The sequence below is a fragment of the Thamnophis sirtalis genome, unplaced genomic scaffold (genome assembly GCF_051295495.1).
Source record: "Thamnophis sirtalis isolate CommonGarterSnake01/CBP01778 unplaced genomic scaffold, rThaSir2_p1.2 scaffold_6, whole genome shotgun sequence".
In the NCBI taxonomy this organism is placed as follows: Eukaryota; Metazoa; Chordata; class Lepidosauria; order Squamata; family Natricidae; genus Thamnophis; species Thamnophis sirtalis.
The window spans coordinates 113,583,198-113,871,555 of record NW_028261386.1 but is presented as its reverse complement, the minus strand read 5'-3'; the positions used below and the strand labels follow the sequence as shown (position 1 = coordinate 113,871,555).

Here is a 288,358-nt window from a genome sequence, read left to right as displayed (position 1 = left end):
ATGTTCTTCACAGTAGTTAAGTACAATTATAAATTTATCTTACACTTTTACAAGAGTTTACAAGTTACAAGTTACAGCTCAGTAATCTTCAAAACCATAAATCGGTTCTTTTTTCCATTTGATGCAAAAAGTTCAGAAGTGATTTTCAGTCAGCAATAAATGTAAATATTGTCTCTTCCTGACCTTATTAACATGCATTTCTCCAGGCTTTGAGTTGACAGAAAGGAGTAGCTCAATCTGTGCTGTTCCAACAGCTAAGCACTATTCTGCCTCACTCACCCAATTGTTTAATGTTTAATTACTTTAATATTTAATTAATTAATGTTTAATATTTAATATTGTTTAATATGCTGAAGGTATTAAAAAAGGTAAAAGGTAAAGGTTTCCCCTGTCCAATCAAATCAGACTCTAGGAGGTAGTGCTCATCTGCGTTTCTTATCCAAGGGAACCAGTGTTACCTGAAGACACTTCCGTGGTCATGTGGCCAGCATGACGATATGCTGAGTTGCATAGAACTCTGTTAACTTCCCTTTGAAGTGGTACCTATTTATCTATTTGCATGTTTTCAACCTACCACATCGGCCAAAACTGGGGTAAGAACTCATCAGCAGTGATATTCAGCAGGTTGTGACCAGTTCTGGAGAACCAATAGCAGAAATTTTGAGTAGTTCAAAGAAGCACCTCTGAATGGCCCCGCCCCATCTATTCTTTGCCTCCTGAGTCCCAGTTGATTGGGAGGAAATGGGGATTTTTCAGTAACCTTCCCCTGGAGTGGGGAGGGAATGGAGATTTTACAGTATCCTTCCCCTGCCATGCCCACCAAGCCATGTCCACAGAACCGGTAGTAAAAAACTTTGAATCCCACCACTGGAGCTCATCCCATCACACTGCGCTTGCGTCTTGGACCTGGACTATCAGCTTTCCAGCTGACAAGCTCAGCATCTTTAACTAATGAGCCATCATGGCCCCATATTAAAGAAACCAATTGGTAAATTCCTCTATCTTCCTCTTCCCAAAATATTCCCAACAGAGGGAAAAATAAGTCACTGTCCGTAACATGTCCTTGGGGAGTCTTGGGTGACTGTGGGTAGATTTCAAGAAGAAAACTGTGCCTAGATTCCATGTTGTCTGAGAGATAAAGCAAAGGCGCAGACTGTTCCTCACCAGTGACTTTTCAATGAATTTATTTCTGAACATTTCACCTGTCTTCTGAAAGACCAATATTCTCATGTCCAAATATCTGGACAAGGAAGCACAAGAGGGTTCCAGATGTATCAAAAGGGAACTCCTTGCCTATGTTCCACCTATGCTCAACCAATCTATCTACTGAACTGTAGTTGAACTCTGCATTCTTGAAACATGTGAGTGAAAGTCATGTATTTTTTAATATTGAATTTAAAAGTACCTCTCCTGTTCCATGCAATTAAACCTTTTGCTGTTAGCAACTGGAAACACCACACATTCACAGTCTCCACAGGAATGTACAACTCTGAACGATCAGCTTCTTCATTCACATCAGATACTATACATTTTCCATCATTTAAAGATTCAAAAATTGTAAGAACAAGTATAATGTGTCCACTGTATTTCAGAATAGTCTTTTTACTGAGGTTCTTTTAGAGCATAAGCTATTTTAATGTCTTAAATATGCTTATTACACAGGGCACAATTTATTAGGCATATATCAGCCAAAATCACAGGGTATATTTTATATTCCTGGTACTGAATTTCACCATTTCTGGGCAAAATGATCTTTCAGAGGAAAGTGGCTGCATTGTTTTCAGAGCAGGCAAACAACAAAATAAATCAAACTAATTAAACAACACTACATTAAAGAAATCCTGATCTGAATCCAAAAATTCCGGTGAATAGGTTGCACTTGAAGATAAATGAGCATGCAAACATTTAACTCCTGAAAGTTCCAGCTTTGGTTTTTTCCCTGATTTATATTGGAGACAAAACTTTTCAAAAGGAAGGGTATTTTTTTTCCACATTTGCTATCAGGTCAGAGGTATGGAAAGCAGCAGGAAATCAGGACTGATGCAAGAAGTTTATTTGCACTGATTGCAGCCACTCTGGAAATTCAAATGACCCTTTTTTGATTGCTCCAGTTCAAACATTTGCAACTTCTCTTGTGTGCCAAACAAGAAATCAATGTCTCCTTGTTTCCCTTGAACCTCTGTCTACAGGCTCTCGAACAGTGGTCTCCAACCTGTATGGCTTGGCGGACCAATGGAGGCAGTGGTGATGGTGGTGTGAGGGGAGGGGATGGTTTTGCATGTGCTCATCCACCACTTCCATGGCCTGGTTCCAAATTGGCCATGGCCTAGCACCAGGCTGCCAATCTGGGAATCCCTCATCTAGGGAACATAGATGGGTTTTTCTATAATTTTATCTCTACAACAACCCAGTGAAGTGAATTGGGTGAAGAGGTGATAACTTACCAAATTAACTTTGTACTTCAATAGAGACTCACACTTGGCTTTCCACAGTGCCATCCTAACATTTTATTTTAGTTTTTGCCAAGCTTGGCACCATCCACATTTTCAGGCTTTGGCATCCTATAGTCCACTTATTTGGAGATGGGGGGAAGACTATTTTGACTAACATAGTATATCTTCCTGTTCTTTCACATGCATTTTAGTAAAAATCATAGATATTTGCTCAAACACACACATGCAATAGCAGTTAGCAGTTAGACTTATATACCGCTTCATAGAGCTTTCAGCCCTCTCTAAGCGGTTTACAGAGTCAGCATATTGCCCCCAACAACAATCCGGGTCCTCATTTTACCCACCTCGGAAGGATGGAAAGCTGAGTCAACCCTGAGCCGGTGAGATTTGAACAGCCGAACTGCAGAACTACAGTCAGCTGAAGTAGCCTGCAGTGCTGCATTTAACCACTGCGCCACCTCGGCACATACACACAGAGGCAAAAAAACGTTGAAATATGATGGTGCCGCTGCACGTATGTTGCCTAGATAGCAAAAGAAGCAGATATAATGTTGCATTTAGTGGCAGCTGCTGGAACAGTAATTCAGGCCTCAGTAATTCAGCATTCCGTGGTTTTATTTTACAAATAGCAAAAGGTATAAGTATGCACAGTCAATGGAGAATCATAGCCAGTTAAAATGTGAAATAATTTAGTGTCCACATTTCCTTTTTCAGAGATTTCAGAGAACTTTATTGTAGCTATAAAAATAAAACACACCTTCTACTTGGCTGCAGTTAAGAGCTACCAGGGTTAGGAGCTTACTCTGTTTCTGTCTCAATTTAATGTCACAACATCACAACATGTTCCTTTGTCATCAAATTCTCAATTCATGGTGCAGGACAGGAAGAGGAGGAGGAGAAGGAGGAGGAGGAGGAGGAGGAGACTATTACCTTATAGAGAACTAAAATATGACATAAATACTACTATCAAAGACAAAGAGCCAAGTTAGAGATCAAGTGATGTTTTGTCATCACTGAACAATCTCTGAATGACTACTTACACTGTTGGTCAATAAAACCAGCACGCATATTGCCTTGGATATTTTCCAGCAGATTGATATAAGACACAGGAGCCAGGAGAGAAGAATGCTGTAATATGACAGATTAAAAAACATTTTTCTTCTTGGATTGCTACAATGGTTGCAGTGATGTGTGGTGAAGCTTATGGCTGGTGAGGCAAAAAGAAAGAAAGTGGCTTTTGCCCACCCCGCAGCTATGTCCGAAATAGAGGCATCCCATGCCTCGCAGCTATGTCCGACCCAGCTGTAGGGCGCGGGATGCCTCTATGTCAGACAGAAGCGGTGGGGTGCTTTCTTTCGGCTTTTGCCCGCCGGAGCCGCAGGCCACCAGGAGTATGTCCTGCCTGCAGCAGAAGAGTGCCGGTTCCTGCTTCAGAGGGATAACTTGCTGCGACCCAAAGGGGTGCAAGTTGTAGACCAGCACCATGGCTCCAGCTCGCCCAGGCTCTGCACCCAAAATCAACTGTCTCCTGCGCGATCCTCACCTCGTAGCCGCTGCAAAGGCTACTGCTTCCACAAAGGGCCCCACCTCAGGCCAGTCAGCTGGAAGGAGGAGTCAGTCCCGCCCCCAATCCAGCCACTGCTTCCCGCAAAAGCAGCTTCTCTATCGGAGGCTGCTTGAAGCCATTTATACCAGGCGACAGGGCTTAAGGCTGTAGCCTGCAATCGTTTACCTTCTCTCCGAAGGTGATCTAGTTCTATGCGTGGAATAGGATTGCATGCTTCCATCTCAGGCTTCAGCCTTAAGACCTGTCGCCTGGTATAAATGGCTTCAAGCAGCCTCCGATAGAGGAGCTGCCTTCGCAGGAAGCAGTGGCTAGATTGGGGGCGTGACTGATGCCTCCTTCCAGCTGACCAGTATCATTTGCAGCGGCTACGAGGTGAGGATCGCGCAGGAGACAGTTGATTTTGGGTGCGGAGCCTGGACGAGCTGGAGCCATGGTGCAGGTCTACAACTTGCACCCCTTCGGGTCACAGCAAGTCATCCCTTGGGGGCCATCTGAGTGGCCATGATCCCCCCTCCCCAGCCAGCCAGCCCACCCAGCCCATTCCTCCCCCGGCGCGGCGAGCTCCAGCGGGCTGGGCCTAGCAAAAGAAAGAAAGCACCAGCCCACCAGCAGAGGTGGGTAAAAGACCGGCCTCTGCTGGCGGGCTGTCCCTCTCTTCTCAAACAAGCTGCCCTCCCTGCCTCTACCCCTTTCTTCTCTTCGCAAACAAGCTCTCTCTCAAATTGAGAGAGAGTTTGTTTGAGTGAAGTAAAGAAACAAACACACAAACATACACATACAAATTACTTACAATAAAAAATTACTTACAAATTACAATAATTTTGAATTCCTCCCCCCTCCCTCCAACCCACATACCTTTTCCAGCTGTGTCACAGAGGATTTCAACTCTGCTCTTGCCTGCCATGATGAAAATGTAAAAATGTAAAAAGAAAAAGGCAAGAGCTGCTGCTGCCAGAGCCTCCAATGGATAACTCTGCTTAACTGTTTAAAAAAAGCCTCTTAAAAAAGTGCCCTCTGCAGGAGGAGGTGAGAGAACCACATGCCTCCTTTGCATAAGGAATTTTTCACCTTTTAACCCTTGCTTAACTCTGCTCAAGTCATCATAAAGATAGTCTAAAGGAGGCACGTGGTTCTCTCGCCTCCTCCTGCAGTTAAGCACTAAGCAGAGTCATCCACTGTGACTCTGGCAGCAACTACCTCAGCCTTTTTCCTTTTAAATTTTTTTCTTCTTTTCATGATGACAGTGGTGAGGCCCTGCCTCCCCTGCCTCCCCTGACTGCACATCCCTGAATGGTTGTATAGGAATTTTCCATCACTCATTTCATTTCCTTTATCAATGCATTCCTCATCACAACATGCTGTATATTTTCTAAATTCATATTAATGTTAGGAGATAAATAAAATGCATCTATCCTTTGTCATATTTGACTATTATCTACTACCTCAATGTGTTTAGAAAATATTATGGGTGACCCTCCTCTGTCATGGCAAAGAATTATAAGACCAGATGAGAAAATCTTGAGTGAAATTTCCCTTAAAATAAAATTATGGTGCAATTTCACCACAGCATGTTCACTTCCAAAGCAGATGTTGCTTTACAATCCTATATTCCCTTACCAGAGAGTAAACATTAGTGAGAACAATTAAATGTATGCCAAAGTATTATCTTCAAGGATTGCAGTGTAATTGTAAATAATAAACCAATATTTAATTCTAAAAAGAAAGGTTTGGGTTTTTTTTGCTAGAGAACTCTGGCTCTCCTGGCAACCATTACCTTAATTTGTTACCTTAATCACAAAATGAAGGTCTTCAGCGGTGAGTTTTACATTCTGTTGCTACCAGTTCACTCCGCCTGCGTGCGCTTTGCCATCTCCATGCATGCGCTCAGCCTTTTGTATATGCACTTTGCTCACACATGTGCCTTCCTCAAAAACATTCCTAAACAGGATGGCATAGAGCCAGGGTGGGTAGGCAGGCCCATCTGCAGTTTCCGCTACCAGTTCGGGAAAACCAGTCCAGATCGGCTGAATACCATCTCTGAAGGTCTGTAATAATCATGAAAAACCCATTATCATTCATTCATTATTTAGGTGAACACATCATACAAAGTTCCAGTACACCAGGTGAGTTTGGCTACGCTTTTGATTTGGAGTTCAAGCTTAACACTGAAGAAGTTAACTTGGGATGTGATCAACAGATGATTTAAAGGTGAAGTTTAGATCAGGTGTACATGACCACATTAACTTCATTCATCTGATGCTGAAATCTCTCCTGAACTTCCTGAGCAGTTGTCCTCTCTGGAGAAAAAGATGTCTAGCTTTTTACATTGCTCCAAAAGCCTTCTGAATTCCTGTCAAACATTTCTGAGAATGAATTTATGTTATTATTAGAAAGGTCAAACAGTGGAGGTGGGTGGTTGTTTTCTGACCTATTACTGATCTTGGGCAAGGGGTGTGTTTGGAAAAGGATAAAAGCTAGCATTCTTAATTGTTTGACTGAAGCCACACCACTTTTATACAAAGTGTAGGTGATCACTTTTGAAACCCTTCCTAGCATGAATCCAGGTTACTTGAGGGACTGTCTGACACCACTGGGGTTGGCCCGTCCCCATTCATACTGGCCGAGGAGGCATGCTGTGTATCCTGTCAGCCTGATTATTTTGGTTGTCCAGAAGAGCCGTCTCTGCTGCTTCTCCTGTCCTTTGGAATATCTCCCCCTCTCCATATGAATTTGGCCTCAAGCTTCCTATTCTTTCATAAGGCATGCCGGTTGGCTTGGGGCCTTAATGGGGAAACAGTATAGTGGTGATGGCTGATAGAGTAACAAAATATCCCATCTTCCCCCACTCCACCCCTGCCTCCAAGTGTCCTTAGATTTTAATGTTTTGTTTTAAATTATTTATTGTATAGACTTATTTTAATGATTATAAGCTGCCCAGAGTTACCCTATGGTAACATGAGGGGCCAATACATACATACATACATACATACATACATACATACATACATACATACATACATACATACTAAAATCAACAGATGCCTCCATTTTCCAATCTAAAACATCCCAGGGTTTTGAGTTCCCCTCATGATGTCTTCCTAAGAGGAATGAAATGAAGGTTGGGATCCCAGGAGGCTTCACATAGCTAGATAACTGGTTATATTTCGAAAGGTGAACATTCACTCATGTTCCTTGGCCACTTTCAAACAACATATTTACTGTTCCATGATTATTTATCTTTGACTTTGAGAAAGGGGAACCAAAGCAAATTCTCTTTCTTCAAACTGTGTAGAGAATGCTAGAGATAACATCAGACTAGGGCTAATATGAATATTGTTGTTGTTTTTTTAATCTCATTGACCGGTGCAATACTGTATCTATTTTTTCTTGCACATTGCATAGGTCAATGCTTAAGATGTGAAATGAGAACATAAATAGGATGACTAATAACATCACCTGCTTATTAGCATTTTTGCATATAACATATAAATCAGTGTTTCTCAACCTTGGCAACTTGAAGATGTCCGGACTTCAACTCCCAATTCTGGGAGTTGAAGTCCGGACATCTTCAAGTTGCCAAGGTTGAGAAACACTGATATAAATGCTGCAGGAAAGGACTTGCAGGTTTCCATTTATCTACCTGCTTTTTTAACTGTCTTTGATGGTTGAACTTCCAAAGAAGTAGAAACAGAAGTCCATAACTGTATCACATTGTCTAGTTAAATAAATAGTGGCTAGCCAATTAAGACCTCTGCCTAGATCAATTTGGCATCCTACATCCATACTATGCCATTTAGCAGGTGGCATTAGTAAATTCCATTAAAATCTAAATGCCTTAAATTAATTTCCTTACTGCACAATATCTTAAAGATGCTGTCTAGGCAAGCGATGGTCAGTGACTGCTCTTTGCAAAATGACTGTTGAATATGCTCCTGTAACTTGTGTGATGTTGATTGTGTTAACATTTTTGTGTTAATTTTACATACCAAATTCCATAAAGTAACTAAAATAAGGAACACAATCTTCTAAACTTAAAAGTTCACTTTTTCTTGTTTATCTTTAAATGTGAGTACACTTAAAGTGGCAATTGATTTTGTTTAATCACCCACCTTTTTTTTTCTTCAACAACATTCAGCTTCCAAAAATCTGTGCAGAGATCTGCATATGAAGCAAGTGGTTCAATTGATTTTGATGAATCCCCTTTTGTTTCTGGGTTACATTGAAAAAGACTCAACAACTCCATCACACCAAACATTTGGAAAGCCATTTGAAAGTGATTAGGGCAGGGAGAAGGGTATCTGTGCAGTGCCAGAATAACCAGAAGTTGTTGTTTTTTCCTATACAAAAAGAGGCCTGGGGATGTCTTATCACTTAGTTTGTTTTTCTGTTTATCCGTGTTTTCTGTTCTTGCTTTTTTAATGTATTATATTCACCAGATGATAAAATCCTAATTGAAGTTGTAAATCACCTTGGCTGAAAAGCAGAATGTACACATAGTTAACAAGCAAGCTCTTAGGATTGTGAAACTAAGGCAACAAATGTTCCCCTATCCAGAGCTTAGAAGATCACAAATAAACTGGACTGAAATCACACCACAAGGTTATACTTTTTTGGCTGATGTACAGCTGAAATCCAAATAGAATCATAAGAGGATTGTACATTGGACTTCACCAAATAATATAGGATAGCGCAGTCTCACTATTTTGTAACAGGAGGAAGGGTGTGTGTGCGTAAACACACACTAACTATAGGTTAGTCTTCTTAGCTGCCTACTAGCTGCCTAACTAAACTTAGTTAGAAAGCTAAGAAGACAATGAAAGAGTCACTATAGCTAGTTAGTTATTTTGTTTGTTGGTTAGTTAGTTAGTTAGCAAGTTAAAAAGCAAAGAAGACAATGAAAAAGGAAATGCCTGCCTTCCTTTTGGGTAAAATGAATGGTACTTTTGATAAAGACTTCTCCCTCTGGATCCACGACAGTGCTAATCACAGACAGCATTCAGGGAAAGTCAATCAAATATGCATTATAGGTTCTGGGGCTAAAAGGAAAACATCTGTGCCTAGAGCTTTGTGGCATTAGTTGTGCCGCAATTATCTTTCCCTTTAGATGCTTTAGTTCTGGGGTAGCCCAGTAAGTAAAGCCCTGGATTATCCAGGAAGAAAAGAAAATGAGAGGTGGTCCAGGATAGGCTGAGCTGTAATCTAAACAAGGGAAGAGTGACTGTGTATTATCTTAATATGAATGGGGATTCCTGAGATAATGCATACAGCTCTTAAAAGGGAAGAAAAGGGGTCCTCCCAACAGCCACACCATTGTTCAGCTTTTGTCAAACCTGAAATAAGAGGAGACAAGCTTTTCAGGTCCAGTCTGTGAGGACAGAAGAGTGGAATGTGGTTGGAATCCAGCTGAGTGTTTGATGTCTCCATTTCATTTTTCTTTCTTTCTTTCTCTCTCTCTTTTTTTTACCCAGGTCCTTTCTAAAGGAAACCTGGTAGGAGCATGCAGCCTGCCTCATGAAAAGGGCAAAACCTCAGACAAGTCTCTTCCTCAGTAATGAGTTGACATACAATTTGATGACACCAGCACATCTTTATTGCCAGGGGTGAACTAATAGAGCTGTGATGACTTTACACCTGCTGCTTCAGCCTGACTATGGGAGGGAGTAGTACAACACACACACATACACTCATACACACACACACACACACACACACACACACACACACACACACAAACCTTGCTTCATGATCTTTCAGAGGCCCATTGTTCCCTATGGCAAGAATGCAACTTGATGGATTGAAGGTCTGATAATAATATCTCTCTTTGGGACAAGAATGAAAGGACTAGAATTTTAAGTCTCACTTTCCCATTGCTTTTTTTTGTGTGTGTGTTTCCTCCTCTTATTCCATCGGATGAAAAGACGGGAGCTTGAATGTGCAAGCAATTACATGAAACCCTTCATGGCCATTCATTTTAAGAAGGTCCTTTCCCCTGAAATTCATGTGAGATGCAACTGCTCTCTCTGCTCGGTGACATTTGATCTCTTTAAGGTCTACATTCTTTTGGAGGAGGAGAGAAGAAAGAGCAGCAGGCAATGGCATTTTGAGTCTTCCAAAGGGAACATGTGATCCTTGCCTTTGTGTTTTCTTTTTTTAAACAACAAAAAAACCAAACATCTTGTAGGATGGAAAGCAATAAGAAAGAAAGATGGTTCCAGCAGAGGATTGGTCACTCAACTCTTAGGCTTCAGCTTCCACTGACTGGATCTGCTGACTTTTCATAAACTACAAGAGGTTGTCTCCTTTTTCTTTACGTTCTTTCTGCCAAATACAATGTGCAGCATTGTTGCAGGATAATGGTAAACCTTACAGAGGAAGACCCAGCAGGGTGATCGAGTTTCTACATTCACAGCAGAATATCTGGGAAATGAATGTTTACATGACCCTGAGCACAAGGTTTAAATATATGCAGCAGTTTTGCTGTTAACTCCTTGAACTCGCTGCTTGAGCAGACTTGTTGCTGGGATAAATTCTGCTCCCCTTGTCCTTCCATTGTTATTGCTTAAAAATATTCAAGTCCTGTCAGCTGTTTGGGACATCTGCTCCACTCTCTACATTGTCTGCATAGGGCTAAGCAGCCTTCCTCCCCTCAGGATGAAGGGGTGAGGGACTGAAGAATATAAACATTAGGTCCTCCTTTTATTTGTGTTGCTTGAAGACAGATGAGAGAACAGAGGGAAAACTTGTGGAAAGCAAGCCAACAATAACGAACAGCAATAATCCTTCTGACAGAGAATGTTCTTGATCTTTCAGAGCTGTAATCTTTCTGTAAACAAAAGTTGAATATATGGATGACTTAATGTTTAGTTAATGGGCTGTTTAACAAAATAAAATCAGAAGTTTATCTGATAGTACACGTCTTTCTAAAATAACAGTCGTCCTATTTTAGTTTCAACAAAATTATCTTATTCGGGACCAATTCTGCTGTGGGGATGGGGATGAATAAGATTCAAAAACTGTCAAACTGAATGGGAAAAACAGGTAGTGTCAAATTATGACCAGTCACTTAGAGATTGTTTGAAGTTACAATAGACCTATTGTAGATGGTTGGAAGTTAAAACATATGAAGAACAGTTGCAGGAATTGGATTTGTCTAGTCTAGTGAAAAGAAGGACCAGGGGTGACATAATGGCAGTGTTCCAATATTTGAGGAGCTGCTGAAAAGAAGAGGGGCTTGACCTATTTTTCAAAGCACCAGAAAGCAGGACAAGAAGCAATGGATAGAACCATCCTAGAACTAGGAGAAATTTCCTGACAGTAATAACAATTAACAAGTGAAAGGTCTTTGCCTTTAGAAGTTATGGGAGGTAGAACAAAGGAGTAAAATGGCCACCATTGTTTTTCCCCACAGCAATTGAAGCAGATAGACTTAAGGTGGAACAGAACTCTGAAATAAGAACTGCATAACTGTATAATTAACTGTAACTTTGGAACTGGATATCATGGAAAACTGGCAATTTGGTTTTTTTATACTTTTTTATTTTCCATTTTCATAACATATAATCACATGTATACTATTACATAGCCAATATCCTATTGTATTAAGTAGTAATTACATCAGTTCCTCTTGTCATCAATGCCCAGAAAGATAAAACCCATTATTAGCTCTTCTGCTCTCCATACACCTCTTTCTTCTACCTCTCTCCTACCTCCTTTCTTCCCTCCATCATCCTTTTCTACTCTACTTCCCCTTCCTTTCTCCTTCTCCTCTCTCTTCATTCCACTCCTCCTTATCCTCCTCATCTTCCCACTTTACCCTCTCTCCTATCCCTCTCTTCCCATCTTTCTTCTCTCCTCTGTTTCCCACTCTTCCTCTCATTCACTTGGTGTATTTCAGCTTCTGAGCAAACTCCATTCTATGTTGATGGTATTTATGCTTCCATATCAATATACTTAACATATCTTAGTTTTAAAGAAAAAAATAAGAGAAGACAGTATACATGTGCAATCATATTACTTTAAAATCTAACACCCCTTGTCAAGCCTAATATACTTCCCTGGGAATTTGAAGAACTGTGTGAAATTTTAAAAAATATACATAAATCAGTAAAATCAGTAAAATCAAGCCTAATTAGAATTTTGAATCAAGAAAAGCAGATATAGAAGAACTCAAAGAAGAAGTGGGGTGAAACATTGATGGGGTAGAAGCGGGGGAAAATAAAAAGTAGACAAAAAAATCGTTTGGTCCTGGCAATGGTGTAGGGAAAATTGTGAAAAGGGGAGGTGTCCCAACAAAAGGGAAAATAAAGCTGATAAAAGTGGTCTCAGAGGCTATCAGTGGGATAAGGAAAATTGAAGCAGGAGGTTATGCCCCAACAAAGAGGACTATAAATTATTCTTTTGGTCACCTAGGGAAATTTGAAGGGAGTGGATCTGTCAAAATAAAGAAAAGGGAGAAGACAGGAACAGAGAAGTGGGACAAAAAAAGGAAAAAACCAGTTAATTATAAACTACTATATGGGAAAATATAAAGTTAAGATAAGGGCTTTATTCCTATATATGATAATAACATGGAGTTGCTAACTGGTTGAACAAGATAATGGAAAGATAACTAAATAAAAGTTAAAATATATGGAATATGGATTAATATGAAACTGATAAGGGGAGCTTGTAAAGCAGAGGTTTATGATTTACCTATTTGACATGATAATGAAATTGAGTTGCGAATTGAGTGAATATGGCAATAGAAGGACAACTAAGTATGGGTCAAAATCTATGAAACATGGACATATATAGAACCTTTAGGATAATGAACAAAGTGAGATGTTTACTGCATGTTACTTTATATAATACATTAAGGGAAGTGTAATGAACACTGAACAGGGAAGATTATCATCCGGATAATTAAGGGTAATCTAATCCAAGGTATAGAAAAATGGAGAGGGAACATGAAATATACCTACAATGGGAAACTATTGTGATAAAAAGACAGAATCACAAATTGGGGGCATGTAAGGATGTATAACTATATAAAGATAATGATGAGAGTAGCTGGAAATTGTAACCAGGTCTACACCTCGACCAAAATTAGTTTGGGGTGGGTAGGTTAAAAGCACAACATATGTGTACTTTTTCGTTATACCACTTTTTTCTACTAAAAAGGATGAGAAAAATTAAATATGTATATTGAAAAAGAATTATAAATACCATCAACATAAAAGGGAGCTTGCTCAGAAGCTGAAATACAACAAGTAAATGAGATGAAAGTGGGAAGTAGAAGAGAGATGTAAAGAAAGAAGAGAGGGATAGGAGAGAAGGCAAGAGGGGGGAAGAGGAGAGAAATGAGGAGTGGTAAGGGAAGGGAGAAGAAGGAGAGAGGAAGGGTAAGTTGAGAAGAGAAGGATGACAGAGAGAAGAAAGGAGGTAGGGAGAGGGAGGAGAGAGGGAGAAGAAAGTGATGGACAAAGTACAAATATGGTATATGTGTTAGATATCCTCCCCCCACTAATGGAGGTTTCCACCAAAGCCCTCTGTTCCGGCGGGAACAGAGGTGGAATCCCATTGGTCAAGAGGTCTGACAGATCCTTTTAAAAGGGGATGCTGTCCGACCCGTCTTCAGCCAGATGTTTACTTAACTTGCAATAAAGAGCTGTTGTTACTGGAGCTTTTGTGTGCCTTCCTTTACTTGATCTAAAGTAAAGATCTTGATGGAGAGCAGAAGAGCCTATAATTGGTTTTTGGGAGTTGTTGGTAAGATGAATTGATGTAAACATTTAATAATACAATATGATGTTGGTTATGTAATAATATACATGTGATAATATGTTATGAAAATGGAAAAATAAAAAACTTAAATAAAAAAGGAGAAGTTATGGGTGCTCCATCACTGGAGGTTTTCAAGAAGAGATTGGATAGCCATTTGTCCAGAATAGTATAGAGACTAGAAGACCTCCAAGGTCCCTTCCAACTCTATTATTCTGTTTCTTTTTAAGAGAATGTGTGATCATATTAATATATTGTAATATCTTATGAATAGATCTAATGACATAATTATTTTCTTTCATATTTGAGTTTCTTAGAAAAATCTTTTTTCCCAATGCATCCAATGTACATATGCAACATTTTTACAGTTTGTAATTTGTTTTACATTAAGTAGTGGGAATTTTTGTCCCTTTGTGACAGATTTATATAATGTATAGCCACAAAACAGCTAATATTGAATCTTCCTGTATTTGATATTGTTATATACACAATGTGAAGTCACAACCACCAGTTCTTTAGTTGGTCGTGGTCATTATATGCATTAATTTTTCCCAAGGACTTCGAATATTCTAATGCATTGGTGTAGTATATATTTGGATTTAAGCAGTGTGGCTTTTTATATTTTACAGAGAGAAATTTTTTTGAAAGTACAGATTTATAGGTCATCATTGTCCCAAAGTCGCTTTTTCAGGAGACAACTGCACTTTCTGGTTTTTCTTTAAAGACGTTTTGCTTCTCATCCAAGAAGCTTCTTCAGTTCTCACTGGTTGGTGGGGAATAGAAGGATTTATACTTCTTGCAGACAGCTGGTCATTTTCATTTTTAGTGAGTCACCTGGAGTTTGATCTGTGTCATCAGGGTCACCTGAGTGGAGCAAATAGGTGCTGAAGAAGCTTCTTGGATGAGAAGAAAAATATCTTCAAAGAAAAAACAGAAAATCCAGTAGCCTCTTGAAAAAGCACCTTTGGGACAAGAGTTTTTAGTATGGGAATGAATGTGCCAAAAACCATTGCAACCACCACAGCTGGTCTATGCCATATTTTTTCAACCTAGATTTTTAGATCTCAATACTTTGTAAACTTCCCCAGTTCTGTGTCTTCTATTCTACTATTCACTGGTTTTACCATATCAATTATCCACATTTTCTTCTTTTCAACCACTGTTAAATTGGTGTGTTATGACCAGTGATAGGGTCCAGCCAGTACGGCCCAATATGGCCATACTGGTAGTCGTCGGGAGCAGTGGCCACCATACCGGTATGGTGGCTTATTTGGTCTACCCACCCACCCACATTCCTTACCTGTTTTTGAAGCAATCGGGCCAATTGCACACATGTGCACAGTGTGCAGCGCCTGCACAACCTCCGATGAGCAGCTAGGTATCATGGGGCGGTGAAGTACACATACATGCACAGTGCTCATCAGGCGCGTGCACAAAAAGACCATGAGCAGTGAACCGGTAGCAACGGTAAGAGCAACCCACCACTGATTATGACCCAAGAAGTAATCAGCTTGCACTATGAAATCCCACAATATTTTAATGTCATTTTCAACTACTTTTTCAACTCTATGTTCCCATTAGTTATAATATCAACAAAGGAACCTGGAAATAGACTCAAGGTAGACTACAGCAGTAATCAAAATGGCTGAAAAAGAAAAGAGGCCTTTACAGTACACCATGCGAGATTTGGCTGAGGTAGAGATTAGGAAGTTTGGTCTGAGGAGAAAATGTGCTGCAAGTTTATTTTTCAGGGAAGACTGGCTTCAGTTTTAGGAATAGCAGCAACCTGATTAAATCTAAGACCATCCAGCTATTTGTACCTCCACTTGAAATGTAGTGCTTAGCACTCTGTTTTCAAAAATTCCTTTTTTCATCAGGTCATTCTGCCAGTTTGGAAGAGTCTCAAGGGACCATTCCAGTCTCATTTTTCTGGAGGTGGTAGGAGAAAGGTTTTAGCAAATGTTTATCTGCTATATATTTCAAATGATAGTTACATTTCAAAAAGGAAGCACAGTTGGCAGTTTGCTCCTAGTAGGGTATGGGCAGGCTGCCATCTTCTGCAAAACATTTCCTGGGGCCTGCTGAGACTAAAACCAGTCTTCCCACCTGTTTGGGAGCACAATGGGATCTTATTATATGCAATGAAAACACCCAGGTAGCTTTTCTACAATGACTTTACTTGCTACTGTAAAAGATGCTATATAGTGGAAGTCCCAAAGCTAAGTACCCCCACGAGAACAATATATTTGCATAAATAGACTGTAAAGTGAAGTTTTATATTTCAACATGCAATCAGGAAGTGTAATATACTGTAATAGAGCTGAACAAGCTAGGAGTTTCCCATTACTTTAATTGTGGGGAAGATGCCATTACAAACTCAGATTATATCAGTGGAATGGTTGCTGATATTGAAGTAAAAGGAATTTGCTCTGCTCTTAGGCAGCATAATGTGTTTCTTTCAACAATTGGCATTTCTTCTATAGCTGTTATAGGTTTTGCATATATTTTAGGCTTTGGTACTGTAGTACAAAATCTTTGGTGCATGTTAATCTTCATTATTTATGGCTACCTGAAATGGAGGAGGTTCAGTAAATATGGATTCATTGAATTCAGGTTCTGAATCAGTGCTAAGATAACCACTCAAGGTAATGGTAAAACCTAAAAGACAGAATATTCACTCAGTAAAAGAACCAGCCACCTCAGAAAGCCAAGGGAAATTATCAAAACCATAAAAAAGTGAAAGTTGGAATATTTGGGATGCGACATCCAGAAAAATACAGCATACTTCACGTAATCCTTCAAGGAAAGGATGAAGGCAAATGAAGTCTAGGCAGAAGAAGAACATCATGGCTTCAAAACCTAAGGGACTGCTTTGGACAAAACTCAGCAGCACTTTTTTGTGTGGCTGATGATAAAAATAGGATCGCCAACATGATCACCAATGTCTGATCATGGATATGGGAGGAGGAAGAGGAGAGGAGGCGGAGGAGGAGGAGAGGAGGAGGAAGAAGAAGAAACCAGGAAGAGGACTATCAAATATTCTATCTGTTCACTGAAATGGTGGTACAGGTGAGAATTTCTCCAATATGTATAGAACGAGTAGTCCTTGATTTACAATTGATACCAGAATTTCAAGTGTTAAACAAGGTGGTTATTAAGTGAAGCTCATTTGATTTTTATGATCTGTTTTTCCATGGTTGTTAAGAGAATTATTCCAATTGTTAAGTGAATCACATGGTTGTTAAGCAGCCTTCCCCCCCCCCCTCCGCATTGACTTTGCTTGTTGGAAGCTGGCTGGGAAGGTCACAAACGACGATCACATGATTCTGGGAAATGGTAACGATACATACTGAGGGTTATTGTAGCAGATATTATTGCATTGTTTTGGAAACATTACAGCTGATTTAAAAAAATAGTGGCAAGTCATAGAAGCCAGGCCACATAATTAATAGTGACATCCAAATGCCTGACTTTATGACATGCATCTGTTTAGACTGAAATCTCATTATTTATCTGAGTGCAAAATATTTTCCACACAGCAGGCAGTTTGCATCTTTAACTGTACGGTTTCCATGTTTTGGGGGAACACAAGAGTTTCACTGAGGAAATGTTAGGCTTGATTTTTTTTTAAAAAAAAATGCCTGTATCCTTTCAAAATGTCCCACAGATGGATCTAACAGCTGTTTGCACCTGACAGATTAAATCTGGTAATCGACCTTGGTGTTTATGTGCTCAGGCAGTCACTGAACTAGAACCCATGGGGAGTATGGGGGGGGGGAGAAAACCTTTAGCAACTGAGTCAAAGAGAGAACCTCCCACCAGTCAGTTTAAGCACCTCTCAGCTGGAAACCAACTATGTGAAAACCTTAGAGATCTGTGGCAAGTATCTTTTTTCATTCCTTTCCTTTTAGTTTTCAAAGGCATACCCACAGACAGAAATATGATATGAATTGCCGGGATATTTCTCATAACTTGAAAGATAAAATACTGGAAGTATCAGTGTTGTTATGTATTGCTTATCAAGATGATTTATATCATTCAAGGACAAAAAGAAATTATCTCAGGCAATAAATATTTTCTCATTATGAGCTGTTTATGTCCAAAGAATCCAAGTCTAGAAATATTCTTGGCCTCAAAGAAAAAAAGAACAACCACAGACAGGAAGCAAGTGCGCAGTGAAATGGCCCATCAAATCAGGAAGAAGTAAGGGGATCTTCAGAGAAATTTATATGGCTGAATCTGAGAAAGTATGGCTATTCCTAATCAGGTTTTCCATTTCTCGTTCAGGTCTTAGTTACCACAGCTGCTCTATGTTCTTTTGTGTTTCATTAAATCAGACATTTTTCATATTGTCATATATTATGCGGATATAGGATAGAACTTTCTTTTCAAAAGTAGCTCAGCTAGACTTCTGGAAATATTGTAATGTCAAAACATCAATCAATTCAACCAAATTGCCAATCAGTTGTCCAAAAAAAGGGAGGAAGAAGAATAAACCCAGTTTCCTGGTTCTACTCCTGAGCAGATGACATTTCTATTGATTATCTGTCTAATGTCTACATTGTTGGGCATTTTTTTCAGGGCAGTTTAAGATGTCAGTTTTGACTTTTACAGTTTACATGTCCTGGGTTTTTATTACAGGTGGCACTGCCTACCCCAATATAAACTGATTTAGATTTACAGTCAGCAGAAGATGCCTTCTCCTTACCTACTCCACCTTTTCAAATAATTTTATTGTATAAAACTGTTTAAGAGAAAAATAACAATAGCATGCAGGATAGAAAGATGATTAACTAAAATATAACTTCCATATTTTCCAAAAATGAAAAAAAAAAGAATGAGAATCAAAAAAATAAAAATAAAAGGTAGTCTGGGCCAAGAAATGTATTTCATGGATAAAATAATACTAAATGTTAATTGGTTTCATCTTTCTTGCTCTATTATTGAAAGGAAAACTATTGTTTTTGGTTTTGTTGAGACTCATACAAACCAGCAATTTATTGTTCCTAAATGTTGGCTAGCTATGTCCTTCTGATATTATACAATAATTAGCAAACACCATTAGAATCTTCAGTAGTCTCACTTGAAAGAAAAGGAAAAACAAAACAGCAGGATCTTTTTTAAAAAGTCCAATCAGAAATTAATTTCTTTGGAATTTCTTCAAATCAGAACAATTACAAATTCAATACAAACTGGTTGAAGAAACAATCAGAATCTGACTATGCAGGATTCTGATGTCATGATCCAATTGGGGATTAGTTATTTTGCAACTATAATTGTTACTCTGTGAGCTGCCAAGAAGTGTGCTACAGAAAAGACACTTTCACCCTTGAAAATGCCAGTCATAGTTGCTAGCGAAACATCTGGATACTCAGTAATTAGAACATGGACTATTAGCCTGGAAGCTCATCACCACTGGATTGACCCAGGTTATGAAAGCTTTCATCAATCAAATTATATTCTTTGTCAGGCCTTTCTAGGTATTTGTTGCCAAAAATAGCTTTTCATTTTGGCTACAGACGTGATGCATATTGATTTCTCACTTGTAATAGTTTCCTCGTTCAACTAGCAGGTGATATCTCCATTTGTACAGATACGGGTTTCATTTTTCCACTTCCTTTCCTCTAAAGTCAGCTGGAGTTCTACTCATTCATCCTAGGAATCACTAGCAATATTTATGGAATTCCCAGTAGGCTTTAAGCAACTATTGCTCACTTGGATTTCCAAGATGCTGCTATTACTGTATTTCCAAATGTATCACCTTCAGCTCTTGTTACTGGTTACCGACATTCCTTCCTTTCTTCCTTCATGTATTTTGAATGACACTGGGGTGAATTAAATAGTAAAGCTAAATGAGTCCCTGCAGATTTTACTCTGCTAGTCTTTGCTGTCTAAAAGGGGTGGTGCTCATCTTTGTTTCAAGGTCACTGAGTCAGCACTGTCTGAAGACATTTATCATCAAAGTAGTACCAGTGTATCTAGTGCCAGTGGTGGGATTCATGTTTTTTTTTTTACTTCTGGTTCTGTGGGCGTGGCTTGGTGGGCATGGTTTGGTGGGCATGGCTTGATGGGCGTGGCAGGGGAAGGATGCTGTAAAATCTCCATTCCCTCTCCACTCCAGGGGAAGGTTACTGCAAAAACCCCATTCTCTCCTGATCAGCTGGGACTAGGGAGGCAGAGAATAGATGAGGGCGGGGCCATTCAGAGGTGGAATTTACTGAATTATTCAAAATTTCTGCTATCGGTTCTCCAGAACTGGTCAGAACCTGCTGAATATTACCTCTGATCTAGTGACATTTGCATGCTTGGCAGGAGCTGGGGTGAGGACAAGATCTCTCACTCCATTGCATGGTGCTCGGGTCTCAAACCTGAGCTATCAGCTTTCCAGCCGATAAACTCAGTTTATCTTAAACACTGAATTACCTCGCTGCCCTGGATTAGATAGTAAAGGAATAAAATACTTATTTACTAACAACCTCCAGATCATGTTTTGCTTTCCTTGGAACTATTTTTCAAAGATTAATAGCAATATACAAACTTGATTGGTGTGCTTTATAGATGATCTTTCCTGTTTTTCCCCTCTAAAATTATGCAAATGTTGTAAGATATGAAGGAATATCTCAATTATTTTTTGTTACATCCCTGTTCAAGTCTACATCCCACAGTATTGGGTGTTCTGTTTGCTTATATAATTTCAATAACAAGCATCACAGTTAATAGCTGCTATATCATTATTGAGGTTTGTATGTAAATATGTAGTTAATTAAGCAAAATGAGAGTATTTAGCTAAAAACACCTTATCTTATTTTTTGCATTAGTAGATCCCTTGAATCCAAGTAATACCAATACTTTCATTAAAAATAGAGGAAAAATAGTGTCAGTACCATGAAGGAATGAGTACAAGTAGTCATTAACTTACAACACTTTGCTTAATGACCGTTCAAGGTTACAACAGCATTGAAAAAAGGATACATGATTGTTTTTCAGACAACTGTTGCAACAACTACTTGACAACTACCATACTTTTCGGAGTAAAAGACGCACCTTTTTCCCACAAAGGCTGAAAATCTGGGTGCATCTTATACACTGAATACAGCATTTTTTGCCTCCTGATACTCCGCCCCCTTCACCAAAATGGCTGTGCTTAGCTTTTAGAAGGCTTTCAGAGAGCTCCTGGGGGCTGGGGAGGGCAGAAATGAGCAAAAAAACAGCCTGTTTTTGTCTCCCCAGCCCCCAGCAGCACTCTATAAGCTTCCTAACAGCTATCCATGTCCCCCCTTTTTTTTTTTACAAAAAACAGGCCTATTTTTACGAAAAACAGGCCATTTTTTGCTCATTTTTCACTCCCCCCCCCCAGGAGCACTCTACAATCCTCCTAAGGGCTATTCATGCCCTTTTTTTAAAAAAAGTCCATTTTTGGGAGGTTTGCAGAGTGCAAAAACTTTTTAAAAAAAATTTCCTCTTCAAAACCTTGCTGCGTCTTAGACTCCGTTGCTTCTTATACTCCAAAAAATATTGTTACTCACATTCATGACAGTTGTGGTCTCCCAGGGTCATTAATTGTTATTAATGTAAACAACTACAGTGATTTAGTTAACAAAGAAGGCAAGAAAAATCATAAAATGGGGCAAAACTCACTTGACAAATTTCTTAGCAACATAAATTTTGGGGTCAATTGTGGTAGTAACTTGAGGACTATCTGTAATATAAACTAGATTGTCAAAATCCTGAATGGCCATTGTAATAAGGATGCTTAGAACATACATTCCATTTGATTTAATTTTTTTAAATAATGTTTTTCCAAACCAGCATTTAATAAAATTATTGGCAAAGAAGTTGTTTTTAAAGATTCTGTATATAGGGCAGAATCCACTTCTAGAAAAACCTACCAATATGATATAAAGGTAGTCCTCAACTTACAATAGTTCATTTAATGACCATTCAAAGTTACAACGGCCTTGATAAGTGGCATGACCATTTTTCACGCTTATAACCATTGCAGCATCCCCATGGTCACATGATCAAAATTCAGGTACTTGGTAGCTGACTCATATTTATGACGGTTGCAGTGTCCTGGGGCCATGTGATCTCCTTTTGTGACCTTCTGACAAGCAAAATCAATGGGGAAGCTAGATTCACTTAGCAATCATGTGACTAACTTACCAACTGCGGGGATTCACTTAACAACTGTGGCAAGGAAAATCATAAAATGAAGCAAAATTCATTTAACAACTGTCTCGCTTAGAAATTTTGGGCTCAGTTGTGATGAGAATTCTAGGACTATCTGTAATATGGGTTTTATTTTTCATTTGGAAAAGTCCCCCCAGTACAGTTGGATGATGGTGGGTGAAATGGTAGTGAGGGTCATAGTCCATGTTTGGTTATACATGTTTCATTTGCCTTAAGCTATTACCACCCTATCTCTGAGACTTCTTTGCTTAAAAACAATAAAACAATGATAAAACAATAGGAAGATACTAAAAGCTGTTGTGCTAAATGTTCGAGCTCTTGCTCCTCACTAGAGATTCAGCAGAATTGGTAGATGGAATGACAAGAGTTCACTTAAACTCTCTTTAGCTGAGAATCATGATCCATGATCCTTGTGACAACCATGATTCTGAAACCCTACTGTGGAGTGATGATGAGTATCAGTCTAAAGTAATAGTAAAGGTTATGACATCTTGCTCACTACAAAATCGTCAGAAGCAAGTTTATAGTTGACCATGAAAACCTGACTCACACCTAGTATATCAATACATGTACTTGGCATGCATAATAAAATCATTATCAAGCTGGAATTTTAGAGGTTAGCTTTGTTAACTGACTCAAGTAGAGAATGAGAAATGTACAGCTACCACCCTATCAAAGTATACAGTGTGTTCAAACTCAGCCTTTTGGCTATTGGCACTACAAAATAGCTTCTTGGTAAGGTAGGCAATATAATCCTTACTGATCATAAGATCTCAACCTTTCAACCTTTTGACCTATCCTTGTAAAGCAGTGCAGATGATAGGAAGAATTCTTTGTCAGAGATCCAAGCCGAGCACCAATTTCAAGTGACTGAACGAAGTAGCGCCCCTCTTCTAATCAGCAGAATGGCTACATCGCTTCACTTTGTAATCGGCAGAGTGATGCACTCCATGAAGAATGGACGCACACATACCGCCTTGCTTATGTTCAAAACTTCTGGGAGGCTACAGCTCCCAAAATCCATATCCCTCTGGAAGGAAAGCAGTTGGGAGGCAGACAGAAACTGAAGCTACCCTGTGAAACACACACATATTTTTCCCCATAGTTTCTTTGTAGTGTAATTTTTAAATAAAACTCAGAAGTTTCAGGTGGGGGTATATATCTCATGGTATAACATCTATAAAGGGATGCCGTGGCTCAGTGGTTAAGAGGTTGAGCTTCTCGATCAGAAAGGTCAGCAGTTCGACGGTTCGAATCCCTAGCACCACATAATGGAGTGAGCTCCCGTTACTTGTCCCAGCATCTGCCAATGTAGCAGTTTGAAAGCATGTAAAAATGCAAGTAGAAAAATAGGAGCCACTTTTGGTGGGAAGATAACAGTGTTCTGTGCGCCTTCGGCGTTTAGTCATGCCAGCCACATGACCATGGAGATGTCTATGGACAGCGCTGGCTCTTTGGCTTTGAAATGTAGATGAGCACTGCCCCCTAGAATTGGGAATGGCTAGCACATATGTGCAAGAGGAACCTTTATCTTTACCTATAACATCTATTTCTATGCAATTACCTGGTTATGACAGTACCATGGTAAGGAATGGATTACCGGTACACAGAATATATTTGCATTTCCTTTTCCTCTGCAGTATTTATTTTCTAAAAAAAGTCACTCCTAGATAAGAGCCTTAAAAAATGAAAAAGTGCAAGTATGCATGGGTACATAAAATACTCATGTACAGCTTTCACAGTGTGTTCTTTCTTTGACAAATTAGATGCTATAAGTGAGAGAACAGTATGCTGCAATGAGCTGCTATTTCATGGAACAAATTTCCATTTGCTGCTTTGACATATTGTATTGTATCTCCCTTGGGATGGAGTGAGATGGATGGATACCAACTGTACTTGTAGTTTGGATATTATCTAACATATTACGGAGATAGTTATAAAATATTCATGTTTCTACACTGAGATCTATTGTCTTTTTCTTTCCTTCATATTCCCAGTAACCACACTACTTATGAGGATGAAGCCCGATATAATTGGGGAAAGGTTTGGTACAACATAATGGAGAAATGGAGAACTTTTGGGGGAAAAAACCACTTTGAAAGGCTATTAACATAATTATTTCAGTCAGTTCTATCAGATATTTCAGAAGGTCAAAATCTCGCTTTAAAAAAAGAACACATTTTTAAATGTAGTGTGTCTCCCGCAAAGTTTCATTAAACAGAAATATGTGGAGGAAAATCCATTAAATATAACAGTGTTTTTCTGATATGGAATTTTGCATTTTCTCATTGAATTAATCAAGCCAGGGGGGGAATCTCTAGGAATGGGTCCAAAAAGAAAAGACAGAAATTATGACTACACAATTGAAGTTTCCAGACTGACATTTTTGACTTTTACCTCTCCAGCTCCCAAAGATGTCCTAGAATGAAACCAGTGCCATTTTATCTTTGTCAGTTTCAAACCACTGTACAGGAGCAGTAGATGATGATAATGTCCTAGCAAATGCTAAGCCATTAGATGAATCCTGTGGATTGGTGATTGTCTCCAACTTATACTGATATTCCCTTGAATTCTTTCAGTCTCATCATGGTGACAACAACTTTTCATAGAATACCTGCTGGGAATTGGAATGCCTCTACAGTCCTCTGTGTTTTTATTCCTTTCAGTTCTTTCTGAGCTTCTTTAAAAGATTAATGAGATTATCTTCTTGGCTTTGGGGAAACTACAATAGGATGGATGTTGAGTGTATCTTTTTCCTTTATATATTAAAAGGCAAGTCGTGGCAGTATTCTTCACCAATGGGAATCATATATTACTCTCAAATAATATATATCTTTTAGCATTGCAGCTCCATGCTTTTTAAAAAGAAAGTTATAACTGTTATGTGCTCTTCCAAGGATTGTAAAAATTGTACTATTATAATGTAGTTGTTGCAGAGGTGATATTTAGCAGATTCTGGAGAACCGGTAGTGGAAATTTGAGTAGTTCGGAGAAGCGGTAAATACCACCTCTGACTGGCCCCACCCCCATCTATTCTCTGCCTCCCAAGTCCCAGCTGATTGAGAGGGAATGGCGATTTTGCAGTAACCTTTTCCTGCCATGCCCACCAAATCACACCCACCAAGCCATGCCCACAGAACTGGTATTAAAAAAAAATGTCACCACTGAGTTGTGGTATGGTGTAGTGTAAATGTGTGTTATTGCATTAGTCAGTGTCAAATTGATAAAGGAAAGCTATGAGTTATCCTCAGATTTTGGATGTAGAATTATTTCCAAGTTACAACATAAACAGGCCCTTTTCCTGTTACATTTTCATGGGTAAACTGCCTCACACACTGTATGAGCTTAATGTCAGTCTGCAGAACTTCTGTATGTGGACAAATATACAGTATCTGTATCAACTTTTTCCAATCAGACCACATTATCTTTTGTGATGTTTTTCCCATTCACGGAGCTGGGGTAGATGTGTCCTGTGTGTGATGAATCTGGCTCACAGGCTACCAGTTTGACACCCCTGGATCAGACCATAAACTATAATCAATCAGGGTCCCCATCACTGTGGTCGAATAGCTACATGCATCTATCCATTTGCATTCAGCTTCAGTTCAGATGGGCATCTCTTGTGTAACAAGGAAAATGAATTGCCAGCAGAAAAAGAAGCTATTTAAGTATGGGATTAGCCCTTCCTTTCTGGAGAAGTCCCTCAAACATTTAATCCAGAGGTGGTATTCAGCAGGTTCCGACAAGTTCTGGAGAACCAATAGCGGAAATTTTGAGTAGTTTGGAGAACTGGTAAATACCACTTCTGACTGGCTCCATCCCCACCTATTCTCTCCCTTCCGAGTCCCAGCTGAAATGGGGATTTTGCAATAACTTTCCCCTGCCACGCCCACCAAGCCATGCCCACAGAATCAGTAGTAAACAATTTTGAATCCCACCACTAATACAGTCCCAGAAAACTAAGATAATTTTTTTTCTTGAAGATTCATTGGGAATATTTTTCTACTACATGAAGCTAGATTTCAGATTAGCATACAATTTACTGATTTCTATTTTTGTCATTTTTAAAGGAATTTTCTCATAAGACGTTGACAATGGCTTCAGAGACAATGCATTACTGAATTTCCAGCATCGGAACGCATCAGAGATATTTTTCGAGACGACTCCTGTAGACAGGGCATCCCAAAGGCACGTCTGTCTGAGAAGGCAAATGCCTGCAAGAGTTGCCAGTGGTCAAGTGCCTTTACCAGCACACAAAAGCCAGTCAGGCTCCTAAAGTTACCGTAATGTCCATAATCTTTTATTTATAAGTCTCAATTCACTTGTCACTTGCATCTTTCCCAAATGCAACAGTACAGCGAGAAACAGCAAAGACATTGTAAATGTTTTATGCAGACCTGTGAGGAAGGCTGTATCTTCCCTAAAATAAAAGATAATTTGATGAAGAATGCATCCTCGCTGACACTTAATATTTGCAATATACCATTTATGACATTATTTCCTGCAGCAAGGACCAGGCCTGCTGTATTTTGTGCATTCTTTCTCAGCAGTTTGTTGTTTTATTTAAAAGGAGAAAATGGAACATGACAACAGATCATTTTCAGTGATCTTTAAAGGTAAAGATAAAATAATAAGGTAAAAGTAAAATAAATCATACATACATATATGCATGCATATACACTTCCTGCTTCCTATTATTCAGACACAAGAGAAAATTACTTGATAATTGTTTTCTTTTCCTCACAGTGCTCACTATGTCAAATCAAACCAAACCTATATAATTTTGTAACTATATAAGCAAATACATATTGTCAACTTAAAAATAAAATTATAACATGTCTTCATACCTTCTCTGGAGGGGGGGGGGAGTCAAAAATGTCCATTCAACTACACAATTGAAATCCTATTCTTTTGTATATGTGTGAGGGATGTCATCATAGGTACAGAAGGAGCAGGCCTTTTAGTACTCAGTCATGACTACTATTTTGACTTTTTTAATCTTTTCTGTGCATGAGCTGTTGTGGTGTAGTGGTTAGAGTAAAGTGAGCAGACGTCCCGCTTTTGGCGGGACAGTCCCGATTTTTCACAATTTGTCCCGCGTCCTGCGGTGTTTTAAAAAAGTCCTGATTTTTTGAAAGAATGCATGATGCAGTCCTCTCCCCCGGCATCCCACTGATTAAAGCACTTTCTTTCACCCGCAGCAGAGTTCAGGCAGGTGAAAGAAAGCGCTTTAGTCAGTAGGGTGCGTGCCGGGAGGAGAGGAGAGATTAAAGCACTTTCAGTGGGGTGCGTGCTGGGAGGAGAGGAGAGAATCCATATAGACCAAATTTTTAATGAAGAACCCACCCCCCCTCCGTCAATGGTGTCCCGCTTTACCAATGTTAAAATCTGGTCATCTTAGGTTAGAGTGCAGTACTGCAGGCTACTTCTGCTGATCACCAGCTGCCAGCAGAATCTCACGAGGCTCAAGGTTGACTCAGCTTTCCGAGGTGGTAAAATGAGGACCCAGATTGTTGGGGAAAATATGCTGATTCTGTAAAACCACTTAGAGAGGGATGTAAAGCACTGTGAAGTGCTATATAAGTCTAAGTGCTATTGCTATATACACCCTGGTGAGTGTATAATATACTGATGAGTCTAATTCATCCATTCTAATGTATAGTACTGAACAGTACTGTAGTATCTTATTGCTTTCTTGTCCTCTATACAATTTTATTCAATATCTGTTCATAAATGATTTTATTTTACATTACTGAAATTTCTGGAAGGATGATTAAATTAAGCCTGGCTGATTTCATTGATAAATGTTATATCTAGATCCATTCCTGTGTTATCATTTTATAATCTGCTTGTTTTATTGCTATAAAAATGCAATCAAATATATCAGTGTCAGATCTTGCCTACTGCATAAATATTACCTGAAGAGACTCTTGGGAAGAAAAAAAATAAGTAATCCCTCAACAAAACTCAGAAAGGATCAAATAAAATAATTTAGACAAGAAGTTCCTATAAGAAAGGCTATATCTCACATATATGTACTTTGTATTTTGTAGAAAATAGGCAGCTATGGAAAGGAGAGGAGGGGAGAGGCGAGGAGATAAAAGCAAAAGAGAGATAGAGGGAGTTAAAAACTGGGCAGAATAAAAAGGTTAAAAAATTGTTTGTGTTTTACCTTTTGCATCTAGTTAATACTCTTTCTTAATATATTAAAAACAATTTCACTTGACATTCTGAGATAACGAAATTTATGCCTTTCCTTTATCCTTCCACCCATTCCAAAAACACAAAAGTCACTTGGCTTCAGTTTGATTCTTAGCAATGATTCACATAGTCTCCCCACTTGATGCAATTCTATGATACGACATAACTAAACTCCATACTACTCATGATTGTTTACAATACAATAGCAGAGTTGGAAGGGACTTGGAGGTCTTATAATCCAACCCCCTGCCTAGGCAGGAAATCCTGTACCATTTCAGACAAATGGCTATCCAACATCTCGTTAAAGACTTCCAGTGTTGGGGCGTTCACAACTTCTGGAGGCAAGCTGTTCCACTGATTAATTGTTCTAACTGTCAGGAAATTTCTCCTTAGTTCTAAGTTGCTTCTCTCCTTGATTAGTTTTCACCCATTGCTTTTTGTTCTACCCTCTGGTGCCTTGGAGAATAGTTTGACTCCCTCTTCTTTGTGGCAACCCCTGAGATATTGGGACACTGCTATCATGTCTCCCCTAGTCCTTGTTTTCATTAAACTAGACATACCCAGTTCCTGCAACTGTTCTTCATATGTTTTAGTCTCTAGTCCCCTAATCATCTTTGTTGCTCTTCTCTGCACTCTTTCTAGAGTGTCCACATCTTTTCTACATTGTGGTGACCAAAACTGAATGCAGTATTCCAAGTGTGGCCTTACCAAGGCATTATAAAGTGGTATTAACACTTCACATGAACTTGATTCTGGACTTTATGAAGTTGGTTTCTTAAACCAACTTCATAAAGTCCAGTCCAGATAGTTGGTTATAGGGTTAGATCAGGGCTGTCAAACTCGCAGCTCGCAAGCCAGATGTGTCATGCACTGGCCACGCCCATGCCCAGTTAAGCAAAGGGAGGGAGAAGTCATGATACATCACATGACAACACTGTGACAACGCCGTGACAACACGTTGGGGATGCAGTGGTTAGAGTGCAGTACTGCAGGCTACTTCTACTGACTGCCAGCTGCCTGCAATTTAGCAGTTCGAATCTTACCAGGTTCAAAGTTGATTCATCCTTCCATCCTTCTGGTAAAATGAGGACCCAGATTGTTGGGGCAATATGCTGACTTAGTAAACTGCTTATAGAGAGCTGTAAAGCACTGTGAAGTGGTATATAAGTCTAAGTGCAATTGCTATTGCTGATTCATCATTCTCTTATTTCTTTCCTTTCTGTTTCTTCAGAAAAGGCTGGCTTGACTAGGTAGCTGCGATTTGGACTGGTTTATTCGGATCAGCTTTTCTTTTCTTATAGGGATTGTTCTTCTAAACTCTTATGCTTTAATTTGTTTTCCCCAATATTTGTACACATGGATGCCTTCACATTCCCTTCCCATGTGCCCCAGCCTCTCCTTAACTGCCACTTACTCCTCTTTCCACAGTTTAATGTCTCATGAATTAATAGACTATCCATTTGATCTATACACTAAATTGCCTTTTCAGTAGGAAATATGAATCACTTTGGGTGAAAAAAAAGTATATATTTCACTGAACAATTAAGGAACACGACCTAGATGCTTTTGAAGGCTCTTTTAAGTTACAAAATCTTCTGCAGATTTTAAAGATGTAAGCCATCATTTGAAAAGGAATCCGGATAAGAAGCTACACAAAGAGCCATTCAATTATTCTGTATTGTCTTAATGAAATCAAAATAATGTGAATGGTTTCATGATGATCTCTGGGTGTTTCAAAGGGAATTAGAGTTGTAGCTTTCTTACACCTATCTTTTTAAGATAAGAAAAGGAAGGCAAATTACAGCTTCCTTCATCTTGTCCTTGGAAGATAAAATGAAATATTCCTGTTTTAAAGTTTCTTGAATTCAAACTTGTTTTCTCCCCCTGAGAAATAGAGAAATTCACCATCTTTGCAGAGTACGAATTCTATTTCTGTGCGTTTGCACTCATGAATTTTGTTTGTGGCTTTCTGAAGGAAGGATGCATCATTAGGGACACTTTAGCTTTTTTTTAAAAAAGAAAAGTCAACAAGTGGGGACAATATCAATAAATTAGGCCTGATTTGGTAAAAGTAGGTTGGGAGATGTATTATTTTTCAAAGCCTTTTGATGTTAGAATTGGAGTCAGCTAATGAAATTGAAGCTGAGCATTTCTGAATAAAATAAAGCAAAATGTTATGTATTGTATATAATTGTCAGTTGAAGTTCTCAGTCTGGTCGTCTGTTGGAGCCAGAAAATACTCTCTCATGATTGGTGGTGGGCTTCCCTATAAAAGGAGCTGTGTCAGTCAGGGAGAAACAGTTGCCTCACAGTCAATATTGAACAAAGAGCTGTTAGAAGTCACTCAGGCCTCACCTCCATTCTTCACCCAGAACATAACACAAAACATCACATGACTCAGACTTTTGAATATGGGATCCAGTCAAGTAATGAGGTGGAAGTGCAAAGGCTGCCATCTCAGTGCCTTTAAGAAGCTTTGGACTGTGACTCTGTGGATTTCCTGCTAGCAGAGCTGGTGGCAGTTCTAGGAACTTTAATCCCATCTAGATTTAAAGGGCACCAGAACTGTAGTCTGAACTATGGCTTGAACTATATCAACGCTGAACTATAGTCTGATTAAATCAAGAACTAATGAGTTGAGACTCACCCATGAGAGGAAGAAGGGGCACTCGAAGCCTGAACACACGACCTGCTTAAAATGGCATTGGTAAATATCACTGCTAGCAATATCTGCTTTCTGCTGTCTTGAAGGCAAAATTCCCAGTTTTGAAAAGTAATTAGGTTCATCACTGAAGGAAAAGGCTGTCTGTCTGTGTTTACTAATGAGATCTGTCTCTGTAGTCCCCAAATACCAGTACACGTCTTCCTTGGTGCTTGCTAATCTTGCTAAAATTCATTTGTTTTATATTGCCTTTTAACTTTAAGAAAAAGAAAAAGAAAAGAAACTGGCAGGGATGAAGAGTGAAACCCCATATTCCTGCAAGTATCTTCCAACAGATTTTGGATCTATGTTTGTTCTGTGTGTTTCCCACTCGTAATGTGTAAACGAATAAGTATCAATGCTGCTCTGTTTCATTATCTGGAAGGTAGTCAATGCAATCAATAAGATTTACTTTCATCATTACAGCACTGGAGTCTTAAAGTAAGTTACAGCTCCACCCATTGTTATTTCTGGCTCTTTGACTATCAATAGTCTCCGGCTGAGTTTTCCAATAGGTCTGCTTTTTTTCCTATAATTCTGCACAGGAAAAATAAATTCCCCAGTCTTCAATAAAGCATGAAAAGGCTGATAAATAACCTATTCATCATTTCAGGTGTGTGTGCATTTTTCTTCCCCCTTTTCTCTTTTACGTCTCTATTGAACAAGTCAAAGATTCTCCTTTTCCTTCTTCATGTCCAAGTTAATAACATCTTTAAGATTTTTGATTTTTAAGGAAACAGCTACCATATTTTTTTTTAAAAAAAATCAACATCAGTGAAAGTGCTAGTTCTTTATTATTCAGCATTGTAGACATTTGTGGTTTAATGCATTTTCACCTTGAATTGGCCTTTAGATTTAAAACATGAAAGTAAAGCATGTCACACTTCCTCTATCTATATTTTCTCTAAATTGTTCTTACATGAGAGCAGTGGTGGATTAAGGCTCATTGGTGCCCTAAGCATTGACCAATCTTGGTGCCCCCCTCCTTTGTACATACTGTACAAATCTTCATTGGTTTTTTTTCTTTCTCAACTTTATGGGGCCCCCTTGGGCCTAGTGCCCTAAGCATGTGCTTAGTCTGCTTTATGGTTAATGCACCACTGCATGGGAGAAAGAATGGGGGGGGGAGAGAAAGAGAGAGAGCGACAAAGAATATTACTATTTTCCTATTGTTAATATAGGCTGAGCCATTGTTTATAATTTACCATACTTTTGTTAAAAAAATATATTTGTAAAAAAAATCAACATCGATTGTTGAATATTTTCTCTAAATTTTTCTTACATGAGAGAAAGAGAGAGGGAGAAAGGGGGAGAGAGAATATTAGTATCTCCCTATTGTTAATATAGGCTGAGCCATTGTTTGCCCACAAGAATCAGGATGCATGGAACAAAAATCCTTCAAGTTCACTAGCTCAGCTGGCAAGAGAAGAAAATCAAAAGGCTACCTGATGCCAGCATTTGAAGATATGCTTCCTTCAAACACCATCCGTAGCAGTCAGCCTTAATCCAACTCCCTGCTGTTACCTTTCATATCCCGTGGTTGAATGTTGGATGCATGTTTTGAGATAAAGTCTTCTGTTGACTTATGAACCATCTGCCTTTCAGTTTAATCTGGGTTTGAGATTCGCCGCCCACACAAGCAGTCAAGAGCTTGACAAACTCAAAGAAAAGCAGGAGTGATCCTACCCAGCATGGAACCCATCCACTTTGTTTGCGAATCGGGGTCGCTTTCCAACTGCTTTTTTATTTCTTGAAATGGTCAGAAGGAGAGCCAAATGAAGCCCCTTTGAACATTCTTGATGCTTCTCCGACTTTTGTTACTGAAGCATAGCTAATCTGTCAAACAGATGCTTTTTCATTTCAATGTCAGAAGCCCAGTGACAGATATGCCAGGTTACTGAACATTTGAAAGAGACAGCATTTCTTGAAAATGAATAAGGGGTGGAATCAGTGAAATAAAAATGTTAATTTCATTCATATTTTGAAGCCTGAGTTGAACATCTATCATGAATTTCAAACTTCAGCACAGCACTATCTGGCTATATTCATCTCTTTTTTTGCCTTAGCTTTTTCTCTGTTGGATGGTGCACCATTTTTCACAAAGGCATAAAGATCTCACTCTTTTGGTTAGCAGTTGTTGAAGTTAGACAGAAGCTCCAGAAATTAGCAGCTCATTAATATTTTAATATTAATATAGAAAAGCATATTAATATTAGTAGGATATTTTGCCATACTCCCAGGGGCCCAGATTAGGTAAACGCACTAATAATAGTGATAGGTTAAGAGAGTTTTGCAAAGCTCATTCTTTGTCCACTGACGTCAAGGGGCGCCTCACCAGCCTCTACTCGCCCCCCTCCCAGCCACTCCTGGCCTCCCCACCTTAGGGCTCTACTTTGGGCAACATGATCACAGATTCCAACAGACAAAAATATTTGTAGGTTGAACATGAACACAGATCTCATACTTGGTGATCAGACAAAACAAAGGATAGAAAATACATTCTCCAAAGTGCCTGAAGGCAGGACAAGAAGCAATGGATAGAATTAAGGAGAGAAGCAACTTAGAACTAAGGAGAAATTTCCTGACAGTAAGAACAATAAACCAGGACAACAACTTGTCTTCAGAAGTTGTGGGTACTCCATCACTGGATTTTTTTCAAGAAGAGATTGGACAGCCATTTGGGCAGGGGTGTCAAACTGGTGGCCCAAGGACAGGATGCGTGATGTGCAGGCCACACCCACCCCAGCTCTGCAAAGGGGAAAAATGTCATGAAACATCATGTGACAGCAATGTGACATCATGAGTTTGATACCCATGGTATAGGGTCTCTTGCCTGAGCAGGGGTTGGACTAGAAGACCTCCAAGGTCCATTCCAACTCTGTTATTCTGTTAGTTTGCCAAAACAGTTTCAAGTGCAGAATGTGAAGCTGGCTATGAAGTACTGATTCAAAATATATTTGTTAAATCTAGAATAAGGAGAATGAGTACATCATCATGAGTACATTTGACCCAGAGAACATGTATGTGGAATATGATACAAGAATAACATTCAGCATGTTTAATTTCTGTGAAAGAGTACCAAAGGAATTGATAAACACAGTAAAAAGAAGCAGAAAATACATATTTCAAAATAATTTCATATAATTTCAAAATATTTTTTAAAACACAAAAAAATAAATTACAGCCTTTTCTTATAAACTGGGAAACAGTGAGGGTGAAAGTTCGGATAACAAGATTTATGAAATGTATTAATACCAATACACAAAGCAGTACTTGTAAATTTTACTCCACTAGTTGTTGCCAACAATATGGGGGCAGTGCTCATCTCCATTTCAAGGCCATTGAGCTACCCAAATACATTTCTGCTGTAAAGTGGCCAACATGATTTCATGGAACACTTTTACCTTCCCACTGGAGTGATATCTGTTTATCTACTCGCATTTGCATGCTTTTGAACTGCTAGATTGGCAGGAACTGAGGTGAGGATAGGCACTCACCCCATCACAGGATGCTCAGATCTTGAACCTGGGCTGCCAGCTTTCCGGGTGACAAGTCCAGCATCTAAACCGATGGGTATGCTAAAATATCGTTGACAGTCTCAGGAGGAGGCAAGGAGAAAGAAGTGATGAAACATGTGGCACATGGTCCATATTCTGTCCCTCTTGCCCTTCTGCCTATGACGTTGTGCCACAAATAAAGAACAATGTTTGCCTCATGTTGTCACAACTAACATTTGATTAGGCTGATGACATCAAAGGTTGGAACAGACCCTCTATGTAAAACGTTAAGTTATTTTTCTGAAGCACCTTTATAATGAACAAAAGGCCACCATGAGAATTGAACGTAGAAAAAGAAAATATTTCAGAAAGGGAAGGGAGTGTGACAAGGATGCATATTTTTGCCATATCTATTTAATTTATCCAGCAAATATATTACAAGAATTGCAGGAGGGGAAAAGTTGATAACTGGAATCAAAATTGCTGGATGAAACAGCAACAGCTGTGATATATAGTTGATACCAGTTTGCTAATAAAAAAGATTTATCTGGCCTCATTATGAAAACAAAAATGGAATGTGAAAAAAGTATCTTGGTTATTGTTAAATATAAAGAGAAAAGCCATATCAACCAGCATGCTTAGAGAATTCACGGTTGATGGCAATGAAATAAATATGGTAAATACTTTTTTTCTGCTTTTACTTGAGTACAAGGATAGATAAATACAGAAAAAATAAAGATTAGATTAACCATTAGGAGGAAGGTAATCACAAACATAGGCATGCTCATGAAGGACAGGGAGACTTTTATGACAAAAAAAGCTGAAACATTTTTTCCCTTAGTGGAAATATACTACTGTGAAAGTTGGAGATTGAAAAAAGAACAAGAGAAACAAAATAGCTACCTTTAAATTATGGATTTTGGGACAATTAATAAAAGTATGATGGGCTTCAGGGAGAGCTAATCAATCAGTCTGGACCAAATAAGATTGACTGTTCCCTTCAAGTCTCTTGATCAGCCAGCAGAAACTCACATATTTGGGCCATGTGATACATGTGGATGATGGACAAGGGGAAAAAATGACTATGCTTGGCAAGTTGAGAGAACTGGGGAAAAGAGAAAACAGTGAATTTTGCATCTTAACTCTAACAGACAGAAAACATTAGGCAGCTTTGTAAATCATCAATCCCTATCATACCAACTGTGCATAAATCAAGTCTCAACTGAGTTGCAAGGGAATAGGCAATAATAGTACTGGAATCTTGGATTTTGTCAGTTTTTGTAGGTGGCCTTCTTGATGGCTTTTTACATGCTACTGAGGATATTTCCCAGGGCTTGTGGGCCTTGACTTTCCATGTCTAAAATCTGTACATCGGAATTGGGGGACAATATAATGTGTTGCACAGGTCCTATGTGGTATTATTTTTCTTCTGTGATGAGGTTCATTTCATTTGTTTTTGAGCTGAGAGAATCCTCCGCTCATTTTTCAGGCAAGGTGAATCCAGTTGGCTCCTGACAATGCATTAGATGAATGGAGTTAGGAAAGTCACTGTATTGTCTTTGGAAGAACTGGCATTATTATTGGGTGGAGGACTATATATTCACCAGAGATCAGGCATAACTCATAGCTCAGCTAAACAATTAATTATGATGGTTCCCATACATTCATCTGCAGAAAGACATGGGAAATATTATCATTACTTCCCCCGTCTCTCCTCACATGCATAGACACATGTTTCAATGTTTAAGACAGTATAAATATTTGTGTATATAATTTTATGACATTTAGACAATACAATGTGTACACCAGCTTCCCAATGCAATAGACTCTCTTGCTTGCCATCCTTATAACTGCCTGATATGTAGTGGATAATCTCCTCATGTGTTTTTTTTTCTGTGATCATCATTCTTCTGCAACTACCAAGGAGCTAATAGGAAGAGGGTTATCTCTGTGCTACCCTGTGTATATAGTACCTTCCTCCATGGCACACTTTTGACAATAGCAAGGAGCAGCAGTGCAAAATGGAAAGTCAGGATCTGAGATCAGCATGGACTAATGTAGTAGAACATCTTTGGCCAAAGAACAAAAGAAGATAAATGTATTACTGATATATAGTAGAAGAAAACAATATAGTCACTAATCATATTCTGGCAAATATACCTCAATAGTTTCATCATTAACGGCTTTTGTTCTAAATGTTACCTACTATGCAAGATTTTCTGAAATCTTCTATTCCATGTTCTGAATTATCTACTACACAAGATTTTTTGAACTCAATTCAACTCTACTCTACTCTACTCTACTCTACTCTACTCTACTCTACTCTACTCTACTCTACTCTACTCTACTCTACTCTACTCTACTCTACTCTACTCTACTCTACTCTATTCATCCATGCTTTGGTTTTAAAGCTACCCCTTTGTTATTTCTATTTCCATATACTATTTGGAAGTGTCTTGAAGAAGTTTTGTTACTTTTTATCATTCTGGAATAGATTGCTTTGGCATTTTGATTAAAAAAAAGTGGTTGAAGAGATGCGGAAAACTAAATAAAAAACTTATACAATTAAATAGTAATACTTGTAATCCAAAGAGCAAATGTAGTCTAGTGATGGTATTTCTGTTTCTTACTTGCTTTGCATCATTACCTTGAACTATAATTATCAAGATTGATTGTAGGTGAGACAGAAAGTGATTAATTTGGTGACAGAGGCAGCCAAATATCCCACTTCAATTTCTAATAAATAAATAAAGTGTGTGTATTCAGCTGTTCATAAATTCTTAATTGGCTACGCACAATTTTCTCTTTTACTTCCCTCTTCCAATACAGAATTTAAATTATTGAAAATTGCTCTTACTAAAATGTTTGTCATTGCAGGGCTTCATTCCAGGAGTGCAAATTGGTATCTCTTTCCAACCACCAGTTTGTAAATTGTGAAAGCTGCAGGGAACACGGATCATTGCTAAAGCCCTTTGAAGGATAATGTTGATGTTATTTTGCATATGCTGCTTAATCCTGCTGCTCTCAACTGGGAACAAGTTTGTCCAAGTGTTGGGGATTTTTGAGGTATTCTTTGAAACTCTCCATGGGGATTTGCATCCCACAGTAAGAGATGTCCTTATCGGTGTGGAATGTGTGACCCTCAAATAGCCACCCTGAGTCCAGACAATAAACAATCAAGTTACATAAATGCCAAGCAAAATGTTCATCACTTGAACTAACACAAAGTCCTTCAGTCATTTGTGTGCAATCACCTGCTTGGGCCACAAGAAAGGCTGCAGTGGAGGTGCCCAGGACAGTTTCTAGATTATCCTCCAAACAAAATTCAGAAGCAGCAGCTGGCAGCGTCAGGCCAAACAGGGTTACACTGAATTGAAATTTGGATGGGACACCAGCAGAAAATCTTAGAGTGTTAGGCTAATCTGAGAAATCAAGGGGGGAAAGGAAACCCTGGAATAAAGCAATTGCCAACCGCTTCAGTGTGGCTACTGAGAAAATCAATAGACACATCTGAGTAACCTCTGGAAGTCAGGTCCAATTTTCAACTGCCTTTTCATCTCATTAAAAGGATACATTTTTCTTGGGGGGGGGGGGTTCTATTGTCTATTCTGTGGCTTTCTTTACCAAGCTCAGCAGACCGGGATTCTTGGGTTTTCATTAGCCAATGTCTTGTTGCTATTAGCCCTTCTGGCATGCAATTTTGGAATCCATCTTTTGCAAGAATGAGCCCTTGCCTCTTTCTCTTGACCTTTCCATTATTAAGAGAATTTGCCATTGCATCTGGGCACTTAGGAGCTGCTTTACCTTTCTTCCCCCCCCCCCCCGCAGTCCTCCTTATGTGTGAAGGAGAGAGTGAGTGAGTGTGTCTGTGGCTTTTTAAACAATTTCCACTCCATCCAGAATTCCAGAAGACGACAATACTGCTGCCAAGTAATTGAAAACATCAAAGGGAAGTCGATACTGACTTCGGTGTCAAAAGGTGATATGAGCTGAACAGTATTTCACAAGTATCAGGTAGCACAAGGGACTGTTCACCTTGCAAAGAAAGAAGTGAATTCTTTAATGGCTGGGGGTACTGCACTCATTAAAATAATCTTTCTCTCTGTCCCCCTTCTCCATTTATGATGCATTAAAAACCACATTAGATTTATCTCCCAATCATCAGAGATGAAATGAGATGCAATCCCCCACCCCACCCAGTTCTATATCCTATTTAATCCAAGCTAAGAAACAGCAACTAAAATTGCTATTTTAGCCCCAAGCAAAATGTGGTCCAGCTGTTGCTTTTAAAGGAGTATCATAAAACTTCAGGTTTCATTTGGGGAAAAAATGGAACTACTGGTAGGCTTTATAGTTAAATAATCTTTCTGGCTAGAGCGATGATTTGGAAGGGGGGGGTAATGGCCATTTCCTCTATTTCCTAGTTTTTATGAAGTTCAGGAATCTGGCAACTAAATAATAATTACCGTGTTTTTTGGAGTATAAGGCACACCCTTTTCCCCTCAAAAAAGAGACTGAAAATCTGGGTGTGTCTTACACACTGAATACAACATTTTTTTGCCTTCTGAAACCCCACCCCTTCACCAAAATGCATAGCTTGTGGAAGGTTTCCAGAGAGCTGGGGAGGACAGAAACGAGAAAAAAATGGGCCGTTTTTGCTCAATTTTGCCCCCCCTCAGCCCCCAGGAGCACGCTATAAACTTCCTAATGTCCTTTCTTTGACAAAAAATTGGGTGTTTTTTGCTTGTTTTTGAGGGTCTCACCAGGAACACTCTACAAGCCTCCTAAGGGCTATTAATGCCCTTTTTTGGAAAAAAAAATGGGCCTGATTTTATGAAAAACAGGCCATTTTTGGGTGGTTTGCAGAGTGCAATATTTTTTTTAAATTTGCCTCTTCAAAACCTTGGTGAGTCATATACTCTGGTGCGTCTTATACTCTGAAAAATACGGTAAGTATCCATTTCACACTGTCTTAAGAGATGATAATTCACGTTAGTTGCTTGTTGGGGTTGATATTCCTTTCAATAGTTTTTTTTTACTCCTGTAGATAATAATTAAGAAGAAAAAATACACCTTCATCTCTGCTCAAAAGGACTAGCAGGCCTTCAGAAGGAAGAGATCCATCCCTTCAGATCACACTGTAAAGACATGTATGCTGTGAAAGCCCAATCATTCCGTTCTGACAATAGCAAAAGTCTTGTTTGCTACATCTGTCCTGATCCAAACCATTTTGTGTATAAAGCGGAGCCATGAGATTGGGTCACCCAGGCCACCCTTAGTGAAGATTCATTTAAGAGTTTTGCTGGTTTATTTAGACAGCAATTTGGGTTGTCACTTTCAGCTGCTCCAGGTCATTTCATTGGCCTTGGATCTTATCACTAGATACCGGTACTAATAATTCTCTCATGCAATTTATATGAATTCCTGCAGCTATGTATTGGGCCCTAATGATATAAATATTTATGTATTTATTACAGATGCTTCATGGTGCTTTAGTCATTTTGATTATAAGCAGCTCACAGCATGGATGCCATAACACAGCATAACCCTCAGATACCAGAGCCAATAAGCACATTATAATCAATACTAATTCTAATTCCTAAAGAAGCCCAACCATAGTATCACTGTGCTCTGTAGCTCAAATACTGTGCAGAAAACATACAAATATAAGAAGTAAGAGGGTCCCGACAGGCACATGGGAGATAAAACTAATGAGCATTCCATCACTACTCTAGATATTTATTTTTATTTAATGTTGGAAATTTCTAATTTAGATTTTGGCACAACTGTTAAAATGGTAGCTGTCACAAACAAAAGTGAATGGTTATATACTAATTTTTATTTCATTTATCCAATTTGGACATTACTCAGCTCCACTCTGACTCTGGGCAGTATACAATAAAACAGAATAGAAAATACAATATATGGTTATAATTGTAAAAAAGAAGTAGGGAAGGAATAAAGAACAAGAACTGATGGCAAGCAAATAAATCCAATAGGAGCCCCCAACCTAACCCAAGGCCTGGGGAGAAAGCTAGGCTATTGATTGCTAAACTCAATATAATTGTCAAGTTATAATTTGGATTCTGGGATGCTTATCCAGTTTTTTTGTATTGCTGGTTTATTATGAATATAAAGGAGGATATTATTAAAATGATTGTTTCTATTATTTCGTATCACACCATAGAAAATACATTGTGTCTCTATTATCTCTCCCTCTCTCCCCCCTCTCTCATCTGTCTATCTTCTATGTATGTATATCTATCATCTGTCTATCATCTGTCTTATCTGTCTATCATCTATGTACATCAGAGGTGGGTTCCTACCAGTTCGCACCTATTCGGTAGAACCGGTTCATCAAATCTACCAAAGAGGTTCCACCAGTGGACCCGGAAAGCAGGCCACACCTACAGAAGAGGTTCCAAATTTTTTTTGAAACCCACCACTGGTCCTTGGATATGATTATTCTACACTATCATGCTCATATTTATAAAACTCGGTGCCTCTGTGAAAGGTAAGGATGACTACTGCGTTTGTGGTGCAATCAGAACATTGCGTGTGTTGAAGTTGTTTTAACGCAAACCAAGATGCCTTTTAAAAAACATGACAGTGCTGTGTGTGATGTAATTTAAGGTGGTTCTGACAAGTGTTATCGGCATCTTCATATCCGGTCACATGGGCGGCAAGCCACTCCCATCCGGTTACATGGGCAGCAAGCCACTTCCACAAAGGAGGCCACACCCACAGAGTAGGTTCGAACAATTTTTGAAACCCACCACTGATGTACATATATCTATCTACAGATCTATCTACATTATCTACCTATGTATCTATCTGTCTATATCTATCTATCTATCTATCTATCTATCTATCTATCTATCTATCTATCTATCTATCTATCTATCTATCATCTATCTATCTATCTATCTATCTATCTATCATCTATCATCTATCTATCATCTAAGTATACCTACCTACCTACCTACTTACCTACCTACCTACCTACATATCTTTCATCTGTCTGTCTGTCTGTCTGTCTGTCTGTCTGTCTGTCTATCTATCTATCTATCTATCTATCTATCTATCTATCTATCTATCTATCTATCTATCTATCTATCATCTATCTATCTACCTTTGCAGCATTAGTCTTTGAAGATCAGCCTTTCAGCATGTCACTGGTATTTTCTGTTAATTTAAAATAGTCAAAGTTTGACATTGTTTTTCATGTATCGTAAGTAGACTAGATGAGATAAAAGTCTCAGTTTTATCCACATTTTCAGAAAAAGACTCAGTTAAAATTTGCTGACAGTGCTTCTTTGTCCCTGGGAGACAAAGTTCTGATGTTTTTCCAGAAAACTTCTCTTTACTTATGTTTACATTATTTCACTTACCAACCCATTAGAGTGGACATTTTTAGAAGTTGTATAGTAGGTTAGATGGCATTCTGTGCAGAGTTGGATGCTAAAGTCTGCAGCATTAAAAATGCACTTATTTTTCAATTTGTTTTTGTTTTAATCATAAATGGCACTTCTGCCATGACTCTATTACAGGGATGAAAGCAAGTGAAGGCTCTAAAGCAGACTTGGGGACTTGTTGTTCAATCACTAAGTCATATCCAATTCTTTATGACCCCTTGGACCGCAGAGCACCAGGTGCAACTGTCCTACACTGTCTCCTGAACTTTGCCCAAACTTATGCCCCACTGTGTCAATGACACTATCTAATCATCTCATCCTTTGCCATCCCTTCATCTTTTGCCTTCAAAACTGGTAGCATCAGGGCTTCAAACCAGGGATTGCTACTAGCATTACTGCCGGTTCGACATGCAAAAAAATTGTGCATGTGAGCATTTGCAGCTAAAAAGGTCTGCACATGTGCAGAACATTAGAAAAGGGGGAAAAAATGTAAAACTTTTGCAATGAAGATTGTTCTGCGCATGTGCAGAACCAAAATTAAAGTTGGCAGCACTGACAATAGAACCAATTTGGGGGTGTGGCAGGCCAAGTTACTACCTACTTTGCCAAACCAGTCCGAACTGGTAGGAACCCACTCCCTAGTTTTTTGAAGAGTAAAAAAAAAAGTAGGGTAAAAATGCTTTTAGCCTTGCAAGATCCTCCAAGAGTAATCTTATAATAAAGATAGCACTCATGGCTATGCTTCTTGTCTGGATTATCTTGAAAGGCTAACACAGGAGTGTCAAACTTGCGCTGTTACATGATGTTTCATGACTTTTTTTCCATTCACTAAACTGGCCATGGACATGGCCAGCACGTTATGGCATCTGGCTCATGGGCTACCCCTGGGCTAATACTAATATTGCTATAAATTAGTTTACTGTCTTATTAAACCCTATACCTATCAGAGCTCTTTTGGGGTAGCAAAACAAAACTAATAGGGTTTCCCTGTTAGCTTTTCTTAAATGTATCCACAAGCTTTAATCTTGTACTAATGCAATGTTACACCTCTATGTTAAGAGAACTACTACAAACTTGCTAACACAGAGGCCTATTGAAACATGATAAACACTAAATTTGGATCTATCTGAGGATATACTGAAGTATTTATAGTATAACGCTGAAAGTAATTAACATTCCACTGCAACATTTTAATCCTTCTCTTTAAATGTTTCATGCTTAAGACTGGGGATTGGGGTCATTGTTTTTCTTCTCCTTCGGCATGTACCTCTCTGCCACAAGCCCTACTTAATGGTGGCTGTCCCATAGAGATTAGATAAGATTTTCCAAGTGATCTTATAGCTGATTCAAAGCTTGTTATCTTGTATGTGAACAGCCTTTGTTCCAGAGGTGGTATTCAGCAGGTGCTAACCAGTTCTGGAGAACTGGTAGCAGAAATTTTGAGTAGTTCAGAGAACCAGTAAATACCACCTCTGACTGGCCCCACCCCCATCTATTCTCTGTCTCCCGAGTCCCAGCTGATCCGGAGGAAATGGGGATTTTGCAGTAACTTTGCTCTGAGGTAGGCTGGGAATAGAGATTTTACAGTATCCTTTCCCTGCCACGCCGATCAAGCCATGCCCACCAAGTCACACACACAGAACCAGTAGTAAAAAAAAAATTGAATCCCACCATTGCTTTGTTCTGAATTTCTTCTGATATGGTCTAGCTCTTCTCCATTTTGATGGTCTGCATTGCACATTAAATTCTATGCTAGGTCAGTTAGTACTGGCCCTATCAAAAGTTGCTTCCCCCTTTTTTTCAGGAAAGGGGACACCTTCATTTATACCCTAAACCTGTCAAGGTTTAATAATTAAAAAAGGAGAAGCCCTCTTGTTTGCATGGTGTCAGGTAGCTTTACTAACCCTGACCATTATACTAGTTTGTCAACACAGTTATGTGAATCTGAAAGTTTAAAGCTGGAAGTGTTTTAAGTATCCTGTCCAAGAACTTAACCAAAAATTGCCCTTGGTTTATGTGATCATTTTTCAGTGGCCCAATACTACCCCCTTTTTGGTGGTTTGCAAATATTATTTTAAAATAGCTTTTAAAATAATCATCTATGAAGGACACCACCCCAAGTCAACTGTGCCTAATGTCAAGCAATCAGCCCATAAAAAATATTGTAGCTCTCATATGGGCTACAAGAATCCAAACGTAATACAAGGGGTCTAATTGAAATGTTACAAGCTTTGAACTAATCATCATTTAAATAACACACACTTGCACACACAGAGACACTGAAATTCCATGTACTTGTATTCAGGTAAGATTTGCTTTCTTTTCACAATTTGAGGAACTAACTTGCTCTCAGTTCAATACTGCATCTCCCCCCCCCCCAAATTTTCTTTACAGTCTAGTCTGGAATAATGGAATATATTTTTTTAATGCCTTTCATTGATGTATTGGCCAAATTCTTCTCTGATTAGCTTGTTTGACTTTTGGCCAAGTCTACTAGATGCTGCTATTTGCTGTTATCATATATAAGATATGGAAGACCACAAGAACCCATTGTAGAAATGCATCAATAAATTAAATTACAAGCAATTTACTACCCTTTCCAAATGTACTGCCTAAGGGAGCCATATCTCCTGGCAGATAGGGAGTCCAAATATTGCAACGGTTGACAGAAGTCCCAGAACTGAAGTCCCAGTCTTATATTTTGTTACCAATGTGACCACTGGTGTGCACAACAATTACCCCTTTCATATGCCTATCTCCCTATGCTCTAGTCACTTCCACCCATACCTTCCTCCTATTTCATAGTCATTGCTAAATGTTATAGTTTATAAGTGGCATATGTTTTACTAAATGCATTCAATTATTGCTGTATGGAAAGGGTACATCTCCTTCAAGCCCTGTGAATAACAATGCTGAGGCTGTTCATGGGGTATCTGCCTACCACAAAAAGTGGGGGTAGCAATTCAGAGGATGATGATGCTTTTCATTCCTTCAGAGTTATGTCTTTCTATTCTATTCTATTCTATTCTATTCTATTCTACTCTACTCTACTCTACTCTACTCTACTCTACTCTACTCTACTCTACTCTTCAAGATTTAAAATATGTCAGGGGTCCAAGCAACACCCCCAACAATGAATACTCCAAGTCTAGAGATTCCTCAAAGTTCCATTTTATTAGAGATGTCATATTGGCACATCTGGGAAAACCCGAATCTGAAAGTTTCCAGGTTTCCAAACAAAAGTTTAAGTTCCTTCCCAGCACCCACATGTCCATCACATGGCTCAATCGAGCACTGTCCCAACTGGAGATGCCTCCCAGTCACACCACTCCAAGTACAGGACAAAATGTCCTTGACTCACTGAGAAAGGAATGTTATTTTGACTATATCTATACCACTCCATATAATCCCCCCTCCCAGTTTCCCATAAATGTGGCAGGCCTGGCGGCCCAATGCAAAAGATGGCTTCCAGTCCTGACATTTATGTCTTTTAATTCTATTCGGCAAGATTTAAAACATTATGGCATGGAACTCACTATAATACTTGACTTTTGCTCTTCCTGATTCTCTCTGTTCTCTGGCGATGCTGTCCATTTTTTTTCCTTATTGTAAACTGATGTGAGATTATTTTTAACAAGGAATTGTATACAAGCAGGTTAAGTAAATAAATAACCAACCAACCAATCCACCAGACCTGACCTTGTTTAGTTTTCTAGATCAGCTAAATGGTATCTGGTACTGAGTCACTTTAGCATTTAGATCATTTAAATCAAAGCAAAGTCATACCTACATAAAGGAAACAGATTTTGTTTCTGCTGCTAGCTGTATTTATTTGCAGTGAAATCTTCTTTTGTGTAGAAAACACAGCATGTTTGAGTGAAAATAAGGAGCGAGTTGGAGAAGTGATATTTCTAACTAATTGTCTATGAAGATTCTCAGTAATCCAGGTCATGGTTGTTTCAAATATGCTTTTTTCTTCAAAAGGCAAGTGGACTTTTTTTCCCTTTGAGAAGGAAGAAGAAAACATTTCACTTCTCATCCAAGAAGCTTCATCAATTCTGATGGCGGGGGAGAGGGGAATCTTTCCTTTCCCACCTCCCAGCCATCAGATTGATGAAGCTTTCTGGGTGGAGAAGCGAAACATTTTCTTCTTCCTCCTCAAGAAAAAAATCCAGTTGCCCTTTGAAGAAAAAAAAGCAGCTTTGAGAGATTTTTGACTATGTGGATACATCTACAGATTTTTGATAAGTTCTCTACTCCTTCACTGGGACCTTGATGGCCTTATTAAATTGCAAGAAACTTCAGGTATCTGTAGAACTTTTGAGCAACTGGATTTTGAAATTATGCTGTATGCTGTATCCCACAACTACTTTGGAATCAGAATGTCTACCCAGACAAAAAAGGAAATAAAATAAAGGCTTAGAGTAAGGGTGTCAAACTTGATTTCATTGAGGCCACATTAGAGTTGTGTTTGACCTTCGGAGAGCCAGGGTGGGCGTGGTGGTCAGGGTGGGGGTGGTCAGCTCGACATCATTCATGTCAGGGGCGCCGGGAGTGCTCTGCCAGTGAAAACGGGCTTGTGAGCTCCTTTTTGGCTGCAACGGCCTCCTGCAACCCTCTGCCAGCAAAAAAGGAGCTTGGCAGAGCCACATGCAGCCCTCCAATGCTCCATTTTTTTCTGGCAGTCATTTTTTCTGTGGGCCAGTCATTTCCTGTTTCCAGGGCAACCCTGCAGGCCAGATCTAAGCACCCAAGGGCCGAATCCGGCCCCCGGGGTTTGAGTTTGACACCCCTGGGTTAGAGAATATGCCAATATATCAAGAGAAATGGAATGTTGATGCATCTTGATGCTACATAGCATCATCTTCTTTGATTACTAAATTCATTCAGTGATCCAAGATCTAGTTCATACTAATCATCTATTGTGAACCCATTTTCACAATATCCAAAATGTGCCACATGATCTCCACAGGCCCTGGGGGCATCTGAGTTAGCATTCCTCAAGTTTTATCCTTTCTTTTTTTTTGTCTGAAAAAAAATCCTACATTTTTAGAGTAGACATTCTAGCAGCAACTTTCTTTGGCATAAAAAATAATGGATTGTCATTACTAATGTAATGGTTTTTCCACAAGTGTAAAAGCCTTTCTCTGCCTGTATAGCATGTATTTAGCAGAGCAGCTCACAAATTCATAAGAGGCGTTTGAGGTTTCCAAACTGCCCGACAATTACAGTCATGTAGTGTTTTGCTTCCTGCCCCATAATCATCTCCTTCCTCCCATGATCCTAATTTCATTTAGGTATGCTAATGTCCTCATTATTGCCAATCATGGATAACAACAAAATGTTGTTAATAACCAATGACCAGTAATTATTGTCAGCACCAAAAGAAAGAAGGACGAGAGAAATTGCTTGAAACAGATGCTTGTTAAGGCCTTGATCAAACATATTTAATTATGACCTGCAGAGAGAGGGGCATCCATTAAATCTCAAACACTATCAAAGGATCCATCTTGTTTTCAGTCACTGTCAGATGATAAATCATGAGTTGAAACAGCAAGTTTCAACTCATGCATTTTCTTGACTAACCCTGCGGAGGTTCAAGCCAAATTGCCAGAGTGGAAATTTTCCTATTGTTCGCTGTTTTGCATTGCTGTGTGTAAGACTTGAAAAAAATCCAAATGGCCTTTTGCTTATCTGCAGCTTAAAGTAATTTATGCTGTTTGGCATGTCACCTCACAGAGGTGGCTTTATCGGGAATGACAAAGTTTAGGGAAATCTGATCCACTGTGGCACTAAATCCTTTCAGGGCTGCTGTGCATAAATATAGGGTTTTGAATTGTCACCTTCATCATCATCATTATCGAAGAGAAGAAAAAAGTTCTTTCTTGATTTACACTGTGGTTGTTGCATAAGGACAGTTTGTTTAATTAAGGTCACCTCAAAATTTATTTCTGTATTGTTCTCTTGAAACCAGAAGGCATTTGAAATATAAACTGCCTTTGGGTGATTTTTATTTTCTTATTGGCAGAACATTTTTTAAAATATTTTCTTGACAGTTCAATCCACCTGAATGTAACCAAACCATTGAATGATATACTTCTGTTAATATAATAGCAGTTGTTTTTAAATGTCTGTGCAAACATATAACTTACTAAGAACAAGGTGCATGCCAAAAATAAGTCCTTCGTTGTTTTTGGGGTCTAGGGGGTGGGTTGGGGGTTATGGGGAAGTTGATACATAAATCCAAATGTGGAATCTTAGTATTTTCCATTATAAGACAATTTCTATGTTATGATTAGGAGCTGAAAAATTGTTATGGGGAGAAACATTAAATTTTATTGTGGCAGACAAAATTAGAATTTTTAAAGGAATAACAGAATAACATTGGAAGGGATATTAGAGATCACAAATAGAATAGAATCACGGATAGAATAACAGAGTTGGAAGGGATCTTGGAGGTCTTTAAGTCCAGCTCCCTATTTAGGCAGGAAACCCTATACCATTTCAGAAAAATGGTTGTCTAATCAGTTCTTAAAAACCTCCAGTGTTGAAGCACCCACATCCTCAGGAGGCAAATTATTCAACCGATCAATTGTTCTAACTGTCAGGAATTTTCCACTTAGTTCTAGATTGGTTTTCTCCTTGATTAGTTTCCATCCACCACTCTTTGTCCCGCCTTCAGATGCTTTGGAAAATAGGTTGACCCCCTCTTCTTTGTGGCAGCCCCTTAGATATTGGAACACCGCTATCACATCACCCCTAGCTCTTCTTTTCATTAAATTAGACATATTCAATTCTTGCAACTGTACTTTGCATGTTTTAGTCTCCAGTCCCCTAATCATCTTTGTTGCTCTTCTCTGTTATGATAACCTAAGGGCCATTTCTCTTTTAAATGTCTCTCTGTTTTCCAAACGAATACTATATATTTTTTCCTCTATATCTTATATGCATTCAGCTATGAAACTGTGAAATAAGTTTTGCAATTCTGCAGTATTCAATTGCCCAAAGCTGTGTGTACAGGAGAGAAAAATCATGGCTTAAAATGTATGTCACAAAAGTACCAATAGAAGCTGTTGTTCAGATGACTTATATACACAGATTCTAATTTTGGTTGAAAGGTAAAATTCCTTGGAATAGTCACAGGTAATCAAGCATCTGACAAAGCATGAGGCCAATCTCTGGTAATCGCTATGTATCCTGCTGTCAAAAGAAACATCTTTACCACTTATCTAGAGAAATAGCTTATGAAGACAGAAAGGCCAACAGTCTCTGAAGGCCCAAATTATAGGAAGACAAGTTCATGAAATTTCAGAACTGTGTTGATGTAGGGTCTAGGGAAATGTTTGCCTCCAAAAATCCATCTTTACACCTTGATCTTTCTGTATTCCCTGCCTCCCTATTTTTTTTTCTTCTCCACCCCAAAAACTTTTTTGCCTCCATTCTATACAGTTATTTCCTCTTTTGCTTCCTCAGTCCAACTTCCATCTCAGTGAAATAGGAGAGACATTAACACACTTTATATGTCACCTCCCCACCCCTGAAATTTTCAACTTCGTTTGGAACAAATGTAGAATTTCATCTCCGTGCAGAGACACCTTCAGATAATGGATTTCTCATTCAGATAATGAAATTCCTCCTCCACGCTAGCTGCAGTCCAATAATAATCAGACACACACATACAAAGGCCTGGGGTAATTTGCATTTCAAAGAAGGAAATCTTTGCACTTTAAATGCAAAGATATGTCCTCACATTCAACTCTATTTTGATTGTAACATATAAAAAAGTTTCTTAAATGTCAGAAGCTATGAAAACCCCTTCAGTATCTGGAGCAGTCAATATATTATTTACAGTGAAAGAGAAATTCATATTTACTAGAGCTGTAAGGAGTGATATAGATTTGCTTCATTGAAGCAATTTAAGGCACGGAAGTGATATGATTCACTTTGCCAAAAACAGGCCACCCATGTTACTTTCGCGAAGATATTAGATTGTCTTGAATCACTTTAGGCTTGTGTTTTAGAAGAGAGTTTCTATCACTGCTTTTCTCAATGTTGATCGAACAGCTTACAAACTTCAGAAATGCCTTCAGTGCATACTACATCCTGAGGATGTAGCACCTTTTTTGAGAGAGGGGGGGGAGGGAGGGAGAGAGGGAGGGAAGGAGAGAGAGAGAGAGAGAGACAGAAAGAGAGAGAGAGAGAGAGATCCAAGGTGGTGATCATACAAATATTCCTTCCTTCTTCTATTTTTCCCACACGACAAAACTGTTTAAGGAGATTGGGCAGAGAGAATGATTGGCACAAATTCACCCAACCAGCTTTCATGCTTAAAGCAGGACTAGAACTCCCAGTCTCTTGGTTTCTTAACCCCTACATCAAACTGGCTCTCGGCTTTTGGCACATATGAAGGAGCTCTGTAGTAGGCAGCTTCGGCACACTTTGAGAGAAGCTTTCTACCACAAGCTCCTTGGACAAAAGGGTGCAAAGAACCATCTAGTCTGGATAACTTTCAGCCCAGTCTGCAGACTGTGTTTAGCAGCTTCAACAACATGGCTCCACTCCAACATTGTGCATTCTACTTTGGGCTGCCTAGAAGACCACTTGGGCGCTACAGGGCTCTACAATGCAATGGCTTGAGTAATTATTTGTGTACTTTAATTTATCCATGTAACATATCTGCTTTGAAAACTGCAGTAATGTCCACCCTACTTCCAGGTACAATTGTAAGAGCTAGTTGTCCTTTAACACCATTTATGATTTATGGATTATCTTCTTCAAACTATCTTGGCCCATTTAATAAAACCAGGTACAAGTCACAGACAAAGAAGGATGTTGTGCTTCATCCTTCAACTCTCACAGAAAAGGAAATCTAGCACCCACTGCCTCAGCCATCCCAGATCCAGATATAAAGTCAATAACTAGATCTTGAGAGTCCATTTTGAAATTCCAGTCATGCCATAGACATAGAATTCTCCCCTGGCATTGATAAGTTTGGCATAGTCTCCTCTTCTGAACCCCCTTCTTCGCTAGTTCAAAGACAACAGTCAGACAGACTTAAAAGGAAATAACTTTATCAGTCCTCGGCTCAGACTGGCTGCGAGCCCAAAATAAACATAAATAAAGTCTCTGGCAAGAAGATAACAGAATGCAAAAACAAAGATCTCTTACAAAGCAAATCACTTCTCCAAGTGTCTCCTTGAATCAGGGTTACAGAAAGCAAATCACTTATCCAAGTGTCTGTCACAAACAAACCATGACCGGTGAATGATGAACCATGAATGAACGACGAACGTTGACTTCTGCAACCAGGGCGTGGCACCATCAGTCCTTTTATCTCCAGAAGACCACACTAATGAGCCCCAGCTGCATTGTTATTCCTGCATCCCGACTCTACTCACAGCAAACCTCTGCTGAGTCACAACAGTCTCCCATAGAGAAAGCAAGATGGCTGCTTGTTATGGCAATTTAGAGTTTTATCTATATAGAATTCTTACATTATTTCTCAAAGGGGAATGTAAATTCATGTTTGCTGAATGACTATTTTTAGTGGAATAGAGCATGTAGGCTGTTCAAGGTCTGGAATAACTGGAGTGATGTCTTAGCCCAGTAAACAAATAATGTTTATTGCATAATCTCTCACAGTATGTTTATAACAACAATAAACTTGGTTCACATATTTTGCATACCTGTGATTTGATTAACTATGATTTATTAAGAACATACCATCGGCTGGAGTTTGCCCACTCAGCACAATATTAAGCTAAAAAGAAACATTCATGCACCTTAATTAAACTAGTGTCTTGCCCATAAAGATAATCTAATTGACTGGAATGAATGGAATTTTTATAATAGCTTCATAAGTTGTTAACTGAAAATTAAACACAAATCAGATATTCAGAATCTGATTCCTTCTTTGCAATGAAGCTGCTATTACTTTTTAAACTGTGATTTGTTGAATAAACTAACGATTAAGTTTAATATGTTAAATCTGGACATTTGCAACTTCCATTGAGTCATGGGCAATTCCTGACTTGGCATGTCTTGTGAAGAACCAAAATAGGCAAGGCCAGGATCCTTCTTGCTGGGAGATAGGGTGAAGCGGGGTGCTTCAACCCAGGGGTGGTTATTGCCAGCATTACTGCCGGCTTGGCATGCAAATTTTTTTTGCTCTGCGCGCATGCACATTTGCATGTAAAAATATCTGTGCATGCGTAAAACGTTAAAAAAGGGAAAAAAATACATTTCTGCAATGAAAATTGCTCTGTGCATGAGCAGAACCAAAAATCAAGATGGCACTGCCGTAGGAGAACGGGTTTGGGGCCATGGCAGGCCTGGGTCGCTATCGATTCCAGCAACCCAGGCTGCCAAGTTACTACCTATTTGGCCAAACTGGGCTGAACTGGTAGGAACCCACTTCTGCTTCAACCATAGGCTGAAATTTTTGCACCAAACAATAAACCATGTATTATGCATCATGGTTTACAAGATTACAATCTTATTTTTTTTCTAAGACAAAACCAACAAATTAGCATGACATGTATTACATTGTAAAACCACTGACCACTGAGTTAAATATGTATACATACAAAGTCTTATGAACTGGAATTAAGCCCTCCCCTGCCTAATGAGCACCTGTAGAATTGACACCAAAGATTGCTGTAGTTTAACTTGTTTGGTTTGGGTGCTTTGACATATATTCTACCATTCCTGGGTTAGCAATGTCACAAATTGAAGAGTGAGCCATTTCTTTGTTGGTTGTCCTACTTCAGGGTCACACACAGATATAGGAGTTTCGAATTCACAAATCAACATTCAATAAAGTGGGGTCATTTCCCAGGAAACCTATACGCACTTCTGCCATGGTTAGAATCAATCTTTGCAAAGATAAACATAGAAAGGTATGGCAAAGTTCAAAGTACTATTATTGACAACTGCTTCTGCAAATTGAGCATCTAAAAGACTCATAAAAGTGTCTGTCCACTCAGGAAAAAATGTTTGACTCTTTAGACAGAAAGACATTTTTGAGCAACATCATGATCTTTTCACTTATTTGCTGCCACTGTAATTAATATGTGTCTGTGTGTGTGTGTGTGTGTGTGTGTGTGTGTGTGTGTGTGTGTATACACAAAAGAAAAAAAGGAAACTAGAAAAGCATATATTCTTCCTCTTTCAAGTAAAACTAATTTTCATGAATTTTATATACTTTATTAATATCTTCCAATTCCAATTTAAATAAATACTCACCCAATGTCTATATAAGTTTCAGTCAGATACATTAATAGTTTACTATAACAATAGTTTAGGGTGGTATTTTCTTTAAAGGTTTTAGCACTTTACATACAAATAACACATCTTCACCACCCCTATTTCCATTCCTGAACCCCTCTAAAGTGCTTGAAATCCACCAGTGTGAAACACTGAGGGACAGTATAATGAAATGTCATTTGTGTTCTGTCCTCCCTACACATTAGTCTGTGTGCAGCTCCTTTCCCCCAATAAAACAGACCGTGTGCATAGGTCTGGATGCTTTATTGAAAAAACAGGATATGTGAAAGTGGGGAAAATAGGAATACATACAATGAGAACCAAATACAAGATAGACAGTCTTGAGTTACTGCTGAACATAACAATGAATAAATACTAGCGATATAAATCTCACCAGCGATGCTTCATGTGTGGGATGTGGGTTTGCCCTTGGATGACCATGTGCCACAGTTTAAGATGAATTCGTCTTTGTGCTTCTGCCTTCTCCAAATGCTAAAGGAAATAGAGTCTGTCTTCCCAGTGTGCATTTGTTTTGAGAGTGCAGGCTGATGGGTAAAGGGGTTGGTCAGCTTTCAAACAATATAATTGGTATTTGTTCCTCCAGCCACTAGATGGGGGATAAAGAACAATAACAGTGTATATAAAAATTGTATGCTGGGGCATAACAATTTAGTTGGGCCACCTTTAAGTTTCCATTTCTTTTGAACAATTTTCTCACCCTCAATCCATATAAAGAAAGAAATTGCTAGCAACCCCATTCCAAAAGTACATTCTTAGTTCATGTTGTGATCATCTGCCTGATTATATACAAAAATAGCTGACCAGTTGCAGTGAGGGGTGACTGCAAAACAACTGGCTTTCCCCTTAATAAATTTGAGACTGGCTTTCCCCTTAATAAATTTGAGAAATAGATCAAAACCCTGAAACTTAGGAGCCAAAAATAGGTGTAGCAAGATTTCCACCAAAAGGACATAAAAATGCTCCTGTAAATAGACATGCTTCCATGCTGATATCAGGTACCAAGTTCATCACCTAGTAACGTTGCCTGCAAGATCAAGTACTGTAACTAGAGATATATACTAAAACTTTATCTGTTCTCCCAAGATCTTAATAACATAGCTCACTTTCTTCAAATCTCTTACTGCAACAACTCTTAAATGTAGTTGGGTTGAGAGAGACTAGCCTCAAGTTACTCAGTGAGCTCCAGTGGTGAGTTGCAGGCAGTATGCCCCAGTAAGGGCATACCGGAGCCTGCCCAGAGCACCGGGTACCATTCTGGTCTGGTGCTCCAGAAAGCCCACATGCCCACGCTCCTTACCTGTCTTTAAACCCTTTGGCGCTACCGCGCACATGCATGGTGTGTACAACGCCTGCTCAACGCTCCGCCGAGCAGCTGGAGCATCACAGAGGCTCACGGAGGTATCGCTGGATGGTAAGACGCATGTGCGCACTGCACGCATGTGCGCACACACCACCTGCATTCATGTGGAGGATGCCGGGCCCCGCAACCATACCAGACTTAAGTGCAAAACATTAACCACCACATTGCACTGATTTTCTACATGAGGCCAAGGACAGCCACATGACTAAATGAACAAATAGTGCTTTGACCTGATAAAAGACAACTAAACTGATGCAGATGATGTGAAAAAATCAATACAACAGAGACCCAATCTTCACTAACCAAAGAAAATTCCACTCCCACAATAATTAAATTAGTAACAGCTGCAGTAGGCTAACATTATCTCTCAGCAAGAAATGAATTGAGTCCAGCAAGCAAAATGAATTGTTCAGTACTTTGATTGGCATATTAAACTAGAATATGCAAGGTTCATATTAAATGCAAACAGGTTATCTTGATTTTCTCATTTCAATATGGTTAATAATTCTTACAAAGACTATGAAAGTATCTCTCAGTAAATTAATAAAGAAATGACATGAATTGCACCATATTTTGCATCTGCTGATCTGTTAGGTAAGCTCCCCATTGGGAGAGAAGTATGCTCAGCAAACATTATGAGAGTTGTGTTGGAGAACACACAAACCAGCATACAGAGACACTGCAGTTTAAATAGGCTTTTACTTTCGTGGAAATAGAGGTATCAGAGTCCATCAAACAGTCCAAGTCATACATGGATAAGACAGTCAGTCATCAATGTCTTTCAGTTAAGGGATAATCCAAATAACATAGTCCTGTATCATATAATCAGTTCAGTACTCAAAGTTCACTAACAGTTGCAAAACTTACAATAGCTCACAGCACTTTCTAACAGCCAGCTTTCAAAACACTCAGATCAGATCAGCCCAGCATCTAACAAACAGAGAGCTAACAGTCATTCTGGCTCCCTCTTATGGCTGATTGATGAAAAACAGCAACCAATCACATTTTACAGTATGATTTAAAGAAACGGGTACAACATTGTTACATGATTTATATATTGCCAACCCAACCATTAGATTATATTCCTAACATGATCATGAAGCACTTTTCATTTCCTATTCCAAGAAGAACTAATAAATCAATATGGAAATGTCCATCTGTCCAAAACAATAAATGAAGATCAAGCTATTTTCCATAAGAGATAATTGACATTTTATACCAGACAGAAAAAAGGATCCTTAAACACATATCTTGATTAGCCTATACTGTATATCAAAATAAGATAATCTATATTATGAAGGAAATAAACGGAGATCAGGATTTAAATAATGCAGTAACAATCAAGGAAAATTAAAATGTATGGGCTCACATTTTGCTGCTGGGTTATTGTTAACATTTTTATGAAGACTTATGGTAAATATTTTCCTTTATACTGAAATTACAAGTATCTCATTGTCATTCAGTATGATGAATAAATTAAGGACCGGAAGAAATTGTTTGGTTTGTATTTTTATACAGTTTCATTTCCTTAAATCTATACCTATCCTTTTCACATTTAGGATGCCACTGGAAGAAATATACATACATACATACATACATACATACATACATACATACATACATACATACATACATACATACATTTGTAGGTCTTTGGTTATTCGGGTTTTCTCCCGCGTAAAATTGGAGATGTCTTGGCGACGTTTCGACAAAGTCTCATTCGTTATCTTCAGGCTTCCAGGAGCAATGTGAGATCTTGGCTGTTTCTTCCTTTTAACTGCCAGTCGGGGTTAGGGTTAGGATTAGGGTTAGTTATACCCCGACTGGCAGTTAAAAAGAAGAAACAGCCGAGATCTCACATTGCTCCTGTAAGCCTGAAGATGACGAATGAGACTTCGTCGAAACGTCGCCAAGACACCTCCAATTTTACGTGGGAGAAAACCTGAATAACCAAAGACCTATATACTAACACCCGCGAAAACCTCAGAAAACGTATATATTTGTTTTCATAGATTTTCACAGGTGTAGGTATGCTGGTCTTGTTGTATTCGGGTCTTTTCCCATGTAAGATTGAGATTGTGTTGGCAACGGTTCGGCGAAGTCTCACTTCCCATCTTCAGACTGGGTTTGGGGTTAAAGCATGGTCGGAGTTGCCGCTTTAAGCTCAAAACCCAGCCTGAAGATGACGAGTGAGACCTCGCCAAAATGTTGCCAAGACAATCTCAATCTTACATGGGAAAAGACCCGAATACAACAAGACCAGCATATGTGTATGTGTATGTGTATGTGTATGTGTATGTGTATGTGTATGTGTATGTGTACGTACATGTACATGTACATGTACATGTATATGTATATGTATATGTATATGTATATGTATATGTATATGTATATGTATATGTATATGTATATGTATATGTATATGTATATGTATATGTATATGTATATGTATATGTATATGTATATGTATATGTATATATGACAAATGTATATATGAGAGCACATATTAATGTTCTTATGAATTTTTATATCGAGTTTTTAAAAAAATAAACTGATGTAGAAATAGAATATATCATTTCAGAAATAAATTGACTGAAAGAAACTAAACTTTTGTGATTCAAATATTTCTTCTGTAGAATATACCAATCCAGTTTTGAAGTTCCCACATTCAAACAACTATTGTTCATCAACTATTGAGAATTCATTACTTTGTTTGTATAAATGTTTTATGGTACTAACTGAAGTAGATAGTCATGAAATACATAGCTCTAGTTTGTGTATGCATATTCTCCCTTAATAACTCTCTTCTCCATCCTGCCTCTAATAAATGCTTCCTTTTATCTGCTCCAATTATTTGTAAAGAACAATAATACATTCTATTTGTTTGCTCCTAAGTAAGCAATAGAGCCACAATCTTTTTCACATCAAATCATAATTAGTTCTATTTTCCATTGGCTTTATTCTCTGTCTCTATATGCTCGCTTCAGGATTTCAGTCTTCTGAATCTCTAAATCTGTCATGAGATTACAGTCATTAACAATGGCCTCTGGGATTTTCATTCTAAAATGGATGAATTTCATTTTTAAGGTGGCCGGTTTAGATCATGGTTGCCCATCAGGTGGCATAAGTATTTCTTTGTAAGATGCACATCACTGCCTTTAATTTTTTTTTAACATGAAAATCCCTATTATTTCAAGTTATAAGGTCTTTCAATAATTCTGAAAAGCATTCTTTGTTGTGAGTATACAGATGATGGTTTCACAATCTTTAATCATTGAATTTTTCTCTGGAGAAATTGTGTCTGAGAACTAAGGTTTCTGCTAGTTGATTCCTGTCTGTGTATATGTGTGTAGATCTAAATTTGAGATGAGCATAAATTATAAATTGCACAAGAGATAGTTGTCTGTCATCATAAATTGATGAAAGGACAGGATTTTCAGATGCCTAATGTTAGTATTTATATCCTGGCATCACAGACAACATGCTATCTTAAACCTTTAATGATTGGTTTTTCTCCTTCATTACATGATATTGGGAATTTTGAGGCACTATTCAAATTTTCTCATTGCCAAAAGAGAAGTTTTATTCTCTTTTCAGTGACAGGTCAGCCATATGAAATATCTAAAACAATACAGCTCTTTGACTGCTGGCACTGAGCCAAAAGTTAATAGAAAAAAATTACACATATGGTTAGCAATCCCCTGGCTAAATTATCTAGAAATTCCTGAGAGAAAAGCAATTTACTACAGACATTGAGACGAGCCAATGTAAAACTAATCCTTAAGAAAAATAAACCCACAGAGGAATGTGTCTTACTTCTCTCCCATTTGACCCACCAATATCCTTAAGACAAATCTCAAAGTATTGGTTATCATTCTGGAGCACAGATTAGAAGATTATTTAATGGTGTGAATCAAAAATAAAGATCTTGCCTCCAAATAATTTTATGAATGATTTAGGACACAGCACCAATCTCAATCACCAAGATGGACAAACAGAACAGTTGTTTCATTATAGGCTCTGAAGACAACAGAATGAATATCTATATATGCTAGTCATTCAGCAAGGGGGCAGAAAATAGTAAGACATAATTTACTGGAAAGAATCATTCTGATGGTAGAACATTAACAATTTTAACATTCAAAGTTTGTTCAGGTTTATCTAAATCCATATGGATTTATTTGTTTCTGTTTTAGGATTTATTTTGCCTTCCTCTCTTTGAGAACTTGGTGATTATCAGCAAATGGGGATGGGGGGGGGAGAGAATGCCAGAAACTGATCTATCTCACTAGGCTAGAAATAGCTGGGGTCACAGCAGCAGTCTCAGACAAGACATTGCTATCACAGCCCAAAGTATAGCATTAAGGACAAAGAGATTTAACTACCTCCTTTTGAAAATAAGCAAAGATCCAAAGCAAATATTTGAGGAGTGGTATAAAGCATATCCATTTCTTTAACAAAGCTTTTAAAAATTAATGTTTTTAATCTTTTCTGTTGTGCCTAATCAAATGAAGATTTGGGTGCTTCTCTTCTATCAAATCATCTATGAACCTAAATATATTTAGGGCCTTATCTTAGAGCCCAGTGGCTCAGTAGTCCTTCTGTACTACAGGTGGTCCTCAAGTTATCACCGCAGTTGATCCAAAAATTTCTGTTGAGATAGTTGTTAAGTGAATCACTGCTACTGTTAAATTAGTCTCATGGTTGTTAAGTGAATCTGGCTTCCCCATTGAATTTGCTGGTCAGAAGGTCACAAAAGGGGCTCCTAGGATCCCAGAACACTGCGACTGTCATAAATATGAGCCAGTTGCCAAGTGTCTGAATTTTGATCATGTGACCATGGGGAGGCTGCAATGTGGGAGAAATGGTCATGCCACTTTTTTTAGTGTCATTAAAAGTACTGTTGTAAGTTAAGAATTACATGTATTTAGGATGAAGATGATGCCCTAACACAGCATTCTTTGTAAAGGTCCTTCTCTGCCTCTACCCTCCAAAATTTGCATTTAGAATAGCTATACTGTACAAAAGAATGTCTATGGAAATTCTCAGTCATCCAGGTCATGGGTGCTTTTTTCAAGAGGCAACTGGGGTTTCTGGTTTTTCTTTGAAGACATTCAAAGAGCCGAGGTGGCGCAGTGGTTAGGGTGCAGTACTGCAGGCCACTTCAGCTGACTGTGATCTGCAGTTCAGCGGTTCAAATCTCACCGGCTCAAGGTCGACTCAGCCTTCCATCCTTCCGAGGTGGGTGAAATGAGGATCCAGACTGTGGGGGCAAGTTGCTGACTCAATTTGCTAAAAAAATTGTAAACCGCTTAGAGAGGGCTGAAAGCCCTATTAAGCGGTATAAAAGTCTAATAATAAATAAATTTTGCTTCTCCTCCAAGAAGCTTCTTCAGCCCTGGCTGGATGGTGGGGAATGGAAGGATTTATACCAGTGGTGGGATTCAGCCAGTTCGCACCTATTCAGGAGAACCGGTTGTCAACTTTCTATGCAATTTGGAGAACCGGTTGTTGGAAGAAATCTCGTTTTGTTTTTTCCCCACTTTACAGGGCTAATCCTGTAATGGAGGCAGGAAGGAAACATTCTGGTGTTGTTTCTAGCCTAATCTTTATTGCCCTGCTTACAGAAACTGCCTCTCCGGTTAATCCTGATTACCTTGTAACAGCAAAGGCCAAGCGCCCATTGACCTGAGTGATGTTCAGTTGGCCCACATGGTCACATGACCACCGAGCCATGCCTATCCAGCTGGTCATTAGGGCAGAGAACCGGTTGTTAAATTATTTGAATCCCACCCCTGGTTTATACCCTTTGAACACAGCTGGTAATTAACGACCCACTAAAAGAATGCAAATGACTAGCTTGTCTGCAAGGAGTCTAAATCGTTTCATTCCCCACCATCCAGTCAGAGCTGAAGAAGCTTCTGAGATGAAAAGTCTTCAAAGAAAAAACAGAAACTCCAGTTGCCTCTTGAAAAAAGCACCTTTGGCATTTACAAAAGAATGTTTTGCTGGAGACAGATGACTGAGAAGCAAAGTCCTCAATGTTTGCTTCCATACTAGTGGTGAAATTCAATTATTTTTACTACTGGTTCTGTGGGCGTGGCTTGGTGGCTATGGTGTGGTTTGGTGGGCAGGAGAAGGATCCTGCAAAATCTCCATTACCACTCCACTCTGGGGCCAGCCAGAGGTGGCATTTGCCAGTTCTCTGAACTATTCAAAATTTCTGGTACCGGTTCACCGAACTACTCAAAATTTCCATTACCAGTTCTCCAGAACCTGTCAGAATCTGCTGGATTTCACCCCTGATCCTAGGCACCAACGGTGGAAAAACAGTGAATAATAAGTTCTACATAGTGCAGAAACATATCATTGTAATTACATTTCTCTGGGACAATTCCATATGTGTAGTTGTACAAATAGGTAAAGATCAGTAGTGTCCAACTCTAGGGCATGGTGTTCATCATTTCTTGGCCAAGGGGACCAACATTGTCTGAAGACTATATGTTAGGACTATACATTATGTCTCAGCGTTCTGAGCTTCAGACCTAAACCTGGATGAAAATGCCTCCCAGTATATAATAATACTATAACTATACACTGAGGTGCACAGAATGATGTTACTTCTCACCATAGTAGTACCTATTTATCTACTTGCATCTGCATGTTTTCAATCTGCTAGGTGGACAGGAGCTGGGGCAAGTATGAGCCGAGGTGGTGCAGTGGTTAGGGTGCAGTACTGCAGGCCACTTCAGCTGACTGTTATCTGCAGTTCAGCAGTTCTAATCTCACCGGCTCAAGGTTGACTCAGCCTTCCATCCTTCCGAGGTGAGTGAAATGAGGACCCAGACTGTGGGGGCGATATGCTGACTCTGTAAACCGCTTAGAGAGGGCTGAAAGCCCTATGAAGCGGTATATAAGTCTAACTGCTATTGCTATTGCTAAGTAACAAGAGCCCATCCTTTTGTGCAGACCTCTCAAACCTGGGCTGTCAGCTGTGTGACAAGCTGGGTGTCTTTAACCACCAAGCCATTGCAGTGCTAAAATTTAAGCAGGATTCCAGAATTTAAAATGAATGAATTTTAATTTTACTTAAATCACAAAAGAAAGATTTCGAGTTTCAGAGGATCACAATGGTCTACAATATTTCCACATTGCTCACAAGATTGTCTTTCTTTTGAAAAAGAAGGGAAATTTGAAAGAACAACTGGAGGAGGATGAACTAATTCTCCTGAAATTATTGAATTTGGTCCTGTCTTTGTAAAAGGAATGCCTACATCTTGGATGGTTTTATTTTACAAATTCTACTCGGTTGAGTAAACAAATATACTTAAACTGCATGCCTAAATCTGTGGGGGTGGGAGGGAGAGCTGGAGCAAATAAATATTGAATAAATCCAGAGCCTTTTCTCTTTCCATGAACTTTCATTTTAGCAAATCTGAAACCGGTCTGCTCAAGCTTTATATTTGGTATTCAGAGATAAATATAAAAAACTTGATTTGTTCTTAATCTGAAGTTAAGAGAGGGTTGATTTACATGTTGCAGTCCCTGTGCAACATGTATTGTCAGGGGAATCAGTGAAAGAAATATGTCGAGAAAGGTTCCAATGCTTTTCCTTCTAAGTGAAGAAAAATGTCTGCTAGATTGCCTTTACAACAAGGCTTTAGCCCAGCCGATGTCCAAATCCCATGCTTTGCATCACATGCCATTCTTCCTCTGATGCATTTGTATCTCTGGCCAAGCCATTCATTTTAATTAAATACAGAAGACACAAACCTGTTTCAGTGGACATGCTCCATTAGAAGCCCATCACGCTCAAAACAAACTCATTTCTCTTTTCTACAGCCAAGAATTAAATTCAGATATCGTAGCATGCAAAGGACAAAATGGAATTCATGAACTGAGTTCCAATTACTTAGGCAGCCATCATGGCCCCTTCCAAAGAAGTTAACTTCATATGCTAAAGGGAAGCAGCACCATTTTTGAGAAGTGTGGGGCTTTCTTTGTGTTTATGGTGCAAGAACACTTGTCCTGAGCAAATAGTGTGAAAAATAAGGCTATGTAATACTAAATATACCTTTTTTATTTTAATTGGATCACTAAACTGTGATAACTCACTGAACCTACTATGAAACATGAAAACATAGCCAGCACATTAAGGGATATTGTTTGGAATTTTAATCTTGAATATACCCAACAGTCCTTTATATTTAACCAAGAATCTTTTTCCCCTTTAAATTATATCTGTAGTTATTGTTATGTGTATATACATGTGTGCGTGTGTGTGTGTGTACATGTGTGCGCATAGCAATAGCAGTTAGACTTATATACCGCTTCATAGGGCTTTCAGCCCGCTCTAAGCAGTTTACAGAGTCAGCATATTGCCCCCACAGTCTGGGTCCTCATTTTACCCACTTCAGAAGGATGGAAGGCTGAGTCAACCTTGAGCCGGTGAGATTTGAACCGCCGAACTGCAGCTGAAGTGGCCTGCAGTAGTGCACTCTAACCACTGCGCCACCTCGGCTCCATGTACATGCATGTATATGACATCACAAACGAAGCTTTTTATTTTAGAGAAGACCATTGTAGTGTCAATAGAAGAATATTGTTCCTCGGGCAGAAAGTTCCAGATACTATCCAGATAGCACTTCAGATTGTTCAGGAAAATGGAATTATATGAAAGTTTAGATACTTTCCATAACATGCCATGGTGTGGAATTAGAATGGATAGCCTGCAGATTAAGGCCTTAATTAAGGGCAGGGGTGGGATCGTACCGGTTTAACAACCAGTTCGCTGAGTGTGTGCTTAAAGAAGACTTACCTTTCGGATTACTGTTTGGGAAGGAAAACAGCTGAGGCACGGTAGTCCACTCTGCCACGCGACTCAGCTGAGAAAATAAAGATCAGTAAAGCACAGGGGCAGGTGGGAGGGCCCACTTGGAATCGAACCAATTCACTCCCAGTGATCTTCGGAGCTACCAGTTCGCCTGAACCAGTCCAAACGGTAGAATCCCACCCCTGGTCCAGGGGTTCGTTTCAGTTTTGGTAAAATTGATGGACAACTGCAACTAAAAATCAGGGAAGCAATTTCAGAGACTCCACAAGGAGCCTTACATTTTCCCTCATACTTTCCCCACCACCCTTGCCAATCTCAAGAAGCCAACTACAAACCTTTCCCACGACCTTCCCTAAATACTCAGTGTTTCAAAAGCAAGGAACATTGCTTCCTTCCCCAGCCTTTCTATCGTGCATAACCTTACACAATGTGAATAATTACCTTGTTGATTGTAGTTCACAGTGCCTCAAAATTGCCAAGTGGTCTCGATTTTGGTGAAATTTGAAAATGTGCACAATGGAAGATAAAAAATTCAGTCAGACAGATGCCACACTTTACATATTTATCCAATATGTCTATTATCATAGGCAGTGTGCTACTACTAACCTATAATGTAGAACATTTTTCTAGCCCAAGAAATACAAATATTATGCTCTGATTATCATCTTTATCACACTCAGTGGTTGGTAAATATGAGTAAACTGTGTGTCTCCTAATGTTTTCTCACACCTGCTCAAGGAAGTGGCTTTCTCTTGAAGACATCAGCTGCCAAATAATAGCTTTCCAGTTAAACTGACAGGCCGTAGTTGCCTTCATGAAATAGTGCCTTTGTTTGAGGAAGTGGATTTCATTAGCTTTAATCCTTATAAATCTTTTGAATGCATATCCAAATGATCATCAGCCTTTTTTCTCCTTCCCTCCCTTATTTGTAAGCATGCTACAGTCTATAAAAGGAAATAGAGCAACACTTAACTCCACATAAACATTTGTTTGCAATCAGAAAAGCTTAAAAGCCCTCTGTATATCATATCACAAAATGACAAATGCTTCCTAGCTCTGTAGCATGCGAGAGAGGAGGGGGGAGCATGTTGACTGTTTATCCAATCACCTTCAAAAATGATAGAAGGGATAACAGAACACTAAAAATATGCCTCTTTCAGAGGGATTATTTCTTCTGTAATTTATAATGTCCTGATCCCAAATTCCTGCAACATTGTTTTTTTACACATGAAAACAAGGATGACCATCTGTTAGTAACTGGTTGTTTATTTATTTTATTGTCATTTTTATAGCCTGACTGCAGACTTGCTAGGTTGATTTAAACAATGTTGTACTGTTTCTTCACAATGGGTGGAAAAGGGCTCCATAACCATCCAGGGATTAAAATTGGTTCTGAACTATCTGAGATCCATAGGCAGGTATAGGGTATTTTAATGGTTTCTCCTTAGAATTTTTAGTGCAAATTCTGCCTTTAGGAAATCATTTTGAAGTACAGCAGATAACATCGAGTGAGGGTTAGGTACCATGCAGTTTTCATTCGTGCATCCTTTGAACATACATAAATGATTGAAGTAAATACAAGTTGCAGGATTCAATGTTTCACTTTCTTTTAAAGGACAAAACACAAATTACTTGCAATAGGCAAGCCAGCTAGAGCAGCAACCCCCAACCTTTTGGGTACCAGGTACCCAAAGGTACCAGTTCTATGGAGAGAAGAGGTTTTTTTGCAGACTAGAGTGGGCATGGTTTTGTGTGCTGCCTGCATCCCACCGATGGAGCTTTGCTTCTATGGCCAAGATTCTGGCATATTTGTGGCCTAATGTCGGTTTGGGGATTGGGGACCTCTGAGCTAGATGACGTGAAGAGAAAATAAGAATGAGAAGCTTATATACCGTACTTCTTCCATGTTCCTTCCAAGTTTAGAAAGAGTTTCTTGAAAAAGCAAGTTGAGGGAAGGGGGGTGCTTCTTAAATGATCCAGCTAATATTGTGGAGAGGAAGAGAGAATTGTATGCAGATGAAGTAGAAAGAAAATAGGTATGTTGTATGATAGGTCTGTGTGTTAGAGTGTGTGTGTGTGTGTGTGTGTGTGTGTATTTGTGCATACATGCATGATGTGTTCATCTCCAAAGAGTTTGCAGAAGCTAACAAAACCTTTCCCACAGATGATTGCCTACTATGTTTTAAAGGATGAGATTCCCATATTTGCATCTTGGACTGGGCTGAGAAGCATATTGACAGCCAGGAAGAAGTAACATAACATAGCCTACTCAAATCCTTCAACGTTCCCAGAACAGAAGACAGCTGAGAGTAATACCAGCTAAAGCTTTTCAGGCATCTTCATGGGCAGCCTAATGTAGAACACATGATAGCACTCAAACATGCGATTGAAGAAAGCTAGGTCAGGACAGTAAGAGTGCCTTTCTATATCCAGGACAGAGTGGGTGCTAGAAATAAGCTATAGATTATTTTTCTCATCAAAGAGCAAGATCACAGTACAAATTAATTCAAGACAAAATTGCTTTACAAAAAGCTTCCATATGATTATTTTTTCCCCACTTGGAGAAAAAAAAGGCTATTAGCAAGAAAATCAGTTAAATCTTGTCATCCAAACTGAGCTTTAATTTCAACATGATGTACACATATGCTGATTTATGCCTCTATGTTATTTAGCTACCAATATTTTGAATTCAACTAATTTTGTTTGCTGTATCTACCTAGGTAAAGAACAAGCCTATATTTTTCCCATTTTTAGTGATCTACAAATTACCCTACCCCAATTAATTTTGAATTTCTGACTACTCTAATTAAGATGTCATTCAAATTGACTAACAATATGCATTGCTTTGCATATTGTTAGTCAATTTCTTTAAACCATTTTTTGTCTAGAGGATACGTTATGCTCTGGGAAGAGGAATAATCAATTCATATCTACTTTACGTATTCAGCATTTTTTAAATAGTAACTAGGATTCCAAGATCCGTCTCAAAGTTCCTTCTGTTGAGCCAGTTGCCACATATACTATACCAGTGCACTTGGCTTTTCTTGACTAAATGTAGAACCTTACTTTTTTCATCATTGAATTTCATTTTAGCAATAGCAGTTAGACTTATATACCGCTTCATAGGGCTTTCAGCCCTCTCTAAGCGGTTTACAGAGTCAGCATATTGCCCCCACGGTCTGGGTCCTCATTTTACCCACCTCGGAAGGACGGAAGGCTGAGTCAACCCTGAGCCGGTGAGATTTGAACCGCCTAACTGCAGATAACAGTCAGCTGAAGTGGCTGCAGTACAGCACTCTAACCATTGCGCCCCCTATTTTGTTAGATATTGCCCAATATTCAAGTATGTCAAGATCCTTCTGAATCTTAAGTCTATCTTCTGGAATATTGGCTGTCCCTGCCAGCTTGATATCATCTGCAAGTTTGATGCGTTCTCCATCTATCACCTCATCCAAATCATTGACGAAGATGTTGAAGAGTACTAGGCCTAAAACAGAGCCTTGGGGTACTTCACTGCATACTTCCCTCCATGTAGATGCAGTTCCATTGAGGACTACACATTGACTATGGTTGGTCATTCAGTTACAAATCCCTCTGGTGGTGATGCTGTCTAACCCACATTTTTCTATCTAATCAAGTAGTAAGTTATGTCTATTTTATCAAATGCTTTACTGAAGTCCAAGAAAATTATATCAACAGCTTTCCTCTAGTCCACTAATTTTGTCACTTACAATTTTATTAACTTATCTTCTTATAAAATACATCAAATTATCTCCTCTTCTCATATCTCATCTCTTACCTATAAACAAATTCTTAAAGCTTTATCATTCAGTCCTGATCATATAGTTCATTAAGTGATACCATGTTATCAATTTTAAATTTGATCAAATAAAAGAGCTTTATATTCCTTCCTTTTACTTTTAACAATCTTGATCTTTAGTCCCTTCAAATAATATCCTAGAACTTGGTTTTTTAAAATATTTTTGCCCTTTCTCATAAAGTTTTTCAGTGTTTTAACAAGTCATTTAATTCTTCAATTATGTTCAATTTTCAAGTGCTTAATACAGAACAAATACATTTTTTCAACTTTTTTTATCTTTCAACAAATGCAACTTTTGATATTTATTGGATTTGGATTTCAAAAAGTAGGGGGAAATCAATTGAACAATGTATTTTAGTTCAATTCAGTGGTGGCATATTGAAATGTAAAATTATATTTGGAGCACAGAATTTAAGCAAATCTTATAGGAATTCTCATCTTTGTTCTATTATTTGTTCTATTAAATTATCAGAAAATAATTTTCCCATTACAAGGATCCAAATTGCATATATTTGCTATTATAGCACTTAGCAATAGCAATAGGACTTAGATACTGCTTCATAGCACTTTTCAGTCCTCTCTTAAGCAGTTTACAGAGTCAGCATATTGCCCTCAACAACCTGGTTCCTCATTTTACCGACCTCGGAAGGATGCACAATTGAGTCAACCTTGAGCTAATCAAGTTCAAACTCTTGGCCTGTAATATTGCATTCTAATTCCTGCACCATTACAGCTCTTTATTATATTATACATTATATTATAGTTATTATATCATATAATAAATTTTGCAATTTTGTTGGTTTAAATACAAATTATCTATTCTCTATAATATAGAGAATAGGTAATTTGTACCTGTTGGGGAACCACTCAGAACATGTACCTGTTTATTAGTTATAAAATGAGTGGCTATATTTTAAATAAATAAATAAATAAATGTATCTCCCTTCTCCTCCTTGTCCTCATCCTCTTCCTGTTGCAAAAGATCAGAAATTCAGTAATGAATGCAGGACATAAAAAAAAACAGATTAGGGACAGATTATTGTGGAGAAAAATCTATCAATGTAGTCAATAGGAGTTGAAAAGAACTTGATGGCTCATAATCATTTTTTAAAAAGGTATCCATAGCTGTTTAAACTTCCTCTCCAAAGTCATAGGGCAAACTACACTGTTCCTATCCCTGTTTATTATACAATAGTAATAGCACTTAGACTTACATACCACTTCACAGTGCTTTCCAGCCTGCTCTAAGTGGTTTACAGACTCAGCATATTGCCCACAACAATCTGGGTCCTCATTTTACTGACCTCAGAAGGATGGAAGGCTAAGTCAACCTTGAGCCGGTGAGAATCAAACAGCCAAACTGCTGGCAGGAGGCAGTCAGCAGAAGTAGTCTGCAGTACTGCATTCTAACCACTGCGCCACCGTGGCTCATTACACATGAACTTCATGTATTAGTACAGGAGCTGAGATAGAAAGGGGAATGAAAGAACATTTTTCCAAAAGTGTGATATCAATACAATAGATTAATGCAGAGGAATGAGTTCCTCCTCTAAAATGGCAAGAAATAGTTGGGATGCACACAGAAGTAGAAGAAAATGTGGCCAGGGATATCCAGATGAATTTAGATCATATTTTATACCCAGTTACTGGACACACCAAATAATGATTACCTTTTTAAGGAAGACTAAGCTATGCTTTGGAAGTCTAATAGTACATATCTAGAAATGTTGGAAAGAATGCCCTTGGTTTGGTTTGGTTTGGTTTTTATCAAAAGAGAAAAATGTATGGATAAGAGCTGACTTTTCTGCAGTTCAGTAATGGCTTTTCTGGAGAAACACAGAAACCTCAGCCTCAGGACAATAGCTTCAACATAAGTATGGTTCTAAATTACATATGTACAGAAAGCTAAGATATCTGAATATGTCTATAACATTATGTTGATTTCCTGTCCCTTGATTTAGGACTGGCAGCTGCATCCTACATGTGAAAGATAATTTTAAAGTGATTTGGAATAAGAAATAGAGAACAAAGTAAATTAAGCTGTGTGTGTGTGTGTGTGTGTGTGTCAGGGGTGGGTTTCTCGCCCCGTTCCAACCGGTTCGGTTGGAACGGGGCCGCCGGCGTCCTCATGCACGCGCGCGGTGCACGCATGCGTACTAGCGTCTGCGCGATGCTCCAGCTGCTCCTGGACGATCATGCAGGTGCTGTATGTGTCCTGCGCATGCGTGGAAGCGCAGAACTCATCAAAACCTGGTAAGGACCGCGGGCGGGCGGGCGCGCCCTTCGCCATTCCCGGAAGTTACTTACTTCCTGGTTCGGCGACCAACCGGTTCGCAGGGACCGCCACGAACTGGTTGAAACCCACCCCTGGTGTGTGTGTGTGTGTGTGAGTGTGTGTGTGTGTGTGTGTGTGTGTATGTTTTGCTAATGAAATTTTTCATTGTAAAGAACAATCTTGTTTGTGCAAGATTTCTTTGTATCTTAATTTTTTGTATCATAGCTTTATGCTCCACCCTTTAAATATATGATTGTGGTAATTTAGAATAAATATTTTAAATGCCATCAAAAATGAAATTATTAAAATGTGATTCATTTGATGTAAGGTTCTGGGTTTTTTTTTATTACTCTTACTATATGCATTTTTAATATCATGTTATTAGGAAAACTATAAGAAAATGTTTCCCTTTGGCTTTTTTAAAAAAAATAAACTTTTCTAGACATTTTGGATTTTCAAATCTTCCTAGCTTTCTTCAAACACACACAGACACACAAACACGCACACACACATGGACCAGCTCACTTTTTCCCTAAGGAAATAACATTACAAGCTTACATTCCTAAATAAATGCAAGACTGCACAAGGCAAACAACTCTTCTTGTTTGAAAGAAATTGTTGGCTGGCCTTTCACAACTTCTTCTTGATCCAGAAATATGCAACAGCAAAGAATTAGTTCTAATATTTACCATTCCCTGTTTAATTTTAAGTTCGCCAAAATAGTCCTGCTGCTAATTCTTTATGCAGGTTTCTCTGTTAGAAACAAATACTGAAGATACAGTAATCTATATTTCAGTAATACTGTTTTATAGACATGTATTGTATTTTTTTTTTCAGAATTGTGAATTAAATCCCACAAATTCTGTAGGGCACTTATATCTAAATTTCAGTTCAGCTATGAAACTCACTTAGATCTTGGGTGCACGATTCAGCAAGATTGCGGACACATTATTACATAGATTTCAGTTTTGTGGATAATTTCTAAGAAGCATCCAACATATTATCATATTCAGGTAAACAGCCAGTGAACTATTTTTGAATTAATAAAGTTAATAAAGCAATAACAAAAAAGTAGCCTTGGGAATCTTATTCTATCTTTAAGGTTTTTCTTTTTCCATTTGTTGTTTTTGCTATGTTGTTGCCTTTATTCTCTGAAAGTTTTGTAACTCCAGGGAAGATGTTAGGCAATGGTTTCAATTAAAACAGATAGATAATAAATACCAAATAATGGCTTATAATTGCTTTCTTGTTTGGCAGATTCCCACATATTATTAGTCTATGATGTGGTGTCTTGGGAAATAATCATATACTCAATGCTCGTTCCTTAATTCATCTGTCTTTTCTCCTTTTTCTTGCTTTATCCTCTCTTCCTTTCCCTTGTGCACTGACTTCAGCATCATAATTTTAATAATGAATAAAAAAATTAGCAATTTCCTCTTTATTGCTCTTGGCTTTGACATCAAACTGTTCAATGATTTGTTGGCTTCCAGAGAAAAAAATACGAATCCCTCTATCTCATTTCTGATGCCGGTTCGGGCCCAAAGGAATAGCAGAATTAGTTTTAAATGAGCTGGGAAACTGCACTTATTGGAAAATGGAAACAGGTCACCTAAGCAAAGAATACACTGAGGAGGAAACAACATTGAGGTTCAAGATGCTTGCTTGCTTTCTCGCTTACCATCCCTTGATAGGCAATTGGGGGTTGGGGGTGTTGGCAAACCTTGGCAGGCCAAAATCTGGAATATTCAGCAATTCAGATAATGTATGTGCAGAAGTATCGGTATCAATAGTGAGAATTTGCAAAGTATTTCTGAGTTAAATTTATGTTTTACCGACAAAGAAATAAGAGAGTAGTATAGATCTATTTCAAGCTATTTAGCTTTCATCAGATAGCCATACCCTTCTGGGACTTGAACCCTTGCTGCTTACATATTAGGTCTAAGCCCATCTAAGACCAGAAAGGTAGGGATGGCTGATGAGAGCTAAATAGCTTGAAATAGATCTATACTAGCCTCCCTTTATTTCTTTGTCAGTAAAACATAAATTTAACACACACACAAAATAGTTTGTCATGAAAACAAACCTGCGAAGGCTTCTAGATTGGGGCTGAAAGGTGAAAATGGAAGCAGTACACTCTGTCCCATAATTGGGTAGACCAGGTTGCTGCTGATAAACTGGTCCCATCGGAGAAAAAACAAAATATTTCTGAATCCGATAATACCCAATTGCTATATCTCATAGAGTAGAGCTGTCAAACTCCTGGCCCACGGGTCGGGTGCATCACACGCTGGCCATGTTCACACCAAGTTTAGTGAAGGGGGAAAAAGTTCCCATACATCATGTGATGCTATAACGACGTGAGTTTGACACCCCTATCATAGACCTTTATTACAATTGTTCTTGCCAATATCAGTAGCTCAATGACTGAGATTGGCTTGTGACATGTATTTATTTTATTTTATTTTGTCAAACATGTACAAGGTAACAGGTATAAGTATAAACATGGACATGAACAAAGGAAATGAGTACAAATAAATGGGGACAGTAGGCACGCTGGTGCACTTATGCACACTCCCTTAGGACCTCTTAGGAATGGCGTGACATCCATGGTAGACAGTTTGAGGTTGAACTTATGGGGATTTGGGAATGTAACAATGGAGTCCGGTAGAGCATTCTAGGCATTCACTCTGTTACTGAACTCATTTTCTGCAATCAAGTTTGGAGCGGTTTACCTTTATCTATTGTTTGCCCGCGTATTATTGAGGTCGAAGCTGAAGTAGTCATTGACAGGTAGGACGTTGTAGCAGACAATTTTGTGTACTATGCTAAGGTCAGACCGCAGGTGGTGTAGTTCTAGGTTGTCCAAGCGCAAGATTTCAAGTTTGGTGGCATAATGGATTCTGTTGTGAGCAGGGGAATGGAGTACCCTTCTTGTGAAATACCTCTGGACTTGTTCATTTGTATTATAGTTAGCACAGGATTCAAGAACATCTTTCTTCACTGATATCTGAAGAAAGATGTTCTTTCCATCTCTTTTAGCATTCAGTCTCATTGCCACCAGCATCCCACACGCAGTTCCAGACATGGTTGGAAGACAAATAACATGGCTATCTTAGGGAAGCTGAGCAGGCAAGGGTTTAAGGAATGCTGACTGAGAAAACTCCTCAAGCATATTGTCTCGAGTTCTTCATACTTTCTTGGTTGCCAGCTTTCCCTTGATAGATTTCCAGATAGGTGGTCAGCTGTGCTCAAAACCTGTCATCAACTCCTGTGATGGATCTGGAGTACTTCGTGAGGATGGATGTGGCATTTCATTTTTGGTAAAATGGGACAACTCCATCCGTTTTAGAAGCCTGACATTTGAAAAAGCAATGATTAAATGCTGCCACTATTTGTGCAGAGGGTTTGGGGAGGGAAAAAATACTGACAATAGTGGTGTTGACAGGTCTGTCATTTCATACAACTTTTGTGGCATGATAAACTGGTTCCCAATGCACTGGGGTAGAATGCAATACAGTGAAAGCTGCAAGAAAATGTTTCCCATTTTCAGTCACAAATCTTTGCTTGCATGTACGATGGTATGTATGACCGACTAATCATGCAAGATGACATTTAGAAAAGGACATTGAATTATTCAGCACATGGACCTAATAGCAGACCTTTGGCATAATGAATTGTAAATGACCAGATCTAAAGATAATTTCCTTTTAAGTTTGTTTTAGTTTGGGTTATTTAAATTCAGATTTAATTCAGATCTTACTGTGTTAAGAAATCAATTAACTTTTGGATGTACATCTGTTATTTATTCTGGCTTCCTCTACCTTATTGTATTAATTTAGGACAGATGTTCGGAGGTTACATGTAACAATTTCATCAATGGATACAATGCAATCCAATGCAGGTTATTTTTAAAAGAAACATGGTTCAGTCTTCTTGAATTAAGTTGATTCCCACCCAAGAGTCATTTCTCCTGAGTAATGGTTATCAAGAATCAATTACAATATCAAGTAATGATTTCCAAATGTAGGTGAAAAAAAGTCTTTAAAAATTAATCGCTACTTTTTTTTTTCATGTCACCAAATGCTGGTTCAAAACTCAAGTCATTTCTATGGATATACTACACAATCCAGTGTAGGTTTGAGGACTATGCACAAGTTATAACCTGCCAAATCTGAGCGATGCAGTGGAATAGCAATATCTGACCAAGTCTTCTTCATAGTGCAGGTAGTCCTCGATTTACAACAGTTCATTTCGTGACCATTCAAAGTTAGAATGGCACTGTAAAAAGTGACTTATGACTACTTTTCACACTTACAACTGTTGCAGCATCCCCATGGTCAGGTGATCAAAATTCAGATGCTTTGCAAGCAGTGATGTGCAGTGAGGTTTATGGCTGGTGAGGCACTGACACAGGGGTTTCAAATTTTTTTAGACTTGTGGATTTCAACTCCCAGAATTCCACAGCCAGGCATGCTCAATTCTGATTTAAAGCGACAGCATTTTCCCCCTTGCAAAATAAGTTTTCCTTCATTCTTTTTCTTCTCCCTCCCCCTCCTTCCTCCCTCTCTCCCTCCCTCTCCCCCCTCTCAAACAGACACACGCACATAGAGAAGTTGGATCCCTCTCTCACTCACTCTCTCTCAAACAAACACAAACACTGAAGTTGGATTGGATATATTTTCCAATAGCTTGAAAGCAGCTCCTCTGCCATACCCCCCACTTTTCCCTGCTCCCTTCCGATCCGAGCCTTTGATTGCAGGTGGAGCCACATTGCCTTTTCAAACTTGTAATCAGTGAAGCTGGGCTTATATACTTTTATCCAGCTCTGTGTGTGTGTGTTTCTGTGTGTGTTTTGAAAAGGCAACATGGCTCTGCATGCAATCAAACTTTTTGAATTCCTCCCCCCTCTCCCACACCTTTTCCAGCTGTTTCAGACAGGATTTCAACTCTGCTCTTACCTGCCCTCATGAAAGGAAAAAAATGTAAAAGGAGAAAGGCAAGAGCTCTGAGGTTAGACTGAGCTAGTTGCTCCCAGAGAACTCTAAAAAGCCTCTAAAAATGCCCTCTACAGGAGGCGAGAGAACCACGTGCCACCTTTGCATAAGGCATTTTTCGCCTTTTAACCCTTGCTTAACTCTGCTCAAGTGATCATAAAGATAGAGTAAAGGAGGCACATGGTTCTCTCGCCTCCTCCTGCAGTTAAGCACTAAGCAGAGTCATCCACTGTGACTCTGGCAGCAACTACCTCAGCCTTTTTCCTTTTAAATTTGTTTTTCTTTTCATGATGACAGTGGTGAGGCCCTGCCTCCCCTGACTGCACGTCCCTATTGGCAAGTGGTTCATATTTGTGACGGTTGTCGTGTCCTGGGATGAGCTATTGCAACCTTCTGACAAGCAAAGTCAATAGGGAATCCAGATTCATTTGTTAATGAATGTTACTAATTTAACAAGTGTGGAAGAAAAGTTTTAAAAATGAGGCAACCTTACTTAAAAAAAAATGTTTCACTTAGCAACATAAATTTTGGTCTCAATTGTGATTGTAACTCGAGGTCTACCTGATGCCTCAGGAAGGAGGCAATGATGACACTGAGTGGGGCTGAGTGTGGCTGAGGGTTATGGTGATTGATGCTGGTGGTTAGGGGTGTCATGAAGAAACCAATAGAGAGACAAGTTTGTTTGATGCAAGGTTTTTATCTCTCTCTAGCAATCAAGTGTTAACCGGCACTGAATGACAATGATACAAAGGTAAGAAAATCCAAGTCAGCATATAAGCATGGCCAAGCAGGCGTGGCATTGGTGATGGATGGGCTCCACCCTGAATGGCAGCCCGAGGGCTGACACCTGCATTCACATTTATGATGGCTTCTCAACCATCTATACATTGTCTGTGCCTCAGCACATAAGACTACAGATCCTGAGGAAAACAGAATTTCTGCTTGACGTCAATCAGAGGTTTTACTGAATACTCTTACATTGAGAAACTGGGCCTGTATCCCTCTTTCTGGGAATATTTCCTCTGCAAGTAATCAACAAATAAAATTCAGCGCATGATATACAAGATTGGGAGAATCAGTTTAGCGGTTCCTTGCTGGATACAACTTTTCTTTTCTGATTAAGGATTTTATAACAGGTTGTGTTGCCTTGTGAGTGACAAAGTCACAGAGGGAAGAAGCTCTTGCAGTACACTAAAGCGGAGATAGATTTTCAGGGCCAGGATATATTTTACATTTTAGCTGCCAACACTTTATTGAAAAAAATGGCACTATCTGTAGCCAAATCTAGGACAACAACTGATCATAATGCAATCATTAATTCCTGTGCATTCTCATACCTTGCTTGGTTTTGAAATATTTGATTGATTTCAGCACTAGAGTCATTCTCAGATCCACAAGTTTTTATAGGCAGGGTTGCTACTTAGATAGCAGATTCGCTAGATCTGAATCGGTGTGAAATTGTGGGGGGGAGGGGAATTAAGAATAGAAAATACCATTGTCATTATTGTAAAATATGACCAGATCTAAGTAAGTAGAAAATAACTGACAAAATGGCCTGGTAAACCTCTTAAGTGGTTTAGCACTTCCTACGAAAGAAAGAAAGAAAGAAAGAAAGAAAGAAAGAAAGAAAGAAAGAAAGAAAGAAAGAAAGAAAGAAAGAAAGAAAGAAAGAAAGAAAGAAATTCAGCACACATGCACCCTCTTTTTTGCCCTTAAAGTAGTTAATCACAAACATAGTCAATTCTCTTTCTTGTGGTTGTGACAGCACACCTTCACACTAAGGGGATGGAAAAAAGTGATGTCTGATAAACCTCGACATATAGAGGAAGGAATAATTAGTATCACACTGCATGGTAAGCCAGCATGGGAGTAGGTAGGACACTGGTCAGGAATCTAACTTTCCTATTAAGTAGAATATGGTAAATTGGCCAGGAGATTTTAAATTGTAATAATTTAAAGGAACCCTTTAGTTATAACAAATTAAGATGTGATAAAAGGAAGGATGCCCAAGGAGCATCTTTAATTCATTTCTCACTGCTAAAAGAACTTCTTGGTATCAACAATTCTGCATTTGGATTACAGAGTCCTGAAAAATTCCAGAAAGAAAATGGATGAAAATTTAGGGCAGCATAATTGGAAGGTTAACCACTCTAATCTACTCCTTCAAAGTAATTCATCAATGTAATCCACCAAATTAATTAAGTTTTTTTTAATTAACTTCAATTTGTAAGATTCTCTGTATGAAAAAAAAATCTATTAATTTTAATGTGTAAGATTTATCCTCATTCTAGGATCAACATACCTGCAAAAGTAATTTAATTTAAACATTAGCAAAACTGAACTTTAAAAATTAAGTTAATGGGTTTTACTTTAAAGTCCATTTCCATGAAAGTATTTTCCCCATGTCTTTAAAATTTCCACTATTTGTTATATTAAAACTTACAATTGAGTGGCAACTTTTGATGAGACTGTGGGATGGAGATACCTAAAGTTAGAAAGGTTATGTACCCTCAATTATGTGCTATTGGATTAAAGTGTAGGTGATTTTTATCCAATGTTTTTTAAGAAAAGAGAAAATAAAATCTTCTTTAATAAGAGAAGGAAATTGGGTTCTTAATCAAAGTGTTTTCTTTTGATTCAGACCAGGTTAAGGCAGATGATATTCTGAATGGTTGAATTGTACCTTGGAACCAATTTTTTAATGAAAGCCTACTCCCAGTCCAATTTCTTTGTTTTTGATGCATTGCAAATAAGATGTAGGCAATGCTTGTTTCAGTGATGGTATTCAAATAATTTAACAACCAGTTCTCTGCCCTAATGATCAGCTGGGTAGGCGTGGCTCGGTGGTCATGTAACAGTGGGCATGGCCAACTCAACGTCACTCGCCTTAGCTGTTACAATGCAATAAGGGTAAACCGAGAGGCAGTTTCTGTAAGCAAGGCAATAAAGATGAGTCTAGAAACAACACCAGAATGTCTCCTTCCTGCCTTCCTTACAGGATTAGCCTTGTAAAGTGGAGAAAAACAAAAGGAAATTTCTTCCAATAACCGGTTCTCTGAACTGCTTAGAAAGTTAACAACTGGTTCTCCCGAATAGGTGGGAATTGGCTGAATCCCACCACTGGCTTGCTTGGAGTGCACCAAATCAAGTCAAGGCTAGTTTATGAATGCATTAAGCACTATTTATATAAATGGAGCCACTTCTACAGTAGGTTGATTGGACACATTGCAAATGTATTTATTATGTATGTTACAGGAATGAATATAAATGTTAATGGGAAGAGTATTGGAAGTCAAATGCAGATTTTAAAAAAAAAATAAACCAAGATGGGAGAGGGAAATTAACTAAAAATATAAATAAATACCCAGTAAGAACATTGGATGGCTTGACTTGAACAAATCATGAACACCTCCCACTCACACTTTAAAATAGGAAGACAAATGTGCTTGATGGTTATTTCTTATGGCTGCCAAGATGGCTTATTTTTATTCTTCATCTATGGAAAAACTGAAATAATACTTTAAGACTACCTTTAGTGTGTGTGAATAATTATATACCTTCCCAGCATTTCAGCTTCTCCAGATTTGTTATTTCCATTAAAGTTGCTGCGTGACATTGGAAAGGCCACTGTTGAGCAATAAAATGTACGGCAATCTAGAGAACACTGAGCACTTTTAAATCCCTCCCTACCCTTGACTTGTTCAGAGAGGACATCTACCAAACACATTCTCCTAGAGAAGCACATATCACTCCACAGTAACTGTCTTGTCTAAGGCCTTAGTGAGCTCAGAGCCAGGCATCACAGCAAGCCTATGGATACTCATTTGATTATTGTTGTTAGTTGCAAAGTCATGTCCAACCCATTGCAACCCCATGGACAATGTTCCTCCCAGCCTTCCTTTCCTCTACCATCCCCTGGAGTCCATTTAAGATCACCCCTACTGGTTCGGTGACTCCATCCAGTCATCTTATTCTCTGTCAGCCCTTTCTTTTTCCATCAATCTTTCCCAGAATTAAGCTCTTCTCCAGTGAGGCCTTCCTTCTCATTAGGTGGCCAAATTATTTGAGTTTCATCTTCAGGATCTGGCCTTCTAAAGAGCAGTCAGGGTTGATATATATACTTGTTTTTATTCTTCCAAGTCATAAGAATTCATTGTTATGGGAGGAAGTCACCCATTTGAAGATTCAGAATTTTTATTCATCAATAAAAACATGCTTGGCTTTATTTGGATAGCTGCTGATTTATTGAAAGTTGCACTACTTTATGTCAGTCTCTGCTTCGCTACTTGCTTTCGGCTGCCATTGAAACGGGGAGGAGGAGGCATGGTATTTGGGAGGGGAAGTTTTCAGTACAAGAGTGATTGTAAAAAAGGAGTTTGTTCTCACCATCTACTGTGCATGCTGCAGATAGTGGATTTGCCGCCAAGGCCAACTGTCCGGCATACCAACCTGATGATGTTTTTTGAAGATGAAACCCACATGACACCTGAGGGGTTTACTGATTGGACTATGGAATGGGGTTACCGGGGAAGGGAGTTGAGTCACATATTGATATCTATGATTACGCGCGCTTTTGCCTCAGATCTTGCTTTGCTTAGCTGCCATCTACTCATAACCAGTAAAAGTACTCTTAATTCTGCAAAATGGAGTTAAGTGCTTTCTTTCTTGGTTACTGAGGGATTTTTATTTTTATTTTAAAAAATCCTGAAGGATATTGAAGGTTTTGCCACAAACAATATATTGTTTCTTTCCTTTCTGCATCCAATTACATTGTCTAGCAGTCAAGCTTGTAAGTGATGATATCTTTCAGACATTAAGAGCCTAGAAGACTGATTGGGGGTATATTTTGTTCTATTTAGTGTTCTGATACAGATGCTGTCCCTTAGTAATCTTGTCAAAGCAGAGTGTCAGGTATTAAGAAAAAATGTTGCTTTTCTTAGGTGTCTAGAATATAGTCTCATACTCTATTTGTAGTTTCTCTTGTCGGATTCAAAATTAGCAATTGTGTTCTATGCCTTCCTAATTTTGGGATATCAAGCACACCAACTTAAATATAGAGTCAGACCTGGATTGTGATATTAGTCTAAGACAGAGATGTCAAACTCAAGACTCATGGGGTGCTTAAATCCAGCCCGTGTGGATGGCCTGGAAATATGAAAGAACCGGCCCGCAGTGCTTCTGGCAGCTGAAATGAACTGCATGCACTCCTCTGCCTCTTGTTTTCACTCTCCATGGCCTCCTTCAGCACTCTGCCAGCTGAAAGTGGGCTGAAAAATGAGCTTAAGTGGCCAGAAATGGGCCACGTGGCCCATTTTTGGCCAGCAGAGTACTCCAGGAAGCATCTGTCCTGCCCTCCTCACCTCTCTCCCTCAGCCACTGGCCTGCAGAAGAAAACTACAATGAAAGAAATCCAGTTTGAAGACCCTGGTCTAAGACAAAGTTAATTGAGTAATTCACAGTTGCAGAAACTGATATGCAACAGCCACGAGTTTACAGGTAATCCTTAACTTACAACCATTCATTTAGTGACTGTTCAAAGTTAAAGGGCACTGAAAAAAGTGACTTGCGATCAATTTTCCCACGACCGTTGAAGCACTCCCATATTCATGTGATCAAAATTCAGATGCTTGGCAATTGGTTCATATTTATGATACAGTTGCAGTGTCCTGGGGTCATGTGATCACCTTTTCTGACCTTCTGATAAGCAAAGTCAATGGGGAAGCCAGGTTCAGCTAACAAACTTAACTGTTACTAGCTTAACAACTGCAATAATTCACTTAGTAACTGTGGCAAGAAAGCTCCTCAAATGGCGCAAAACTTTCTCACTTAGAAACAGAAATTTTGGGCTCAAAATTTGTGGTTGTAAGTCAAGGACTACCTGTATGATTTCTGACTGACAGTCCAAATGTCTGGAATGTTATGATGGTGATGAAGTCACAAATACTGTGACTTCCATACCTCTTACAAACATCAGGATGTAAGAACATAAGGGTGGAATTTGCATCATGAATTCACTACACATTTCCGACCATCAAATCCTGCTGCTGCTGGTGGTTGAGTGTAAGTCAACATGATATGTTGAGCTATTCTAGTAAGCGGATGTAGTTGGTAGCTTGCTTCTCCTGTGTGACTTTTATTATGACCCATAAGGTAAAGCATGTCATATACAGTTAGAGATACTCTATTTGTACTTAGTATACACAAACACAAACCTCAAAAGCAACAGGATGTTGAGATTTCAGATTCTGGTATACCTAGTTGACTAACTTGCAGGTTATGCTGGTTCAGTTTCTCTTAAGATTCAATGTTTAGTTGAATGTTGCCATTTTCTTCAATGGTCCTCCCAGGCGCACAGGTTTACCTGCCACTTATTTAATTTTAATTTTTTTTATTTGACAAGTGCTTGTATCTAAATACAGTAAAAAACCTGCGATCTTCCTAGCATATTTTAATCTTTTTGTCTTATATACGTGGATGGGATGGATGTGCCATAGGATTTGCAAATACCTTCATAAGAAGCTATTGCTGTCATAGTTAGATCAGCAATGAAAGTGGAGCCAGAAACATCATACATCAAGGTGGATCCCCCCCCCAAGAAATCTCATTCCATGTTGAAAAGGGAAACTTGCAATTTTCCTCTACCTCTTTCTCCCTCATCACTGTTGTCTGAAGAAGCCATTGGTTACCTGTTACATATAAGCTATTTTCACAGAACACTTAACAATCCTAGCAGCAGCTCCATTTGCAAGCATGTTAAGCCTGGTTCTTCTTCTCCTTCTTGTTATTATTATTATTTTGCAAATCCCTAGCCAGGTGATTACAAGTCAGTGAATTGTGCAAATCCACAAAATATTTTATTCCACCTCCCAGTTCCATCACTTTCTTGAAAAGTTTTAAATGTATCATAATTGGACCATGATGCAAAAGTTTGTTGGAAAGGGTAAACATCTATGATGATGATGTTATCAATTGAGCAGTGTCCAGCTCTTGGTGATTCTATGGACAGGGTTTTTTCCACGTCTCCTGATCTTGCACTGCTTCTTTTAAGTGCAACCATCTATATATTTGATATATTTGAGCTGAATGCACTATTAGGTCAATGTCAGACAAAATGTCTCTCCAAAGTAAATTAAACTATTGTAAATGAACACCTTTTCTCATTCTTAAATCCACCTCCTTAATTTAACTTCTATTTTTAAAAATTCATTTTAAGCTCTATTATTTGCATTTTGAGCCCAAAATTTCTGTTTCTAAGTGAGTGAGTTTTGCCCCATTTTGCTCCCTCACCTAAAATATTACACTTAAATTAGTTTCAAATTCTGGTGATTCTGATCAAATTGGGTCTTTAAAATTCTTGTTTGACCATAGCATAGTCCTTCTTACCTTCTTTTTTCTATCCATATAGCTGTAGTAGGCAATATTTTGAGGACGGGACCTATTAGTAATTTTGACAGCATGCTGTAGAAATAGTCACAAAATGTCTGCATTCATTGATCAAAGGAATAGAGTTAACTGAAGTATTTTTATATGCACTCAGGGGCGCTAAGTCATTCCTTTAGCTGAGCAGGATGTTAAAGAATGGAGCTTCATTATTCTTGTTGCATATTTGTTTATTATTATATTTGCTGGGAGGAAATTAGGGAAAGGACCTCAGAATTCTCTGTTGTTGCATGGCATACTATTCTCTGAAAACCAAACAGAACAGGACCAAATTTGATATGGAAGGAGAAAGGGGGGAAAATATTAAAAACCAGACTGCAGTTTGGGACTTCAAGGAAAAATATCACACTCACACACTCAGCACATCTTTAGGGAAGAAACAACTCAAAATTCCGTTGACTGTGCTAAGCCTGCGTTCTTTCTTGGTCACATGACCTAGAGTGCAGAGTATGATGCCAACTATGTATTTCCCACATAAAACCACAGATGCAACATTTATGGTACAGAAATGAAAGGCAACTATTAGCAGAGTTGTGTTCCGTTTGGCAAACAGAAGACAATCACCCTGTTATTCTTTGACTTAAGAAACCAAAAGGATTGGGCCAGACCTGATTGCTTTTTAGAACAAACAAAAAACTACTTGTTGGAACAAAGACAAGATTAAAAACAACAAACAAACATGTTCTCCATTGAGAAATAATGCCAATCCTATAGAAGAGATCTATGAATAAAAACTTAAAAACTCATGTCTTGCAACATTTATTTATCTTATAATTTTATTGGATGCTAGAGCAGTGACTATAGCGTAGTGATCATAGCATAGTGATCTTCTTACCTTCTGGCTAAAGTTAATTCTGCTTCCTATAGGTTTGGCCCCGTTAGTATTTAGAGATGGTTTTAAATTATCATGGCTTAAAAAAGCTTTTGATAAAATTCCGGGAGCAGGGGGAAATGCTAGAGCAATGGATTTGGGATTTAGGTCTCCAAACAAGCTTAAGTAAAGTGTCACCCCACAATATTTATCATTTGCTTCTAAAAGGGTTTGCTCCAAATTTAATTTATCACCTACAGTATTCCAATTTTGAAATTGATTTTCACTTTAACCAGGTATTGGATACTTCACCCTCAGCAGTCTTTCTTGAACATTTTAAGGGTACTCCTATGTATAACCTTTGGTTATGTCCAAATGGTGGTGGTTCAGTAGAAACTCTAAGCCATATTGTACACTGTTTTCTATATAAGAATTCAAGACACTCTTTTATACCCTGTCTTAAAAGAAATTTAAGGGAGTGTGATTTCTATTTAATGTTACTATTTTCAGACAAGGATTCAAAAATAACCTTTCAAGCCAGTTTTCTACTACAATTGCATGACATGCCACACCATCACTTAATTTTGGAACTTCTTAGAATAGTATTTATTTGGATTAATTTTAGTAACTTTGTTCCTAATTACTTTTAGTTCCATTATGCGGTTTTATTTTTGTTATATGCATGCGTGCACACAGAAGAATGTAATACCTTTTTATTAGATATTTTGCTTGTATCTGGCCTTAGGGCTGTAATAAATGTGATTTTATATTTACCTTATCAACTTTTCTGTTGAATGTAACAACAGAACTGTGAAAATCCTTCAAACACTTGTTTTCCCATGCAGATGAAACACCTCTCTTAGCAGCTTCATCTTTTCCAGTATTTTTATTTTTTTTAACAAAAAGCAGCATTGCAAAGTTTCTTCTGAAGGATTTGCAGGTTTTTGTCTTAGCTTTTATAGGCATTCTGTATTATCTTCCCACATAACTTTATAGAATTTGAATTTTTTTAGACTCCTGGAACTAATTCTAAATCATCTTATATCCAGCAGCAATATGATATAAGCAGATCTTACAAACTATTGTTCAGAGCTGCTCAATACACTAGCAAATCATTGGGTCTGTGACCCCCATTGCACACTGTCATATGCAAGATAGAAAGTGTGAGAGGGAGACTGTGCTCTAGGTAGAATCTAATTAGATGAAAAATGATACAATTATATATACACTGTATCATGTTTTATATCGTTTCTCCAGAAATATGAATTTCTATGCAATCCATTTTTCTCCAAAGCTGCTGGTAATATGAAAAAAAGGTAAATGCAAACAAAGCATGATATAACTGCCTTATCCTCCTAATTACTGAAATTGTATTGTGGTCTCAATTATGAGTAATGTGTAAATTAATATATAGGTATTATTCTTGAAGTATTCCATGTCCTGAGAATTATGATAAGCATGCTGATAGAACCCCAAGTGGCTAATTTTCTACGAAAAATAGGTCCTATAGTAGATCAATATTAGGATACCCATTCAAATAGGAATGTGTTCAAATTCAAATTTCATCCCCATTTGAATACAGTTTTATCAGATCAGAAAGAGGAAATACAGTTACATCCATAACAGTCAAACACAAAGTTTTGGGTTTTTGGGGGGTAAGCGTGACAATTTCCACCAAACTGCACTGCGCTCATTTATTTTTTGCAATCACACAAACACTATTAGCTACGGAATCTATATAGGAAGATATAGGAAGATAATTAGAGGTGTAAATTTGCAAGCAAATGGCACAAGCTAAAACAATTATAGCCAATGGAACTGTTGTAATCAAATGAAGTGAGATTAGAACTATAGCCTTAGGCCCGATCCACGGGCAGAGCAATAAACCAATTAGAATAGTTCCTCTTGTGCAAATGCTACTCATGATAGGCCAAGCTGTTAACACCAGTATAATTTGTCTTTTGGGGATTTATAGAGAGAATGGAAGGCTACCTTTGAATCCGCACATATACGCCATTCCTGCTTCGAAGCAAGCAACTGCCATGATGGTTGGCATCATCTCTAATTGCTCCATGTTTAGCTGTTACCTAAATTCCCCCCTCCCCTTCCCAGTGACATATGAGAATATATTTGCATGTGGACTGTGGGAATCAACACAGATCATGAATATAAACTTATTTCTGTATGTGCTTCGGGTTTACTTGTATCTAAGCATAGGCTGTTGAAACCAATTATGTAAGTAATATTTTAAATGAACCAATTTAACCAATCTACAAAATGCTCATATCTATACATTAAGAACACAACAGCTATTCTCAGTTTAATAGTAAATTATCAGTTTCCCTAATGAGGAATATACCTAATGAGGAATTATGACATCTAGAGAAAGCTATAAAATGCTGCAGTTGCTATATAGACAGACAATGACAAATAACCCTTATTCACAGTTATATTTCCAAAAATATATTTACAGTCTATTACAAAGATTACAAATGGAAGTGTCTATGTAATGGGGTTATGTTAATTCAAATATTTTTGTTTATCTTTTTTACAGATTTCTTTAACAAAGGGTGAAAGAAGAAAAAAATAGCATAATCAAAATTATTATTCTAACAAAATAAATAAATAAAACAACAAATAAAACATCGTACAGTGCTGTAAAAGGAAAAAGAAAATGGGAGGAAGGGCAAATTATCTATTTGAATTCTTTGTAACTATCTTTGGTCCTAAACGTGGGAAAACACATTATATAGCACTGAAAAACATGTTCCTTTTTGTGATGCTCTGTTAAGTAAAATAGAAAAATATAGTGCATTTTCAATGTATTCAGAGCTCACTGCACATAAATGTGTGTACAAAACAAGACAGTATAAATAAAATGTACAAGTTTTACAAAGGAACATTTACAGGGTTATTTTTTTTTTCATTTTTTTTTTCTTTTTGTGGATGCCCACATTATCAAACAAGTCTTAATTTATATGACTGATCCCTGGGATCTTTCTCCATGAAAACCAATAGAAGCATCCCAGTTCTCTTTGGAAGTACAGCTATTCACTGCTGGGTAGCTCACGATTTTCATATATTTGACAGCATTAGTCACCTGTTTCATATATAGTCCTGCGACACACTTTGTTATTGCTTATGGTAATTATATATTTCACTCAACTCAAGTACACATATATTAAATTAAAACTGGTATTTTTTTTTAAAAAAAACGGTTCTCTCACTCAACAATCGTCTTTCAGTCAGAAGTTCTGAATGCATGTGCCCTAAAGCAGCTCATTAAAACACACACGCGCACACACATACACACAATGAAATGTTGAAGTGCCACTTGCCTTATATTCCTACACCTGTAATAGAAAATCCAAAGGCACCATCTGACAGGAACATGTCCCATGCAAGCCCTGTTATCTGTTGTCCATCTGTCATTCATTTCATTAGAGCTTGCACAAGAGAATTGCAATCCAGAGAATGATGGGTAGACTTGGGGCCCATGAGATCCTAGGACTTTCAGAGCATGGTTACATTTTTGAAATCACATTCATTTCAATGTGTATGACTTCCTCGTTCTGAACTGGGCTTGTCTCTAAGTGTGTGAACCAGAGAAAGATATGTATACCTGGGGTCAACCCTGGTGTTTTGATTTCATATGGGTTGTTACTTGGAACCCTGACATCTGGCTTGTACATTATTAGTAGCAACACTGGTAAGGATTATGTGAATTGCTGCAGACTGGGTTCCTGTCATTGCTTGCCACTACAGACGAGATTGTCTATGACAAGGAAAGCAATCTAACAATGAGGTCATCTGCCTACCCACGTTTCAAATAGTATGATTGATAGAAGTATGGACAGAAAATAAGCCCTGGCTGATAAAAACAGAGTGTTATCCACCCACCTGAATGCAATTTTTTTCTGGATTTATATGCAATGTAGGAAAGCCTACTCTTCTCTGGATTGCATCCTCACATTTTTACTTCTGCAAGAGGGACTACATTCATCTTAATCTCATATTAGCCATATGCTTATTATTTCTCCTAGATCTTCTAATGTACATTGTTGAAAAAATAAAAAGATACCCAATCCCCTGCAAGAACAAACACCCAATGTGCTCTGATTAAAAGGCTAAGCAACACTATAGTACTTGTACTTGTTCTGTTTATACACCTACTGTACCATCAATCATTCCGTGAAAGGGCTTCAACCCATTTAAAGTTGCAGTTGTACAGCTTCCTTTAACCCAGGCAACCTACTAAAACCATCTTTCAAACCATTTCTTAAAAAGTGCCTAGGCATTTTTAGGGAACATTATTGCTAGGTTCACCATTTTATTCATTTCCTGTTTAAAGAAGAGTGTGTGATTTACTTATACAAAATTATTTTAAAAAATATCAGAACTCTTGGCAATGATTTTTTTCTTTCCTGATTTCCTGCCAATTAGCAAACCACATCAAGGTGGTGTGGAATAAACAGACAAAAATAGATGCCAAAATTAGAAAAAGAAAAAAAAAATCCTGGCCAACCCTGCTTCACCCACCCAGTAGCTAGCCTGATACACATTTCCCTGTTACACTTCTTGTGGCTATAGAAACTTGTACAATCTTTCAAAACTCCCCAGTGTAATAATGTGTCATATGCTTAGCACTAAGGAGGTCCAAAGATATAAATGCAACACTAAAAGAAGATCCATATGAAAAAGGAACACAACTGATTTCTTAAAACAAGTTTGAAATGAAAATTTTAAGGAAAATATTGGTTGACTTTTAACAATATCATGATTTTTATCTGACAAATATATTCTTTCTTTTTAAAATCCTTTATGTACACTTTAAAAAGTCCATTAGATAAAAAGGAGGTTAGAGAGTTCAAGGTGTTCGTAGGTGTTTCAGGTAGTACTTTGTTTATTGTCACTTCTTTTGTTGCCGCCATTAGTAGATCTGTTTTCCCTTTTTTAAGTAACTTTCTGGTGGCACTTAGGAGTTCAAGTCTGTAGGTGCTTCTGGTGGGCCTTCTGTCACCTGCATGAAGGCTCGTGTCTTCCAGCAGCACTTCATGAAGACTGAAGGCTGGCACTGTTCTCTCAAGTCTGTCCCCTCCCTTGGAAGGGAGAAATGTCTCATCACACTTGGATGCCCGTGCCATGCAAATGTAACATTTGTGCTCTCATAGTCTGAATGCTGCTCATGATTTTCTTTTGATGGCCAACCAATGTGATTCCTAAGCTCATTATGTCACTATGGGGAGGGAGGAAAATCCAACATTAGTAATCTTTCAGTAGAGGGGAACAGAAAAGAAACAGCAATACTGATACAACCAAATGATATTCAATGCGTTATCGGCATGCCTGGCTTTTTCGCTGAAAAGCCAGGCATACATGCACAGTGCTTTCTAATGACATAGACTATGGAGAATACAAATAAAATCTTAAAAATTGCTATTATCTTCCATTAATTGGCAAGGGTATATGTTCCAAGGAGATAACATGACCCTGCAGTAAAGGTCATATATCTCTTAAGATATTAATTATAGCTATTGCTTTTCTTTTTCAAAGGAAGAGAGAGAGAGAGAGAGAGAGAGAGAGAGAGAGAGAGAGAGAGAGAGAGAGAGAGAGAGAGAGAGAGAGAGAGAGAGAGAGAGAGAGAGAGAGAGAGAGAGAGGAAGCACCATGTTAACATTTTACAACTTTTATTCAGATTTAAAACTCTCCCTGACAATCCGTCATACAGAGTAGCACACTGAGATATTTAATGTCCTCAAGTCATGTTGCTCTGAAGCGCAACTTTCTTTACTCCTTGTGTGGTTGTCAATATGAACACTGAAAATGCCTCAATATGAAGCACTTGTTTGGATAAAAAAAACCCAAGAAACGATAATAAGAATCTGCTTTATGCTTAGAAGGGGCTACCTTTGGTCAATGCTGTCTTTAACCATATTGAAGTACTTAACTAGCAAAAAGCAAGCTCCCCAAATGAGAATAGTTTCTAATACCCTGCAAAGTCAAACTCTCTTTTATAATAGTTAAACAGATATTAGTAAGGGACCAGAATTTTCTGTGGTACTTCCGCCCCTTTTTAATAGAAGGCTGAGTAAGGTGTTAATTAGGTGACTAAATCTTGGGGATCTTCTTAATACATAAATTTTATATAACCTGGCCAAATATTTCTCCTCTGCCAATTAAAAGAGACAAAGATAAGCAGAAATAGGCAATATACAGTTCACTTACTCAATAGTCATCCTGGCTACTGTCTCAAGGTTATTGTAACCCGCAGCAGAAAAATTATCCTTGTATCGTTCCATCTTGATTGCTTGCAACCATTCTCCTACAGAGCAAAATGTTGTGAAATCAGGAGTGTTCTGGTCCAGGAGAGGGCTGATTGGTCTAGGTTGAATGAAAAATATTGTTTCAGATAAAAAGAAACATAATTCAGTATTTGTTACCAAGTAGAAATATAATCAATCTAAAATGTAATAATAAAAAGCAAAAGGCCAAGAAATGCTTGTTAAGCATGTACAAACCTATATTGCTGTGTAACATTCTAGTAGACTATTAATGCTTTAGAAATGGTCTGGTACTCCAGTGCTTACCTGCTGTTTTCTCCTTTCCTCTCCTTTTTCCTTGTTTTTGTGTAAATTGCCCAGCTATCTTTATCCTTCTCCTTTTTCATCCCCATAAAATTGTTAGCAAATTGTAGCTACATCTGGTCATCAACAGTAATAAAGGATTTTATCTGAATCTACCGCTGAGTTACAATCATAGAAGTCATCTAAAAGTTTTAGATGTTTCAAAATTTATAACAAAATAAAATCATCTTTGTTTTAAATAATGAAAAATAGAATACTAAATGTAAAGTAAATATAGTTGCTTCTTATCCCTCAACACCCGAAATGGTAAAAGAGAAAGAGTAAGAGAAGGGGAAGGATAGGAGGAGGAGGAGGAGGAGGAGGAGGAGGAGGAGGAGGAGGAGGAGGAGGAGGAGGAGGAGGAAGAAGAAGAAGAAGAAGAAGAAGAAGAAGAAGAAGAAGAAGAAGAAGAAGAAGAAGAAGAAGAAGAAGAAGAAGAAGAAGCTTATTTTAAATCGTATACTACATTATGTGTTCTCCTTGAAGATCAGGCTTAATTTTGCACATGTCGATCCATATAAGATGAAACTTTTTATTTAAAATAGATGACTATATCTAATCTAATACAGTGATGGGGATAATGCATGTTTCTGATATCTATTTAGGTAGAAAGTACAAATATAATTGCTTCACTAGTGGTAGAATCCTTTTCTTGCTGAGACTTTGAAAAAGGATGCAGAAGAGTTATTAAGCAATAATCAATTATCATCAATGAAAATAATATGTTCAATATATGTCTCTTTGTGTATATGTGTGTACTTGTGTGTATTATTGAAGAAAAGTCAAGCTTCAATAGTTCGGAAGCAAGAGAAAGTCATGATGGAGTTCGTACTGCAGGGAATTAAATTTTGTGTGTGTGAGAGAGAGCAATGTTCTATTTGGAACATGGTTCCTAAGAAACCATTATAGCCTTCTCTATCTCATCCTGGAGGACTGTGAAAACATAGAGATAGGAGATTTGTACCTTATGGATATGTTTTTTGATTTATGATCCTTGGACAAGATTTTTGTGGATATCAGTAGCTCTAGACTATCATTCTACAACAGGCCTGCTATTTTTTTTTTTTTACAGGTGAGAGATTCTCTTCAGATCATTATCTGCCTAATTTACAACTACGCTGTCCTAGCATCTGTTAGCTGATTTACAACCAAGCTAATAAAGCCATTGGAAATATGCTAATTGCTTCCTGCTTGTCTGGCATTCAGTCTAATGCAGGACTGATCAGCACAAGCCCCTCTGGCTCAATAGCATTAGTAATAGGCACCAATATAGCTTCACTGAGAGAAAGAAGTGCTTTTTTTTGACAAGACATGAGCTTGGCCTAGTGCTATGAAATGTCTAATAGAGCTTGGGAATGTGAAGACTGGTGCACAGCTGTTAGAGGAGAAAACCAGGGATGTTACAGGAAAGATTCCTGAGTTACAGGTAGTTAGGGAGAATTGTGAGAAAGGGACTGAAAGTAATACTGCTTTAATTATGCTAGGTATATGTTGAACTGGAGAACAGCCTTGGCAGGCTTTCAATATTCTGTTATACTACCTTACTAGCAATAAAGATATTTCCAGAAATCCAAATAGTTCTGGTTTTTCGCGCTTGCCAGTGTCACAGTCTTGATAGTGAATGTGCCTCGGAGGAATTTTATTTATTTATCTGTTTATTTCAAACTAAGACACTGTCTGACTCCAATTGACTCTGGGCTGACCACATAATTCTAACAGCCTTCTTGGAGGAAAGAAGACTCCTGAGGGTGAGAAAACAATATTTGCAAAAGGTTCCTGTCATATGGTCAGTCCTGCGCGTGATTAAGCAGCAGAATTAGAGAAAAGTGGAGGAACAATATATGTAACGGTCTACTGCACTATGTCTTAATCTTTGGTTGTTCGTACAATGTATGGAACCAATGATTCAGAAATATTTTTTCTCTGTTTGGAGTTAGAAAGCTTTGAACCCTTAATATTAAATTTAAGATTGATAAGAGCAATTCAGCAGAGACATGAGGAAAATGTGTGGGTGGTAGTATAATTGAGGAGTACCCAATTCCTGGGCCACAGCCCACTACCAGACCGTGGGCTGTTTGAAACCGGGCCATCAGAGAGATGGGCAAGTGTATGCACATGAAGCTCCCCTTGTGGGAGTGGAGGGTGCTTGCATGTGCATGCAAAGCTCCAATCCTTGAGTGAAGGATATTTGCGTCCATTTGTGTGAGTGGAGCTTCATGTGCAGGCACAAGCGCCCTCCACTCAAACGTCCTCTACTTGAGTGCAAGTGATTGATGCTCACGTGAGTGGAGTTTCATGTGTGAATACAAACATCTTCCACTAACATGCAAAGCTCCATTTGTGCAAGTGGAGGGTACGTGCATGTGTGCCTGCCACTCAGATGCTCCCTTTTCCTGCCACTCAGATGCTCCCTTTTCCCATGCGCCAGGCTGAGAAGGTTGGTGACCAGTTGATTGCTCTCTTGAAGAAGTAAGGAAGCCACAAGATAATTTGTGATGCTTTTATCAACTGTCTGTCCGTCCGTCCATCCATCCATCCATCCATCCACCTTACTCTGGATGGTTTACAAAAAAAGTTAGAGACATTCTAATATGATATACTAGATGTTAGGCTTGCAAAAAGATGGTTACAATAGCTTCTGAATCTGCACCCTAAAGCTTGCATTCAGAGGGTGGATCACAAATTGAATGGGTTTACAGGGTTTACAGTGTGACACCAAGGCATATAGACACACAGTTCAAATCCACTTGAAGGGGACATTCCTAAAAAAATGGAGCATATGAAATGGAGCCTCTTTAGAGTTGTTTAGCTAAAGGATGGGTGTCTTCAATGGGAAAACAAACTGTTGTCACCAACCACTCTTATGAATTTTGTAGAAAAGCCAAGAGAAGATGAAAAAAAATTGGGCGAGGAGGCGGAGAGATAAATAATTATAAAAGAGAAGATGATCAGTTCAAGATGCTCATTGGTCTTCCAGCAGATGGTCTTCAGAGGATGGCTAATAGCCAAAGATCCCCATGATTTCCAAGCCACCAGAATTACCTTGAGATAAGATGGGCAGTCTATACATTTTATAAATAAAATAAAACTGTTCTAAATATTGTCTGAAGCCAACCAACCTGGTGGCCAGCACAAAATTTCATTGCAGCAGATTTCAAAGTTCAATTGTGTGTTGTGTAAAAATAATAATAATAATTTTTGTCTGCCTGATTCTTCCAGGATTCAATTTCATTGGTTACCTAGATCCTAGAATGTTCTGAAAGCAGAAATGACTTTTCCTTTTCCACTTCTCCTTGTCCATATTATGAATTTATTTTGTACAATGACCATAAAGGCTATAGAATAATGATGCATAATGCACCTCAAATAACCTTCCCCACTCATTTGTTTGCTTTCTAGACTAAAAAGGCCCAAATATTACAACCTTTCCTCATGAGGAAGTCACTGCAGATCCCTTGATCATCTTAGTTGCTGTCTTCTGAGATTTCTCTAGTTCTATATATCATTTCTGATATACATAAACATGAAATTCACATAATATTTTAGCCACAGTTGCTCCACTGATTTATATAATGGCATTATATGACTGGCATCTATATTTTTTTTTCTTATCCCCCTAACATACTGTTGGACTTTTTTTTTTTTTTTTACAATGGGAGCATATAGTGTTGACCACTGAATTATGTTTAACTATTACATTGTACTGTAGAGTTATACATAAAGGAAATAATAGAATAGCAAAAAATGCATCAATTAAAAATATCATTCAGCAAGCAAAAATGCCACTAAATTGTCTAAAGGTTGGCAGTGAAAGTCAATAAAAAAGATAAAAGTAAAGGTTTCCTTGTCAGTTGTGTCTGACTCATCTCTCTTCCTTGGCCAAGAGAACTAGTGTTGTCGAAAGACAATTTCGGTGGTCATGTAGACCAGCTCCCAGAATGCTGTTATACTTTCTCATCAAAGTGGTACTTATTAATCTTGTGTTTGCATGCTTTCAAACTGCTAGGTGGGCAGAACTAGGGCAATTAATGGGAGCTAACATGTACTATTTCAAAAAATAATTTGGGTGCCACAATTGAGAAGGGCTTTCTGCTTCTACCCGGATATCACAAAAATGGTTCTCTATAGCAAAGCAAGATTAATTGGACAGATTAATTTCACATAAGACAATTTATAAGGCATCCTGGCACCTTATAAAATCTCAACCTCTTTTTGCACAGAAAATTATATCCAATAGTGCTTTCTATCAGTTTTGAAAAAAAGAATTAAACACGCATCGAATATGTTTAATATAATTATTTTAAATAAAATTCCATAAATTTTGTTAAAATAATCAAATTATCACTGTTATCACTGTTCCGTCCAATTATAGTGTTTCTGCAGACATACTCTTCTGTCCTTTTAGCATTTCAAATAGCAGTATTCTGATCTTCTAATTCTGCCCAGAAGGCAAATGGCCACAATTTTACATCAAGTATTTATACTGTTTCAACGGCGGTCTATAAAGATATCTTGACCTAATCCAGTATGAAGTTAATTAAGCAAATCAACAATTATTTGGAATGAGAAAGGCAAATTCTAAAAAATTTTTTTTAGTTCCAAATGGTTATCTTTTTAAAAAAAATGGAATCTGTACAGATAAAGCTGTCATTTTCTTTTGGCTTATGATAAGGAACATCAATATATTGTACCATCACTATAACCTAGATTTAATACCTAGTTTGCCCTTGTAAAAGCATCTGGAATATGGAATGATTGAACTTATCCCAAATAATAATGGTGGTATAAATTTTTTTGAAACAAAATACATAAATCATGGGCCAACAACAGTTGAAACAAAGAAAAGCTGTCTAGAATTTTATCCTACAATTTATGAATCTAATTCATAACTTACCTACTACAGGTTCCTAAAGGAGTCTTCAAGCTATTTGGGTTCCGAATCATTTTATCTAGAATGCCCACAATCTGTTCAAACTTTGGCCTTTCTGCACGTTCTTTCTGCCAGCAGTCTAGCATCAGCTGGTGAAGGCCTGCTGGGCAGTCCATGGGCGCTGGCAAACGATACCCTTCTTCAATTGCTTTTATAACCTAATAACAAAACCTGCCATGAGTTTAAATTTTTACAGCTCATGAAGAATACACCAAATTAAACAACATTTTATGAAACGTATCTTTCAAATAGAACCTACTGTTCTAGCACAAGAATTTCTGTTGTTGTATAATATTGTAAACTTGTTTTTATTGTCCATGCCTATTAAACAGATTATAGTGATAATCATGCATATAGTATACTGAGAACATAGCTGCATTACCTAGTCAAATCAGCAGGAGGGAATAGCAATTAAATTCACCATGGGTGCAACTGAGAAACTGATACATGAGATACTCTTTGAAAGCAATATTTATTTGTCCAAGAGGCTCTTTTTGGCAGGGAAACAAAGCATGATTAAACAGTCTGTGTATACATCTAGGTATCTATAACTAGATGAAAATGAAATGGATGGATGAATGAAAATTAGTGTATAATGGAAAAGAAAAGAAAATGCTTTCCCATGATGACCTTCTCAACAGCAGTCCAAACTAGATGTGAATCTAATCAACGATTTGACTATAGGAAGTTTGAGTGAACTGTTTAGTATCAAAACATAGTGTGGGCCAACATAATTTCTCAAGGATCAGTTAAGCCACTATTATTTTTTGCAGCATTGATTTGTTGATGTTGAAGAAAGAAAAAGAAAATAACCAAAACAAAACCAGAGAAGAGGGTCAGAAGAAACTTTTGTTAAGTTCATACAGCACTGATAAGCCAAAGTGTGGTTTTATAAAAAAAATACCAACACAATGGGCAAAACAGCATTCTGTTGATAAGACAAAAACATCTTGTTCTATAAATTTTTGCAGACATCTTTGGGCAAACCCATTAGTGGTTTCCTCTGGAATTACAACACAAAGGTGGTGTGACAGGTAACAAATATAAGCCAAGCATAATTTTTAAGAAGAGTTTTAGACACTTCCTGAGCCAATAAGATCAATATTTTAAATGGGAAACTTTATGTAAATAAATTATCAGTAGTAATAAAGAGGGCCTTGTGGCACATTGGCTACATGACATAAACAATAACCAACAATCCACCTTTCTCCTTCACACTTGCTTCTTACTTTCATTTTGGAAATAATAACATTATTATATCAGTTGTGAAACATGTAAACTATCTATCTATCTGTCTGTCTGTCTGTGTATGTATGTATATGTATATGTGTGTATATGTATGTATGTATATGTATATATCTGTGTGTGTGTGTGTATGTATGTATGTATGTATGTATGTGTGTATGTATGTGTGTGTATATATATATACATACATACACACACACACACACACACACACACACACACACACACACACACACACACAAATATATAAAAATCTAATAGATACCCAGTACCTTACCCAGTAAGGGTATGGCTAGCTGATGAGAGCTAAATAGCTTGAAATAGATCTATACTAGTCTCCCTTTATTTATTTATCAGCACAAATACAAATATTGTAGAAGCGCACTGTATGGGAACAACAAAGTTTATAACAATAGCTGTATGCTATTCTAATTTGGCCACTTATCAGAAATATATGTAAAAATACACATAGGCAGAATTTAGCACAAATTTAACCAATTTCATTGTATACATGATGTACAATGATAATAAAGGCTATACTATACTGTCAATGAATTTAAGGTCCATTCTCATTTTGTTTATTGCTTGGCTAAATAAAATAATCCTTTATTGAACCTTACTTGCACTTTGACAAAAGTTTTCAACTTTGTTATAACTGTGCAATATGCATCTGATAACAGATAATTTACATAAAAATGTACTTGAGCTTCCTGAATAATCCTTTAGGACTTTCAATAAATAATGAGGGAGGATGTTTTTATAGAAATTACCATATAACAATTTATGAGCCATTGTTTTCATGTTTCCTGTGTTGCAAGCGAAATAATGCTCATCGTATCATGCCTTTTCAAATTTTCCTTCAAACATCACTGAATGCAATACCTCCAAGTAGGCCAATAAAATGTTCTATGGTATGTTGGTATTGTAATCATTCTAAGGTATCTTGCTGACTTAAACATATACATTTGATTTCCCGAGGTGAAAGAGCTGTATTTATGTAACCCAAATCTATATGCCAGACCATATCACAAACACACTATTTAATCACTGACTTGGCTTTTCAATATCCCATTAAAACAAGGAAATCTTAGGAGAGGCTGTAATAACACAGCTCCCCCTCCAACTAGCATTTTTAGATAGATGGAAATTTAGCTGAAAGTTCATGGAGCGCTAAACCATTAGAAAGAAACTTTAACTCATACATTGAAAATAACTACCTACTGTTGTGACTTCACTCTCACAATCCTTGCTTTGAACTGAAGTTGCGTGTAACATAAGAGGGATCTGAAATAAATCTTTAGGAATGTCAGCTATGGAATTTTTAGTTTCACTTAGTATATGGGCCATATAACAGCTGTGTTCAGGACTTTGCAAGACATATTTTTCTTGCAGCAGAAGTAATGTGAGCACATATGGATTTGGTATATATTACAATAACTATCATTTGGCAGGCAGAATTTAAATGTACTCTCCTTTTTTTTCATGATGTATGCAAAACAGCCTTATTGCTGAATGTTGGGAATGTCGTTAAGGAATTAGAATAGCTGAAGCCTCTTTATATAGTTGAAATATCATCAGGGAAAGGAATAGGAAATTGCAATAGGAAAAGAGAACAACCTGTGGGAAATGGAAGACAAGGAAGAACATTTTATCTGGAACAAGAGTCTCTCACGTTCATCATTTCCATCATTAAACTTTGTTTCTGCTTCACAATCATAATTAGATTAAGCAGACTTTTGAGGACCAAATTATAGATACCTCCTCCACTTATGAGTGTAATTGAGTATAGAATTATAGTTCTAAATCATGATGATCATTCGGTGGGCCATCTCATTTTTATTATCTTTTTTTGGGTGGTTGTAAAGTGAATGGTGCAGTCATTCATTGAGCAGATTGTTTGCTGTGGGAGGTATTTTTTTTTTAATGGAAACTGGAAGTAAATTCTGGTTTCTGGGGAAAATGTCATTGATCATGGTCATGTGACCCAGAAATGATGCAAATGACTACAAATTAAGGCTGGTTGCCAAGTGCCCAAAATGTGATCATGTGACGGGCAGTGTATTGGCCATTGGGACTCCGAACCCAGGTTGTAAGTAGCTTTTCTGGCATTTCTTGAAACTTTGAATGGTTATTAAAGGACCGGTTGTAAGTTGAGAACTACTATAGTTAAAAGTAGTGTATAGGAAAAGAGAATAAGGATGTCAAGTGAAGTTTCAGGATACTACAAGAGTGGCATGAGGAATGTGAAGAAAAATGAAAAGACAAGAAATGATTGTTGAGAGAAGAGATGATTGCTGAAAAAGAGTAAAACAGAAGACAAAAACAACAAAAAGGAATTCCAAGCATTCCCAGAAAGAAAGTGGTCAACTCCTTCAAAATCATCAGCAAAACTGAACTTCCCAACCAGCATTCCAAAACCCATGCTATACATTCAGCAATATATTTGTATCACAGATCTTGTATCTTGGAAATATAATTATCAGTATTCAACTAGGAAGGGCAACTTATGTACAATAGAAACTTGGGTCACAAATGCTTCTGACCATGACCAAATTGGGTGCCGACCAAAAAATACGCTAAATGTTTCACTCTGGTCATAAAAACATCCTCAGGTGGTAATCAAACACAGCCACAACAATTTTCCATGCAGCGGCAATTTCACCTTCCATGCCAATTTTTTGTACACGCATGCGCAATCCATCTTGCTTCTAGTCACAACCAAATTGGGTTGCGACCAAAGTTCTGGAATGGATTATAATCGTGACCGGAGGTTCCACTGTATATGTTTGTTTCATTTATGCACCTTTTCTTTGGTGTAGTCTTGTTTAGCCTTGTTTTGTTTTTTTCCCCTTTTTTGGGGAGTTTGCATTTTAATGTTTTGAATAAAATAAAAAAGGATTTAAAAAATATAGTATAAACCATTATAGTATAATATAATACCTTATAGTATAATATAGAAATAGTTCTTCTGCAAAAGAGTAGATAAAGCATAGAAAATACATCACACTTTCCTAAACTAATGGAAGCATTTTTTCATCAAGTAGGAAATATTTTATTTATATGCTTATTAAAATAATTGCAATCTATTTTTTTTCTTTATAATTGGGAAACAGTTTACTTTATTTAGCGATTTACAGAGCAAGCAAATGACACAAGCTCAATGCAAAAACTTCAGCAAAAGAAAATATTGATTCGGAGTTTCCTTAGGTTTTTTTTTTTTAAAGATAGGTAAGCTTTGCCTTCCAGCTATCTTATCTTCCTGCCAAACATCCTTTATTTTGAATCTAGTACAGAAGGAAGGTGTCAAAAGGAATGAAACTCTACGAAGTGTCTTGGGAATGTCAATACTTCTTTTTCTCTGCCCCAAGGACTTGTTTGCCCATATTTTGACAGTCCATGAAATCTCTGACACTGAGACTGTCAAATATTAACAACTTTCATTCTGCCAAAATGACTCATCATTTGGATTTTATATAAAAGTAATGATGATAAAATTCAACCTTACCCTAACCTTTGATTTCTATCACTCAATTTTTAAGAATTATTAGAGAAACATTATGTTCATATCTTTATCTATACAGAATAGTGTTGATTTACAAATAGTGTATTTCTAGATGAAATGAAACTGTATTTGGCAACTCTGATTTGATTCTCACATCATGTAATTATGTTAAGACTGCAATAATAGCATTGACTTTAATGCAACATTTGATGTCATGTCATATCAGATATTTCAGAAGGCATTTAATTTCGATGTACGAGGTGCAATGACAATAAAGTAAACTACTAGAGATCCATAATGGCTTCACTTTTGCTGACAAATATCTCTTTCTATGTAATCAGTCCTTTCCCCTCCCCTGCATTATGTTCTGCTTCCACTCTAATAGAAGAGAAAAAAAAATAACTCCTGCCTGTAGATAAACAGCAGGCAGGAGAAGAAGTCTATTCAGCAGCAAATTTATGCAATGAATATGAAACTGTTTTCCATCCTCATGGGAAAAAATCAGTCTTGCTTAATATAAATGGACTCAAAGAGAAGCTGGAGGTTTTCTGCAGGTTGTTCATTTTTCAGAAGCTCTATATTACAATCTACATTCAGCTACAACTATGAGTCACAGTGACTCATATATTTGCTGCAGTGAAACAAATTTTAATTAATCGATTAAACAATTATTTTCCCTTCATATTGTTATATACACAGGTGTCTGTACCTAGTCACACTGATGCTGAAATGATGAAAACTATGTATGATGTAATTAAAACTCTTCCTTTTTATATCTATATATTTAATCACCTTTTTCTGCTTGCCAACTTGTAGTCACATATGGCCAATCAATAGTAATACCACATAATGTCATAGTCCAGTGCTCACTAATGAACTGATTATTTGCTTTACAAATATGAAATTAAGTTATTTTAGGATGTGTGTGTGTGTGTGTGTGTGTGTGTGTGTGTATTGTGTCACAACCCCTGGTATGCCCAAATGTAAGAGGAAGCATACTGCTTCCTTTCTCTGTCTATCGGCTCATCACAAGGGACCGTCCAGACAGAAAGCCATTATTTTTACTGTTGCCTTTGTTACATTTGTGTTGCATTTGTGCTGATAAATAAATAAAGAGAGACTAGTATAGATCTATTTCAAGCTATTTAGCTCTCATCAGCTAGCCATACCCTTACCCAGGTTCGAATCCCAGTAAGGGTATGGCTAGCTGATGAGAGCTAAATAGCTTGAAATAGATCTATACTAGTCTCCCTTTATTTATTTATCAGCACAAATGCTGATATATAGAGATAATTTTTGTAGAATATAGAGTATTGTAATGGACTGCTGATTTGCAGACAGAAATTTCACTTATTCCTGATATATGCTTATTTCTTTACATAGAAAAATAGAATATAATTATTATGTTTCATGATGGGTCCTGAGCCAATGAATAAAAAAGAAAAAAATATAATGCACTGATATCTTACATAAATCAAGAGTTTTCCAAATGTTTTATGTGCATTTATTATTTCTTACATTTCTCTCTGTTATTTATTCATAATTTTTATTCTACATTTTCTCTAAAAAGCTCAACACAACATATACAGAATTATCCATCATATGATCCTATATGTGAATTAAGTTACAGTGAAAGAAAATGACTAAATTAATTAAATTTAGTCAAATTCTTGTGAAATTGTTGGTGAAATGGCAACTTGAACCTGGCCTTTTAATATTTCATATAATGACATCCCAGCCACTCTTTTCATAAGAAAGGTTTGCAGTAAAGTACCTTTCAAATTCTTTGGACTAGAGTTTCAATAATCCTTGATGGCTATTAAATGAAAATATGGTGATAGCAATCATGGGTATCTATATATTAATTTCCTGATTTTAGTTTTATAGACTTAATATAAGTTTCAAATATGTAAATAAGATAAAATACAGTACAATTAAATACAGAGTATGAAAACTGCTAAGCAAATTGTATAATGCTTTAATTCCATTTTCTGACTCAAAATTTATATACAACTGACTTAAAATATGGTGAGAAGAAATTATGAATTTTATTACTTGACTGGTCATCCTACCTATTTATCTAGTTTTAAATTGTTTATTCTTTATCTTGTCAATTAGCATCTATAATATCCAACTGCTCAAACCAGAATGGAAATACTTTGATGTTTCTTTTAGACTATTCTTTGATGGATTTCTAACATAATTGTCCCTATATTTAATCTATTCTACTGGTGGAAGTAAACTATTATATTCAAGAAGATTAAAAAAAATCCAGAAAATTATGTATAAAAGTTAACTTTCTATAAATCCATTATGAATCTTATCTGCTGGTAAGAGATAAGAATGTCCTTAGTATAAAGTGATTCAGATGAACACACTAAAGAAGCATGTCGGGCTAATAAAAAAAACAAAACAAAACAAAAAATATAATCCTCTTATAAATGGAAGAAAAAATATTCTAACATGAAATAAGATAACTTAGTTCACACCTTCTTACTATCTTTAGTCATAGGGTTGAATCTGTCTTTTTTTTTCTTTACAAAATAAGAAAACGAAAACGTGTAGTCAACTCCACACCCTAAATCTTAGCCTCAGGCTTGTTTATGCAGGTGTGGATTAGAAGTTGTTTTTATAGGATGCAATATAGATCTTATAAAAGCATTTGTTGGTCCTTTTCTATGAACTCCTTGTGACTAAGAAGATGCTTACTCCTTACACAAAATAGACTTCAATGCAGTAAGAAAGAGTCCTTGCTCTTATCAAAACTTTAAGCATAATAGTGCCTGACTTTACAGTCAAGATCGGGAAAATTTCTGAACTATAAAATAGTTTGGCCTTCTTTATAAATGAATGTGTGAACTGTTGCAGATATTGCATTTTTTTTGAAGATAATGGAAAAACAGCTACAATACATTATAGAACACAAATGTGTGGGATGAAAGATTATTCACTCCTTTCTTCATTTGTTATTTTTAAATAGCTCTATTACTTCATTTATTTGTTTTCTGCATTATTTACTGAATTTGGCTGCTTCTCTATGTTGGGGATCCAAAGTGCTCGTAGAACTATAAAAATATTTACGTATATGACTAAGAAAAGTTCTCACAGCTTAGCTTCAGGTATCTTACTAATCAACTTCTGTTCATCAAACTGTAATTTGCCTTTGGATTTCATAATTCTTTGAATTTTGTAATATAATTAGTGGCCCAGAAATATTGAAATATAAGTATAGGTGGAGTAAAAAAATAATAACAGAAAGATATCCTCTGAGGACAAAGAATCTTCATAAACCTGTATTTAAAAACAGAGCTTCATAAATATTTTAGTTAAATGTAGAATAGAATATATAAACTTTTGAGTACATAGAATTGTCTAATGACACACAAAAAAGTTTCATTTATTTTCCAGATGTTTTTAATAGAGGAAATAAAGCCTACAAAATTATTTATCTATGATTGAACAACCTTGCTACACCTTTTGTTTTCTAATTCTTTTTGTCGATCTATCTGTCCTTTTTAAAAACTACTGTATGATTAGAGTATTTTTTGCAGTATAAGATGCACTGGAGTATAAGACGCACCAAGGTTTTGAAGAGGCAAATTTTTAAAAAAGTAGGTAGGTAGATAGAGGGATAGAGAGGGAGAGAGAGAGAAATACAATAGGTAGGTAGGGAGAGAGAGATAGTAGGTAGGTAGGTAGGTAGGTAGGTAGGTAGGTAGATAGAGGGATATATAGAGAGAAATACAGTAGGGAGGGAGGGTGGGAGGGAGTAGGTAGGTAGATAGAGGGATATATATATAGAGAGAAATACAGTAGGTAGGTAGGGAGAGAGAGTAGGTAGGTAAGTAGGTAGATGGAGGGGGAGAGAGAGAGATACAGTAGGTAGGTAGGGAGAGAGAGGAATAAAGGGATAGAGGGATAGAGGGAGAGAGAGAGAGAGAGGGAGGGAGGGAGAGAGAAATACAGTAGGTAGGTGCGGAGAGAGGAGTATAATTACATTATTATAAGGAGTATAATTACATTTTGGCAACTTACATCTTGATTTGACATGTCCCAATAAGGCCTCTCTCCATAAGACATCACCTCCCACATGACTATTCCGTAACTCCATACATCACTCGCTGATGTAAATTTCCGGTACTGTATGGCTTCTGGGCCTGTCCATCTTACTGGAATTTTGCCACCCTATGGGAAAAGAATGTTTCTGAAAACAAGCTCACAGCAATATAGCAATAGGACTTATATACCGCTTCACAGTGCTTCACAGCCCTCTCTAAGCAGTTTATAGAGTCAGCATACTGCCCCCAACAATCTGGGTCTTCATTTTACTGACCTTGGAAGGCTGGAAGGCTGAGAGAACCTTGAGCCAGTCAAGATTGAACTGCTAGCAATCAGCAGAATTAGCCTGCAGTACTGCACTGTACTATCACAAGTCAGTAATGGTGCATATATACACAAGCATATCTATTGGGTAAGTACATAGTATTTCAAACATTTTAGACACTATTACCATTGTCCCCTAATTAGATCAGAAGTAGATAAACTGAGGAACTATTGGCCCTAACCTCTTTTTATTCCTGATATCCATCCCACCACTCAAGTATTTGATTCTCCATGAGGAATAGCAGCAAAGCTTCCCAATCTCAACTGATAATACAAATTTTTCATCTTATTCCATGTTATTACTTCTCAAAACTTGCTTCATTGTATAAATGAAAAACAACACAACAACAACAACTTTGGAATTGTGCACAGCAGAGAATGCAGATTTCCAAAAAATAATAATAATAATTAAAAGCAAAACAAAGCAGAAAATGAGCAATTCCTTTTGGCTCTTTATGATGGTTTATGAAGAACACTATCCTGCTGCTTTTCCCCCTTTCAATTCTGAGTGTTTCAACTTATGTATTCCATAAACAAGAATCTAAATAATGGCCTGTTGCTTCCCCTATTACATGGCTTCCCAAACAGTATTATTATTATTTTTTAAAAAGCTATTTTAAACAATTGTGAGAGATTTGTGTAGAGCAGTGGTTCCCAACATGGGGCCCATGCCTCACAGGTGGGCAATTTGATTTTTAATGGGGACAATTTGAACCTTGCTTAAAATAAGTTAATGGCCTTTTAGGCTTCCTTTGGGTGAGCAGAGTTCACTTTCTGAGTAAAATTAAGAATTATATGTCACGGGGAGGTGGGGGTGGCATCAGGATTTTAGAGATGCTTAGGTGGGGCATGGCCAAAAAAAGGTTGGGAGCAACTGGTGTAGAAGTTTATCACATCATCATTATTGGGAGTTGTACAATAAATTTATCAACTAATTCTTTTTTTAAGATGACTTGTTAATAGTTCAAGTCTAAGATAATGGTCAAGGATAGTTAAATGTAGTTCTGCTCGATGGAAACTAATCTTTGGGAAATAAGAGATGTTTCGGTTAGAAAGCTACTGGTGTGTAGATAAGATGATACAAGCATATTCCAGAGGACAAAATATCTGAATGAATAAACAGTTCCCAAGAAATGAAAAATAATTAGAAAGGAAGAAGGAATACAAAAAAAAAAAACCACCACCACCAACAACAACCCACTGGATGAAGCCACATTTGGGAATCCTTTGTGAATCCTTTTGTGTTTTACTTATAACATGATGTTGTAGTATGAAGTTTTTTATATGAATATTTGTTAAATAAGAAAATTTACAAAACCCAACAAAGCACAACCTCCCTTCCTAATAAATATCTGGCACATTTTCTTCCAAAGCAAACCCAACCTAATGTATTATTGTATATGAAAATGAGAGTATACTGGGTGGACTTTTTTCTTTTAAGTGCACAACTTACAGTTGTGGTGTAGACAGCTTCAGGATCATCTTCTATAACTCTGGAGAGACCAAAGTCCGACACTTTGCAAACAAGATTGCTATTGACCAGAATATTGCGTGCTGCTAAGTCCCTGTGTACGTATCCCATATCTGCCAAGTATCTCATTCCAGCAGCAATTCCTCTCAACATTCCAACCAGCTGAATTACTGTGAACTGCCCATCGTGTTTCTGAAATGAAGACAGAAACAGAGATGCTGCTTAAAGTACTTGAGAGGAAAGACAGTAAACATGTTCAATCTGTACCTTTAAGAAACTAAATGCAGGATGGCATTCAGACAGGCATACGTAACTTTGTTTGCCTTGGGAGCTGACTATAAGTGACGTTGGAATCCATTTCAGGGGTGTTTTCAGGAGTAAAATGTGTGCTTTTATGTCCTGAAAGTATTTGCACAAATTCTTGTATATATTTATGTCCATGTATATCGCTATGTATATTCATTCATTCATTCATTCATTCTCGTAATGCTGTTCCAATGTTTTAAAAATGCAAAACCGCTACAATTCACAAATATGATTCCATACATTGCAAGCACCATTTTTTGAAGGAAAGTGGGCCTGATGTTTATTTAAATCATTTAACTAATTTTTAAATCATTAATTAAATTATTAATTTATTTAAATATTACATTAATAGTTTAAAATAATGAAGAAATAGGATTGTAAAATAATGAAGAAATGTGTAATTCTATAGCAAAGCGGTCCTGGGTATTTTTGGCACCAGGAACTGATTTCATGGAAGACATTTTTTTCACATACTTGGGGGGGGGGAGTGATTTTGCTTGCTTGTTTGATGCTCACCTCCAGCTGTGTGACCTGGTTCCTAAGAGCCCATGGACCAGTACCGGGGACCCCTGATATATGATGTTTGAAGCTGCACATTAAGACCTTTAATATTTGGGGGGGGGGGAGAATATAAATTGATACTAAAAATTATACATGCATACATTCATATGTGTAATCCTGCATAGTTAATAAAAATAAGTCAGGAGAGTATAAAAATAGCCACATGAATCTGTTAAAAAAACAAAATACATACGGCAGAAAATACTTTTAAATACTTTTATCCTAAATGAGAAACTTTTAAATTTGCACAAATTATCAAAAACCATATACGCCTTCAATTTTCCACACTGCAGGGAAATAGAAAACAATCCCATACCTGTAAATCAAATATATTTATTCACATAATGATAGCTGAGCAAAATTGCTTTCTCAGGTTTTATTTCATGATGTCGAAATATTTTAATTATAAGTACAAGCTGATCCCAGACACAATAAATCAAGCCTATTAACACAAATAGAACATTCACACATGCACGCTTATACACGCAAATCAGAAGCACAGATTATTGATAGAAAACCAATTGCCAAAAAGATTGGCAATGAAATCAACACTGTTCTTTAAAAGCCTTGAATAATATTTTGCTATTAATCTTATTCATATTCATTAATATTAATGAATGTTCTTAAGGGCTGAGTTAGAGTTCTATATGTTGCCTGCTACAAACAAGAAACTCATGTAAAATAATGCTAATGCAGGGATCTTAAAAAAGCGCTTCCTTGATTTTTTGAATTATTTCTGCATTAATTTAAAGAGACTGTCTTTTCTTCAATGGAGAAAAACTGCAACTGTGTTCCCACAACATGGCTCCAGGTCTTAAGTCTGTAATGCTAATCAAAACCACTGTATCTATGCCATGTTGGATCACTTAGATGGCCAAAAATGTTGTTTGATCCTGTCTGGTCTTCTAATTTCTAATCTGATTTTAGCAAGACCTTTCAGAGATCTCTTAAAATTTAGTGTGTTCTCATTTTACATTGAAAATGCTTTATTATGTTAAATTGGTAGTGTATATATATATATATATATATATATATATATATATATATATATATATATATATATATATATATATATATATATATATATATATATATATATATATATATATATATATATATATATATATATATATATATATATATATATATATATATATATATATATATATATATTATTTTTGAAGTGCTATATATGTTTCCCTCAGGCACTCACCCTGAGAAATGCATCCAGTGCTCCATTCTCCATGTATTCTATTACAATCATTACTGGTTTTCCTAAAAGAAATAGAAAAAGGGAGGCATATTTAGTTTAAAGAAATTATATCTGAACAGAATGTCCCCATTTTGATAAAACATGTTGTTTCTTTGAAAGATGAATAATGAGGCATGACTGCTCCTAATGTTTCCAAAATAGTTCCTGTGATCTACTAAGTCCTTAAATGTCTCTGTACAAAAAAACGATCATGACTCAAAAAATTAAACCATACAAATCAAAATGTCAGTGTGTTCTTCTGTCTCCTGCTGTGTGAACTGAACTCTGGAAAAACGACACTTCATTTAATAAGAAAAGACACTGAGAATTTTATTTAATGTGAAATGTGACTAGGAAAAAAACGTTACAAAGTGTTGCCATTTCTTCTATGTGCAAAAATCTTGTAAGTTTTTTTTCCCCCTCAAGCTGCAGGATGCATTTAATATTGCTTTAGTTAAATCACGCATCAAGAGAACAAAAGAGTCCATTATTTTATGTAGTACAATGATATGATTTGAACCACGCACTATGGAAACTTTATAACAATGGGGTAGAATTTGGAAAGTTGTTCCAAAATCAGAACTGATTGCAACTTACCTCTGGTAACAACTCCTTCCAAGTGAACCACATTGGGGTGGTCAAACTGTCCCATGATGCTAGCCTCACAAAGAAAATCCCTTCTTTGTTTTTCAGTATAGCCCACTTTTAAGGTTTTAATGGCCACTGCAACATCTCTTTTGCCTGGAAGCTTTAGACGACCACTGCATACTTCACCAAACTCTCCTGAATGTAAACAAACATTTATTTACAACAGAATCATTTTAGTTCACAGCAATAAGAAGCAAGGCACAATGTCTCCATTTATTGAAAAATGAAAATCAAATCAGTAAGAGGACAAAAGATAATCCAAGCAAAGTTCAACACCTTAAAAAAAAATCCTCCAGTCATGCTCTCCTTCTGCAGAGATTCTGGCAGAAAGCAAAAAGTCATAAAGGAACAACAATTGCAATAGAAAACAAGAAATTAAAAAAAACCTTGCAAGCTTTAAAAATGATCAATCTTAAAATCTTCTTTTAAAGCAAGAGTCAATCAAATTTTGTTCCCCCTTAGTTGCAGTGGCAACTTTGGTGCAGGACCTGTTGAGATTCCTTGCCCTGTTAAACCAATATTGGTTTGAACCTGTTGCACCTGAGGAAATGGACATGTATGACTCAGCCATGACTATGAGTTTGGCCAAGCTGTTCCTTAGGTTGCACCTCTTGGATAAACAAGGCTGCTGGGATAGTGATGTGTATATTGCATAAATGGGTTTTTGCAGTGGTGAAGTTTTCCTAGTGAAAAGGGACTTTTCTCCAGCTCTTAAGGAGATGTTGGCTTATCTTCCCCAGAAGAAGCCATTGCTTTATACCACTGTACTTGCTAATTTTCATCCAGTGTTCAACCTTTCTTTTTTAGGGAAAGTTATTGAGACTGTTTGTGTAACAGTTTTAATGTACTCATGTTCATCAACTAGAAGAGTATCTGGATCCCTTTCAGTCAAAATTCAAGTAATTTCAAGTAAAGTGTATGTAGCAGTCCAAATTAGTAACAATTTAAATATTGGCTCCCTCTTCTAAAAATGGCTCAACCCTGTAACTAGTCAAAGCCTGGGTGTCCATATACTGTTCCAGCAGGTTCCACAAGTCCAAGGGGCTATCCAAATTATTAACCTGCTTCATCATGGAGACTGTAACTCCATCTAGAATTAGCATAAAGACTAAGACAAAATCAGCAGCAACTTGATCTTGCTAGGATTTAATTTCAGCTGTTTCTCAAATTCAAATAAGCAAGTATTTTGAAACATCGTCCTTAATTAGAAAATCCCACCAAAAGAAAGGCATACAAAAATATTTAGTTCTGTAAGATCGGGCTCTCGGTGTTCAATAGTTCAGCAATCCAGAAATTACAAAAAACATATGCCATAAACAGAAGAAGCAGTACACCAGAGATTGCCTATTATACATGGACACTGCTGTCTACCATAAACTTGTCAGCAGAAAATTATAGTGCAGTCATCAAAATCAAACATGCACATCAACCACCGAAAGACTAAGAGCTTTTATTCCATGGACAATTGCACTGGAATAACAGTGTAAAGTGCAGAAATTTCAATGCCACTTGTCATAGAGAAGTTCTCTACTTATGAGGATATGGCTAGTCATTTTTCATTATCAATCTAGGGTATCTGGAGCATTTCCCTCTTAATATTACTCAGTAAATTATGACTCCTGAACTAAGCTATAAATAAACTAAGTTTAAATACTGAGTTTGCAGTGAATATGTGAGTATGTTACAATGGCACTTTGTAATTTGCAACCCGGGACAAAATGGAGATGTTTATTTGTGTGTTAGTCTTTTGAGGTAGGCCAGATCAGGAAACAGATTCCACAAATCTGACCGAAACTATACTTTACAGATGTAAGTAGGTTACAGTAACAGAATCTTGAATGTCTGGTGGAGTTTTCTCTTCTTTACTTCCTCCCTCTTTTATCCCAGTCAATTAGAGGGAGTCACTTTGAGCTTCTTTCTCAAGATTTCTGTTTCTTGAGCTTAACACATGTTTACTCAACTGGGGTCTCTGTCTAGTTTCTCTGTAACTTTCTACAGTATATGTGCATCTGGCAATTCTGAAAAGCTGGCGTATTTATCTCCAAGGGTGGAAAAAATCAATTCTCCCCAGGAATCCAGTTTTCCCAGCAGTAGCCATTCAATAGAGAACTATCTAGAGTTTGCATAGAGGATCCAGTTCCTATGGTCAATTACTTATTTTGTGAAATGAAAATACTTATGGCTAAGTGTTTATAAGAATAGTGGCAACACAAGAGTAGAAATTCTTATTCAAATGCTATTTATGGAGGTTTTGTGAAGTTCAATTGAAAAATCATACATTAAAATAGATTCTGATTCAGAATATATAGTAGAATATACTTTTAATTGAAGGCCGTTTGATTCCTGTGACTACATTCATACAATCATTGATTTAGGAATAAATAAAAAATATAAATAACTGAAGTGACTGGAAATTATTTCTTTGTAAATATTCATGAGATTTATTTGTCCTTCAGATATTCTTTTTTAACAAAAGTATTTCCTCCTTTAAAAATGATTATACATTATAGTGCTTGTCACACTCCTGCAATGGTGATCTTTAAAAAAAGGTCTTTAAAGATATACCATAAAACAACAGGAAGTCAAAGAATGTTTCCTCCAGGAGTCTTAGGTATTTGACATCTTTCTTGCACATGGACACTTAATTTCACTACATGAACTAGTGTAATGAAAGTGTCACATCTCTTATTAATGTAAACAAATGGAAACAGGTTTTCAGACCACGGAACACCATTGCCTAAATATATGAGAAAAGGAAGGAAAGCAATGTAATGACAGCACAATTACAATCACTCATAAGAGCCAAGACAAGAACTTTTTGTAGCAATGAAATTTTAGGAATGGCAACAAAAATATTCCCCGAAGAAAAGCTGGCTCTATAAACCAATTCCTAGTTGGACAAATATGATTTAACTTCATGGAAATATCCTTTATATGCACATAGATTCCATTTGTAATTTAATGAAAGCATTTGGTGAAGTCTATAAGGAATCTGCATTTGAATTCAAATGCATTTTTTCTTTAAATAATGTGTAACTCAAACCAAATTATTTGAATTATAATATGCAATGGTATTCATTTTTTCCTAAATAAAAACAAATGTTTGGGACCACCAGGTTATTTACATATTTGGTTTACACATATGAGATTTGATTTTTTTTTGTGATTTTATTAATATTTGTAGGCCGCCCTTTTCCCTGAAGGGACTCAGGGCGGCTCACATAAAATCGGGGAGGGGGAATACAGACATTAAGATAAGACATATAATAAAATAGTAAACAACATACATTCATCATTCGGGAGGGGAACTATCCTTGTCCCCAGGCCTGACGGGCGAGCCAGTTCTTAAGGGCTGTGCGGAAGGCCTGGACGGTGGAGAGGGTGCGAATCTCTACGGGGAGCTCGTTCCAAAGGGTCGGGGCTACTACTGAGAAGGCCCTCCTCCTTGTAGTTGCCAGCTGGCACTGGCTGGCCGATGGAATACGGAGGAGGCCTAATCTATGTGATCTTATTGGTCGCAGGGATGTAATTGGCAGAAGGCGGTCTCTCAAGTATCCAGATCCACTGCCATGTAGGGCTTTATGGGTGACTAATAGCACCTTGAGCAATCCATTGCCTCTAATTACCCTGATGTAAGCCAAAAGCTAGATAAGTAAATATAATTATTTGCTTGTCATCATGAAATATGAGTTTTGATACAAGAATCATATATGAAGCCAGTCACCTTACCTGCACCAATCACACGCTCTATTTTAATACAGGAAGCATCTAACTCCTTGGCGAATTGATGGACTGCTCTATTGGGATCTTCGTAGGTTTCAGGATCAATGTAGGTTTTGGTGCCTGGAAATTTAACTGTAATGATGTAAGAAAGCATGACTGTGATGAAGCAAACCATTTATGTTGCATTCAACCCCGAGATTTAATTATGTAAAATATTCCCTAGAACTGAGAAGCTTTTGTTAAACCAAGTGCGCTTCCACATGAGGGGATCCTAGCTGAAACAATCAAACATTGTAAAGACATTCTGATTTATATATAAAATATAAATGCAATATAAATACATTTTATAAATGGGATTACTTTTTCATCTGGATCTCTCATAGGTACACAAGGAGGAAACAGAGTGATTGCATTAGAAAACATTTGGTATATAAGGTAATCAAGTTATTTTTCCAGAAACACCCAGATTTTATTTTGTTTATGGCCAGCAAACAGTTTTACAGGTAGTCAAATAGAAGACGGATTAATAAATAAGATATCACTTCCTCCCCGCCCCCCCTACTCAGTATAGGCAACTATGCCAGGCATCGGTCAAACAGTACTTATATTTTTCTGAGTTAGGAACTGGACACACAAATTATATTTGGTCCTAACAAGCAATAGTCAGTCTTTGACTTATGACTGGTCAATTAAGGACTGTTAAAACTTATGACAGGTCTCTTTACAACATGTTTTTGAAGTTATGCCAGTTGTTCCTCGCCCACTGTGTCATGTTATCTCATTTGGGGCACTTGGCAACTTGCTCATCCTAATACCCATTTGCAGCCTGCCATGGTCACAGGGTCATGATTTGTGACATTTTTTGTTGTTTTCCGGTGTTTACTTTCAGTTTCTGGCAAAAATTGCCACCTATTGGGGAAAACAGATTTGCTTAATGACCATGGCATTTGCTTTATGACCGCTACAAAAATGTTGAAAAATCAGATCTCATGATGCCTTGGCTTATGACCACAATGACTTTTGACTGTAAGTTTTACAATCATAAGTTGAGGACTACCTGTAATTTATACTTTTCAATGATACTAAAGTCCAAACAATGCTAATCATATTTTATTATATGAAAGCTATACCGTATTAGTCACAGTATATACGCATTCTGGAATATATGTATGCATTTCTGAGTTCAAAAAGAGTGTCATTATTAAGAACTTGGCCTTTGTTCTGACAATTGTTTAAAACTGTTCCCCAAGGGTGAATATGAAACAGACCTAATCAGCATTATCAAAAGTTTTTTTAATTTGTCATCCCAAAAACTGCATATTAAATCTGGCTGAAAGGGAAATTAATTTTTATTTTCCAGAAAAAATATTTTGTTGAAATTCAAAAACTACCTTTGGAGGGGGGTTAAGGAATGGTGGGGGGGGAAAATGTTCTGCTTTGGTTAAAAAAAATAACAAATGAGAAAGTAACAATAACACCGAAGAAGTCTAAGGATAAGATGTTTAGACATTGGTTTCAACACTTTCCAAAATGCTACTAATTAAATGATCATGCCCAACAGATCTACATATATGTTCTCAGCAACAGATCCCTTTTGTGTGTAGTGAGATTTATTCCCTGGTAAATGAATAACTGTAGCATCTGAATTATTACAGGTGTCAATTGTCATACCTATTTATATAACTACATGGAAATAGCAATAGTTCTTAGTCTTATTTACTGCTTTACAATGCTTTACAGCCCTCCCTAAGCCTTTTACAGAGTCAGCATATTGCCCCCAACAATTTGGGTCCTCATTTTACCCACCTCAGAAGGATCAAAGGCTGAGTTAACCTTGACTCAGCAATATAGATATTATGCAAATATTCTGCAAATGTTAATTTTTCTGCATAGCTTTTTTGACTAAGTCAAACAATAATATTAGTACTAATGATAATAACTCAGTTTCTGGAGTTGATAGATAGTCATTCTTATTTACATTCCAAAGGAAAAAAGAACGTCCTGAAAAACAACAGCTTAACTATCTATATTATGTTTTCAGGCAAGCAGATGGAGAATGAACCTTCTCCTTGCACTTATAGTAAGGGTCTGAATTGGAGGTAACCTTGTGAATTTCAAATGGGTCTTTGATGGTACTTTATTCAACCTGTCATAAAACACTTTGACATGCCAAAGTTCTCTTGGCATATCAACATGAAGTAATGTTGTTCAGATTCAAAGGCACTGCTAAAAGAAAACAGAAAGAGTAAACAAAATGTAAATTGGGAGTTGCTTAACTGAACTTTTCTACTGTATGTTTCTATATCCTTTAAAATGTAATATTTGAGATTATTGAAAGGTAAAAAAATTCAGTAAAAACTGAGAGAGAAGATTGGATATTTTGTCCAATCTTGTGCTTTGAGCAAGTTAAAAGAGTTGCTGTTACAGTTTATCATTAAAAATTAGGTCTAATTTCTTCAATATGTCAGCATATTGTCTAGATTATGCAGGAACAAAAAGATGAAAAAAATTGAAGTGGCTATTGGTAATCCTTGACTTACAACCACAATTGAGACTGGAATCTCAATTGTTGAGTGAAGTGGTTATTAAGCAAGACACCCATGTGACTGCTTCATTCAATATCTCCAAACCTGGCATTTACTGGTTGTAGTCATTAGGCAAACTCCTGGATTGTTAAATTGATGGAGCAAAAGAGCTGCCTACTAAGAAATTCCATTTCCACACAGAGATAAAATCCTCTTGGCAGCATTTTCTCTCTCAAATGCTCCACCCCAAATAATAATAATAATTCTATTTTCCTATGAGCAGGGAGGCAAAATCTTTGGTGGGCCAGAATCTTTAGGATTTCACATCCATTCCTGCAGCTCCACAAAGAGGTTCTATTCCCATTATTGAACAGAGGGAAAATCCTTCACGGAGCTGCAGGAATGGATCTGAAATCTAAGAATTTCAGTTCTATCCCTGGAGCTGTACAAAGGATTTATCTTTCTCTCTGTGCATGGAGGGGAACTCCTCTCTGGTGGTTCAGGAAGGGAGCTAAAATCTTCAGGATTCAGTTCCCTTCCTAAAATCTCACAAAGGATTCCAGCACCCCTCTGTCCCCTGTGCTTGCAATATTTCCTGCTGGCTTCCAACTGACTTTCTGGGGAAGCCTGCAGAGAAGACTGCAAATGCCATCACATGACCGTGGGGGACTTAGCTCCTGTTAATGAATGTGAACTGTTTGCCAAGGGCTCGAAATGCAGACATATCACTGCAGGGTGGGGTGAGGGTGATGGTATGACATTTTACAACAGCTGCAAGTACTTTATGTGACATAAAACATCCTTTTGAAGCTGTTGTAACTTTTAGCAATTGGTTGTAAGTTGGGAACCACCTGTAGTGAATACAGCAGGCTATTTAATTTTTCCTTTGAAACAATGGCCACATCAAATTAAAAACTATGCTTTCAGTCTAAAGACACTAAAAAAATATAATTAGATGAGGAAAGAGGAAAAAAGTAAGAATTTATGGTAGATTATCTGCTTTTATCGTCCCTTAGTATTGGATAACTGAGCTTCTAGAAAGGAATACAAGGAGTAAAATGTTATTTTCAAAATCAGTTTCTGACAGTTAAGACTAAGCTGTTAACCTATTTATAATTTTCCCCAAACATATCATTTTAAAAATTAGTGCATGCTGAGGAAAGCATTCTTTGACTAGCACTTTCCCTTATAAAACACATATACATGAAAGTCCCCTTCTCCCCTCCACAAAAAATTAACTGCACTTCTTCTCAGATATTACCTGGAAATGCATTTTTTAAAAGAACTATTTTAAATATGTGAAGATTCTCACTGCAACTAAAATGAGACACTATAATTAATCCTCGTACACTCTTAGTATCGTTCCATTTCACCAGTGGGATATCTGCCGTTGCGTTATTTTTAAAACAAATGAGAACGTGGTAATTCTAATCCCCTTTACTGTTTTCGGTTTCCTCAGTAAGGCTTGATTTAGACAGGATGTTTTCAACCTGTGCTCTGTGAAGAGTGAAACCCACTGTTTTCCTTCGCTGAGGGAAGGCATCCATTAGAGATCAAGAAGGAGAATTTCAGTAATTCCACCCTTTTCCCTTGCAGCTGCTGGCTTCTCAGAAATCTACCTCCCATACACAGTCATCAAAGGATAGCCTTCCTTCAGTGGAGGGAAACCAATAAAATGCCATACATTGATTTTAATGCTGCCATATGATCTGAACAAATACAGCCTAAAAGAGGAAAAGGGAAATATAAACTCTGACTTAACATGGATCTGAATCTCCAGTTACCACAAACCAAATCCTTCAAAAAAAAATGTAATTTGAAATGTGTGAGGATCTGTACAAAACACCTTTTTCCTAATTTTTATAAGAAGCAAGGTGGACTTATGTGAACACACATGTGGAAACAATTGGGAACCGTTTCTGAAGCAGTTGCTTAAGCCGAGAAAAGATGCAGCTGCTTTTAGAGTGTGGAAATAGTTGTTTCTTATGTGCTCCTGTACATTATGAAATCCTCCTTTGAAGAAACAGCACACTCTATCCAATGCTGAGCACCAAGGAATTGCTAGAGTAAAATTTCTGTGGTTGGCACTTTTACATTAATTCTTTTGCTATAAGGATACGGAACTGTGTCTTTTTACACATTTCAGTAGCTTCTCTTTAATATAGGTATATTTTCCATTCATCTTTTGATTGTTCAACAGATTTTCAAAATAAGGGAGCAGAAAATGTAAATAGATATCTTTACTATATATTCATAAAACGAGAAATGGGCAAGTCTGCATCAAATCATGAAACTGCAAGATAAGAACAGCAGGCTGAGGAGCAATTTTTATTCATTGTATGGGCATGAATACCAGATATTTCTATTAGAGTGTGATTAACATTATCATTAGTTATTAAATTTAGGGGGAGAAGTAGCTAAATCCAGGTGGCTTGGCACAGTGAACATATAATCTGGACCACAGCTCTTGGATGTATTTAATATTATTTCACCTTATTCTGAAATTCCAGGATTTTAACTAAAAATTTCCATATGATTTAAATAATTATCATCCTGCACATATCTACATTCACAGCTGTTCTCTTATTGATCTCCAAAGTGTGATGAGTGAATCTGTTATTTCCACTTTTCTCAGATACTTATTTTTCCAACTGTATTCTTCTGCATCACTTCATATGTAGAAAAAATATTTTCATAAACTACTGAATGAACTATTATACATATTTCTCTTGGTATGCATATTTTCTATGTACTTTCTTAGCATCCATATTTGGTAAGCAATTTGTCCTAATATACAATTTTGTCCTATATATTTCTACACCATCTTTCTGCTTATATAAGCATTTGCTGCCGCTCACCATAAAATCGTGTACAAAATATAAAACACAGCAGAAATATTGATACAATGAAAATCGAACTCCAAATTTAAATAAATATTAATTTAATTTGATACTATCAAATATTTGCTTGGCTTCTGGGTAGCAAATTGACAAAATTTAGAAAACTTTGTAATCTGATGGATACATATTCAGATAGTCATTATTCCTATGGAAATGTTAAGGATTACAGAATTAATGAAATAAATATAATACACATATTATTAGTACACAAGATTACATTCACATCGACAATTACTAATATTGTCTTTAAACAATTCAAATATTCAATTAATGTCTATATGCACTAAAGTTAGTTGATACAGTTCACGGATAAGTTAAAACGTGATTGGGCTATTTTCAACATAAAATACTTTCGCATTTCATGCTGGCTATTTAGTGAAAACAAATTTTGAAAGAAACATTATTATTTTCATCATATATGTTCATCATTATGAGTTTTTCAATTTGGGTACAACTGAAATATATAAATGTCATAGTCAAAAATTTGCTGGGCCAACAATTATTAATTACATCAATCATCTTTGCTCCAGAAGAATAATTAAGGAACTATTGCATGTTCATCCAAAGTTTATGAACTGGAAAGAAGCATATAGATAGTGCTCGCTTACTGACTGCCTTGATTAGCAAACGGTCGTAGTTACAATGGCATAAAAAAAAAGCCGCTTTGTGATCAATCCTTGCATTTATGAAAATCACAACATCCCGCAGTCACTGATTGCCATTCAGGCGTTTTGCAACTGGTATGAATTCATGGCCATCGTAGTGTCCTGCAGTCACATATGATCACCATTTGTGTGCTTTGCAACTGGCTTGCAATAAGCAGAGTGAACAAAGGAAGGCAAAGTAAAATTGTAAGTAGTAGTCACATATGTTGCGTAACAAGCATGATGTTTTACTTGACAATTAAAAGGAGAAGTGAGGTCATAAAGCCCTTGGCAGTCATATGATTTTTTTGCTTAGAATTGGGGTGCTTAGAAATATAATTACAGATCCCTTATTACAGTTGCTAAGTGAGGACTACCTGTATATCAAAACCCAGTAATAAAACTTATGATGTTACCTTGGAACAAGTAATTTTTTTAAAACTTTACATTTGTGGTTTACACAAATTAAAAATGTTTGTTCTCAGCAAAAAAATGTCTTTTAACACTGTCACTGTTCTATTAGTGCCAGGACCAATCTACTATAATTGGCCTGGAATCTCCTGGATGAAATAACAGCAAAGCACTTACAATGAAAGTAAAGTTCTTCATCTCCTTCTTGGTCAGCTTTGCTATAGCCACAGTGTCTAGGGGGAGAAAACAATTTTTAATTAAAACTCTGTCACATTTTAATGAAGTAATAATACAAACGTAATAGGAAATATAATTCTAGGAATTTTTTTACATGCTTAAAGTATGTGTACTGTTACAGCTGATTGTTTATGAATAAATAAGTATTCAGTGATCACTAATGAATGATTGATATCCTGCAGTATGTTACTATTTTTGCTCAAAGAACTCTCAGAAGAGACAAATGATGGGATTCATTAAAAAATGGAGTGCAGATTATTATACGTAGTGTTTTAGGTTCATAAGCAGTTAGAAAAAGTATTATAATCAATTTTTATTTTGAATATGTTATAAAGGTATAATGTTATTGGATATATGAAAGTAGATAAAAAATTTAACTAAGTTTTATAATTAGTAAGTAGTAATTTAGTAATTTATAGATGGTTATGTTAAAAAAATAATTGACAAGGGCAATACATATATGTTGGTTTGATGAGAAGAAAATAGATATAACAGTAAAGGATTTTTTGTTAACCATTATTAATTATAACAACTAACAATGGAATGATAAGGATAAGGGGATACAGTTAATGATACATACATGTACTATCATAATAAAAGGAACGTGGACACAAATTGTAAACAGTGATTTGAGGGGAGAAAAGGGCTCAGATATTTTGTCAACTAATTTTTGTTTAGAATATGTTAAAAAAGTTTAAGGCTATTGGATGACTTTGCAATAATTAATGAAATGCCATTAGGTGGCTGTTTTTTTTAAACTATGAATTATTCTAGGCAAAAGGACATTAAAACAATTTCAGCTAAATGAGAACTATGATATGTGGAAAGTAAGACTCATTAAGAACTTTGATATTCGATATGAATGTAAGTAATGATTCTGGAAGAGATGCATGAAAGCTAATTGTAACCAATTGACATACTTTCTACAAGATGTAATGTAAAATGATCATTTTTGTGTGTTGTTTAGTAAAAATAAAAAAAAATGTTTATTAAAAAAAAAGAAAAAGTAGTGACTCTTCCTGGAATTTGTCTTTTCAGATAGCCAAAATTGTTTTAAATACACATATCAACATATATTTTGGTAACACATTCATAAAGAAATCTAGTAATATGAATTGAATCAGATACTTCTGGCAAAATGACATTGTGATCTAAACTTTTTGTTCCTTTCAATCCCCAAAAGCTGTTTACACCCACTGGCAAGCAAGAATCTGTACAGGTATCTATATAAACCATCTGTTTACCAATCATTAATGTGCATTCAAGTTTTTCCAATTCCTGGCTATTTTAAGCATCTTAATATTTTAAAGTAATACCTTCGCCCAATGATGAAGCCAAAAACCATGAAAACCAGGATAATTGTGCCTGCCACAGCTACCACAGCTATTATGATTACAGGATTCTGTTCGCTGGAAACAGCAGTAGCTGCATTAGGGAAAGAAACAGGTAAGGATGAGAAGTAACATTAAGAAAATTAAGATCTGTCTATCTACCTATCTATCTATCTCATCATTCTTATAAATTTCATTTTTTAAAATCTATTGAACAGAATGTGTATTCAGTATTTGTGAGCAGCAAACAAGTCTGGTTCTTCAGTCAGAGAAAGGTATTTTGCCTGACAGGCAAAAACATTCAACACATATAGATTTCTCATTACTTTAGCTTTATGTCAGGAAATGGGATCTGTTGCATTTCTGCCAGCCAACACAATTGCTTAAATAAATCTGCAAATTTTGGTTGAAAAAATATAGCAATTCTGGAATATAATTTTAAAAAAGTAAATCTGCAGAAGTTAATAGACTAAATATGCAAATCTATACTGCCTTTTAGAAACAGTGGTACCACCTGTATCAAAAACCTTTTTCATAGGTTTTTTGTCCATAGTTCCTAGAAACCCAAAATTAAGCACCATTCAATAAAAATAAAAATATTCTGGTTCCCTTATGCTTGATGTGTGCATTCTTTCTCTATCTATTCCCACAACTGTTGTTTTCCCCTCAATTTAGCAAGGAGTAACAGATATTGAAAACATTTTGTTACTTTTTCTTGGTAATAGTTAAAACAAAATTGCTCTGTGTAAAATGAAGTTTCAGTTGCATCATTAGCTTTATTTTTCAGTGGATCTCTGCACAGTCCTGCACGGGACTTCCTAAAATGTCTCTAGAGAATGAAGGGATATGAATGTTCTTTTGTTCTGCAGCTCCAATTTTGGAAAGATGCTAGAAGAGCAGCTGTCAGGTGAGAAACAGAAATCCCCAAATAATGTAAAAACCAGGTCCTCCTTAAAGGTTAAGGCATGTGGGAATGATAATGGAATAAAGTAACAAAAGGACTATTTTTTTTCACCCCATTTTTGGTTAAAACCTTTGGTTATGCATTTATTTTATTTTATTTTGGAAGAAATATTCTGCTTGCTACCTTTTTTCCATCAAGAAAGAGCTAAGTCCTTTGTTTCTTAAGATATTTCTTCCTGTTCTCCTCACAACAGATAAACCATGTCCAAAAGTTCAGATACTCATGAATAATATCTGATACTCAAATATATTTCTCTCATATACAGTCCCCGATATATTTGCTATAAATCTTTGCCTCATTTTATACATTCTCCTCCCCATAACCTCTACTCTCAATTTCTTAACCTGGGCAGACTACTGTTTCTCACATGCTGGAGATGGCTTCCATACACATTTTCCCTCTTTCAAATAAATGCTTCATTACAAAACCAAACTCTTCCAAGACTAAGGGGACAGGATAAGACAAGGGATAGGGAGAGGGGAAAGAGGGAGAGGAACCTGAGGCCTATATCAAAGTACAGGTAGTTTTTGACTTACAATTCATTTAGTGACTGAGGTTACAATGGCACTGAAAAAGATCACTTATGATCAGATTTCACACACTTATGATGGTCATGTGATCAAAATTCAGATGCTTGGCAACTGGCATGTATTTGTAACGATTTTGAGACCTTCTGACAAGCAAAGACAATGGGGATTCTCTTAGCAACAATGTTAACTAACTTATCAACTTCAGCGATTCACTTAACAACTGTGGCAAGAAAGATTGCAAAAGGGGAACAAAACTCATTTAACAACTGTCTTGCTTAGCAACAGAAATTTTGAATTTCTTTGTGGTGATAAATGGAGGACTACCTGTAATAAGAACAAGGCTATAGTAATTGCAGCTATAAATGAATTTGGAAGAGAATTCACTAATATATAAAATTTGTATCAGGTCTCAGAAATCATCTTGTTAAGTGGACTTTACATCTAGACAAAGCCACAGCCTAAGTGTAAAGTCCCAAAACAGACCTAGTTCTGGGTGGTATATAGATAAGTATCTTGTTTTTGTTGTGAACATTGCGCAATAGTTAAAGAATTCTAAAGGAATAATGTGTAGCAGATGTTTGCAATTACTCTTGTATATAATGTCTATCTCTGTATATAGTTTTCTATAAATGATAACTTTTGCTATTCCCTACTTCCATTCTTGCTAGCATCCACAGTGAATTAAATAAATTTAACGGTATTTTTGAAATATAAATATTTAAAGAGAAGTATTGAAGATAGAAAGTGTGTAGGCTTTTCATAATCCTCAGAAGAGCAACTTAGAAACTAGAGAAAAATATAGCTGTTCTGGTCAGTTTTTATTCCCTTTGGAAAATGAGATACCATGGAGTTATATAAATAAGACATGAGAATAATTCCTAAATATATACAGTGTCGATAGAAAAGATGTTATGCTAAGAGCCAGCAATAAAGATTCTATCGAGAAACTATTATTGATATCAGAAGCATTCAAGAAGAAATAATCATGCGATCTGAATGTGAACAAAAAATACCATCCATTCATTTGGAATGTTAAAGTAAAAAGTCTCAAGACATTGAATCATTTTGTGTTGTACAACTGTACATGTTACTTTATGATTTTTTTAAACCCTTAAATTTCTATTGAAGAATTCATAGCAAAAAGCAACAGCCCTAATATAGAAAGTCTATATATATATACAGATAATGGCAGTTAAAAAAATTAAGTCTTATTTGTAAGTTAGAGGAAATCTTAAGACCTTAATTGAGAAGTGAGAAATGAGACTATAACTGAGAAAGGCAGAAATGTTTCCATTCCACTAATTTGCTGTAAGTTTTGGGTTTCCTTGGTGATATTAATTGTCAAAAACTGTAAGTAACTGTTACCTGTGGCTTCTTCTAGTGTAGCAACATCTAATCTAGGGCTATAATTTCCATAGCCAGCAGCAGTAAAAGCACGAATCTGGAAAACATATACAGTTCCTGGTTTCAGATTATTAACCGAAGCAGAAGTGGCTCTGGTTTTCACTGTTGAATAAGTTCTCTCCCTTTGGTCCTGCAAACATAAATACACAATTGAGTGGTATTTAACTTTCAGATTTTCATTTTGCTTTGTATCAATAATTGACAACTGGCTCCTGGCACCCTATTTCAATTTATTAGAAGGGATTTTTTTTCCCCCTTCCTGCATAAAGAATTTAGCAGAGACACTGCTGCGGCATAACAAAATGTCATTTCACTGAGGAGATTTTAAAATAACACAAAATGTAAATGGGAAGCACATGGTGCTGTTCATAAAAGTGAAGAGAGAAAATCATTGCCTGTTTGACTGTGGACTTTTGCTTGTTCATCAATCAGTTTCAAATATTGTGATGTATCAGTTCAGGAATCAGCACGTTCCTCCCTACTCTTACGAAATAAGATGTTCTTTTTCAGCTACCTAGAAAAATCATAACAATTATTTATTTCAGCTCTGCAGACTCTACAAAGCTCATTCTACCTGACTTCATTTATGGGTGGAAGAAGACCTCTGATAGCAACAGTTTAGCATTAACTGAAGCAGAAGCATGTTCATTTTATTTTTAATAGAATGGACAACGAACCAGAAAAGTCTATGTGTATTTAAATGTATGTGTATCTGTTTTCTTCTATTAAAAACGTTTTTGGGTGGTAGATGCATTCTTATTATTTCCCATACCTCTCATGAGGAAGGGATAAGTAAAATTTTCTACAGGGTAACAACCTTATGCGAGACTTATACACAATGGATTCCACCTGAGTTTTTTTCCTGTGAATTGTACCTAATTATTAAATTGTTAATTATTAAATTTACTAAATTATTAAAGTTAGATCATATTTTTTGAATAGAAATTGGCAGTAAATCAGTCATTGATAGTAAATCTATGACAATTGGTTTACTAAACCCAAGAAAGGTAGGTCTTAATGATATATTATTTGTGCAGTTATCTTTAGTTTAAATTGTCAATCATGTTACAATGTAGGATCTTATATTCTTTGAGGGAATCTACACCAACATTTTTGTTACAGTTCTGTAGTATAGAGTATAGCGCTATAGTACAGTTCTGAGGGAATCTACTGTACATCAGAAAATTGTCACAGTTCTGTAGTATAAAAAATATCTGAAGAAAATGCTTGAACATTTAATGATGGTCAAATTAAAACGATCATTGGTACTTAAAACTGTGTTTTCTACTTAAATATCAACTAAATATCAATTTACTTTTCCTAAAATATTAAATTGCAAATGTTTCAAAAATTTGATATTGGTTCATTTTTATTATTTAATATTTAAAAATAAGACAGAAATAATCTAAAGCACAATAACTCTCATTTTAGCATATTCTGTGGCTGAGTTCACACCAAAGGCTAAGTAGTGTGTTAAAAATTCATATTCACCTAGCCTAGAAAGTAAGATAGATGCTTTGGTCAAGAGGAAACAGAGTCAGGAGTTCTAGAAGTCAAAAACTATATCATATGAATTATGAAAATGGAGTCTAAACAGGAAGCTGTTACCAACATATACTGTATTTTTTTGACTATAAGATGTCTTCCCCCTTCAAAAAAAAAAGTGGGTGGAAATGTCTATGTGTCTTACATAATAAATGTTGCAGAAGCCCCGCCTATCCTCCGGCCCCCACGCTTCGGTTTCTGCCTCCCAGCAATTCTGGGAGGCCAATCAAACCCCCAATCAGCAGCTTGCACTAAATCAGGCTGTCCTGAAGCTGACCATGCTGTTTGCTGCAAGGAGACAAATTGCTGGGAAGAAGAAGCAGATCTCCCCCCCCCCTTTGTTTTCCTCCCCAAAAGCTAGGTGCGTCTTATACTTCGGAGTGTGTTATACTCCAAAAAATACCGTAATTGTATTTGGATAAACGCTCATGATCAATCCTAATTAATGCTTTAAATAACCTGGGATTTTAAAGCCACATGGCACTTATAAACAGTGTTTCAGTATTATTATTTTCCCCTCAAACCTACATTGTATCTTCTGACTCTACCCAAAACTGAGGTGCTCCTGTGGGCTAAATGGTTTGGTATCTATGCCAAGGTCGAATTCTGTTGGGACAGGGGTTTCAGTGTTATCTCAGTCAATCTTTTCAGTGATGTTATAGTTAAGTTGTCTAATAGGTATGCTATTAATGGGGCTCTGTCTTTCTCAGAAACATTTGTGTTAAGATGATTTTTGAATTTTCTACCACAGGCCATGTTAGTATCATATCCTTAGAATTACATAGATCAGGATTACCTAATTTGGGAACTGCTTGTATTGGTCATTCAATCCAGTTTTAAGTTATCAGCAAATTCTCTTCACATTCTTCATCGTGAAAAATGTGGACTACTTCTAGTCTTAGGATTGAATCTCATCCAATGGTATTCATGTTTGAGAAGATGCCACAGATAGCCATAATTGCCTGATTCACTGAGAATGTAAGCAGTAGCCATCATGCAGTGTTTCGGAATTGAAAATTAAAGAAATTTTAACGAATTTTACTCTCTCCAAATTATTTCTAAAATACAGAAAAATGGAATGAGACAGAAACTAAGGAAGGGGAAAAATAGTAATTAAATGAAGCAGTTGCTAAGTGAAATTGTTGTAAATATGCTTATGACATTACTTCATCTTTCCTTAGCTTTACAGACCTGGAAAGGTTGTAACTGAAAAGGATTGGCTACAAAACTATTTTAATTACCATTGTAACTTGGAACAGACACTAAAAGCAGCAGTCACTAGATGAGGACTCTGTGAATTTTACCATGTGAATGTAATGTATATTTAGAAGAATACAAGCTTGCCCTTCCAATGGTTGAGCTTCCTGTGATCACCTGCTTTAAATTTCTGACTTTCTTCACTCGCTTCCCACAAGTCAAAGTCAATGGGAAAAGGGAAGTTTGAAAGTTATTCAGGTAAGTCTCCCCCTACCTGTGCACTGTCCCCAGATCCTCTGTATTCCTGCCACCCAGCTTCCTGCAGCCCTTTGCCATGCCTCACTAGGATTACACTGCTCTTCCACAGCCATTTATATATTTTCCCTGAGCTTTGCTGCTTGTGACAAGCCATTCTAGGCACCCACACATCCTTGTTTGCCCTTCTTGAGCCTCACTGTGTTGGCAATACAGTTCCCATGACACTTGCATACCCTCCTCAAGCCTCACTGTGCTTGCCCTGTACCTCCCCAGTCACTTAGGCACACTCTCTGGCCTGGCAGCAATGACTCTAAACCCTGTTACAGTTGCGCTGCATCTCCCCACCTCTTTTGCAACTTCGTTGTCAGCAGCAACCATCCATCCAAACCCTGCTGCACCTCTCTGTCTACCAGTGCATGTCCTCCCACTCAGCAGCAGTCACTTATCTGTTTGTCAGCTCGCTTGCAAAGCCACCTAGCACTTCCTTCTGACTTCTCCAATGAGTTCAGTTGTTGGAAGCCAGCAGGACATTGTAAGGAGGCACTTACGTACAAACCTACAATGTTTGTTTAACAACTGCAACAGAAATTGTAGAGATTACCATTGCTCAGCAATGTGGCCATGTGACATCACAGTTTATGACTGCATTGTTTAGCGATGGAAATATTGGTTCCAGTTGCCTTTGTAACTTGAGGACTACCTGTAGTGTATCCTAACTAATTGCTTTGGGCATTATCAATAAGGTTGCCCTCAATAATTCATCAATCGAAGCTCTTGTTCTTTAAAATGATGTCTTAATTTTACTACCTTCTCTTTGTGCATTAGAGAAGACAGAATCAAATGGGTAAGATTATCTTCAGTAGTAATACAGAATGGCAACCAAAATTAAGGCTGCAGGCTGGCTATATAAAATGTTAGTCCGCTACAGAAAGTTATTGCAATGACACGAACAGAAGAATGGCCCACATTCAAAGTAATGCTTACTTTCTCATAATACTTGATTTCATATTCTGTGATGACTCCATTGGGATGCTCAGGTTCCTGCCAGGAAAGCTCCACACTCCTTTGCAGCACTTTTTCTTTCATTACACCACTAACTTGCGAGGGAGCTGTTTGAAGAAAATACTTCAATAAACAACAGGCAAATGTGCTGGATCTCTCCAATCAAATGTCACTACTGATCAATCCCATGCCGTGCTGCTATCATTAAAATAAGAGAAAGCATCTTCCTTAGTTCAACATTTAAAAGGCAGTGAATATTCAAGCAAGGCCTTATTATTGTTCATAAACCAGAACAGAAACCCAAATTAAAATATAAACCACAACAGGCAGCACTCTTCAAATTGGTCCCAACTAGCAAGGGATGGTATCAGAATGACAAAAATTAATTCTAATTAACCAGAAAAACATGATTCTAGAATATTTCTGATGGCAAACCAACAGCCAAATATTATATATATTTCAATGCCTCTTATAAAATACAGGTACAAGGATACAAATATGGAGTCCTATTTCAAATCCTCACAATAGGTTCTAGTTCAAGCTCATGATGTTCTTGCACTTATAAATGTGTCCGAAAGCAAAATGTGTGCAATGCTGAATAATAGAAAGCTGCCATAGCTGCAAAGGCATTACCATTTTTCTTTGGGGAATCATGTTTCTCTGAGCAATTGTTTTAAAATGAGTAAGTCTACGGAGCTGTCAATAAAGAGTAACAGATATGTAACTTTGGACTATGAAATTCACCACTTTACTGCACTCTCAGCACTTCTCTGTGGTGATAGCGGTTTTAACAGAAAAGATTCTGAATTGTCAGGAAGAAAATGTCTGTAAGATTTCATTCCCTAAATATCAATATAGCATTTTTATGTTTCACTTTTCTTAGAGCCGAGTATCATCCCTGCCTGGTTATGGAAGACACAACGATAACAGCACCATTATATCCAATTCTTCAAGGATGTTTATTCCAATATATACTTATTTATGCATGCTGTTCTAAAATACATATTTTTCTTAAACAAACCTCTTTTATAGTGCAGTATTGGATATTTTTTCTTAACATAACAGTTATGCATTTCTTTCTATATTTTCTCCTAACACACACTTGTTTAGGTATACTTTCCAGAGTTGCAAATGCATCACATAATTTAAAAAAAAATTATGGAGGGAGGAACAGGGCAGGTGCACTCTCAGTGGCAAAATTAGGGAAGAGAGTCCTGAAGTGAAGCATCTTGAAAGCCAAACTACATCCCACGGACCACAGCAAGTATATTTACAGACCCCTCACATTCTGGACATAAATTGTTTCAACTCCTACCCTCAAAACGACTCGATAGAGCACTGTACATCAGAACAACTAGACACAAGAACATTTTTCCGGGAATGCCATCACTCTGCTAAACAAATAATTCCTTTAACACTGACAACTTATTTACTAAGTCTGCATTATTATTACTATTAATCTTCTCATCGTTCCTATCACCCATTTTCTCACACTTATGACTGTATGACTGCAACGTTTTTGCTTGTATCCTTACGATTTATATTGGTTGTTTCGTAGTAAGATTTGATTGCTTATTTGTACCTATGACTAATATTAAGTCTTGTACCTTATGATTTGTGATGAATGTATCTTTTCTTTTATGTACACTGAGAGCATATGCACCAAAGACAAATTTATTGTGAGTCCAAGCATACCTGGCAAATAAAACATACTATTGTATTCCATAATTCAAACTTTAATGTAAGCCGCCAGAATTTTCCGAAGGTGAGATTAGGGGGGTGGGGGTAAATTTAAAAAAACAAACGAATTTGTTACAGTGTATTAAACAAAACTGTTATCAAAATTAAGGAAGCGGATATAAATCTCGTCATCCCATCTGAAAAAAGGTAGTGATAATACCAAAAATGAAGCCAGTTTAGTGTTGTTTTTAAGGCACCAGGCTAGAAACCAGGAGACTATGAGCTGAATCTTCCTGTAGGCACAAACAGCAACCTGCGGATCTAAAGCCACATGCAAACTTAAGAATACTTCCATATATGTGCCACAAGTTGAAAACTGGAAGAAAGTAATAATCATATTTACTGTAGTTAAAACCAAAATATTATGATTTGATGGTTACTTAGTTAATTAATTTTAGATTAAAAAAAGCAAGGAGCTTTTTTGCACAGGACAAGGCAGAGCAATGGCCCAAACTGGATGATTTCAAACAGTTGTTCACATTCAACAATAATTGCACAATCATATGTTGCAGTAAGCATGAAATGTCATGACTATCACATGCCAGAGATTATCAGATGAAGAATGGAAACAGGATGAGACACAAATAGATATCACACTCTGTGGCCAGGCCTATCATCATAGTAGAGTAGAATGAATCAGGTCCACCACTCCTGATTCAATCAAATCATGAAGGAACCATGGCTGTCCAATCCACTTCACTGACTTAAAGAACAAAATGAGGCCTACTAAGCAGACTTCTGTGGCCTGCTGGCATTCTTTTAAAAAGTAATAAGTTTGCCACAGCTACTTCAAAAGCCATGCTGCTGGAAGCCTCAAAACGTCACTACTATCACCAGCTCCACTACTCTATCTCTATACTAGTAATGAGACAGCTAACAGGTGTTTATTTGGGATCTGCAATAATTTCCATTTAGTAATGTGACCCTTTCTCCTTTGCTGGTTGTGCAGGACTGCCATATTTGAAAGTAGGCTAATGCTAAGCTTTCTCTGGTTATCAAAGCTGACAAGTGAATGTTGGGAGCATTCAGTATTCAGCTTCTACCAGGTAACTTTCATACTCTGGAATAACTTCTGTTGGAAATTGTATGCCTTATCTCTCTGAATTACAACTCTGAAGAAGCACTATATGCATCAATCAGTTTTAGTACTGAGTTCTAAACCATTAAGGGGATTTCTCTTGTTCCCCTCAAAAACAAATAAATATGGAATAATGTAATCCATCTGGCAAAGCAAGCTGTAACTTGAGTGCAACTGCTAAATTGCAGGAGAAAATGTAGCAATGATGCTGTAGATTAGAGTAGGATAATTATTCTGGTTGATATTTGCCAGATAAAAATTCTCAATTTATACACAGAAGTATGAATACGAGGATAGACAAGAAAACTGTCCTATCCTACCTATATAAAGAAAAGGAGAAACTAGTATACAGTTTGCCATGTTCATATAATATTGAAATTCGAACTGAAATCAAAATCAATATGTCCCATGAAATCTAATGAAATTACAGTCCTCTTATAGAACATTCTCTCCTTGTTCCTGCCAGAAATAAGATTAGCTGCATCTTTGTTAATACATCAGAAGTACAGTTTCTCAAAATCGGGCTATGCCATCAGGCTTGAGGGGTGGGGAAGGGGAATCCCAAGGCAACCAGTGAAATCTTGAGGTGGCCCCATCATTACCGTAATTATTCTCTCTTACACTTTGCTTGTTATTTTTACATTTTAATGAATACCTGTTGTTATATATTTATCATTTTAAGTACCATCATTGTTGCATGTCATTCCTAGAGTCACTTTTTGCAAGATGGCTGGCCATATAAATTGGATAAATAAATAATAAATAGATAATAATTTAGTTTTGAAAAAAAACAGACCCTTCTTTTAAGAAAGCAGGCTTAATCTTGCATATACATTTGTCAAAGATAAAGAAATCAAGAAGGGTTTGCAACTGAGCCAGCTACTATGGACTTGCAGTAACTACATTGATGGTCACTTCCAACTATGTTATTCTGTTATTTAACTAGGGAGAAAAAACTCTCAAACTGTGCCATAATTGCCAAAACATTTCAAAAGGAGAACCAGCAGCAAAATAATATTATGCTTTCTCTCGCGTTTATATTCTCTAAGCAAATTTACTTTAAAAAATGGGTATAAATACAAATGCACAATGGTTATACACTCACACATACTGAAGTGTTCACACAAAATTCCACTCCCAGCCAAGGCAGTTCACTTGATAAATATTTGTTAGACTTTACAAATGTGGAATAATAACTTTTACTTTGATAGAAATGCAAAATTATAAAATGCATGAGTTTTCTTTGAGATTAAAAGAGGGAAAAAGGAAAAGGAGAAGGAAAAGAAGAAAACTAGAAAGAGAAGGAATACATTTACATATACATTATTTAAGCTAAACTGCAACACACTAAATAATCTATTTTCCTTCCTTTCTTCCTCCCTCCCCTCCCCTCCCTTTGCCAGAAGAATTATTTTATCACCAAACATACATTATATTACATTATATGTTGCACATGAAAACAATGATTTACTTTAAATATATGTGTTAAATCGTAATAAAACAAATAAATCCTAAAACTAGTGTAAATATTTAAAAAATGCACACACAATCAAATGCAAAACATAAAGGAATGGGTTCCTTTACTTCACAGCTAATCTGCTAATTTCATCTTCACGGTGGAATAAAGTCACCAGAATTCTTAAGATTTGAAAATCTATTTGAATCTGTGGATGCAACACAAATGATTCATCATGCTCTTGTGGTTTCCCAGTGTTATAAAAAATGCAGATGTGTTACTTACATCAAGTAAGTCCAATATGAAGGACACCTCTAAATCTTACACTGTTCATTTATGTGTAACAATTAGGTTATAGTGTTTAAACTATTTACAAAAAAATCATGACAGAAGTGGGGGAAAAGTTCTAAAATCAAATCGTTTAATTTGACTGGATAGAAATGTATATTTTTCAATGATTAATAACAAGTGTTTTTGTTAACTTATCATATGATGGAGAGACTATGCTGAAAGACTGATACATTCATTAGTGGCCTGAGTTAGTTCAAGAGCCGAGATGGCGCAGTGGTTAGAGTGCAATACTGCAGGCCACTTCAGCTGACTGCTATCTGCAGTTCAGCTGTTCAAATCTCACCGGCTCAAGGTTGACTCAGCCTTCCATCCTTCCGAGGTGGGTGAAATGAGGACCCAGACTGTGGCGGCGATATGCTGACTCTGTAAACCGCTTAGAGAGGGCTGAAAGCCCTATGAAGCGGTATATAAGTCTAACTGCTATTGCTATTGCTATTTTGCTTATCAGTGATGGGTTTCAACAATTTTTGGAACCTCTTCTGTAGGTGTGGCCTGCTTTGTGGGAGTGGCTTGCCAGCCATGTGACTGAGTTCTAAACGGCACTGTAGATTTGTGGAACCTCTTCTATAACTGGCAGGAACCCACCCCTGATGCTTATGAACTACAAAGGGATGATCTTGACCTTGCTTCAGCATCCTATAAGATATATAAAGAGAAGCAACCAGCATGAAATGCAGGTGGGTGGGAGCTACCAGACTGTAGCTTTCAATCATTTATTTCTGCTGATACAAAACTCTTAAATTATCTACTGTTCCTTGGAGACAGTTGGTGACAATGGTTGCCTCATTTCATTTTTAAATCAGAGTTAAATTAGTAAAGTTTTTTTAAAAAAAAAAACAATGCAATTTATTTATTTATCTCCTCTGATTAAGTGGCATATTTTCACATAAAATGCATTAAAATGTCTATTCAAATAGCACTCAGTGTTGAATTTTTAAACCAATCCTGTTTATCTCATTGTCCTGATCATGTTGAGTTTTTATTTAAAACTCCTCAGGTAGAAACAAGAATAAATTGCACACATTAGGTCACTGTGAGCCAGTTGGGAGGCCATAACAATGTAATTAAAAAATAAATAAATTATTATAAATTGACTGAGAAAATATTACAAATAAGGAAATAACCTAAATGCAAACTTGAACCCATATTTCAAGTTTTGTCTATTCCAAAAGCTATTTTAATATATCTGTTTTACGTATTGTTCTGTTTTGTTTAATATTTGATTGAAATATTACTTCCAACTCTGTCGCTTCCTTTTTCCCAACTTTCAACATAGGTATCAGTCAGCAGTAAAGCAACCTTAAATTGATAGATGATACTATTGACTGTAATGTCATTCATACTCCTGCACTGGAATAATAAATAAATTCAGACATGCAAGGCACAAAATGTATAATTTCTTATGTGCAAGAAATGGAAAAAATAAGGCAGGAAAAAACCCTTTGCAGTGCAGTGTTTGAATCCAATTTAAATCTCATATAGGAGATTCCACAAAATTTAAAATCTAATGTGTAGAGTCAAAGTTTCTAAATATAACTTCTCATATATAAATATTTCTCCCCAGAGAGTTTATTCATTTACTTTCTTTCTTTTTTCTTTTATCATCCATCATCAATGACAAGTGTCAATTATGACCACAAGATTTATGGGAGGGAAAGTTAAAGCCCAATTTACAAATCATTTCCTGTGGAAGCAGACAAGTGTAATGACAGAGAAGGCTTTTTGTAATTGAATTTGTTGTTCCTATCTCCTCAGTCACAAAAAGATGTCATCTTCAAGGATTTTAGTCATGGAATATGGGCCAGTATTTTATATTATTACTGGTAATACCATCCTGATTTAAATATAGCTATTTTCATGATCAATCATAGTAGCAAAAAATAAGAGTAAAACCAGTGTTTATAGGTTCATGTGATAATGATTGTATTTATTACAGAGCAATTTCTGGAAACAGTTTTGATATGTTTCAGCCTTTCTAACAAAATATTTTTGTTTTACTTCTGGGAGGCTTGGCCTAAAATGAACTAGAACTGAGGAAAAGTAAAGAATATCACAACACAAATATGCAGCTAAATATTGTGCAAATCATGTCAATAGTCTATTTCTAGGTACCAAGAGAAAACAATCATTACAGAGTTGTTGAAACTGAAATTGCTGTGTTCAAGGTTATAATTTTGTTTCAGGAATTATAATATCATTAAAATATCTGTTTCCAAATACTTGTGAAATTTAATCAATGTTTTGCAAACATACCTGTCACAAATCTTGTAGGCCAGAAGCATATGCCTAAATATGCTGACAAAAAGCACCTAAATCAGTGAAACAGTATCTCAGGTTTGTTTTAAAAATTGAGGCTTATCTATTCATTATGTCGATGAATCAAATTTTTGTGCCACTTTAATGTGGAACTATTAATGCTTCTCCAAACTTATGGCCAATGTTTATTCTAAATGGATTGTCTGATACCTCTTCTCTAATGTTAAATGATAGATTGATTAGATAGCTAAATAGCTAGATGATAATATATCTTATAATATGTAATAAATTAATAAAATACAGTACTATGTTGTACATCTCTCACAGCATTTAATTTGCTAACTATGTGGAGAAAAGGCAAATCACCTCACATATAGCCAAATAATAAAATAAGCACAATTAGAAATGAGGATTATTTAGATCTAAGTGGAGAAAGGTTTGAACTGAGAAGGCATTATAGAAACAGCACTTTCTTTCTTAGCTCAACTGCATATTTTCTTGAGTTCTCAGAGCCACCATGTGAATCCAGGAAAAGGAAGTTTCTATAAATAATTACAGCTTGATTTGTCCAATCTGGATCCAAAGTATCTTTTCCCACTTTGAATCCAAATACCATATTCCTTTATTGGTTATATCTACTTTATTGGTATATCTACTTTCATTTCAATTTAACATAGCACAGGACAAAGATCCAATACTTTTTTCATATGCCATGTACAGTGGGACCTCGGGTGCTGACAGTAATCAGTTCCAGGACTTCGGACGGCACCCAATGTGGTCGTGACTAGATGCAAGACAAACTGTGCATGCGTGCACACACAAAAAATGGTGTGGAAGGGGAAATCGTGGCTGTGTTTATTTGGTACCCGAGGATGTGTTCGTAATGTTAGTGAAACATTTAGCAGATTTTTCGGTCAGCACCCAAATTGTTCGTTGTCTGAGCCGATCGGGACACGAGGTTCCACTGTATAGTTGAATATATCATTATCTGCAGACTAATTCTGCTGACTAGCTGCAATTTGGCAGTGCAAATCTTACCAAGCTCAAGGTTGACTGAGCCTTCCATCCTTCCGAGATGGGTAAAATGTTGGGGACAATATGCTGATTCTGTAAACTGCTTAGAGAGGGCTGTAAAACACTGTAAAGTGGTATACAAGTCTAAGTGCTATTGCTATCTATAATGAAAACCTCCATATCAGTTTTAATACATTGTTTATCAACTTAAAGTTGAACAAATAGACTAAAAATAAATTTTAAATCAAGGGCTTAATCTTGTTATCTCTTTTGTAGTACAGTATTATCAAAATGAAATTGACAGGCTAATCTCATACAACCACTTTATAAAGGAAGGAACAAAAATGGCTTATACAAGAAAAAATGAGAAACACAACCATCACGATAATTAAACTGAAATTACCTATCAGGATAAATTACATTTAAATTCTTATGTATGTATGGAGCAATATAATTTTGAAAGCCAAATGTTTATGAAACATAATATAATGGCCATGACCACCATCCTCTATTTATCCTAGAGACAAATGTTCAATAATGGTACGGTGACAGAATTGGATACAAGTTAGTATTTTCCTTGTACTGGAGGGAACAGGTACATTTTCCCTCAACCTAAAGGAATGGATTTTCTCATACTAGCGTAAAAGGAAAATATTTAGGAATAAGCTAGCAGGTATCATTAATTCCAATCACTCTCCTTCTTCTACTTTAAATCAAGTTCAACTGACCCTAATGAAACTTACCTCAAAATAAGCATGCATGTGTTTGAAGGTTAACTATATCTGGTGGTTCACTGAATAATGACCAAAGAGATGTAGTCTACTTGGAAACCACTCAGACAGCTATGTAGATTAATACAGCAGCACATGCATAAATCTTATTGCTTAAGTGCTTGCATAACAACTTAAATTGCAGGCATTATTAAGAAATAAAACAGACTTGCAGTTCATTTTTTTTTCTTTAATTGTGCAAGGAACAAAAACAATCTCTTTTTGCTTTTTGTTTGTTTAGTTGCATAAAGTACATAGATGGTGAAGCAAAGATAGTAGTTTCCACACTTGAGAGAACTGCTATATCAACAGAAATGATGCACCTCCCACAGCTTTTAAGAGATTCAGAAATGTAGGAGGGAAATGTTTGAAATTTAAATCCTGGAACATAGGCCTATATAAGAAAATTCTGTGCAAAACTTCTGTTTGTATATAGCTTCACTGTTGTCTGAAATAGAGGCTAATTAAGCTGAGTCATGTCTAAGAATCTTCTGCCAATAAAGCCCACATTTGGCAAAAGAATAGTTTTAAGTATCTGTACAGTTTCATGGCTGAGTTGTTGATTCTGATTTGCCATGTAACATCAGATAAGAGTACTGATTTCAGTAGCATATTGAAATAGAATTGACCCAATGGAAGATGCTGCTTCCATTTCCATATGTATATCTATCTAGTTTTAGTTTTCACTAATGCATGGCTTATGAAGCATTTCCATATCATAAAAAAATTAATTATAGCAATCATAAAGCTGTCCTTATTGCTACAGGTACAAACCAATTTTTAAAATCTATTAATGTATCATCCCAAAAAGTTGGTCTACTTTATAATTTGAAATTTTATCTGCAACTTTTAGAGATTGCCCAGAACATAAAACATGTAATTAATAACCAATTGAAAACACTTTTGAATTATTATCCATGTATATGTGTCCAGACACATTTTTATATGCACAATAATCCAACCAGTCAATAAACATAAATAATTTATTCTTTTGACATTCTCTGTGCATGAAATGGACTTTGCCATTGAGAAAACAAAATTAAATATTTATAATCCAAGAAGGAGTAGGCAAAAAAGAAAAAGAATGCAACTGTACTAGTTCAGCAAGCATTTCTGATTCCTTAGCGACTAAGTTCACACAACGCATTAAGTCACAATTGTATTAAATCATGGCTTATGATAGAAATACCAACTGGATTAGAAACAGAAAACTTTATGTACAAGCTTGCAAAACTAGAACTCTACATATAGTTGCCAGTTTTTTCATTATGCTCAACTGATATTGCTACTCTTGTTAATGATTTAAGCTAATGTTTATGCTTATACAATAACTACCAGATGAATTCATTTTCCTTACCAGGAAATGTAAAGAGAACAAGTAACATGAAAAATTGATCAACTCTATTGAAGAGGACAAATACCTCACAGACATTGCACAGTCTTACCTAGTCCCAGAGTTCTCAAACTGTGTATGATGCTTTGGGTGATCATGAAAAATTTAAAATACATGGTCATATTGGTTTCCCCCCCCCCTTAAAACCAAAAGAAAACTGATCAGTCTGAGCAGCAGTGTCAAAAGTTAATTTGATCTTTGCTCCCCAATGGATACCGTTTCCCTGAAAATAAGCCCTCCCCAGATAATAAGACTTTCCCAGAAATATTGCAACACAGCAGCAGCCATGAGGTGACCATGCTCACTGCCTCCTCCATCTCAAAAATAATAAGACCTCCCTAAAAATAAAGCCAAGCTCTAATTCTGGGGGTCAAAAAAAAAATATGACCCTGTCTTATTTTTGGGGAAACATGGTAGCTACAGAATTACAAAGGTATAAGAAGCCTTGTGAGTGACATATAGATTAAAATTGTATCATTAAAGTTTGAATAGTTATTTCTTGTTCAATACTAATCTTAATAAAATTACTAGCTTTATTCATGGGCTATCACACAAATTCATTTATCATTTTAGTAAGTTAGGGTACCACAAATGTGAGACCCTCTAATATATATAAATGACTATATATATCAACTAAGATTGCAATATCAAGCTGTACAATAAGTGTATTAATTGCTATCATTAAAGCAATTATATAAAGATAATACCTACAATTTTTCAGTTCCATATAATATCCCATTGTTGAAAAGTATTTAAAATGCCTTCAAATTACATATATGGATGTTTGATCTACAATTTTAAAAATGTGATGGCCCATACCGTGCTAAATTAAATGACAAAATTTTCCTTGGGCATTTCATATATTGAAGAGACTTTATATATACTACAATATAAATTATTATAATGTTTCAATTTAGTTGATCTTATTTGAATTTGAACAAGGAAAACACAGTAAATAACATCAGATCTTCTGAAATAACTGCAAATGACATGTTGCTTAGTTTAGGGTATGATATAGAGATGGCATATTGTGTTTGCTACATACACTGTTTAGATGAGGAATGAGAAATCTGCAGTTAATGCTATGTTGGCCTCCATTCCTTTGATCTGACAAAAAAATCTATATGCTACTAAAACTATCCCCATTACCTTTATTTGGGCAAAATGGTACATTATAGATTTAGATTTAGATTTTTAGATTTTATTTATTATTTATAGGCCGCCCTTTTCCCTGAGGGGACTCAGGGCGGCTTACAATTAATGGGAGGGGGTGTGCAAGACAAAACATAAGACAGTACGTGAATAAAAAAATAAACAATAAAACACAACTTTCATTCAACATTCGGGTGGGGCGGATTAAAATCTTTATCCCCAGGCCTGACGGGATAGCCAGATCTTAAGGGCTATGCAGAAGGTCTGGACGGTGGTGAGGGTGCGAATCTCCACGGGGAGATCGTTCCAAAGGGTCGGAGCTACTATTGAAAAGGCTGTCCTCCGCGTAGTCGCCAGTCGGCACTGACTGGCGGATGGAACTTGGAGGAGGCCTAATCTGTGCGATCTAATAGGTCGAAGGGAGGTAATTGGCAGGAGGCGGTCTCTCAAGTACTCAGACCCACTACCATATAGGCTAACAATTTTTGAACCAAGGTACTTCAAGTGGGCTAATTTATAGAATGGATCTAAAATCCAGGACCCATGATTTGTGAAGGAATGAAATTTGGGAAACGTTGTGACTTATTTCAGGACTACTGGATGGCTGCTACACATTCAACATTTGGTGACAGTTTTACAATTTTTCCCTCCTTCCTCCCTCCTTCCCTCCCGCAATGAGCAGCAAGGACTCATTACAGAAGCAACAACTTCAAGGTGCATCAAGAAAGAACTTGATCTTTTTATTACTTTATGTGCCCTTTCTCTGATACACAAACATGCACATGTATCTTTAACCTATTTTTGTTTAGGAACTTCAAAAACATGCATAATGATGCATCTTTCCATATTTCTTCACAATCCTCTGAAGTAGTCTGGGCTGAAAGTTACCAAGTGGCTGCTGTGGCTGCAGATGGAGTAGAAACTGGATCCATCTGGTGTCAGACAAATACCTTACCACTATTATAATCTTTGCCCATCCTGTTTCATCATTTACGTTAGTGCTTCATATTCTGAAATTGAGTGTAGACTAGTCTTTCTTTCAGTCACCTGAGACAAGATAGATTAGTCCCATTTGAGCCCTCAGGTCACATGACCTTATTTTATTATCTCTGACAGCTTCATACAACTTAGTGGAGAAGCCAGCAGATTCCAAACTCTTCTGAAGTGAGAATGGCAACATAAAACATTGTGATAAAAAAATAAATTAAAATTTCATCAGCATAATTATGCCATATGGAAAAGAGGGAGGATGTTTGGTAAAAAATGACATATCAAATTTCATTGGGATGCAGAAAGGAGGAAGAACAATGAAACGGAGGATAAAATATCTCCAGAATTACAAGGAAAGGTAGAGATGATGCAAGAAAAGATGATGGAGCAAAGAGAAGATCAACCCGAAAATTCATGGCAATCACTAATTGCAATCCCCGGCTTCAATAATGAGACTTCAACACAGAGGAAGGCAAAATGTATTACTTGCACAATGTAATACTTCTACTGATGTTGGTGCCATGGTCAAATTCTGCCCTCACTCTCATGAATTATTTTGCTTCCAATTTCTACTGAATGAAAAGAAAGGTTGGGGTAGACAGTTTGAAACCTCTACTGAATGATCTTTTCAATCTATATAGCAATTGTAGACCTACTACAAATCAGTTCAGGAAGAACATTACACAATATAACTGCTTCTTCCAAATGACATCCTTCGGTACCAAAGCAGTCTTTCCAAGATGGAATGGATGGAATGTTTCTGTGATTGTTCACGGGCAAACTCATAATCATATCAAACATTTAATGTCAGACTCCAACCAGCATGCCAATTACATTCAAATTTACCTCATGGATCCTTAAGAAGCAGGAATTGCTTCACAATTGTTAGGTGCAAGGAACAAGAACGAAGCAGTGAGCTGATAAGAAAAGCATGTTGTATTGCTACTTGCCTATTTACAAGATTTTTACCAGACTAACTGCATTCTTTTGAGAACAACCAGAGAAGCATACCAGGAATTTGGGAGGAAGAAGGGCAGGAATTATTCTCCCTCCCTTCTGCATCAGAGATTCCAGGTTAGCCAGTCCCTTAACTTCTCCTCCATTTTACCAAATTCTTCCACAATGATGGAATTCAACATGAGATTGTTAAACTATTGGAGAAACTACTAAGACAAAAATTCATACATTGCATCTCTTTAACTTTGAAAAGAACACATTTGAGACATGCTAGAAGCTTCCATTGTCATTGATCCTGACTGTTCAGATAAACATTTGAACACGAGAAAAGATGTCATGCACTTCTTGTCCAGTTTTCTACTTTTGTTAAAAGTGAAAGCAAGAAAATATTCTAAGCCCTCCAATAAGCCTGACCTAACTGCTAATCTTTCCCCTAAACACAATTAAATGGGCTGTGTGTGTGTTAGATAGGTAAATATATAAGTCCCATGTAGTCTGTTCTGGTGACCTTTATCATGTTCCCTGTTCTTTACATCTGTCAAAAGCTATGTATTTAAAAAATGCTGCAATGCTGTGGCTCAGAAGATGGCCTACTCAGATCATCCTATGGATATGTACTTACAACAGATCAGCATGCAAAGTATATTGTGTAGTACACACCCAGTACTGTTAATTTCTGAATTAATTTATATAAGCTCTATAGTATTCAGTTATGAATAAAATGGCTTTGGCTTGAATCCCATATTTTTTAATCTAATATCTACTACAGTACAGTTTAATACTAAGAAATTAACAACAGTCAGTTCCCAAGCATTCCCCAATCCAATATTTATTTCTTTTGTAAACAATTCTTTATAAAACTCCATAACGACAGTTTTGGAACAGTGGTGCTCACCCATGTGTTTAAACATTTTATTCTGTTTTTAATTAGCTACATACAACACCAATACATTACATACAATACCTTAAAAAGGAAAAGAAATTTAATCAATAATTTCCTACTTTTTTGAGAGGAAGTTAAAAAATCTTGGAAGTTCTTTCTTTAAAACTTTCTGATTAGCCTTAAACAATGCAAAACTAAGAAACAATTCTTAGCAATAAGATTCTTAGCCACTCCTAAACTCTGTTAGTAGATTGCATTAAAGGCATTAATGATAACATAACAACTGATTCTGTCAGCTGTCAGAGGAATAACTGAGACATAGGCTGAATGCTAAAAGTAAACAGGACACATCATCCAGAATTCTTTTAGTCTGTGTGGACTATCAAAAACCTCACATCTAGGTAAAGAATAAATGGGATTCATTTAGAATACTTCCGGTTCTTAGTAGCAATTTGTTAATGAATAATACAATAAAAAAAAACCTTTTTTATCCACCTATTGCTTTCTATCCCTAATGTGCATCTTATTCTTTGTTATGATGCACTGGAAGATGGCTTTCAAAAAATTGGAGAAAAAAAGATGATAACCAGAAAAAGTGAAGCCATGCACTATAGATAATTGGGAAGAAATAAAATAAAGCAAACATAAGAGTCAATTTACATTTATTCAATTGAATTTCAGCGTACAAACTCCTGAAAAGTAGGGACATGATCCTTACATTCACAAACTAAGAGACATAATATTCAAATGTAGATGTTTCAGAACAACCTTGTAATAGAATGCATTGACTAGAATATGTCTATGAAGAAACATCTGGTAAATCAAATTCTGGATAGAATATAATTTGATTCCAGAGAAACATCAATTTATATAACTATCACCATTGTCACATAATCACTCTAATTGTTGAACTTTTTGAGCCATAACACTACAGAAGTTATGCCTCAGAGTTTCTACATATGATGGCAATGCCATATATGAAAGACAATATTCATTTTTCATTCTAAAATTATATTTTGAATTTTATTATAATGATCTGTAGTTATGATTTGCAGCCTTAAGTAATTATGTTATGTATTATTTGTTAGATTAATATATTGGCATTCCCTTTCTCCATGTCTGGGCATTCCCATTTTAGCATTTTCCCTAAAAACCTGTAGAAACAATTGGTTGCTTATACTGTATCTAAACACATAACTAAATACACACAAACATTCATACAACTCATACTGTATAATATTAAGTTGCTAAATACCATAGTTTATCCAATATATTTTATTATAAAAAGTGTTTGATCTGTATGAATATCTTAGATTTTAATTTGATAAACCTTACCCTAATTCTGTGTGTGCAAAGATTTGCTCAGAGTTATTTACATTAAAAAAAAAACCTTGGAAGACATAATCCATTTTAATTTGCATTTCTGTTAGGAACATTGATATTACATGTTCTTATATAATAAAGAAATAATATGACAAATATGTAATAGAAATACGCCATATTAAAAAAAATGCTTCATATGAGATCTTTTCTCCTTTTCAATGAAACAAGTTTGCTTTCCACATTAGGAATGCATACTTTCATGTAGTATGTCCTGAATACCATAAATAATTTAATTCACAAAGATATGTAATTCATAGTTCATTTTTATGGTAACAATATAATCAATATGATTATTGCAATATAATTTAATTTTAACCTGCACTAAATTATATATTTAATATTAACTTTTTTAATAGTGTAGGAATATAATTACTATAATTATATTATAAGAATTATAAGAATTAATGTAATTCTTATCCATAAAGAATATATTCAAGAGTAAAAAAAAAAAAAAAACCAAATAGAAGTCCTTCTTTATTTTATTTTTTTCAAGTAATGCAGTTTTAAAAGCTGCAATCTATTTAACAATACTTTTGCACCATAACCTTGTAAATCTTACATATAGCAAAACAGAGCAAACCACTCTTCTAATGAATCCATTAATCACAAAGCTGAAAGGGGCCTCAAAAGGGTTACAATTCCTTAAGAAGGAAAGAGCTCATCACTGCCAAAGTCTCACTTGTTATCCGTGCTGTGGCAGCAATTCTATTTTCGATTAAAGTTGCACCATTCTTTCTAATCCAACCACTAAATCTCCTTTCCTCTTTTCAGAGTCTTAGTAAATGGGGATATAACATGATGATGGAGCATTCTAGGATAAACAATCAATCCTTTTAATGTCATCCCTGAAAAATGTCTGATCTAAATCCAGTTGCCCTGTAGTAGGAGTCTTTCTTGAAAGCTGATGAAGAATCTGTGCGGAACTTACCTTTCTTTTAAAAGAAATGAATGATGCTGAACAACTCAAACTGCCTTTTCCCCATTCCTGCGATTTGTATAGGATCATTGGTTCATTTTTCTGACTGCATCATTACTCATCTACATTAGTCTTAATACACGCCTCAGAAAAGTGCACTAAAAAAAGATTCATATTTGGGGGAAAAAGCTTCTTGCAATTCAAATAAAGAAACATAACATAGTGGCAGCTCTGTTATCTTCCAATGACATTAAAAATCTGTCTGTGCCAATGAAATCATACTCATTACAATTAAGCCAGACTTTGACTTGAGTGTGTATGTGTGTGTGTGTGTGTAATTAAGAGGTATGTTACAATGCTCATCACATCATTCCCTCCTTCCTTCCTTCCTTCCTTCCTTCCTTACTTACTTACTTCCTTCCTTCCTTCCTTCCTTCCTTCCTTCCTTCCTTCCTTCCTTCCTTCCTCATTCATTCATTCATTCATTCATTCATTTTAATGTCTTTGATTTTTAAGGATACTTATTCACCATGCAACTATGGGCTGCTTGTAGGATTAAAACATATAGAAACCTGCATATAAAAATAATATAGTAGTTATTGATTTGTTTTTTAAACAGGTTATACAAATCTTTACATTAACCTTTTATGGTATGATGGAAATAGGCAATGAAAAATTTAGAAAGTTTTTGTATGTTTATTGACAAAAAAACTATAATAACGTATGACATTAAGATTTTATGTGTAATTTATTATTAACAAAGATGCATAGTAGTATGGAAAGTAAAATAAATACAAAAAATGTATTGGTGTTCCTTTTTAAATCTGCTATAACCACATTTATTCTGTTCAATTACATCAAATTTCTGCTCTACTATAATAATGAGACTCTTCCTTTTGAACTTTTAGTACAAGGGCAGACTGAAGTAGTAGCATCCAAAACTCCAATGATAAACCACTAAGCTCATGTATGCAAGCATGAGCCCGCAATAATTGAATTTTATCTCATATTAAGTGCAACCTGGTATGATTATAGAATTCAGGAAATCATATATCAAATTATTCAAACTCTTTTAATTGTGATTAAGCTGTAATCAATGATAGAGCTTTCTGTTTCCCCTCCCCCAAGTTTTCAAATTGATTCTCGTTGACTGTTTTTTCTTTCCCTCCTGAATCTATCACTCTCAGTTTCAATATTTCATTATCATAGCAGAATATATTATAGCTGAATTCATGTTTGAAGACCACATACATTATACATACTTGAAATGTTACATTTTAGTACCTGCTCTGTGAATTTCACTGAATATTATCTAGCCTTGTTTAAAAAAATAATTGAAAAGAAATACATAAACTATTTGCATAAATAAATAAATAAATAAATAAATGTTTAATCAGTAAATTGCATCAAAGTCTTGTGTATATGCTTCATTTCAAAATAATTTTGAGATTTTTAGCGGACTTTACTCTTGAGACATTTATGAATAGTAGGAATAAGGAATACAGGAATCAACTTGTATTATTATCTAAAATGAATGCACCAAATAAAACAGCTATCTGAATACTTGTTTTTGAATGTTTGTGTTGTAAAAACAAACATATGTTCTTTTCTTCAGCATATTTTACATATAATTAAATATATTCCTAAAGGCCAAAAGAAAGGAGATACAATTATTTGAACTAATTACTTGGTTGGAATTAGGAGAAATAGTTCATTTAAAAAAATGAAATTGATTAAATTAAAACAAAAAAAGTTGACTTTTTTGATACACAACATCATTTAACTAGAAACCAGGTTGGAAACAAAAGAACAGAACCAAATCCAGGATGAGAATTGAGGGTTGGGGGGGGGGGGATTAATGTAGATTGAAATTAAAAGATAGGCTTGGAGACCTACAATATTTATTTAATACAAAAGCTGAGATTGTTGTTCTTCCCCATATAAATTTATTCACATTAATCATTCATCATATTAGCAACTAAATTTAGAAACAATTTCACTTATTCTTCTTGGTTTTAAACAATTGGGATGGGGGAATTAAACTCCTAGCTATTTGTTGAATATAACTAAGGGATGTAGCACTCAATCCTTATCTATATTTTATCTATGCCAGGATTAAATTAATAAAGCACAATCTATTAAAAATTTAAACTTAACTGATTTTAATTAGAAATGTTTCATAACTTGCTTAATTTTTCATTTGAATAGCTTTGAAATGTGAGATCCTGCCTAAAGTATGCCCATGATATTTTAACAGCATGCATTTGTATTCATCATTTGTTTTTGAGCAGCTTTTTTATTTAATCCTTTAGCTTCATTTGGGAATTGTTCAAAGATCTGGTGTCCCTGTTTGTCACACTTATTCCCTTCTTTAAAAACTTAGAACTCCAGTGATATATTTTCATAGCCATCCTATTTTTCATTTAAAATATTCTATTTCATCCTGTTTGGGGTTTCAGTTTTCAATAGCCTTACTCTTGTCTAACAAAGCCTCAGAAGTGTTGGCCTATTATTTAAGCCAGATATCCTGTGCAGCTGAGATAGTGAAATGTGTTCCTATCCAGTATATATTGGCTCATTTTGTTTAAATACCTTGTTCTTTTGCCAATCTGACATGAATGCTTTCGATTTTGTTCATTTTTTTTTACCAATAACCCTCCAACTCAATAATAGCTAATACCGTGTGCCCTAAGGATGCAAAAGGAATAACAAAGGCATAAAATTAATTATCGCAGACTTCTCCCATATGTATTAATATATAATAAGAGAAGATTCAGAAAAGACTCAAATGCTTAATTTATATGTTTCGTTCAAGTATTCAGAGTATAGAAAATATATTTAATCTAAAAATAACTGTCATATGTTGCTATTGTGTGATATTCAGGCATTCATTTGGGAATGCCAATACTACTATAAATATCACAATTCACAAATTTTGTATCATTTTCTTCAACACAGACATTGCTGTCATTTTGGAATCCCAAAATGGACTGAAAACAGAAACAGGAGTTGAAGTAGCTTTGTCAAAAAAATAATTACAGACACATGGTAGAATTCTTGTGATGAAACTACAGAGAAATGCCTTTGTTACAAAGAAAACTATCTACCTGCTACCTATCTTAAAATATGTACAGCACTTAATTCATAATTGAGACTGCAGTTGCAATAAATTTATTCCCCAAGCTGTACACTCTCTGAAGTGAAGAGGTCTTCTTGTGTTCACTCTGTATATCTTGTTCCATCTTTTTTTAAAAAAAAAATCTCAAATTTAGAGACTGCCTATTTCAATCACAGAAATCATTGTGTACTATATATGAATAAGAGCCATGGTGGTGCAGTTGTTAGAATGCAGTACTGCAGGCTAACTCAATGCTCACTCCAAGATTTCAAGGTTGACTCAGCCTTCCATCATTCCAAGGTCAGTAAAATGAGGACCCAGATTGTTGGGGGCAACTTTGTAAACCACTTAGAGAGGGCTCTAAAACACTGTAAAGTGGTATATAAATCCAAGTGCTATAGCGCTTTACACACACTCACACACTGTATATAAGTAATGATTTTCTTCTTCATTCTCTAATATATTTGTAGGCAACTGTGTGTGCATGCATGATGTCATGCATGTACAATCTTCCTTAAAATTGGGCCAGTGCAACTTATTAATGGTACTATAAAAATACTGTGGCAAAATGGGATTCATTCCAGTCCTACAAGCTGGAACAGAAAACCAGAGAACATACAAAAATAAGGAATAGGAGAATTATGCAGAAAAGTATTTAGCTATGTTCATTCCAAGCCTCCAATGTACACAATTATATATCTGTAAACTAATCTGTCCTTCAGTAGCTTTTCTCCACATATTGTGAGAATTCATGTTGAGACAAGATAGTTTAATACTATCAGTTGACGTACAGGTTCTTATGGGCACTTCTGACATAAAGTAAAATAAAACTTTAGAATTAGAATTTAGAATTCTTTTATTGCCCTAGTGTGATTGGACGCACAAGGAATTTGTTCGGTGCATAAGCTCTCAGTGTAAATAAAAATACATTCATAAAGAATCATACTACACTTAGTGATAGTCGTAGGATACTAAATAAGCAGTCAAATCATACTAGGAAATAAAATAATATAAATCCTAAAGATACAAGTAGTAAGGTTATAGTCATAAGTAGGAGGAGATAGGTAATAGAAGAATAATAGTAACACAGTCTTAGTAAATAATTTGACAGTGTTGTGGAAATTAATTGTTTAGCAGAGTAATGACATGCAGGATAATTTTATTTATTAATTTCATTTCATTTCATTTATTTGTCGTCCATCTCGCCAGAAGGGGACTGTGAGTAACTCCTCTAATATTCTTCATGTAGAGACACTATATACACAAACTTCCAGTGCAATTTTTATACATGAATATTGTCTTGGTCAAAGCAATGCCAATTGTAGAGAAAGCTGAGATATGAAATGGAAAAAAAAGAAGAAGTGTGATGCAATTTCTGATTTAAAATTATAGAATAATAAATATATTAATTTTAAGGTATCATGGGATTTGTTTGAAATTCTTTCTCTTGTAAGAACCTGCTGAGGATGAAAGACCAATACTTTTGTGGTTCCTGTAATTCCACAGATAACTTAGCAACTGACAGAATAAACAAATCTGTGTTAGCATCCAGTCTGCACAAATCATTTCACTAGATCTCTTCCAGATGTTTTTCTGTATGTTGCCAATCTATTTTTATTGGACAAGTCAATCTTTTGATTGCCTTGGTACTTTCAGCAATTATTGTGTCCTTGGAAATATGGCTGTGTGTGTATGTTTCTGTCTACTGTCCTTTACTGAAACTTATTGAGTAGGAAATTTCTGAACATGTTCTTTTGGCTAGTGTATTTCCTTCCTATTTTTCTGTAGAAGATTTGTAGCTAATAATTTGTATCTCAAAGGAAGCTATCTAGAGGCATTATCCCTATCATTTAAAGTACATTGTTCCTTTACATACATACAATTGTCATATCACTGACAAAATCCACACATTATAATCATTATATCATCATGCTAGCCCATGATTAATATCTAGCACAAGATCATGATGCTGCTATATTACAGGCTAACCTTGTCTTTCCATTATGTTCCTTTTTATGTCTTTTTCTCATCCTGTTCTGGACAAATATGTGTTATTGTGGACTTTATGTCAGCACAGTGTCAGGCATTACCACACTCACAATGTGCCTATTATTAATTTTGAAATACATATAAATTATTTTGGCAAATGAAACTTAGATTTTAGTTTAATTTTTATTCATCTAATTATCTCTTAACATTGTTATTAGCCCATTTTAATGCCATATATCAGACTATTTCAGGTATTAATTTATAAAAGCAAAATGTGATTTATTTGTGGGGGTATGGCTGCAGGTTTTACAGTAGTTTACCTAAATATTCTATTTTTGCTAATTCAAAGTAGCAGTTTAAGAAAATAAAGAGGCTGAGACATTTTTACATTTTCTTCATTTTTTTTTCTTTCATTTCTTTAATTTCCATAACTCTCATTAATGGAAGAAGTTTTTGAAACAAGACCTAGAAGAATTAAGAACACATTTCAGTCTTAATGGGATCAACCTATTTCCAATCTTTCTAGCATAAGTTTATAAGGATAGAATAACTTTCCTTGTAATATTTTAAATGAATAGTTTCACATAATAAATATTCAAGAAAGGAATCAGCATTGTATGATAATTGCTGAGGGGAAAAATGACAATTTTGCAGATGAAAGATCAATATTAACATTCATGAGTGCATCACAATGAAGAGAAAGATTTAATCTATTGTGGAAACAATGGAATAATTGAACCAATCAGACACAGTACTATTAAATAACTCAAATCAGTGCATCTTACTATAGGTATACCTCTTCAATAGCACATATTAATTCCTTCTGGATATATGAACCCTGCAAAGGATGATATAGAGTCTATATTATAGACTGATAGATAGTTAAAAGACATCACAAAAAAATGTCTAAACCAGCAAAGAAGAAGTTGAAATGGCTGAAATACTTATGGAAATCAGAAAGACTGATACTGAACTATTATTAAGGGTCACAAACAGGAATGCTAAAAGTCTCCAATCCACAAATAGCAATTTAGTGCTTCATTTTAAAAGGCAAATGGGAATAAGTGAAATGTTATGGAACCTTATAAAATAATAACATAGGATTATCATGATAAATATGAGAAAGAGAGAAAGGGAGAGGATAAACTATGGAAATTGTTCCTGGTTATATTAAAGAGGAATAGTGAACGTAATGATAACTGTTATCAAGATTGTAATGCATGATGTAATTCTTGCTGATTTCAATGTAAGGAGATCACTGAATTGATGATGATAATTACATGCACAAAATCTCTATCATCTCTTAGCAACTATAAAGGTACATTTTGATTCACCTAACGTGATGAATCTGCAATTCCAGTGGTACACCTTCTGTCACTGTTACTGAGTGCATCCACCTTGCTCTTCCCTTCCTTCCAACTTTCTTAGCATTAGTTCCTTTTTCAGAGGGCTTTGTGTGATATCACTGCATTATCAAGTCCAATTTGTATGTAAACAATATTTTACCAAGAAAATGCAACACAATGTAATTGACAGAAAAAAAAACTTGCATAAAATGATCATTCAAAATATTGAGGAGGAACAGACCACAATAGGAGGATGTGGATCCACATTGGTGGACTGAATATGGCTCTGCCTTTGTGGTGCCACCAACTGTAACAAAAAGAAGAGCTAGTGAATGGATCAAGGAGAGGAAATGATCAGCTACAACTTTGGTCTGTACACAATATCCTTACAAAGAGATAGTAAAACAGCTCTAAAAGAGCAGGAGAGGAAGGAAGGAATAGCTGTCTAAGCCATGGTACAGCATCTTCAATAAAACACTGCATTTATCTACTTCCTCTCCGAACTTTAGAAAGTTACTTGTTATCTATTTTCTAGATGCTAAGACCCTTTTAAATAGCGAGTTTTATTATGACAGGAAAATCTCCTTCCATCTTGGATGAAATAAGTTCTATGTAACTAAGCTTTGAAACAATAACTTTTAAGTTTTGGAAAACCACAAAAGGGGGATTAGAATGTTGATGTTCTGACCCAGCCTAAGCAAATAATGATAAGATGATTACTCATGAGTAAAAACAAACCCCTTTTCAAACGGGGTAGGAATTGTCTTTTATTCACATGGATAAACAAAAACTAAACTTAATTAGTCCCAAGAGACCGGGTTCTGGCCAAGAAATCTGAATTGCATGCTGTATCCTAAAAATGAACAGTTGACTGTGACAACAGGGCACTCATAAACCCCTCTATTTATTTCTCAGCCAGGAAGGCATCCACATCTGCTTTTCCTTGAGAGCCGGCTTTTTGTTTTCCTTTGCTCTCCTCTCTTTTTTTCTCTGTGCATATGCACATCTGGGATGGGCCCCACCTGTTCCTCCCCCTCACTCAGCTCAGGTATTTTTTTGTTTTGAATGTAGTATGTATTTTCTTTTGTACATAAATTGTGACTATGGGTCCCCAGCAGGCAATGGGATCACAGCAGAAAAATAAAAACAATTTTAAAAAATTCTGCAGAAAATTTAGAAATGTATCATCACCTGTAGTTTTCATTTCCATTTCAAAAAAAAAAAAAATCAATGGTTGTTATGTAATGAAAATCTCACATATGGAATTATGACAGTAGAATCTTTAAACATCGTAGGGTTGCATTCCACACTAAATATATGATGAAACCAATCTCTCCTCACTTTTCATCCCAACTAGCAATAAAGGAAATGAATGTGAAACTGTATCAGTGGTGGGTTGCAGGCGGTACGCCCTGGTATGGGCATACCGGAGCCTGCCCAGAGCACCGGGTACCATTTCACTGTGGTGCTCTGGAGGGCCCACCCACTCACCCGAGCTTCTTACCTGTCCTTTAAGCCTTTGGTGCTTCTGCGCACACGCACGGCACGTACGGCGCCAGTGTGACACTCTGCCGAGCAGCTGGAGCATTGCAGAGGCTTGTGGAAGCATCACAGGCAAGTACAATGTGTGTGCATCCATGTGGGTAACCCTGGGGCCATTCCAACTGTACCGGTTGGAACGGAATCTGGAACCCACCACTGAACTGAATGCATTAGTTCATTTTCTACGAGTAGGCAAATTTGCCAAGTTTTCATTTTTCCCTTACTCAGTAATTTTAATGTATATTTGGTTTGCACATAATTTTGCATTTCTTTTTAATTTGTTTTTCTTAACAAATGCATTTTTGTACCCATTTTTCACTAATAAAAACACTGCTATAAACAACTTTGTCTAATATAAATAATTTCAGAATTATAAATATGTAAGATTTAGAATAACTTGCATACTGGCACTAATGAAAACCTCAGACTCTCATCCCGCATTCTACTACTAACTACTGATATATTTATGATTTCAACACAGCCCATGAAACTGCATATGGTTGCAATTTTAAAACATATTCTTGAAATAGTGCACAATGCATTTTACTGTGAATGCAGGAAGAAATTTATATAGTACAATGATTAAACATAGTCTTCAAATGTAAATGCCAAAGCAAATAATAACAAATCAACAACAATTAAGTGTCCATCAAAGTTTGAGCTTTAATCCTAATTTCATAGAAATCTTTAACATTCTTTTTAAAAATTTGTGCCTTTTTTCATAAAGAAATATAATTTGTTACTTCTCTCAGCTGTAAAAAAGCATAAATCTGTATCATAATTTAAGTGGGAGATTAACATATCCAGTATTGAATGAAGACCAATTATCCACAATTCTTCTGGCAAAAACAGCCAGAACTAGGATAGGTGATAAGAAGGAGTTGCAATGGCCACCATCAGCTCTCTGGTGTAACAACAAATTGAAGACATAATAATGGATGGCACATTATCAAAACTTTCTATATATACTATTGAAAAATAGAATCATAGATGAAATCTTGGAAGTTATCATGCTCAACACAGAATCTGCTAAAGCAATTCAGTGTTATCCTGTTTGAAGTTTTCCATTGAAGGAATATACTGTTTCATGAACCATCTTATTCCACTGGTTGACAGCTCTTACCACCAAGAAATTCTTACTTATATTTAAACTTTGGTTTCAATCAACTGTTTATGCCTCTGCCTTCTGATGCAATGGCCTACTTCCTCTTTATGATAACCATATCTGAATACTGTTATACCATCTTCCTTTAGTCTTTTCTTCTATAAGTTAAGCATTCAGCATTCATTTGAATGTTCCTCATAGGACTAATTTCATTGTATACATGATGTACAATGGCAATGAAGGCTGTACCAGTGATGGCGAACCTTTTTTCCCTTGGGTGCCAAAAGTGTGTGTGTATGTGTGCATGATAGTGCACATATGCGTGCCGACACCCATAATCCAATGCCATCAGGCCCCACCCCCACGCATGCACACATGACCCTCGTGCTCCCCCACCTGCACATGTTTGTGTGGCCCCCATTTTGGTACTATCATGCTTCCCTGAAGCTTCCTGGAACCAAAAATGGCTTGCAGGGGTTGGACATCCCTCCAGTCTGATGCATGCACACATGACCCACCCACCCAGCACATGCACCCGCAACCCCAGCTCTGTGCATGCATGTGCTTCTCCCAGCAGAGGCCCAAAAATCAGCTGGCTGGCAGGAGGCACGGACATTCACAATGGAACTGACCTGGGTGACGGTTCGTGTGCCCGCAGAGATGGCACGCCATAGGTTCGCCATCATGGGGCTATACTATTTAGGATAGGGTTTCCAATTTCTTTACCATCTAGCCCATATTTTATCATTTTATTAATGACGATATCTTGAGAAACATTGTTAAATGCTTTGCTATGATCAAAGTATGATATTCCTGGATGATACTAACTAGTACATGGTGAAAAGGGAGATAACATCAGTTTTTATTGCTACCGCCTGCTGGCTGTTAATTACTACATTCTGAGCCAAGTACTCAAAATACCCTATTTAATAATCTCGTCAAGGACTTTGCCAATATAGATGTCAGGCTGATAGATAAGCAATTTTCTGGATCTTCCTCCTCCTTCCTTTTTTGAAAATAAGGAGATTTCTTTTCCCAATTCATCTGGTATTGAAACTTGAATTTATGTAAATTAGCTAAATGGTAACAATGCCATTAGGGGCATAGGACAGGGCACCAATGTTTCTGTTCCATCCTGATAGCTACTACAACCATTTCTAGTAATGTCTATGCCTGAAGTGAAAATCTATTAGCATTCTTATGCCAAGTGTAATTATATGTATTTCTCCTCCAGAAATCATATATCCATAAAAGGTAACTGCTAAATATTATCATTTTAACTCTCATTTTAAATGCTTTAATTTTATTTAAATATAAAAGAAGGTTGCCCTCAGCATCCTTTACTCTCTACATATATACTGATCCTACAAAAGAATAATTTCTTCCAATGCCACCTACCATAAAAAGTTTGCTTGCCAATGACACTGTTTCATGCCATCTACTGATCTGATATCCTCTTTATTGGCTATTTATGAGACATTACATCAGAACGTATTCCCATTAACATTACTATATAGATAGGAACAGCATAGCCTCCAATTTCATTGTTATGGCTAAGACAGATGAACTATTATTATGCAAATTTGATATACTCCTTCAGGGACTTTATCAAGATTTATAAGACTGGAGAGGACTGAACCTAATAAAGGTTAGGCATTTGGATCATTATTTTCCCAAGTTCTAATTTTCAATCCAGCCCATATAGTTCTGCTAATTCATTGCTAGAATTTTGATATCATTATCTGAAGTAACATATGTTGGAACTACTTTCTTAAACCTCTCTGAAAAAAGACTGCTAAATGTTCCAAATATGAAGTTTGTCTGAATTTTGAATATTACAGTATGTTAAACCATGCAGCCAAACCTATATTCAATAATAGAAAAATATGCATAAATAACAGAGTAAGATCTTTTATGAATTTGTGACTATTTCAAAAATATATTTTTTATGTTTATCTGCACTGTTTGGAACAAAGCTTCAGCTTGGAGCTTCAAATTATAATTACCGGTAGCTTTCAATTTTGCACAGCATTTTTTTTTCCTTCAGGAAAAGTTGCAAAAATCATTTAGGACAAGGTATTAACTGGATGTCTATTTTAAACTCATAAACTGAAGGAGTAAATTGCATCATTTTTTTAAAAAAAAATCTTAATGACCAACGTATAAATGAAATATTCTCTCTCTCTCTCTCACTCACTCTTTCCCCCACCTCTGTCAAACTCAAGGCCTGAGAGTTGGGTCCGCCACATGGGGTGCTTAGATGCTAGTTAAAATGCCCCCATATGCCTGATTTTGGATGGCAGGAGGCTGCAGGAGGCTGCCCAGGCCAAAACAGGATACAGGAGCTGTGTGTGTGGCCCGTGCCCCCTTTTGGCTGGTAGAGTGTTGCAGGAGGCTCTCCAAGCCAAAAATGGGATGCAGGGGTAGTTCCGTGTGCCCCTCCCACACCCTGTTTTGGCCAGCAAGGTGCTGCAGAAGGCATCCATCCCGTCTGCCATCCATTCCATCTCCTCTCTTGGCCAGCCCATGGAAAACAATTACAATGCTGACCCAGCTCTCAAAGAAAACACCTCTGATCTATATTAATCAATGTGTCAGCCCTCACAGGTAAACAAGACAGAAAACACAACTAGATGAGCTAATTCTATTTTATTATAACATTACACTCACAAAATCTTGTAAGTAGAAGATACAAATCTTCCACTTCCACTTTTAACTGCCTGATCAATTAGAGTATGTCCTTCCTAAGAGTTTTTCTCTAATCATTACACCACTGGGGGCTCTCCCAGCACACTTTTATCTGATCATTTCTAAGGCTTTTCCTTCTTTTCTCAAAGTCATTTTCACATATCACTGCATGTGATTTTTTTTAAATTTACAAATATGAATGCTATATTTGTAAACTTTATACATTTGGATGAACACTTTTTTGCTTCCCATTTTAATTTGTAATTTGGAAAAAAAAGATTGGAATCTTTTAATTGCAAGAATCTTTTAGTGGTCTGAATAAAAAAAAGCAAGTACAAAACTCAAAACATGAAGTTGGAGGCATCTGTACAAAGTAACTTTTTTATATTGTGTGACGAACGTCACTATGTTAAAATACTTAAGGCTAATCATGATGGAGTGATGTGTTATCTGATAACATGAAGTTTTACTTTGGGTTCTCATCCAACCAAGTACAATCTCAAAAGCTTTCAGTATTAGGTGATTTAAGAATTGGGCTTTCAAAAGTGCTCTATCACCTGCTCTGAGAAGTGCAAACAACTATAATAAACCCAGCAAAAGACCTGTCAAAGGAATGCCATTTATTAATAGTGAACTTTAGGAAGAAAAATGTGACTTCCATCCTGATCCAAACTAAATCAAAACTAATCTTCTTTTAAGAAAAAAGAACATCACAAAGCTTACAAAGAATAGACTACAGTAAGGATTAATCAAGGCTAATCCACACAATATTATAAGAATGTGATCCGCTCCAAACTCATCAATGTCATCAGTTTGAACATAGCTTTAAAACTCAGATTTCCTTTCACGTTTCACATTTGACAGGACATTTTCCCTCCTTTCCTCCTGGAATTACAGTGAATAAAGCAGCTTTATTTTAATAGATATATAAGAACAAGTTTAAATGGATGAATAAGGTGGAAAAAAGAGATAGCTTTTCCTATACCAGTTTTAAAACATTTTCTGCAGAAAACGTAAAACTTAATTTTTACTGTAATTCTAACTGCTTTAGAAATGAAAAAAAGAGAAATTACCAAAGTTCATTTTATTTCAAATGTGGAAATATAGAATATTTTTAATCACATAAAGAATTACAAGAATTTCCAAGCATGAAAATTGTTGTGAAACAACCCTGATCTCTACCGAGTCAATACCTTTGACAATTTCTTGCTTCCTATATGTACCTGCAGAAAAAGGGTGCTGTTAATTTTCTATATTAAGGTTTAGCACCGCTGAAATCTGTCAAAAAAGATATATCAGACTACAAAATGCTTCCTTTCAAATACTGTGACTTTTCAGCCACATATACTTCCTGACTAGCTCTGTCTTCTGAATATTTTCAGAAGTACAAAAGGAAATTTCACTTTCAGGAAGGAGGACTTATTACTTAAGCCATCAGACAAAAGACTTTTAGTGGTATATATTATCCTTAAATAATATTCTTAGATATGTTTCTGAACAGTCTGAAAGAAGATAAATCTATAAATCCAAATACTCTAAAGTATAATGCCTGACTATTTCATAAGGATCTAGATTCTTTATTTGTTCATTCTTTTAAAAATACTCTTTAAAGTCCATCATTAACATTTTAGAGTTTAACTCAAGTTTTGTTACCTGCTTTAAAATGTACTAATAATTAAAATAGGAATAAAACACACTGCATTTATAGTTCACGGATATGAGCTTGAGAATTAATTAGGTAGCATTTTACACAAATACCAGAAAAATATATATTTTGGATTAGTTGATTAATTAAAGATTGACTTCCTGAAGGATTAATTACCAATGGATTTTTATGGTTGGCATCAAGTTTTGGTAGAAACAAATACAATATTTAAATATTGATTTCATGTCAGAAATACACTGACTACATTTGTGATATGGGTAATTTCAGAAAACAAATATAATTAGAAACACTGTCAAAAAAAAAACCTTTTCAGGGTTCATTAGAGCCTGATTATTTCTCAAAGAGCAGCTTTTACTTATTTTAATATAATTTGCTTTATTCATGGTAACCCGCCGTAAGATCAATGGATGACATAGTAGTTAGAGATCTTAATAAATAAACAAGGAATTCATTTTATGCATGGATGGTAAAACTGCAACAGAAACTGTAAAGCATGTTTCCCAAGTCCCCATGTGTACTTTGCTAATTGGAGAGGGTAAATCATTCTTCTGATGGCCTGCTATGATTCACCAAAAGGCAGTGGAGGAACTCTTACCCTTGGCTGCCAGAACTAATTGCTGCCAGGATGCACACCATTCCTCTTCATATTTCTCACAAGGACTGTATATTATTTTTTTCAATTCCACTAATTTAGCAAGGACAAATCAGGAGGTCTTTTTGATATAAACCCAAATATGCCAAAAATCCATGCACAGCTATAGTAAAATCCTGATAAAAGCAATCTTGGGATCTGATATTAATATGATATGTCTAGTTGGGACAATCTGTTCTTGTAGACCAGGGGTGTCCAACTCACGGTGTCACGTCGTCATGTGAAGTATTCCCCCCTTCGCTAAATCAGCATGGGTGTGGCCAGCCTATGACACATCTAGCCTGCCAGCTATGAGTTTGACAGCCCTGTTGTAGACTCTGGACAAGAGATACATAAAAGAAAAGATCAAATGATTCAACCTTACAGCTACCATTTCTTTTTGAATCAATCTAGGTGTAACACTTTAGCAGTCTTAAGAGTTTGATTTTATTTCCATTCACCGGGTACAGAAACTGCCACAATTTCCAGTGGAACAGCATTCTGAATTATGCACAACAAAAATGTGATTAGTTTAATAGTGAAGGTTAATGGAAGAGGATCAGTGACTATCATTTCATTGAAATTCTCAAATAAATCCCATAAAACATTTTTAATGCCAACTACTAATATTCAGAGGGACACGGTGGCTCAGTGGCTAAGATGCTGAACTTGTCAATCAGAAAGGTTGGCAGTTTATCAGTTTGAATCTCTTGCGCAATGTACGGAGTGAGCTCCCAGCTTTTGCCAACCTAGCAGTTCGAAAACATGTAAAAATGCAAGTAGAAAAATAGGGACCACCTTGGTGGTAAGGTAATAGCATTCTGTGCACCTTGGGTGTTTAGTCATGTCGGCCATATGTTCCCAACTGAGATCTTGGGAATGAAGGTCCATAGATCTCTCATTATTATTTTCAAATTGGTCCCAGAAATTCACTCTGCTTGAGTGAAGTGGAGCTGAATAGATATTGACCAAAACCTTTTTAATCTGGTTCATTTGTAATTTAAGAGGAAGGGGAAAGGGAAATAGGGATAATGTTTATCCATAACATGTAGAAATTTAGATCGTGAAATCTTTGGCTCTAAGTTTCCTTTCACTTGTAACAGACTTGAGCAGTGGGAATTGAATCATCAATATCAATTTGGCTAAGTTTTTTGTATGAATGTAATATTGAATGTTTGGATGAACATTTGACAAAGGAAGAATGTGAGCATTTGGTCAGATCTTGCAGTGTTCCACAGAAAGAAGACAAGGAGAAATGGATGCAATGATTGTCAGTTAGCAGGAAAAGAATGATTATTCACCAACAATAATGAAGCAAACTGAACAGGCAGTTCAGGAATTGAGCCATAAGAGAAAAATCTGGGCCTGATAACTGTTTCACTTTGCTTTTGGAATTTTAGCAAGTAATTGGCCCTAGAAAAATCTGGATTAAAAAAATAGCATTGTATGTTGGAAGGCTAGAAACCTTCAGTGATTGCATAAATCTTCAGAGAATCAACTATAGTTACATCAACAGAATTATCCGCATTAAGAAAGAAGTAAAATAGAAGGGTTTCCAGCAGTGGTGGATTGCAAATCCCATTCCAACTGGTACGGTTGGAACGGGGCCGGCAGCGTCCTCAAGGACACGTCCAGCGCGCACATGCATCTTAGTGCCTCCGCGATGCTCCAGCTGCTCTGCAGAGCGTCGTGCAGAAGCTGTACACACCATGCGCCTGCGTGGAAGTGTAGAAGCCTTTAAACACCGGTAAGAAGCTGGGGCAAGCTATGGGCTCTCTGGAGCACCATACTAGAACAGTAACCGGTGCTCCAGGCTGGCTCTGGTATGCCCGTACCGGGGCGTACCTCCTGCAACCACCACTGATTTCTGGTGAAGGCAGAAGTCAACTTTCTTTGAAAGGGTACTCCAGGAATCACAGGACACCTGGCTGCACCAATAGTATGGATTGAGGACTTATTCCTCCAGGTGGGAAGCACCATCACCTGAGTTCCAGCTAGCTCCTCAGCTATTGGAAAGGGGTTCATGACCTTTATAATATTATTTTTTGATAAATCATTTTAATAGATAAAGCTATAACTATTAAAAATGGCCTGCAATTTTTTTTAAACCCCCCAAAAATGAGGCACAAATGGATCAGAGAGGCAAACCAGGATGGATCTGGAGAAAGGGAATGGACATCTATTTGTGCCATGATTTGGGGGTGGGTGGGTGGAGGGAGATGGATTCCACACACAATGATTCTTCACTAGAAAATATTTAGGATGTTGTTTTCATATTTTAAAACATTGGTCTGATCAAAACTGGTAAATCAAAGTGGTTGTTTTTCAGCATTTACAGTACTGTGAAAATTTGAATGTGATATTCTATAAAGGCATGGGGGGGGGGAAAGAAAAGAAACAAGGTACATTTAATTACTACACTGATTATCTGTTATGTCTTTGCGCCTGTCCATTTGTCACCCCACTGATTTCTATGACCCAATAGTGAACTGCAAGCCTGCATTTAAATGTGCCAGTTCAGCAAATCACTTTGCCTGTGCTTAATCTATTCCCTCTGGAGAAGGAAAACACTTCATGTTAAGCAAATACTTCTGTGCTTTCTGAATAGAAGTGATTTTCTAAAATGACATCAAAATTAATGTTCTATCTATATTCAAATACTTATTACTTCACGTTCCAACCATCCTGGTATATTTTATGGGATACATAATCAGAGCAATGATATGTTATTGACTCTAATGAACTATTCAAACCATTAAAGGCTTGTTAAGATACAGAGTTGCAGAAGCTAGAAAATGTGACTTGAAACCAATTCATTTTAGGCAATATAAGATAAAATGCAGGGAGACCTGGTAATGCTGAAAACTGGCTTGGAGAGTTAAATAGGCAATATGATTGTAAAAACAACATGCACCGATAAGATGAGTGAATATAGACTTCGCTAAATTTTAGAAAATACACATCTGATCTGCTACTAGAGTGAAGAGATCTTCTACTCTGTATTCATGGTTATCATATAACTTCAATAATATAGTCTGCTACATATTTTCCCCTGATTTGTAAAACCTGAAAGGTAAATTGCCATAATGGACCATGGACAATTCAGACTTTGTAGCTGCCTACACAGAGATTAGAATACATTACGTATTTTTCACCACTTATAATCACACAGTCTGGTAGGGAGATATATAACTGAAACATGAATTCATGCACGGATCAAATGGCACAAAGGTCAATGAGAGTATATTCAGCTGAAAAAAAAATCAGTATGTTGCAAGAGTTGTAAGCAATCAGTTTTAAAAAGTTAGTTAAAAACATAAAAGAAAATTAATACTGAAAATATGTATGCAGTTATTCCTTGCTCATATACTTAAAAGTTAATACTGTTACTTACACGTATAATAATCATGTGAATTTATTTGAGTAGACAACTTTAAAACACACACGCACACACACGTACACACACACAGTCTTTTTGGTTTTAAAGGATAAACCCATCTCATAAATAAATAATCAATTGATTGTTAACAATATTAACATTATGGTTGTCAACTAAAGGTAAAGGTAAAGGTTCCCCTCACACATATGTGCTATCGTTCCCGACTCTAGGGGGTGGTGCTCATCTCCATTTCAAAGCTGAAGAGCCAGCGCTATCCAAAGACGTTTCGCTGGTCATGTGGCCAGCATGACTAAACACTGAAGGTACACGGAATGCTGTTACCCTCCCACCAAGTTACTTCCTATTTTTCTACTTGCATTTTACTTGCTTTTGAACTGCTAGGTTGGCAGAGGATAATAGATGAATAAGTTAAATTTATTACTTATATTATTTTTTTCGTAAACTATTTAGAAAACTGCAAAGTACCTCCAAAATTGTTAATTAAAAATATACTTATTTTTAAAGGATTAGTGACAGAATTAGATTTCTCCAGCATCCCTAGCAATATTTGGAGGGATACTGATTCCTCGTGTGTGATTATGTAATTATTATTGTCTTTTAAAAACCTGTTTAAGAACAATGCTTAATTACTTTCTAAGGAAGTTACAGTCTATATTAAAATGGAAAGTTTCATATCTAATGTGAGTTGTTTAATCTGTCGCATTATTTATGTACACAATACACTTGAGTCAACAACAATTTTTCAAATGACTTCATACCTCCCCATGAAGCTAGAAACATTAATGAAATACTTTCTACACTACAGGCATTTTGTTCATCAAAAATGAACACCCAAAAATGATCAGAGCTTTTGCTTTAACTTCTTTTCCATTCTATATTACTGCTCCACAAAGATATCTACAATACTTTATGAAGCAACTGCATACCACCTGCAAAATAGCTTTTTGGCCTTTTGAGGATGATTATTGTATTCTTTTCATTAATGCATTGCAATTTTAACAGAATTCAAAACAAAACCACAACGCAACTACAATATTTTGTAAAACTTATAATTATTTGCTCTTCAAATGTAGAAAGCAAGATAGTACTTTAAAAATATCTGGTTCAGGAAATCAATGGAAAATTCATCATAACTGCAGATAATTGCAAACAATATTATAAAAGGAAATATATTTAAGCTGTAAGCATAAAATTGAACTTTCAGACATTTATATCTAAATTTGCAAATTGCTTGGCTTGCATTAGATATAATTGACAGCAATAGAGGGATTTCTTTTTTTAAATTATCCCACAGACAAAGAAAGTGTACAATTATGTCTCTCTGAAATATAGAAAGCATAATAATAAAAACCTTCTGATCATTTATTCTAAATTCCAGCTGGAAACAAGTGGAATATCAGAATAAAAAAAAATATTTTGTTCTTCTGATATGGCAAAATTGTTGCTTTGACTACAGTAATAGTTTTTTTTTACAACATACTCTCTGCTTTTTTCATGCGCTTTGCTACAGAAAAAATACAACAAATAGAACAGAAAAAAAATTATTATTTTAAATTGTCTGAAAAAGAAAATGATGGTATTAAGTGCCACTTTTCAAAACAACAACAGGTTTCCAAATGCTTGCTTAAAAGCAAAGCACACACATAGTTCAAGAAACAGTGCTTGCTTTAAAACCAGCAATAACAACAAGTAAGAGAGTTGGAAGTTTTCTAGTCCAATTCGCTGCTCAAGCAAGAAAATTTATAGCATTTCAGACAAATGATTGCCATTTTTGTCTATAATCATCTTTATTAATCTAATAAAAAAACTAATATAGGATAAATATGTAGAAATCCTTTTCTAAAAAAAATATTTTGCTATATACAAGAAGAAATTCAATGCTATCTGAAACTGTCTATATTTTCCAAATATTAAGAGGCTGGAGTGATCCTTCAGCCTGTTCAACTATTCTTTTGTTTCTTCTCCATTTAAAGAATACTGTTTTGTCCTGGAACATAACACTTGTTTGTTTATGATTGTACATTAAAGCTGGATCTTTCTACCAATTTGTATGTTTAATTCTAAACAATATTAGCAATAGCAATAGCAGTTAGACTTATATACCGCTTCATAGGGCTTCCAGCCCTCTCTAAGCGGTTTACAGAGTCAGCATATTGCCCCCAACAACAATCCGGGTCCTCATTTTACCCACCTCGGAAGGATGGAAGGCTGAGTCAACCCTGAGCCGGTGAGATTTGAACAGCCGAACTGCCGAACTAGCAGTCAGCTGAAGTAGCCTGCAGTACTGCACTCTAACCACTGTGCCACCTCGGCTCTTCATAATGGTGAATTTGAACTACCTTAAATTCTGGTCATTTGTAAATTTATTCAAGTGCTCCAGTGTTACATCAACCAGTACATGTTCTCATCAATGAGATAGTAAGAAACATGCATGCTAATACTGAGGCCATGATGAATTGTTTTGAGTAGCTTAGTAAGAATGAAATCATGACCAAAGCATCAAAGGCTTAAAGTGAGAAATCAGTTTACCTGACCTCATAGATCAGCAATGGAGAATCTTTTTTGGTTCGTGTGCCATAAGGGGGGAGTGCAGGTGGCACGTGCAAGGGCGTGCCACACCCATAATGCAACACACGACACCGCCCCAATGTGCATGCGTGCATGACAGGCGTTCCTCTCTATTTTTTGCATGCTTTTTCCCCCTTCCCAGACTCCAGAAGCTTTATAGGAGTCTAGGGAGAGGGAAAACAGCCTCCCCTGCTCCCCCGAGACCCTCTGGAGGCTTCAGGGACCTTCAGGAGGCTTCCCTGAAGCCCCCGGAGGACTAAAAATGACCCTATGAGCAAATCGGAAATGACTTCTAATTTGCTTGTAGGACCGGTTTAAGCCCTCCGGAGGCTTCAGGGACTTTCAGGAGGCTTCCCTGAAGCCTCCATAGGACTAAAAATGACCCTACAAGCAAACCGGGTCCATAGGTTCACCATCCTGGTCTTAGATGGATTATTGATGGAGATCTTCTAGGGGTGTCAAACTCGAATTCATTGAAGGCTGTATAAGGTTTGTATTTGACCTCAGTGGGCTGGGGTGGGCATGGCCAGGTTAGGCATGGTGAGTTGACATCACTTGTGTTGGGGGCACCTGTGGCAGCCTGAGCATTCTGCCAGGCTCCCGAGCTCCATTTTTGGCTGCGACGGCTTCCTGCAACTCTCTGCCAGTGAAAACATGTGGTCCTCCTGAGTTCCGTTTTCTCTGGCAGAGGCACTGCAGATCAGATCTAAGTGCCATGGGTTAGATCTGGCCCCCAGGCCTTGAGTTTGACACCCCTGCTCTAACATCATGCCAAGGAAACTTCTGATATGTACAGTAGCTTCTTCAGTACTGTGAAATACCTTTCTAAGACTTCTCATTGGATGCTGCTAAAGATGTCAAGGTAATGCTCTGATGATCCATGATTATGCACCAGAATTGGGCTGAATCATTAGTTTGGTTTGGATAAAAATATCACCAGGTGTCTTATTTCGCAACACCCTTTCTTATGTTTAAGTAATTGTTTCTATTAACTTTTCTACTTAGGAAGATCCTTTGTATACCCTGGGTTCAATTAGTTTTTTAAGCATTGCATTTGGGGAAGTATTTTTTAAAAATACATTCAGAGTCAAGCCATAATTTGGATGACTTTGGTGATCATTTGAAAATAGCAGTGTTTTCATTAATTAGCTATTTAAAACAAATCCTGTCCAATTGTTATGGTTCTACAAGATTGAAGGTAGCTTTTGCCGTGAGCAAGGAAAAAACATATGGATTCAAAGTTGAGTCTTATTCTTTTATACTGGCTAAGAATGCCACTGACACAACAATTTTTTTCTTGCTGGTAGAATCTGAGTTTGACATGGGATTGTGGGATTAAGCAGACAAAGCAGGGACAACAATTTCTCTGAAATAGTATAGGGTTTCCTGCTTCAGCATGGGGTTGGACTAGAAGATTTTCAAGGTCTCTTCCAACTCTGCTATTCTATTAACTTTCAAACTGGAAGATGACATCAAAGCAGTCTATTTTCTTGGCCCGTCAACAAGCTGAATGTCTACACAGTGCACTGATATGAAAGCTAAGGCAGAACTGTTATAAGAAAGTAATCCTTTTTACCTATATCTAAAGATGGAAACTAATGAAGGTAAGGGTTGGCTCAGGTCAAGAGCAAGGATCCAATAATCAAACAACAAATCCAAGGGACAAGAGACACAATGAGTTGAAATCTAGAGGCCATGAAGATTCCAGAACACTAACTATGTCAAGAAATGTAAGTATAGAAAGCTACCAATGATAAGGGGAGATTAGGATTTATAATGACAGAAACATAAATTACAAATGCAAAAGGAGTAGGAGTGTTTATAGTGAAGTTATTTTATAAAATGTTTACACTGTGAGAAAGAGACAACTGTTAGTCACAAAGCATGTCTATAGGATGAATTTACTATCATAATTGCAGATTTGCTAAGATATGATAAGACACAGTATTTGAACAATTCCAGGCTCAGGAATAATATATGAGACTGCTGACAACAAAGAAGAATTAAGGGATTTGGTAAGAGCCCCTTCCTTTACACAATGTGTACAGCACAGAATGTGAGACAAATAATTATATATCCATTTCATATAAACAATTATTTTGATACAGCATTATGGCTAATTATATAGTTTAACTTGCCAAATCTTTATTACTATATTAATATAATAGAGTTGATCCTTTTAAGAAATGCCACTTCCTAATTTCAGAGTGCAAAGCATGTTTAGACTTCCGAGGACAACCACACAAATGTTAAATACTTCAAAAAAAAAAAAGTCTGGCAAGATGGCATACTTTTTGCCTAGAAAGAATTCATTTCACTATATTGCAAAATTTAAAGAGAAGGGAAAGAGATAATGTGGATTTTAAATCTATTTAACCCAAAGTTTTAGTGTGATTGCATAATAGTATATGCATGCATATTCTACTGTTTTAGTTTTTCCATACTAAATATCTGGAGCAACATTGGAACACTCCTGGCATTGATAAAACACACACAAAACCATCAACAATATCTTCAAAGTAATAAAATATACTAGTGAAAAAGAAAACAGTAACACCTTCCTGGATATCCTCATCCACAGGGACAGTGATGGCAAATTAGAAGCACAAGTCAGTTATACAACTACCCACAGCAACCAAGTGCTCCACTAGCAAAATAACAACCCAACCAGTGGTGGGTTTCAAAAATTGTTCGAACCTACTCTGTAGGTGTGGCCTCCTTTCTGGGAGTGGCTTGCCGCCCATGTGACCTGATGGGACTGGTTTGCCGCCCATGTGACCGGATATGAAGATGCCGATGACACTTGTCAGAACCACCTTAAATTACCTCACACACAGCATTGGCATGCATAAGAATATGATGTAAACTTGTTTTTTAAAAGGCATCTTTGGTTTGCATTTAAACAACTTCAACACACGCAATGTTCTGATTGCACCACAAACGCAGTAGTCATCCTTACCTTTCACAGAGGAACTGAGTTTTATAAATAGGAGCATGATAGTGTAGAATAATCACATCCAAGGACCAGTGGTGGGTTTCAAAAATTTTTGGAAGCTCTTCTGTAGGTGTGGCCTGCTTTCCAGGTCTACTGGTGGAACCTCTTCTAACCGGTTCAGTAGATTTGATGAACCGGTTCTACCGAATAGGTGCGAACTGGTAGGAACCCACCTCTGAACCCAACCTTCCACAAGAGAAGTTGTATAAGAAGACTACTTAGATGAGCACAAATCTACTGCAGCAGACCTGAGCATCAGAAAAAGGAAAGAGATCATCTGTGCATCTTCTAATGAAATGGATATCCTCACAACTTTATCAAAAAAGTCCTTGGCCACTCAACCCAATATAGGACAACCAATACAATCTGTGAAAAGGATAACATTCCTGTACAGCAAAAACATTACAGAGACCAATACCACCAGATGGCATCACTGTTAACACACTAACCAACTAAAACTGTCCAAAACATCATAAGTAAACCAAAAGACCTAGCAACCGCAGAAGAAGAAAAAACAAGATCTGTTTACAACATACAGTGTAACAAACAACATACAACAGCCACTGTGGAGGGGAGCTATGAACACCAATCAGAAAACATGATGAAAACTCCTTTATTTTGTAACACATGGACAGACTTAATCATTGAGTCAACGGAGATACTGTTTGCATCCTAGACCAAGACAAATGAAAAAAATATGTTAGAGAATTCCTGGAAGCCTGGAAACTAGACAAGTCAGTCGTCACATAGAGATAAACAATACTCACATAGCATTCAAAAGAGACAAAAGCTGAAAGAAAACAAAAAGACCAAAACACCTCCTCATCAGTAATCAACACCCAGCTGAGCAGAGATTAACATCAAGATCCATGTTAAAACAACAATCAACAAGCAAACAATCAAGGAACTACCAATTCTAACAAACAAAGAACAGACTAATCAAGGAATCATAAGACTACTCCCATCAGCACTGACAGAGCAACCCACTAGTATATAAAATGAGAGCTCATCTCACTCCCTGCTAGCACTGAATACGTTACCTAGTTTGGTAATGAAATGACTGGGGGAAAAAAAGCAACTCAGGAAACATCAAGGACCTCACATTTTACCTCTAAGATGCAAACACTCTCTTCTATCAGTAGTCTAAACATCTGGCCACCAACTATAATTATAATAACTGTAAGTATAAATTGAAAATTATAAATACAAAAAAATAAAAGATTTTTTTTCAGTTCTAGTTTTAATATATGAAAGAGAATAAAAAGAATGGAAGAACAATAATATGTACCTTTAGGAGGGATATCCTAAAAACATGTGAATTGCAGTGGAAATAAATAACAGACAAAAGTAATGAAAGTGCATCTTAGTTATAGTTAAAACCTATAACTAACTCTATGTTTGTTTAAACATTTTATTGCCAGACTTTAACACAATGTTTTTCAAACCTGACCAAGTTTAAAACAACATTGCTTTAGAGAAATTAAGCAATTTGTATTTATGAACAGACTGAACTAACATAAACAGATGTGTAAATAGACTACAGAATTTTCTAAAATAATATAAATGAAAAGAATTATGCAATGGAGTAACTAATTAATTTGTTTCCCATGCTCTTGCATTTTCTGAAATGTTAACCAATTTTTTTTTACAAAATATTTACATTGTAGTAAAATAATATTTTCCTTTTCACCCTTATTTAGACATAATATCATATATTAATATTTGTATCACATTTTGAACAGAGAAAAAAACCCAAATATGAAATAAGGAATATATAAATAACTTAAAGATGCAAATAAAGTTATTTCTCTTTTCCTGTATAATATCTGAATATATAACTGATTTTGATTATTAATTACATTTTATTGCCTTTAATTTAACTAAATTAATGTAACTTATTTTGAGCCTGCAGAAGTATGGATGGCTTACAATATTTAAAATATATAATTTAAGAAATATGACTGAAGAAACAAAAATGCATCAATGACATCCAAAAAAGGTTTGATGGGGATCTACAAGCAACTTTATATTATTATTATTATTTTTATTAATGCAACCATATAACCTGGAGAAAAAGACATCTTATTTTGCAATAAACTTTTATTGATTTCTATATATATATATTTAAACTAAAGCATCATGCTCCATTCAAATACTGTATGCACACTACATATTTTTTTAAAAAAAATATATTCAGAAAGCCTTCAATCAAATCTGTCAAATGTCTAAAATCTGATTTAATATGACTGGTCTTTCAAACAGCACAAACTTTCAAACTATAACAAAGTTATATCAAACTGGACATACATCATAACTACTGAACCAAAAAGACACACGTTTTTAAGTACTTCCCCATTACACAGCCAAGAACTCAAAACAGAAGAATAATGTAAATAGGGATTTGGTTGTGCAGTAGAAGGAAGCAAAAAGTACCCTTGGCAATCTTGTTGATCCATGGCTCAGCAGATTCAACTCAAGCTAAAAGTAGTAATTGGTTAACAGCTGGACTATAAAATTGTAGCACACACAAAACTATAGCAGACCAAAAGCTTGATTTTTTTGCAAGGGGAGGGGAGAGAGGGAGGGAAAGAAGGGAGGGAGGGAGGGAGGGAGGGAGGGAGGGAGAGAGAGAGAGAGAGAGAGAGAAAGAAAGAAAGAAAAAGTTTCAACCTATTCCACAGAAAATAAAGTAGTTTGCACTGTAATAATCATTATGAATGACTTCCATTGTATTAACGTGATATCACACACTTTGTTTATGAACAGATATCTGATTAATTAAAACAAAGATTAAAATATCTTTAAAATGATGTATATCACAATTATAAATATTTCAGCAATAATTAATTATACTGTACTTTTTATACTTATTACATTTGATTGCATAGAAATATGCTAATTTCTAATTCAGCTGGTATCTTAGAATTGTCTATTTCTTCCATAAACACATACACCAACATACCCAAGTGCATTTTCTTTTGAATAAGCTGCTAATTTATCACATATTTTGGTTCAAAGAGAATAGATGATTATTACTTAAGTTTTTTTGGTTGTCAAATATTCTACTTAGTACTTGAATTAGTACTCACTCTACTGGTACAAAGTATTTGTAACAATATTAATATCATTCACAAAATTCATAATATGTGACCTGAAGTTATTAAAACTGTTAACAATGCTTCATAGTGTTATATACTGTGAATTATTATTGTACTATGTAAGATACAATAAAGCAAGTTTTATTCATGATGTAAGATAGAATTGATATACATGTTTTATGTAACAGTTCACATGTCTTAAATCATTATGGTTAATGCAGTGGAAAAAAATTATAGTGGCTGTTTTGTGGGGAATTATGAAATTGCACTTATAACAATGTAATAATTGAATTGTGCGTTTAGCAATGTAAACATCTTTGGTTTTTATTTCTAGCCACAAAATTATATTAACATTAAAGTCATACAAAAAAAAAAAACATTAGCTGTTAGGAGAATATTATAAATGGTTGACATACCATCTAAATAAAATATGACAAGATAAGCCGAATGCTATGATAATGTACTTAATTTAATGGAACAATACTTGTTTCCTAATTGTACAAAGTAAATAAATATGAATACAATGATGAAGGTAATGAACCTGAAACAGCCAAGCATTGTAATTCTTCAGGAAAGTGTTCAAAGAACTTCAGAGTTCCAACTGGTATTTAAAAATTCAAAAAAACCTATATGCTACAACTGTATTTAACAGAGATGTCTTTGTAAAAATGGGTTTTCTTAAAATGTTATTTCTATATCCCTTGTATTTTCAAAAATATTAAATTGTGGAAATAAGTATATGATTATCATTAAGTGTGGAAGTATTTCTTTCATAAGTTTCCATTTAGCACCATATAGTAAATATTATGGAAATATTTTGAAATGACAAGTCTGGAAACTTCTCCTTTGCATCTTTTCGCTTATAATCGACTAGCAGAAGCAAAGTATTATATTTGTTAGCAGACATTACTCCATGTTGTTCAGATGTGGTTTATCCCCCAAGTTAGCTGAATTTCTACTTTTATCTGGCTCTCAACATCCAGCAAGCCTATAGCAACATATGGTATGCTGTGAAGTTTTGGTAATACATGCTGCTGCTTTCTACATCATTATGTTTAGGCTGCTATAGTAACACATGTTTCATTGAATTGCTGAGCAAACTGCAAACATTTTTTTTTAACCCCACGGCTATTCAGATATATATTAGTCTTGAGTCTTCCTAGCATCTGTTAGTGGCATTGCAGTGGTCTTTGATGGTGTCTCCAACTGTACCAAAATGCCCACAGAATTGAAATAAAATTTTGCAATTTCTTTAATGATGATTTTATACACTGGCATATAATAAAAAAAGACATTTATAAAGCTATAAAGATGTCATGTTTCCAATATGCATCTTTCTACTGAAGCAATAACTGATGTTCTCTTTATGGAACAAAAACTCTGAAGCTCTAGTTAAGATCATACATCACTGTGTTAGGCAGTGGTGAGTTTCACATTTTGTTACTATCGGTTTGCCTCCCACGCGCCCTGCTCGCTTCACACATGCCTGCTTTGTGGGTGCACATGCACCTTATGTATGTGTGCTTTGCTCATGTGCATGCGCCCAGCCTCAAAAACATGCCTAAACAGGACGGCATAGAGCTGGGACGGATGAGCAGGTCCACCTGCAATTTCCGCTGCCAGTTCGGGTGAACTGGTCTGAACTGGCTAAATACTACCTCTGATGTTAGGGCTAAAAGGTTTGTCACTTGTTAGCCTGACATTATATGCAGAAGAAGGGCACAGAATATTGGTGGGTCATTGCATCAAGGATGGTGAGCATAGGACACATCACTTTCTCATTCTCTTATCAGTCAATGTGGCTTTCTAATGAAACTAGCTAATGATCAGTATCCCATAGCACAATCCAAGGTTCTAGGTGACTAGCAGTAAATATTCAGTAATATCCCTGAGACATTCTGTGTTATATTATAAACCATTTCTGCTTGTATGTGTAATAAAAGGAAATATACTGTAGTATTAGAAAGTAAAAAAGTTTCATTAGCTAAGGAACTAGTCTTGGATTCCATAGTGAAGTTTAAAGTTCTAAAAAGAAAGTGTAATGATGAAAGTATTGAACAAATTATTTTTTCACCTACCTTGCTTCTTGTGTATGTATGTGTGTGTGTATACATGCATACACACACACACACACACACACACACACACACACACACACATATATATATATATATATATATATATATATATACACACATACATACATACATACATACATACATACATACGTACATATACATGCATACATATACACAAGTTGCACTGAATATGGAAATGAAAACACCGACTTCTATTAGGGCTACAGATCATAAAGTTTATAAAGCAGACTGCTCTTTAGATATCTTTCTTTTTCTTGTTTTTTAAAAAATATCCTTACCTTTTTATCCTTTTGCAGTCTCTTTTTTAATGTTTGTAAAGTTTTTAAAAGCCTTTGTAAAATATTCTTTTAATAAAAAATATTCATAAAAATAACTAACTGCTCTAAAGCAAACACCCAAAACCTTAAAGCTGTACTATAATTTTGCAGAACAACCCACACTGATCACAAACTGTTAAATTAAATAATAGATGATTAGCTCACATTAAAGTGAGCCACTGCATCTTAATAAGGCTGGACAAATATGAAATGCATGCTTAAATATTGGAATTTATAAGATACTTTGAGATTCTTTTAGGTAAAACTCTTGAAATATCTCTTTAGGAAATTTAGTGGTCATACCTTGCCTTTTCAAAACATACACATACATTAAATTATGAAATAAACAAGATATGACCAAGCATCAGAGGTGGTATTCAGCAGGTTCTGAACAGTTCTGGAGAATCAGTAGCAGAAATTTTGAGTAGTTTGGACAATGGGTAAATACCAACTCTGACTGGCCCCGCCCCCATCTATTTCTCTGCCTCCTGAGTCCCAGCTGATCGGGAGGAAATAGGGATTTTGCAGTAACCTTCCCCTGGAGTGGGGAGGGAATGCAGATTTTACAGTATCCATGCCCACCATGCCACGCCCACAGAACCGGTAGTAAAAAAATGAAATCCCACCACTGCTGATCATATGTAAAATACAAAGCCAACCAACAGGACTCACTTATCACCCATATGCCTGAGGGGACAATCAGTTCTTCAGCAACTTTTGAAGCAAATTTTCTTTGAGGAAAGACTAAAAGATTTTGTGACGTTTAATTAAAAAGAAAACTTAAGAGAGAAGTATGATAGAAAGTTATGAAACTATGACTGTTGTTGAAAAAATAAACTGAATTCATAGCCCCCCTCCCAAAAGCTGCAAAAATTGAAATGCTGCTATTTATAAACAAATTGGCTGAAACATCCTGGGGTGTTGATACTAACACCCTACAAACAATAGCCCAGGCTTTGGTTGATTCCACAGCTGAATACTGGACCAGTATGTGGCTTAACGGGGTCCATGCCCAAATGATTTATGTCCAACTATGCCAGACAATGTGTATGTCAACCCTAACCCTAGCCTTTCCAGGTCAATAGCAATAGCAATAGCAGTTAGACTTATATACCGCTTCATAGGGCTTTCGGCCCTCTCTAAGCGGTTTACAGAGTCAGCATATCGCCCCCAACAACAATCCGGGTCCTCATTTTACCCACCTCAGAAGGATGGAAGGCTGAGTCAACCCTGAGCCGGTGAGATTTGGACAGCCGAACTGCAGAACTGCAGTCAGCTGAAGTAGCCTGCAGTGCTGCATTTAACCACTGCGCCACCTCGGGTCACCAGTGGCAAGGAGTTTGTCCCCATGCCTGAACTGCCCACGGAACCCCCCTCATCCATGATATTAAATGAATGGATGTAGTCACTAAAAGAAGCCTGGGAGAACACCAAGCGGGCCCTGCGAGAAGCAGCAAAAAGGTACAAAGCTCAAGCCAATAAACACTGTTTCCCCTAGCCATTGTTCCGGGTGGGCAGCAATGTTTACTTGTCCACAAAGTACTTAAAGTTAAGGCTGCCCTGTAAGAAGCTGGATCCTAAGTTTATAGGACCCTTCCCAATAGTGAAAAAGTATTCTTGAACCCTGATATTGTATCATTTCTGCCATATTGCATCCCATTCTTGAGCACTAAGCAATATCACCGTACCCCACATTAGACTGTAACAAGCTCTGGTTCAACTGTGGTCAAGGACAATGAACAACAATGTCCTCCCTATTCACAAAGACATTACACAGTCCAGGGGTGGGTTTCAACCAGTTCGCGGCGGTCCCTGCGAACCGGTTGGTCGCCGAACCCGGAAGCCCGCCCGCCCACGGTACTTCCCCGGTTTTGACGAGTTCTGCGCTTTCACGCATGTGCAGGACGCATACAGCGCCTGCGCGATCGTCCAGGAGCAGCAGACGCTAGTACGCATGCGTGCACCGCGTGCGTGCACGAGGACGCTGCCGGCCCCATTCCAACCGAATCGGTTGGAACGGGGCGAGAAACCCACCCCTGACACAGTCCATTACAAGATTGAAATCCCTCAGGCCAACTTGGAAAACAACTATTTACTTATCCTCTACCCAGTTTCACCTCTGGAATGCGTGGAGAGAGGAATGGTCTAAGATGTCCTCTTATGGCCTGACTATCCCTCCACAAAACCACCTGTTTTTGACCTGCCTCATTCTATCTGGACACAATTGAACAGATTAGGTGCGATATAGAAGTGCCTCTGCTTTTGTATAGTGGGAATGGAAATATTTCCTTTCTTGCATTTGTGGTGCTGATATGCAAACTATTAAACTTATTGTGCAAGACTGCCCACAACATGCATTCACTGGTTCCCTAGAAGACCTGCACAAAGCAACACCAGAGGTGTTTGTCTTTATAGCTGAATTGGACATCCAGTTATGTGGCCACTACATATACAATTTATATATACCGGTAATTATATTTATGTATAATTATCATCATACAATAAATAAATAATAGATATCTTTTTCTATCCATATAGTTACTATAAAAATAAATAAATATATTTTTACATGTTACCAAATTAATCAGTTCAGCAACAATGCCAGAAGAAACTAGGGCTACCAGACCAAAGATGCAAAAATCAAGGGCCACTAGATAGCCTCAGAATCGTATATATCTCTTTATCGCCATCTAATGGTCATCTGCATTTTTGGAACTCCAACCAGATAGCCTTAATAATATTTCACAAAAAAACATTAGTTTATGTAATTCATGGGTACTACTTATAAAAGTACCAGTTTGCTTATGTTATGCTTTAAAAGAATTAAACATTCCACAGAAAACTCAGAGTAGTTCTCACAGCAACTTTCTATTACACTACATAAATGTAATTTACCAGACCTACTAAACTGATTTTCCATGTTCACACATAACACACCCCTTAGCAACAGATATTTGTGAACAGGGTTGTTGTTTTTTTTTAAAAAAAATCACACTTTGTTGATGTTGCAAACAGAACACTGGACTAAATAATTGAAATACTAGATCCTGGGGAGTAGTTCTTAAGTTATATATATTATGTGTGAAAATAATTCAGAAAATTAAATGCAAATCTAAAAGAAGGTGTTAAAAAGTTATGCAAATAAAAAAGGAATGTCAGAAATTTGTTTGGATGCTAAATCATTGAACTAAAACCGTAATTCTTCACACAGGTATCTAAAATAATATAACATTTAGACAAGTATCATTATAATATTGAGCACATTAAAATGTTTGCAGGATCATATAGCATCAGTTACACAAATTAAAGCTAAATTTTGGGGAATTAAGGAGCTCACTCAAATTAAGTTCAGAATATTATTACCTACATTATTTCCCAGAAAGCAATCACTTTCAGAAAGAGAAAAGCATTTATTTTATATATAACCTTAAAGTGTATAAAAAGTCTAATTACATTCCTGCTTCTATTTTAATTTCTTTTATACAGTTAATTTTTTTCCCTATGGTTTGGACTATTTTATAAACTTAATTACAACAGATCTTAGCTTGAATCCTATTAAAGTATTACATAAATAAGAATTAAGAATAATCTTCTCTACCAGGCTATGGATGTTAACATGTAGGTTCAATTTAAGCATTTAAAACGCTTTCCATTTTCAGAAAATAGTGGAATTCTAAATGTAATTTATTTGCAATATTTGTTTGTTTGATTGTTTATTTTATAAATTTGTTGCCCATCTCGCCACTATTTTTATTTATCCTCGCATCAGGAAGGATAGTAGAATTTGGTTCACAGTAAAAATACACGCTGGTAAGAAATTAAACTGTTTAATTTGGGGTGGGGTGGGGCGTGGCAGGGGGTATGTTTCTTTGAACATACTGTTTACTTCATTCTTGAAACAAAAAATACTATTCTCCTAATCCTTCCATATCACTGATTTAGTCTGCATAGCACTCTTCTTGTTGTGCTCCTTTGGCAATTACTGTAGTTAAAAAATTTAAGCATCTTACTCTTTTTTATGGTTATTTGTACTATAAAGTGAACCAGGAACAATGGGTAAATAATTTTCTCTCACTTAATCCAGGAACCATTTTCTCCCCCTTCATTAATCCTGTTTCAAATGGTACGATAAATTAGCCACAGGAATTTAACCAAAAAGGAATAATTAAGCAGCATAACTCAATAAACATGGGCATTATCTTTTTTCTAACTATTTCATCAACACATAGCCAAAATCTTGGCTACTTTAGTGATTTTTCTGTTTCTGTAAACTGAAGCTTTTTATCAAGATTTCTAAAAAGTGGCTACTGAAGCAAAATAAATGAATCAACCAGATCACTCCAAAGTTCAGGTCACATTTTAACAGTTTGGTGAGTAGAATCCCTGAAACAGTCTCATGATATGGCTATCTTAAAACAGACCAAATACACACTTAAGCACACATAATTCAAGAGGCCTGCCTGCCAGCAATAAAGGCCGAAATTGGATACTTGGTGAGATTAATTATCTAGATAGAGCATGATAATGCAAGTCAAATGGGAATGTAATTAAAGTGCACCTTCCATGAAAATTATTCATTGCTGATAGATCAAGTGACAGATAAATCAAAAGACTTTTAAAAAATTAAAAAGTACAGGTAAATTCGGGCACACCCTTGCCTTTTTAGATTACAATAACTATAGTACATTTTTAGTTTATTTTTTCTTAGACGAGTTTACATTCCATTTACAACAAAAAGAGATTATAAAACACAAAACCATCTAAGATGGAGCAGCAGTGATAATTTGCTTCATTTTTTTAAAAAAAAAATGTCATTATATGAATCTGTCATAAAAACCCTATGGGTACATTAATAAACTACTTAGTGTCGTGAGTAACATTCCTATACATACCAGGCTATAAATAGTTACAAAAATCATAAAGTTTTAAAAAAACTTACAAAGTTTATATCCTCATAAAATGAACCTTTATCATCATCATATTTTAATGACCTCATAATTCCTTGCGGGGTGGAGTCTGGGCAACAGAATGGAGATAGCAGAGTATTTAATAGCCAGATGCCCTTCCTGCCGCCAATGCAGAGCTTTGTTTACCAGATATAGTCTCATTGTGCTCAGAAATACTAAACAAACCTTCATGAATTTATGATAAATTATTATACATGCCCTGTCCATATTAGTTATGAAGCTTCTGGAATTGTTACAATTTCAATAGTTGGCAGTGAAGGTTCATACTGCCAGCTACTTTTGGATAAGTCCATGTAAATGTTTTCTATTAATAGAAATAAGCATACATTTTAAATGAAACATAATGCCTCCAGACTTTTATGTCAGAAGCAGATGACAGATCTGATTTTTTAGAAGCTATAATATATTAGTTTATTCATTGCTTAACTTCTGTTGGAGAGAAGTTAATTTGAGAAAAGGTGTGGTTATTGTTCATGAGATGGAAGCCTGCAGCGAACCCTCATCACTGAGTTTTAAGCACCATGTGACTGTTGTTTTTTTTGTTTTTTTTTGATTGCCCACATAGTCTCTCCAATTGAAATTCACAGCAAATGATAATAAGTGTGTTGGTGTAAGTACTGCCACATTGCTAGGGCAAAAAACAACCAGATGGTGAACCAGGAAGAGTTGATGTATGTTATCAAGAATGAAGTAGACAATCTGTGACAGCAACTGAACAAGTTCACATGAGAAAAGGTGATAAACTGATTAAGGGCAATTGACAAATCACTCAAAAGGGAAATAACTGTCAAGCTTGGAATTTCACAGTTACATGTGGACCGTTGCATTATGGATGTTCTTCTATATTGGAAGGTTTGAGCATGATGTGTTCCTTGCATGCTGCGAGCAGAGATGAAAGCTGAGAATTGACATTTGTCAGCAATTGCTGTCACTAAACAAGAATGAAGGAAGTGAATTTCTTCACAGCACTGAGCCAATGAAACATGGGCTTATCATAGTAACCCAGAAATGCAGCATTAGTCCATGGAATATAATTGCAAAACTTCACCCATGTGAAGAAGGGACAATCAAATCTTAGGCTTCGGCAGTTTTGGGGGAATTCAAATGGTGTATTCACATGGATTTCTTGAACTTTTTCAATTCTTTTCGAGAGATGGTCAGAAGATAAATTTAATAAATAAATAAAAATGAACTCAAATTGCTTATTAAGGCCATAAAGTCAGAAGTGAGTCTTTCACCACTGTTAACTTAAAGCACTACAATGCAACACTGGAAACTTTATAACAATTAGGCAGAGTTCAAAAGCACAAGGAGGAACATTTGCCGCCATGCGATATTGGACCTCACATCTCATGAGCCATTGAAATAGCAATTGTGATGTTGTGTCTTATTCATTTTAACCTATCCCACACAGTCCAGAATTGACATCATAAGACTTCCATATTTTTCAAATTTTGAAGGAAAACCTTTGTGGGCCTATGTTTGACTCCAATGAAAAGGTACAATTGGCTATCTACACCTGGTTGAAGAAATGATGGGTAAAGATATTTTGTAATAGCTTTAAGAAGCTAGTCCATTGTTAGCAGTATACTATATGTTTACATTATCATTAAATACAGGGCCCATTTCAAGGATTATTTTCCCCATTTTGTTTATTTAAAATTTCCCTATTTAAATTAAAGATATGAAAATGGAGGCATTCCTTTTCAGCCAGCCCTTTTATTCCTGAATACTTGGTTTGGGACAAGCAACTAGGAAGGATGACTGTTCCCACATCTTGTTTCTAAGCTTTTCAGCAGTATTTGATTGCCAAGTAAAAGAACAAGTGCTGACACTAGCAATAGCAATAGCAATAGCAGTAGACTTATATACCGCTTCATAGGCCTTTCAGGCCTCTCTAAGCGGTTTACAGAGAGTCAGCATATTGCCCCCAACAATCTGGGTCCTCATTTTACCCACCTCGGAAGGATGGAAGGCTGAGTCAACCCTGAGCCGGTGAGATTTGAACCGCTGACCTGCTGATCTAGCAGTAGCCTGTAGTGCTGCTTTTAACCACTGCGCCACCTTGGCTCTTAGGTAACTAAGAGGTGGCACTAGGTAAATTTCAAATCCAAACTATGGAATAGTAAAAAGAAAGAAAAAGTAAAAAGAAATGGGGTTAAACAGCATTTAAGGTGCTAGATTAGGATCACAAATACCATGTTCAAATTCTCAGTCAGCTATGGAAAAATTGCTCAGTGACTTCAGAATATTTACTTTTTATCTGTCCAGTCCAAATTACAGATGTTTTTGAGAAGGTAAAAATTGGGAAGACAGAATACCATATATACTGCTTTAAGCTACTAGAGAAAAGGCTGGCTATAAAGCTAATGTCACCTCATGGTGAGATGGGCGGCAAACACATTCAATAAATAAATAATAAGTGAAGAAATAATCAGTGCACGTGCAAATATGAAATTATTCTATCAACTAAACTTTGCTGTGACGATATAACATCGATTTTACAGAAAGCAATCTATTTAATAGGGCATATAAAACCTAAAGTAATAAATGAGTGAAGTGCTAGAGAAAGTGGGAGGGGCTGCAGAATAGCACTTATCATCTAACAATGTTAGAAACACCAACTATTATCTTTTGATGGTAACTAAAAAGTGTCTCCTTCAAGAATTGAAGTTACAATGACAAGTCAGTATTTAGTACTATTTTGGCAAGTGCAATAATGAAATCGTACACTGCTTTGGAACCTTTTGCACAGTGCTAGAAACAGAAGCAGATTGCATTATGTGAATTGTTTAAATACTGACATGAAAAATTAGGGTTGTTTTTTTTTAAAGATGACAAAGAAGAAAAAGTATGAAATTCAAGTAAATAATCTATTCTACATCAGTAACACCAGAGGTGAAATCTAAAACTTTTTCCTACCGGTTCTGTGGGCGTGGCTTGGTGGGGGGGGTTCATGTGATTGGTTGGGTGTAGCTATGTAGTCATGTGACTGGGGGGGTGTCAAAAGAGAGAAACTCACTTTAGCAATCTCCTACTGGAGCAGGAGGTTGGACTAGATGACCTCCAAGTCCACTCCAGCCCTGGATTGTTATGCTCTTTCTGAAGCTGCATCTAATACCAGGTTGTGGTCCTTCCTCCCTCTTTTCTTTCTTTCTTTCTTTCTTTCTTTCTTTCTTTCTTTCTTTCTTTCTTTCTTTCTTTCTTTCTCTCTTTCTTTCTTTCTCAGCGTCCCCACCACCACCTGTTTTTGGCCTAGCAAGCCTCAGGGAAGCCTCCCGGGATCAAAAATAGATCTCCCATCCCCCATTTTTGGCCTAATAAGCCTCAGGGAAGCCTCCCGTGAACAGAAATGGATCCCAAATACTAAACAAAAGTTTTTAAAAAGTTCCTACCATTGCGCAGCACAGCTGATTGTTGGAACTTTTTTTTTTTACTTTGTTAAGCATTGTTTACTACCGGTTCAGGCAAACCACCCTGAACCGGTAGCATTTCACCCCTGAGTAACAACCATTTACTTAAGTTTCAAAATTTAATAGCAATAGCACACAAGAAAATTTAGATAAACGAAGGAAATCACTAGGGTATAAATTAAGAAAACAAAAAGAAAAATGATTTTAAAACTTCAAGAGGGAGGTGCTCAGGGGTGGGTTTCAACCGGTTCGCGGCGGTTCCTGCGAACCGGTTGGTCGGCGAACCCGGAAGTAACTTCCAGGAACGGCGAAGGGCCCAGCCCCCGCCCGCGCTTCTTACCCGGTTTTGACGAGTTCTGCGCTTCCACGCATGCGCAGGACGCATACAGCGCCTGCGCGATCCTCCAGGAGCAGCTGGAGCATTGCACAGACGCTAGTACGCATGCGTGCACCGCCAGACAGACAGGACGCCCCCGGCCCCTTTCCAACCAAACCGGGCGAGAAACCCACCCCTGGAGGTGCTGTACAAATTAACAATGGCTATAGGGGGAAAAACCTTTTCAATAATATTTAACTTAAACAAACATATCCCTTGGAAAAAAGAATGACTTAAAAAATTGTACAAACTTTTACAAAGAACCAAATAGAGAATATGAACAGATTTATTATAATAATAAGGAAAGTTTCTGAAGCTATAAAAGAGATTAAACCAGGAAAAGTACAGGATCAGATGGATTACCTCTTTTACCTCTATGCTTTGAGGACAAACTCTTACAATCCCTCTAAAATATGATTAATACTATCCTATAGAGAGGTGCGATGCCAAAGACTTAGTAAGAAGCTAACATAGCATTAATACCTAAAGAGGGGCAAGGTTTAACCTTAACAAAAGAATTATAGCATAAAATTATTTTTCTGACTAGTGATTCTAAGAAAATATGGATATGACAGTCTCCTTCTATCATATAAAATGAAACAAATTAATGAAAAAAACTGAGACAATGGATTATTTCTGGCTGGGGTTCACTTGTTGGCAGTCTTGTTTCTACCTATTAATGCAAATCATTTTGCATAGAAATAAAACTGTCACAGTAACAACAACAGCATACTGTTCAGCTGTATAATATTCAGGTATGCTTAAAAGCAGGTGAAAAAAAGCAAACCCACAAGGCACTTTTAAGTAATTTCATATCAGCAAGGTGTCTGTCAAACTTTAAGCAGGAGAACAGTAACTTGAATAAACAAAATAAATAGATGTCAGAGACATCAGCCTTTCATTCCACATTTAAATTTGGATTCATCCAGTTCCAAATGCCAATATATTCAAAGAAGAAAGCCAGGAACTCCTAAGCATTACTCATTATGCCAAACAGCTTTCCAAATTGAGATACAGGTGTGGCTAGTAGCAGTTCAAATCAGACTGGCCTGAACGTATCCCCAATTGCACATTTGTACAACTTACTAGCATACTGTATTGCAACAGAGGAGAGTAGGAGCCATTTCCCCTAGCAATTCCCACTCAATAGGCAACCACATTTCTCCTCCCTCCAAACAATTAAGACAAAACGAGGGAGAAGGGCAGTTAGAGAGATTATTCATTAGCTATTGCATTATTCTGAGTTTCTCCCCCCATCTCAGAGAGAGAGGGAGAGAGAGAGGGAGAGGGGAGGGAGGGAAAGAAAGAAGCAAGAAATTATGCTGTCCTTAGACATTTTTCAGTTTCTTTCAATTATGAAAAATTAAACAACTATCAAGAAAGTAGACTGCACAAGAAATGTGTGGTTTTTCGCTCGAAACCTTGTGTACGTTGTTGTAAAATTTCAAGAAGAGACACAGAATGTCAGGAAATAGGGATTGCCAACACCTGTGTTAACATAAACCATAATTATATTTAAGATTAAAAAATGAATTTCTTAAGAAATAGGGGATTATGGCTAATTTATAGTCTTTATACTGCATCTTCAGTTTCTTAAATTAACTGAGACATTAGCCTTTTATTGCCCTCTCTGGATAATTTTATAGACTAAAATTACAATCAATCTTGAAAATCAACCAGGATAATGCTGGTATTATGAACACAAAGGGCACCAATGGTGGGATACAACTGGCACACCCCGGTACCTGCTGGGAGTACCAGGTACGGTTTCGGTATGATGCTCTGGTGCCCCTCCCCACCCTCCACTATTTGAGCCGATTGGGGCATTTGTGCATGTGCATGTCCCAATGGGAGTGGGCGGCATACAAATTTTATTAAACTCAAACTCAAACGCATGGAGTGTACGGCACCTGTGCAACACTCTGCTGAGCAGCTGGAGCATCCTGGGCAGTGGGTATGCATGCACGTGCTGTGTGGGTGCACATGGTGGACGTCTGGCCCCTTTACAGCGTACCGGTTGCAACGGGATCCGGAACCCACCACTGCAGGGCACATGATTGTATGCTATTTATTGTATGCTAGAAAAGTTACAAATAACCTTTGCAAGCATACACAGCCCATGTTTGAAAAAAATGGAACAAAGGACATTTATGTATAAATTCAGGTGTACCACTGAATTTTGTATCTAATTTTGTATCTAATTGTCATACAGCTAGTGGTACGCAATTATATTTAGTGTTTCAGGTGTTTGTACAAAGAAGAGACAATAACATTTTAGAAACCTTAGCACTATCAAGTTTTACATATCAAAAGTTTTTACACCACTGATAACACTGGAAACTTTGCCAGTAAACGCTAATCAATAGGCTTTTATTTTTATATTATATTGTAGAATTCAAGACTGTTCAGAGCAATATGTGATATGTTTTTATATAATTGAATTGCTGAACAAATACGTATATAAAAATGTGTCTATACATTTCTGAAAATTGTCTAGGTTTGCATAGAAAAGACATATTTCAAGAATTCATTTAATTTAATATGAATAGGGTAATTGGTATATTTTGATTTAAAAGCACTAAAATATATTTTCCTTGCCTCACAACATCATTACTCTTAATGATTACACTGTCCAGAAAAAAGTAAGTTATATGTGCAATGGGCCTTACTTAAAGTAAGGTCTCTTCTAATGAAAAGAGGCCCCCATATAAACTGAAAGATTGGGCTATATTTCTATAATTTTATGAGCATAAATCAGATTCCCCTGTAACACCATATGCATTTCACAATGTATGCAAACATGCAATATATATCTATATTTGGGTATTTATTTTATGCAGTATTTATAAGAGCTTAAGTATTACACATTACAAAGAAAAATAATATCAACCTGGCCAAAACAAAAAAACAGTCAATCAATCATATCAATTGAAGTGAGGTTGCTAACTCATGTTAAGATACAGATCCTATTCTGTAACTCTTAGCGCATTATTTTATCTTGATTCTTCCATGTTCTACAGTACTGTTGTAAATCACAAATATTGTTAAAATTGAAATAGTAATTATCTCATGTCGACATGCTATGGATAATTAAGAATGGCTCACTCAAAATCCATATTAATTGTCTCTCACACATCTCCTTGTCTTGTTCTTGTATCCTCTCCAAAAGAAGGAAATATGGATTTGTATGTATATCTTCAGCATGTTGTTACATGACATATTTCTTCCTTAGTCATATTAAATTAATTTTGCTGCTTTACAATAATTATCTATCTCTATATGACTGACTTTCTCTTAAGTGGGATGCATTATGGCTGTATCCCCCCCCCCCCTACAGATTGCATCTTTTACTTTATTTCTTCTTACAATAATGACTATACAATAATTTAATATAAGAATATAAACAATAATTTAATATAAAGAATATATTTGTTTATATTCTTATATTAAATTATTATATATATAAATTATTATAAATTATATTCTTTAGAAAAAAAGATAAAAAACAACATTTTTAAAAAGTTTATATCATGATTATGTCCTTTCCTTCCCTGGTACTTGTTTTAATTGATTAAAGCTGTTAATGATCCTCTTGGATCAATGTATTTTGCTTGTAGCTATAATTCACTCCATTGGTAGACTCGTACATAATTCTACCGGAGTATTTGTCTTATCAGACTTGCTCCCATTCATCATTAATAAAACAATTTTTTTTAAAAAAAAATCAACATTTACGATATTAGTATTAAAGGTAGGAAAAGAACATCAAATAATACTAGAAATGTACTGCTATCTCAGCAAATTAGGAGTCATGTTGGCATAACAGCTTAAGGACACTGGATTTGCCCATCAGAAATGGTTGACACTCTGGCAGTTTGAGCACTGTGGGACAGGGTGAGCTCCCATCACTCATCTCTAACTCTTCCCTGTCCACACAGCAGTTCGAAAGCATCATTGCAAGTAGATAAATGGTATCACTCCAGTGGAAAGGCTAACTGCATGTGGAGAATGGGAACTAAGAGCCAAGGTGGCGCAGTGGTTAGGGTGCAGTACTGCAAGCCACTTCAGCTGACTGTGATCTGCAGTTCAGCGGTTCAAATCTCACCGGCTCAAGGTCAACTCAGCCTTCCATCCTTCCGAGGTGGGTGAAATGAGGACCCAGACTGTGGGGGCAAGTTGCTGACTCAATTTGCTAAAAAATTTGTAAACCGCTTAGAGAGGGCTGAAAGCCCTATGAAGCGATATATAAGTCTAATAAATAAATAAACTGGCACTGAACTTGCCTGGAAATGAGGCAACATAGGCAGAAGAAGCCCTGGAAGATGTCACCAACCTGAACACAGATTGTGTTCAGTTTGTCTACAATGTTGCACCGTCATAGACAAATTAGGGGGACGAAGGGACCCAGGGACGAAACCAAACAAAATAGCAATTAGGCTATTAGAACTAGATTTAGATTTAGATTTTATTTGTGATTTATAGGCCGCCCTTTTCCCTGAGAGGACTCAGGGCGGCTTACAATTCATGGGAGGGGGAGTGCAAGACAAAACATAAGACAATACGTGAATAAAAAAAATAAAGCAATAAAACACAACTTTCATTCAACATTCGGGTGGGGGCGAATTAGAATCTTATCCCCAGGCCTGACGGGATAGCCAGATCTTAAGGGCTGTGCAGAAGGTCTGGACGGTGGTGAGGGTGCGAATCTCCATGGGGAGATCGTTCCAAAGGGTCGGAGCTGCTACTGAGAAGGCTCTCCTCCGCGTAGTCACCAGTCGGCACTGACTGGCGGATGGAACTCGGAGGAGGCCTAATCTGTGCGATCTAATAGGTCGAAGGGAGGTAATCGGCAGGAGGCGGTCTCTCAAGTACTCAGATCCACTACCATGGAGGGCTTTATGGATGGTAAGTAGCACCTTGAAGCGCACCCGGAGATCAACAGGTAGCCAGCGCAGCTCGCAGAGGATAGGTGTTATGTGGGCGAACCGCGGTACGCCCACAATCACTCGCGCAGCCGCATTCTGGACTAGCTGGATGCTCTTCAAGGGCAGCCCCATGTAGAGCACTTTGCAGTATTCCAGCCTAGAGATCACAAGGGCTCGAGTGACTGTTGTGAGGGCCTCCCGGTTCAGGTAGGGTCGCAACTGGCGCACCAGGCGAACCTGGGCAAATGCCCACCTGGTCACTATGTGAAGCATAGATCTCCTTATATGCTATATGAAATAATATGTTCTTAGTTTTGCAGAGTTAAAAAGTGCGCAACTGGCGCACCAGGCGAACCTGGGCAAATGCCCCCCTGGTTCTATGTGAAGCATAGATCTCCTTATATGCTATATGAAATAATATGTTCTTAGTTTTGCAGAGTTAAAAAGTTTTTTTTCCTAAAACACAATTTTGATATAATTAATTACTTCAGTCACTGGCGATTAATAAGAAGTACAAGTAGTCCCTTGCTAAAACCATTCATTTAGTGACTGTTCAAAGTTACAGCAGCACTGAAGGAAGTAACTTACAATCAGCCCTCACACTTACAACCACTGCAGCAACCCCATGATCAAAATACAAGTGCTTGGCAACTGGTATGTATTTACAATGGTTGCAGCATCCCAGATTCATGTGATTGCCATTTGCAACCTTCCCAGCTGAAGTCAAATTCGCTTAACAACATGATTCTTTTAACAATTACAACAATTATTTCTTTAAAAAAAAAAGATCATAGAATTGGGAATTCTTCACTTAACTGCCTTGTTTAGCAATAGAACACTAGACAATTGAACCAAAAGTTCACCGTCTGCAGAACACACATTGGAATTGGCAGTAAAATATACTGTCAATTTGTTTGAGCAATAGCCCTGGGGAGTATGATTTGTTATTGGAGAAAGTCACAATAAGTGACTTACTTGCCTTAATGCTTTGTGAGCTCTGCTCAAAATGAAGCATTGACGAGCTTTTGGGCAGAATGGGAATGGTCTAGTTTTATTTTGAGACTGATATTTTAACAAGAACTACTCCTGGAACTTTCAAACACAGAGTGAGCAGCTTTGTGGTGTACCTCTGAACAGTTCACAGGCAAACGCCTACATCAGTATATTCCTAGGGGTGGTATTCCCTTACGTTCACTACTGATTTGTAAAGGTGAGTACGCACATGTGCCCACCTCTGTGCATGTGCTCAGCCTTTCATGCATGCACTTTTGGTGAAAAAAGGACCTAAATGGGATGCTATAGAGTTGGGGCAGCTGGGTGGGGCCGTCCACAATTTCCGCTACCAGTTCAGGCGAACCAGTCCCAACGGGTAGAATACCATGTCTGTATATTCCTCTCAAAATGATCTTCGTAGAGTTCATTTCATTTATGCTGATGCTTTTAAAACGTTTTTTTTTAAATAACAATACTTGACCTCTGAAGGACTACCTGTGTAGATTTTTACCTCTTGTCTTGTTTCAAAGAATTTTTGAAAAGGAGGAGTGTGGAGGATAGCATGATGCCTTCAGGAAGGGAAGCCAGTCACATTCATGAATATGGGGAAACACTTTGTCTAGGCAACTTTCTTTGTCCTCTAAAGCAATTGCTCATTTTGTGCTGAATCTCCTATTAAAACAGTGATAAAAATAATATCAGGCATTTGGCCACCTACTTTTCAATGACCACATGCTATCATATAGAATGTGACAAGGCTGCATACTCTCCCTTTTTATGTTTATGCTGAATAAAGGGAAATTGAATTGGAAGATGAGCATGGAGATGGAAACATAAATATTGTTTATGTTTAAAATTGGAGATGGAAATATAAATAACCTGTACTATGCTGATGACATGACCCTGATAGCCAAAAGTGCAAAGAACCTGCAACTCCGAATACTAAAAGTCAATTAAATACTAAGAAGACCAAACTTGGCAACAGGTTCAACAATGAATTTTAGGATTAGTTTCAGTTCAGTTTCAGTTGAGTTTATTTATAGGCCGCCCTTTTCCCTGAGGGGACTCAGGGCGGCTAACAACTTGTATGGGAGGGGGAAACATACAATAACATAAAAACACAATGTATAATTAAAACCAAGCAACATTCATACAACATTCGGGTGGGGGCGGACTATGGTCTTACCCCCAGGCCTGGCGGGATAGCCAGATCTTGAGGGCTGTGCGGAAGGTCTGAAGGGTGGTGAGGGTACGAATCTCCACGGGAGATCGTTCCAGAGGGTCGGAGCTGCAACTGAATGAAGATACTGAAATGGTGGTTAGTTTCTGTCTTTAATGATATACCACCAAGCACCAAACAGTCAAGAAAAATGCTGCAGATTATTACTTGGCACACATCACATTAAAAAAATATATTCAGATGCCATGACATTTCTATACCTATAAAGATCAAAACAGTGCAGGAAATGGTATTCCTTATAGAACTTTCTGGAAGTAAAAATTGGACTTTGGAGAAACTGAGTAAGAAGAATATTGATGCTTTTGAATTCTGGTATTGGAAAAGACTCCTTATATCCTTTATAAATACCACAAAGAGCCAAGAAACCGTACAAATTAATCATTGAACAAAAAAACCCAGAGTTTTCACAAAAATGACAAGTGTCAAATTATTCTCCTTTAGATAGACACATTACATAGTTTGAAGGTGGAAGGGGAGAGAACTAGCAGCTAGATATAAACAGACTTGATGGCATATAATCAATCAATCAAACACAAATCAATCCATCGATCCATCAATCAAAATATTCTGCTTCCTAAGTATAAGACTCTTGACATAAAGCATTTTTTTGTTTAAACTATCTTTTTTTTTTCAACTACTGATTTTAAGGTGGTCATTGCACATTGTCTTTAAATATTTATTGATGTTTTTGTATTGTTTTATTTTAGGGTATTGAACTATCTTAGTAAGATATATGCCAGCACTGATTTTACTTAAACCTAAGAAATAGAACAAATAAGATTCTTCTTTTATTCTAGTTCTTCATGCTATGTGACCTTGGGGCTGGACTAGAAGACCTGCAAGTTCCCTTCCTTTCCTATCCTATCCTATCCTATCCTATCCTATCCCATCCCATTCCATTCCATTTAATTCAATTTCATTCCCCGCTAGTACAAATTTAGAAGACATTTGGTGGTTAACTGAATTTAAAGTAGGAAACACTATTCTTTGTTTATAATTTGATACAATTTTAAAGAAAATATGCAATCTAGCTTTTGGCATATTAAAATGATAGTTCTCATAATCACTGGAATGACAAGACTTATTTTCATAAGAAGCTTGTTTTTCATAGCCAGCCACTGACTTTTCATTTAATTCAAGCACAAAATGTTACTAAATCCTGTCACATACCTGACATTAAATTAACTCAGGGAGTAATAAACATTGTTTTGGTTAAAGCAGCATAAAGCTATCAAAGAACATTTTCTATAAAATTATATGGAATGAGGGATTGTGTTTAACAGGACAAGGAATGGGCCATTCATTGGACTCTAGATGAAGTGGCAAATGAATTGAAGCAAATAATTTTTTCTTTTTAAATTTGTAATAGCTAATAAACCAGCCTTGTGTTTATAGTTCAACATGGTGATCCAGCTATAAAGGTAGATAAATATAGGTAGTTTTCTTTTAGAAGCCACAATTGGGACCTAAAACTTTAAGAAGCAGTCACTATGTGAAACTGCAACTGTGCTTACAATCTTGCTTCACTTTTCATTTGGTTTACAGACCTGCAAAGGTTATAAATGTGAGCCTTGATTATAAATTTACTTTTTCATCACCATCATAAATGTAAATGGTCTCTGTACGAATGTTACTAACTATCTGTAGATTAGAGTGGGTTACTTCTTATGCTCCAAATGTCAAGAAATGCAAATACAACAGAGGTAGACAAAACTGCATATAGAGTACTAAATGCTGTTACATGTCAAAGTTGATTGTATAAATGATATGCTGTACTTTTTCAAGTAACTGAGAAAAGTTTTATAAAAGCAGTACATGTATAATATTTTTTAAGAAAAGCATTTAAAAAGCATAAAACAAATGCCTTGCTTATAAATTAGCATCAAGTTCAAGTTCAGTTTTTACATTTATTTATTTTAACTGCTGTCTCTTGTACTTAAGAAAAGTAATGCAGAATACTTATTCATGATATATAAACAAACTTGAGTTTACAATAAGATATGCAAATTACAATTTTTGAATGTTTTTCTACACTATTACATAGCTATGATTTTTTTTAAAAAAAAATCTCCATCCTATTATTTCTTTAGATTTTAAACTGTATGTTTAAGTATTTCCACAATAAAGTACATCAGGAAAAGAGAATATTTTATAAAATAAAATTCAAAAATAGTATATCGGGAAGTTATGTTTTTGAATGAATAGATGAAGGGGCACAATGTAAGTTTAAATTTAAAAATTAGTTTCTGATTTATTTTCAGTAAAAGTTGATATACAATCAGATAGATAGATAGATAGATAGATAGATAGATAGATAGATAGATAGATAGATAGATAGATAGATAGATAGATAGATAGATAGATAGATAGATAGATACCGTAGATAGATAGATAGATAGATAGATAGATAGATAGATAGATAGATAGATAGATAGATAGATAGATAGATGATAGACAGACAGACAGACAGAGAGACAGATTTAAACAAATATTGTTGCAATCTTCTGCTACAATTTATAAAACTGCATACTAATTTCATTTTAATATTAGAACATAAAATAATTATACAATGAATCCTGTACAACATAACCTCAACTGTTTCTTGAAATCAGTCACAAAAATTCATCTGTATTATTCCAAATGATGAGGTATTTGATTATAATAATCTGCATATTTAGTTTCCTCCGATTTGGCATTAATTTTCCTATTTTTTATGCCATAGTTACTTTCCTTCTTTAAAATTCAGTGTTGCATAGAACAAAAAAAGAACTAATGACTTGTATATATTTTATGTCATTTTCCAAGTTTCTTTAAATAAATTGATATTATCTTTAGGCAATGATTTGTGTTTTGTAAAACCTCAAAGAGTAAATAAACTCAAACAACATAACATAATGGGTTACTTAATATAACCACTTTGATTGCACAGCAGCAATATTTAAGGTACAGGTTTAAAGCAAGTCTGACTACATAAAGGAACTATTGCTTTGTATAGTACAACCAATCACAGACATAAATAAGAATTGTATGAATTCTAGTTAACGTAGCTATAAATCAGGCTATTTTTTTTCTTTTCTCAATAGTAAATGTATATTTGTTATGTTTAACTGCACACACATGAACAAAAGTTAAGTCTTTGCACTGATTCCAAGCTTTCTTAGACATAATTATAGTCATCAATCATTCTCTCTAAAATATTTCCTCTCCCCTTAACGGTGGAGGTCACAATAAATTTATTCAGCAAACTGATTTGCACTCAAGACAATAAAGTACAATAAATAGGTTTCATTCTTTGGGTCTTAATAATCTTTAAATAAAATATCTTGTTTTAAACAGAAGATGCAAAACCTATTTATAAATCAAATAAGCAGAAATATCCTTTTTTCTAGGCAAGTAACATTCTAATGAAATATTTAAAAAAAAATCAAGAAATGTAGAGATGTTTTGGCATTTATGTACTCTGTTCATGAAGAAAATAAGTTTTCATAGACAATAGGCTAACTGAAAAAAAAACTTGCATTTCATGCCACTCACAGAAGAAAAATGTGAACAATGTAGACATATTCACAGTGGCATCATTGCTTGACTTTTTTATGGTCTCTCCTGAACTGAAGAGAAGAAAGTTGCAAAGCTGAGACAAGCAGTGGCGATACTTCTAAAATTACTGTAGTCTTGTTTGTCTGAGATCTTTGAATCATGTCTTATGATGTAACTAACATCTTCTCTCTGACCCTGGCAGGATATGTCTATGGTTTAGCACTATGTTGGAATCAAGAGAGATCCCTGACTATTTATTTGTCTCTGAAATAAACAGAATAGAATAACAGAGTTGGAAGGAACCTTAGAATTCTTCTAGTCCAAGCCCCTGCTTAGGCAAGAAAACCTACACCACTTCAGACAAATGGTTAATGTATGAGCTTTCCTTCTTAAATGCAAACATAAAACCAACGATATAAATGCCATATAACTATAACACAGAGAATAGCTCAGTGCACATATTCTGGGTAGAGAGAAGTTCCCTGATGATGGGCTCCAGGAGCATAAGCCTGAAAGTTTAGAAGTATAAACATTTGGTCCGGGTGACTGACTCATATTGGATCCTGCAACATTAACTTGGGAAATATATGTTTGCCTTTGTTTGCATAAAATCAATGAGTCAAAATGGGTAAAGTAAAATGCACCCCAAATTTTCCTCCCAACTCCCACTCTTCATAAGTACCGTATTTTTTTGGAGTATAAGACGCACCTTTTTTCTTCAAAAAAGAGGCAGAAAATCTGGGCGCGTCTTGTACACTGAATACAGCATTTTTTGCCTCCCGAAGCCCCGCCCCTTCACCAAAATGGCCATGCATGTCCTTACAGAGGCTTTCAGAGAGCTCCTGGGGACTGGGGAGGGCAGAAATGAGGGACATTTTTGCCCCTCCCCCAGATCCCAGCAGCACTCTATAAGTCTCCATAAGGCTATGCATGCAATTTTTTTGACAAAAAATGGTCAGTGTTTTGCTCATTTTTGCCTCCCCCACTCCCCTAAGAGCATTCTGCAAGCCCCCCCCCCAGGCTATTCATGACTTTTTTATTAAAAAATGGGGCCGTTTTCATGAAAAACGGGCCATTTTGGGGAGGTTTGCAGAGTGCAAAAACTTTTTTTCCCCTTTTAGAAAGCTCTTTAACTGATGAGAATTAGGTTGATCAAGTGCTGTGCCAGCAGAAACAAAGTCTTAGGTGCTGAAGATTGTCAGCAATTTCCTTCTCCAGCACATAGATAAATACACCTGGAAACATCTACCTACCTACCTACTCTCTCTCTCTCTCCCTACCTATCTACTGTATTTCTCTCTCTCCCTCTATTTCTCTCTCTCTCCCTCTACCTACCAATCTTCCTACTCGCTCTCGCTCTCCCTACCTATCTAGTGTATTTCTCTCTCTATCTCTTTCTATTTCTCTCTCTCTATCCCTCTACCTATCTACCTATCTACCTACCTATACACACTCTCTCTCCCCCTACCTACCTACTGTATTTCTCTATCTCTCTCTACCTCTTTATTTCGCTCTCTCTTTATCCCTTTATCTACCTACCTACCTACCTACTCTCTCTCTTTCTTCCTATCTACCTACTGTATTTCTCTCTCTTTCTCTCCCTCTATATCCTTATATTTACACATAATGATAAGAATCCTAGACAGTAGTGGGTTGCAGGTGGTACGGATCCTGCCCGAAGCACCAAATACCATTCTGGTAGGGTGCTCCAGAGGGCCCACCTGCCATCCTTACCAGTGCTCCACAGAGATTAAAATTAATTTCTGTGAGTCCAATAAAAGGTTGTTTTAAAAAATATTTTAAAACCAATCTTACCTTGTAAATCAAAGAAGAGATTTATTTTTTTTTAAATAAATTCATATTGGACTGATTGAAATTAATTTAATATTTATTGTCAGACTGTCTTCCTATCTAGGAGGACATAAGTGACTGAAAGAGTTGTATTATGCATAATTGCTCAAAATCATAGCCCCAATCTATCTCTATTCATATTCCTTTCAATTAAAATACCTCTACCCTTGGGACATTTTTTTAATTGTACAAAGTTATACACAACTCTATGTCTGGGTGAAACTGTATGAATACAGTGATTTATGCACATTTTGATTTATTCTCCTGAATTTTCCACAGTTGCTGATATCAAATCAAATAAATTATTATAGGCATAGGTCCAGAAAATAAATCCTACAAAATGAAAATGGGTAGATCCATCAATCTATATTACAGTCCACATTAATTAAATATAAGTTATGTAGCAAGGAATAAAAAGGTAAGAACACAAGACAAGAAGTACAGTAATGGTGAAGTAGAATAACATATAATACAAGTCTACAGATAAAAGTCAAAACCACCACTACAAATTTAAGGCGAATAGAAAAAAACGGAGGCAAAGAATAGCAAACTGAGAGAGTATAATTTAGTTCTTGTCCAACAGGAGAAATGGAAGTTGTGCTCTTGGCCCAGAAATTTCTTCAGGATGTGGTAGTTAGAGTAGTTGAGAGTTATCCAACAGTCGCTGTAAATGGAATAACAGAGGAGTATATGCCCCAGAAACCCTACTCCTGATAGGCATAAGTAGCTTTGGGAGCCTGAAGACAACTGATGAGGACAAAGCTAAGTTGCAGAGAAGAACAACCAAACTGATAAAGAGCCGAAAATATTGTTTCTCAAATTTGGCAGCTTTAAGATATGTAGATTTCAAATCCCATAAAAGTTTCCCAGACAACCTTAAGACAAAACATTCAGAATCTTTTGTGTGATAGAATCCAAATTGTGAAATTCTCTAATGAAGAAAGTTAGATCTTCTTCTTCACAATCACAATGTTGCACAGTGTTGCTATTCCCATTTCCCCCCAAAATAGAGTCTAAGCAACAGTATTAAAAAGGGCAACAGTTGAAGATCACATTATTTCTCCCAACATCTATTATTTCTGTGTTCTCATTATCATATCTTTATTTTGTCCCCAGTGCATGAATAAAACACTCTTGAATAATTTTTAAACTGTGTAAGTAGAAGTAGAAGTCCCCCTGCCCAACCTTTAGGCTATTACCATATTAGCCTTATGCTGCCACTGGAGGTTTACCATTTGACTGGGATGGCATAAAGTCCCCTCCTTGAGCAGAGGGTATGATTAGAAGCCTCCAAGGTACTTTCCAGTCCCAATTCTATGTTCTATGATCTGTCTAAGGGCAGCTTTCATCATGCATTTTCTTGAAGGAAAATCAAGTGACTGGGTTGCTTGAAACGGAGGCAATAAAACATGATATGAACTGGCAAAATTTACATCACTTATACAGTACTCTAACTCAACAGCTGGAAAAGGCCCTTAATTTAATACTTAGTTTAGCCTGATAACGTATATTTTCCTTCTTATTTATTCTGATTATTTCCTACACTGGAGCAAGGACAAGTCATCCCAAGCAAATAAATGTAACTAATTGACACCTACTATTAGTTAATTATTAATTATTTATTGACAGGTCATATGCACGGATATTTTTGCTTAATAAAATAAGCCTCTGCATTAAAAAATATTAAAAATTATTCCAATAATTACCACACAACGTGAAAACAGGCACATTGAAAGAGTGGATTACATGGGAATTGCATATGTGATGTTCCTTGCCAGTAAATATCTATTGTGAGCCGCCCGGAGTCCTTCGGGAGTGGGTGGCATACAAGACAAGACAAATAAATAAACTAAACTAAACATTTGGAAAGATGTGGTTGCATAAATGTCTGGTTGAGGATTGATGGGAAAACAAAAAGAAACAATGAAACAAAAGAAAAAGAATTCATCTAATATCATATGTACATCCCGTCTTATTCTCTGAATATAGTTTGCCTACTGTAAGCGTAACCTAAAATACAATATTCCCAAAATAGCTTTCTAGTCCAAAGTTATTCATCTGAACCTTGAAAAAAAATACTTCATCTAGGAATTTTACTGAAAACTCAGAAAGCAACTACAGTTACCAATCTCTTCTGCACGAACAATAAAAAGACATGAATTGCACAGCATTCTCAGATCACCATTTTATCAACAAGCAATTTATTATTTCACATACCTGAATAGGAAGTTTTCTATTTCAATATGCAAAATCACTAAAACACATTTTCCTCTTTGGGGACATTCTAGTTTGATATGATTTTGCCTGACATTTCACCTGTCAGATTATCATAAATATAAGCCACAAAGAATAATTGTAGTCTCACTGAATTTCATCATAAAATAACTGAAGCTACAAAATAAACTGGAAGCTTAATCTTAGAAAGAAGACCATGAATACTGAATGCACTAAGTAAATCAGGTATTTACTGAAGGCTTCAAATTGTTCCAAAATTAAATATAACTCTGAAAATACTAGATGTCATACTATAAAAAGGGCACATGGTTTCTTGATTGAATAGTGAAAACATTAGTAAATCATGTTGTCTCTGTTTTAGACATTCCATAATAAATTAAGAACACATGCAAAAATAATTTAAACTCACAAGGGACAATTCAACCAACATTAAGCACCTCAAAGCCCCACTGAAGCAAATTTAAGCAAACCTATAACTTATCTATTTCAATTAATGGAGCTGCAAAGTATTCAGCTATTACATCGTTTATATAAAGCTAACAGTTCTATCTTATTCCACACAGCGGAAAGAAAGAGATGTCTAATTTATCTGAATTGATTTAGTCATTGATCAAAATGCCTAAAGGCAAGCCTAGTTGTTGTCTCTTTGCTAACTAGTAAGCTAGCCTAACTAGTAAGCCAGTCTATATGCATCAAAATTCAGGCTGGCAACCATTCAGAATTTGACAACTTCAGGCCATCAGAAACCCAAATACTCTGACATAAAGCTATCTATGCAAACAGATCACACCAATAACATGCTACTGGTGATGTAGAGATGGATGCATTTTTGTGCAGTGAGCCTATAAGCCTCCTTTCAGTTGTTAACAATATAGTTCTCTTTGTTCTGCGTGCTGTAAAATATGACGACTTACCTGCTTGACCAGTGGTAACGGTAACAGCTGCAAAAAGCCTCTGGGAACGGCTTAAGTCGGAGACACCATTTAAAGCTTCAACTTCAAAAGTATAGTTAGCATGAGCCAACAGGTCCATGACGGTGACATAGTTGTCTACTAATCCAGTTTGCTGGGGCATATATCCAACATTGCTCCCACAGGGAACACATTCACCCTGTTCCCAGCTGCACCTCTTGCATAATACCCTGTAGGTCACGTCATTTCTTCCTCCGTTATCAGCAGGAGGGCTCCACTCCAAACTCACAGTAGTTTGGTTAATATTGAAAATAAGGTTCTGTGGTGCAGATGGCGGCCCTTTGTTAAATACAAACACAAAACAGGGATTGGGGGAGGGGGACAGAGATTGAAAGAAAAATCAGCAGGGAAAATTTAGCTCTGTTTTAATTACCCAAGCTAAAGCTCACCAGGCTTTAAACTTTTCATTTTATCTACCACACACTACCGAAAATTCCTACTTGAATTCAATTGACAAGAAGCCATATTTATTTTCCACTAAGGAAACAAAGGCAAGGCACTTTCTATGTATTTACTGCAGACCTTTTGCAGCTTTTCTTGTCTGAAATTAAAGGGTAAGTTAATGTGCCTCTGAAGCTGACTCAATGAGAGTTCCTCAAAATGAATTTGCTCCTTTCAAAATGCTTAAGTTGGAATAAATGTAAGTACTTAAAAAAAAATCTTCTGTAATGTGATTTACAAAAACATGGGGTACAGTTTCCTTTTTGAGAGGTCTGCAAATATTCATTAATTGAGCCACCAATGGCTTATTTTTCTTCTCAGAAATTCTTAATTTGATGTTGTGCCACCTTAGATATATCATGCTGAAAATATCTACGAGAATCATATTCTCCTTCTTTCAGTTATGTGTTTATTCAGCGTCTGCTTCAGGTTATGCTGAAAAATGCAGCCGTTAAATTTATTGGATTCTACATTGTTTCTTTCTAACTTTCTCCTCCTTTTGCTATTTTGCAAAACACATTTGAAAATGCTTCTACAGTTGCTTTGTGTCCTAACCAGAACTAAATGGGAGAATGGGAAATCAATGATTGTGATTGGCTAAGCAATAGGAAGCAACTCAAGAATAACTCACTTGTGCATGCAACATATGGTGGGTCAGTAGGTGCTCTGTAATAGCTGTCTTCACAATCACATCGCGAAGATCCTTCCCTGTCTGAAAAACTGTGCATTGGGCAGCGGGAGCACTGCAAATCTTGTGAAGATGACTTATAGAATCCACGTCCACAGGCTAAGAAAGAAGGAAACAAAACAGGTATCATTTTAAATATAACTTCTTTTAAACACACCTCAGTATCAGGTACAGAGAAAACATATGATATATGCTTTTAATGAAGACATTCACATTTTTGTCTGAAGCTGGAATTCTATTATTTTAGAGCTACCAGGCTGCAAAAATCTGGATTCCAAAAGATGGCCTTAAAATGATGGGACTTTCTATATCACTTTCTTATCATCCAGTGTTCATTCAGACTTTTGCAGCCCAGATTTATAGGTTTACTTGTTCTAAAGCCAGTTTCCAAATGAACTTGTTGAGCTAAATGAATTTGTTTTATTTAATAAATTTATATCCAGTCGCACGACTCTGGATAAACAATACGTTTTTCTGTCATCAAAAACCTGTTTCCATATAATATAGATTACTAATTCTGGTTGTTTCACACATTTGTTGTGAGGATTTCCAAAATATTGTACTTGAAGACCTTATGCAATTTTCAAAAGCAGAATATGAAATTTTTCAGCATTTTCTATTAGCTTATATCCAACCTGAGATGACATGAATTTTAATATCAACTCTTCATTGCTATTGTACGACCCTCACAATTCCATAAGCACAGAAATATTTTTCAAAAAAGATTGTATTCCTGTAACCATTCTTTACATATTATCTTTATGCTAGCAATGATCTTATCTTCTGAGATGTGAGTCTCATCCCTTCTCCCATAGTAAAAGAAATATTCATTTTAGAATCACCTGCAGTTTGTTCAGTTGGCAGAAAGAAACCAACAATAATAAGCAACTACTGTGAAAATATTTGGAGGGACACGCTGCAAGCGAACAGTCTTTGGAAAGCTCAGGCTGGCTGCTAGGAGGAATCTTTCCCAGTATTCTGGGCATGTACTGTATATGCATGCACAAAAGACAAATCCACTGAGACTGTTACTTAAGCAATACACCAGGTAGAGGGTTCAGAGCAGCTCTTTGTTCATAGAAAATAAAACAACCATGTATTATTTTAAATATGTGTCCCTCATAACAATATTAATGGCCAACTAAGTTATCAAAGTAATGGATTCATGCTTAAGGTTAATCTGTTAAAACAGGCCATCAACAAAACAATTATTTTCAAATTAGGAGGCAAGTGCAAGAAAAAAGCATTGGCCATGCCAGTTTTTAGCTCCTTGTAGTAGTCACTATCATTACAGCTGTAGTTGCTATCACTACAACGGTACAAGGATAACAGTATGCTTTTTGTGGCATTTAATATACAATTATGTGTTTGTAGGTCTGATGTGGGATATGTGCCAAGCTTCAGGAAATATGACTAGCTACTATACAATAACCACCTCACTGTAAAATGTTTCATTCATTCATCCATCCATCCATCCATCTATCAATGTGTCCATTCATTCACCTTATACATTCACTTATCTCAAATTCATGACTCTGGAAAGCTAACAACAGTAAAGAAAATCATTACAACACACAACACATAAGAAATCAGCATAACTATTACACAACCTAGATCTCTAAGCTAAATTGGTATGGAAGACATATTTTACTGGACAGTGCAGAAAAAAGACCCCAAAATCCACGAGAATCAGTCACACTAATAATTTCAACTAAACAATCCTCCATATACTTATTTGAAATGACAATAGGGTTTAAAAGCTATGTGTGCTTCCATCAAAAAGTTACACTGAATGCAAAAGTATGCATAGAACTTTTAATGGTTCTTCAGCAATAGTGTGAATGAAATTTTCAAATAGAACTATCTTCTGGCTGCACACTAGCAAAATATTTGCTATCACCTGCCAAGTATTTCTCAGATATGTTTTTCTCTTTCCAGAGAATAATACTGGAACTGTCATATATATATTCATAATGTCTATCAAAATTGACTCATTCACTATTGTTTACCCAATAGAGAAATGTCTCTTCCTGAAAAAGGTTTTGCTTTAGTTTTACATTTTAAAATGATGACTTGTAAATATCATAGTTTAATACATCAATTCTTTCATTATTCCCATCCCCCCACTCTCTGTGGGTGTTTCCCATATCCAATCAATTTTACTGACTATTACCTTTTTGCGCAAACACATCAAATCGACATAGGTACATTCAAATCATCAAGTGATGACAAAGTTAATATATATGCAAATCTCCACTATGGCAAACAGCTCACAAAAGTCTATGGCATAACTAAATTAAATTGGCAGCACAATCCTATAGATGTCAATTCAGAAGGTCTATTACATTCACTGGTTCTTGCTTCTAAGTAAGCAGATTAACAACGCAATTTTAATTTAAAGACATGATGAGTGAAAAGCTTAGAATGAAAATAAATGTTAAGTCACATCTACTAAGAGAAAGCACTTAGGACACCAGAACCTTGTCTGCAAAATGGTCTATTGTTCAAAATATGCCAGTCAAGGAATGAAAAGAGCAGAAGGGGAGGATAAATGAGAAGTCATATTATATCTCATACCAGCTGCCATTCACAAAACCATCAGAATCTTAAGCCAGAAAGAAAAGACCTTAACATTTCCCAGCACTTTTAATATAAGAGGAGTTCAGAAACAAAACTGGAGGGGGGGATTTGTTTACTAATTCAAATCATGTCAATTCTGAAACAGTTGAGGTTAGCATAAATTCAGTTAAATCAAGAATTTGTTTGCTTGCTTAAGACTGGGACATCAAACTCAATTCTTAACATTATCATTTTTTTATAAACCAATGCGAAACAGTTGTTTATACATGTAGGAAATATGCATTAAAAATAGCTTATGTTACAATTGTCTACATTTCATGGGTAGTGAATGGCTTCTATGAGCCATTGTCAATTGCAGATATTTTGTCATCAGTTTTAGAGAAACTGATGGGCTGATCATTAATAATACTGTGGTAGTGTATGTACTTTGGTTCTATTACCTATTTCAAGTCATTATTACTTGTTGTTACTTGGTTATTTTTCCTGATTGCTATATAATTTACTTATAATTTTGTTATATTGCTTTTAATCTGTTTTTAAGTATTGTCAGCTATCCAGACATGCAATACAGGTGAGAGTCCATTTAAATTCAATACATGTGTAAATAGTATGGATACAATCTCCTGTTCCTGAAAACAAGTGAATGATAGGTGCTAATAGTTCCATATGCCATTCAGCATAAAGTGGGACAGTGAAATATTATATATAAGATACATCTGATTTTGGAATCTGGACAGTCATAGCTTAATTCTATACCTAAATGGAAATCTATTAGTCAAGATGGAACTCCCCCCACACGCAAACACAAAATTTGGGGGAAATTGAAATAGCAGTATTTCACGGTACACAAAGTGAACAAATAAATGAACTCAAAAGTGATTCCTAAAAGATTAAACAAAGTGTATATACTATTGAAAATAATAGAGCTAAATTGTAAAATGTTGACATCTGATATAAATCACCAAATATGGAAAACACTAAAGTAAAATGATATTTTAAAAGACTTTGTTGAAATATGTTTGAATAGGTCTGGCTAGTAATGGGTTTGAAAGGCAACTGCACCAGCATTGAAACTTGTGTCAAAGGTTATTTACATATGGGGAAAATAACATATTAGTCCTTTAATAAAAATGTGAACCAAGTATAAATGTAAAACTGTGAAAAAATCATTTAAAAAACATAATACTAGTTTGTATGGGAAAGAGTGAATATGTGTGTGGGTGGAAAGAGAGAGAGGAGGAGGGAGAGAGGGAGGGAGAGAGAGAATGAGCGTGTTTAAAGACATTCTGGGATGAAATAACTCTATAGTACCATAGGACAGAGGTTAAATCAAACTTGAACAGAAGGAGATTCTTCATGGTTGAGTTAAAAAAAATGTTATCTGTGTGACAGGTTTATTTGCTGGAAATTTTTTCTTGGAGGGGCTACTAACAGAAATCCATAGCTGTGAGATTCCAAGTAGTAAAGCAAGAGTCACAGCACTGTGAAATGAAGCTGTCTCTATTAATTGCATACCCTGATCATCAGTGTAGGGTCTCAGCTCAGCTGATAGTTTGTCAAATCTGCCTGGCTGAACTTGAGGATTTGGCAATGTCACTTACCACTAAGTATAACTTTGGGGGAGGGGGACATGGCAAAAGCACCCATCTGAAATGAAAAAGCACTCGCAGAGGAAAAACAGATGACAGATTGTGAAGACAAGAGAATCACAGATGGAGTCCAGGTGGAACAAGGTTTACATTTGGTTTACTTTCATAGTTAAACAAGGCCTACCTAGCAGGTTAGAACATCCTGAAAGAAAATGTATTGGTGATTTGTGTGAAAACAAAACTTTTTATGTTGGAGAAAGGCTCCTGTATAAATAACCAAAAAAAATTGTAATGTCTTGTTTTTAAAAACAATGAAGCCCTAAACTTTGCAATGTATTCATAAAACATTTTAGCATATGATTAAGGTGCTTAACAAATGTTCACAGGGTTCTAATGTTACAGGGTTCTATATTCCATTTTGATAAAAATAAAATTATAATCACTATCAGACATTTAGATTTCCCCATTTTAGGTAATAGCCTATGCAAATTCAGAAAGAATACATCATTTTTCAATAACTGTGTCATTAGCAGCCTTAGAAACTGTTCCTAATTGTATCTGTCAGCAGCATGTACATGAACAAAACCACATTATTTAAATAATAACTTTTAAAAAGTAAAGGAGGCTTCATAGAGATTTCTGAGAGCAGCTTTTGAAGCAGTTCTATAATCCTAGAAACATTTTGGCTGCTTGAATAGGCTCATATATGTTCTTGATTACCATTCCAGAAGGAACTAAAGATATATAGTCCTATTAACCAATAAAAAATATCTTATTTTTTTAAAAAAAAATAATGTTACAATCAAAAAATAGTTAAAACAGAACAATTGGAGGTAGATTCATTGAATGGATGGAAAGTGTAGTTTAGATTGTGTTTGCAAAGCACACATGGGAAGATCTCACTTATTTCTAGAGAGAATCTTCTCTACTGAAGCTGCTTCCAGTTGAATTTTGGTGACTTGAACACACCAACCCACTGAAAAATCAAGGAAAAGATAAGACAGAATTGTTCAGAAGCTTTAGCTATTCACCAGTCTGCTTATTATACTATTTATTATATTGCCCTATATACACATAAACAAATGCATACAAACACACACACACACACACACACACACACACAATCTACCCTGGACCATTTTTTTTTATAATTCTTCCATTTTTTTATTGTTAGAATAGCTAATCGATTGCATCCAATGTTTTGTTTGAAAAGCAAGCATATTTAATTAAAAAATTACTTGCAATGTATTTATGTTCTGTATGAAATTTATACATTCTGTTGCTTTTCATGTAACAGTATTTCAAATGCTTTGATAGAACTGCCCCAAGACTAACCATGTCATATTCTAACTGAATCAGACTATACTCAAAATCGGATTGCTTAATTGTTGGTGGGGACGGACAAACTATGACTATGAAGGGCAACATCAGTCATGGGAAGATCCTGGAGATATAATGAACAACTGATGTCAGGATTGTAAGAAAATACAAAGTTTATTAGGTAATGGAAGCAACACACTTGTTGCATTCAGTCAGTGGTGGGAAGGCAAATTCATCACGATGTGTCAATACTTATGGATTGTTTAGCATTCATAGTTGGGTTCCAACTATCTAGTTCCAATCTGTATCCAGAAAATGAGATCAAGAGATTGATATTTCTGTATTCATATAAGTGAAAATAGGTATATGGTAACAACGAGTACAAGTAGTCCTTGACATGCCCATAATTGAGCCCAAAATTGCTGTTGCTAAGTGAGACATTTTAATTTTGTTATATTTATTATTTTTCTTGCCACATTCCCTAAGAATTCAATTGTTAAGTGATTCTGGCTTCCTCATTGACTTTGCTTGTCAGTTGATAAAAAGTGATCATATGACTTTGGGACACTGCAGCCATCGAAAATATTGCCAAGTGTCCAAATTTTGATCATGTGACCATAGTCATAAATGTGAAAATGGTCATAAGTAACTTTTTTCAGCGCTGTTACAACTTTGAACAATCACTAAGTGAACTGTTTTAAGTCATGGACTACCCGTATTTTCTGCTCCTCAAACTACATGCCATATCCAATGAGAGTCAGAAGGTAATAATGTGACCCGGGAGAGAAAAGGTTTCCTTTCATTGTTGGTAAAAATAAAAAATAGAAAGGATATTTATATTGAAAGGGGGGTATTTGCAAGTTGTTATCTCCTGAGATAAGAGAAAGCACACAAGCCACTTAGGTTAGCTAGCAACTAGTTTGAGCAAAATATCAAAACAGTTAACTGGCGACATGAAACAAAAGGCAAGCAAAATCAGGGAAGAAATGGGATACAGAGAGAGATGAAAGATGAACAAAAGATAAGAAAGGAAATAATGCTTTAATAACAACCTAACTTATCTAAATCTGTTTATCAAAGAACTTCATAGAGTAATAGCAATAGCACTTATACTTATATACCACTTTACAGTGCTTTACAGTCCTCTCTAAGTGGTTTACAGAGTCAGTATATTGCCCCCAACAATCTGGGTTCTCATTTTACTGATCTCGGAAGGATGGAAGGCTGAGTCAACCTTGAGCCTGATGATTTGAACTGCCAAATTGCAGGCAGCAGGCAGTCAGCAGAAGTAGCCTGCAGTACTGCATTCTAACCACTGCACCACTGCAGCTCTTATAAGAGACTTTGGAAATACAGTTATTTTATACAACAGCCATAGAATAGAAAAGGAAAGTAGGCTACCAGGTGATCATACCAATGTGATGGATAAGGAAGATGTATTCAAAAGTGTGGTCCATTTTATCCTCAGAGACTATTCTTAAATACAGGTAGTTCTTACAACTACAATTGGGACCAGAATTTCTGCTGCTGAGCAAAGTGGTTCTTGAGTTAGTCATGTCCAAATTAATGACACTTTTTCCCACAGTTGTTAAGTAAATCATGAAGTCATTGACTTGGTTTGTCAGAAGCTGGTTAGGAAGATTGCAAACAGCAATCACATGACCCCAGGGCACTGCAATAATCATAAATGCATGCTGGTTACAAAGCACCCAAATTCTGAACACATGACTATAGGGAAGCTCTGATGGTCATAATTCTAAGGATGGTTATAAGTACTTTTTTCAGTGTCATTGTAACTTCAAACAGTCACTAAAGGAATGGCTTTAAATCAGGGGTGAAAACAACTTACCTTCGCTATCAGTTTGCAAATGTGAGCACATGCGCCACCTCCGCATATGGGCAGGACCTTTCGTGCAAGTGCAGAGCATCAAAAACAGAACATGATTATGTCCGGGTGGGTAGGCAGAGCCTCCCACCGCACCGCTACTGGTTCGCCCAAGCCGGATAGAGCGGCTGAATTAGTCTATTAGCCTATTCTAATTTATGCTTCCAATATGGCCTTTAACAGTGTAGCTGCTATTTTAATACAGCACTGAACCACTGAAGCCAATGAAGATGCTTTATCCTAGCTGCTATTAAATTATTCAATACAAAACATAGCTGCTGCCCAGCTATGTTATGCAACATTAACATAGATGGGATCTGATTTTAGTTTTGATAAATTGCAGTCTGGGTTTCTGAAAATTCCCACTTATGTCACCCAGATGTGTCCCCGGTACAGCATACAAGCTGGTCAAGGTTCACCAAGATGGAGGCAAGGAATTGGCAATTAATTCTACTTATATGGTTAAAATCAGCCCCTCTAAATGGGTTGATTTTCCTAATTAAAAGGGATAAATGTAAAACTAGAAAGTGGATGCATGTGATGAGTACAATAAGCCTAATTGGTCTGTCTCCTGAGTTTCTGCTCAATTAGGGTTTGGCTAAGGCCAATGAATTAATTTGCTGACAGATTGGAGACAAAGAGTTGCAATATGAACTGAGCTGTATTACAAAGATTCCCTGGTCACTGGGGGCAATAGAGGCTCACCACCTCCAAAATATTTGTATTCTCATACTTATTCCAATTACAGAAATGCTTTTTTTAACCAACGCTTGCTTTAACACTCTCCTTTCTATCAGGCTCAAAAAAAACCAAAAAACAGTATTCAAGATGCAGTGACCATGTAGATCAGGTGGAACATATTTGTGTTTTTTGCTCTGAAAGGATGGTTATTCCAATCATTATTAAATAAGTTCCCTGGTTACCCTGAGGAATTTAATATAACTTATAGTTCGCATACTGTATATGTTATTTTGTGGCAAAATTTTGCTACATAGACACAGGGGTATACACCAGTGGTGGATTGCCAATATTTTACTACCGGTTTGGGCACGCTCGCATGCGTGCACATCAGGGGTGGGTTTCAAAAATTGTTCGAACCTACTCTGTGGGCGTGGCCTCCTTTGTGGGAGTGGCTTGCTGCCCATGTGACCGGATGGGAGTGGCTTGCCACCCATGTGACCGGGTGGGCGTGGCCTGCCACCCATGTGACCTGGTGGGAGTGGCCAAGACGATGTTATTACTAGATATTACTAATTACTAGATATTATTAATATTACTAGATCATTATTAATGCATAGATAACTGTGGGACATTACACACCCACCCACACCCACAAACTATGACAGTGCTAGGAAAACACCCAAAAAATAAAAATCCCCCCCCCCAAAAAAAAAGACTGCCAATGAAACCAGGTTTTTTTCCCTAAGCCTAAGAACAGGAAAGACAAAGTCACTGGAATAAAAACCATCAAGGTAATGTGGAAAATTATAAAGGGCAGGCACTCACAGAACCATCAACCACCTCAGAATTACCTAAACGAGGGTGAAACACACTGCCTTGCAACAAACCTGGCCTGCCCATAGAAAAGCAGCCACTTTGAGACACATAAACCTGGTCTAAACACTTAAAAGCAACATATTGCATCACAAATAAAACATTTGCAAAAAGGAATAACATTTCTTGTAATAAACATTCTATAAACAATAAATAAATAAAAATTCCCTAAACTAATTAAAAACCACCACGTTCAGAGAACACCAAAGGACCCCACAGTCCTCTCCCTCCTTATCTTTTTCTTTTTTGTCCTAACTTTCTCCTCCTCCCCCCCCAACCCCACTCCCTTCTAGCACTGATGATGTTACCAAAGAGGAGCTCTCACAGGGCAAAGAGCTTCCCGCTACAGGCACAATCTATCTGCAGTAATAAATGACTGCAAGCAGCAGCTTCAGTCACCTGCTCGCATCTGACAGTTGCGTTTGGGAGCGGAGGTGGTGGCAGCAGAAGTGAGCACAGATGGGATGTCCCCGCTTGCTGAGTAGAACGAGGCGGCGGGGATGCGTTGTTTCAGGGTGCCCCAAGCGCCGGCTCCTCTGAGTGTAGCCCATTCCCCCTCCCAAGAAGACCATTTTCTTTTTAAAAACTCCTCTGCAGACGATCTTGAAAACCTGCGAGGGATTCCCCCCCCCCATTCCTGATTGCCTGTAGCCTTGGAAGCTTCCGAAACTTAACAGTAAAAGCAATTAAGAACTTCTCTCGCGCGTGAGATTTTCTTTATTATGCAAACGCTTGCTTTAAGGCTGCAGGCACCCAGGGAGGGGGGCAGGGGGAATCTGCCTATCTGTCCCCTTCCAAAGCAACCTTGCAGGATTTCAAGATCATCCGGAGAGGCTTTTTTTAAAAAGAAAATCCTGAAAAGCCACAAGATTTGGAGAGATGGGAAGCTGGTCTTTTGGGGGGGGGGAATACCAGAACCAGGAGCGCAGCCCATTCCCCCTCCCAAGAAGACCCTTTTCTTTTTAAAAATGCCTCTGCAGACGATCTTGAAAACCTGCGAGGGATTTCCCCCCCCCCCATTCCTGATTGCCTGTAGCCTTGGAAGCTTCCGAAACTTAACAGTAAAAGCAATTAAGAACTTCTCTCGCGCGTGAGATTTTCTTTATTGTGCAAACGCTTGCTTTAAGGCTGCAGGCACCCAGGGAGGGGGGCAGGGGGAATCTGCCTATCTGTCCCCTTCCAAAGCAACCTTGCAGGATTTCAAGATCATCCAGAGAGGCGTTTTTTAAAAAGAAAAACCCCGCAGGCACCCAGCGACAGGGGCTAGGAGCTAGGAACCCGGAAGTTAATTACTTCCGGGTTCACTGACGAACAGGTTCGCAAGAACCGGTGCGAACCGGGAGGAACCCACCCCTGGTGCACATGCTCAAAAGCATCGGGGCGGGGTGGGTGGAGCCACTACTACCGGTTCACCCAATCCGGACTGAACCGGGAGCGGCCCACTGAGATCACCAACACAGGAGAGAATGACCAGCTGTAGACAGAATTGATAAATGTTTTCAGTGTTTTTACTTTAATCATTTTACTAAAAAAAAATTTTTTTAATTTTTTTTAATTTTTAGAAAATTAAATTTTCTAGCTTTTTGTTTTATAACATTGATTTGTTTTTAGATTCAGCAATATTCTGTTAATTATTGACCATATTTCAAAGACTGCATTTCTGATATTCAGGTTTCTTATAATCCAGATTATTTTACAAAGAGCATTGCAAATTATCAGATACCTATGGGCACTGTTGCTTGATGACAGTTTCTGATGTGTTTCATAAATATTCTTAATAATGAATAATGTGTATGGATGAAGGAAAGACAGATGATCCAAGAAAAATTGTAAAATTTGTAAAATTGACTGGATATGGGAAAAGGCACACATATATATCGAAGAATCCAATAAAGAATTGTAGAATATTTTATCAATCTATGCCTATTTTCAGTGGAACATGCATACCATGAAAAGTAAAATTAATCTACTAAATTAAATCACTGTTCTATTTTACAATGTCTGTGGATTACTGATAGGCAGCAAAAACTGTGAGATCATAATTTCAATTATTTTGCTACATGAAAATAATTTATATTTATACTCAACAAAAATAAACATGAATACTAAATATCACAAATACTGCATTTAAGGGATTACAACCTCGGCACTTAATCCAAACAGATTAAAAACAATCTAGGAACAGATTCTGCACCAAAAAGGTCATGTAGCTTCAGTTCATGCTCTCTCAAATGATGTTCTCAATATCTCATCTAATAACTACTGTTCACCTGTGCCATTAAGCGCTAATATGGCATCTGTCATTCAAGAGAACTGCAATATAAATAAATCATCTTCAGAGACAGTGCAAGGAAACAGGACCGGTAAATACATACATACATACACACACATACATAAGACATACATGCATACATACATACATACATACATACATATCGATCCAGTAAACTATGTACTAATCTACATAGTGTTTTTCAGAAAAACAAATGACTTGGCTTACATATCAGCCAGCAACAGCTGATCCATTAAATTTTATTTTAAATGTAGGAATATGATAGCTAAGCAAGATCAATTAGTTCAAAGCAAAATATAGTTTCTGTAATTACTTCCTATCTCTTTACTAGAAGTGGCTCTAAGTTTATCTGTACGGGGAAGCAATTATATGGAATGCATATGTTTTATTTTGGATTTTGTGAGAGGGAAGAAGAAGATAGCAGAAAGATGCATTGGTTATCACTTATTAAGGAAGCATTAAGGATTTTGTGTGTGTATGTGCGTGTGTAGGCTAGCCCATTTTTAGATCTTTTGTTTGCCTTCACATATTCATTTTCCAAAATTCCACAAAGATGGGCAGAGTGAAAAGGAAAAGCAGCATTAAATAATCAATTTATGCCAATGCTTAATAGTTTAGATAAAGTATTTATGTATAATGGCATTCACATATATAAACACAGATATAAATATTCAAATTATTACAAAATATTATTTTATAAAATTAGGGGGGAAAGACGGCTTTACTGCTTTTAGTTAATACTAGCAAGAAAAAATGCTTCAGTTCTTTCAAATTCTGGACTCCTGTCTTAAAATTTATATAAAGTTATATAAAGAAAATTGAAATAACCAGTACAAATTCTTTTCTATATCATACTCTTATAGCAATTTATAAAGCTAGATATTTCACAGTCTCAGCCTCAACTGAAAGCATGAAAAACAGAATCTCAGCAAGCCCTAATTATCACAAGAATCGTTCTGCTTCAGGTTTTTTATTATACCTATAAATCTTGATATGTGAAATAAAAAAAGATTTTCTCACAAATCAGCATTTTCTTCTTTGTTCAATAAAAACTTCTAAAACATTTCCAAGTTATTCAATAGACTTCAGGGATGCTGTTCCATGTTTATTTGATTGCTGGCCATTTGCATTACTGTTAAGTTTTGGTCTTTCCTCTACTCTTAAAAAAGACTAATTTATTCCTTATTATAAAAAACACAACAGTATTATATTCAGTACTAGAATTTGGGCAATGCCTGAAATAAAATAAATTCCAATTGTAAGAGTCAGAAACTGTGAAAAAGAAATCTCCACTCATTTTGTAAAACACCTACAAGTAAATAGAATCTTATTTCTCTAAATGTTTTGTACCATTAGATATTTTAATTCCTAAAAAAACCACGAGGTTTGATGAAGATATGAAAGCATCTTGTCTTAATAGTTAAATAGTATTTTATAGGATCACCTTTTATAAATATTTTTTGCAGTTGGATTTCAGTATTTACACTTCAGTCAAAAAATAACTGATAGATTAAAATCACAACTACTAAGACTAAACAGATACAAGTATTCCTCAATTTATGACCATAACTGAGTCCAAAATTTCTATTGCTAAGCATGAGTTGTTTGGTGAATTTTGCTCCATTTTACAACCTTTTTGCTCCATTTTACGAACTTCCTTGCCACAGTTGTTGACTGAATCACTTAACAGTTGTAAAATTAGTAACATGGTTATTAAGTGGCTTCTCCATTGATTTTGCTTATCAGGCAGTCGCAAAAGGATCACACTGTTAACCATCATAACTGTAAGTCAGTTGTCAAGCATCTCAATTTTGATCATGTGACCATGGAGATGCTGCCATGGTGTGAAAAACAATCATCATTCACTTTTTTCAGTGGCTTTGTAACTTTTAATAGTCACTAAATGAACTGTTGTAATTCAAGGACTTTGTATTGCAAAACTTACCAAACCCAGCATCAAATTTAGGGTTAGGGTTAAAGTTAAGTTAAACTGGAGATGAATTTCTTTTAAATTCCCTGTCCTCCTCAAATACTGACATACTTTTCTAACTAGCAACAAGTTCAGCCATACATGCAATGGTAAAGGAGCTGTTTTATTCAAAAATTCTTCAGTTTCTGCAGCATAAAAACAAAAGTTAGACTCTTTTTGGATTAATTTATTTCTATTTCTTTAGAAAAACACTTCAGCTATAAAAAAAAGGATTAGCTTATTAATGCGCTACTAAAATCACTATGCATTGTTCATGTCTTGAAAACTTGACATGGAAAATTAGACAATGCATATAATGATTTCTTTAACAATTTAAATAGTTTGCTAATGACAGAAATATAAAATCTTGACTTTTTTGTTTAAAAAAAATTGCTGGCTTTGACATTCCTCCCACATAAAATTCTCTCTGAACTTTTTCTCCATTTTTAAACATACGTAAAAAGATGAGAAATAAAGTTTATTCACTGCTTTTAATTTTTACCTTGTCACAATCTTCTTCTGGCTGTCAACCATGGAACCCTGACACTGGCATCACAATTTATTTCAACTTTATGAATTTATAAATTAAATACACCAAATAACAGTAAAAGAGATACATCGTATCTTTTTTCTTGGATGAATGGATGGAAGAATGAAAGGATAGTTGGATGGAATCAAACAACACAGAGAACAGGGGACACACAAAGACACACTCACGTACTCAACTCAAAATACTAAGCACAGATAATACTCTTGCCTCCTATTTTCTCCACAACTAAAACTAAAACATCATAGAAACCAAAAACCCTTTAAACAGAGTGTCTTTAAACATAATTGCCTCAATCCTAAAACACGTAGACTTTATTAACAAGTAATAAACATGCTAACAAAACTTTAAACACAACTTTTTAAACATCTTGGAAAAAATGCCATTGTACAAAGTGACTCTGTGTTTAATTGTTTTAACTTAAATTATTTTACAGCCAATAGAGCAAAAAACTAGGAATACTCTTATCATAGAATATACATTACATTACATTAAATAGAAATAGCTACTCCTATGGATCAGGATTGTGAAAATAGGGGAGATAATAATAAAATTGAGAAAATGAAAGAATTTACCTGTTGCCAGATTATTTGACTTGCATTTCAATAATGATTGACTGCATTTACCATGTCTCTTTAGCCCTAACTCACCACTGCCTTTTCAAAAAAAACCCTGAGTTTTATTTAGAGGTTAAAAAGAAAGACCAGGCAGGTATCCTGAGATATTTTTTCCATTCCGATTGTATAAATGAGAACCTCCAACATATTAACTTTATGTTAGAGACACTCAATATTACCTTAGCCTGTGTGGAAATAAGCAGCAGTTAATTTTAGCAGATTTATTTACTCCCCCTCTCAAAAGAAAAAAGAAAAAAAGTATGTAAATCATCATGAAATGAAATAAGGATTTAGGCTTATAGTTTATTATCAGAACTTTATTTATGGAATGAATTATATGAATATTGCTTATAATATATAAACTTTAACATCACAATGGAAAAATAGAATGCAAATTAAATTTTAAAAATGGAATAAAAAATGGAATAACAACTTGCACATTTTATCTATATTAGAGAAGCTAGGTATTTCATCAAGATAAAAACTACTTTTCCTATATATCTTGTGTTTCATACTACTAATATACCTTTGAAAACAAAACTAGCATAATTAAAATTCATATTTATTAAACTAAGTATAAATGCAATAAATGTGGTTAACATAATTTGGGAATTTTTTTTTGAATTTCAGATACTTTGAAATCAGAATGAGCTTTGAACACTTATACTTTTATTTATACTCCCCTCTACCTCATTCCCCTTTTTTGATACATGTATTTTAAATAAATGGATAAATTGATAAATATACATTTACCCATTTATTTTGGAAGTTACAAGAATCTGATCCTTCCTCCAAATATCCTAATATATGAAGGAAGTATTAATTTTTCACCATGCTAAAGAAACAATATGCTTGAAAGACTATTAACTATAATCTGAAAATGCCTAAAGATGTTTTGTATTCAGTTATCAATTAAAATATTTTTGCAACTTTTCCCAACAGTACTACTTGCTCAGTAGTTTATTCATACACTTTAACATGCATTCCATTAGTAACATTAACATTTTGTACTTTATCTGAAATGAGTGTGTAAAAAAACTATTTGAAAATAGATGTGAAATTAAATAAACTGAGGTGAAATTTATGGCTACCCCCCCCCCATTCTACACAGAGCTTCCTCTGCTTGTGTCAAATCTACATAACGGAAATCTGTCTTTCAGCTATGTCACTATTTCATACCCATATAAACAGCAAACTTAAAGTGATGATGAATATTGTATCTCCTATATTAATAGTCCACACTGCAATGAGATCAATACAATGTAATCCTATTTGTAAATGTGAAGTCATAAATTATTTAATGCTTGACTCATAATTTTAGCAAAAGGAAGAAATAGCTGAAATATACAATAAAAAGCTGATATCCTAAGCTATTTTTAATCTATTTATGCCCTAGTATGTTAATACCAGTCATTTATCACAAGATAGTAACATGCATGCTGACCTAGCAATATAGCTTATTGCAAAGGCACAACAGATACTCACTAATAGCTCAAAGTGTTATTAACACATCGTAGTGAGAATAAACATACAATGTATTTTTAATGAGTTTTAAATGGGTTACTTTTCTGCAGCATCAGGAATGTTTTTAACTTTCAGACATACAGTACACATTAGAAACTTTGTATGTTCTTTTTAATGCCAAGAATACGAAGGGATAAGAAATATCGCTTCTAGCCCTCCTTTTTTGGGGGGGGTGAGGAAGCATGACCAAAAAAAAATCAGTTTAACTATATAGGTTGATAAGGAATTAAACTATAAGGTGAGCAGATCACTTTGTAAGACCAAAAGATGTTACTGAGGAAGAGATACCAATAGCTATTGATACCTCTACTAACTACTAAGAGCTGTTTGCTTGATGAGTTTAACCCTTTCTTTGAAGCCTAAGAAGGCATTTTTAACCTGTACAACAATCTCTTTCCCTCCTCTCATCTTCATTCAGTTCATTCTCTTTCCTAGCAGTGTTTTCTGTAACTTTTTTTTCCCTTCTGGAGTTTTTCTCCCTTTTCAGGTGCTTATTTATGTCAAAAGTAAACAGGAGTAGCATATGCATGTGAAATTGTATGATATGGGTTTATAGGGTTTTTATGTGTAAGAGAAAATAATGGGTGGAAGACAGTTCAGTATTTTGGGTTCACAGGCAAAAAAAGTGCTTAAAAGCACACTCACAAAATTTGTCTGCAACTCATTAAAATAGCTACACCTTTCTTCTAGGATTGCAGGGCTATTAACTGCAGCATAATAAATGAGTGAAAATCCAAAATTACTATGCAGATGTACACAGGAAGGTGGCAGCTCCAGAATTAGTAAGAAGTTGGGTCAGGACCAGAACTTTTATATATTTTGTCTACTATTCTTTTAGTGATACAGAACCTTCATGTATTCAGTGTCCTCTTTTTGATTACAGATAAAGAAAACAAATAAAGAAGACCATTGTCTATTCCCAAATTGAATAAAACGAAACACTTTTCCAAACTGCATAAAATTCTCTTGAAAGCTCTGCCAATAAAATAGTCTTGACTTGTTTTCATTAATCTTGCACTTTGTGATTAGTTCTTTAGCTTGGCATGCAAGAACATTTTAAAAAATGTCTTAAAATCTCCTCTTTCTCTTACTAGCTTAATACCTCATGTTTCTGTAGTCTCAAAATAGCTAAAGTCTGCATTTCTACCATTTTCTTCTCTCTGTCATTGTCATCCATGGGTTATATAGATATTAAAGGCCTTTTTTCACCTTACACATTTATTATGACTCACTGCATATTCAACCAGATGTTTAGGTTGGATTGACATTTTTATCCACTTATAGAGTCCTTCCCTGGGCTAGGGAGATGTTGCTGTATGATGGTGTTAAAGTATTGTTGCAGGATATAACAACATTTTCAAAACAAAGCTTTTGTTTGTAATTTACCATTGATGATTTGGCCAAGGTTGATCGTATACAAATGGTATTCTAAATACTTTTGGATGACACCCAAGGCATCTATTACTATTGGTAATTTCTTTTGCCACAGTCATTCTATTCCTACTTGCAGATCTTCACGTTTTATGATTTTTCTCCAGTTCTCTCTCTTCTAGTCTGCTATCTCCAGGTTCTGTAATATCCACTATCTAGACTTTTTTGCCTTTCTCATCAATCAATGTTAACTTTGTGATGTTATGTGGTAGGTGTTTGTCTGTTTGAATTCTAAATTCCCAGAGTACAATACTTTAGCAACAGGTTTAAAACAACACACCATACACTCAAACTTGGTGGGGCTGGACCCCGTTCATGAAGTCAACAGCCTCAGGCCTGCCGGAATAGCCAGGTCTTAGTAGCTTTTCGGAAGGCCGAGAGAGTGGGAAGGGTCCGGATCTCTATGGGAAGGTCGTTCCACAAGGCCGGAGCAGCTACAGAGAAGGCCCTCCCCTGAGGGGTCAACAGCCGGCATTGTCCGGTCGACGGCACCCGGAGAAGGCCCAGCCTGTGAGATCTTATCGGCCGTTGGGAGGTATGTGGCAGGAGGCGGTCTCTCAGATATCCAGGTCCTAGGCCATGTAGGGCTTTAAAGGTAATGACCAGCACCTTGAAGCGCATTCGGAGACCGATAGGAAGCCAGTGCAGCTCGCAGAGGATAGGTGTAACATGGGTGTATCTAGGTACACCCGATATCGCTTGCGTGGCTGCATTCTGAACCAACTGTAGTCTCCGAACACTTTTCAGGGGCAGCCCCATGTAGAGTATCTGTTCTTTGTCTGTTCCATTTTCCCATCCACTTCTTGCTTGCAAGCGATATTTTTTTGTTGCTACTTTGTCACACTGTTGTTTGTAAGCAGCATGTGGGATCTTCTTGCAGCAGCTATGAGTCCATTGTTTCTTCAGCTTTTTTGAGGCCATATTTGCTATCTATTCAATCTTCCCAATTCTGGCTTTGTATGCCTTTGTTCTTAAAGCTTGGACTTATGAGGTCAGAATCAGTCCCTCTATCTCTTTCTTCAACTTCCCCTGGTCTTAACTATCATCAGGTATTCTTATTATCTGCTCTACCTTCTTATGATGATGATTTAATAAGGAGCATCATCATTCTTGTTGGGTATTTCTTTTATATCTATGTTGTACTGTGTACTGCCCAGAGTTTCTTAAGTGCATGTCATTACTTTTTTCATGAATAAATAAATAATCACAACATAGCCTATCATTTAAATTCATATGTGACTGTAGATATTGAACCAAAATCTCTTGATCTCATTTTCAGATATAGAAAGTAGTAAGGTGTTCCTTTTCTAGAAACTGAAATATATTTCTTTTTGAAATATGCTTCAGGTATTAATTGAGGAGAGCTGTAATTAGCAGTAAACTCAGACCATTCAAGAAAGCATAACATAATGTATTATGGGGGACTGATATTTGATATTATTACTCCTCCCTCAATTCAGTTCAATCCTTTTTCAGGACCAAGTCTTCTTTGATTTTATGCTTCTGAGATGCAGATGAGTTGCTGGAGATAGTTATGACAATAACAAACCTTGACCTTGATAGTTGTATAGCCAATTTTCTTTAAATGAAGCTATAATGGTATGTCAATCTGATGGTGCTTTTAAACTAATAAACATCTTACAAATACAACAAACAAAATGCTGTTTACAAGTTTCTCGTAATTTGTGTATAATAAATTTGAGTATTCTTATCAGAATAATCTAGCATAATAAATTCAAAAATGAATATTCTAGAACATATTATTATTGTAGGTTTTAAAAATAAAAAACTGAGGGAAATGAAAATATTTGCTGGACTCACACAATGATGGACAAAATATTCCTTGTGAAACTTCAGCTCTAAAATATTCCATCAATTGGTCCACGTAAACTTTAGTTTTATTTTAACATATTAGGATATGGTTAATTGCCTGATTCAAGCTGTTATTTAATTAGACAATTAAACTTTTTAATTGAATAATGCAGACTACTTATTATAAACTATTCTACTTACACTCGCAATTGATTTTATTTTACCTTTTCTCCTACAATATTAAATTTTTCAAATGCAATTTTGATGTTTATTCTTTGTGAACATAATTATCTTCAGAGGTGCTAAAGGTTGCATGGAGCTTCAAAAACCCATTTCCTAGAACTCTAGAGAACAAAGCAATTTTTCATGCTTTAATTCCATTTTTTTCTCCTTTTCCTTTTTCTACTGATGTAACTGTCAGAGAAATCACAGCTGTGCTGACAATGCAATACATGTTGAACTCCAATCCATAAAGACCTTTCCTACAGAGACCCAGAGAAAGAAAAGGTGAAAATTACCTATTATTCTGAATTACAGAAATGGGTCAAAGTTTGCCTTTTAGAATCTTGCCCCACTGCCAGTGAGATTAATCAGGATAAAAATAATTCTAACTCTTCAGGATATGCTATCTTCTCATTCCCTACATGAAGTTTTGCTTAAATCTCTTGGTATGAAGTACTGGACAGAGTGGCAAATTAAAGCTGGCAAGGGAGGCAATATTGAAACAATTGTTGGTAATACTAGTTTATCTTTCTCTTACACTGCTCCAGAGGGGGGGAACCCTGCCACTTCCTCAAAAATTCACAATTCACAGCTAGAGATGTCACTATTGTTGTAATGAATCTTTTGCTGACATTTGGTACAAAGAATCTTTACTTCTTTTCTTCACAGGAAAAACAAACAGAAGTGTTCCTTTAACCAAACACATTCCATTTGCATTATTTGAGGATCACTTGTTTGGTTTCTGGCCTATGAAGACACTAACATTTTGAAAACTAGATCAAAAAAGCAAAATACCTATTCAATATTGAAAACCAAAAATACTGTGGCAGCTTTTTGTTTTGTTTTCCAAAAATAAAAAATAAAATAAAGCAACTCAAACTTTAACTATAAAACAGTGCTGTCTATATTTACCCTTGTACCATACAAAATGGATTTGTAGCTTAGTCAGCTGCAATATGAAAACAGTATTGTAAACATTTGGAAAACTTAGTATGTCAAATTGGTATCTTCCAATTCTGTCGATTTATCAGCAAGCTTCGTTGTCAAAATTTCTTCTATCTCCCTCCTTTCTAGATTAGTAAACAGTGGACTAGAATTTTTCCAGCTATGATAAGGTTTTTCAAATATTTGAATATAGCAATTGCATCATTTAGTACTTATTCTGTAATCTAAGGATATCCAACTTTTTTATCCATCCATCCCATTTATATAGTCGTCAAATGTTACTCTGGTAGCATACAATAAAAATAAATCATAAAAAGAAATAAATCTTAAAAACCATTCCATAAGAAAACACCAATATTGTTATTAACTAATATCTTAACATTTTTCAGAATTTGTTTTGTTCTCCTTCTAAAAACATCCCTGATTATCAATCCTCTTTTAAGGAACATGGTATCAATTTAAGGGACGTGGTGGCTCAGTGGCTAAGACACTGAGCTTGTCGATCAGAAGGTCGGCAGTTCAGTGGTTCAAATCCCTAGTGCTACGTAATGGAGTGAGTTCCCATTACTTGTCCCAGCTTCTGCCAACCTGGGAGTTCGAAAGCATGTAAAAATGCAAGTAGAAAAATAGGGACCACCTTTGGTGGGAAAGTAACAGCATTCTGTGCGCTTTTGGCATTTAGTCATGCTGGTCACATGACCACGGAGATGTCTTCAGATGGTGCTGGCTCTTCAGCTTTGTAACAGAGATGAGCACCTCCCCCTACAATCAGGAACAACTAGCATATATGTGTGAGGGTAACTGTTATCTTTATCAAGAATTTAGCACAGTAATCTATGTGAGACTTAATGTAAGCATTTTATTCTGCTTATAAAATGACATTATTTCTGTCTATCTAGATTTCATTTGAAATGTTTAATTAAGCCTAAAGTGAGTCCATATTATGATTATGTTTTTAAAGTATTATGTGGTATCACTAATACACACTAATATTGTTTGTAAAGGAAACAATAAATGTCTTTAAGACTTTAATCTGACACGTAATTTGCAAAAATAATTGCAATAGGAATGTAGGAGGGTTTATTTTGAGTCCACATTTTTAATAAACTAACTTGATATGTAGTTCATAGGCTAATACATAGAATGAATCACTTTAACTCAAAAATATGTATCAAATTAATTCACTAATATAGAGCAGTCCATAGAAATTTATATCACAATACATTTGTGAGCTTTTGCCATGCTGCAAAGCTTTTACTGATAATTAAAGAAAATTCTGCTATTGAGGTTGCTTTACAACTAGCAATTATTTTAGCTACCTGGCTTTGATCAAACAATCCCACGGGAAGAAAAACACTGTTCATGGATTTACAATTAATAAGTGACAAAATCAGAGAAAAAATTAGTGGGTCAATGACTTGAAAATAAACTAGTTTCTACTACATAAACAATCCTCTAATATACCAGACTTCTAATTGCTTTTCTATAATTTAATGTGTAGACATTTCTTAAGTATACGTTAAAGCTTTTTTTTCCTATTTATTGTATTATAAGCTTCCTTTTTACCAAGGAACTCAAGGTGGCAACATGAAAATTTTCTGGCAATCTTTAATCAATTAATTCTGACCATTCAGGTAAATGAGATTGAACTCTGTAGCTCTATACACAATGATTTACAGCTGATCATAAAATTACTCTGGCACAGGAACGTTGCCAATAATAAATATTTATGAAAAATGAATGAAAGAAGTGATGCAGTTTTAATCTGTATGTCAGTAGCTTAATTCAATGTCCTTTTAAGCAGCAGGTTAAAATAATAATGTAACTGTACTTTATCTAGGATTCCAAGAGCATCATGCAATTTAAATCACATAAATACTATCATGTTTTGGCAATAAAAATCAACGGATTGGATTGAATTGAATTGAATTGATTTTATTTGTAGGCCGCCCTTTTCCCTGAGGGGACTCAGGGCGGCTCACAGAAAACCAGGGAGGGGGAAATACAACGCTAAGACGACAACACATAATAAAATAATAGGCAACATGCATACAACATTCGGGCGGGGTAATGGTTCTTATCCCCAGGCCTGACGGGCGAGCCAGTTCTTCAAGGCTATGCGGAAGGCCTGGACGGTGGAGAGGGTACGAATCTCTACGGGGAGCTCGTTCCAAAGGGTCGGGGCCGCTGCTGAGAAGGCCCTCCTCCTTGTAGTTGCCAGCCGACACTGGCTGGCCGATGGAGTACGGAGGAGGCCTAATCTATGAGATCTTATAGGTCGTAGGGAGGTAATTGGCAGAAGGCGGTCTCTCAAGTATCCAGATCCACTGCCATGTAGGGCTTTATGGGTGATCAGTAGCACCTTGAAGCGCATCCGGAGATCGACAGGTAGCCAGCGCAGCTCGCGGAGGATAGGTGTAATGCGGGTGAATCGGGGTGCACCCGCGATCACTCGCGCGGCTGCGTTCTGCACTAGCTGAAGTCTCCGGATGCACCTCAAGGGCAGCCCCATGTAGAGCACGTTGCAGTATTCCAGCCTAGAAATCACGAGGGCCCGAGTGACTGCTGTGAGGGCCTCCCGGTTCAGGTAGGGTCGCAACTGGCGCACCAGGCGTACCTGGGCGAATGCCCCCCTGGTCACAGCCGCTATATGGTGGTCGAATGACAGCTGTGGATCCAGGAGGACTCCCAAGTTGCGAACCCTCTCTGAGGGGTGTAAAATTTGACCCCCCAGCCTGAGTGTTGGATTAGTGGCCAAATTTTTGGGAGGAAAACACAACAGCCACTCGGTCTTTTCCGGGTTGAGCACAAGCTTGTTAATCCTCATCCAGTCCATGACGGCTTCAAGCCCCCGGTCCATCACGTCAACCGCTTCATTGATTTGGCACGGGGCGGACAGATACAATTGAGTATCGTCCGCGTATTGATGGTATCTAATCCCGTGCCTACGGATGATCTCTCCCAGCGGTTTCATGTAAATGTTAAATAGTAGGGGGGATAAGACCGAACCCTGCGGCACCCCATATTTCAGGGGCCTTGGGGACGATCTCTGCCCTCCCACTAACACCGACTGCGACCTGTCCGAGAGGTAGGAGGAGAACCACCGTAACACGGTGCCTCCCACTCCCACCTCCCGCAGTCTTCGCAGAAGGATACCATGGTCGATGGTATCGAAAGCCGCTGAGAGGTCAAGGAGGACCAGGATGGAGGGATATCCTTCATCTCTGGCTCTCCAGAGATCATCCATCAATGCGACCAAGGCGGTTTCAGTGCTGTAACCGGGTCTGAAGCCTGACTGGAAGGGGTCTAGGTAGTCTGCTTCCTCCAAGGACCGTTGGAGCTGGAAGGCCACCACCTTCTCAACAACCTTCCCCAGAAAGGGGAGGTTGGAGACCGGGCGATAGTTGTTAAGGACAGCTGGATCTAGGGATGGCTTCTTCAGAAGGGGTCTCACCACCGCCGCTTTTAGTGTGGCGGGGAAGTTCCCCTCCCGAAGAGAGGCGGTTACAACCGCCTGGATCCAGCCTCGTGTCACCTCACTGCAGTTAGAAACCAGCCATGAGGGACACGGATCCAGAGCACAGGTGGAGGAACTCACAGCTCTCATGGCCTTGTCCACATCCCCGGGGGTAACTTCCTGAAACTCAACCCAGAGCTGTTGAACTTGGTCCCCCTGAGTCTCGGCTGGAACTGCGGGTGTGGAGTCCAAGTCCGTCCGAAACCGAGCAATTTTGTCCGCTAAGAATTGGGCATATTCTTCAGCTCTGCCCTGCAAGGGTTCCCCCGCCTCCCTTTTGTTCAATAGGGAGCGGGTTATCCTAAACAGGGCGGCTGGGCGGGACTCAGCGGATGCGACCAGGGAGGCTATATGTGATCTTTTGGCTGCCCTAAGTGCCCTAGTATATTCCCTGGTGCAGGTGGTTACCATTGCTCGGTTCACTGCGGACTTATCGGACCTCCAACGGTGCTCTAGGCATCTCCTCCGGCGCTTCATCTCCCGGAGCTCCTCGGTGAACCAAGGAGGTCTCCGGGATCCGCCGCCTCGGAGGGGCCGCAGTGGCGCAATCCGGTCGAGGGCCTCTGACGCTGCCGAATGCCACGCAGCAGCCAGAGTCTCTACCGGACTGTGGGCGAAAGTATCAGGAATAACCCCAAGCTCTGTCTGGAACCTTACTGGCTCCATAAGACGCCTGGGGCGGAACCACCTGGTCGGTTCCTCCTCCCTACAGTGGGGGTTTGGCCTCCGGAAGTCGAGCCTCAGTAGGCAATGGTCTGACCACGACAGGGGTATGATGTCACTCCCCCTCAGACCAAGATCACACATCCACTGCTCCGAGAGAAATACAAGGTCAAGCATGTGTCCCGCTGAATGGGTTGGGCCTCGGATTACTTGAGTCAAGCCCATGGCTGTCATGGAAGCCATGAACTCCTGCGCCCCATCAGAGTTTTCACCGAGCGACGGCAAATTAAAGTCCCCCAGGACCATCAACCTAGGGAACTCAATCGCCAGCTCGGCTACCGACTCGAGGAGCGAGGGGAGGGCCGCTGCAACGCTGTTGGGAGGCAGGTACGTTAGCAGCATGAATGGATGTTAGGTTTTTTTAAAAGAAAATGTAAATAGTAATCATACAGATGGCTAATAACCATTTTTTTTCCAGAAAAAGAACAAATAAGGAAAGACAAAGTTAGCACAAAGTTAAACAAAGAATATAAGAGGCATGCAAGAAATACTTGAATACTTGAAAAACCCATTCCAAGATAATGCTAAACCACTTTTAGGAAACAATTTCAAAATTGATTAATTGTCCAACAAAATCTTGTACATGTCATTGATTCTCACTGAACCCAAAAATCCCCCAAAAGGCCATACTGATCAACATATTCTGCATTTTTATTTGATCATGAACACAAGAGGAATTAGTTACGAAGTTTCTATTTGGAAAAAAAGTGGCTTTTTAATAAAATCACTTGATTGTTTTTTATTCAAAGGTTTCTCAGTTCTTAAATTAATGTATGATCATTCTTATTTGAAAATAAGGTTCTACACAATCAGAAGAAAAATGAACAGAAATAAGAACAACAACCATTAGTTGCTTTCAGCCTGCTCCTTTCAGAGAAAAAAATGTTCAAATGTATTTTGCACTTAAACAGATATTTAAGTGTTACAACTGCTATGCATAGTTAATAATATTAACACATACTCCTTACTAAGAATTGCATCCATGACAATCATTTATTATATACTAGAACAGCATATTATATACTCATAGAGCATTATAAAAGCAACCTGCCACCTAACGAACAACACCCTACATTATATTTAGGTTGATACAGAGTAAAAAATATTTTCTTAAGTGATAATACATATCAAGGGAGAGAAACAATTTGATAGCTAAACAACACAGTTCTGCTTACTTGCACAGCACACACACAAAAATACACAAACTGGCAGCACTTGCTTTTGAAGTGTCAGATAACATTATTTCCAAGATGACACTGAGGGCCTTCATTGGGTATGCATAAGGTCAGTGAATATTAACTTCATTTACACTTGGCTGAGAATTGGCTGGTGTCAACAATAGAGGTTTAGATCCTCTGCTGAGTGGGGTTAGAAGCTGACAGAAAGCTGCCACTGAGGAAGATGGATGATCCTACTGGCTGACCCCTTTCCTCCTAAGTGTCACTGTTTGGGCCTCTTTTCTATCTCTACAACAAAAGAACCTCTCCGAGTTTCCCAGTGGCCTTCAGATTCTTAGGTACTAACAGGTCCAGACATTTTCATTGATTGGATTCTATACTCCTAAACACAAGAGTTTGTCCTTCTTTGACTAGCCAAGCCTTGGCACAGATGTCTTTTTATTTTGTAATTGCTTCAGTGCTGTCTATTGGGAAGATGCAGTCAGACAGGCGAACACCATGTCAACACAGAAAATGCTGCAGTATTTATCTCAGTTTCCCAATGGCATCTGGAAGAAACTGATATGTTGGTATGACTGCAGACTTTAACCCATGTGTAGCTCATCTGCTTAACTGTCCTTAATCTGAATTTCCTACAGGTAAGCTTTGTTCTCAGAAACAAGCCATCAAAATTTCTTCTATATTTGTAAATTACAAAAGGAAAACCAACCCTCTCCTGTCCATGTTTATAAAAATTAATGCCGCTGAATTCACCTGAAAGTTCAATAAGAAGTAAGAGAGTTCAAGTTATAAGTTGTAGTATTTGTTATAAAAAGGAGAAATTCTACACTCAGAGTAAAAATAGAATCATACTACACACTCTGACATAGTTTTTAATTCAATAAGTATGATAAATTAAAATTGTAAACAGGAATCAAGCATCTATATGCCAAATAGCCATGTGAACATGACAAAATAAAACTGAAGTTTTCAAACTAGAAAGACTTTATTTTGTGGTTGTTGTATGGATGTTGTATTTCTAATTTATTTATTTATTGACAATTTCCCAAAAGCTAACCCAGGCTTCTTTTGCTAAATTCCAAGGAGATTTGTAGGCCTGATCACTTGGACTAGCACAGGATGTTCCTCCTATTTCATATTAGGAATAAATTTGGGATACCGAAGATACTAAATAGTCCTACATGAAACAAATTAAAAGATAAAGCAGATTTTTTTTGTTTTTATTATTGCTACTGCACCTCACTTGTCAAATGACACCAAAAAAAAAAAAAAAAAAAAAGCTTCTACCTTGTACAAAAGATATGGTGTGAAAGTTACCGCAACAAAAATAATCCTTTCACTCATAATCACAGAAACAATGAAGAAAGATGACTCCCTGGAGCAAACTAGAACAAAACCAAGTAATATAGGAAGGAAGGAAAATACATATTACTGCTTGTCATAATAAATAAACTTAAATAACTTCCATGGCTAAATAATGTGCAATCCTTTATTGCCATATATACTATATCAAGAATAAGCATTTTCACTGTAACATTTAAAGGTACATATTTATCCTCAGCTATTCTATTTAGTCACCTCATAACCATTTAAATATATGACAGCAATGTAGTTCTATTAACAAATATTTCTGCATAAGTGGAGAACTGGAATTAGCTAAAAGAATAAATGTGTCTCATGATGAATAGTAACTTTTCACAGGAACAATTTAAATTACATTATAATTATATTTATATAATTTTAAGCCATGTCATTGCCTCGGTGAAAAAAAATAAGTAACAATTCATTTTGTCTCTAGAGATGGGAATAGATAGAATCCAATCCCATATCATTGTCCATATCATTTACTTTGGCCTCAATTTCCTCATTTCTTCACAAACAGCATTGTGTTTGCATGTTTGCCTAATAGGAGTCATTGTTTGCATTATGTTAATGGACCACACTGCACATGAAAGCCTTAAAAATGGCAGACTAAGTGTATTTACTATAGAAAAAAATATATCCATTTGCAGATCAGGCTTTTGTTCTAACTAAATCAGAGTAGTAGTCCCTCACACACTTTAGCCCTCATAAATGAAATGTAAATGCAACTTAACATATATTTTTTACACTGTGTGTTTGCACCTTTGGAAGAAAAAAAATACAAAGTCAAACATATAGTCTATGTGAATCTTCATTGTTAACTTTTAAGTATTAAAAAACTAACACCATTTCAATCTATTTAAGATTGAAAATTTGTGTTTTTGCTTTATCCCAACTGACCGAAAATAATCATATCTATTAATACTGCAAGTGGTACAATGCAGGTAATGTAATTAGTTACTATTGCTTACTCAAAGTTTTGTCATGAAATGGAAGCATCTAGAATTAGATCTGATATGATTACATAAAAGATTTTCTTTAGCAAGACTAAAAAACCTGGACTCTTTAGATCAGTGGCCCCCAACCTTTTGGGTACCAGGGACTGGTTCCGAGAGCATTTTACGTGGACCAAAGGGGCGTGGTTTCATATGCTGCCTGCATCCCACAGATGGGGCTTTACTTGTTTGCAAGGCCCATTTTGTGGCATGCTGCAGACCAGTGCCAGTCCATGGACTGGGAATTAGGAAACCCTGCCTTATATAAATCTACTGCTTATAATAAATTGCAACAGGTAAATAGAAAGCCTGATCATAATAATTTCTTTTGATGTATCACCTATGTATGTGGACATTCATCTTTTAGCTTACCAATTTAAGGCCCATAATAGGGATCCAAAAAACAAAACAAAACAAAAAAAATGTTACTCTTTCAACAACTATTTTCCATGTGCCTTGTTAATCTAGTTTTGCAACTGGCAAGTGGATGAGTAAAGGAAAGAGAGAGGCTGTTATATATCATCTAGACTGGACTACTGCAACATGCTCTACATGGGGCAGCCCTTGAAGAGCATTCGGAGACTTCAGCTTGTCCAGAATGCAGCCGTGCGAGCGATCGTGGGTGCACCTCAGTTCATCCACGTAACACCTATCCTCCGCGAGCTGCACTGGCTGCCTATTGGTCTTCGGATACGCTTCAAGGCGCTAGTCGTCACTTATAAAGCCCTTCATGGTATTGGACCTGGGTACTTGAGAGACCGCCTGCTGCCAATTACCTACAATAGACCTATTAGATCCCACAGATTAGGCCTCCTCAGGATTCCATCCGCCAGCCAATGCCGACTGGCGACTACCTGGAGGAGAGCCTTCTCTGTGGCTGCTCCGACCCTCTGGAACGAGCTCCCTGTGGAGATTCGAACCCTCACCACCCTCCAGGCCTTCCGCAAAGCCCTTAAAACCTGGCTGTTCTGACAGGCCTGGGGCTAAAGAGCTGTTGCCCCCCGCCTCGAATGGTATGACTGCTGTGTGTTTTTTAAATTATGTATTGTTATGTTCCGTCTTTTTTATTTCTTGTCTGTACCCCCCCCCCTCCTCTGATTTGAATTGTGAGCCACCCTGAGTCCCCTTGGGGAAAAGGGCGGCATATAAATGTAATCAAATCAAATCAAATCAAATTTTATATCAGTTGGTACCCAACATTCAAGTTGCTTAGCCAAGACTATTATACTGTTTAATTTCAGACCATATAAGACCATATATATAAACAAACAGTGAATAAACTTAGATGCTTAGAAGTGAAGTTGTATTTGCTTTGTTATTTTTCATTAATACAGCAAGACAAATTAATAAAACACTGGCATCTTGTTCAATTTACATTGCTCGGGATAATGAAGTTATCTAACTGGGAAGGGAAAAGATATCTAGGCTGTTTAGAGAGCTTTGCAGATCACTTATTCGCATGGGAATAGAAAGTCTAAAACACAAGATTATAAATCCTTAACATGTTTGTAATAATAGTCCTTGGCCTAACATGCAAAGCAATGCTCCTAAATTAGAAACCTGTGGCACGGAGGAAAATCAGTCCCTAAGGACTTCAAGAGATGTTCTGAGGACCAGGCTCAGGCAACTGAAAGCATCTGATAATTATGCGAGTGAATGGCCAGCTGCAGACTGTCACTGCATGATTTCTACCCATGTTCCCAGAGTGATTAGCCCCAAAGCACAGCAATAAGAGGCTGTCTCAAGAGGTGCAGGTTCTTTCAAGTTATAATTAATTGATCCAGAGAGATCCTTAATTGATAGGTTAAAATGTCCAATGCCAACTATAATAATATAAGGAAAGGAAAGTTCCATGATGACAGCACGGTGCCTGTGGACTGCATTCTTTCCAAAGTCCGTGCCAAAAAAAAAATGTTCCCGGTAGGTAATCCTATTGGGTCCATTTAAAAAGTAAAATTGAAACACAGAATCAAATATATTCTCTGCACATCTATATTACCCTGTTGCACAGATATTTAATTTCCTCCCTGGATTCTCATTTTACCATGTTTGGTTTCATTTTGCCAAGTAAAATACACACTTTTCTTAATAGACGACAATGGTTTTATAAACTTCTGGTTTCAGGCAAATTTTATTTATACTTGGATAACTCAGGCAAAGAACTCTTGCCAAATCTTCGGAGCCATGTTGCATTGGATTCATGCCCAAATAAATGCCCATATTCATCCCCACTAGATTCATTCCCAAACGATGCCCAAATGATGCAGTATATTCATGCCCAAGTGATATATATAGTCATATGGCATGTCCATCAATCAATGTCAATATTTTTCTAACCTCCAATTTTTGACAAGCATCTGATGTAAGTTATTGATTCAGAGATAATTAATAATGAATGAATGTGCTGTATCTTCTATATTAAATATAAATATTCAGGTATATAGCTTCAAAAATCTAACATTAAAAACAAAGATCTGTGTTTTCTTTTAAGCAATACAGAAGTGATAAAATAAATATTATAGGAAAGGAAATGTTATTATCCATGTTAAGGGTATAGCGAGTTTCTCTGCATGCAATTTTCCCAAAGATGCTTTTTTTACGTTTCTTGGATGAGAAGTGAAACATCATCTAAAGAAAGAGCAGAAAGTCCAGTTGCTTTTTGAAAAAGCATCTTTGGAACAACCATGACCTGGATGACTGAGAATCTCCATTGACACTCTGTATGCAATTGTATTTAGTTCTCCAATATAGGGATGCTGTTGAAAACAACTGTCTCTACCACTGGGATAGATTGGCGTAAAATATTTGATTCTTTTTTCTGTTAAAAATTTGGCCCCTTTTCAAATTCATTCTTTCTTTTGCCAACTCCACCCCCACCCCTCCACCCACATCAAATTGGTCGGGTTCTAAGCTCCAACTTGTTAAGAGCATCATATTGGCTGTGTGGTCACAAAGTGGACCAATCTAGAAACTCATTTACCCTAAAACAAATTAATGAGGTTCTCCTATCATTACTAATACTGTGTATGTTGATGTTCTGTATGAATTCAGTTTATCTGTCCTGACTATTTTGTTTTCTAAGCAATTCCTATGAGCAAATCTTTCTGCTGTTTATGAAGGTTCCAGAGATACTATTGATACTGTCTGACGTTTTGCAATATATCAGGCATACAGTGGTGGCTTCCAGATCCCGGTGCAATGGGGCTTGGTGTCCACCACATGAACATATGCAACATGCGCACACACATGCGCAGTACGTGCATGTGTACTTATCACCTGCAAAGCTCCGCAACACTTCTAAAGCGCTCCAGCTGCTCAGCGGGGTATTGTGTAGGCGCCGTGTACTTCGTGCATGTGCGCAGAAGCACTGAAGAACTCAAATACCTGTAAGGAGCGCAGGCGGGTAGGTGGGCCCTCTGGAGCACTGTACTGGAACAATACCTGGTGCTCCCGGCAGGCACCGGTAAGCCCATACTGGGGCGTACCAGTCGTAACCCACCACTGCAAGAATAGAAGAAAATCTGGTTCAAAAGTCAGGTGAACCTCAGGAAGCTGCCACACTAGAGGTTCAGCCTAAAATCCATTCAGTGTAACTCAAAGAGGACATGGAGCATTTGTCATTTTAATGATCCACAGTTAGATTAAATGTAACAGTAGCTTTTAGGAGACAAAAATCCTAGCAACTGTACAGTGGTATTTGACGGCTTTGAAACCCATTAAATTTGGTACTCGCATTTTGACATGAACATTTTGTCCCAATACTCATTGTTTGGTACTCAATGTGCAAGCTAGAAAATATTGGTGTCAGCTGCCTTGTGATTCACTACTTTATTCCTTATGTGTGGAAAATTGTTTATTACTTATCGTCTTTGGTACTCATCACAGTTCCCAGAACCAGTTAACAATGAGTACTAATGACCCACTGTATTTGTTGCAGTAAGTAGGGTTCTGTACAGAATTCATTTAGTTCACTTCTTACTGTGAAATGACCTAATTTGTACATTCCAAACTGATTTGAAATGTTTTTTTTTTATTTTATGAAGTCCCTTCATTTAAAAAGGAAGAAAATTAGTATACAAAATGTTCATCTACACTTGCTCATTTTACATCATATAGACATTTTAGACATTTAGACATTTATTACGATTTATAGGCCGCCCTTCTCCCTGAGGGGACTCAGGGCGGCTTACAATCACGGGAAGGGGGTGCAATAATACAAGACAAACAGTGAGTAAACAAGATAGATAATAAAACACCAACTTGCATTCAACAGTCAACACTCGGGCGGATAATTTAAAAGCTTATCCCCAGACCTGCTGGGAGAGCCAGGTCTTAAGGGCCGTGCGGAAGGTCTGGATGGTGGTGAGGGTACGAATCTCAACGGGGAGATCGTTCCACAGGGTCGGAGCAATATATAATTCAGTTGTTCATTGCTAATTTTTTCACTAAGGTTTTTCCATCAGTTCAGAACAGACAGTTCAGAAATACAGTGAAAGAATGCAGGACTGAAAAATTAAAATATCACATAAAGGCAAATAGACAAGATGTTCCTTAATATCAAAAGGGGGGGGGAATCACAAAGGAATACCATGAACTGCAGTATATTTTGGTTATTTTGTTCTGTGAAAGTAATAAAAAGTGAGTATCACAAGTGTTGATATTACAATAACAGATTGTTTCAAATTCTTTGAAATCGAATACTCAAAGTTTTAATGCCATCCTTCTATTCCATTTTATTTATTCTGATTAATACTATATAACAGAACAGCACAGAAGTGCATAGTGCATATTGAAATAATGTGTGACAGATTTTCACTTTTCTACATGGTATTGGAGAAGACTGAGTTATTTATTATATACTACATAATGCAGCAAATTGCAGCAAGAAATATGGATCTGAAAAAAATAAACAAAGTGTCCAAATAGTTGTGTATGATAGGAAAAAGAATAAACAATTGAAAATCATTACTGTCTCCTTCCAAATCCGTTTCTTCTGATAGTAATGGCTATTCTTACTTATTGACTGTCAAGTCAGAACAATGTCTCTTCTTTACTGGAGCATATAGCAACCATTGAGTGTCTCCTCCTATTTACTGTGAGTTGAGAGGAGGCCCTGAAGAGCTTTCCCCTCAAATGCTTCCTCTGGTCTTTTACAATCACTTGTGAAGGCTTTACAACTATTCATGTTTTGCTGAAAAACTTGGAAATATTGACTTCTCAAAAGCCACTAAAGCTATCCAGTAAGTAACTAACTTACAGAAATTGCACTTCCCCTTTTGTAGCACATCAATATGAAACAGATTGATTCATAAATTGTCAGTTTATTTAACACCTATATGCCAATATTCAATAAACATTTTATTGCATTTAATCAACTACACTATCAGTCTAGTTAAGGAGGTACACAATTCCATCCGCCGGCCAGTGTCGCCTGGCGACTACCCGGAGGAGAGCCTTCTCTGTTGCTGCTCCGACCCTCTGGAACGAACTCCCCGTGGAGATTCGCACCCTCACCACCCTCCAGGCCTTCCGCATAGCCCTTAAAACCTGGCTGTTCCGACAGGCCTGGGGCTAAAGAATCATTGCCCCTATCTCGAATGGTATGATTGTTGCGCTTTTTAATTATGTATTGTTTTGTGTTGTTGTCAACGGTCTGTATCCCCTTTCCCTTTCTTGAGATGTGAGACGCCCTGAGTCCCTTCAGGGAAAAGGGCGGCATACAAATGAAATAAAACTCAAACTCAAACAATAAAAGCAAAATACAAAGATCATACATTTGGCTCGGGGCCCCATTGGGAAGCATCAGGCTGGAAGTGGTTGATTGACTAATAGCAGATCCCACCTTACTTCTACACACTCTGTCCTCTCCCTCTCCATCTTTTTGACATAATTTTAGGTATATTTATATCTAACCTTGTATTGCACCCAATGTCACCTTATGGCAAGATGGTGGCAAACAACAAACACATTAAACATGCATTCAAGTCAGTTTTGACTCATGAAAACAACCTGGATAAATCCATCAGTTTTCTTGGCAATAATTTCAATGGTTTGTCACTACCTTCTTTCTACTGCTGAGAGTGCGTCATCAAGATTATCCAATTCATGATCTCCTAGTTTCTCGTAAGAAATATAACATCACCATGATACTGGCTCTCTGCCACTTATTTCAATGCATCATAATCCACACACAGAGACACAATACACTGTTTGGAAAGTGAATGTATCTATATTTATAGAAAACTATTTTAAAATTATTTTAAATTTAAAACATTTTTCTATAAAATAATAGCCACAGTATTACAGAGATGAGGGTTTCTATCAGAGCTGGTATTCTGTCAGTCCGCCCCAGTTCAGGAGAACTAGTAGTGGCGGTGGCAGGAGGCTCCGACCACCCGCCCAGACATCATCAGTGCCAGGCGCGAGCTCCCAGTTCCGAACCAGTAACGAAGAAAAGAGTATTTCATGCCTCGTTTCTATGTAATATAAATATTACAAAAATGAGTACAAATATTTAACAAATGTTAAAAGGAAAGCTGATCAACTGACCCTTAGAGAAAAAAGAGAGTTTTGATAAGATATATTGCCATTATAAACTTGGACTGTAAAGAACTATTGAATCTAACATTCAGCTGTTAAAAGGAAAATAAGCAATACTAAAAGGAAGAATAGTTAATATTCATATACTGTCTGAACACGAAGTAAACAAAGCTTATTTCAACACAGTATTATTATAGCACAAGCACTTCATAAAGACAAATTATATGCCATTTATATCTGCATGCAAGTTCTTTATGTATATGTAGATCTCAGTTCCGTGTAAAAACCAATTTTCCAAGCCGGTAAAATGTCCCTTGACAACTACACATCTTTTTTAGGAGTTATCCCGAAACCAAATTTCATATACTGTATATGCCCAATATTGCAATTTGCATGGTCCAAGTTGATTCTTTCTATCATCGTGTTTCAAAATACACATTTCTTTTTCTTTTTTTCTGGTTGGCATTAAAGAGCAGAACTGTACCTCCACTTAGACTCCTCAGTTCAGACACATGGAAAGTACATCAATTCTATTAAGTAATTAACTATAGGTATAACATTCTCTATTAACTAAAATATTCTAAAATATCTGAAGAGCTCTCACATGCAAGAGGGAAAATTGTTCAGACAAGTCAAGAAACAAAGAGCTTAAATTAAGAAGAAGAGCAGAAATGTCCAAGTTAATTTCATGTGCATTTCCTGCACACTGAAAAAAAATCTTTGAAATATATGAAATATTTATATTACTAAAACACTTCTGTCTGTCGTTTGTAACCTTCAACTGGATGAACCAGCACATTGTAGGTGTCAAGCCTACTCAAGCCAAAGTGCCACAAATTTGCAATTTAAAGAATATGCCCCAAATCAGGACCCGTTACTCCCATGGGATTGAAATTTGAAAACGTTGTAGCCACCAACACTAGTGTACTGCTGTGGTGTCTCTGTTTTCCCCAAGCAAAGTACCAAGTCAGTGGTCAGCTGGTGGGAAGTTGCAATTCCAAGTCCAGCAGGCAACTAAACCATGGCAAAGTAAGAGAGTGTCTGAGAGATGTGGCAAGGGTCAGGGATGCTGTGCAATGGTAGAGCAGCTAGGCAATATCACAAGTCTGGGAGAGTGAACAAGAACGCAGTGTAGGTGAGGGAAGGTGCACAGAGTTGTTGTATGGGTTGGGGAAGGTGGCATGTGAACACAGAGATTGGAGGGATAGCGCCTGGGTGAAGAAGACTTATCCAAGCTTGTTGTGATTTTCCCTGCCAGTTTCTCCATTGACTCCCTCCCTACAAGCTTCCCACAAGAAAAGTAGGGAAGCCAGAAGAAATATGGAAATTGCTCTCTCTTCTACTGCTTTTTTGTCCAGCTACGGTCATTGTGTTCATCTGTTTAGACAAATAATTATTTGTGAAATGACGACACAACTAAAGCAATGACCCAATGGGTCATGAATAATCTAGTATTTTAGAACTGTGTATGAGCAATTTGATATTATTTTCATTTTTAAATAACAAAAGAATGGAATATTGGGTTTTTTACTCACAGAAGAAAAACAATTCATTAATTTAACATTATATTTTTATGTTTTATTCTATATATTATAGAATATAGTACAATGACAGTTCAATCCGTGAGAAAGTAATCTTAGAATGCAGTATTTCCCCAAATTTCAATTTATTTGACACATTTGCAGAAATATCTTTCAGATTTGGCGACTCCTCTGCTGGCTTGGCTGTTTATCTGTTTGGTAGACACATATTGTTAGTTCCTCAATGTACGGGCTATGCATGTCCGTTAGCTGTATAATGACATCCTGTAGACATACTTTCTGTAACTCAAGGGCAAATCTCGAGACGTGTTTCCAAAACTAACAGATGGCTTTAGCTGAAACTATATAAGGAATTTCCTGACTTTCACTCATGGTTCAGGCCTTTTGTTCTGAACCTGTGCAAATAAACTGTTCCTTCTCTGAAGAGCTGGCTTGTGTGTCCTGTCATTTTCTGCAACACAGAAACACTACTATTATCAATAACAGAAATATGTCTGTCTTAATTTAATCTATTCATATTAGGGAAGCTTCTTCTACTTTATTGGTGCCATTTCTTTCTGACCTTTTCACTAAAAAAGAGAGGGAAATAGAGGGAAAGAGGTAGGGAGGGATACTCTAGTGACTGGAAAAAGTCAAAGACCTTTGCATGCCTTATTAGATAGATGCAATTCGAAACAAGTAGTTCTATTTTGCATTTGAAAAGAAATTTCTGCAAAATTTTCCACAATTATCCCCGTGAATAGCCTACACCTGTGCTGGTGAACCTATGGCACACGAGCCGTCGGCCCAGCTCAGCTCCACGGTGCATGCACACGCCTCTGTCAGCCAGCTGGTTTTCAGGTCTCTACTTCAGTTAATACTTTCAGTGAATGCAAACAGTAAGTTTTATCTCACAATGTTTTATATGCAAATGATTAAATTTGTATAAATGCTATGGTGCACAAGCTAATGCTCTCTAGATCTGCATACTGTAATACATTGCACCCAGCAATGATTTATATAGCACAATACCCTAAAAAAGTATACTGTAGCAACATTACCATCTGTTGATTTGATTCTAGTGACATACTAAACCATGGGGATAAAATGAATGTTACATCTGAGCTACCTCAGTACATTAATATCTGCTCAATCTTAATCTCTACTATTTATTAATGTTCCATACCTTTGCTTGTGACTTTATATGGAGATAGATTGGAACCATGTAATTTTAGCTGTTACTTCTTTGCTAAAGAATCACATTTGTTTAATTAATGTTTTAAGCCTTTGACAAAGCTTTCCAATAAACTTTGAAAATGTGCTTTTTACCAGGATTTTTAAAATATATTTTATATTTTAGTTTGTTATTATTCATATAGTTTAGAAACTGCTTTAGAATATTTTGCAATCTGCAATTTATAAATATTTAAAGAGTATTACAAAATTAATTCTCTGAACAATTATTCTACACACACACACACACAAACACACACACACATCATCTACTGAAATGTACTTGAGTTTTAGACCTCATTTTACTTAATTAGCTAATTCATAAAAGGAAATTACAAACAAAAGGTTTTCCTTTGTAATCCTTCATCTAGGATCAGGCACAATATTACATTTCACAGCATCAAAAATTAAATATTAATTACTCTTTTTGGAAGGAGAAGAAGGTTAAATGAGGCTTTTGGGGTGTGTGGTTTTTTTTCTTGGAATAGATCATTAATTTTGCAAATTTAAAAACCTGCTTTGAAATATATGTAGATAAGGGGAAATGCATATGGAAATTAAAATGTCAAAGTCTGAACTATAGTGCAAACATTCATTTTTACATGATCCATAAATATTTTATACAAGAGTGAAAATATTATACATGAAACGCAAAGCTTACAAATCAATTAAAGGCTAAAAAAATAGCAGAATAATTTGATTTTGGGTTGTTTTACGAAGTCTGACAAAAACAAAATATTCCACTGAATTAATAGTAGGATTAGGTTGATAACAAATTTGATCCCATGATTGTCTTGAACTACCAGTTTCACCATGAATGCTATCATTATACAGCATCCATTTGTCACCACCTGTTTAAACATTAATGCTATCACTGAGAAAGTCCTAAGTATCAGAGCCAAGAAATTAATGAAAGATATGTGCCTCAAACTTTAGTCAGCTTACATTTTTTAACATCGGTAGTTACTAATCACGCATTTCTCACAATAAATGTAAAATAAAACTTCATTTTGAAACTTTTTCCAAGAACAGGTTTTGAACAGAAATGATAGAACTCCCTCTTTCCCTCGATTCTGGAACACTTCCAAGAGAATATATTCTTTTAGCAGTTTCTCTGGCAGTAAGCCGGCATGTGAAGTATTCTTACAAAATGAACACAAGAGAGACATTCAACTGCAAGTTATCATTTAATGCTTCAGTTAACATCACTGAAGTCTAAAATTAAGAACCCTATTTAATAAACAATTTACTTGAATTCTAATCATAACAGATGTATCTCCATCAATCTTCTGTTTTGACTTTTAATTCTAACAAGTTTTTCTAAACAATAAGGTTTAAAGTGTCATTATACATTATTTTGATCACTGCAAAATCAGTTTTTAAAAAAAGATTAAAGATTGGGTGGGAAAACCTAAGTCTCATCATGAAATCAGATAAACACACAGCATTATACGAGTGTTTTAAGCAGAATCAAGATGCAGCCATTCAACTAATTTGCACAGGTAACTTTTCTATATTTGAAATATCCTTTTTAATATTTAGCTGTTATCCAATGTTAATGAATTTGTTTGGGCTTGAAAAGAAAGCCAGAAGCAGTCCTGGAAGTCCTCATTTAGCAACTGCTTTGTTTTGCCACCATTTACAGTGGTGATGAAAAAGTAAAATTTATTATCAATCCTTGCATTTTATGACATTTGATGGTCTATATAACAAAGAAAATCTGAAATAAGATCATAAGCAGTGTTACAATTTCACTTAGAAAGTTGCTGATCCTAACTGTAGTCACTAAAAGAGGACTATCTACATGCCAGAGAAAATATATGTTTCATGACCGATATCTTCACTGAAAATGCCCTACTTGTCTCCTCCATCACCAGTCAGACCAAATGATAAATAGCTAATGAAACATCTATTTGTCATCACTGATAACCATAACCCTTTGTCAGAAGTTCAAAAGCCAAGACCCCAGCTGTCTGTGACTTTCAGAAGCTGTTATCAAATTGATGTTTTAATGTAAATTAAATTTCTCTTTACAAAAAGAGAAACTCATACATGGAAACACTAATCAAATCCATTTTTATACATTCAATTTAGTTTGGTATTTCTTGACCAATCTATCTAATAAAGCAGAACATTTATTCTAAAAAGGTATATCTGTGTCTGTTGCCCGCACAAAGTCAACAATTTGTCGGTCCTTGACAAATAGTATCTATACACAACTTGGGAAATGTCTAATTTCTGAAAATGATCTTTCAGATCAAATTCTATCTCCTTCTTCCAGATAAAGAGAAGGATCCAATAAGTTGGTTCCACTGATAGAAGCGTTTTTGCAGGCGAAAAGAAAATATGTCTTTATATATTTTACAATTCCTAAGTCTTAATTCAAAATCTGCTCTGGAAATCATCTAAAGTTTTACAGCATGTCAAGGACTACAAAAAATAAAAGGGGAAAAACAGGTATGCTGCCTGTTTTCTATTCTATTCTACTGTTCCCCTATTTTCAGCCCTGAGTTCTATTCCAAGATTTCAGATATGAGTTTTTAAAGCAACTATTTATTGTAGACCTTTTCCTTTAAAAAAAAAAACACTCCACATATCCTTAGCTTTCCTATCAATACTACATTCTGAGCTGCTTTTCACATTATATTTTTAAAAGTTGCTGCAGTTTCCCAAATTAGCTACTGAATATACTGCAAGTAATCCTTGGATTATTAATGATACCCTCTCTGCAAGACACATTTTTCTCAAGTGTTATTTTAAAGAATCATTAAGTACTAAATAGCTTTTTTTAGCCTATCCCTTATAAAATGTTATGTGACTGCTTGTATGTAATAGCATTAGGAAAGGTAAACTAGTGTTTAGTTTGACAGTTACTTTAATGGCTTTTCTAATGCAACATCCAATTATTGATTTCCATTCCCGAACGGAATTTGTTTCTTTAGTGTCAGACACTCTAATTTCTGGCTTCTACGAATTAAGTAAGGCAACATTTCCATTAAAGAGGCATTTGTTAAAAACAGTAAAAAAAAGTAATTATTAAATATGTTTTTTAACTTACGTTCGCACGTGTCTCCTTTTTGCTGGAAGCCAGCTTTGCAGATACACTTCCCAATTGGCACTAACCATTCTCCTTCTGCACTACAATGCATTCTGGGAGAGTTTTCGGCTTCTTCTTCCGCATTACTGACACAGGTTCCTCGGACCTCAACTAAGGAGGAGAACTCTGACCCAGTTACTGTGTCTGGAAAAATCGCTAAGTTCTCAATAATGGACCAGCACTTCTTATAGTACACTTTGACAGAGACCAGAGCAATGCAAGCCCCTACATCCTGAAATGCAAGGTAGAATCCTTTCTTGGACAGAGGTCCAATCTCTCTCACTTCTGTATTGAGTTTCATTTTCCTCTCCCCAAGGTCACCTTGGGTGAAGCTCTCATCAGCCGCAATAGTGTCTATTTTTACATACTGGCTTTCTCTGATACTCCTTCCAGTGTCATAGTCTGTTTCATAATAATGCAAGTTGAACGTTTCTTTACATGTCCCCAGGACTCCAGGAAGGCTATTACAATCCCTCAGAGTGAATTTTAGTTCTACAAAAATCCTTTGTGCATTGCCTTTCGTGATCCAGTTAGTCCGCAGCCAATTATTTTGGTTGGGTTCCATGACTTGGCATACCTGGTATGTTCGTATAGGTGTGTAGTTTTCATCCAGTCCACTAATTTCTTCCCACTGGAACATAAAGGGATAGTTATCCATACTGAGATAAACTTTTCTAACAGAGAAAAATTAGACAATAAATATAGTACAAGATTATCTACCATCGGTTTTTTTTTCTGAATACGAGTAACCAGAGCATATGTTTTAACAGCTTACATTTTTTTTTAGCATGGAATGAGAAACTATTTAAAAATGGAAGGGAATGATATGATCCAATGCCTAATAGAATAAATTTATAGGCAGAGAGCAGATGTAACAGTGGCAAGTATTAAGCATCCCTAATTTCAAATGTTAATTCTAGTGTGAACAACCAATATGGTGACCACAGTATCTATCCACCCTACAAAAAGACTGCAAAATAAAGTAAAATGTTAAAAACATGAAATTAGCATACTCCATAGACAGCAGTATGGTTAATGTGGAAGAACTTCCTAAACATTGCATTAGCAATTCTCTAAACAATGGATTGCATTATAATATTGAGGTAATCTATTATTGTTGCATATGCCCAGGTCCAAAATCAGTGGTGTAACATAAGAAAATTTATTTCTTATGTTTCTTAAGAAGTGTTGTTTAAAAACTTAGTTGAGTATTCATACCTATTTTAACAATTGTTCTAATAGCGTCTCGACTGTATTTTGTAAGGACTAAAATTTAAACCCATTTGGTAGAGAGAAAAATCACCTGGAACTCTACTGGCCAGCTCCAAAAACAATAAGATTCAAGTTGATCATATGGCATGGTAAATTTTATTGCAGGCTTTTGCCAACATGTGTATCTACATACATAAAATTCTATCAACGAAAGTTTTCTATTGCATCAATTTGGGACATATTAAAATAATGTACCTTTAAACTATTATCTTATGTGCAAGAAATATGATATTCTAACTATAATGTCATAAATTTTACATTCATGTGAAATCAAACAGTTATCGTTTCTTTTTTTTTAATGTAATTTTGTTTTTCCTCTTAGGGGAAAAAAACTAAACAGTAAATTTTCACATAAACTCTTAATCACAAGGACAGCCATTTTTAATTCAATTGTTTTATTCTTTATTTATCCATTTTATTTATTAGCCAATATCTAAATTATTGATTCATGGGGATTCATGTGTCATACAATTGACACATTCAGCTTCCTGGTCCATATTATTTCCATTTAAATAGACTCATGTATAACTTTACATAAATGGAGTTGATGAAACAAAACTATCTTTTGCACTCTCTCACTCCCGCCCCACCTGATGCCCACCAGAATGACAGAATGTTCTGTCATTACAGGAACATAACTGAATATAGTCCAGCTATTTTTTTTCCTGAAGGAAGAAATAAACAGTAATAAGATTAGTAGTTCATAAGTAAAACGACTCTCAACTTTAGTAAAAGTAATTTGTCCAAAATGTGAAGAAGAAATAGCTAATTGAACCTTGGCATTTTTTTTTAGCAAATTCACATGACAAAAATGTTCCTATAATTCCCTTTTATAACTATTTTTCCTGAAACAGCTTGAAATTATAAAATGCCATCTTGGATGATCCATTGCACGATCATAACATTTCGGATGAATTATATGTAACATGACTAAACTTTTTAAACTGAAATAATCTATTTTCAAATAAAATATAACTATTTTAACTGACATTAGAATCAATTTTATATCTCAAATCTTCAATATATGCCATTCTAATATAAACAAACTCAAGTTGTATTACAAAAAATGGCAAACATTTAACCACTAATATGGTTAAGTTTTCAAAATAGCTATATGATTCTAGAGTTCAATTTAATTATATTTGCAAATGTTTTGCTGATATTAAGTTCAATTGTTGTTATCTGATATACCACTAAAAATTATGCAGCATAATAATAAAAAAATGTTTGGTAAATTTTACATTGTGTCCTAAACCCTTACATGTCTTGCAAGTTCATTTGATTATTTAGGACTCTGTACCTGTAATTCAAGCAATAAGGAAAGCTTACTTAATGTCATTACTGCCATCACAACATTGACATAAGAATTGACAGTAATGGCTATTTTCCAGGTTCTCTATTCACTGTTACATGAAATACCTTCATAAACCTAACTTTAACCACTACTAATTAATCATTATTAATCAAATACAATTGTAACTGATGCCAAAAAAGAAAACAAAAGCAACATCAGTACCAGGACAGACAAGGAGCTAAGTGTTTTAGACATTAATCCTAATTTCTTAATAATTAATAAACTATGATAGGCATTAAAGCTATGCTCATTCTTACTTGTCATTTAACTATTAATAAATCAAGGAATGCAACTATTAAAGGAAAGCCTGCCTAAGCACAATACATAGTGTTTACACACTAAAGGTATAGAGACTCTTTACTGAGCTGTATTATCTATGGAAAGCATATTAAAATAAACCATTAATCAGATCATTGATTTTTAATAGAACATATTTGTAAGTGTAATCTAAACAATCAGTAACTGTTGCCTGTATAGCATATGCCCTGAATCAAGGGAAGCCTTCTGGATCTTCTGCAACTCCCACAAGCAAATTATTAGAGTTGCTGGGAATCAACGGCATGCTATCTTGTCAACCTCAATGAATAAATGTTACCAAACTATAGGGAAAGTATTATAATAACTTTTATATTTTAAAATAGTTTTTTTTTAAAAAAAATCAATAAACTTGTATTAAATTTCAACAAAAGCCTCCCCCCCCAAAAAACCAGTGATTTTACTATCATTGCATACTTTCGGTCACCCAAAAGTATATTACATTTTTACGTATACAATACAGTATATTACAATTTTTAACTCTCAGGCACTGCCCATCCCTGACTTATATTTGGATTACTGTTCAACTTTTTTATCTCCCTCTCTCTGAACCATACACATGCCTTTATTGTTTCAAAGCTGGACTATCGCAATTTATTCTAAAATTGTTTTAATCCTTTTCTTAAAAGACTTCCTTCAGTGTGCAGTGCTACTGCTTAAGTTAATTCTCATCTTAAGCATTCAGCTAACATTTCATACATTCCAAAAACCATTAGACTTGTTTCCAGCCAGTGCCTGGATTGATTTTATGATCTTTCTTATTAGTTAACAGACTTTCAAGTTTTCATTCTTTTTATTTACAGGATTTGTCACACTTTTACATCCCCACTCAAAATTCACTTTCTTTTGGTTCCAGATTTCTTTATAAGTGCCAGATTAAAGGCTTGGTTGTATAAACTTTTAGTATTAATATGAACTACTCTAAATGGTAGATAGTAGAAATCCATTTAAAATAATCAAGCTTCAGGGAGAATTTAGAAAATACAGTACTTATTTGATTGCAGTTTCTAAAGCTAATTTATTCAGTCATATCATAGCTACTTAAATAATCTTTGAAATAATTATATATTATTCAAACTTACGCTCTGGCCTTTCTCTACAAGGGTCTCACAAATATTTTTACCATATTAAGATTAATTATTTAAACCAATAATGAAACCATTATTTATAAGTATATTTTCAGAAATCAGCAAGATAATCTTGCTTTGGGGAAAAAAATGTGAATTAAAGATACAAATTTCTGCCTTAAAGCCAGCATAATTGGTCTTGAATTTAAAAAATTTACAAGAATGTTTAAGTACCTGAAATATTAATTATAATGTATTAATAGAATATAATTATATGTTAATTACACAGAATGATGCAAATAATGTCCCACATTATGATCAGTAAAGTTGTTTTTAAGAATGAAAATTGAAATAATATTACTCAAGTTTTAAAAAAGTTCTTTGAGATATGCCGCAGTTTAAGGCATTTAACATCTAAGAAAATATCTATATTAGTTTGTATCTGAATCACAATGCTTTTCAGAACAGAATTTTTTTCACCATAAGTTTTCTTCAAGGAATTTTGAGCAAGTTCATTTAAACTACTTATTCTGATTTTGGATTTGGATTTAAATGGTGTGCTTACCCCATTGGGAGGAGAAGAAATCCATTCCAAATCTGTCTGTTGTGCTTTAGAATCCAGCAATATTACTGAAAGAAAAATATATATATGTATTAAAGTATTTTAAGAATTGTACACTCATGCTGATTATGTGTAAACTAAGGGGATTACTTTGCCTCCATGTTTCTATTCAAGGAAAAAAAATAGTATCTTAGCAGCTGGTTGAACATACTGAAAAGTGACTGATTTCACAAGGATACTTTAGTAGGTAATATAAACCAAAGGAAATGTAAAGGAAGTGGCAGAGATCTCCTTTATACTGTAATGCCTTTATAATAGTAACTTTTTAATATGAAATCTATTCAACCTTTATTTAATGACACAAATTTCATATGTATTTATGTACTGTTCTAAATTAAATGTAATATTTAAAGTAACAGTTCTTTTGACTTTTACTCTAATTTACAACATAAACATAAAAGGGTTAGTATATCAGTAAGAGAATTCAGTTTTCACACTTATTCAGCAAAGAATGCATCTAAACAAAACTGTAAAACTTTGTTGACACATTACTTGTGTGTTTTGTAAGATGTTCCAAGCTGTTGGTAGGTGCGATTAATAATTAAAATATTATTTCAACATCATAATTTTGTGAATCATTTATATTAATATGATATTTATTCATTGATTTGTTATCATACAAATCATAGATTTTCTCACCTACTATACTAAGAAAAATATTTCAATTAACAAGTTAATATAAAACGTATGCATGTATTACATTAGTTATAATAAGTTATATCAATACTTTGCACAGGTAAGAGAGATGCTCTCAGTTTTAAATTTAAAATACCTTTTGTAATTTGACCCTCACCCTATATAAAACAAACCTTGATAATAATAATTGGAATATTCAAGAATGGATTTAAGCATTACTTTTATAATATTCTAACAATCATATAGCTAAAGAGGATTATGTGCATAGCCTGATCACATGTGCATATAAAAGTTAACAGTTACAGTGATTTCAATAGTATTTGTAAATAGGCATAAAGGGTTGCAGTCTTACATACTGTGAAAACATACTGAGAAAATCTCATGTGTATCTTTGATATAATTTTACGCTTTCTCAGTGAAGGAAGTTAGGCTTCATACAAAAAGCATAATTTCTACATAATTACAACACTAATTAATCCAAATATCTAAGGGGTTTCTTCTACGGTGTTAATAGTTTCTAAAATAAATTTATTAATAAAAGAGTTGTGTATTGGGTTGCTAATCAAAACCCAGGCTAATAAATTCAGCTAAAGAAACGTTATTCTACATGTTTAACCACTCCATGCCCTTGAAACAGACTGAAGAGCAATTGCATTTTTAAAATATTTTACACATACACAGTACTCAAATTAAACTAATTCCAAAACTTAAAGTGAAAAGTAAAAACCTTTTAAAATCTTCCTGAACATGCAAAACTATAATTTTAGTATCAATGTGTAGAAAAAGTTAGGAGAACTCTCTTCTATGATACAGAAAGATGAACAGCAACTTTATCTTGAAATCCTTTTGCAAGTACTGAGGAATGCTTTTATTTATTCTTGACAGTGAAGTTCCCTAAAGTTTCTGCTAAGGGTTGTAAGCAGAACTTGTTCTTTTCAGAAGAGACACCTTTTGACTCAAACCAAGTCATTATCAGAAAATGTGAAGGGTGGAGGGGGGAATAGATCCCATCAAATCTGTACCACATACTTGCACTAACACCAAATTTACTTCAAAAAAATCAGATGGCAGGATCTCAAAATGCCACTAGAACTCTAAAGCAATGTATTATTATGCTGATTTCCTAAAAAGGGAAGGTACAGGGTTTTTTTTTCCTCCCCTGACAAAACCAAACAGAGAAGGCACAATGTGACAGAATAACCCTACATGTTAGACAGATGCTTAATTTTCTCAGGAAAGCATAGTGCCCTCCCCTCCCCTCCCCTCTGTTAGTTCAGTTTCAATGAGTGAAAACTGAGGGGAAGCCATATAATCTGTTTTGGGTCATGCATGCTTTTATCTTATGCAGGGGGCAGATGGTGGTTAGTGGTCTGGACAGGAAGAAATCTCAGATTCCCTTAGACCTAAAGTGCCACACTCAACCTGAGTATTTGCTTAAAGAGCAGTAGGGATGCCTTTCAGAATTCCTTGGGGAGTGAGCTTGTGTCACTTTGCATGTGGCCAGAAACCCTGAAATTATTACTAATTTCCCCCACTTAGGCCTCAGTGCCAATGTCAGTTAACAGAACTTCTAAGAGAAGAATGAAGTCTGCCTACATAATGAAGGGATACCAGTCCAGTCCATAAACCCAGCCATAAGACACCTTAGGTACTCAAAGAGAAAGCAGACAAGAAGGATGTACCTCCCCAGGGGAGGAGGAGGAGAGAGAGAGTCCTAGTCTCACCTGGCTACTCCTCCCATTAAAAGGAAGAGCAGCATCTCCCCTCCAAGTGTCCGAAAGCCATTTTTCCACCCTTGCTGCGCTTCCTTTCCCCGCTGAGCGAAACGCGGAGGAGTTTCTCACCCTCCCCCCCTTTTTTTTCTTTCTTTCTGAGCTGAGCTCTTGCAAGAAACGGCCAGTTCCCGCGCTTCTCCTCACTAAGGTGCTAAAAAGAGCATCACACGCACACACCTCCACCGCCACTGACTCCACTTTTCCCGGCGCAGCACCTGAGACGCGCCAGGGGCTTCGCCTACAGGTGAAAAGGATACCGATCCCTTAGGGAAAAAGCGCCGCCGGAGTAACTTCAACGGGGCGGTGAGCCTCGTTTTTTTGCCTCCCCCTGTCTCCTTCGCCCTATTCAGCGGGAGCTCCGTTGGCTCAACTCTGATTTCCAGTAGGATAGCTGGGGGAAAAAAACCGTGCGTCTTCACCACTCACACTCAAGAGGGCTTCCTAACCCCTCTTTTTTTTAAAAAAGCACCTGAACTCCGATCCCTTACATGGACTTCTTCCTTTTTCCCTTCGTAAGGAGGAAGAAAACAGATAGGCGCAACTGACGACCGATCCTTCTTAGGTATTCAGAGTCCGAAAACAACTCCGAAAGTTGGAAAGTTTTGCGAGTCTGCCCCGCCCAGGTAAAGGTGAGTTCTCAAGAGATCAGAACTCCTTCCTAGACAAATTCCTTTTCTCTGATCAGCTCGGTCAAATGAGTGTCAATTCTTAAATTAGCAGCCGATTTCAAAATATATGTTAAATCACACACCTTCATTTACCATTCAAGGACTCCAGAGGGAAGGTGCCGCTTGCTTTCCACCACGTATCTCACCCCCTACTCCAGAGTTTTGTTCTCAGTCTCCTCCTCTCCTTTCCCGAGGTAAGAGATTTCATCTTTCAGATAAAGTTTTCAAGTGGGCTTGATCCCATTCCCCAGCATAGGCGTGCCTATGGACTTCCATTTTACGTATAACGTTTATTTCATCTCCGAGAGCCTCGCTTCCCCATTTCCAATTGATTAGTTGAAAGCATGATTTTTTTTCGATGCTCCCCATAGCTCAAAAAGGGAGAGAGGAAAAAGAAGTCCCCGGAAACGGAGAAGAGGGGGCTGTCTCAATCTCCCACCCCAACAAATCATTTCCTCGGTCTTTAACGTCGTTTCGATTCTCTCCAAGTAAGAAAACACACGACTTTTGCCTATAGAGAAGCAGCGCCTTCCAATTGTCCCTTTTAAAATAGATCTGGCACTAATATGGGTTTTTTTCGGAGCCCCGATCGATCTTGCAAAAAATAAAAATAAAATTGTGTTGCTGGATCGGTCTATACACAGACGCATATTATGTACAGAGCGAGCGACTGAGGGTGCGGAGGTCGTCATGTCCATTCAGCGCCCATAAGAACGCGGCATTTATACAGAGATACGCGGCGTTGTCTGCGTACGTGATGCAAATATTTCTACTCGGCGGGCGCTCCTCGTTTGGCTAAAACTCCGCGCCCTGCGAGATGCGATCAGGCCACCAGCACAAAACGGAACAGATGGCCTTTATTATTAGCTATTACAGGTGACACGGGTGGCTATCAAAGGAAAGGCAGTTTATTTTTCCACCCTCCCTAATCCTTAAAACGATACGTTCTTAGGGGGCCGAAACTCCTCTGCAGTCCTGGAACAGGTCTCTCGCTTCATACCAGCCCCCTACCCTCTCCACCGTTCCCCATCCCGGACTTCGGCGGTGTAAGAAGCCGGGAGGTAATCGCCTCGTAGCCAGATGTGTTTCGAGAGGTGAGAGGGCTAATCTACCAATCTATAAAATTAACCCTGATAAGAGGAACCTATCCGAGGATCCTACCCACCGCTCTTCCTCCTCTTTCCATACATACACCCCTCCACGCCGCTAACTGGCATATATGGAGATTCAAAGCCTTCCCAGACCTTTCTCATCACGTGCGGCCCCTCGCGCAGCTAACCCAGTTCAGAAAATGCGGCGTAAGTCTCGGATGCAAACACACAATCGGGGCGCGATCCCGATCTCTCTTTCTCTCCTTCCCGATCAATGCCTTGGGGAGGGAGGGGGGGCACACGTCGGTTTCACTTCGTGACGGAAGGGCATAAGCGAGAGGCGCTCGGCACGGGGCGAAAGGTGCCCCCGACACGCTCTCCTTTCGTCTGGGTGGCAAGGGAAGCGGAATGCAAGTCGCTTTCTCCAGAACAGTCCCGAAAAAGCCCCAGTAGCGGGAGGGGAGGAGAGGAAAAAGAAAAAAAGAAAAAGAGGGGAGGGGGGAAGGAACGATAAACTTTGTGGCCAGCATCCTCTTACCTTCTTTCGCAGCCTGTGCCTCCCCCGTGTGTGCAAACTGAAGCAGCCAGATGTTACACAAAATAATCCAAGAAGGGAGCTTAGTTTGCAAAACCATGATGCGTGAGCTGGAGGTGTTTAAATCAAGCTAAGGATATTATGCATATACATTCAGAGAGAGAGAGAGACTGCGCTTGGCATTTGCTTCTGCTTGCTCCCGCGGCTGGTTAGCGCTGCTGCTGCTGCTGCTCGGTGCTCATCTAAGGGCTCCGGCTGCGATGTGTTTTAACGCGCAGCGCTCTTTCAACGCAGCTCTTCCGCGGCTGCCTTCTCGCTTTTCCCGGCTCGCTTTTTCCGCTCTCCGTATTTGCTGCCTGCGAGTCTCCGACTGCAGACCGAACCGCTCGCTCCACACTCCAATAATATCAATAGGCTCGGGGGGGGGGAGGGAGGAGGAGGAGGAGGCAAGAAAAGGGGCAGGACCAATGGAGAAAGAACAGCCCGTCCTTCAAAATGACTGGCAGCCCGCGCCAACCTAAGAGAAAGCTGAATCACGGTCGCCGGACAACGAATCGCTCCATCTTGAGAGGCGGAGCTAAACGATTCTCCCAATGAACGAGTAGGAAGCGTCAGGTTGCGGCCGGTCTCAGGTTCTCTTGTAATTTGCCTTGGAGTGCCTGTTTCCAGCAGGCGCAGTTGGCCGGGGAGGAGGGAGCCTGGGCAAGTTTGTAGCAGGAGAAGAAAGCTCTGACATGTTTCTTTTGAAGAAGAAGAAGAAAAGCCACCAATCAGCAGCTGGGCTGGCCAAACCTTCGCTCCACGAGGAGTCGAAGGCCACGCCTCCAGCTACCCAGCCCAGAATCTCCTGAGACGAAGGAGAAGCGCGAAGAGCCAAGCAGCTGCCTCCTATCTTTTTTCCCTCGTATTCCTGCGGGACGAGCGAGAAGGAAGGAAAGCTCTCCCGGCCCTTGAGCGTTGCTCCCTCTGGGAGAGAAAAGCCTGTATACCTGTTTCCTTCCGTCCGTCCTTTGCGGGATGACCAAGTAGTTCCATCCTTCCTCCCCGATGAATGAAAAGAAGGGGTAGAGGAGAAGCGGGAGGGGGGGGATTCCCTCGACTGTCTTCCTTTGCTCCCCTCCCCAGAGAGAACATCAACAGGAGGCGCTTTTGGGGGCGGGGGAGGGCGCTGCATGGTCTCGGGGCTGCACCCGCTTTTTTTAAAAAAATGGTTGAAGTTGGGCCCCCATCCCTCTTGGAGCTCTGCTTGGCCGTCCACAATAGAGTGCCAGGAAAAAGAAAAGAAAAAGCAGGGAGGAAAGTCTGCAAGACGGTGGCAATGCTCTTAAATTGCTTAAGAAAGGATGATCCATCCGGGGAGCAACTCCCGGGTCCGTTTTCTTTAAGGCACCCGCGAGCGGACCTTCGAGACGGCGGTGTGTGTGTGTTCGTGTGTGTGTGTTTTCCCCAAAAGGCCGCGGGGGTGCTTATCCCCGCCCGCGCGTTTTTCCAGACTCTGCAGTGGAACAAGAGAGAGAGAGAGAGAGAGTTGGCTGTTTACGTTCTTGTGCGGACGAGCACTGCTCATCGCGAAGCTTTTTTTCTCCCTTCTCTAGTGAAAGTTGGTTCGCAAAGCTGGCTTTTGAAATAAGGGAAAGTGATTCAGAAAGTGAAACACGCTAAAAGCACGCGCGCTAGTGAACGCAGGCACAAGTTCGACTTTTCAGTTCTAAATCTGCCACGGCTGGAATTGGAGCAGATAACTTTTGGAGACAGGGGTGTTCCATCAGATGCTTGTGTCTCTCTTGAAAATATTAGATTCATAAAGCCCTTGTGTCTCTGTTCCTATATAGGCAAAATGCCCAAGTTGATTCTGTTGTTGCACCACACAATAGCATAGTAGTCAGCAAAATACAAATCTTGATTATGTTATTGCGGCTCAAATCACATATATCAGTGTCATTATTATTCCCTGACCTCAGATCCTCTTCTTGCTTTTTTTATGCATGATTTTCTCAAAAAATTGTATTCGATGTAGCGGGAGTTATTTTCCAAGCTTCTAACATTCCTGTCCACAACTGGCTAATACTATATTCCACAACTCAAATGAGGTTATATTTTTGTATGTAGATCATTCTAAAGTTGGAATAAGTGGCCGTGGGTATTTGATTACAATCTTTAACATACAAATAAGTTTTGAACTGCACTATCTTTAGTATTCAAAATATCAGGGCAATTTTTTTTAAAAAAATAGATTTTTTTAAAAAAGTTTTTTTTTAAAAAAAAAGTCACCTCATTTGATCTGCCAGTTACAAGTATCTGCAATAAAATATTTGGTTCTGTTTCTGAAGTAACATTTACATTGCATTTAATTTAAAACAACCTATATTTTTTCCTTGATTTTTTTTTCAAAGTAAAATCATTTTCACCAGCAATATTTTTGGGGTAGTGCTTTCTACTGTCTTCAGCACTACAGTGTTTGTGAAGAAATCAGTTTAATGATGACATAAAGCTAGTTGCTATTCAGCATTTTTTCCTCCTGGAAGATTCAAGTAGAGGCAACTTCTAATCAGACAAGAATTTTATTGCTTTCTTTTGTAAAGAAAGTTGTCAGTTTTTTAAAGTTCAGCCCAATGATGCAGAGCATGCTTTCTCAGCAACATAAAGGTGAACAACATCTTACTGTTGTTTTAGGAATCTTAGTAATGCCTTTGTATAAATTGTATATAGAACAAATCCTTTTTTAAAAAAAAATTTCCCGTCAACAACAGCAAGACAGAGTTGTTTTCTTAAAGAACCCAATTTCTTACTGTAAAAGGAAACAATTGAATTTCTGGGTGTGAAAATGATTTTAACAAAATGCAAACTTTAGTAATATTTTTTAATTATTATTTTTTTTTTATTTTTATGGGGATTTTTTGCCAACCATGTTCTGATTTTTCTTCCCTAAAGATAAATAGTAACTTGGAAGGCTTTGTAAGAATACTGAAAATCTGCAAATAGAGAGCTTGATTACTGCTCTATGATTAAGAACTGATTAAGAATTGGACCTGATCAAGAATTAAAAGGGAACTAAATTTCCAGCTTACAAACTGCTTGTACACATATGTACAGTATGTAAAATTGTATTATTTTCTGACTGAATGTTATAGACCAAAAGAGCGAAATTTGTTGTCTAGCTGTAGTATAAAGACAACAAAAACAGAAAATCAAGGAGTTTGTACTTAGAAAATAACATATTTTTGTTGTACAGATTTCTTCCATGATTTCTAGACGCAGATAACTTTATTAATGACATAACAATTGACAGAAATGAACTACATTCTAAGTAGTGCACTTTATTTACCTTTCAATTGCTGCTAGCAAGCCTGTATTCAGAAAATAAATAGTTTCTTATGAAATTGAAGGTCAATGTATCTACATCTAAAATAAGGTAAGACACTTGACACCATACACATAAAAGCAATTTCTAGTTCGGCAGCTCTCACAGAGAAAGATGATAGATTTTCAGGAAAGGAGAGGATTTTGAAGCAGAAAGTCTTTCGTCCCAACCTTAGAAACCACACTGTTCCTTTCCTGGATGATTCTCATGATGGCTTGTTATCAAGACCCTTGCATTTTAATCCTCTTTTTTGCAGAATGTAGTTGTGATTTTATCCTAAGTCTTGTCACAGAAAACATTGTGCTATATGTCCAAGACATGACAGAGTATTCTGTGTATATGTACGGTAAAGATAAAAATTACTCTACCCCTAAACTTGATTTTTGATGATTTAAGGAACACATATTGTTTTCTGGGAACAATACCAAAGTAGCTTGCCTTCTGGGTTGTTGTTCAACTATTCCAGGATTTCATGGTGGTCTCCCAAACAAGTACTAATCAATTCTGTATGGAAGTAGCTCATATATGTAGAATTCAAAAACTATCAACCAAATCACCACCATATTCAGAAGAGTCTCGCTTAACAGAGACAGTTTTCTCAAATTGATAGTTAATCCAAACTTTGCTACAGTAGGATTTCCTGGTTGCTGGGCTATTACATGGAAGTATTTCATGGGATAACTTGACTAGGTAAGACCTGTGATAGAATAGCCCTTGATTACATTCAACACTTGTTTTTGAAGCATAACAATGAATTATGAAGGATATTCTGAATATTTATGAATGATTGAATATGAAAAGGATATTGGTTTCTTCTTCTTGTTGTGCCATATCTGTCATTGGACATTGGCGATCATGTCAACAGATGCACGGAATTTTTGTCAACAGCTGCATGAAAAAGTGCTGCCAAGCTTTGTCCAAACCAGTCCCTTAGGTTTTGAAGCCATGATGTTCTCCTTCTGCTTGGACCTCGTTTGCCTTCAATTTTTTTTCAATTGGATGAAAAGTATACCATATTTTTCTGGGTGTTGCATCACATGTCGAAAATACTCTTACTTTTGCTTTTTAATGGCTTTGATGATTTCTCTTTGCTTTCCCAGGTGGCTTATATTGGTTTGAGTATATCTATAATCCTTTTTTTCCCAACCTGTTACTATCCAGATGTGTTGAGATCACTGTTTGTTTTAACATTTACCCTAAGCTGAGGTTTCTTTTAACAATGGTTTGTTGAGTAAATCACAATTGGATGGCTTCACACAACACATTAAGCCAAAGCCGTTCTGTCTTAATACGATACCTGAGCTCAGTCCCAGAATTCACAGCCTCTGTAAGGTGTTCTTCCAATTGATCTGGAAGAGATAAATGTTTTCAATATGGGTTAATATATTTTAAAAGTAACTCAGTACTAAATGTGGTGCTTTGTTTTAAGGTTTAATGTGCATATCTGTCTTTTGGGACCCAAATAGGACCCAAAAAACGAGGAAGAGAGAAAGACAATATGAGTATTTATCTAAAGATAAAACTTTATAAATTCATAGGGACTTTGAGAAAAAAATGTATATAACAATGAGTGACTCTCTGAAAAATCTGTCTTTCAACAAATGGACAATTTCCCACATAGCGCCATTGGATATTGGAGTAGTTATCGCAACCCATTATCTGAACATGCTGATGGCAGACGAATAATTAGTGACATTGACTGTTATCGTTTATGACTTAGAAAAATGGCTCCCGGAAGCCTCTTTCCAGTAGAAGTTATAGATACTTAACATTATTTATTCCAGCTGTAGGGCTCTCAAGTTCTACTAGGGTAAATTGCAGGCATGTTGCTTACATGCCTTAAATGATGAAGAAGCAGTTTATATTAGATCAGTTGCCATGTAAACATGGTCATTGTATTGTCATGTGTATAAAGTCTTCAACTGAAGAGAAATAGATCACAACCTTTTGATTCTAAGTAACAGTGCTTGCGGCTGATTGGTTAACTTTGGTGGTTTTACGAGCTCTTCTTTTCTCCTTCCAGAGAAAGATTTGATATTTTAAAGCAAATATTGTAAATATTTAAAAGGAGATGCCCAACCGCTGTTTAAATATGAAGCCAAGGCACAATTAATTGTTTTAAAAAAGAGAGAGAGGACAGCAAGATATTCAGGAGATGGATAACTGTGTGCTGTGTATCTTTAAAAAGACAGAGAAACTGGACTCAGTCTTCAAGGATGAAATCTGCATACTGGAAGTTATTTCATGTAGAGCTTAATAGGATGCTTACAAATCCAAGCATAGTTTTAAAAGTAAAATAATATCTTGCTGAATGCAACTTAAGCAAAATGGAAATGGAATTTTTAAATGCCAAAATAAATGTGCATACAGGGAGGCCAGTAATTAACATGTATAGCAATATATTTTTTTTCCCTTTAAAACTTTTCAGAAAATATTAAATTGATAAAATATGTATTTTAACAATTGATAGTCAGAATTCCTTCTTCCACTGCTGTGGTTTTGTATTTTTTTCCTCTTATTTGGTCATTTTACTTTTTGCTGTTTGCACTGGACTTGGCTATAATTGTTCAACCACTATTTATCCATTTAAAACTGCATAAGTTGCCTGGCTTTGCTTCTCTTAAATGAGTGATCCTTCTCTATTGGCTTATCACACTTTACCTGAACAATTCCTGAGTCTTCTGTTCTTTTTCTGCTTCATGCTAAAGCAAATCCTCTTTCCCTTCTTTTCTTCATAAAGATTCCTGAAAGAGCTTCCTCAAGCAAATCATCCTATTAGACTACCCCTTCAACCTTTTTCTTCAAATCACTTCCATGAAGATCTTGCAATGATCTTTATCATCCTCCATAAAACCATTTCTTGTAGAGGTAGAGGTACTATAGATTAAAATTGCACATTAATAGGTCTATTATCTGTTCCACATATAAATAGCTTTATCTAGGAACAGCTTATTTTGTTTCTTTATTTAAAGATTTATAAGGCCTGGCCAACTCAGACCTTATGACTCTAGGAGGCATACAATGTAACACACATACACACACACACACTTCAATATCCATCATCATAAGGCCTGGCCAACTCAGACCTTATGACTCTAGGAGGCATACAATATAACACACACACACTTCGATATCCATCATCAAACAACACATTTGGGTTTATAGACAAAGATTTTCCATTTTAGCATTTGCATTTATGCATATAAATACAAATAATAAAACAGAAAATGTCAACTAAAATAGCACAACAAAGGACAAAGTCTCAAAGGATTCCCACTCAACAATCCCTAATGTTTGGGAGAATTTTTTTCATGTACTTCTAATTTTTATTCAGTTATTTTCCTTCCTTACTTCTCTCGACAGCAGGTGGCAGCACTATGCGACTACTGTTTTTAAAAAGACTTAAGCCGATTGGAGGTGAGTAACATTTGGATGGGAGACCACTAGAAAATTCCATGGTTGTAAGCCGGAGAGATTAAGGGGAAAAAAAAATCTAGCAAACCTTTTTGGGACTGTCATGAGGAAAACAATACGGACATCTCCATATTATTACCAGCTGAGGTTGATTAAAGGGAGACTTTTTATTTATTTATTTCCATCCATTCATTCCTTTCACCATGAGTGAATAAAGGACTTCTAATATAATAACAAGCAAACCTAACTCAAAAACTGCTTCTGGCTGAAGATTAGTGAACTTCCTGTCCGATAATTTTTTAAAGGGAAAAAAATATATCAAAATTCAAAGGCTTCAATAGACTTTCTATCTTGCTTCTTCAAAGTCCAATTTTTACTTTGATTGTGTATCACAAGTAACACCATTGCCTGCACAAATCTGATCTTTGTAGATAGGGACACTTCAGGGCATTTGAATATTTTTTTTTCCAAGGCCGCCTAATTGCTTGATGCTGGTATGTGGCAGTTTTCTTCCCTACTTGTTCCTTTACTGCTGATAGCTGATCCTAAAAGACTATCCATCACGCTGATATCTTCATTGCCAATTCTTAGGCCGATTGCCACACCTGTTGTGATGATTTTAGACTTCTTTATATTTAATCTTAGTCTCACGTTTTTACTGTGCTCCTTGATTTTCATTACTAGAGCTTGCAGATCATTTGCATTTTCAGCTATCAGCAGTTTACATTACCATTACCCAATTAAGAGTAAATCAGAGTGTTACATGCCAAGGAGGATCTTCATAAAGCATCAAGGAAATGTGAGATGAAAACGTGTATACAAGTTTTGCAATTTGCGAAGGTAAGATCATTAGCTGAAATATGATATCACGTGCATGTCTATATTTCAGGCTATTGTTAGACAATCGCCCAGGAGCAAGCATGTTAAAGACAATCAATTCTGGCAACTGGACTTTATGTAAGATTATAGAATGTGTCTAGACATTCAGAAAACATCCAAGAGTGAAAACATGGAATAGAAATGTGTAGCTCAGTAGAAATCACAATGTGTAAATCTCTGTGAGAAAGGATTTCATCAGCAAAAGTGATACAGAATGTGTCAGTATCCACTATTTATCAAGAAACATTTCAAAAAGTATATCTTAAAAGGTGGGAAGGAGGATAAAATCCATAGATTGTATGGATAGTTGTAGGCTTTTTAGAAGAGCAGAGGTCTGTAGCAGTGGTGGGTTACCAATTTTTTTTACTACTCGTCGGGCATGCTCCATGGCCATGGAAAAATGAATAATCCAAGCAGAGGGGCAGGGCAAATAACTAATTTCAAGACTGAATTCCATCTGCAAAACTAGGATTATAACAGCATGAATAGTGAGAAATATTGTCAATTCTTCTGAGTTCCAAAACATGGAAACAGTGAGATTCAAAGAGAAGTCCACTTCTGTCAACAAACTTCTATTATTTTTTCATCTTGAACTTCTGTTGTCCACTCCAGGTCAAAGATAAAGAAGAAAAACAGAGAGCATTGAATCTTTCCTGAATCTTCTGTTTAGTTTTTATCTGGCTGTGCTATTTGGTCCGGACTTTGGACTGGTCATAAGAACCAGGTAGCTCAAATGTATTTATCAGTCTACAAGGTAAGCATTGCAGGCCTTATCTGTAGCAGCATCTGGATTCACCAAATCTGAGACATGAAGAGTTGCAAAATAGAGCCCGTTAAAATGTCTTTCCACTGTGGGGGGAAATACAAAAGGTGAAATGGCTGAAATCTTTTTCAGAGAGGTGGAAAAGAGACAAGTGAAGGCAGTGAGCTAAAGGAAACTGTGTAGTTGCATTTCAGTCAAAACTGGAAGCACTGGCTCTTCAAGGGAAAAGGAGAGAGAGGGAGAGAGATTGTACCTGTCATTTATAATCAGTCTAAAGTAACTTGGAATGAATACTTGCGTTCTGGTGCCTTGCCTAAGCTTTATTGGACCAATCTGTGGTAGATAATTGCATGACCCGTCAAAACCGCGCTCGACTAAACCGTGCCCGATTAAACCGCGTCGCTGACGTCATCAACAGGGCGACAACAGCCAGCGCGGAGAAAGAAGGGCACTTTAAATAGCGCTTTGAAAGCAAGCCGATTCAACTTAAGGTAAGGGTTAGGTTTAGGGTTAGGTTTAGGGTTAGGTTAAGGATTAGGGTTAGAGTTAGGGTTAGGGTTAGGTTAAGGGTTAGGGTTAGGGTTAGGTTTAGGGTTAGGTTAAGGGTTAGGATTAGGTTTAGGGTTAGGCTAAGGGTTAGGTTTAGGGTTAGGTTAAGGGTTAGGTTTAGGGTTAGGTTTAGGATTAGGTTTAGGGGGGTTAGGTTTAGGTTTAGGGGTTAATTTTAGGTTTAGGGTTTACAGCGTGCTTCTGTCTCCACGCTGTTGTCGCCCTGTTGATGACGTCAGCAACGCGGTTTAGTCGGGCGCGGTTTAGTCAAGCGCGGTTTTGTGGTGGAACCGATAATTGTAGGTGTAGACACAACAATGAGGGAGAGCAGAGCCTAATTTCTTAGCAGATCATTCTTAATGAGCTAAGTCCAAAAAATGGGATTTTGATAGGAGAGAAGAGAGGAGAGGTCATCATATAAGTTCTCAGAAAGGCCTCTGTGAGAAAAACGTTCACAAAATACCACAAACCATGAACAGAACTCATTTTCAGGGTAAGACAAGTACACACACACAAAAAAAAAGCCAGGATGCACACTGATAGTCAATGCTATCACTACATAGTGAAATGACAATGGTCTACGAACCTTTGGTTAAGAGTAGACATAGACATATTTGCTTTCCAGATTTTGCATCACAATATAATTATAAATTGGACAGAATTGGGGTTCCTGACCATGGTCTAGACCACAGAATAGCTGACATTTTGCTGGCAACTGTAGTTGGCATCTTCGTAGGCAGAGTAGTCTACTATAAAGACAGGAGCTCAATGCCTGCTCAGTTGTCTCCAAGCATGCCAGCCACAGTTCATTTATATTTCCTTATATTTCAGACATCTTAGCCACCCATCACCCTCCGGTAGCTGCTGGCAAAACGTCAGAAAATTTGTGGCCTAAATTAGGGGATCCCAACCCCTGGTCCAAGGATTACCATGCAAGTGGTGGGCGAGCACATAAAACTCCATTTGTGCATGAATCAGATTAGGTTGCGCTTGTGAAACCAACCCTGTGCCCCCTGTTACTATCCCCCTCTTCTGCTCACTACTGCCTGTCCACAAAGCTGGAAAGATTGGAGACCATTGGTCAAGACCACCATCATTAAACTTAAAGCAGTGTTTCTTAACCTTGGCGACTTTAAGTCCTGTGTTAGCCTTTAAGTCAGTGTTAGCTATGCTATGCTATGCTGGCTGGGGGATTCTGGGAGTTGAAGTCAACAGGACTTAAAGTTGCCAAGGTTGAGAAACACTGACTTAAAGGCTAACACTGCCCAAGAACTACCAGCCGTGAAAGCCATTACACCAATAAAAGTACGATGAGGTATGATAAATTTGCTTGAAAAACTAAGGTCCTTCACGTTAGATAAGATTGATCTTCAAAAGGTTTCCTTGTACTTAACTATTGTTTCCTTTTCAAGTTGCATCAAGGGTAGTTAAGGACAGTGGAAAGAGCTAAGCCTAATTTTCTAGGCCTTGGCCAAGTGACAAGTGTTGCCTTAATGGAGAGAATTAATTAGTTTGCATCAACATTTGCCACAGCTGCTTCCAGAGGAAAATGATATGCAGCAATGCCCATTTTAAAAGCACTCTATAGGCTGCAAAATTTTCCGTGGATTGCCTTATTGGAGTAAAAAAAAATCTTATCTCGACATATGATGCCACAGGAAGAGAAATAAATGAAGGGAAACAGAATGATTAAATGCTTTGCAAGTTTTGTTGCAATATTCAGGAAGTATACAATATTTTCTAATTCATCATACTCTGTATGTATTACTAGTAAATTAATGGGCTTCTGAAAAGAATTCATTACCTTTTTTCCACACACCAGTACATGCAGATCATTTATTCATCTGTGTTGTCTAGTGTGACTAAAAACAGCTGTAATTACATTGTTAAACACTGATTAATAAACAACCCACATCACTAATAAAAAGAAACAAAAACAAAAAACAAACTTTTTTTTGCTTTAATCTTTTCAGAACAGATTTATTTAGAAAGTAATTTTATATTTTCCCATGGAATTCACTTCTTTATAAAGTGAGGACAAATTTGAGACTTCTGTGTGCAATTTTTCTTCTCTATGGGACAGGTGAATGCTATAAAATAAGGACAATAAATATTTCCTTGAGAATTAATATGGAACTTTATCAATATTCATTTTATCATTATCTCATTATATTCCAGGCTCATGTTTGCAAGAAAATGAAGGTAAACTAATGCCATCATGAAAGTAGTATCTATTCATTACCATATTTTTCGGAGTATAAGACCTACCATTTTCCCTCAAAAAAGAGGGTGAAAATCTGGATGTGTCTTATATACTGAATACAGCATTATTGGCCTCCTTGAACCCTACCCCCTTCACCAAAATGGCCATGCATAGCCTTTAAGAGGCTTCCAAAGCATTCCTGGGGGCTGGGGAGGGCAAACATGAGTGAAACTTTGCCCCTCCCCCAAACCCCAGGAGCACTCTATAAACCTCCTAAAGGCTATGCATGTCCCTTTTTTGACAAAAAACAAGCCAATTTTTTGTGAAAAAGGCTGCTTTTTGCTTGTTTTTGCTCCCCTCCAGCCCCCAGGAGTACTCTACAAGCCTCCTAAAGGCTATTCATGCTCTCTCTCTTTTTTAAATATAAAAATGGACCCATTTTTGTGAAAAACGGGCTGTTTTTGGGAGGCCTGCAGAGTGCAAAAACTTTTTTTAAATTTGCCTCTTCAAAATCTTAATGCGTCTTATACTCTGAAAAATACAGTACTTTGAGTCGCCACTTCAAGGACTTCAGATCATCAATGTATTTTTGGATGTTATACAACTGATTCTATGATCACATTTTAGTCTGAGTCAAACACATGCTTAGAACAAAGAATCATAAAATATGATATATCTGATCTGAAACTTACTTTTATAGGTCCTGATAATCCATTTCTTCCAGAATTATAAATCTTCCCACTAGGTACATCAGAAAGGAAATACACCCAGATTAACTAATTCTAATTTATTGTAACCTTCCATTGATAGATTCTTGCATGTCTGATAGTACATTTCTTTTGTGTCCTGAGAACTTGAGAGAGTTTGTTGTGGCCCGCCAGTGCCCAGCAGAGCTGGCAGCAGATTCAGACAGTGAGGAGGTTGGGGAGGAACATGGGCCAGTCCTGGAGTCTGGGGAAGGCTCTGATGAGGGTTCTGTGTTGGAGGCAGAGAGGAGGGTAGAACTGTATGCCAGTTATCAGCTGCCTTCAGAATCAGACTTCAGTGAGGCAGACAAACAACTGGAGCCTGTTCCCAATGTGTTCATGCACCGAGTTGCAAGATGAAGAAAACAGCTAAAGAACAGGGGTCGACTTGGAAGTAAGACCACAGGTAACAATGAATGGCTCCCCCCAGAAGAAATAAAGGAGGAACAAAAGGGGAGTGGAGTTTGCAGGAGACAATTAGTTCGCTTAATTGGTTCATGACTCTCCAAGACTCCTTGCCAAGTTTTGCAGATATTGGCTTGTCTCCTCTCCAGGTCTGATAAGGTCTGTGACTGTAAATCCTCCCTCAAAAGATTTTGCTGGATGTGAATGAGCAGAATTCACAGTAAATTAATAAAAGTGCTTTTTGTCGGGACAAGGAGTTTGCTTCATGCTCTGGGGAAGCCTAGGTCAGAACAGAGTCTATTCTGAACCTCTTTCTGCATCCATTAAACAGCTACAGAAATAATCCTCTCTTATAAGATCATTTCCTGGACAGTAATTCTTCCCCCAGTTTCCCAAAGCAATTTTCACACATCATTACAAGGGACCTTGGAAGATGTAGCCTACCAGTAACTACTCCAACAACTTTACTTAACAATGGACACACACACACAAATAGTATCCAGAACCATTAAGTCTCAACAATGGCTTCTTGGGGAATGTGTACCATTGTCTCATCCAACATCCAATAGAAATACTCATATCAGTAAATTCAATTTTTTAAATGCTTTTCTAGAAGTAAATCCCACTCAACATGTTTTGCTTATTTTAAAAGTATATTCCAATGTTGGCTAATCAGTCTTATTATTAAGATACTAGAATTTTCTCTCTGTTGAACTGGGCTTCTGGAAACCATTTTAAAGAAAGATTAGATTTTCCCCTTCTGTATAATTTACTTGCACTGCTGTGTGTTAATTGGTTTTATGTCCTTTGCACATCCAGTGGTGTTACTGTTAATTTGTTGGCCTTAAAAGTGATTAAATGATTAGTAGCAGTTGGAGTCTTATGTTCCTAGGCTTTACTTAGCTCAGGCCTTCTATTTATTTATTTAGATCCTGGATTATAAAAAATGCTTGTTTATTGAAATATAACAATTAAGGTATTTAAGCATGTGCGCGCACGCACACACACACACACGCGCCTAGTAAACTTTATCATAACAACTGAAATGCATGAAGCACAAAAAAATGAAATACGAAGAGAACATGTAACTTAAACCCAGCAATTCACTAGTTGAAAAGAACCTTTTCTTTTTATGTTAAAATATTGTTCTCCTTTAATTATTTCTCACTGTCTCTCTGTCTCTGTCTCTCTGTCTCTCTGTCTCTCTGTCTCTCTGTCTCTGTATCTCTCTCTGTCTCTCTGTCTCTCTGTCTCTGTCTCTCTCTCTCTCTCTCTCTCTCTCTCTCTCTCTGTATCTATCTATCTATCTATCTATCTATCTATCTATCTATCTATCTATCTATCTATCTATCTATCTATCTGTCATCTTTCTAATGTATGTGGGAATATGGATGTTATACACAGTGTGTATGGCAGAGTAAGATTTCCAGTAACTTTAAAAGATATCATCATAGCATATAAACAGATCACATGAATCTAACTCACAGCATTAAGCAAGAAAACCAGTTAAACACCTGTAGCTATTCAGTTTCTCTTTAAAAATATCCAGAGGTGAGGAACCCACTCTTGTGTAGGTCATTGGGAAGTTCCTCTTTATATTAGATAAACATGTAGTCCTCAACTTACAGCCACAATTGAGCCCAAAATTTATGCTGCTAAGTGAGACATTTGTTAAGTGAATCTTACCCCATTTTACGACTTTTCTTGCCACTGTTGTTAAACGAATCGTTGCAGTTGTTAAGTTAGTAAACCGGCTGTTAAGTGGCTTCCCCTTGGACTTTGCTCATCAGGTCACAAAAGTTGATCCCATGACCCTGGGACACTGCACTTGTCATAAATATGAACCAGTTGGCAAGCATCTGAATTTTGATCACATGACCATGGGGATGCCACAAAGGTCGTAAGTATGAAGAACGGTCATAAGTCACTTTTTTCAATGCTTTTTTAACTTTGAACGGCCACTAAATGGACTGTTGTAAGTTGAGAATTAGAATTAGAATTAGAATTGATTTTATTTGTAGGCCGCCCTTTTCCCTGAGGGGACTCAGGGCGGCTCACAGAAACCAGGGAAGGGGGAAATACAGCACTAAGACGACAACATATAATAAAATAATAAGCAACATGCATACAACATTCGGGCGGGGTAATGGTCCTTATCCCCAGGCCTGACGGGCGAGCCAGTTCTTCAAGGCTATGCGGAAGGCCTGGACGGTGGAGAGGGTACGAATCTCTACGGGGAGCTCGTTCCAAAGGGTCGGGGCCGCTGCTGAGAAGGCCCTCCTCCTTGTAGTTGCCAGCCGACACTGGCTGGCCGATGGAGTACGGAGGAGGCCTAACCTATGAGATCTTATAGGTCGTAGGGAGGTAATTGGCAGAAGGCGGTCTCTCAAGTATCCAGATCCACTGCCATGTAGGGCTTTATGGGTGATCAGTAGCACCTTGAAGCGCATCCGGAGATCGACAGGTAGCCAGCGCAGCTCGCGGAGGATAGGTGTAATGCGGGTGAATCGGGGTGCACCCGCGATCACTCGCGCGGCTGCGTTCTGCACTAGCTGAAGTCGCCGGATGCACCTCAAGGGCAGCCCCATGTAGAGCACGTTGCAGTATTCCAGCCTAGAAATCACGAGGGCCCGAGTGACTGTTGTGAGGGCCTCCCGGTTCAGGTAGGGTCGCAACTGGCGCACCAGGCGTACCTGGGCGAATGCCCCCCTGGTCACAGCCGCTATATGATGATCGAATGACAGCTGTGGATCCAGGAGGACTCCCAAGTTGCGAACCCTCTCTGAGGGGTGTAAAATTTGACCCCCCAGCCTGAGTGTTGGATTAATGGCCAAATTTTTGGGAGGGAAACACAACAGCCACTCGGTCTTTTCTGGGTTGAGCACAAGCTTGTTAATCCTCATCCAGTCCATGACGGCTTCAAGTCCCCGGTCCATCACGTCAACCGCTTCATTGATTTGGCACGGGGCGGACAGATACAATTGAGTATCGTCCGCGTATTGATGGTATCTAATCCCGTGAGGACTACCTATAGTAGGTCAGCCCAACCAGCTTTTTCAGTAGAAGGACATAACAAATGCTTAGAACAAAGAATCTTAATTGTCTAGCTATTTTTCATTTTCCCTGATCTCTTTCTCAACAAATGTGTGAGCCCCTGGTAGCTTAACTGAAAAGGGCATCTGCTTTACAATTAAATTTATAAATTCTATCCAGAGCTGGGTTAATGCTAACTGATGCTTTAAGCTTAACCCATCCATGGTGCCCACAATGGAAGAAAAACTATCACACCACTAGACAAAAACAAATATGATAAGTGATGACATCTTCAAACCAAATTTTTAAACTGTAGTCGTGTGCCTTGTTTTTTGGTGTTGTTTTTTTTTTTTTTTTTTTTTTTTTTTTTTTTTTGCTTTGTTTCTTATTTACAGTGCAGACTGAAGTTGAACTTGGCATGTAAGGAAAATTACATAAAATAAAATCCAATTAAATTTGAATGTGGCAGTGAAAGGGTTAAGGGCATGACAACTGAGGGGGGAGGGGATTTTCTGATGCTCCTCTTCCTGCGGTGCCCTAAGACTGTGCTTCTTTTTGTTAATGGTTACGACTCCAGGGCTGTTTCTACCTATTCCTGTTTATCATGAAAACTTCATGGTCCAATTATAGCAGCCTCTGATTTTCTTTGGTGGAATAGCTTTTTAAAAAAATGTGCTACCATACATAGTTTTACTCAAAGGTACATTTCATTGCTTGTTCCAGGTAGTAAATGTTATTGAGTGATTAACTTGAAATTATACCATGAAAAGAAATGGACTGTGATCAGTTTACTAATATTGCTAGCGCTAGAAAAAAGAGCAAGCTGAAAATTTTGCAGTAAAGGATGAGAGCCTGCATAAAAGCTTTCAGCAATATAGAGCTGCGGATCTCCAATATATAGTTGGAGAAAGAGGTTCTGAGATTTATTGCTGCTCTAATCATAGAGGTGTTAGAATGGAATAACTGTGTCTCCATTTGAATACTCTAATGAAGGAGGATATGAATTTTCCTGCTTAATGAAGTAGATATAAGTAGTACCGTAAGTAGACAAGTATGCTTTACAATGCCTGATCCATGTTTTTTCACAGAGGTTTGTATGCCAGTCAATTTCAAGATGTTTGAATTCCTGACATCTGCTGGAGCTGTATTCTCGGTAGAAGATAATTTCTCCTTACAGCAAGTACGTTCACGTATAGAAAGTGTGTGGAACTATGGATTATACATTTATGGATAGTGTGCCAGTGCCAAATCCCATACTTCGTTGGAGCTCTTCCTTAGATTCTTGCCTTAAGCAGAGACTGTTAAATTTTGGAGAGGTCAAAGGGCCCCATTTTCCTTCCATCCTCCACACATTTGTTTCTCAATGGACTTTACAACAATTTCTCTTTCTGCCCAGCAGTATGTGAAAAAATAGTATTGAATAATATGCAAGTTTTATTTTCTCTTTCTAAAACTTTTGGGATGAGTAACCTATTTAAAATATAGTATACAAGTAAATGGTTCTCGGGTAGCCAATAGTTAAGCAAAAGGCAATCTGGTGAACTAATAATGTTATTCACAAGTATTCCTTGCTGGTTCAAAGATGTCCACTATCATTGCAGCTTAATAATCATCGTTTCCTGAACAGATTGGCATACCTTGAAATAAAGCACAGCTTGCACGTTTTTTTTTCTTTTTAAAATAGCTCTAATATTTGTCCAAAAGCTTTACTGGGAATAAAGATTCTGCCCCATTACTTTGGACAAGACATTCTCTTAGAGAAGTTTTTCAACATTGGGTTCTAGGATTCTGTCATAAGGTAATTTTTCTTCTTTCTAGCTTACTTCAATTTCCTCCTCCTCCTCCTCCTCCTCCTCCTCCTCCTCCTCCTCCTCCTCCTCCTCCTCCTCCTCCTCCCCCCCTCCTTTTGATTTTTAGCTATTGTCTATTCACTGCAGGGTATAGACCACTTTCACATGTTTCTAACTTAGATAGTCCTGAACTTCGTTTTGTCAATTGGGATTATAATACTTGCTGATGTTGTCAATCCATTTTATTTTAGGTCTCTTTTATGAAAGCTTTTTATCAAGTGGGATCTATTCTATGTCTGCCTTGGTCTACTTATCATCAGTTCTTGCTATGTGATACTCCCATTTCCATTTTGATGCTTTTACTCTCTTAATGATATAATATATTTTAGTTTGTTCTCCATACTTCTATTTATTTTTAATTAAAAAAAACTTTTAGGGCAGTTTGGAAGCATGAAAATGCAAGTAGACAAATAACTTAATAATAATGCAAGGGAATAAATGATAGCAGAATATGGTAATGTGAAATTACTATTACTATTTGGACACACCCTGCAAGAGAGTTTAGAGCCGTCCCCTCCATCTCTAGGTAATCCTAAATAATCCCGCAGCAATTGTATCAACCATAAAAATAATGAATTACAAAATCTGTGTATTGACAAATTTTTCATCTGTCAATTCCTACAGGCCTTGGATTTCCATATACAATATAACATGCAAGGCCTTTATTAGAATTAGAATAATTTATTGGCCAAGTGTAAGTAAGTGAACACTGGAAACATGGAAACTGATTGGAAGGTTGGTTTAATGGAGCAGAACCGTTAAGCACATGGCCCTGGTACAACTGAACACATGGAGTGGAGAGTGAGATATATTTCTTGGGACTTGCAAGAAATGTATCCTATTGGTTGTCAGGCTCCCATGGGGCTATGCAGCCATAGCTGAGATTTTCTGTGTCCCAGGCTTGGTTGAAGCTTGCTGGGTGATGTAATGAAGGGCAATTTGCCCTGAAGGATAATCCCATCATCCTGGAGCTGAGGACTTTTGTTTTGTAGATAGACTGGCCCAGTCTTTTGTCTTGTAGATAAATTGGCACCAAAATATATAAAATATCATCTAGCTAGCTAGGTAGCATTTCAACTAAAGCTGTCTTTTGCAATTGGCTGATGTTTCAATAATAATAACAACCAATGGTATTCAAGGAGTACTCCAGATGCTGCTGCCGCTGCTGTTGTTGTTATTCATTAAACATGAAACTCAGTGAACTGAACATTTAAAAATGTATCATAAATAACATTGACTGTTGATACGGGTTGCTGCCCGTATCCTAAGTATCAACCAAGTATCTTCTTAAAATGTATGATGTTCCGAGTAGCAGAGTTTTTTGCAGTTCCAATGGTGTTATAGCAGGAAGCTGCACTTTCTTGATGTAACTTATAAAATTCTTGGATAGGGTACCAAGTGCCCCGATGATAATGGATATCACTGTTACATGTTTCATCCAAATGACGATCCATCTGTATTCTAAAGTCCCACAAGATCTTCACTTTCCCATTTTTGAACACTTTTCCATCCTTTCTCCATCCCATGACTTTTCAGATACAGGTAAGTCATATTTTTTACATAATGATCAGTGGATTACTTTAGCAACTTGGTCATGTGACCAAGCCCTTGAAGAGCATTCGGAGACTTCAGATTGTCCAGAATGCAGTCGCGCGAGCGATCGTGGGTGCACCTCAGTTCACCCACGTAACACCTATCCTCCGCAAGCTGCATTGGCTGCCTATTGGTCTTCGGATACGCTTCAAGGCGCTAGTCGTCACTTATAAAGCCCTTCATGGTATTGGACCTGGGTATTTGAGAGACCGCCTGCTGCCAATTACCTCCAATAGACTGATCAGATCCCACAGATTAGGCCTCCTCCGAATTCCATCCGCCGGCCAATGCCGACTGGCGACTACCCGGAGGAGAGCCTTCTCTGTGGCTGCTCCAACCCTCTGGAACGAGCTCCCCATGGGGATTCCAACCCTCACCACCCTCCAGGCCTTCCGCAAAGCCCTTAAAACCTGGCTGTTCCGACAGGCCTGGGGCTAAAGAGCTTTTGCCCCCCTCCTCGAATGGTATGGTTGTTGTGTGTTTTAAATTGTGTATTGTTATGTTCGTCTTTTTATCCCCTGTCTGTACCCCCTTCCTTGACTGAATTGTGAGCCGCCCTGAGTCCCCTTTGGGGAAAAGGGCGGCATATAAATGTAATAAATCCAATCCAATCATCATCATCATCATCAACATCATCATCATCTTTTTAATGAAATACTGGCCAAGGAGAGGCAGGGTCAGCCCTATCACTAGCAGAGTAAAATGACCATTCTAGGTGGCTGTTTCTGGATACTCTGAAAAAGCAGGGAAATCACCACTTAATTTATCACTATTACATTTTTGCTGCAAGGAACTGGGGGAGCTATGTATGGACTTTATTATTACCTGAGGTACGAAAATAATTGCAATGTACCTAGATTACTGTGGTGCAACATTTGATGAGAAGCATCCTGGCCTGAACAAAACAAAATAAATTATTGATCATTGTTAATTTTAAATTTCATTTTTTTTAAAAAAAAATGTTATTGTCAATTCTTATTGGGTTTGTTTGGGATATTCTATTTATTTTTTTAAAAACTTTTGTATTATATGTTTCTTTTAATGTTGTACGCCGCCCCGAGTCCTTGGGAGAAGGGCGGCATATAAATCTAATAAACCTAAACCTAACCTAAATTTTCCTTCGTGCACACATACCTTCTGGATAAGGGGATTTCTACCTAGGCATCAGTGATTAGGAGAACCTTTAAACATGCTTTTCAGGATTTGTGTTTTTTATATAATTAATGCAAAAGCAGCCTGACAGATTTCAACCCTTTTTAATTAGAAAGAACAGAGTTCAGCTTCCCTGAAAGATACCATGAGCAACATATTGGGATTATCTCTACTGCAATCCATTGCAAATGAAGTTTATTGCTATCTAGACACCATTATTTTAAGCGCAAGAATGTTTTTATTACTCTGTAATATGTGCAAAGGCTTTTATTTTATTTTTTTTAAAAAACAACACAAAGTCAACTGACTTCCTGAGTGACTGCAGTAGAATGAAGTTGAGAGTCATAAAATTCCATTTAAACCCTGTAGATTATAAAAAACATTACAGTTTTATTAACAGTCTTATGGCTTTGACATATTGTGTAATAAAAGATCAATGTGATAAGATGATTAGGCACCTTATGTTACTTTATTTAGGTGAATAAGAAAAGACTACTTAGAACTTACACAGGGCTGGGAAATTAAATGTTAATTGGCAGCTCATAAAGTTTTCCACTTAGGTATTGTTTTTATGTTGCAGTTGTTATTTCTTTTGGCACTTTCTTTTTCTATGAAGTAGCATTTTCTTCTACTTTGGGCAGGAACATATTTTTAGATAAAATGATTTACCTTAAATGGACATAGAGTAGACCTTTTCATACTTCTTAGCATCAGATTCACGTGCTCAGTAAATACAGCTTAAGAAAAAGTTGACCATCCATAGTTTATAGTTTATAGTTTTATTGATTTGTATGCCGCCCACTCCCGAAGGACTTACAATAAAACAAGGGAGGGGGAATAATACACAAACAACATTAAAATATACAACAGTCACAATCTCCGGGGGGCTGGATATTTCGAGAGCCCCCCCGGCCTGCTGGAGCAGCCAGGACTTAACAGCTTTGCGGAAGGCCGGGAGGGTAGTAAGGGTCCGGATCTCCATGGGGAGATCGTTCCAGAGGGCTGGCGCTGCAACAGAGAAGGCTCTCTCCCGGGGAGTCGCCAGCTGACATTGGCTGGCAGATGGAATCCGGAGGAGACCTAACCTGTGTGATCGAATCAGTCTATGGGAGGTAGAAATAAAGACCAGGCTGCAGAGATTCTCATTAATCTTCTAATCTTTTTTTTTCTGTCATCCATCTTTGAAGTATTTTGCTCTGTAAAGTAATGATGAAAGAAATGGCACTCTTGCCTTCCCCAAAACCATGATTCCCAGCTGGATCATAACTGATGAAGCAAATACAGGCAAAATAAGAGAGGCAGGTGTATGGAAGCTTGGAAGCCCAGGAGCCTTCATAAGGCTTTAAAGAAACCAAATCTGATCATGATCCGCTAGAGAACTAGCCTATGAAATCGCATCATGGTGGTGAATGAGGGAGGGAGGCTGAGGACATACTGATTAGTGTGTCCAGAAGAGGCAGCAAAGAGGGGAAAAAAACAAATTCTTTGCTGACCTCTACTGGTCCTAAGGAAATTTGCAGCTAAGATATGTAGCCCTACTACTGATACAAATTGAGGATGTCCTTCCATTCCATTAGACCACTCTGAACCCTTACTGTTTCCATTCCCCCCGAAAAGTAATAATTATGTGGAATTTCCTACTCTCTTGAAAGCAGCCACTGCATCTTTAACTGGGGGAATCAAAGACCCAATTTAAAATATTTGCTTTAGATTCCAAGAGGTCTGTTTATTTCCCTCATTCTAACAAAAGTTTTCATTTGCTTTTAAACAGTTTTAACTGGCTCCTAATCATGAAAGGGAGAAGCATTGTTTGTTTCAGCTGGTATTAAAAACCCTAAGAGAGGAACTGGTATATAAGGACAATTGAAGACTATATGAATAATGATACTTCGATCTGTACAGTAAACAACACAGTTTTGTTTTAACTGTGTTTGTGCGTGTAAATACACACACACATACAAACATATACATACACACACACACACACACAAAACAGATCATATACGAAGCACATAGCATGAATACACACGCGCACACACACACTTAGTGACATTTTCTTTGGTTGCTATGGAAATTTGATGAAGTATTTTCAAATTAGCTATGTATATCAGAACAATGTTTAAAAACAGGGTTAGTAATTGGTAGATATATATAAAAGGCAAAAAAATGAAGCAACTAAATGAATATGTGGACTTTTTTGATCATTCACAAACTTGGGGAAATGGGTGGAAAAATGTTAACACATGAACGTTCAGGTAGAAAGATAATAAGGCTCCAGGTGTGACCTGTAACAGTGAAGTAACACTGAAAGAAGTAAAAAGGTGTTTGATTATAGACATACTTTTGTACATTTTGTTGTGTAGAAATGAGAGTTGGATATGTGAGAAAAAAGCATGAAAATGTTAAATAGAGTCATGATGAGTTACCTAAGTATGTGTGGCAAACAAAAAGTGTTAGGATCAAGAATTAATACATGGATGGATGGACAGATGGATATGGATTAAATGTAAAAGTGACCAGAATGGAAGAAATACATTACAGTTAGTTGCATAAAAAGAACCAATGAGGATCAAGTCACAAAAAATAAATATATGAAGAAAAAATGAAGAGAAATACTGAAAAAGCCTTAATTGGATTAAGTTATCGATATGTTCAAAAAGAGGTTGTTTTTTTTTTTTTTTAAAGAAAGACAATATATGGAGGACTATATGGCTGCAGAGATAGCAAGGAGGATTTGCAAAGATACAAAGTTATGGATCTATCATGAATGATGTTGGTGGTGTCAACATTTATCTATGATTCCTTGCCCTTTTTTAAAAAAAATCTTGTGCCTTTAATTTTTTGACCTACTATTCCTTATTTCTTGCCTGCACTGTGCATAATGTTACTCATCTTTAAAGGAAATTATTAATTTGAAGCATATGAATCAATAGATGCAATATAATTAAATGTTGTTTTTTTTTAAAAAAAATCCCTTAGAATTATCTAATCTATAGGACAGGTTCCTGTGGACTTGTAAGTCTGTTGCAACAGGACAATTTAACATTCTGTGAGAGAATTCAGACTGAAGAGTTCATTCAGGAGGGAGCTGCTCAAAATAGAACAGAAAAAAAAAATCTTGATGCAAATAAGAGACAAGTTCAGAAGAGCTTAAAAAGAGCTCAGTGCTTTCCAAGACACCGAGAGGCTAAGCTTCAAGCCCCAAAAGACTAACTCAAGAACACAGAACAAGGTTGGCCAAAAAATTGCAACAGAGATGCAGTTCAAGTAATAAAATCTCTTCTGTCCCTCAGAGAAGATGAAAGCAAAATTTAGGCACAAACCCCCCAAATAATCATTTAAAAGTGCCACAAAATCCAAGAGTGACCCAAATAAAAATGAAATGTAGAAACAGAAAATGAAAAACCAGAGTGTCCTTATGATGAAATGTGATTGCTATTGATTTACTGACATCCCTGAAGTTTCTTGCTTTCTAACTTGTCTTTATTTTCAGTGATCTTATTAACATTTTGTTTAGAGATTGCTTAATGAAATCTCAGGAAAAAAATTCAACAATTTACAGGACTTCATACGTTTTCTCCTCCTAGGAGTAGTCCTCACTTAACAATGATAGTTGAGACCAGAATTTCTGTCGCTATGGGATGTGGTCAGTAAGTGTGATGTTATGTGGCATTGCTTAGTGATGGCAATGTCAGCAGCCCTTGTTGCTGTTGTTGAGCAAGGATCGCGTAAGCGAAAGCCTCACATGATTGAGTTTGGGGTTTCCTGCCAGCTTCCCATGAACAAAGTCAATGGAGAAGCTTGCTGGTCACAGCAAGCTTTTCCTTAGACAGATTGCAAATAGGCTGACAGACAGATTAATCCTATAGAGTACAGGACTCTATATGGAAGGGGTGCTGTGGTGTGAATGCAATAAGTCAGGGATGTGTGGTAGGAGCAGGAACAACACAACGGAGCAACTTGTGACTTTTTCTGTCCACTTTCTCATTGACTTTCCTTGTAGGAAGCCAGCAGGTGAGGTTTCAAATAGCCATCCCATGACTGCAGGACATTAGAGCTCTCATAATTCAATTTATTAGATTTATAGGCTGCCCAATCCCGGAGGACTCCGGGCAGCTAAGTGCAAGCCAGTTGCCAAGCACCCCGATTACAACCATATGATCAAATAGGAGTGCTGGGGTGGCCAGAACTTCATAGCTCAGTCTTAAGTAACATTTGTCATCATAATTTCAAACAGTGGCTGAACAAGTGACCAGCAAGTGAGGACTACCTGTATCGAGAAACTTATAGATCTAGACCACAGCTGTCAAAATCCCAGTCTGCGGGCTGGATGTGTCATGTGCTTGCCATGCCCACACCTGGTTTAGTGAAGAGGACAAAAGTCCCGATACATCACATGATGCCACCATGATAATGTGAGTTTCACACCCCTGATCTAGACCTGCTTGGTATCTTCTTTCCATACTGTCTTTGTCTCAACTTAGCATCTATCTCTGGCTCCTTTTCTATTTTCTATGTCTGCACTCAAGAAAAAGAACATCTTGTGCATCAATCCATGTTTATTCAGATAATATAAATAAAACACTCAAGTAGGTAAGGTTGCTCGAGACATGGGCACTGTTACAGTGGTGGGTTTCAAAAATTGTTCGAACCTACTCTGTGGGTGTGGCCTCCTTTGTGGGAGTGGCTTGCTGCCCATGTGAGCAGATGGGAGTGGCTTGCTGCCCATGTGACCGGATATGAAGATGCCGACGACACTTGTCAGAACCACCTTAAATTACCTCACACACAGCACTGGCATGCATAAGAATATGATGTAAACTTGTTTTTTAAAAGGCATCTTTGGTTTGCGTTAAAACAACTTCAACACACGAAATGTTCTGATTGCACCACAAACGCAGTAGTCATCCTCACCTTTCACAGAGGCACTGAGTTTTATAAATATGAGCATGATAGTGTAGAATAATCATATCCAAGGACCAGTGGTGGGTTTCAAAAAAATTTGGAACCTCTTCTGTAGGTGTGGCCTGCTTTCCGGGTCCACTGGTGGAACCTCTTCTAACTGGTTCAGTACATTTGACGAACCGGTTCTACCGAAGAAGTGCAAACTGGTAGGAACCCACCTCTGCACTGTTATTACAAAGTACCATTTCTTTGGAAGTCCTGTGCCCTGGAAAAGTGTGGTGCTGTGAACTATGGTCTCGTACCACAACTTAAATTGCTAGAGAAAGAAATCATTGGTCCTGTAGACGTTGCTGAACTATAATCCTGGCAGTCCAGTCCAGAAATATGACAATGTTGTTGCCCGCCAGCAGCCAGCAGAGCTGGCAGCAGATTCAGACAGCAAGGAGCCTGGGGAGGAACATGGGCCAGTCCTGGAGTCTGGGGAAGGCTCTGATGAGGGCTCTGTGTTGGAGGCAGAGAGGGGGCCAGAGCTGCATGGCAGTTATCAGCTGCCTTCAGAGTCAGACATCAGCGAGGCAGACAAACAGCTGGAGCCTGTTCCCAGTGTGCGTATGCACAGAGTTGCCAGGCGAAGGGAACAGCTAAAGAACAGGGTCGACTTGGGAGTAAGACCACAGGTGGATGCTGAATGGCCCCTCCCAGAAGAAACAAAAGAGTGAAAGGGGAGTGGAGTTTGCAGGAGACAATTAGTTCACTTAATTGGTTCGTGACTCTCCAAGACTCCTTGCCAAGTTTTGCAGATATCGGTCTGTCAGCTCTCCAAGCCAGATAAGATATGTGACTGTAAATCCTCCCTAGAAAGACTTTGCTGTATGTGAATGAGCAGAATTCACAGTAAATTAATAAAAGTGGGTTTGTCTGGACAAGGAGTTTGCTTCATGCTCTCGGGAAGCCTAGGTCAGAACAGACAAAAGGGAAAAGAAGTTGGGGTTTGTAGTTCAGCAACACCTTGGATAATTCAGTTTCCCCAATCTATTCTGTAGTCTTTCTCAGAATAGATATTTTTAAAACAACTCTCACCACTGAATAAGCCTGTAACAAGTAATAAGGTAGAAGCCTGGTTAAATGTGGTGTATGGAGATAATCCTTCTACGTGAGAAGCAGCTTCAGTACCTCTGAATTTTGGAATGTGTTCTCAGTTAGCTGCAGAAAAAAAGTCATGGAATAAACTACTCAGCTGGAATGGGAACAAATCCCTTCTCGCCATCTGTTACAGATTTTTGTTACTGTTGTTTGGATGATAGATTCTGTGTTATGTTAAATGTCTGTGTTTTGAAATATTGTTAAAACAGTGCAAATATTTTCATGACCCACAATAGTCAAATAAGCTTATTATTCCTTTTGAACCTATAGCTTAACCCCATTGGGGAAATTATCCATAATAATTATTGCACAAAAATAAGGAATCAATTTGTGTATTTATAAAACATTAGTTTTTTTTAAAAAATATTAGAATGCTGTATATATGAAATTGTATATATTACAAATTGTATTTAATGCATTTTACATTATTAAATATTAGATGTTTTAAATGTAGTAACATTACTTTTTCTTTTTCTTTGTTTTAGTAATGCATGAATTAAATAGTTACATAACTACCTATAATGGTATAAAAAGACAGTATCACATTGTATATGGAATGTTGGTCCATTCTCCTCCAGTCATACATACATGCATGCATACATACATACATACATACATACATACTTAATTTTTTCTAATGGCTGTTTGGCCTTGTTTTTAACTGTTTGATTTACTTACACTGTACTATCCAGAGTTGTGTTTATGAAATGGACAGCTATATAAATTTGCTTTTTAAAATACATTTTCTTAAAGATTTTTGAAAAGGAAATAAAAAACCAATGAATATTAATATAAAAGGGGAAAAAGAAATCAAAGGGAAAGCTAAAAGTGCAAGAAAGAAAAAGGAAAAAAAATACAAGCGAAAGAAAAAAATACGAAGAGTTAACTTCTGATCTTCTTTACAGCACTGGTAAGTACAATTATAACTTTACTTCTTACTCTATGGTAATAGAATAACTCTCTGCTGTCATAACACCAAAATCATCAGGGGTTTTTTTGTTTTGTTTTATGTAAGAAGTCACTAAGGGGTAATGGCAGCAGAATAGGATAGGAAAGGATAAGATAGGAGAAAAGAGAAAGGAAAGGAAAGGAAAGAAATTAATGTATTATTTGTGTGTGTATGTGTGTGTGTGTGCATGTGTGCGTGCGTGCATGTGTATGCATGTGTGTGCATGTGTGCTTGTGTGTGAGAAAGACAGAGAATAAAAATGATATGTTGAAATGTTTTTAGAAAATGGGAAAAAAGCAAAAGGTGTATGGAATCAGAAACAGAGTTTTGGTTTTTGCTGCTTGATTTTCCATTGCAACCTCTTCCAAGAAAAAATACCAAATTAAATGCTTCATTTCTGAAGTATAAGTAGTATAATAATATAGTATAAATCTTTATTATGGTCAAAGACCAGCAATGCACATTACTTTTTACAATATGTTAAAAAGTACTGACATTAAGATATAATTAAAAAGTATTGACGTTAAAAGTGGAAAATAACATACATGCTCTCAAATTGTTCAGGTCACTCCAGGGGTGGGTTTCAACCAGTTCGCGGCGGTCCCCGCGAACTGGTTGGTCGGCGAACCCGGAAGTAAGTAACTTCCAGGAACGGCGAAGGGCGCACCCACCCGCCCGCGCTCCTTACCTGGTTTTGACAAGTTCTGCGCTTCCACGCATGCGCAGGACGCATACAGCGCCTGCGTGATCCTCCAGGAGCAGCTGGAGCATCGCATAGACGCTAGTACGCATGCGTGCACCTTGCGCGTGCACGAGGACGCCCCTGGCCCCGTTCCAACTGAACCGGTTGGAACGGGGCGAGAAACCCACCCCTGGGTCACTCCCTGGTTTACCTGGATGCAAAGCCGTTAAGTATGGGAGTAAATACAATGGTCCAGAAATTTTTAGAGATATGACCATATTATTGGTAGAAGATGACAACTATGTTTCTGTAACCATTTTTTTTTCGTGTGGACATTGCAGCAGCACAGAACTTTGCCACTGCATACGTGGTAGCCGGGTTTGTGTCCTGGAGGAGAAAGCCTAGATAAAAATTGTCTGCCCTCCCTGTAATCTCTCTAATAAGGGGAGAATATGTGCGGACCTACAAGCTCTGTATAGCTTGCAGTGTAATAGAACAAGTGAGATATTTTCCACTTCTCCTTTACCACATATACAAACCCGTTCTGCTATAGGTGTTCTCTTATACCTGCCCTGGAGGAGTGCTGAAGGTAGAATGTTAAATCTGGCTCTGAAGAAAGCTATTTTTTGTTTTGAGAAGATCAGATCATTTAGATATCTTCCGATTCCCACACGCCCTGTTTGATTCTGTCCCTACTGTGGAGAGGCAACCTATTTAGTTCTTCTTGGAACTCCATGTCCCTCATTTTATTGATTACTACTTGCTTTGCTTGATCAAAACTAGGGACATTAAGAATACAGGTGAGAGCCCATAAGAGCTTATGATCAATTGCCTGTTTCCAGGGGGAGGGAAAGTTGTCAATCAACACTAGTGGGGACAGTCCCTCTGGAAAGAAATGCATTTTAAGCCAATGAACGATCATCATCTTCCATGCTCTTACCTGAATTTGAGGTATGCCTGTCTTGGAGGTCCATTGGGTGCAGCTAAGATGGCTCGCAGGAATTTGGTTTGTATGGCTCCTAGGACGTTTCTCTTTGCAAGGATTCCTGTTTGTGCTCCATATAGAATTTGTGCCAATGTTTTGGCCTCAAAAAGTTTTAAGGCAGCAGGTACTAACTGACCTTTGCCTGTGTAAAAGAAATGTTTAATTGCGTTTGAGGACCTATTGGCTGCTTGCAATGTGTGATCCAGGTGTGCCTTCCATGTCCCTTGCGAGTGGAAAACCACCCCAAGGTATCTGAATGTTCTAACCTGTTCCAAACTATGTCCTTCTGTTTTCCAGGGGTATTGGCTAGGTCTTTTATCAAAAACTAAAATTTTTGATTTATCAAAGTTAAGGACCAGCTTGTTTTTCCTGCAATAGCCGAGTGTTGCCCTAATTGCTCTCTTCAGTCCTACAGGGGTTTGTGAAATAATAGCGGCATCATCAGCATATAGGAGAATTGGAACTTTGCGTTGTGCTAGGTTAGGAGGATGGAAATCAGGGTTCTGTAAGAGATCAGGAGTTTAATATAGAAGTTAAAAAGGGACGGGGACAGGATGCAACCCTGCCGTACCTCTTTTTGTACCCTTACTGGGCCGGTTAAACTCCCTTGGGGTTGCACCTCACTTTCAAAGTGGAATTGGCATACAATTTTTGTATTAGGAAAAAGAGGCGTTTATCAATAGTGGTGCATTTTAATTTCTCCCATAGGGTAATTCTGGATATTGAATCAAAGGCCTGCTTAAAATCAAGGGAGGCCACAAAAAGATAGGATTTTTTTTATATGTGTATTTTTGTACTAAATGGTAGAGTACCAAGATATGATCCACCGTAAATCATCCTTCTCTAAAACCGGCTTGTTCATCTTTGATTATCCCCCCTGAAATTAGGCAATCTTGAAGTTTATAGTTTAGGTGTCTGGCATACAATTTACTAATAATGCTCAGAAGACTAATGGATCTATAATTGCCTGGGTCACTTCTATTACCTTTTTTATAAATTGGTATGATAATTGCTACTCCCCAATCTCTAGGCATATGGCCTGTTTTATCTATAAATGTAAACAGTGATGCTAAAAGTTGAGCCCACCAACTGGCGTTTTTTTTTATTTATTATTTCTGGCCAGACATTATCAGCACTGGGTGCCTTATTAGCCTTTAGGGCTCCGATCAACTGGGATATGTTTTCTGGTGTAACGGGGGACCAGTAAGAAGTTTGGTCCAAACTAGTTTGGCTCTCCTTGGTTACATAGTCCGGATCTGTATAAAGCTCCCTAAAATAGTCTTCCCAGGCATGAAGTGGAACCAGATTTGTTGGGGGTAGGGGAGGTTTACCCAATCCCCTGGTAATGTGCCAAAAAAGGGATGTATTTTTTGTCCTGACTGCCGTAATTAGTCTATGCCAAGCAGGGGTGGGTTTCTCGCCCCGTTCCAACCGGTTCGGTTGGAACGGGGCCGGTGGCGTCCTCGTGCACGCGTGCAGCGCACGCATGCGTACTAGCATCTGTGCGATGCTCCAGCTGCTCCTGGAGGATCGCGCAGGCACTGTATGCGTCCTGCGCATGCATGGAAGCTCAGAACTCGTCAAAACCGGGTAAGGAGTGGGGACGGGCGGGTGGGCCAGTCGCCGTTCCCGGAAGTTACTTACTTCCGGGTTCGCCGACCAACCAGTTTGCAGGGACCGCCGCCAGCCGGTTGAAACCCACCCCTGATGCCAAGACTCCTTCCAAGCCGCACTTTTCTTTTAGAAGGTTCTTATAATGTGTTTTCAGCTGCTTTAAGTCATGAGTGTGATCCTCAAAAGGGGCATTTTTACTTTTCTTGTACTCCATATTATATATCCTTTTTAGTTGCATGCAATCTCTATCGAACCATTTTTTATTCTTTGAAATTGGCCTTTTGGAGTGAGCTAGTGATCTGTTACTGAAAACCGAATTCAAATTTAAAATTAAGGTTTCAAACCCCTCTAAGTAAGAACCTCCACATTCATTCCTTAATAGAAGAATAAGAAATGTTATCTCAATAGCGTGATAATAAGTAAATTCTCTTTTCCTTTTCCCTCCCAAACCATACATGTTGCTTTTAAAATAAATAAAGATAGCTGCTGTCTGGATCCTCAACCCTAATTTAGTCCACTCTGACATTGTCTATGAAATTTTATTTCAGATAATGATTCTAATGAGGCAAAATTTCTAAATTATTCAGATATATATCTATATTTATATATAAATGTCTGTCTGTCTGTCTGTCTCTCTCTCTCTCTCTCTCTGTGTGTATATGTGTTTGTGTGTGTGTGTGTGTGTGTGTGTGTACATTAACTCAATTCTATCATGTAGCCAGTGGTGGGTTCCTACCGGTTTGAACCTGTTCGGCTGAACCGGTAGTGGTTTGGCGGCCTGGGTCACTGGAACCAAATTTTTGTGCACAGGCAAAACACCCTCTCCCAGTGAACCGGTAATAAACCAGTTAGGAACCCAACCCTGCATATAGCCCACTATAAAAAACAAATATATCCATTTAAGATTCTCATACTTTTTTAATCCTTATATATCAGCCCTTTTAAGCATTTATCTCTTAAGAGCAAGCCTTGCAAATGTAAACACAGAAATAAATGTATCACAGAAATACTTTCTTTAAAATAAAAGATATTGGTTTTAATCAGATGGAGAGTTAGTTATGAACATTATCATCCTTAGCTGGGAAGAGATCTGTTCAACCTATGCCTAGGATTGCCAAGGTCATTTGTGTATCTTCAGTGGGATACACAATACAAATCCTAAATATATTTACTCATATGTAATTCTTATTGATTTTCAGTGGAAATTATATTAAAGGAATGTGCTTAATATCAGCCTGTACTTTTCAATCTAACTTGAAATGGATTAATGCAACATATTACTAAGCAGTAGAAACTGATTTTGGAATACATAAGGAAATAATGTCTTCTACACAGAGCTATTCAGCAAAATGACTAAATGTGATGCAGACATGCAAAACTATTTATGCACTGATGTTTGAATACATCACCAATATATCAAACTATTTAAACTCTTCAAGATTGTGCCTGCTATCTGACCAACAGCAGTGTATTCCACAGTGAGTGAATCATTTCCATGTATTGGGAATTCATCTAACGGAATAGATCTTGGCTATGGGATATGAATCTCAATTCTATATTTCCATTCTGTTCTTATATATGTACCCATTATTTCATCCAATGCTGGGCAATAATGAGAGGCAATATTTTTCTAAGTGCGTGGTTAGATTCATATATTGTTCTGCATCATTAAATGGTTGAATTGCTTTTAAGCATGATGAACAAACCTCAGTCATTGTGGTTTATTAACTATGCTGTATTTTTTGATGGAACTGAGTTACTAAACCTTGTTTGGACATTCCTTATACAGTCTAGGCCCAGCTACTATTTCAAAATGAGTAGAAAAGGATATCATAATGCTTTGCACCATTTGCAGGCATATACTGTATATCCTTCCTCTGCCTAAAATCTTAACTTTCTTCCAATTCATGAAATTATCTGTTATGCTTGCACTTTATAATTAATTCCAAATCTTATTGTAAATATATCATTATTCCAATTTTATTTGAATCTTTAGTCCATTTATAGCTTTCTAAGATCAAAATATTATTTAACTTTTTGCTATTTATTTCATATTATTTAAATTCTTAAACTTATGATTAATTTTTGTGGGGTTTAGGATGAAAGGCCAACTCAACCAGCATTTTAAAAATTATTCCGAGGGTCCCCAACAGCTTAAAAGTAGTAAATGAGCAATTTCTGAAAGTGATTAGAAAGTGAGGCTTGAGAATCTATGGTCCTTTAAAAGTATCTCCTGTGGTTGCAAGCAAGATTTCTTTTGTTTTATTATTTTATTGTATTTTATTATTTTACTGTTCTATTCTATTCTATTCTATTCTATTCTATTCTATTCTACTCTACTCTACTCTACTCTACTCTACTCTACTCTACTCTACTCTACTCTACTCTACTCTACTCTACTCTACTCAATTTTACTCTATTTCCACCTATCTCAACAAAGTGACTCTAATCCCATTATCTCTCAGCCCTCAAAATTGTGGAAAACTTGTTCTGCAGTCTCCTGATGGGGAGCAGTCTTCCATGGCACATGTGGGCCAGATCTATTTTTTTGTACAGCTGTTTTCACCTACCCCACAAGTTCCAGTAGAAAAGTTTTAAAGATGCAGAAGTTTCAGCCTTTCCTAATATAGCATACTTAATAAGCGTTGGGAGTACAAATCTTGGAATTTCTCCCACTGAACTGAGCCAGCCATTTTGTTGGAATTCATAGAACTGTAACCCCAAGTCATGTGGAGGTACCACCAAGTTGAAAAAGGCTGTATGAGAGCATATGAAAATAATCTTGAGCTACGTTGAAATAAGATGAGGCTTAAACTCTGTCTCTCTGTCTTTCTAGTTTAGCCTGATTACTGAGATATTTTTGCTTCTTTTCATCACTGTGTAAACAACACATATGATTAGCATATTCTCCACTCCAGCCATCTTAATGTGTTACTGAAAATACTGAATCACATGAATATCAGTGTAGCCCTTTCACACTTAATCGCTCCTGCCAACAGGAATGACAATGAGTCATTAGCAATTAGAGAGAGAATAATTTGTGCTGTGTGATTTATTAGATGGGCTTTACTTTTTTATCATTGTATTTATAATTTTCCATTATCTGTGGGAGAAACACAGGTGTCATTTAGAGTTATCCACTGAACAATCTCTTGGATTTCCAATGTGATGAAATTCAGACAATGTTCAACACATCAAAACCTGAACTGTGATAATCTTAACACTAATTTGTGCTGTTGGTTAACATATTACAGTTGTGATAGAGTCCAGCAAAATTAAGTGATTTCCAAGGCCAAATACTTGTGAGTAAATCATTTTGAATGTAGGAGGATTTATTTCAGAGTACACATATGTAGGTAATACTTGCTGCAGAAATTGTTCTGGAAAAGTAACAGCTGAAAAATTAAAATATGGACCAAGAAATTCCCATCTTTGTTACATTTCACCATTCAAATCTTACTTATCTACAGTTTAAAAGCTCACTTGTAAAAAAAGTGCATTTTAAAAGGCATTAAAATATACCTGGAAAATACAAAAAAAAAAGTAGACACCACATTTAAATATTGAACTTTAAACAATAGGTATTTAATTGGGGGGGGGGAAACCTATCCAAATATCATAAGCTTACTTGATATTTGAGAAATGAAGCTCTGTAACATGCATACTGAGAACAACATACCCCCAAATTCTCTGACAATCATTTCAGCAATTGTGCATTGAAGTTGAATGATGTGGGCGCAAAAACAATCCATGTGAACTGCCATGGCTCAATGGCCAAGTTGCCTTTGAAGCAACCCTAAAGAATGGATCAGAAATGACATAAAATGACTCTCACATTCCTATGGCTCCCAAGTGAACCACAAAGAGGCAATGCAGTCCTTGGTGATGAACATTACTGGGAGATTAATAAAGTCATCTGCAATCTGGTGCTTCCCAGCATTGACATCTAAGCAATTTGGATAATATTGCATAATAAAATAGATGAGGATGAGAATGATTTCTTCAGGCTCTAGAAATCCTTATTGCAAAATGTGTTGACATTTTGATGGAAAAAGGAGTGAAAAACCTTCTAGATTCATTCAGGCAAATCATGCAATTCCCCCCCCCCCCAATCCTTCTGCTTTACTACATAATTTTACCTCAGCTGCTAGGCCTAGTGCTATTTGTATTTTGCATTAGCTCACTAAATCACAATGAAAATATCATGTAGTACCATACTAGATGCTTTTCAAATGTCAGGGTGGGCTACATTAAATCATATGCTTAATCCTTGTAAATTCAGTGGGAGCATGTAGATGATCAGGGATTGTGTGTGCATTTGGGAAATATAGGGCAGAGATATCTATTGAACTCTATAAGAACTAGCTTTCAAATGTAATATATTAAGAACTGCACTCTATTAGCTTTCTTAGTATTATACTTTATCTGCAAAACCTAATATTGATTATCCTGTAAATTCCATATTCTGAGGCTTAACTTGAACTTTTTCTTGTGGCTCATTCTACCAAAGTCATTAAAGCATTTTAAATTGCTTTTTTATATATTGGTTAAAACATCACATTTAAATGTTATATCTTCATCCTAGAACAAAATATTTGTTGACTTCGGGAACTTTAAGTTCAATGAATGTGGCTTTAGGCATCAAGAGAAATAAAGGAAATGAATGAATACAAAAAAAATGATCAGAACTTTTATTTTCTGCTGCTTTAAAAATATTCTGTATAGGAATATAGAAAAAAAATCATACCTTTAATCTTTATAAAAGGAACAAAGTACAATTCAAATCAAAGATGTATAGTAGAGAAAAACTTTCCAAACTTTCTCTCTTTCTCTATGTTCCCCTCGCACATATATGTTAGTCGTTCCCAAGGGGGGACAGTGCTCATCTCCATTTGAAAGCTGAAGAGCCAGCGCTGTCTGAAGATGTCTCTGTAGTCATGTGACCAGCATGACTAAACACCGAAGGTGCATGGAACGCTGTTACCTTCCCACCAAAGGTGGTTCTTATTTTTCTACTTGCATTTTTACATGCTTTTGAACATCTAGGTTGGCAGAAGCTGGAACAAGTAACGGGAGCTCACTCCATTACGCAGTGCTAGTAATTCGAACTCCTGAATTGCCGACCTTTCTGATCAACTAGCTCAGCATCTTAGCCACTGATCCATTTCCTTTACAACCCCTAAACAAGGAGGATCTATTCTTGGTCCCTTGTACCTTCCACATTCCTGCTGCCAGATAAACTTCATTTTATTAAACTATCCCCTTGGTTGTATCTCATTCTTTCATCTTCCAAGATCATTCCCACATGCCATTACACATTGTAATCCCCACCATGTTTTCCAGCTTCAGTTCACAAATGGAGCCATTCTCCAGAATTTTCTTCCCATATAGTCACAAACGCAACTACAAGTGGCAGCACTGCCTGGCACGGTCCCCCCCATCTAGCATCTGGTTGCTGATCTGCCATGTTTCCAGCTGCCATGTTCTCTTCTGGTTGGCAGTTGCTGTTTTTTTTTTGGGGGGGGGTGTTGTTCATTGTTTAATCTTGCTGTTGGTTGTCCTCAAACCTAGAAACGCAGGTTCCATTCAATTGTTTTGTATTCTAGTGGGCATATTTTCAGTTTCTTCCTAAGCTGGGCTAAGCCTGCTTTTCTTTCTTTGCCATCACCTGTCTACAATACTGCAAGGCCTCCTTTGCTTAATTTTTTAAAGCATTTTGTACAAAGTTGAACTATCGGTTTCTCTTGACTACAAAATTTCCATAGAGAAACGTAAGATCAAAGAGCAAATGCACTCTTGACCTTTGACTATGGTAGCATCAGTTCTACCATAAGGAGCAAAATGGAGGGGAACAAATAGAAAGGGACAGTTTTAGTATCAAAGGAGCTAAAATGAGATGTGGGTGGTGAATACATCTATAATTGCAAATATCTCAGAAAGCAAAGGAAAAGCATGCAGACTTGTCAGAAACAGTACCACTTGCTGGAATAATCTCGGGATCAGGTTAGTTATAGGACCATTTCTCCCCAATTCTTTCTACTCTGTCCATTGCAACCAATAAGGAGGTGCATGCTCTGTATATCACTGGCTAAAGAAAACCAACTGCCAGGGTCCACTATGGTAGCCTTTTCTGATATAGAGCCCTCATTGTGGAACACCATCCCTATGAAATTAGGGTAATCCTAAACCTGATGGCCTTCCATTAGGCCCTGAAAAATTGGCTGTCTGCCTGGTGTTGGGGTTCTGGGTGTGTAGTAGAGCCCATCTCTTGGCTTTGTTGGTGGTGTTTTGTGATGCTCAGCATCACAACATGTTTATATCATGTATTTATTTCTATTTTATTCTAAAACTATATAGAGTCATGTATGTGAAATGGCTGAACTTCTGAAGTTCATGGCATCATGGCAGAGAAACAGCTTAGGCTCTAGTGTGGTATTATTACTCCTAGTAATAGCAAGGACTTTGGGAAGTCGATTATGGTTGGGTGAATTGAATGTGATTCAAACTAAGTTTCAGATCACTAGCCAAATGAAAATGGCTTTGCTGTCTCTAGGGCCTGGCTCCCTTCCCTCCTTTAGCAGAAACTCAGCCAGACAAAGGGTCAACTGAGAAGGCTTTCAGTAGATTTAAATTGCACTTGCTTGAAAGAGATTCAAGCAAGCATGCTTTAAAAGTCTGTCTAAAGCATGAGTGATTGCTGTCTTCAGGAACATGTGTTTTTATGAGTTTCCTGCTTGTTTCTCTTCTCTCTCATAAGCAAGCAAGAGCACTGGCAGTAATTAACAAAACAAAGAAGTTGGCAGGACTCTCTGCAGCACTATTTAACATATGAATGAATGTAGAGATGTTTGTCTTAGGTGGAAAGCTCAGGTTAGTCACATAGTTCTTTTGCAATCAAAGGCCAGCTGTGTTTAACACTTTTTTTTACTACTCTGACTTCATGAGAACATACATCTGGGACCTGGCTATTCAGACATCATTCATTTATTCTATGATATTTTTCTTATAGTCTATTTTTTCCCCTGTTTATACTGAAGCTTGCAAAAGGTTGAACAACTAGCCTTGTGGTGTGACCAGAAGAATCTTGAACAAAACATATTCAAAACTATAGAAATTATGGTAGATTTTAGGATAAACCCTCATATACTACCACCTCTTAGGACCCAGATTGTTGGGGGCAATATGCTGACTCTCTGTAAACCGCTTAGAGAGGCCTGAAAGGCCTATGAAGCGGTATATAAGTCTACTGCTATTGCTATTGCTATTGCTATCTTACAATACTAGACATCACTCTACTGTATCAACAGTAGAGGTAATCAAGTTTCTAGGTTCTCTAATATCTCAAGACTTAAAATTGACACCTAACATCAAAAATGTCATCAAAAAAGCACAACAAAGAATGTTCTTTCTGTGCCAATTTAGAAAGCTCAGAGCTGCTGATACATTTCTACAGAGGAATCATTTAGTCTGTCATCTGCACCTCTATAACTGTCTGATTTGGCTCTGCAACCAAACAAGATAGACACAGACTTCAATGGATAATTAAAATGGCAGAAAAAAACAATTGCTACCAATCTGCCTCCCATTGAGAACCTGTATACAGCAGGAGTCAAAAAGAAGGCTGTGAAAATATCTACAGACCCCTCACATAAATTGTTTCAACTTCCACTCTCAAAGCAACATTATAGAGCATTGCACTTCAGAACAACTAGACACAAGGACAGTTTTTTTCTCAGTATGCCATCACTCTGCTAAGCAGCTAATTCCCTCAATGCTGTCAAACTATTTAGTAAGGCTGTATTACTATTCTTCTTCTCATCCTTCCTATTACCTATCTGCTTTTCTACTTATGACTATAACTTTGTTGCTTGCATCCTTACGATTTATATTGTTTTATTTACTTTCCTAGTATGATTGATGTTCATTGCTTATTTAGTATTCTATGACTATCACTAAGTGTTGTATCTTATGATTTATGATGAATGTATTTTTATGATGACTATGATCATGATTTATCACTTATAGCTTTTATATACACTGAGAGCTTATGCACCAAAGACAAACGCCTTGTGTGTCCAATCACACTTGCCCAATAAAGAATTTTATTCTGTTCTATTCTGTTCTGTTCTGGGGTCATGTAAAGATCTTTTCACTTGCAGCAGAGATGAAAGAAGCTGATGAAATAACAATAGCACTTAAACATATGCCACTTCATAGTTCTTTACAGCCCTCTCTAAGCAGTTTACAGAAACCGCATATTGTTCCCAACAATAGTAGATTTCAAAGGAAGTGAAAAAAATATGGTTAAAGAGTTGTAGCTTAGCTATCATAGACTGTCGATGTCTTATGATCACATCTTAACAATTGAGTTCCCCAGAAGATCTGGTACAAGCAGAGAATCTCTTGGGTTTGGATTGTTTCCGGCCTTTCCTATGTGCCAGAAGATTTTAGTGTGTAAACTGTGGTGTAAATTAGTCACAGATTTATGATTATTTATTTATTTATTTTATTTTATTTTATTTTATTTGTATGCCACCCTTCTCCGGGAGGGACTCAGGGCGGCGAACAACTCAAAAGGGGAAAAGGGGAACATAGAACACAACACAAGTAGTTAAAATAGCCAAGAATCACACAACCACACAAGTCGAGTGGGGAGGGGAACTCATCAACCCCAGGCCTGCTGGCAAAGCCAGGTTTTGACGGCTTTTCGGAAGGCCTGGAGAGAGGTGAGGGTCCGAATCTCTGCGGGGAGTTCGTTCCAGAGGGCCGGAGCTGCCACAGAGAAGGCCCTCCCCCGGGTAGTAGCCAGGTGGCATTGGTTGGTAGACGGAACCCGGAGGAGGCCAATCCTGTGTGATCTAATGGGTCTTTGGGAGGTAATTGGCAGCAGGCGGTCTCTCAAGTACCCAGGTCCAATACCATGAAGGGCTTTATAAGTTACGACTAGCACCTTGAAGCATATCCGGAGACTGATCGGTAGCCAGTGCAGCTCGCAGAGGATAGGTGTAACGTGAGTGTACCGAGGTGCACCCACAATCGCTCGCGCGGCTGCGTTCTGGACGAGTTGAAGTCTCCGAATACTCTTCAAGGGCTGCCCCATGTAGAGCGCACTGCATTAGCATTGAGGATGTTACCTAGTTTGGTAATGAAATATCTGCAAGAAAATAGTCAAGCTCAAAGAGCACCAAGGATCCCACAGTTCAGAGTTACAAATATTTTCTTATGTCTGTCAGTCAATCATAGATCTATATGGAGCAATCTATGCCAGATTGAGTCTTGAGTGAGAGGCAAAAATGGTCTCGTGTGGTTAAGGTACCAGGCTAGAAACCAGGATACTGAGTTCTAGTCCCTTCCCAGTCAGTCTCTCACAGGGTAGTTGTGGAAAATAGAGGGGGAAAGGAATAATAGATATGTTCATCACTTTGAGTTATTTATAAAAATAATAATGGTGATCTTTTTTAAAAAAAAAAATGCAATGGGATCAGAAAAACAGAATTTATACCTTCTGCAGGTTCAAGGATTGCATAAAGTTGAAATGACAAAACATTTGTCTCCCTAACATAGTTGAGGCTAAGATCCATTTGGAGAAATGTCTACAGAGATTCTCAGTCAACCAGGTCACGATTGATTCAAAAATGCTTTTTCAAAAGACAGCTAGACTATGTTTTTTTTTCCTTTAAGGAAGAGGAAGACATTTTGCTTCTCACCAAAAAGCTTCATCAGAACTTATCCTTTCATCCCTCCCTCGCTCCACCATCCAGCCAGAACTGAAGAAGCTTCTTGGATGAGAAGTGAAACATCTTCAGGGAAAAGGGAAAAAAACCTTGTCCGGCTGCAATTTTGAAAAAGCACCTTTGAGGCATCCACTTGGAGAGGGTTTCATGCTTTCAAAGAATGAAATCAGTTTTTAAACCTGTGCAAGCTTTAAGCACATATTCTGACCTAGAAGAAAGAAGAAAGGGAGGGAGGGAGGGAGGGAGGGAGGAGGAGGAGGAGGAGGAGGAGGAGGAGGAGGAGGAGGAGGAGGAGGAGGAGGAGGAGGAGGAGAGCCCATCCATCCAGAGGAAGCTTGGAGAGACACAAAAATATTGTACATTCTGATATGGTATCTTGATGACACTTCTTGCATCTTTGCCTTACAGTGTGTTGAAGTTCTGTTTTCTTTCTTTTTCAAGGTACATACACCTACAAGAGCAGAGGTGGCACAGTGGTTAGAGTGCAGTACTGCAGGCTACTTCACTGACTACTAGCTGCAGTTCAGCAGTTCAAATCTCACTGGGTGAGGACCCAGATTGTTGGAGGCAATATGCTGACTCTGTAAACTGCTTAGAGAGAGCTATAAAGCATTAAGAAGTGGTATATAAGTCTAAGTGCTATTGCCACTGCTATTTGTATAACATGTTCCAACCGAATGATAATATCAAGGAGTAGCTTGTCTGGTGTGTGTGTGTGTGTGTGTGTGTGTGTGTGTGTGTACACGCACACGATCTATGTACATTTCCAACATCTTTGTCTTTCATTGCATAGAAGAAATAGCTGGACCATGAAGTAATCATAGGCCTGTCATTTCTTGTAATAATGTGGTGTAGATTGGATGCTCATCCAGCATTATATCCCATGACAATACAGGGGTAATTCTTCTTAAAGGCACTGATTTTATAATAGATTGATTAGAATCCCATGTGTTTTGTTATTACTAACTATATCTATCAGATATCTTATTAACTGAAGCTTAATGTTCTGTATCAAGACATAGCTTATTAGGATATCATCTGCAAGAATTAGGCACTTTTAAATTCTTGCTGCTTTCAGTTGAGTAAAGAATGCTATTCAGATGTTTGGAAGTTAAACATGTTTAACTGCCAATTTAAGTTTTCATCTAATTTCAGAGGCATTGTTAACCACTAAATTCTGCAAAAAGAAATGCCACTGATTATTGATTTGTCTATCATATGGCTAGAGTATCCATCAAATTCCTATCTCTTATGTTTAGATAGTGCTAAATAAATCAATAGATGTTTAAGTAATATAGAATTTGGTATTCTAAATTGAATAGCTATTATTATTGAATAATGACCGATAGCTTATGGATTAATTATTTTTATGTGAGTGTATACTAAAATCATAAGTAAATGTAATCATACCCAGATTCTAGGCTTTGGAGTTTTCAGATCGCTAATGTTCAGGAACAGCTATTCAGGCTGAAATTCATTTATTACAAATGATTTCCAAAGAGCACTGCTGCTCTCAAAACACTCACATCAGGATCCCAAGAATTAGGCCAGAGAAATCACATTTAGTCCACATAATTGAATAATGTCTACAAAAAGGTTAAGCAAAATCTTCCACTGCCCAGGGAAGCAGCTGGGGCAAATGCAAGCAGTGGGTTAGGGACAAAAAGTAAAGGGAGATTTTAATCCTTTCATCTATAGCAGCATTTACCAACCTTAAAGGTAAACGTTCCCCTTGCACATATACTAGGGGGATTCCTCATCTCCATTTCAAAGCCGAAGAGCCAGCGCTCTCCGAAGACGTCTCTGTGGTCATGTGGCCAGCATGATTAAACGCTGAAGGAGCACATAACACTGTTACCTTCCCTCCAATGGTGGTTC

General features: G+C 37.0%; 1 protein-coding gene across 7 annotated transcripts; it reads right to left on the bottom strand.

The window, feature by feature from the left end:
- Nucleotides 1–85,037: 85,037 nt before the first annotated feature.
- EPHA7 (EPH receptor A7) lies at nucleotides 85,038–246,900 on the bottom strand. 7 transcript variants are annotated; one of them, XM_087718731.1, is made up of 18 exons: nucleotides 246,524–246,900; nucleotides 241,759–241,823; nucleotides 237,147–237,816; nucleotides 196,676–196,831; nucleotides 195,547–195,882; nucleotides 126,177–126,301; nucleotides 122,154–122,322; nucleotides 119,280–119,388; nucleotides 117,904–117,959; nucleotides 111,253–111,378; nucleotides 107,473–107,658; nucleotides 106,837–106,898; nucleotides 105,579–105,665; nucleotides 104,739–104,948; nucleotides 102,938–103,087; nucleotides 94,120–94,313; nucleotides 88,828–88,983; nucleotides 85,038–87,838 (listed from the first exon to the last, which is right to left on the bottom strand). In XM_087718731.1, exons 1-18 carry the CDS (start codon nucleotides 246,618–246,620, stop codon nucleotides 87,724–87,726), a joined length of 3,069 nt encoding a protein of 1,022 aa, XP_087574857.1. In that variant the 5' UTR covers nucleotides 246,621–246,900; the 3' UTR covers nucleotides 85,038–87,723. The 7 variants fall into 7 exon arrangements, with proteins under 7 accessions (XP_087574857.1, XP_087574858.1, XP_087574864.1 ...); XM_087718732.1 differs by having other exon boundaries at nucleotides 111,253–111,366; XM_087718738.1 differs by lacking the exon at nucleotides 246,524–246,900 and adding an exon at nucleotides 246,139–246,289.
- Nucleotides 246,901–288,358: the final 41,458 nt, after the last annotated feature.

Bases quoted from the DNA above. Each gene is read 5' to 3' on its own strand.
- EPHA7 (XM_087718731.1), bottom strand. From the start codon at position 246,620: ATGGTTTTGCAAACTAAGCTCCCTTCTTGGATTATTTTGTGTAACATC. The intron at 237,817-241,758 runs GTAAGCACACCA...TTTATGTTCCAG, and splicing joins TTTCTTCTCCTCCCAATGGG to TGGGAAGAAATTAGTGGACT. The intron at 122,323-126,176 runs GTAAGCATTACT...TTATGTTTGCAG, and splicing joins AAATCAAGTATTATGAGAAA to GACCAAAGGGAGAGAACTTA.